The following is a 288358-nucleotide window of genomic DNA, read 5'->3' as shown; positions in this document are numbered from 1 at the left end:
TGATCTGATCCAATGTAAGGTACATAGAATACTATTTCAGTTTCCAAGGAGCACTACTAGGGCTCAGCTGCGCCTGGAAGTAGGCTTATTCAGGCAAGACCTTTCTTGCAAAACTGACTTATACCACTATAGGTCCTCAGTGCAAAACAGGGCAGCATGAAGTCCATAGTTGGCCTATGTCTGGTCGGGGGAGAAATATCTATCCCCTGATCGAACTATCTAATTGAAGCAATTAAATCCTTAGAAATTGGACATATACAGAATAACAAACTAACAAAACTGACTGTTTAACCCACATTGAATATCAAAAAGAATGGGGGAAGTAGAGTTTTTTTTTTAGCTAGGTCCGCCCTCCTTTATTGTGCTATAAATGAAACCCAAGGTGTCGGGTAAACTGACCTAGTCATAGGTTAAGGATATGGCATCTTATCAGTGAGATCTGGAAATGCCTTCAGGACAGAAAAAATTATTTCTTGAGTCACCTCACTCACCAGGGTTTCCCCACGGTGACATGCTTCATCATAGGGGCCATCCCAGCTCTCTACGAACTGGGGCGTGCTGCGACTTGCGGAAATTACGTAGGAGCACTTATGTGGAAGACTATGTGTAGTGCAGAAAATGGGGTGGAGTGGGCTACATTGATCAAAAATACCTTGCTAGTGGGCCAAAATACTTTATTATTGCTCCTGGATTGGCTTGTCTAAAATGGGGTGATACAGGGAAAACCTAACTATAATGTAATATAATATAATTTGTACTTGTAAAGCGCACTAATACCCATGGGTGTACTGGTGCTGTAACGCATACCGCTGTGGAACCCTTCCTGGTTTTTCCCTGTGAAATGTCCACTCCTGGGCACCCCCAAGGTGAAGCCAGGCATCCCAGCGCTGTTGGGGCCGTTGTGGAGATTAAGCAAGCTATTGCCCAGAGTTGCAGAGTGGGACCCATGATTAGAATAGGCACCGAGGCGAGAATTATCAGGTCCGAGGAAATTGAGCCCAAGACCCGCCGAGGCGGGACTTGAACCCTGGTCCCAGGCCAGACCTCTGCATCAGGGTCTGCCGCTCTAACCATCGAGCCACACTTTAGAGATTCAGTGTATAGATCAACATGTTTCGAGCCTACCCCAAGCTCTTCATCAGGACCAAACAGGGACCAGTATATGCCACTCCTAATCAACCTAAATACGGAAATAAAGGTATTCATATAAATAAACACTGAAACTAATAAAGCATGCGTTGGTTGTATACATACGATCACAATTGTGACACATGGTATTTTTTATGAGAGCAAAACTGTGCTTCATGGACCGCGAGGGTCGAGGTTTTCCTGAAAGTACTATTTCAATTAAGAAAGCCTCGCAATAATTCACCTGATCGTCTCCCCGCCGGACCGCCCCTATGATGAAGCATGTCGCCGAGGGGAAATCCTGGTGAGTGAGGGGACTCAAGAAAGAAATTTTTCTTTCCTGAAGGCATTTCCAGATCTCACTGATCAGATGCCCTATCCTTAACCTATGACTAGGTCCTTTTACCCGACACCTCGGGTTTCATTTATAACCCACATTGAAGACACAAGTAGTGCTGAGGAGCCAAGCAGAAGACACTATTGTGTTCTCTAAGAACAAATTTTCAGCATTATATCTGGACTCATACAAAACATTAAACAACCAGTACTATTTACAAGCAAAGATCAATAAGCTAATACTACAGAAAATAGTGTGCATGAGTTTTATGTTATTTCCAATTAAAGATCACTGACCGTCTTGCACTTGTCAATCATCTGCTTCCAGTTCCACTCTAGAATGCAGACTGTGTGTGAATGAACATGAATCACTTATTCATCTTTTATGCTGCTGCCCAGCGGTAAGTAGCGAATGGAATATTTATATAAAACAGATCATGCTTTTGAATAATTTGACAACCTCCAAAGAAACACCTAGACACTGTTTGAATACTGAGGATTCTACTGAACTCTGCTCATAAGCTAAGATTTTACAGGTTTATGTTTTAGAAATTCTGTTTATTAGTCGATGGTCAGCAATTTGCCTGGAACACAGCAATACAAAAGAGCATATCAATGACATGTATAAATATTTGTTATTCACCTGTGATTAAACATTTACAACAGTAAAATAGACAACTTCAAACCTAACTCGGTAGAGTCTATATGCCCATGTAGTGTCATCAATGATACAAGTCGAGGAGATCAGTCCCAAACCGCCCCACCAATTACAGGCCATTTTAAAAAAAAGCTTCTGGTTTCACTGCAAGGTGGCATTCGGATGCAGCTCCTCCCTTTTAAGGGCCAGATGTACGACGGAAAATTGCATGTGCAAACGGGTTTGCAACCCGTTTGCGCATGCAATTTTCCGATGGGCCATTGTACTAACACTATTTTGCGATTCGCAAATAATTTGCAACTCGCGAAATAGTGTTTTGTAACTCGCTATTAGGAAGGGGTGTTCCCTTCCTAATAGCAACTCACAAGCCATGTACGAATGTTTTGCGACCGCAATCGCGGTCGCAAAACACTCGCAATTCACCATCCTCTTCAAGAGGGTGGTAATGCAGTCGCAAATGGGAAGTGGTCCCCAGGGGACCCCTTCCCCTTTGCAAATGCAGAGGAAAATATCTTTTAGGGGCAAGCAGTGGTCCCAGGGACCACTACCTGCCCTTAAAAAATGGAACGAAAACGTTTCATTTTTTTTTTTTTAAATACATCCCGTTTTCCTTTAAAAAAAACTGCTTTATTGAAAAGCAGTCCCAGACAGGGAGGTCTGCTGAGCCCAGCAGGCCACCATCCCTGGGAAGGCCAGCCATTCCCAATGGCGTCGCAAATTGCGAGTACCTCATTAATATTTGTGACCCTCGCATTTTGCGACCCCATCGGGAATCGCAATCAGTGTCTCTGACACTGTTGTACATTGTAAATTACGACTCGCAATTGAGCGCAAATTGCGAGTCGCAATTTACACTGGTCGTACATCTGGCGCTAAATCTCCTATTTCTTCCCATGCACGGATGTTTTATATTGGTTTTAGTTAATTGCAATTAAGCCCGTTCATTCCCTAAAGAGAGCAAGAAAGGCTCCTGCTCTGCCTTCACAGGGCATACAAACAGACCACAGACCAAGAAGCCATGTGACAGCACAGTCCAGAGCCACCCTTTTATGTCTTATTTGGGTCAGAGCTGTGTCGACCCATCCCTTGCCCCGGGACCAGCCGCGCTGCACATCTGTGGCACTGTAGTGGGCCATCCATCCAGTGCTAGATATCATACATGACAGAAAATATAATAAATAGTGCAGAATTGTAGTCTGTGCTGCCTTTGCTCCACTGCTGATCACTTATCAGCAGGGCCACTGGAATTATGCAATTCTGTAGCTGCAGTGTTTACGCACAATTAAAGGGTTGCCGCTTTCGTCAAAATCCATCATAATTTTTAGATTTTAGCCCCAAAATATGTTTCTAGCTCACACGGATGCCATGTTGTGGTGCAGTAGAAGGCTCTTAGCAAAAGTGGACTGATCACCTTTCAGCTGCTTATTACTGTATTTGAGTATTAAACTATTAGAAATGGGGAGGAACCTTTGCCCTGACAGAGTTAACATGTAAAAATAGACAAAATAATGTAATAATGCTGTCACAAAGTGTGCCACATTACGCCACACAATTGCTTTTTCTTGACATAATTTAACCCGTTGGCCTCGGCGTGAATTCCACCGCGGTGCGGGCGATATAATGAGTGGGCGGTGTTCGGATGGCCCCTGGCCGTCCTCTGCACCCCCACTGTGACGTTGGTCGGCCGAAGACTGTCCGACGCATGGAAAGGGTTAATCAGCCCTGCCGCATAATTTGGTCCTCCCTTGTTGCATAATTCCAGTGGCTTACTTATTAAACAGTACAAGCACTGATGCTCCTTCAGTGCGTTTGCATCTATTTGACTGGTTGTGCTGTAAGCTCTCCATATGCTTGTTTTCCTCTGGTGGACATGGGGGGAGTGGGCGGGCACTGAGGCCTATCCTCCCTGGGCCCTCAGCTAGAGCCAGGCCTGGTGTGGTATCTTAATGTAACTGATAACCTTCTCTCCACACAAAAGCTGATCTTAAAGCAATCTTCCCAGCTGGATTCTGGAGGTAATTGGTCCTCTCACTGTTTTGTTTTAAATAATACATTTATATTTATCACAAAGATGAAACTGAACTGAGGAAATGAACAGACAGTAGGATAAAAAACGATGACCTTTTCCAGCGGAATGTGTGCTTGTGTGATAAATATTTATCTATTCAGGAAAATGGCATGACACATTATTTACATAATTTATGTATTTATTTATTTAATGAGTTTTGTATCTCGTGAACTTGACCAGAAGGTATTAGAGCGCGTTACAGAGTTTGCACAATAGCAATAACACTGGTTACAAAAGGAGTAAATAAAAATACATGGTAATGTTAACAAAGAGTAAACAATGTACAGTGGGATATGTAAACTAATAGCAGCAGTTACCCAAGTTACATGAAGCATAAATAAAAATGCATAGTTACAATATATAAAAGAAGTATATGATAGACAGTAGGACATGTGAATGCTATAGTTCAGAGTTAGTTGTGATAGGGAGTCATGAGGGTGGGGATAAGGCTACTGTCTTTCCATCTTGGAGTAACAAACTAAAAAGTCAAGTACTTAATCCCAAGTCCAACAGCAGATCTCCCAGGTCCATGCACGAGGCACTCAGCCAGTCCATGTTTTATTATTTCTATTGTAGACCTTGTAGTTTCATATATCAAATTAATTCACGACTACAAATCCCAAAATGCAGAGAGAAAACCTGGGCTCAATGGAACTCACTGGAGCTACTTAATTATGGACCTGGAATCGAGAGCTCTGCATTAGGACAGGGGTGAAAGCGCTGCGACTGATACACAATGTGGGGGTCTGTATAGGCAAATTTCATTATTAGTCTTCTATTCAAAGCTTGGTTTAAAAGTCCCACTGATAAAAGGTAGATACCAAATTCAAAAAGCGAACAAATCCATAAACTAGAGTGAAAGCAAAAGTAGCTGGACAAAGAAATCCCTAGCATTGGACCACAGCCTTCGTCTCCTGGAGTTTGCATAAAATCTGAACTGTTTTGGATTGATTCCCATTAGCCAATGTGCACCTACATCTACAAACTTGCAACATAAATGTATACTGAATTCTATCCATTCTTGTTGCTCCCCTGAGGGCAATGTTTCATGCAGCTGCTGGACCAGTGCTTAATTTGAGCTAGTGGTTGCAGGTAGGACCCACCGGCAATCATTTTTGGGACTTTGACCCCATACAAGAAAGAGAAAGGCAGAACAAGGAGAAAGAAGAAGGAGCACGATGGAATATCCATCACAAAGGGAGAAAGCAGGTGAAAAACTACTGCAAGGGTGAGATAAAGGGGCAGGGAGTGTGTGTTGGGTGAAGAAAGAAGCATATGGTGGAATGAGGTTAGACAGTCGTGGTATTCAGGAACTCTGACATTCAGTGGCAGTGGGCTTCTGACAGAAACGTTGGCCCCCGGCACTTACTCTTTTGTAAATTAAGCACTGCGCTGGACTAGAGCACATCAACAACCCTTCACCAACATTGTCCTCGTATCTATCAGCAGGCTCTATTTCGGCTTACCTTGCAACCCAGAAAATAAAGATTGCGGGCCTCATTTGCAAGGTCTTTGGGCAGCCGGTGTGTCACGTTTTTCAACACACTGGCAGCGCAATGTGCCTGCCCATATTTACAAGGCCCTGTAAAGTCACTCTGGGTTACTTATCATTTTTCATGACCTTGTAAATATGGGCCCCTTTTACTCATTATTCTGCGTGAAAGTGACGTTCCATGGGCTTTGCTGTGGGTGTTCCCACGCCACATTCATGGAACATGACACATTCCCAGATGTATAAAGTTTTGTAAAGCTGGGAATACATCAGAATTCAACGCCTCCCCAGGGGAAGCGTAGAAGTGGCGCAATGAGGAGAAATACTTTTATTTCTCCTCGTTTTTACTCTTTATATGTGGGCTGCATTCTACAGCACGCTTAGAAAGAGCAAAATCCCATCAATGGTTGTTTTTGTGCAGGTATGTGCCCCTTACTGTTCAAACACAATCATCCCCTCAACTGAGCCACCCTAGCAACATGACACAGGGGTATCTGCGTTGGCACATGGCAGCCAATTATATGCCAGCGCAGGGGAAAGCACACAGATGCGTCATATTGTTTATACGATGCATCCCTGTGCTTTTAAAATTGCGCCCCTCGGCGCAGCAAAATGGCTTGCTGCACAGCACTCCATCCTTGTTTCATAAATGAGGGCCATTGCCTCTAGTGTTCGCATTCCTGAAAATATCTAACAATGTATCTGACCAACCTTGAAACCCTTCTTAGATGTACGCAATGGAAAATGCTTGCCAGCTTTGAACTGTGTTTTTTGCAATTTTTCACCCCGAGTGGGCTGGGTATGCTCAGACGTGAGTCCCAGGCTCTCCACACCACTGGAGTCAAGCTATCCAGGCTGATGAAGGCTGATAGCCAGAAACCGGTCCTTGGATGCTTGATTCCGGTCTGGGAAAGACATGGCTTGGTAGTTCGGACTGGACTGTTTCCATGAGGCACAGGGTCAGAGCTGATTTGCATATAGCCAGTGTCTAACCCAGGGTGGTGTGGAGTGCAAAAAAACGATGGATTTAGGGCCAGATCCTTGTACTGGGGTGAATGTATGACATTGTTCTACATTCTGTCCATCAACTGTGTTTTTTGCAACCTTGAAACCCTTCTTAGATGTACGCAATGCACAATGCTTGTCAGCTTTGAACTATGGGCTTGTAGCATTTCCAGGTCAATTTACTGCTTGGCTAAACCAAACACAATGTAGCTGATATCAGGGCACAAGTCCTAAAAAAAGAAGTGGGGGGACTAACCAGGTTAGGCAGAATGCAAGTGAAATCATGATGCGTGCCATCACCGTTGAAGATGTCACGACGCGTGACATTGCACGTGACATCACAAGGTGTGACCTCACTGGAAGTGACATCACAAGATAAGACATCAGATATTAAAACCTCACTCATATGTGTATCAGGTATATCATGAGTACATTTAAGCGCATTATGAGATTTAACTAATAAGATTTGGCATTGGGGTTGTGCCAAACAAGTGGCGCAATCTCAATGCAAAATCTGGGCCTCATCTAATACATTAATTTATTTAAACCCTGCCACAAATAAATTGGCAAAAAGGAGAAGCATGGTAGTAGATGTTATGCTTAATTGGTTGCAAAGTCTACATTTTAAAATATTTTATTGGGTTACGGCATCTGCTGTGAAGGCCCCCAGTAAATCTCAGGGACTAGTAATAATGGTGAGATAACTCTGGCAGTTTATGCACTTGCTGGAGAGGTCTGTGTTTTGTGAAGGCCTAGAGTTGAAGTAGTAGAGAAGGTAAATGTGTCTCACGCAAAGCACATCATTTAACATACAGATGACAGATTTATATTTTATGTAGATAGTAAAGTGGGTTACGGCTTTTAACACAGAGATCCTTTTGTTACCTGCAGTTCAAAAATTGTAATCCTTCTGAAAGATCACAGTGAAGTAGAAAGGACATGCGACTCCTACACCTTGTAACTCTCACTGTCTGATGTAACTCATCTTGTACATTGATTTACACATGTACATGATTTACTGTCAATGTATAATGTGTATGTTACGTAAAGAGCTCTGACACCTTGCATTGGGTTGCATAGCGCTATAAAAGAAATGAAATAGTGCTATTGAAATTGTTATTTGTTCAAATACTGAGACACACCAACACATCTGATGTTCTTACACTGCATTCATCTATTATATACAGGGACTGAATAAAGGCAAAACTGCCTCCCAAGTTCCTGTGAAGAGATAACAAGCTGTGTGCCTTTGTTTCACCTGTGTGGCATTTACATGTAGGTGTGAGGTTCCAGGCTGCCCCAGTCAGGATATTCAAACAAAAGGAGGCCAGATGGCCCCTTAACTTCTGCCCAGCTGGAGATGAAAAGAAGTCCCCTCGCAGCTTGCACGCTGCTGCTCGGAATCGAAAGCAGACAACGTGCAGGCGCTGCTGAACATGTCCCGGTGTCTGATTATTACTCTGGGACACATTCACCATATTTCTGTGGGGCCCGACTTCTTAGCAGGGGGGACGGCGTCCACCCTGTGAAAAGAGTGGGTGGACGCCGTGTACCTGCGTGTACCCCCGACTTGTACCCTGGCTTGGAAACGGGTTTTGCCTTGACTTCCCCATTCAACCAGCCAGCAACAAAACAACGTGGAATCCAAGCTCCACGGTCAGCCACTAGCACTAAACGCTGCTATCCTCAGGAACTGGTTCAAATTTAAAGTCACAGACGCAGGGACATTTAAAGGTAATTTATGGCGAAAATGTGATTCAGTTGGTCATGCAAACGCAGCTTCATGATATCTGACTGTGGAAGATGCCCTAGTATCGACAAGGGCTTTAAAAAGGTGCAAAACCAACAAATCAGATCTGTCTTAAATGTAAATGATACAGCCTTTATTGAGAGAAGGGGGCTCAACAGCCTGGTTCTATCCAGCTACATAAGGCGGACTCAATCTCAGGGATATCAGCATATTGCCCTATCATGGGATTTGCATTTAGATGGTCTTCGCCTGCGATCTGGCCTTTTCGACCTAGACAAGGTTACACAGTCCTGGAAATAGAAGAGATAAAACACTGGATGCCACCTTGAAGCTACAAACCTTAAAGCCTAGCTCAATGTATATTATGTTGCCTAACCTTTGTTAATGAGCGCAAAATACATTTCCTTCTGTGAACTGAGTCAACTCAAGCATCAGTGACTGCATCCCACAGAGGTGACAGGAAAGAGGAGGAGGAGTGGCTGTACTGAGGTAGGAGAACTAGTAGCAGAGAGCCTGGGCACAGGGACTTTCTCAAAGATGTCCTACTTCAAAACTCATTTCACCAATATCTCCAACTCTTCCTGACAAGCTTTGGTACGCTAACTTCTCCCTTTCCCTTATTTTTGCGCCCCTCCCACAGACATGTACCTTTGCTCTATTGTAAACGCTGCAGACCTTGCCAAGTTTGGTAACTTTAGTTGGATGCTGATTCTTCTACACTCAGAGACTTTTTAAGGCATGGGCAAAGTTGGCTCTGGCCCAGGGCCCCAGCATTTCTGGGGGCCCCTAATAGAGCTCCCTCTGTTCTGCAGAGTCTTGCCCTGATGACCTTGAATCATTTTTTAACATAGTTGTAAACAGCGTTTTCCTATTATTTATTTTTAATGTGTGACAGTCTAATACAGACATTTTGCAGGCAAAATGTGTTTTGGTTTCTTGCAACATTCATATAAAAAGTTTTTTTTAGATTAATACAACACCTCACAAATGAGAAATAGGAGTGTGTCACGTAGATTATTTGCAGTAATATTAATGAGCTGCTGCTGTGTTACAATACAGAAAACACACATCACTGTGCCTGAATATCAAATGTAAATACATTTAGAAGTTCGCAAAAGATGGCATGAAAGAGCTGAAACTGGATCATAAAATAAAAGCTGTTCCCAACAGGGGCCCCCAAAATAAATTTGGTCCAGGGCCCCCTAAAATCCTTAAAACGGCCCTGCCTACACTTGAGTTCATGTAAGACTATGTCCTTTTGGCAATTGAATTCTCTTTGGTGCCGGGGGTCGGTAGATTTTTATACCGCAGCTGACAGCACGTGGTGCGAGCAGAAGGCAGCCCTGCGGGCACCATTGCCGAAAACAGCAACTCTCACCCAACAAACTCCTGACAGCAGCCTACTAGCACAGCTACGAACCCCAACCCATGGGTGGCGTGCTGCCAGCTGCCACGCTCCAATATAACAGTTTTAGACAGCACTAACGGCTTGAGTGAGCTGAGGCGATATGCCTACAATCAATAGCGGCTCGTGGTGGGAGTGCTGCTGGGCTCTGATGTGTGGCGCGGGAGGGGCAGAGTGGGGAGTAGTAAACTGCGGATTACGGCCGCACAGCAGTAAGTACACAAACAAATAAATAAAACGAATGTTGATGCGTGCTGCATCGCCAAATGCGATGAAGTGCGCCCAACGAAATTCGTTTTATTTATTTGTTTGTGTACTTACCTCTGTGTGGCCGTATTCTGCAGTTTACTACCCTCCACCTTGCCCCTCCCCTGCCCCACATCAGTGCCCAACAGCACTCCCACCGCGGGCTGCTACTGCCTATAATGCGTGACAATGCATTTCAGTGCAGTGTTGCGGAGCATCACACTGAAATAAGTTAGTCTAACGCTTGATGCGTGGTACTTAGCAGGACTGAAGGAGTAGCAGAGGGGAGCGCCACACTTTAACACACAGCATGGCCGTTTGCCTTTATTTATGTATTAAAGGCACCACTTTCACTTTAAGCTTGCCTTTATTTGTTCAGAATCGTTTAAAGTCACATTCCCAAACTGCAACAGGACTCGTACCATCCCCCACCCCGCTATCTATTAACCCTCAAGTACCGTATGCTGACTTCTGCCAAAGCATAAACATATATATGGTTCACAATCCAGCAGCCCTGAGACATTACTTCAGGGCACATGAAAGGTGCTAAAAAGAAAAATCTTCATAAGTAACAAACATTTCCATTACAATGCCAATAGCTTAAACTAAAAAATGTGAGACCTATTGCATTGCAAATGCTTGTTTGGTCTGCATTGTGTAGAGACAGACTGTAATATCTGAATGTGGATACTTTACTACAAAAAACGTTTCTCGTTTGAGACTGCAATACACAATTAATATTAATATTTATTCTTGCATTTTACCTGTCATATATCAATATCTTATGCTTTTCATACGTCCCAGTACAAATAACAGAAGCAACATTTAGCAACACTTGCAGGTCTTCTGTTATATCAATGTGAACATCTACATATGCCCTCTTCCTTTTTTAATGCCTTGCAAGGCTTTGAAAAAACATTCAAAGCCAGACCTACTGCCTTTTTCAGTATTTGACGAACTTTGACATTGGAGCTAAATGATGTTGATTAGGGCTGGAGTTGCAAATGTACCAAATCAATCCGGTCAGGTATCCTAGACACCGAGAATCGAGATATGTGAGGAAAAAATAAATATATATTTACAATATATTTCAGTGCATATTATCTGTACATTTGCTGCTCATCTGTTCTTTAGTAGTCAGTGGTCTTGATTCTAAATGCATAAATCCACACACAGAAGTGCTTTTGTTCTCTTGGGTGCAGATTTACACATTTTCGAATATCATAGAGGGCTTGGAAGATGTGCCTTGAAATTTGTGACAGTCACAAGTGTCTAGGCACACTTTTAGAAAATGTTTGTGAAACAGCACTTATGACTGTGTAGAGATGTTTCTGCTTGTGGAATTGCACAAAGTATCAGCTGTGCATGCAGAGATTCCATTGCACCTTTGTAATAACACTTTCCCCTCCTATAGAACTCCCTTCCACTACACCCCAGTAATTCTGGTCATGTTCCAAGGTCAGTCCTGTTGCAGTGCAAGCGTGGTAAAATGTTATTTTACGCTTATTCACCTTACTACTCTAGCTGTACAGGGCCACTACGAATAGACAATCTGCAGCATTTTCATTAACCACAGAGGCAATAATCCTCTGATGAATCTTTCTCCGTCGAGAGGAGGAGGGGAAATTAGAGTGGCAAAACACCACGTTAGCCGTCCAATGAGAACAATTAATTGACAGCTGACTCACAAATTGGAGATCAGATTAAGGTACACCATTTTTAAGACCATGCTATAGGAATAAAGAATTGCAATGGAAAGACCCAACCTCCTGAAGAAGTTAAGTCAGAGTAAAATTATGCAGTCCAAAAGCTTTGCAACAGCAACACAGAACAAAAGAAGTAATATCTTACGTGCTGACAGAGCACGCTAATTCTCCCTACAATGCATTTAAGTCATCGGTGAAATAGCACGGTTTAAATTGAAGTACCTAGAAGACTCAATAATGGACTCAAACAGATATTAATTTGGTTATTGTATTAAAGATTCAAACCCATAGCAATAAGCAATCTTTTGAGAATTTCAGTTAAGAATATCACAGCTTGCATTAAAGCACCAAACATTTAGGCAAGGCTTTATCGGATGGTTATTATAAAAATCGGTTTACAGAGTTCCAGAGTTCCACTACCATCAAAGGCAGGAGTATAATTTGGTTGTCTAACAGCTCAAACCCTACGAAGAAGGGGAAAGGGTTCAGAGCTAAAGATCATTAAGTGTGAGTCTATTGGCATAGAACAAAAGAAATAAAGAAATTAAATTGAAATGATTTGGCAAAGAAGGTTTCAGGCCATCAGCTACCGACTGTAGCATCAGCAAAGCAGTCCAAATTTACGAGGGTACCTCCATGGGCAGGGTGCATTGTATGTGAAAGGTAGGACATGCCCTGGTGTGTGTGGCATGTCCTGACAGTGAATTGCAGCCAATTTCGTTTTTCACTATTGCAAGGCTACCTGTTCCCATAGGCCAGAATTGGCAGTTTGATTATAAAATCTTATAATCCTATCTGACTCAGGGAGCTAGGTCGAATTCGAGTTTAGTATGCCTGAACTCTGAATGATAACATTAATCTTTTAGTGAAGTTGGTTTTAACATTCGGGCCCGATTTCGATCTCGCTGAAAAAGCCCTACGGCCGACTCGCGCCCGTAGAGATTTCCTCACTGACAAAGGAAGAAGTTGTGCACTGGCAGAATGCACCCAGAACTGGTTTGGACTAGGTACAGACACTCTTCACCTTCAGAAACAAAGAATTTGTGTATGTAAAAAGGGGGACCCAGACCCCAGAACTTTAGATCACTTCTGGGAATCAAGACAAACCTTTGTTGAGGAGAAGAACCAGGAAAACTGAAGGAGGAGACTACCCCTGTGCGGTGTGCTGTTTGGGGGTTGGCCTGCAGTGGTTGCTTCATTGCCAAAGAAAGGAGAAAAAGGACTGAGTGTGCTTTCATCATCTTGGATAAGAATCTCCAAGGGCTTGAACTTTGCTTGCCTCCCGGCTGAAGTCTCAGGGATACAAGATTTCACCACCAGCTCCCCCCTGAAATCCCTTGCTGAGAATTGAAGTGCCTGCTATTGTGCAGGGTCTTCTAAGAGACTGCGTGTTGCTGGGAGCTGGAAGCACAACTCAACAAAGAAGCGTGTCGCTGCGCAGCTGCTGTCGTCGCATCGCTGAGTAAACGTGCCACCGCTGCAGCTGTGGCCATCGCATCACCGAGGCACGTTGCATCACCGTAGAAGCGTGCCGCCGCTGCAGAGGTCATCATTGCATCCCCGGAGAAGGGTGTCGCAGGGCCTGTCGTGGCTTAGAAGTTCACCGAGTCGCCGTCGGTCATGCACACATCGCATCTACGTTGTCGCACAGTAACCAAGACGCCATTTTGTCGCATCGCACCGGAGCATCATCGCATCAGATCGCAGTAGGAAACCAGCGCGTGAACTCCCCTGAGTGTAAGGAACAGCACATCAACTTCCCTGCAACCCTTTTGTTTGTTTTCCTTTACGCATCCCAGGTACTTTGAGAGTAAAGTGTTGCATTAACAATCTAAAGTGAACTAAGCTATTTCTACCATTTTAAAGTCTATTTTTGATAACAGTATTTTGGATTTTTGTCATTTGGTCTTGTGTTAAGTCTAGTAAAGATTACTTATTTTTCTAAACTGGTGTGGTGTCCATTTGTAGTGTTTTCAATGTATTAGTGTATGTGTTTGCAAATGCTTTACACTCTGCCTCTGAGATAAGCCTGCCTGCTCGTACCAAGCTACCAAGCGGGTGAGCAGGGGTTATTTAGGATTGTAGCCCCTTACCCTGACTAGAGGCAAGGGTCCCTATTTGGACAAAGTTACCTACCTCTGCCAACTAGAGACCCCCAGTTTTAACAATGTTCATAAGAAATGTGTTTGTGTGATTCATGTATATGTATTAGTATTACTTTGTATGTATTTTTCTTTCATCTTACATTTTAAAGCAAGCTTTTATAGTGATTCTACTACACTTGTCTTGGTTTCATGTGTCACTGTGTCTATTTTTATTTATTTATTTGAAACGTTTTATATAGTGCGAACAAGACCCATACGGGTATCAGAGCGATGTACAGAATTGGCAAAAACAAGAGTAGCAAACACAATGGGACAGTAGGTGAAGTTACAACAACGGGGGAAACAGATCCTGTTGTGAGTTGTGGTATCAGCGGTGCCCTAGAGCACAAGAACAATTTAATATAAAAGCATACAATAAAACAGGCATCTGCCCAGATCCGGTTGTGAGTTGGGGTATCAGCGGTGCCCTGGAGCACGAAAAAATTGACATAGAACCATACAATAAAACGCACCAGTGTAGTACAATAAGAATCTGAATATTAACAAAGCAGGAGCATGAAAACAAGTTGATGCTGTTAAAGTTTGTTCAAGAGTAGCCGTTTGACAAGTTTCTTGAAAGATGCAGTGGAAGGTATGGTTCTGATCTTGGGAGGCAGGGCGTTCCAGATTCTTGGAGCGAGACCGGTGAACACGCGATTGTAAGATCTTTTCTTTTTGAATCTTGGTGGTTTCAAAAGTAGGGTTGACGTACTTCTAAGGTTCAGGCCAGAACTCTAAAGTTCAAGCTTATTTGCCAGGTAGATCGGAGTGTTGTAATGTATGGCTTTATGAGTGAGGCAGGCTATGTTGAATTGGATTCTGGCTTCGATAGATAGCCAATTTAGTTGCAAAAGGTCAGCGGAGATGTGGTCATGCTTTCTAGAGCCCATGATGAGCCTAGTTCAGGATAGCTCTGAGTGGGGCCAAGCTAGCTTTGGGAAGTCCAACAAGGGTCACCAGACCATATTCCAGTCTAGAGATAACCAAGGATTGAACTGCCAGCCTGATGTCCTCGGGGGAAGGATAAGCTTGATTTTCTTAAGGGTGTTAGGTTGAAAGTTGGCTCCCCTAATGGCTACACTGATGTGCGCTTAGATGTTTAAGTGTTTATCCATGGTGATGCCTAAAGATTTGGCGGAATCTACAACGTGAGGGGTGCCGTTCTGAGCAGTACGTTGTTTAAGCCAGTCCAGGGAAGGAACTGAGTGATTGGGGGGGCAAGAAATTTTGTTTTGAGCGTGTTTAACAACAGATGGTTCTGAGCTTTTGCAAGTACAACATTTAGCGTTTTTATGTCCTCTTGAGAGGAGATCTACAGGTACAATTGCGTGTCATCAGCATACATGTGATACTGAATGTTAACAAGGTTCAGAATTACAGAAAGTGTTTCCATAAAAAGGTTGAAGAGCATGGATACTTGAGACACTCCAATCATGACAGGGGTACTGGAATTAGGGAATGGTTAACTTTGATCCTTTGTGTGCGGTTATGAAGGAAAGAGGCAAACCAATTTTGGGCCCAGCCCGAGTGACCCATCCTGTGTTGAAGAAGATCAATCAGGTTTTCATGCTTGATGGTATCAAAGGCTGAGGACAGGTCCAGAAGGATCAGGAGACAAAGGATATTTTGGTCAAGGGATCTCAGGGCGTCATCTACAATGTGAGTTAGTGCAGTGTCAGTACTGTGCTCAGTTCTGAAACCCAACTGATGGGGGTGAAGGAGTTGATATTTCTCTATATGGTTGCGTAGCTGCGAGCGGACACGTTTTTCAAGCAATTTAGCTGGTGTCATAATGCTGGTGATAGGTCGGAAGTTGTCTAACGTGTGCAAAGCGTACTTCCTGCTTTTCGTGCCTTTAATCAGTGGAGAAGCGTGGCTCAGTGGTTAGAGGCGGCAGACCCGGAAGCTGAGATCGGCCGTGGACCAGGGGTCGATTCCCCGCCTCAGCGGGTCTCGGGCTCATAAATTCCACGGTTTCGATAATTCTCGCTCCGGTGCCTACTCGACTCACGGGGTCACACTCTGCGACTCTGGGCAATAGCTTGCTTAATCTCCACTACGGCCCCTCGTGGCGGGATGCCTGGCTTTCACCATGTGGACACCCTGCCGGGGTTTCTCACAGGGGAATACCAGGACAGGTTCCCTAAGCAAGCGCCAGGATGCCCTTTGGGTGACAGGTTTGCGCTATATAAGTACACCTACATTTACATCAGTAAATGTGTCGTGGATTATGATTTTCAAAGTCGTGCTTCATCAGTTTCAGAAAAGTGCTTTACTCCCGCTCACTCCTGCTAGACGAGATCTGTGACTAGTCGTCATGTACTGGACCGTCCACTTTCTCCAGGGCAGCCAGTTGCCAAAATCTGTCTGAGTAAAGAAAGCCCTTTGAGTGTAAAATCACCTTTTGTGAAATACAGATGTTGGGTTATGCTCTTAAAAATTCTCCACTCTTGAAATAGCTTTGTAAATGGGGGTGAGTGGCTCCATGACCCCGGCTCTAGTGAGGGTGTGCACAGCTTGTGCAAACGCTCAGCACTTTCATTTTATCAGGCACAGAGTGGGGCCAGGCATTCCTAAAGAGGGATGAGAAAGGGTTAGCTGGAGGAGGTACCATCACCCTGCATTGAGTATTTTCATGCAGCACAGTCATGTGCTTATTTACTTCTTAATTAATTCATCTCTGTGTCCCAGCAAATCTGTTGTTCCCAATTAAATTCACCCCGGTGATGACAAGCACAGAACATACAGTGATGCTCGTTCCTTCTCTTCCCTTGTTTACCACAGCACTTACCTCATTATTTTCAACAAGACAATACCTACCAGATTTCCTAAGCCGGGGATGAATAGAGGCCTCCTAGAAACACAGCTAACAAAACAGAGCCCTCTATTACCGACCGCCTGTGGCATTCTTGAGATGCTGCAAAATTTTGAAAGGATTGCTGAAGACAAACGACATTCAAACCTTCTCTTTATTTCTCCATATCTTGTGTCCTTAAAGTCTGTGCACGGGTTCATTCCTTGCTGCTAAATACTCAGCATATAACTTGATTGGATGAGCTTTTTACAGTGCCCAAGATAAAGCACTGCTGCTGCATTTTGCAATCAAAATATCTTCAGGATAATGACATTTCCCAAACCTAGATAGTCTAGCAGGGCCCTCAGGTTTCTCAGGCCCATGTGTGAGTAGCTAATTCAGCCAGGTTTTTGCTTTGCATTGTGGGACTTGTAGTCGTCAGTTCATAATGAGATCAACTGGACTATATGTCTGAGATTTCAAATTCAAATACTAAACGGGATGTACTACTCAGCCATGGAGCTTGGAAACTTGAGAGGTTGGGTGTAGCTATTCACATGTCTGAGTATTAGGGGACACACAAAACTGTTGAGACCGACTCCGACTCTTTTAGTCGAATCTGGTTTCTCATATTTTTCACTAAGAATGGCACTCAGCAGGCCGGCGAATCCAGCCTAGTCAAACACCTTCTTGGTGAAAAGGTGTAGTTGGACAGGAATTTTTCCCACTTTTTATTTTGTGCCCACTTTCTTAGAAATACTTAATTCAGCAGGATCCTACTCTCATAACATCCAGCAAGCAGAGTGGGACTCGTCAGTGGCGGGTCCTCTGCTCTTCTCAGCTCTGTCCATTACTGTGGGAAAATGGTAAATCAGGCGGTATCTTTGTCTGCAGGCATGTTAGCTCTCTCACTAGGAGAAAAACAGCGGTGGGGCCAGCTCTTAAAAGTCAAACTCGGTGCATGTTCCAAAATGGCCACCGCATGCTTGCGAAGGAAACAAAGGCACTAATTCTGACAAAAAATAAAAAAACAACACACAACTGATGAACTACACAAAAACAAGAATAGTTCGACAGAGTAGAAAAGTGAGGTAGGTATGTAAACTTGTGGAAGTAAGAGGTTAGGGTACATCGTTAAAGAGATTAGATTCACTATTATTAGACATTACATTGGCATCCTTTGTTTGTTTTTTTAAAACTCTTTTTATTAGAAAACAAAGAAAAAGACATTACAAAAAGGAAACCAACTCTCAGGTGAACACATACAGTTTCAACGCATGGGTCATTGTGGCAAGGTACAGAATCAAATATAACAACATTTAACGCTAGGATCTTGGGGATTCCTGTGCTTCAAGGTCCAATCTCGGCGTAGGTGGTTCACAGATCTCTCCTCGGTGGCTATTCCATGCCCCCCCATATCTTCCCCCACTTCTTCGGGCAACCCCTGGCCAAGTATACTGCTTTCTCTCTAAGCATACACCAGTCAAGGTCTTCCGCCCATTTGTTAACTCGGGGCGGCTGCTGGCACCCCAGAGCTGAGCTATATTTCGCTTAGCCACCATGTACGCCAGCGTCACCCATTGTTTCTGGTACGCATTTAAAACATTGACGTCCTTTGTAAATTGATTGTTACTAGTTATGTTGGGCTCTTCATTTTACTAAACAAAATTTTGTGTGTGATTTGCAGTTTGTATAGTGGTGAATGGTAATATCTAATAGATTTTACCATTGCGTACCTGAGATCAGAGTGTTAATAAATCAGTCTATTGACACGGGCACCAAATGGTAGTCGCTTGTTTCACTGACTAAAGGTTGGTGCAGCCTTTGCATCAGTGGAGACACTATCCTGTGTCATGGTGCCCAACAAGGTGTATCATGGGGTTATGCATTTTTAGACGTCTTTATACATTTATTTGCATGGAGGTCGTTGTTTCTGACTTCAAAACACAACAAAACTCTAAAAAAATATAATGGAACATCCTACAACTTTCAATGGCCCTTAAGGTTTGCTAGCTTGAAATCCATAAGGTTTTCAGCATTACTAGTCCTAAATCTGCATACATGTACATCTTGATCTGAAATTAAATCTGTTGATCACCCACTTATTTGTAATGGCCGGAAACGTTACTGTAGCTAAGGGTGTGTCAAGAGCTGACAAAAACAAATTGAACACCCTGGAGGTAGAAGAGTGCAGGACTTGATTGAAGCATCCGTTCTTTCCTTTCATCCTGGTAATTAGGTATTCAATACCCAGCAACCCCTGCTCTTCCCTCTGGTCTGCTAAATGAGCAGAAAAGAGGGATATCAGCTCCTGTGCTATTGCACACTTAGTATTTAATATCTTCCAACAGTCTCTACTCTACTTGTATTTCTTTTACTTTTGCAGTCCACATCACACTGTGCTTAAAGCTTGTAAGACTAAATGTATGGCAATTGAGATAGGAAAGGGGGGGCCGATCGGCCCCCACGCACACATGGCTGGGCCTGGCCCCCCCCCCCCCTTCGCCAGTCCTGGTTGGTTCGCGCGTCCCGCCCGTTGACCCGGAAGCAGTTTTGCGCTTCCGGGTCGAGGGGGCAGGATCCCGGCGTAGAAGGGGTTAAGAGCCTGGGGAGCACGGGAAGAGGCCTCTTTGTTCCCGCGCTTCCCAGGCTCGCTCCTCGCCCCGCTGTGGGGCCGTTAATTTTCTCTATTCTTTCTTTTAGGAACCAAGGATCGCAGCTGTGTCGCTGTATTCCAGCTTTCGAGGGATATCGTGGACGGCGTGTGTGTTTTCGGCGGGCCCCCTTTCGTGCGGAGGTGTCGGATCGCGATCGGGATCGCAGCTGTGTTCAACGAGGCAGCGCGAGCGACCACGAGCGTAGGAGCTCAGGCGGCAGTTTGCAGTTGGTTGGTTTGCCAGGCTGAAAAGGTATGAGGCGGTCTTGTCGGTGCGGCGCATGGTGGTCTGGCCCGATATAACGGCTGAGGAGCGGCAACCAGTCTCGTGAGTGCTCGTTAAGCACAACGGTGCAAAGCAGGGTCGGCCCGGGCAGCAAGAGTATGGGAGACCGGTGCAGGGTTATTGGGTAACATGGATCGTTGCTGTTGAATTTCGTGGGATAACAGTCACTGAAACACGTTTTGCATTCAGTAGTTAGGGCGGATGCAAAGTAAGGGTTAAGAATAAATGTTTTCTTCCTTATTGAGTGGGCAGTGTACTTAACTGTTTGGAGGGTGATGCTGGCAACAAAAAATCGATTATACTTTACACTGAGTCCTGTGCATGATATTTAAGGTGTTCACTAGCAGCATTTCTGTAGGCTCACTTAAGTAGAATAGGCATTGTACTCTTTGTTTCTGTGGCATGATTCTGGGCAAATCACTGTACCCTTCTGATTCAGGCAAAAAAATGTATGTGTACTGTTTTTTATTAATTGCTACAACAGCTCGATTTGCATGTACATACTGCTGCCTGTATCCCAGTGGCAGTAATTTGTTGTGTAAGGGGGCAGGGGTGAGTTAACATTGAAGTGAGGGCCATTTTACACACTTGGAACTGGACTTTCCCATTTGTGAATTGCCGCAATTCGGTTTTAACGGATTTTCTCATTGTAGGAGCTACAGACAAGGATCGCTGCGGACCGGGTAGCTGTGGAGCTCACGTGGACGTTGGATCCTGAGGACGCGGGCAGGCCTGCATTTCACTGCTTCTGGCGGGCCGCTGGGCTAGAGTTCGCTCGCCCAAACATTCCAGGCTAGCTGGGGTGTGCGGTCACAGTTGCGTGGTGCCTACGGCCAGCTCGTGAGCCTCCAACTGGGACAGGTACAGAGCACGGTGTGCTCATAAATAACCCATTGTGTAGTGTAGGTTTAAGAGCAGCATGTCTGCCAGACGGGGTGCAGGGAGTGCGAATGTGGAATTAATGTTTCAAACAATGATGCGCAGGATGTCAGCAATGGACAAAAGATTGGGGAAGGTGGACAAGTTTGGTAAGACTGTGGCTGAATTGGGAGCGAGGGTGGATGCCCAGGCAGGCCCGTCGGGAAGGCCTAAGCGGACCATAGTGCCCCCCAAACCAAGGGGGGAGTTTGAAACACCACCCAAACGTGCCAGAACTAAGAAAGTAGGTGGTCGCCCCCCCAGTCCGGTGAGGGTGGGGGTCCCCGAGTCCAACACCTAATGTACCGCTTGTTGCACCTAGCTCACCAACTCCTACCCCTCAGCCCCCTGCGAGCGTTCCGGCTCCTGCCCCGCAACCTCCAGTGAGTGTGCCAGTAGCGCCTGTCATGCCACCCACTGACCCGGTCCCCCTTGGTATCCCGCTGCCAGTCTCGCCAGCGACTGGGCCTGGCCCGACCATTGTCCCGCCGGTCATTCCAGCTCCGGTACCAGTGCCGCCAGATCTGGGGGCACAGATAGCGGCGGTACTTCCTTGGTTGGGGATTGTGGGAGTGTTACCTGCCGCAGCAGACCCCTCGGCAGAGGCCTAAAAAATGGTTGCTCAAATATTGTTGGCTAGGGGTGGGAGTAGCACACTGGGTCCACCGATTTCTCCCCAAACAGGTCCAGCGAGCAATGGGGGCGCAGTCAAGACCGTGGACGCAACACAACCCACCAAAAGTGGTAAGGAGGTTGCCCTGCCGGTGCTGGGCGAGGGCGCGATTCCCTCCAGGGGGGAGTGTTTAGCGCAGCATGTATCTCAGAGTGTGAAGGAGTTAATTTGGGCAGACAAATATGTTAATATTTTTTCATTGCTGATTGACAACAGGGAGTGGAACTATGCAAAATCGCAGAAGGATATGATGTTGCCTAGCGAATGGCGATCTCAACTGTACAAATTTAGGGTGGAAGAAACGCTCATCAATTGGATCAGGGCCTTTTCTGTGTATAGTGCAGTGATTGGAGAGCGCTTCCCAGGTATGCAAGCTGTGATGGCCTGCTATCAGAGCAGGATTACAATGTATCATGAGAATCATGGGGGGGACGCATGGAAGGAATACGACATAGCTTTCAGGAAATCGAGGGAGTTCAACAGGTCATTAGCCTGGGACAAGGTTGATTCTATTTCCTGGCATTCCCAATTTGAGAAGGGGCAGGCCGCAAGTACTAGCGCTACCTGGAATAAAGGTTATTCCCCCAAGCCCCAGCAGCCCTTTCAGCAGCCCTTTCGACCAGCGCAAGGCGGGGAGATGGCCAACAAGACCAGAGGTAGTACAGGTGGGAAAGGGGTGTGCTGTGATTTCAATAGGCGGACGTGTAACAGGGCACCGGGCACTTGCAAATTCAGGCACGCGTGTAACTTATGCGGCCACCCTTCCCACCCGGAGACGACATGCCGGTCAAAGGGCAATGAGTCTGGTAACAGAGGGAGGAGGAAACCAGAATAGCAGTATACATCCCCTTATGGCGCATTCCCCTATTTTCTTGACGGCTATGATCCCCTGGCTCAATAGATACCCTAACCACACTTCCGCAAGGATGTTGCAAGAGGGTTTCACGCATGGTTTCCGGATTCCAGCTGGGGGTTATACCGGGACACCGCAGTGTAGGAACCAGTTGTCAGTTCAGAACAACCCCAGGGTAGTGGCGAACAAGATAGAGAAGGAGCTGCGCCTAGGTAGGGTAGCGGGACCTTTTCCTGACATCCCTGTACAGAATTTTGTCTCATTGCCTTTAGGAGTAGTACCAAAGAAGGAAAAGGGCGAGTATAGGCTCATACACAATCTGTCAGCACCAAAGGGCTTATCTTTGAATGATGCGATTGATGAGTCAATTTGTAGTGTGAAATATGCGTCTTTTGACCAGGCTGTTGATATGTTGAGGATTTTGGGCCCTGGGGCACTGATGGCCAAATCAGATATTGAGTCAGCTTTTAGACTTCTCCCAGTGCATCCGGCGGATCAGCACCTGTTGGGTTTTTCCTTCGAAGGCAAATACTACATGGATATGTGCATGCCCATGGGCTGCTCCATTTCATGTGCCTACTTTGAACAATTCAGCTCTTTCCTTGAGTGGGTCCTGAGACAATCCACGGGCCACCAGTCTGTCATGCATTACCTAGACGATTTTTTTTTCCTGGGTCCGGCGGGCTCACAGGAGTGCGCGTGGGCATTGCGGGAGTTTTGCGTGCTCATGCGTACTTTTGGGGTCCCGCTTGCGCAGGGGAAAACGGTTGGGCCATTAACATGTCATGAATTTTAGGGAATTGAGTTGGATTCCGTGGAAGGCTGTTTCAGGTTACCCACAGACAAAATCAAAAAGTTCAGGTCAACTCTGGAACTATGCTTGCAGACAAAGAAAGTCACTTTACAACTGTTGCAGCAGACAGTGGGTCAGCTAAACTTTGCATTGAGAGTTATTCCCATGGCACGCCCGTTTTCCCGCTCAATTGCACAAGCCATGAAGGGTCTGCGGGAAAAGCATCATCGTACACGGCTGTCTGTTGAGGTTCGCCAGGACATGCGGATATGGATTGCATTTCTGGAGGACTTCAATGGCAAAGTGCTGTGGGGTGCCCCCACGCTGTCCTCAGCAGAGTTAGGTTTATGGACTGACGCTGCAGGCAGTCTGGGGTTTGGCGCTATTCTTGGCAAAAAGTGGGTGGCGAAAAAATGTCCCGGCTGGTGGGAAGAGAGCGGGCTGACTGCAAACATTGGGTTCTTAGAGCTCTTCCCAATCTGGGTGGCGTTGAAGGTGTGGCCCGAGCAATTGGCCAATCGCTCGGTGATTTTCTGGTCGGATAACATGACCATGGTGGAATGCATCAATCAGCAGGCAGCGAGGTGTCAGTTCGTACTGCGCCTGTTGAAGGAAATTGTGCTAAGTTGCATGAGATTGAATATACATTTCAGGGCCAAGCATGTCCCAGGGGTATTAAATAACGCAGCTGATGCCCTTTCTCGCTTTAAGATGCAGGTATTCAGGGAACAACTACCGGCTGCAGAGGCATCCTCAGCTCACTTCCCATCGACTCTCTGGCAGATTGGTGCTCCCAACTACACAACCTCGTGGCAGCCAGCCTAGCGCCAAAGACAAGGACAGCTTACGAAGGGGCGTTCAGGTGTTACTGTAACTTTCTGGGACATGATTGGGAGAGCAAGTGGGATCAGGAGGCTAGTTTCAATGGGTACATGAGCACATTACACAAGGAAGGGCGCACGGCGGCGACAGTTAGCAGACACAAGACAGCAGTTTCCTTTTTCGCACGCGCTTGGGGAGTCAGGGATCCGACAAACAGTTTCCTAGTTCAAAAAGCGTTGAAAGGATGGCGGCGCTTGCAGGCACCCACCGCTGATGGTAGGAAACCGATAGGTTTAGAACGTTTGTCAGCGGTGCTCCTCGCCCTGCCGGACACATGCAGTTCTACGGCTGAGGCAGGATTATTCAGTGCTGCTTTTGCCCTGGCATTCTACGGGGCTTTCCGGGTAAGAGAACTGGTGGCAGTCAACAAACTAGATAGGGAAGGTGGCCTTCAGCTGCGTGATGTCAGCATACGGAACGACACGATGCGGGTTACCATTCGGAAATCCAAGACTGATCAGGAGGCTACGGGTCAAAGTTTGGTGTTACACCCGGCACCGAATAACCCGTGCTGCCCGGTGTCACATGTGGAAGCATTAATTAAGCAGCGCGCAGGTGAGCCTAGTGGAGCATTGCTAATGCATAATGATGGTACCCCTTCGACCAGGTTTCAGTTCCAGAGAGTCTTAGCCATGAGTATTGCCAAAGCAGGTTTTAACCACAAAGAATTTGGGACACATTCTTTCCGGATAGGGGCAGCCACGGAAGCCACTGCAAGGGGGTTGAATGCAAATAGTGTTAAGAGGATTGGGAGGTGGTCCTCCAATGCCTATAAGCGTTATGTGCGGTTGCACATGTTGTAAGGGTCAGTCGCCGCCTTTCTGACGCCTGCTGTTTTGTCTTGTTTATTTCTAGTTTCTCGGGCCTGTGACGCAGGACGGAAACTACTTGAAGATCATCACAGCCATCCATCACCATCACGGAACCTACTCGACTCAACCTCCCCAGACGTCACCTTCCTGACGGAGACCTGGCTGATCCCCGCCTCGGCACCCGACATAGCCATAGCCGTCCCGGAAGGCTACAAGATCACCCGCAGGGACCGCACCAACGGAGAAGGAGGAGGAATCACCATCGTCCACAGGAACACTCTCAGAGTCTCGACCAACACCGACCCCTTCCTCAGCACCGCCGAGCACCTGCACTTCCAGATCCACACCGACCCCAACACCACTCTCAAAGGAACCCTCATCTACAGACCCGCTGGACCCCAACCACAGTTCAGCGACTCAATCGCCGACTTCGTCAGCACACACGCCTTCGCATCCATGGACTACATCCTCCTCGGGGACCTGAACTTCCACCTCGAGAACAACAACAACAGCAACTTCACCAACCTATTTGACAATCTAGCCAACCTCGGACTCAGACAACTCGTCACAACACCCACCCACACCACCAGTCACACGCTTGACCCCATCTTCTCCGCAAGCCCCCACGTCTCTTGCAACCACACCAACGAACTTGCCTCCACAACGCCGGTATCCAAGAGAAGGCCATGGACTGGACAACCTCCTTCCTCTCCGGCAGAACACAGAGCGTCCGCCTTCCCCCCTTCTGCTCCGAAGCCACCGAGATCATCTGCGGCGTACCCCAGGGCTCATCCCTCAGCCCAACTCTGTTTAACATCTACATGGCTTCGCTCGCCCACGCCGCCCGTCGGCACGGCCTCAACATCCTCTCCTACGCCGATGACACCCAGCTGATTCTCTCCTTCACCAAGGACCTCCACACCGCCAAAACCAACCTTCACGAAGGAACGAAGGCCGTCGAGGAATGGATGAGGAACAGCCGACTGAAGCTGAACTCAGACAAGACGGAGGTCCTCATCCTCGGATCCACCTATTCGGCCTGGGACGACACCTGGTGGCCGACCACACTGGGAACCGCCCCAACACCCACCAACCACGCCCGCAACCTAGGGGTCATCCGCGACTCCACCCTCTCCATGACTAAAAAGGTCAACGCCGTCTCCACCTCCTCCTGCTTCAACACCCTCCGCATGCTCCGCAGGATCTACAAGTGGATCCCCACTGAAATGAGAAGAACGGTCACCCAAGCCCTTATCAGCAGCAGGTTGGACTACGGAAACACCCTCTACGCAGGAGTCTCGGCCAAACTCCTGAGACGGCTCCAATGCATCCAGAACGCCTCTGCACGCCTGCTCCTCGACATCCCTCACCGCAGCCACATCACACCCCACCTGAGAGACCTGCACTGGCTCCCGGTCAACAAGAGGATAACCTTCAAGCTCCTCACCCATGCACACAAGTTACTCCACAACACCGGACCAACGTACCTCAATGGACGACTCAGCTTCTACACCCCCACCCGCCAGCTCCGCTCCGCCAACCTCGCCCTCGCCACAGTCCCCCGCTTCCGAAGAGCGACCTCCGGCGGCAGATCGTTCTCCCACCTCACCGCCAAGACTTGGAACACCCTCCCCATCCACCTACGGCAGACCCAAGACCTGCTGACCTTCAGAAAACTCCTAAAAACTTGGCTTTTCGAGCAGTAGCAGCACTCCCCACCCCAGCGCCTTCAGACACTCATTTTTATTTATGCGATTTTCTATAGCGCAAACTTTACCCGAAGGTGTCAGAGCGCTTTACATAAGCACCAGTTGAAAAACATAAGGATTTAGGATTAATGGGTGAATAGTGCGCTTTACAAATGATATGATTGATTGATTGAAGGAGCAAGTCCACCCTCAAAATATAATTTTTCAGTTGCTTGGACTAATATGACAATGTGTGCTTATTGAGCCCTAAAAATATTTTTTATTTTAGCCTATTTTTAAAAAAATATCAATTGAGTATTGTCCGGCAGTTCCCCCAGCACGTATCGCAAAAAGCATGAGAAAACAAAAGCAATTACAAAGCTAAAAGGCTGGCAGACCTATTGGTTTTGCCAATGTTTGTGTAGGCGATGTTGTTATTATTTCCCACTAGCTTGTGTAACTGTGCGACCGTGCATCTGTAACCAGCACACCCCGGCGTGTAATCTGTGATCTTTGTAAAATGCTTCATTGCCCTGCGAGACAAGGTCTGCTCTTCATAAAAACCGCAATAAAAATATATGAATACATTCCCGTGCAGTGCTCGTGGTGATTCTCACCTCATTAGCATATGGCACACACTGGCTGTGGGGGTGCATTTTATTCAAGCTAAATTGCTTCCAATTATAAATAACTGGACGATCCTTGCCTAGAATAACAATGTGCACATCAGCTTTATTTACTTGCCAGTAATTTGCTTGATATACAAAATACATTTCTTTGACCCCACCATGTTTAATATGACCCTAATTATTCTTTTTAAAAATCGAAATGTCAAATATGTTGTATCTCTATTAAAGTTTTAACTCACGAATATGAATTCACCACAATGCCAGGGCTATCGGAATGGCCAGTGGAAGTGACAGCAGGCATCTTTTTTCCCTCAGTAACATCATATGGTTGAACCCTTGTCCCAGTCAAAGCCCTTGAACACCCTCCTATTTGATGCAGAGGAGTGAGGGGAAAGGCAAGGATTGGAAAGTTTCAAATGTAAACGAAGTAATTAGAGGCCTTTTAGGTCCAGGCTACTAGACACCCCATGCACTGTCTGTTGCGAGACACATTGTGGGCTTACCAAGAACATACAGGAGCTTAGAGCCTGCTCCCTGCTTACCATTGGTTGTCTTTCCTGCCACTCTAGTTTGCCTGTGTCTTATTTGTGTCCCAGCTTGTCAATCTTGTATTTGCCCCTCCCATGAGCTTTGCTTCTTTACCATCACTTTTGATTTGCTGTCTTCTAAGCTTTATCTACTTGCTTTTCAATCACTACTTCTATTTTGGTTAACCACTGCATGAAAGTGCTTATTTTTTCCAACTGTCTCAGTCATGCACTTTTCTCCCCCTGCACTCCATACCCCTTCAGGCTGCGCTTTCCCTTGACCCCTTTGTCTTCTCAACTGTGTGATTCCCACCCGCCTGCTTCACGCTGCTCTCCCGCCCGTTGCTTTTCCTACTCCCACCAGCACCTCTCTGTTGCTTCGACCTCCTGTTGCTTCCTGGCCTGCTCAAAAAGAAAACACGTTCACTTGTTTTTTTTCTTTTTAGTTTCTGAGCCATCTCGGAGCGGTAACTAAACAAAAGAAATAGCGCATGCGTCATTTTGTAGGCATGCACATGCATCGTTTGCATGCCTACAGAATGACAGGTTGTATGATGTTACAACGCAATCAAAATGATCGTGGTACATCACAACGCATCTTTTACAAGGCAAGTCGTTACCACGACTTGCTCTGTAGGGTGCTGGACTTAGGAATAGTAAGATTTACTATTCCAACTCCAGCCCACGTACAGTAGGGAAGGTGTTGGAATAGTAAATCTACTATTCCTTAGTCTAGAGCGCCCTCCAGCGCAAGTCGTGGTAACGACTTGCGTTGTAAAAGACGCGTCATAATGGCACCGCGGAGTTTTGACCGCGTTGTGAAGGATGTTTACCGAATGACATGGGCAGCTGCATCAAAGGCTTTTTTTTTTAGCTGGCGATACTGTTCAGAATCGCTAATAACCATTGACAAAGCCAGTAGGTCCCTAATGTGACACTTATTGGCTTTAACAGTGCTTGTCATTTTCTGGGCATGCCATGTGCCTGTCATGGTCTCACAGATCAAGGGCAGCAGGCCAATGCCAGGGGTACCAAAGGGCAAGACAGGTTAACAGTTGCCACCCTAAGTTACCCCTAAACAACATACATTTGCGCCTTTAATGTCTTTTCTTTATTTCATGTCCTTGTAATGTGTACTTTTTAGGTCGAGCTGGAGTTGCATCCGATAGGATGCTCCAGTTCGACAACTTTAGTCAGCCGTCTCGGGGGAATTAGGGACATGAGGGTGTTACGCGCCTCTGTTGCCGATTTGGCTGGATTTGGGTGCGTGAACGCGCACGCTTTCGCGTTGGTGAACAGGCACGCACGCAGGCACACACATGCGCGCACATGCACGCAGGCACACACACACACACACGCAGGCAGGCACGCACACACACACACACACGCAGGCACACAGACACACACATACAGGCAAACTCACCCTCCCCCCCTTACCAGGCTCGCACCACTGTGGCCAGCGTGTCCAGGTCTTCCAGCCGGTACTGCGGCGGCTCCTCTGGAAGCGGCGGAGGCGGCTCCTGCAGCGAGGTAGGTGGGCACCAGGCTGCCTCCTCTCCTTGCTGTTTGCCAGTGCTGCTCGCCGGGCCGCCCGGCGCTCTAGCCGCCCCAGCCTCCATCGGCGGGGATCCCCCCTCACAGCCGCTGTCCTGGCCACGGAGTCCCCCGTCGGACGCCGCCCCGCAGGCCAGAACACATAACTAGGAGCCCGGGGCTTCCGCGCCACAATACCTCGGCTCACAGGGAAGGCATGTGGATCTCGCCGGGGGACAGAAGCTCCAAACGGAGACAGCGCACCTACAGCCGGCAGCGGCGCCCAGCTACACACAGAGCGGCGCGGAACACACAGCCCCGCCCACTCAACAACTAGTAGCCAATACCAAACGCCGTAGGTCTCAGTACAGGCTCTATTGGCTGCGGCACGTTCCCACTCCTCCCAGCCCGGATACCACACTTTTTTTTTAATTTTCATTCGCGGCCGCCAAAGCTTGTTTATTTAAAGTCTGCAAAGGCCCTGATTTACTCTGTTAGCTGTGTAATGAGTTTAGGGGAATGGACAAATATGGGTGGACAGTGGGCAGCGCTTCTATTTACCTACTCCTCTACAATAAGCCTTGCAGAGTCGCACATGCACGCTGGCTCTAGGCTGGACCTAAAAACATTTCCAATGCAACAGGTCTCGCATTTGCGAGAGTTTAAGCTATTGGCATTGTTAAATGACAATGCTTGTTATTTATCTGTTTTAAAAACACCTAAATAAAAGGCATTTTCATTTACAATACCATTAGCTCAAACTCTCGTAAATGCGAGACCTATTGCATTGCAAATGCTTGTTACATTAGTGTGTGGACCTGAGGAGAGGGTCTTTAGCAAGAAGCCCCAATGACAGGCACAGATGGACTCATGGAACGGACATGAGGCTGTGTTTATCAATCAAACCCATTCCCGTTTACAGGTAGCAGCACTGTGTTAACCTAGAAGCTGCATGCGGCTAATTACCTTGTCGCCGCTGCAGATAGTTTTGTCTGAGCACACCAGCTTTCACAGCCAAGTCAGATAGTAATCAGAGGTCAAAAGAATCTAAATTATCTTCTATATCTATGTAACCTAAATATGTACAGCCTGTTTCATCAAGAGCCAATTGAACAGCCAAAGATTATTATTATTATTATGCGTTCTTATATAGCACTCGATTACCCGTAGGCATCTCGGCGCTTGCCTTGGGAACCCGTCCTGGCTTCCCCCAAGGTGAAAGCCAGGCATCCCGCCGCGGGGGGGCCGTAGTGGAGATTAAGCAGGCTAATGCCCAGAGCTGCAGAGTGTGAACCCATGATTCGAGTAGGCACGAAACGAGAATTATCGAGTCCGTGGATATTTGGGTTCAAGACCCTGCCGCGTCAGGAATTGAACCCTGGTCCCGGGTCTGACCTCTGCTTCAGGGTCTGCCTCCTCTAACCAGTGAGCCACACTTCTTCACAAAGATGCAACAACATATATCACCTGCCCACGGGTAACAACCTTCAACCTTTTTTTCCTACACTTTCTACATCCTCCAAAAGCCTACCAACACAATATTACTTAAAAGTAAAACCCTTCATGCAAAACAACCTTAGTTTATACTAGTTTTCTCTCTCTTTGCTTTCTTTTCAATGATTGTCTCCTTATACTCCATCCCCTGCATGCCTTCACTCTTCTGAGTGTGGCCTATACCTGTCTGCCTTACTCCACAATAAATCGCTATAAAATAACCTATCTTGCCTCACAAATCAGAAATTATCATTCTGTGTAACCATTCCTTCAGTCAAACAATATCTATCCTCTTGTAACTTACTTACTCACCTCATTTTCACTGAGCACAAATCATACCTCTTTGTGTAACCTCTCCTTGCAATCTAACAAGATGTCATCTTCTCTTGCCTATGTATACCATTTTATCACTTGCATGAACTCACACTAATAATCTTCACACCTAACTTCTATTAACTTAATCTATCAGAAGAAACTGAAGGAAATGCTCCAATTTCCTGAAAGCAAAAGAATAACTCCAACAACCATGAATATACAACAATAACTAATGACTCCCATAAAGAGATTCAGTGGTAGCAAGTTGACTATAAATGTAATTACAATTCAATACAGTACAATATACAGCTAATTTAGGCATGCCAAGCCTTGGGGCAGACAGGTGACAAGTCATGCAGAAGAATGCCCCTTTAACCAGAGTGGCCCGCCATAGTGCTCTGGGTTTAAGGCAAGGGACACTGAACTATTTCACTTGTGCATGCTCTACTCCAGACATCCTCCACGCCTTGCCTTCTTGCTGATGCTAGAGACCATAGGATGGTTCACAGGCTGAGGGATGATGCAACATGACCTGAAATGGTGATGGTATATTTGTGACCTTGACTGTATGCTTCTGGATGCTGATAGGGAGAAGAAACCAATGATGAAAGTCACAGTAACAGTAATAGTAAATAAGGACAATATAGACACAGAGATGTCAGTGTAGGCAATAGAAAAAGCTTAGTCTGACAAGTTGACTACCTGGCCCAGACTGCAGAAAACCTTGTATTCGTGCATTCGTTCTTGTGGGAATACTCTGGTGGGGATCCTCAACTATTGTATTAATAGTAGATCACAGGTTTGATGATTTAACTAATTCAGCTTAGAAAATAGAAAAACACTAATGACTGCATACTGATGTTGCCTGTATGTCTCACCGGGGCTATAATGTCTCTGAATTCAGAAGGGTTCCATGTATAATGAACTTCTGAGGTCTTATTACCTCTAGTATTTCAACAGTATACGAAACTGAGGCAACTGCTCAAGACTGCTACAAAATCAGTATAGGATATACTGCAGCAGTAGTCTGTTTAGGGAAGTAAAATGCTTTAATGGTGGAAACCTTCAATGCATTTGATCCATCTAAGGAAACAACACTGGTGAATTCTAACAGTTCACAAATGTACTATACGACCCAAATGCATATGTAAACAGAATACGCATGTCAACAAAGAGCCTGAAGTCTCTGATCAAGCATGAGGCTATTGCCCTTCTGGCCACACTGCATTTGCACTTCAATCTATCCAACCACCAATTCATGGTGGTAAATTTCAAGAGTCTCCTCAGGGGGTATGTATAACTGCTTATGGTTTGGTGGGCGAAGGGGTGCAATGCTCCAAACCAGGTCACTCAGAGTCCATTTAAGAGAAGTAAAGGCTTCACTGAGGTCCAGTTCTGTCTCGAAGAGGCTTTTTGTGGGAGGGGACACACTATTCGATGGTGCCCTGATGACAAACTAGATTTCCCAGCAGTCCCTGAACTATCATGTTGTTTGGTGATGGCTGTTTTGGATTTTCGGGTATAACTTTCCTCATGTTTCACTGCATCTTTGCTAGGCACTCTGCTTCAGTTTTGCTGCAGTTGCAATCGGGACCTTGCCACTTGGATTCAGAATTTCCTTTTGTGAAGAGCTTTTATTAAGATGTTTGTGAATGGAGAAGTATTCTGAAAATCTGGTATATTAAGAACAGAAACTTTAAACTATTTTGAACACTTTGATTTTGAGCATTGCCAAAGTCTTTAAGTAATGATGCATTTAAAGTTAGGGTTTGAACAAGAAGAGTTCTTATGTCAAGATTATGTTACACATGATATGTATATATTGTGGCACAAAGAATCAAGTCGAAACTAAGCTTATCTTTATCAAAGAGCACATAGGGGCAGATTTACAAGCCCCTTGCGCCACTTTTGCGTCACTTTTCCAATGTTAAAAGTGATGCAAAAGTGGCGCAACAGCTTGTAAATCTGCCCCATAGTTTCTGAAATAGCAAGTGAGTTGGTTATACAGAGATATTGTTAAAATACACACTTTGACTTGCAGATCTCAGAGCCCAGAAGAAGTGACAGGTTTGCGTGGTTGTGTCAGTATCTGTTTCCTCTCTTATTCCATTTCCTTTTCCTCTTAAATACTGATGGCCTCATAATCTCTTTTTTAATAAATATTTATATTGGTTTCTCCCAAAGAAATAAACAAAAGTCACCTCCATCAAGATTGCCGACATATGGCTGTCTCTCCATTTTCTCAAAGTATTAATCTACTTAATTCTTTGATAAATCATCAACGGCGCTCACTAGCATCTTTCTTTATTAATCCCTCCCTGGACAATGCACGGTTGTTCCAAAAGCTATATCCCAACCTATATGTCCCTAAATTGCTGCCACGGTGTCCGAACTTTTTCCAGTTTTCTGGGACATCCCAATACCTCATAGACGTGTTTCTCAGCAAGCCTGCACTAGTCCATATCATTCTTTTAGGTGAGGATTTCCGGTGGTTTGTACGCTCCCCATCTCCTTGTGATCAGCCGCGGCCGCTCCAGGTAAGAGTGGTGGGGCCGGCTGGGGGGGATTTTGAGAGACAACCACAAGGAAAAATTATTTATTTATTTAATTTTCTCTTGTGGTCGTCTCTCGAAATTCCCCCGCCTCCCCAGCCAGCCCCATCAAGTAATCTACTTATTCTGGTTAGGTCCCATTTCACGAACCCTCTGAACTTCCGTGCTTCAGAAAGTACCTCACTGTGCCAAAGTGGAATAGCCATGGTAATTTTCTCTCCCCCTCCCATATGCCTTGTGGCTTGCTTCCAGTCTCTTATTACTGATTGTGTATGAATCGGTAGTGTCACATTTGTTCACTTATACCCCCTGCTTCCCCTGGCATGATTGTCTACTCTAAGCGCCGGTTCCTCCAGTGGGGCATAGGCCCACTCGTTTATTGTCACCAGCTGTGTTGCCCAATAATATGTTTGAATACTGGGCAGTGCTATGCTCCCATCATACACCCCTCTCATCAGCTGTCGGGGCAATGCACAGTGTTTTCCCATTCCATAGCGAGAGCCACTATTCCTTATTTACTTGTTGAAAAAATCCTGCCAATGTCCTGTATGAGGTGCTCTGCAGGGTGTAAAGCAATATTTGGCAATGTCATCATTTTAAAAATGGCTGCCCTGCCCAATAATTATAACGACAATGCCCTCCAGTGCTTCTTATCACCTTTGAATTTGTCTAAAGCTTTGTACAGGTTTTCTCTCAAGAAAATCACCACATCTGTTACGAAATAGATTCCTATGTATCAGAATCCCTCCATTGAAGTTTGATACTGGCATCCTTGTGGAATAATCGGGGCATTGCCCATTAGTGGGTATAAAAGAGATTTCACTCAGTTTAACGTGTACCCTGAATAATTGCTGAATAGCTGGAAAATTTGCAGGAGTCTTGGAATTGTTATCTCAGGTTGGGCTGCATACAGCAGTACATTGTCCACATTGAGTGAAATCCTATAATCAGTCCTCTGATTAGTCTTTCAATCTTACCCAAACTATTGCGGTTCGAGTGCTATCGTAAAGAGCATTGGAGAGAGCGGGCATCCTTGCCTCGTTTCCTTTTTTATTTTTTTTTATTGACAAGCAGGGCAAGGTGATCAACAAATGCATTTTTAACTAAACAAATAATATAAAATAACGGTACAGATCAAAATACAAATAAAGTAACGCCAGACTCTTTACATTACAGATCCTTCAAATGTGACCATAAGACAGAACAAAAAGCACATGGATAAATGATGTATAGTCCTGTATCAATAACAACAAAAATGGAAAAACACAAATATATTCCCTGAGGCCTACTGCTATGAGTGTCTACTGTAGTCATGTACTATTCTATAAAGGTGCCCCAAATTCTAACAAACTTCCCAGTTGCTTTTATTCCCCGGTTCCTTGCAATGGAGCCCTCCATAGTACAGATCTCATTAACTAACGCCCACCATTCCATTGTATGAGGAGGGTTCAGGGAAATCCAAGCTCTCGCAATAACCAATCTGGCACTGGTCAGAAGTATATTTAACAAATCTGTGTTGGTAGTGCTAGATGGATATATAGCAAGTAGAATTGAGGCTGCTGTTAATGCAGAACTAATCACTTTTTGTTTATATAAAATGTTTTCTACTACCGACCAATACCCTGCTAATACCGGACATGTATAGATCATATGTACAATATCTGCAGCCACCAGCCCACACTTAGGGCATTTAGTACGGTCACTGCTCAGATTGTTTTGTGCCCATTTGAAGATTCTCAGTGGTGTATAGTATAAGTGAGATATTGTTCTATATGATTGAAGCATTAAACTAGATGAATGAGTCACTTTATTAATGTTTACTAAAGCGGCTGTAATATTCTGAGTTGTCACATTGATTCCTAATAGAAAAGTCCATTTTATCGCTAAACGAGGAGCTTCATCCCGCTTGTTTTGATTTAAACACTTATATCCCATACTAATTAATGATTTCTGGTTTGTTAAATAAAAACAACTCCATAAATCTGAGCTACTTACAGATATCAAGTTCATCTTACGAATTAAGTAGTCCCTTATTTGAATATACTTAAAACGCATCATTTCAGGTAATTTAAACAAAAGTTTCAAAGTTTCAAATTGTAAGAAGCCACTTGAACCATATAAGTCTCCCAGTTTTAGAATACCATATTTAGCCCAATCTCGTCCAGTATTATCACTAAAAATCCCTGGAAGTCCAGGGTTACCCCAAAGTAACAGGTCAGTATGAAAAAAAGAAGTCTCACAATTAGTCATAATCATATTCCAGATACGTACTGCATCCCGTGCAGTCTTAAATTTTACACGTTTGAAATAATTCGGGTCCTGCACTTTTGCCAGGAATTGTTTTGTCTCTCTACCAAGCATAAATTGATGAAAAAAAAAATTTGATTATAACTAATAAACAAACTACGAAGCCGGTTAAAAAAAGAAGCAAAAAAGTAGGCTCTAAAATCAGGGAAGTTAAGACCCCCTATTTCCTATGGTAATTTCAGAATTGCCATCGATCTTCGAGGCTTCTTATAGCCCCACAAAAAGCTATTAATAATGCCGTCCAACTTTTTAAAAAGCTAATTATTAACGTACAGGGGAATACAACAAAAAAGATATAAGAATTTAGGCAGGATATTCATTTTAATCAAATTCAATCGTCCCAGCAGGTTAAGCGGAATCTTATGCCACTTTTTTTAAAAGAGCTGCCACTTCTTTCAATAAAGGTTCATAATTTAATGAGTTTATATCCGAGATCTTTGAAGAAATTTTAACCCCTAAGTAAACCGCAGCCAGACAATATCCTGGGACTTGAGGATTAGACTGGTAATTCATTATAACTTGCGTTTTATTCATGTTAAGTTTGTAACCTGCAATAGCCCCAAAATTATTGGCTTCTTCTGAGATCCCTACCAGTGCTTCTACCACATTGGTAGTGTAAATGGCTAAATCATCAGCATAAGCAGTGATTTTCAAAGTTTTGTCTTCTTGATACATGGGTTTTATTTTAACTTGCTCTTGAAGGGCATTAATGAACGGCTCCATGGAAAGAGCAAAGAGTAGGGGTGACAGAGGGCACCCCTGCCGTGTCCCCCGTAAGATTGAAAATTTAGATGAAACAGCCCCTGCATAGCTGATCTTGGCATTAGGATCTTTATACAAAGCTTGCATACTTCTTAAAAAACGTCCTTTAAAGCCGTATTGTTTCATCACCCCCCATAAGTAATCCCACCCCACTCGGTCAAACGCCTTCTCTGCGTCTAAAAGTATCATCCGGAGTGGGGTGTGATGCCTCGTTTCCATGCCTAACTGAAACGACTTTGACTGTACTCAGTTTATTTAAACCAGAGCCATGAACTTCTGATATAGCAATTTCACCCATTGCCTGTGTTTGGTCCCACCCCTGTCTTTTCCAGAACTCATAACATGTACTACCAAGTCAAATGCTATAGTGGCATTCAAAGACATCACTACCATCGGTTCTAGCTCTCTTTCAGTATAACACATTCATCCATATAGGTTATGCAGGGTGAGCCTGGTCCCCCCTATTCGTCATGAATTGCGATTGGCATGGGTTCACTTGTATGGTACCAACTTTTCTGAGCGTATTCACTAGTATTTTCACTAATATCGTTGCCTCTGTATTGAGCAATGAAATAGTTTTATATGAGGTGCACTCATCTGGTGCCTTACCTTCATTTAGGATTGTTACTATTGTAGCCAGTTGACCTCTTATACTTTTCAAGGATACAGCTATACTTGTTTAAAAAATAATCTATTAGCAGTCCTTTTGGGCCCACTGCCTTACCCGACTGCAGGTCTCTAATTGACAGTTCTACCTCTCCTTCTAGTTCAGTGTCCAATATTTCAATGTCCCAGTGGCCTTGCACAAAATGATACATTCCCCCCCATATAGAATGAAAAGAGAGAGCCATGAGTTTCCAAATCTCACAAATATTAATTGACATTGGGCTGAGTGGGGCCCCCTGAAGGGTTGAAGGGGCCCATGAAGGAGTGGGGTCCCCCCTGCACCACAGGGGCATGGGTCATCCCCCTGGCCTGTCCTCTGTCATGAGCACAAGGAGTTTGATATCCTCCAGAAATTGCCTTATATTCTTGTTGTATGTGGTCCTTGGTAGAGATGGTGAGAGCCAGAAGAGTAGATCGCTCCCTTTGGATTGATTAGCACCACATTTGGCAGTCCCTTGGCGAAGTCAGCTATGGTCTGGCATGGCAATTATTGTGCAAATCTGTGTAGAAGAACAAAAAAGTCTAGTGTGCACATGAAAGAAATGTTTTGCACTTTTTAAATCCCATAGGAAATTTTGTTCGCACCTACAGCCCAAACCGATTAATAGATTTTTACCACACTTGCAATGCACATTGATCTTTATCTTTTTGAGAGTGCTCTATTGTTATATTTCATATAGGTACCCTAATATAGGCTCGGGTGACACCATAACCCTTCACTTATAGTCTTCCCTACATTACATACATAACCGTTCATAAGGACGGACCTTTTATCTAGATACAACACTGCATTCAGAATAAGGGATTTTCCCTGATACAAACTTCATACATTATGTATGAGGATTATTGGAAGCACAGCAGGCCTAAAATCTTCTGTATAATATCTATGTACAAAGTTCATTCTAAAAGTCATCTTAAGTCCGACAAAGTAATACAGTGAGGTGGAACCCCGGGGAGACCTATGGGAATATATACATCACATCTTGCTAAAATAGCCAGAGGAGACCAGGACTTCCCGGATGACACACTTACACAAGATGCTGAGCTTACTGCATGCAGACACTCCAGCTCGCAGTGGTCTAACATCCCTCACGGGGTGTTCAACCCGAGACCAAGACGGGGTCCCACAGTCTCTCAATTCAGGTAATGGGCTTGACTTTATCCTAGAAGGATCCTTGGCTTAACACCTACACATATGCTAGGTACACTTAGGTACATCTAGTTATGGAGGCATTGTAGGAGTATGCATCTTTTTATTCTCATGTATTTTATATACTTGTATGCATTCATGATTACTGCAAGATGGTAGAGCTTTACGATCCATTTACTTTCATAGTGCTTCTGATCCTGTATATCTGCTACTATCTAACGGTTGTTTCAGCTCATCTATTTTTCACCAGAATAACAACTGTTCAATAAATGGTTATTCAAAACGCCAAGCCTGTTTATTCTATGTATCTCTATAAGACAGACTAAGTAAGCACGAGTGACTGAACAAAAAGTGGTATATTTTTTCCACGGTCCTGAGGGATCAGGGTTGTCATGTTCGATGGTTGCCAAAAACTATTCTCTCCTTGGTAAGAGGAGATTCTAGTGGCACTGTGAGCTAGCTGGTACAAAAGGCCAACATACCCGGTGGTGGTGTTCAGAATCAGTCTAACACCAATCCTACAGTGTATGCTGTCCGAATGTGCAGATCCTGTATAGGTTTTATAGGAACTACACTATACTGGAGCTGCTTTCCACATAAACTTGAAAACTACCCAGAGTTCTCTGCTTCTTTTTTTGTTTAGCATAATTTATGCATCACTCTATGTCTGAAGTGAAGTGGGATGGCATGCTGAACTTCAACCCGGAGGGGCAGAGAACTGTCGAGTGCTTTCAGAAAGCTAAGGGCATCTTACGTTTTCATTTTTTTCACGGCGGCCCGGCCGTGTGGAATGCACCATCGCCTGCTGATATGAGGAGAATCACTGCCAGTGAGGCGAGGCTTCAGCTCCAAACGAATTGGAACTTGACGAGCACAGGACTCTTCAGTAACGAACATGCCTGACCGCAACACACCTACTTAAGGTATTCAAATGACAGTGCACAATTTTAAAATGAACAGTCGACCTTACTAAAAGGATGTAAAGCAACAAGTGCATCACGGACTACAAGTCCCAATGAACATTGGTGTGACGCTGTATGAAACCAACGCCCACCAGGGGGCTTGTTTAATAAAAAGTCAGAAAATCAGTGATGCAGATTTCGAGTGTCATTTTGCAGCCCATGAGGAAGGGGTGGTTCCCTGAAACGCGTCGGGCATTCTAATTTGGAAAGTGAAGTGGGATGGCATGCTGAACTTCAACCCGGAGGGGCTGAGAACTGTCGAGTGCTTTCAGAAAGCTAAGGGCATCTTGCGTTTTCATATATATATATATATATATATATCCCACAAGTTGTTGCTTCCGGTGGACAAACGTGCACCTCCAGTATTCCGCAACAAAGAGCCGACCCAAAAGGTGCTGGTGCAAAGTAAAGTTTATTCCTGTAAAGCCAGCGCTGCCGCCATGACGCGTTTCGCCTCCAGGGAGGCTTGATCACATGACATATATATATATATATATATTACCTACTGGCGGTCGCCAGTAGGTATATATAGTTAGGATTTATTCTCTATGGGATTTTTGAAAATTCTATGTCTAATAACTTTGGCGGTTGTGGACGGAATTGGCTGAAATTTTCAGGAAAATGGAACATTTTGTTTCTGAGCAGCCCCTTGAAATTTGGGGGGGTTTTGTCAAGGGGGGGCCGAGGAAAAAGGGGGGGTCCCAAAACGCGTTTTTCCCATGCAATTTTCCATAGGGCGGTTGGCCTCACTTTTAGCCCGAACGGCTGAATGGATTTCCACAAAACTTGGCAAAATTGTAGGGACTGGTAGCCCGATGTGCCTTTGCTAGGTCTCAATATATGTGCTCCAGTGGATTTTGATAAATTAACGTTCAAAAAAATATATATATCTGTAACAGCGCTCCGGGTAGCGCCCCGGTTCGCGTACTTGACGCGTAACGGAACTTCGCGAAGCGAAGCTGATTGGCTCTCTGGTGTCTGTCAACATTCTAAACAGTCCGGAGCGGCCGCCATCTTGTCTCTCGGTAGGATCGAGAGACAAGAGGAGGCCAAAACAAAGGGGGAAATGAGCATAAGGGGGCATAGTAGATCCTCCCTGGCCCCCTAGGTTTGATGTGGAGGCTTTAAAAGGGCCCCGCGTGGCAAAAAAATAAAAAAATAAATAAAAAACAATCGTTTTTTTTTGCGTGGGGAGTGCCCGGTACGCGCACCGGGAAGCGGTGTGGGAAGCATACTATGAGGGAAAAAGAATGATAGACTTTTCAAATATTGTATGTTTATTGATTGTTCGTTTTGTTGTTTTTTTGTTTTTTTTATTTATTTATTTTTATATTTAAACGGGGACGTTTCGGACATTCTACTTTTGTGCAATGGGCGGTGGTAATCTAAATGATGAGGGTGGTGTTACTAAGGCATTAAAACAAAAAACCACTGACATATAGTTCCCTTTTAAGGGTCAGATTAGGGGACATCAGTCGTTTTACCTGTCCTTTCTTTCTCAGCCAATTAAGTTCCAACATTTTACAGAAAGGAGAGGTAGTAATATGGCAAAATATGATCGTTTTGTTTCTATCAATTTGTTCAAACACTGTCGTGTCTAAAGCCAATTATACCTGTACCAGAGAGAGTCGTTCCTAAGTAAGGAAAGTGCTATATTCTTTTTCGTCCTTCACATGCGGATACCATGTTCGGGCTTATTTTTCTCATTCCATTAACCGTTCGATCAACGCCTCTGTCATACAAAAAGCATTCTTTTATTGACCCAGTCGTGCGCCACACATACGCATTCATACCGTACAAATCAGGGCCCATGCACACATTCATACCATACAATCTTTCACGCTCCCAGAGATAGCTCCTACATATAATGTACCGTCTCACAGAGCTAGCCTATTTTTCCTCGCGTGGAACACGGTGCGGTTTAGGTCTTCTCCATACTTCAGCTGAAATTCCAATGTAACCTGCAGAAAAAGAAAAGAGGGGGGGGCAGCGTTCAAAGCACATCAGCGTGCATAAACACTAAAATGTTTTTACCTACCATGTACTTGACTTATCTCTCTGAGATGCAGTCCCTTGTGTCTCGGCAATGGTAGTCTGTTCATTACATAGATCGCCCGAGGGCGGTAGTACAGACCGCGCGTAGGAAAGGGTCAAAAGCCAGGGGTATAGGAGTATGTAACAAGCGAGCCATTTAATTGAAAAAACTAAACGTGACAAACGGTTGCAGGATCAGTGAAGGTTGATTTTATAATTGAAAGTATAACAGGATCAGTTACAATAAAATCGTCCATACGCACACCATGGGCGAGTATCATGGGTAACATTACTTCGAAGCTTTAATAATACAATAATCAATAATGAAAAACCGACATCAATAGGGTTGTCCGTATGCCCAGTCAGTACCCTTCCCCGCCCGCCATGTGCACAAAGACCGCATACATCCCCCATAACGTCAAGGCTAAGTAACTAGAACGTCATAAGGAGTTGCAAGTCGCTCCCATACTGGCGCCATTTTGGTCGAGGCCAGGCAGGTCCAGAGTATAGTTCAATGTCTCCAATAACTAGCGGCAGGACCAGAATCCCTTTCGGCAGTTCAAAAAGTTCGTTAGCGCCAACAGAAAGAACAGGCAGCATGAACCATGACTCAAAGGCGAGGGAGGCAAAATCTTCCCTACCGGGTCACGCTGAGGTCCCACCGGAGCTGATCAAGTTGGCAGTCTACAGTGTCTCTTAGTAATTCGGACAAAAACTGGCGTCAGCATGAGAGCACTACCATCCTGTGACAATGTTGTGGCCACTTCCGGAGAGCGGGACAGCAGGCGTATCCCTCCGCCGATGCAATGAATCAGCCTCCCTCACGGCACCAGATGTGGATAAGGCGGCGGACACCTGTGGCAGCGGTATATCCATGGGGGATAGTCGAGCAACAGTGGCGGTTGCCCCCATTGGAAGCTCGCGGGAGTCGAGGGCCAACGACTCTCGTAGAACCTTTAAAACTGAGAGGATGTCTTCAAGAGTGGGGCTCATGCCCGAGCAGGCAAGCATTCGAGTTCCAGGGTAGTCCAGAGCCGTTCTAGTGGACCAGGCCCAAATCCGGGGAGTCGGCCGCCATTTTGAGCGTTCCGCAGCAACAGCCGCTCTTCACCCCGGCCACCGGAGCGGGTCCCCGGCCATCCAACTGAGTGGAACGCCAATGGCAGTCCTGGTGCAGCCGTCCGGCAGGTGAAACGCTAAGCGTCGCCCTGCTGCAGCTGACCGCGGGGACGGGCCTTGGCGCGTGGTGTCGCCCCCGGGCTATTTGCACAACGGTCCTCCACCCCTAGGCCGCCACCTATGCTACCTCGACAGGAACAGCATCATGCATTTGGATCGATGTTGCAGCAGGCTGCCATGTAAATAGTTATTTAATAAAACGTTTTACCCTGTTACTTTGCTGGTGTGTTGTATATATTTATAATATTTGCATAGGGTTTGTCGTTATTTTGGGCGGGGTGGGCGGCGGAGCCGAGCTAACTTCTCTTATTTAGTCAGCACATAAATTGACTTACTGGTGCGCATTATTTTGGGTGTACATTTGGGATATCGGTTGGGGTCGGGTTCGTTGTACTGAAATAACCCTTCAAGTTTCTGGTGTAGGCTACTCTCCCATTCACTAGCTTCAGAGAGAGTCGTTCCTAAGTAAGGAAAGTGCTATATTCTTTTTCGTCCTTCACATGCGGATACCATGTTCGGGCTTATTTTTCTCATTCCATTAACCGTTCAATCAATGCCTCAGTCATACAAAAAGCATTCTTTTATTGACCCAGTCGTGCGCCACACATACGCATTCATACCGTACAAATCAGGGCCCATGCGCACATTCATACCATACAATCTTTCACGCTCCCAGAGATAGCTCCTACATATAATGTACCGTCTCACAGAGCTTGCCTATTTTTCCTCGCGTAGAACACGGTGCGGTTTAGGTCTTCTCCATACTTCAGCTGAAATTCCAATGTAACCTGCAGAAAAAGAAAAGAGGGGGGGCAGCGTTCAAAGCACATCAGCGTGCATAAACACGAAAATGTTTTTATCTACCACGTACTTGACTTATCTCTCTGAGATGCAGTCCCTTGTGTCTCGGCAATGGTAGTCTGTTCATTACATAGATCGCCCGAGGGCGGTAGTACAGACCGCGCGTAGGAAAGGGTCAAAAGCCAGGGGTATAGGAGTATGTAACAAGCGAGCCATTTAATTGAAAAAAATAAACGTGACAAACGGTTGCAGGATCAGTGAAGGTTGATTTTATAATTGAAAGTATAACAGGATCAGTTACAATAAAATCGTCCATACGCACACCATGGGCGAGTATCATGGGTAACATTACTTCGAAGCTTTAATAATACAATAATCAATAATGAAAAACCGACATCAATAGGGTTGTCCGTATGCCCAGTCAGTACCCTTCCCCGCCCGCCATGTGCACAAAGACCGCATACATCCCCCATAACGTCAAGGCTAAGTAACTAGAACGTCATAAGGAGTTGCAAGTCGCTCCCATACTGGCGCCATTTTGGTCTAGGCCAGGCAGGTCCTTTCAAGTGGTGTGGGACCTGCCTGGCTTGGGGAATCTTTCTAGTGATGTGACTGAGGAGCAAATTGTGGACCTCTTTAAAGACTTCAACCCACTACATGTCAAGAAATGTCAAAGCGGAATGAAATGCTTTGCATTTGTAGACTTCAGTTCGGCGAAGACCCAGCAGAATGTTATAAGTAAATGTCATGGCACGAAGTTCAGTGGGCGGTCTGTCATTGTGAAAGCCTCAATTAAGTTGAATGGCTGCAAGAGCCCCGATTACACCAGCAGCCCTGTTAATATGCCGATCTTGGAAAAAGTTCCTCTGTTGGATTGTAATGGCTGCAGTGATGGTCTTGGGAAACTGCTTCCGAAAACTCTAAAGGCCACGAAAGCTTGCTATGCTGTTTCTTTGGAAATGCAGTGCTGGGTGATGGAAGTTATTGAAGAGTTGGCAGTGGTGTTTTTTGTAGATTTTGGACTCTCTGCCACAGTCCTGGCTTCGTCATTACGAGCACTTGAAAACAAGACATTCTGGGCAATACCACCCTTGACGCAGCCCTTTATGCTACAAGATGGTGTCTTCCATTCAGAAAATATTGTTGGCAGCATTTTGAAAGGAAAGCTAAATGGCCGTTCTCCTAGTGAGTCTCACATTCTTACATTTATGAAGAATGTTGAAGGGGGCGTGGCCTGGAGCCGAAGATGGTGGACGCGTAGTTCTAGAGCTCCGTCCATAGCCCGAAAACACTAGCAATATATCCTGCAGCCCCATACGGCAACCCACCTGATTTCTACACCGGAAGCCCCCGGGGGGGTGCTGGAAGCAGCGGAGCGGTGTCTTTCCACTCGGCCAGCAGCACATGAGCGCTACGTCACCGGACCCTGCAGCGGCCTTCGGGACGAAGCGAAGCCCCGGGCTCAATTAGGTGGCCTGCCCGGCTTGCACTGCACCATCAGCGCGGTCCAAACGGGGCCCCCGAACAGAAGTATTTGTGGACTCCAGCGGAGGCTCCGGAGCACGTACAAACACCCTCGCATGTCCGTGGCCCTGCTGACTGCCTTCCAACACTGCGCACTATCCGGCTGCCCTGCTGTGAGACCCGCGAGACACGCGGGAACCTTCCAGGATCGGATTGCCTGCTCACCCTTCTGCATTGCGGCGTCTGCCCTCGGCAGCACTGGTTGGGACTGCAGGTACAGTGCTGCCGCTCCCTAAATCATCGGACCGGAGAGCCCGACTCCGACCGAACTTTTCTGAGTACACTGGAGCTGTGGTGTATTGTCTCTCACCGGCGCCATTTTGCCAGCACAGCCGGGCAGTACCCTCAGTTCCGGGACTGCGGCGCCCTGAATGTGAGACGGGGCCTTAAATCGAGGTGTTGCTTCCCTCAGACCGAACATTTTGCAGTGTGGGACACACCCCCGAGAGCCCGAGGAACTACACCGGCCCATTGCGCAGAAGTACGACGTGTGCATTGCCGCCTGGCCGTATACTCCCAGCATAGATGCCCATCGCGCTCCTGTTCAGGATTCCGCGTCGCGACTGACAACACCTGGGGCCACACGGTCTCTATTCATCTACTCCCTGGAAGCAGGGGTCACGACTGCCTGCTGGCCCCAGTGGACGTACAGGCTCCCCAACTGCAGTACAGCGCGCATAGACCCTATATAAGCTCTGCCCTCTTTGACCACTACACCCTGTATCCCCAGTGACCGTGGACTGCGTTTTGGTTGGTCTCCGGAGTAAGCAACGGCGCCCGGAGGTGCCCATTACAGCGCCACCCTGCACACGAGATCCATGGGCAAGCACAGGGGCAGGACCCATGACCAGGGAGCCGCAATGGACATGCAGTCCACGGGCTCTGAGGACCCACTGGCCTCCTCCAATGTGGACATCATCCCACCGACCGGAAGGGGCTCCCAGGATGCAAAGTTGGACCTCATCCTAAATGAGATACGCGCGACGCGCGAAGCCCTGGAATCACGAATAGACAATATGGCGACGGGACTATCACTATTGAGGGCTGACCATAACAAGCTGGCAGAACGGGTAGCGGAACAAAAGATCACACTGAATGACCTTGTGCCGCAACAGACGGAACACTCCACGAAGTTGGAGGGTGTGGAGAAACAACTTAAACAACTGTGGGATAGAGTGGACGATGCCGAAGGGCGGGCCCGTCGCAACAACGTCCGCATCCTAGGCATTCCGGAAAGAAGCGAAGGGAGGAACCCTACCCAGTTTGTGGAGGACTGGCTACGGCAGTTAGTGGGCCAGGAAGACCTCACTGCCCTCTATAGTGTGGAACGGGCACACAGGATGCCGCCGCGGCCCCCCAAACCTGGAGCACCCCCTCGTCCTCTGATCGCACGTCTCCTTCACTACAAGGATCGTGACACTGTCCTGCGGGCAGCCAGGGAGAAGGCGCCGATACGTTTTGAGGACAAGAACATCTCGGTCTACCCTGATTTCACTCCTACTGTGCAGCGTGCCAGGTCCACCTTCATGAATGTAAAACGCAAACTAAGAGACAGAAACATGAAATATGCGCTCCTGTTCCCTGCACGGCTCAAAATTCTTCACGACAACAGATCCCACTTCTTTGATTCGCCAGAAGAGGCAGAAGAATGGATGGAAGTCACCCTAACACCGCCGGCCTCACAGGACCCGTTTGAAGATCGCCAGGGCGAAAACCACGGGAACCCTCCGGCTCAACAGGACAAAGACCCCAGCCCGGGACAACACTCTTCCCATGGTGTACCAGCGCAGCCGCACCATTCTAGTGCCCTCACAGACGGACACCCATCTTCATTACAGCGACAACGGCTAACGGAGGAGGCCTTGGCAGCACATGACGCGGAAGCAACTGAAGACAGACACACCATCACCACTGACACCCATACTGAGGTGTCTGGTTCGGTTGACAGCTTGCCGCTCTTCCCGAAGGTCACAGCCCAGATGGCGGAGGAGTTCTGAACTGCTGCAAGTATGCTCCCCTCCGGGCGGTAACGTATGACTGTCTCCCCCCACTTGTATGGTAAGCGGTGGGTTGCATGGGGGGCCTATTCAAGGGTGGGCTATTGAACTAATGCAGGCCGCAGAGAGAGAGACTACTGACAGAGGCCTGTCACCCCCGGAATGCATACAAACTTAACTGACTTGTGCCCACGTTGGGCACCATGGTTTGGATCTCGGGCACGTTTGCCTGGGGACCCTTTTGTTCAGGGAATTCAGGGTTGTAAGACACTCTCATCCTTCCGCGGAACCGGACTACCATGGGTACCCGGGTTTTTCACCTGGCTGCATCTCATAGATGGAAATGGGGCCGCTTAATAAATACCAAATGTGCACTTGGAACGTGCGTGGCATGGGGGCAGTTCATGAACGCCATAGGATATTAGCCCACCTTAACCGCAGGGGGACACAGATTGCTTGCCTACAAGAGACGCATTTGAATGCTGCTGAGAATATGAAACTCCGCAAGAAATGGAGGGGACAGCTCTTTGCTACCTCCTATTCTGCGTTCTCCAGGGGGGCGGCGATCTGGTTCCGCGGCTCTGTTCCTTTCCAGTTGCTGGAACACAGAATCGATAATGAGGGGCGATATGTATTTGTGCGGGGGCTGCTGGACGGGGAGGCTCTTGTGTTTGGGTGTGTGTACTCGCCGAACTCGAATCAGGCGGAGTTCTTGTTGACGGTGAACGGGGTACTTGCAGACTGGGCGGATCATCACTTGTTGATTGGGGGGGACTTTAATGCTGTACTTGATGTTGCTTTGGATAGGTCACATCCCCCTTTGCAGGCAGCTGAGAGTAAAAAACAGGCGGAGGCTCTAGCGAGATGGTCCGAGGGCTGGGATCTGACAGACGTGTGGCGTAGCGCACATCCACGAGACAGGGAATATACCTTTTTTTCACCGCCCCACCAGCTCCACACCAGAATCGACCACATTTTCTGTTCCCGTTCCCTAGCGGCTTCCATAGTCCAGACCCAACACATGGGGAAAACTCTGTCTGACCACAGTCCTGTAGAACTCACCTGGCAGTGGGGTAGACGTCTGACCCCCATTCCAACTTGGAGACTATCTCCAGATCTACTTGAGGACTCTGTATTTCGGGCCTCCCTGTCTGACACTATAGTTACATACTTTTCCACAAATACTAACACGGCCAGCTCCCGGCTAGTAGAGTGGGACGCCTTTAAAGTTTGCCTAAGGGGGGCGGCAATGGCTGCTGGGACGGGTAGGAAACGTGAGGTAATTGCCCAATTGAAGGAAGTGGAGAACTCACTTGCGCCCTTAGAGAATGAGGCAGCTGGCACCAATGCACCCTTCACGCCACTACAGGAGGCTCACATTAGACATGCGGAACTACTGGAAGACCTGAGGCTCCTAGACTACAAAGAGTACACGAACAGGCAGCATACACAGGCGGATAGGGCCGGCCCCCTGCTAGCTCGCATTCTACGTGACTCCCCAATTCATCATCCCATCCTGAATATTCTGGATCAGGCGGGCAACCCAACTAACACCCAACTCGGGATTAATACGGCGTTCAGGGACTACTACATAACACTTTACAGCCCTCCGCAGCCCCTATCCGAAGATGCATTCGAGACCTTCATGAGGGACCTGACTCTACCTCAACTCACTGAGAGTCAGGCCAAAGACCTGAAGCGCACCATTACGATCGCTGAAATTAGGCAGGCGATAAGAGCTCTCCCCAAGGGCAAAACCCCTGGTACGGATGGCCTACCGGCCGACTTTTATGCGACATTCGTAGACCTCCTGGCACCGCGCTTGCACACTATTTATATTGAGGCCTTACGGACGTCGTCCCTTCCACAGTCATCAATGCAGGCATTGATCACATCCATATTAAAGCCTGCCAAGGAAGGGCTGCAAATGGCAGATTATAGGCCACTTTCCCTCCTCAATACTGACTCCAAGATATTGAGCAAGGTACTGGCAGCGAGGCTTGTGCAATACGTACCGCAACTGATCCACCCGGATCAATGTGGTTTTATTCCGGGTCGTAGCACGGCCATGAACCTTAGGCGTTTAGCACAACTGATGCTCGGAGGCGGTGGAGACGTGCACTCAGAGGGCTGCATATCTCTGGACTTGAAACAAGCGTTTGACTCCCTTAGGTGGGACTTTATGTTCGCCACCCTGTCCAAATTCGGGATACCCTCTGAATTCCTTGCCTGGGTCAGATTGCTGTATACCGTCCCCACGGCTAGAGTACGCACCTCTGGACTTATATCGGCTCCTATAGCCATAGCAAGGGGCACCAGGCAGGGCTGCCCGCTATCCCCCCTCCTTTTTGTCCTTGCCCTTGAGCCTATGCTTTGTCGGCTTCGATCGATGGCTCCCCACTATGGAATACGCAGACACGGGACTGCACATATTGTATCTGCTTACGCAGATGATATTATATTGTATCTCCGAGACCTGAGGGGAGACCTGAGCTCTGTTTCCCAGGTCTTCGAGGACTTTAGGGCGATCTCTGGCCTGACCATAAGCGAATCCAAGTCCTATGGCTACACGTTTGCGGCAACAGGCTTGATTACTCCCTTACCCTTCGCCCCTCATGCATTCCAGATGGCGGAAACCACCTTTAGATACTTGGGGATGCAAATCTATAGGGAGTCTGACCTGATGATTGACGGAAACCTTGGGAGGGCCATCAGAGCACTGAAATCACAGATTCAATTCTGGTTGACACTTCCACTTTCCATACCCGGCAGAGTAGCGATATCAAAGATGGTGATGCTTTCCCGTCTTCTCTATCATTTCACCAACTTACCCTACCTGATCCCAGCAGCGACATTTAAGACCCTTGACACTCTCCTTACAGAGCTCATATGGGGGCACGGCCGCAGACGTATAAGTTTGTCTAAGTTACAACTCCCCTCTGGCGCCGGTGGTATGGGCCTGCCGGACTTTAGAGCTTACAACTATGCGTGTCAGCTTCAATGGCTGGCTTACTGGGTGGCTGGCCGCAATCTCCAAGAGATCGGCATGTCGGAGGAGGACTACGGTAGAGGGAGATTACACATACTACTCCTACCCAATTCGGACATGCCGAGAGATGCCCCACCACTTCTTAGACTAGCGATCCTTTACTGGAGGAAGGCTCTGAAATACACTTCACCTAAGTCATCCTATGCCCCCACTATCCCACTTCTGGGCATTCCATTGGGCACAGGAGCTCTCACGATGACCGCACTAACCACATGGCATAACGCGGGAGTATCGCATGTGGGCGACCTGTTTACAGACGGCCACTTGTTGTCCTTTGAAGACTTCAGAACCACACAAGGCATACCTGGGGGCTCATTCCTTCTGTACGCCGGTCTTCGCAATTATATCACACATACATGGTCACCTGAGGGACAGGAACCTGACACAAACCCCCTCACCAAGATGCACTATCTAATGGGATCGGGTGCACATCTGACGAGATGGCTTGCTGCTGGCATCAGAGAAGGGAGGACATTCCCTCTCTCGTTTCTCAGGGAGACATGGGAGGAGGATATTGGTAGGCCCCTGAGAGACAAGGAATGGGACCGAATACTGCAATTTCCCAGAAAGGTAGCCAGGAACCCCAAGTTCAAATTCATTCAATTAATGCTGTTGCATAGAGCCTACCTGACCCCACACCGCATACATACGATGTTTCCTGATGCTAAAAGCAATTGCCCCCGTTGCGACACTGAAGATGCATCACTGATACACATGATGTGGCAATGCCCCAAGTTAGGATACTACTGGACCACGGTCCATGCATCACTTGAGAGCGCAGGGGCCCTGTCCCGATCTCCTACATTAGAAGGCACGTTGTTGGGGCTGGGGCCCTCCCAGCGCAGCAGGACAGTGGCGTCACGCTTTGCAGATCTGGCCCTATTATTAGCGAAGCGAGCTATCACGATGAGGTGGAAGTCACCTAAACCACCCAACCCTGAATTATGGAAGGCAGAGGTAGTGCGCTGGGGCAGGGCAGAGGGAGAAGCGCTACAGCGCGAAGAATACAGAGGACTACGGAAAAGGCCGATCTCACTGGACTGGTTTGTCACGTTGGGGGAGTTTGAAACGGGGGATGGTGGGGAAGACGGGGATAACAGTGACGCACCGAATGTGGAATGAAAATGTCCAGAGCCGGAATTTCATCTCATACACTGTCACTGGCTGTGATACATGATTATGGGTTGAGGAACATCCAATCACTGGCTTACTGCCTCGCACTGACTAAGTGTACTGAAAAAGAGGCTACATGTTGTACTATTAAGGGTGACCCAGATAAATGTTCGTTCTATTCACTTCATTAGATAGCTGCAAAGAGAGTGTCGGGAGGGTTGTTCGAGGGTGGTGGGAGGGTTTCTGAAAACAGGGGTTTGTTTAACTGCGACAGTTCTGATCGTCACAAAATGTAAAATCGAAATGACAAAGCAACATATTTGTTTTAAGCAGACATATGCATGGTTTACCTTGATATACTGAACCTGAAATGTGTGTAACTGCTTCCCATACTATGCTAATAAACAGATTTTCAAAAAAAATATGAAGAATGTTGAAGAGTAGTATGTTGAAAATCTGAAGCCATCGTTCTACAAACTCTCAACCAGCCTTGGATGGAAAAATCCTGAAGAATGTACAAACTGAAAACCAGTTTTTGTCTGCATAGCATCAGCAGCAACACTTGAGTCAGCTTTGTGTCAAGACGATCTCACGCTTGGGCGTATCCGTTCCTTTTACCTGGGTGAGCCTGAGCCCAGATGTGTTTCATTGACAATAGTTACATGTGAAAAGCACATTTGTATCACAGTGGGAATGTAGAAATTCCCGCCAGATTGAAGTTCTGCTTTCCGAAATGTGATGCATACCACTAATCCTGGAAAGCAATAAATTACATTAATTCCTGAAATTGTTTGATAATCACAAAATCCTCAGAAATGTCTTCAAACTATAGCAATTTCCCTATTTATATTCTTAATTTCTTGTAACTTCTACAGTCCAGAGTATAGTTCAATGTCTCCAATAACTAACGGCAGGACCAGAATCCCTTTCGGCAGTTCAAAAAGTTCGTTAGCGCCTACAGAAAGAACAGGCAGCATGAACCATGACTCAAAGGCGAGGGAGGCAAAATCTTCCCTACCGGGTCACGCTGAGGTCCCACCGGAGCTGATCAAGTTGGCAGTCTACAGTGTCTCTTAGTAATTCGGACAAAAACTGGCGTCAGCATGAGAGCACTACCATCCTGTGACAATGTTGTGGCCACTTCCGGAGAGCGGGACAGCAGGCGTATCCCTCCGCCGATGCACTGAATCAGCCTCCCTCACGGCACCAGATGTGGATAAGGCGGCGGACACCCGTGGCAGCGGTATATCCATGGGGGATAGTCGAGCAACAGTGGCGGTTGCCCCCATCGGAAGCCCGCGGGAGTCGAGGGCCAACAAGTCTCGTAGAACCTTTAAAACTGAGAGGACGTCTTCAAGAGTGGGGCTCATGCCCGAGCAGGCAAGCATTCGAGTTCCAGGGTAGTCCAGAGCCGTTCTAGTGGACCAGGCCCAAATCCGGGGAGTCGGCCGCCATTTTGAGCGTTCCGCAGCAACAGCCGCTCTTCACCCCGGCCACCGGAGCGGGTCCCCGGCCATCCAACTGAGTGGAATGCCAATGGCAGTCCTGGTGCAGCCGTCCGGCAGGTGAAACGCTAAGGGTCGCCCTGCTTCAGCTGACCGGCGAGTGAAACGCTAAGGGTCGCCCTGCTTCAGCTGACCGGCGAGTGAAACGCTAAGGGTCGCCCTGCTTCAGCTGACCGGCGAGTGAAACGCTAAGGGTCGCCCTGCTGCAGCTCTACCTGGGGGTGAGGGGAGAGGGGGCCGTCCGCGCCGTCTCTCCTGCGGGTGCCCCACAAGATGGCCGGGCCTACGACCCTGGGTTTGAGAGTCTCATGCTCGATCGATTGAGCTGGCCGGATCAGGCAACAAGAAGGTGGGGGGGGGGGTGTGGCGGCATCAGCAAGGCATCCCCCCACACAACTTGCCGGACATCACCTCGGGATGTCCTGGGGACGGGCCTTGGCGCGTGGTGTCGCCCCCGGGCTATTTGCAGAACGGTCCTCCACCACTAGGCCGCCACCTATGCTACCTCGCTGGCTGATGGCCTTTGTAGACTTTCTAAAGCCCAAAGCAAGCATTTCGGCCCCATCTCTGGAACAGTCGCCCGGTCTGGACGTGAGCCATGAAGAAGGGCACCAGCCGCCATCTTGATCCAATCAGTACCGTCCCCCCGCACACATTCAGGGACCAGGCCGCATTGCGAGGGCACCGCAGGACGTGTCTTCAGGTCAAACGGATTGTGGGACAAGGTCCAGAATGGAAGAGTCACCAAAAGGCTAAAAGTCCCGCCGGACCCCGGGAGCCGGCCGCCTATGTCGGGGGCGATCTCAGGCTACACCAGGGCAACAAGACTTGGGGAGGGGGCAGGAGCCAAGCGCCTCCTCCGAGTCCGCGCCACCACACCGCCCCTCGGGGGCCTCCGTCAAGCGGCTCGGGGAGGCACTGCAGGCAGCGGCTCTTCAGATCAGTGGCTCTCACCGGCAAGGCTCCCCTCCGCCAGCAGCGATCGTTGGGGCTGTGGTTGCGGCCGGAGGCCCCGCCTAATCAACGCCCCGGCCTCTCCATCTCGTAGGCCGCAGAGCAGTCGGGGAGAAATCCCGGGAACGGCGGCATGCAGGAGCTCCGGGAGCAAACGGTAGGTGCTCGTTATCTTCCTCGATCAAAGTATGCCTCCGTGGGCCAGGATATGTGGCAGGATAACCATGTGGGGAAAAAGGGCTCGCAGAGCCGAGCGACTATGCGACCATTTCGAATGCCTGCTTGGCTCCTCCCCCTATATTTATAATATTTGCATAGGGTTTGTCGTTATTTTGGGCGGGGTGGGCGGCGGAGCCGAGCTGTCTTGCAGCCATCATGGCGTCGAGCTTGGTTCCTCTCACTAGTTTCATATTTCTCATGAGGGGTTGTTCCTAATGTTTCTACTTTAGCGAGGTCAAAAAGAGATCCCATTAGTGGCCTACTGATTTTGCTCGATTCCTTTTGTTTTTTCTAACGATTTTTATGTTATAGTTTGCTACTGTAGGGGGCAATAAACTGCATCTGTTGGGCTAGGTGATGGCCTGGGATCAGGCCGGACAATCGGGCAGGGAGGAAGAGGTTATCAAAAAGGGCCTGTTCTATGAATGAGATGAAAGAGCGAGGGGGTTCAGCACGGGATGTGGCTCGGAGACAGGGTCGCGTTAGAGGTGCGTTTATGGCCCAAGCAGGAGAGACCGGGGGCTGTCGGGGCGCGGGGGAATGCTTGAGAGGCCGGGGAGTGAGGGGAGAGAGTCGAGAAGGCTATTGGCAGTGGGCAGAGAGGCCATGACACACAAAATGGCTGTCACTTACGTGCATGATGGGGCCTAAAAGGGACAAGATGGCGTGGCCACTGTTTCGCGACTTTCACTTTACTTTCAACAGTGGCTGTGGTGAACATAAATGAACGCCGCTTATGTATACCTAATTTTAGTCATTTTCCACAAAAAAGCTTTTGATATTTGCTATTAAAAAACCATTGAAATTCACTGAAAAAACCATAAGTTATAGACCATATATAGTTAGGAATTAGCATTTACAAAACCTTGAAAATTCACTGAAAAAAACATAGGTTATAGACCATATATAGTTAGGAATTAGCATTTACAAAACCTTATTTTACTCACACAAAACCATTGAAATTCCATATATAGTTAGTTGCACTAACTATATATCGCGCACCCGCAATCCACTGCTGATGATGTCACATATTACATCATTCATGACATGGTCAGTGACATCACTGATGACATCTCAAATGACATCACTGATGACATCACTGATGACATCTCATTTGACATCAATGGTCACATCACTGATGATATCATTCATGTGACAATACAATGCATCTCCTCACACTTTAATATAACCTCTGTTACACCCAGTGTTAAATACAGAATATAATTTTTTTAACCATTGACACACCAATACTAGTCACTACATACGCACTCACTGATTCCTATGTCTACACACAAATTCACTCATTCACCCATACAATCATTCATACATACAATCACTCATCTTTACAACACTATCATATGCACTCATACACCTATACAGACACTCACACTCTGCCACTCATCCATGGAGTTACTCACACACCTAGTCAGTCCTGTAAAGAATCAATCACACTTCCATTTTCTAATCTATACACTTAAACATAGAGTACCTTACGTTTTCAAACATATACTAACACATACTTACTCTCTTATACAAACATTGATACAAGTACACATTGATATGCACAGAGTCACACATCTCCCAGCCAGCCACACACACACTCAGTCTCCCATACAAATACTTGGACAATCAATCAATAACCCATATAGTTACTCATATAGCTACTGATCAACACATGCAGCACTTTACAGAACAACAGACATAATGATGCACAAATTAAGACAGTTTAGTCACTAACCCATGCACTCAGTGAGACACATTTAATCACTCACTCATACAGTCAGTCACACACCTACTAAATCCTTCATCCAGACACTTATACATCTACTCATTCTTCATTATGTAAAACATATTTAAACTTTACAGAAACACACAGTCACTGGATGATGTAATCAGTGATGTCATCAGTGATGTCATTTGAGATGTCATCAGTGATGTCATCAGTGATGTCACTGACCATGTCATGAATGATGTAATATGTGACATCATCAGCAGTGGATTGCGGGTGCGCGATATATAGTTAGTGCAACTAACTATATATGGAATTTCAATGGTTTTGTGTGAGTAAAATAAGGTTTTGTAAATGCTAATTCCTAACTATATATGGTCTATAACCTATGTTTTTTTTCAGTGATATATATATATATATATATATATATATATATATATATATATATATATATATATTCTTGTAGATTCTGCATCCAGCGTGCTTACACCACAGAATGACGGACCACCACGCAGCAAGTAAATATTCCAGGAAGTTTTATTCTCTCCTCTCACATTCTTTCTCAAGCATGACGCGTTTCGGTTAACGAGTAACCTTGATCACATATATATATATAATTATGTCCCGCATCTCCTTTCTTACCAAAGGTTCAAACAAGGACATTAATTTGTGCACACGAGCAAGCAACCCACTTAAGGGAGATTGATTCACACCGCATGGACTACAAGGACCATAATCCTGATGGTGAAAATGCTGAGCCACGCCCACTTAGGGCAGTGTTTACCGTTCAAATAAAGCAAAGGTAAACAACAGGTGTGTTTACCGCCTGCTACTGTGCGGCCTCATTATGAAGAGGCGTTTAGCCTCGAAACGCGTCGGGAGTCAGCCAAATTGTCTGGAGAACGGACATGGGTGCTGAATAGAGGTGGACAAGCTGGAGGGCAGGAATGCCGTGTGTGCCCTTCTAGAGCGCAAGAGCTCTTTGCTACTATCATTAATATACAAGGCTGCTCTTGGCCGTGGGAAGGATGTAAGACGGTACCACGCGTTCTTTTACAACGCGTACCGTTACAACGCTACTTTTACCACGCAAGTCGTTACCACGACTTGCGTGGAGGGGCGCTGGATAGTAAATTTTTTAATTTACTATTCCAACTCCAGTCCCCGTGGACTCTAGGGAAGGAGTTGGATAGTAAATTAAACAATTTACTATCCTGGAGCGCCCCCCAGCGCAAGTCGTGGTAACGACTTGCGTGGTAAAAGTAGCGTGGTAACGGTACCGCGTTGTAAAAAATGCGTGGTAACCGTTGCATACCCCGTGGGAAGGAGCACCACTGTGCTCGCTGGGAGAGACTATGTGAGGCAAAGCAGCCGTGGTGAAAAACTTCTCATTTGCCGTGCGGTACTACGTTCCCAATTTAAATAACAGCGCTCATGTCCCGCGTCTCCTTTCCTACCAAAGGTTCAAACCAGGACATTAATTTGTGCACACGAGCAAGCAACCTACTTAAGGGAGATTGATTCACACCGCATGGACTATAAGGACCATCATCCTGATGGTGAAAATGCTGAGCCACGCCCACTTAGGGCGGTGTTTACCGTTCAAATAAAGCGAAGGTAAATAACAGGTGTGTTTACTGCCTGCTATTGTGCGACCCCATGATGAAGAGGCGTTTAGCCTCGAAACCCGTCGGGAGTCAGCCAAATTGTCTGGAGAACGGACGTGGGTGCTGAATAGAGGTGGACAAGCTGGAGGGCAGGAATGCCGTGTGTATATATATATATATATTTAACTTCCCTGTTAAGTTGCGTTATAAGGGTAGTTCAGTTGTAGTGACTTCTGATGTATTAGTTACGTTGTTAAGACTTGTGCGATAATTTTATATGTGGTAGTGACATACATCTAGTTGAATCTGGTTTTTTTTTCCGTTCCATTAGTTGCCTATTTCATGACCCACCTAGTCATTACAATGGCTATTCACTCTGATAAGGGACACCTAGTTCTGTTTAAAGGGTTGAGATAGGGTGTCCTAGTTGCTGTTGCCATCTAACTCCTTTGAATGGAAAACCACAAAGAATGTAGACAAATAAATGTGTCAAATGATAATCCAAGGAATGATGGCAGCTTGTACAGATGCTATTTGCCACAGTAGGGTTTGTCGAGCAGCAGTGGAGGCGATAATGAAGGAATACTATAGGTTCTACAATAGAGGGACTGTGGAGTCCTCCTAGAGGTGGAGGGGAAAGAAAATTGTCATTCTCCGCAGATACCGCAGGGGGTCTATGGGTCCATTGACCCAGGAATCGCTCATTCTGGCACGGCCATTTTCCCTCCAAACTTCAGACATTTGCAATGGTGCCTAAATTGCTATTGAAAGATAAGCACCCTATCAGAGCTCCTTTTTTTATAACACAGAATCTACTTTCTGATATATATAAATAGACTGAACAATCTTTGTCATGACAAAAGGCCTGATTAAGATCTCAGCGGATGGGATACTCCATCTCAAGCGTAACGGATATACTGTCCGCCGTATTACAATTCCATTATCTCCTATAGAACTAGAGTATCCCATCCCCCAAAATCGTCATCAGGCCCAAAGACTGGAGAGCACGGATAAATAAATAATTTCTCTTCCATATGCATTTTTGTCCTGCTAAAGGAGATCTTTTTGCTTCATTAGCCAGAGACCTACACAGGAGAACCTATAGGTGCATAGCAAGTTTTTACTGGCATAGGATATCTTTTCCAATCCATTGGTCAGCGACCTACACAGGGTATACCTATAGACGCATAACAGGCTTCATCTGGCACAGGAGAGCCTTTCTGCTCCATTGGTCAGCGACCTACACAGGACATACCTATGGATGCATAACAGGCTTCATCTGGCACAGGTGAGCCTTTCTGCTCCATTGGTTAGAGACCTACACAGGAGATACCTATAGATGCATAACAGGCTTCATCTGGCACAGGACAGCCTTTCTGCTCCATTGGTCAGCGACCTACACAGGACATACCTATGGATGCATAACAGGCTTCATCTGGCACAGGTGAGCCTTTCTGCTCCATTGGTTAGAGACCTACACAGGAGATACCTATAGATGCAAAACAGGTTTCATCTGGCACAGGAGATCCTTCCTGCTTCATCGGCTAGAGACCTACACAGGAGATACTTGTAGATGCAAAACAGGTTTCACCTGGCACAGGAAAGCATTTCTGCTCCATTGGTTAGAGACCTACACAGGAGATACCTGTAGTTGCAAAACAGGGTTCGCCTGGCACAGGAAAGCACTTCTGCTCCATTGGTTAGAGACCTACACAGGAGATACCTGTAGATGCAAAACAGGGTTCACCTGGCCCAGGAAAGCCTTTCTACCCCTAATTATATTTATTTTCTCATGTCGGCGGGCTGGAGGTTCAATAGAATTTCATTCTAAAGATGAGCAAGCGGCCTTCCACGAAGTCCCCTTCTCTTCGGATTTGGATAAGCTGCCAAGGTCACACCTCTGTTTATCTATCGGAGGGGTGTTCTTCCCTCCCAGTCATTGCTATGTGTTTTTTGGTTAAATTAATGCCAGATCTATAAATCTATTACCTGTTTCAGGAGTGTAGGTTCTGGGAATAGTCCCAACAAGAAGGCCTTTGGTGTGAGCAATCCAGCACTACCCAAAAAGGACTCCACCTGCCCCAGGACACTCCACCAGTATGCCTGTATCTCACAGCATATCCCGGCCGCCTGATCAAAAATAGCATTACAACATTCACGTATGGGACAAGTAACATCCTCTCTGCACACCAACAGGTTTATCCACTTAGGAGACGTACGTTATACACAAGTAATTTATTGTACATATTTAAGTCACATGTCTCCAGAGACCTTTTGTGTGTGATCTAATTGTCTTCCTCATCCTGGAATATGGCAACCACTTAAATACTAATCGATGTTGGGTGAAATGAAAAACTACAGTTTGTCACCAAAAAGTGTTTCATTTCACAAAGTTGACATTTGGCGACTCCGCTGTTGTGGTTGCATAAAGATATAACACATTTGAACGATAATTCAATCTGAGTTGATCCATTTATTGCTGACATTATTCCTTGGTGCCAGAGGGCACTTGCCTCTATTGCTGTTATTTCAAGACTCAGGTGTAGCCAGTTTATATTTCGATTAAGTGTTTTGTGACAATATAATCGCTAATGGTGTTTGAGAACAAAGTTTGTAAGATTGGCATAACCTTATGGATATCTACTCTGTCCACTTGCAAGGTCTTTCTAATCTGAGCGGCAACTCTACTATCTGAACAAGTGAGATCTTTCTAAACTGAGAGATATCTCTTCTGTTTGCTGACTGAGAATGTCAAATCGTTGTTAGTTTTCTTTTATCCATCCTGCTCCTGTCATGTAGAACTGATCTAAATATCTCACAGAAAAATCTACTTGGTTGGGGCAGGATAGGGGGTGAAAGTGCTACAATGTCTGATATTATATTCATCGTGAGATATGGCAGGTGGCCATGACTGCTGGCTAACTGCCTGTGAAACGTATTGATTTTTGCAGCGATTATAGTTATTTTCTATGTAAATTGTACTGAAAATAAACCAATTGTCAGCATGTTATTTGGAGGTGAATCAGTCACATCCTTAATGTATTGCAATAGTTCAAGAGGGCCCCTTTGGAACTGTCTGTAAATCACGTGGCTTTTTAGCCAATTTATTAGGAAATAGCATTGCCTGTTAGACGCAGTAATTGCAAGACCCGCTTCCTGCTTGATTGGGATAACGCTGCTTCGGAAGGATACTTAAAATGATCTTTTAAACGTTAAGTGAATTTGAGAGCAGAAGCAGAAGGCCGAGTTCCCACGCAGGCATTGATTTCCCAGGAGTATCACGGGGCGTGATTGATTCCGGAGAGGAGGCCGGCTGGTCTGTGGGTGGGGGCAGGGGGCACAGGACAGCACGACCTCCGGTATTGATCATCAGTCAGGTGGATGGCACGTGTATTAGCACAATGGATGTTTACTTCCTTGAAGATGAAGAATGCTGTCTGGTGGCTCAGCGAGGAAACGCTCACAGCTGACATCGGATGTGCTTTTTAGGTAATGATTTAAAGGGCAAGTCCTCCCTTGAACCTTCTGAGGCCATACATTGCTCCCGGTTAAATTGGGTGATAATAACCTGCCATAGGAAAGGCCCTAGGTACCTGCTCAACTATCTTAAGAGGTATGAACCCACACGCCAATTAAGATCATGGGGCACAGGACTGGTGCAGGTCCCGAAGATAAAAAGAGTAAGAATGGGTGGAAAGTCCTTTAGAGTCTTGACAGCTAAGCTGCGGAACAAGCTGCCAGAGAAGATGCGACTGGAAAAATCTGAGCTGATATTCCGTAAAGAACTGAAAACAATCCTGTTCCCTAACCCTCAAGACCTCAAATAGGGCTTCGAGCCGCAACCAGAAACCCACTCTTAAGGAAACAAACAGAAGCTTCTAGCGCGGGGGCACACCAGCAGGTGTAACCAATCGCTTTATAAAAATTTATAATAAATATTTACAGTACTCACCAACGACAGAGGTGCAGAATGACGCCCTCTCTAGAATGTTTTATTTATAACCCTCTTACTTAAGAAGTGCGTTAATGAGGGATAAGTGAGAATGCTACCAAAGATAAATCAACTCTTACAGTATGTGAAATAACATTTCACAACATAACATAGCATAGCATAGCATAGCATAGCATTGCATAGCATAGCATAACATAACATAACCCAAATGAGATCTATAAGCCAGTCAGTGCTTGTCTAGAGGACTGGTCTGGATTCTATCACCAATCGCGCAGTCCAATCCCCTAAGGGCAAGTGAGTGCCTTTGACTGGGCTGCCCAATCAGGGTCTGTCTATTCCATTTAGGCGGAGAAGCAGAAGGACTATTTGCACTGAATGTGAATCTGCTTCTTGCACCGACTCCACATTAGGGCACCCGGCAGGGGAGTACCTCTGTGGAGTGCCGCCATTCTGGTTTCCATCTCAGAACTGCCAAAGGGGATAAAGCCCAATCGAACTGATTGATTCACTCTGTGAACACTGCTAAGGCTTCTGAAATGCATCTCCCATTTGCCTTTCCAGGACTCAGTGCCTTGTGTGATGTTTGCCTTAGTGCCCGGTCTGTCAGAGCTTCCGGTCTGCTGGCCATGAAGTTATTTAAATGCAGCATTACTGAGAGATATGGTAATGGGCATTAACTGGGCATGCATACCTGAATTTATAGCTCTGGTAATTAATGGGCATTAACTGGGCATTAGGTTATGAATCCAAGCTCTGGTAATTAATAGGCATTAACTGGGCATGTGTACCTGACACCCTAGCTCTCGTAATGAACATTAACTGGGCATGTATGCCTGACGCCCTAGCTCTCGTAATGAACATTAACTGGGCATGTATGCCTGACGCCCTAGCTCTGGTAATTAGTGAGTATTAACTGGGCATGTATGGCCGACACCTTGCTCTAGTAATTAATGGGCATTAACTGGGCATGTATGCCTGACGCCCTAGATCTCACAATGAACATTAACTGGGCATGTATGCCTGACGCCCTAGCTCTCGTAATGAACATTAACTGGGCATGTATGCCTGGCACCCTTGCTCTTGTAATTAATGGATGGGCATTAACTGGGCATGCATACCTGAATCTATAGCTCTGGTAATTAATGGGCATTAACTGGGCATTAGGTTATGAATCCTAGCTCTGGTAATTAATGTGCATTAACTGGGCATGTGTACCTGACACCCTAGCTCTGGTAATTAATGGGCATTAACTGGGCATGTATGCCTGACGCCCTGGCTCTCGTAATGAACATTAACTTGGCATGTATGCCTGGCACCCTTGCTCTTGTAATTACCAGAGCTAGGGCGTCAGGCATACATGCCCAGTTAATGTTCATTACGAGAGCTAGGGCGTCAGGCATACAATCCCAGTTAATGTTCATTGTGAGATCTAGGGCGTCAGGCATACATGCCCATGGTAATGAGTATTAACTGGGCATGTATACCTGACGCCCTAGCCATGGTAATGAGTATTAACTGGGCATGTATTACTGATGCCCTAGCTGTGGTAATTAACTGGGCATGTATGTCTGAAGACCTAGCCCTGGTAATTTATGGGCATTAACTGGGCAAGTATTCCTGATGCACTAGCCATGGTAATGCCCATTATCAGAGCTAGTGCATCAAGCATACATACATCCGCCAAGCCTCCGCAAGAATATTGTAGGATTGCATCCTGCAAGCAGGCATGGCTGTCAATGAGTTAGCATATGAGGGTCACAAGCCCAGTCATCCAAGGGATCCAGGGCCAGGGAGAAACCCTCAAGTAGCAGACCTAAGCCTGTGATACCAAACCATAAGCGCTCAAAGTCTGGGTAACAAATACCAAACCAGCTACTAGAACTCTTTGGTCAGAAGTATCACTTTAAATGCCCCAACTCAAACTATAGGAGCACTGGTGTTTGACGTGAGGAAGGAATCAGTGAATGGGCACCCTGAAGTGGCATTGGTGTCCCTAGATGAAAGGGCTGAGGAACCCACGGTTCTGACCCAGGAGACCATCATTAATTGTGCGATGCCTACAGAGAGGGCAAGCAGGTGGCGGCATGAAAGACTCAGTGGCTAGCCCCACATGGTTGATCACACATACAGCGAGACCAATACATTGTTTTGCTTCAACATGGCTATTGTCAGAAATAATCCTCTTACCCTTGTCAGATTTACCTGAGCAAGTGGGTTCATAGAGGGTCACCCTCTCGGTTGTCTCCTGCGCAGGGACCTGATTCAGCTGAAGATGGTGGATGCTGTCTTGACGCAATCACACAGCCCACCAACAGCGTTCCGTAGAGGACCACCAGGGAAAAGATGCTCCACATGGCCTGAGTGACCAGCAGACACATCGTGGCACTGATGGGCCTGCTGGGAAGCCCACAGAGAGACCTATTCTGTCAAAGAAGAACTCTTGGGAGTTGCTACAGATAGCAGTGCCAACTCCAAAAGACCCATTAAGTATAAATCACTGAATGCTGGGCATGGGGGCTTTTGCACACCTCGCAGAGCTCTTTGGGTAGGCAAATTGTGATTGTACCAAAGCAGAGGTTGACATACTCCTTTTTGTGTCCATTACAGAGACCTCAATGCGGTCAAAGAAATGGTAGCCCTTACTATTCCCATAGCAATAAGCTCATTAATATATAAGAGGCTGTTCGTTTCTTGAATGTTTTTTTTTTAAACATCTTTTTATTAAACAATGGACATTACACAACTCAAAACTGACCAGAGCGCATTGAGTACTTCACATATGCATATAGAGAACATAGACTTCCAAAGGTAAACAAATAAAACAAATTATATGAATAAGGTCTAGGTGTCCTCCAAATCCACACCGGCAGGGTCAATTTCAGGTGGTGCGCAGATGTCCCCACGATAAGCGTTTCTTGAATGTTTTTGAGGTCACATGCGGTTACTGGTGAATTGTGTTCAAATCTGGTGAAAATGAGAAGATGACTTTCTCTACCTTTGAGGACCTGCTACAATTTTGGGTCATTACTTTAGGATTACAGACCACACCTTCCACATTCCAGAAGTTGCTAAAGCATGCCTGAAAAGCCAGATTCCTTCTGTTTTCAGTCATATAGTCAAAATAGTGGCCTATAGTGTATAGTAAGGCTTTGGAAGGTCAATAGTCCACCTCCAGAAAGTATCACAGACACTACAAACATGAAAGCTGACCAGGGAGGCACTCAATTGGCACATTGGCCAACGTGCATTGATTAGTGCAAAGGTGAACCATCACATGGTTAAGATCTGAGCCACTCTGTAATGAGAGATGTTAAACACCTAGACATGTGTGTTTACACCTGTGGGCCTCAATGGTTAATAGATTCCTGTAGAGGTCTGTAGTTTTATAGTGTATGTATTCTCTCATAGTGTTGACAACCTGGAAGCAACACAAAAGGGGAGTTGAACTGAAAATCATCATTTGGACATTGTACGTCCGGCTGAAGAAGGCTGTCCATGTCACACTCTTCTTAAAGGCACCCGAGTTTTATCAAATGTTTAATATGTTGGCTGACGCAGTCAACCATAGGCACGAGGCCACGCCGACCCAGCTCAAAGAAACAGGGCGTCAGCAACCCCGGGCTTTCATAAACCAGAGGCTACTTTCAAGAGACCAAAATTGAGCAGCCAGTCAGAAAGAATGCTTCACAATCATGTGGTCATGGAAAGGGTTTTGTCCCTACCTGTTGGGACGACCCTTATTGAGCAGAACATCTGAAAACCTTACAGCACTTTACCACTGAGCACAAGGCTGGAACTTAAAATTGGAATTCGAACTATTGAAGATGCATAAGGGATTAGTTGGAATGCCCTGGAAGTTCTCAACTCAAGATTTGTACATTATTTTTCATGAGGATGGACAGTGCCATTCACGGTGATATCCTGGATGGCTTGCGTTCCTTCAGAGGTCCAACTCTGCATTTGGGACTTGGGGCTCCACTACCTATGCTACACCGGCTGGCGAGTATTTACCAGACCCACATCGTCCACTACAACCACTTGTCTGGTTTTGACAAGTGTTCTGCTCTGCTGAGCTGTACTGGGGGCACATTTCAAAACCAGGACTGTCCGGTGAAATCCTGGACTCGTGGTCACCCTACGTGGATGTATGGCATTACAACACATGCTTTTACCACGCATGCCTTTACAACGTGGTTTTTACAACGCATGCCTTTACAACGCATAGTGCTTTGGGGCGCTGGATAGTGAATTGTTTAATTTACTATTCCAACTCCAGTCCCCGTGGATAGTAGGGAAGGTGTTGGATAGTACATTAAACCTATTCCCTATCCTAGAGCGCCCCCCAGTGCAATGCGTTGTAATGGTAGGCGTTGTAAAAGTTGCGTCGTAAAGGCACTGCGTGGTAAAAGTTGCGTTGTAAAGGATGTTTCCCCCCTACGTACATGGTATTTGTTTGGGTGAGATCATAGCGCATCTCTGGGGGGCTTGTTTGTTAGAGTTGGTTGGCACTAGGGTGAAACAATTAGGGTTGGTGAGTCTGTGTGCAGAGGGGACAGCCCCTTCCAAGTTTTAGAGACATACAGCTTTGGTGCAAGAGTGTGTTGCTCATAAAGATTGTGGTATAAGATGCCACTGTTTTTCTGCAAACGTAGCTGCCATGTGTCTGAAGAGCGTCTACCGCTGATCGGGGACCTTGGTGGTGTTAAGGCAAGAGAGGTAAACACTAAAGAGGAGCAATAAAGCACATACCTCCATGAAGGTGATTTTATTTTGCCTGTAACTGAGTATTGGGCGTTATCCCTTGGTTCTAAATTCCTCATGTGTGCCCTTTACATAGATGAGCAGTTCCATAAACTGGAACACCTTCTGTAACAAAAAATCTCACATTGCCCAATGTATGTTATTTTGACAAATGTATGACAGAGAAGCAAAGTAATTGCAACATTAAAAAAAATCTTATTGATATAAATAATTCAAGAAACTCCTCAGCTCCTGTCCCCCCAATAGTACCGCCCCTCACCCCCCTCCAGCCCCCACATAGATAGCTGAGGAACAGTACCAGTCTTCCTCCTCATGGCTCAAACAGAGATGCTCTTTCCATTGTCTCACCTTTCTCTTTTGTTTCTCTCCTCCTGTTTTATGTTGACTCCCACTCAACAAGTGACAATGTTTCCTCCATAGTAGGCCTTGAGTTTTCACCTTATTTTTCTCCTCGAATTATAGGCACCTTGTAAGATTAAACAAGGCTGGAGATGTAGGCAGTTTAAGAAATGGAAGCAAATTCATGGTAGCAACAATTTTATTTGAAAAATATATTTTTCTTAAACATCACAGTGTGCCTCCATCTGAGACTTTTATTAAGACAATCTTCAGTCTGCGCTAAATACTGAGGAACAGCCCTATCGTATGTTCACTACCAATGTCCTTCCTTCCTAAGAGCAAGTGGAAGTTGCTGTATAAATGATACTGTAACTGCACCTACATAGCGCTACACCCTGTGGAGAACTAAACGCTAGCCCAAAACAAAATCTGCAAAGCCACTTAAGAGTTGGATGAGCAGCACTGTCTTGGGCAGCTTATAAGGGGAAAACGTGTATTGCCCTGTGAACATCTTTTATGAAATCAGTCCCTCTCCATGAGCACTTTTCTTGAGATCCCAAGACTGTCAATGAAAGGTCAGCGAATTATAGCATTGCTTTATATACCCCTGAGTTGCTTTTACAGATATGGTGGTGTCTTTCTAAGACCACCGTGTGTTCTGCCATGGAGGAGATGAGGTCAAGTGGCTTCGTGGCTATCTCTGAAACCTAAATTTCAGGCTATAATTACACCTTCGACCATGATCACAAAATGCATCTGAGCAAATCAGTTTATTTAATTTCTTTTCCAGTACCATCTATTAAAACAAACTTCTCTGCATTCCTTGTTCTCCACGAGCAGCACTCTTTTACTCATAAGTTTCCCTCACCTCCAAACTACATTTTGGTTCTAGTGAACTGACGATGCCACCAAACATTCAGAGCACCTCTGCTCCACAAAATACGCTATGCTGTTTCTGTGTGTGCACCCCCCATCCAACAACTGCTAATATCATCACTGCCACATTCCACACCCATCTAGTTGTACATTTCTCTTATCTGGCGTTGTGTAACTAGATCACGGTACTCCACTCCTGATAATTAATCCTTAAGAGGCCTAAACCCCAGATCTCAGATTTCCAGCAACTCTTATTTCAAAGCTAAGGGTGATATAAAATACACTGCAGGGTAGCTGTCAACTGTACACCTTAATAGAGTAACTGCTGCCACACTGTGTGATTTAACACTACTACAACCGAGACCATACCCTAGTCAGCAGTTCTTAATTTGTAAACAATAGAAGTGCCAGGGTCCTCCTCAGGAGGCCACTGTGGCTTGCACCACCCATTGCCTTTGCCAGCACTGCCAGTGACAGTACCAGCACAATTACTAGCCATCACAATCCTACAAGTGTGGCGATTCAGACTATTCAGGCCCCCATTGCCATAATAATTGCTTGGGTTGGCAGATAATAGTGATTTTTAATGTTTATTAAATTGATAAATGACTGTTGTTGTGCTCATCTCTAAATTAGACAAATAGCACCACCATGTGCAGACTGTCACAAGTGCCAGTATTGAGAATTAAGTGCCGGAAACCATCAGCTCAAATTAAGCACTACTAGTCAGGTAAGAACCTGAGATATTCAGACAATCAATGTGGTGTACCATGTAAACATGGCATGGGAGCTGGAGGGTTAAAAGTTATTGGTGGGCAGAGGGCAGAGTGTTAGTGGTTTAGGGGTGGCAATAGGAGGAAAGACGAGGTAGTAAATGACATTCTTTAAGTCATTCAAATCCAAGAAATAAGATATGTCTGTGGGAAACACAAAAAAGATTTTAAAGAAGGTGACAACCTTCCTCCACCAAGGTATCTCAACTTGCCATCAAGCCATAAATTGGAAGGTGGTGGAGGTAGCATTCACCCCAAAGAGGTGGCTAAATCACTCTCATCAGTCTGCCAAACTCCCAGCGTGTAGAAATTGTGTGGCACTATTCTCCGCCTGATTTTTTAATTTATATGGCCTGACGGTGGTGGGGCTCTTAGTTCAGAGATGGTGGTAGTCTCATGCCTGCCCATTCGCAGGGCCAGCTATAGGATGTTGCTACTGGTGCGGCAGCACTGGGCTCTGACCTGGAGGGGGGTGGGGGCGGTGGTTAACAATAACTTAAGACTTGAAAGCACCTGCTGCAGAGTTCCTTGTGTGTCCAGCTTTCAGGCAGCAATAAGAATGTCATGAGAACTCTTGTGTTTAATATTCGTGCTAGAGAGAGAGAGATCAGAGTTTTGTCTAGTGGCAGTTTTGACTCGCCATAAAGTAAGACAGATGGTTAATATGCCTCCTGAAAAAAACAGGACTGTATTTTATGGACATAGCTGGGTGGATTAGTTAAGCCAGCCTTTACCAGTGCTTTAAAAAAAGTACATGTATTTGAGAGAGGGGCTATGGAGAGATGAGGGGCACTTTTGCCAGATGACAGTGAGGGAATCCGAGGCGAGGGTCATGGGGAGGGGGGTGCCCAAACAGATTGTCACACCAGGCACCACCAGTGCTAAAGCCGGGCCTGCCTATCCGTGAGGCTCAGAGAACTCCTGGCCCAAAGGAATCCCCTGAATCCCCCTGCAGTCCCATGGATGCACACTACTGTAATGGGGAATACCAGGGGTTTGCCAGGGCTTGGGGGTGTCTGCTAGGTGCTGTTTAAGGTGCCAGGGCTGCCGGGCAGAACAGGGACACCATCATGGTGGTGCACTACCCCACTGCTCCCCACAGTACCAACATCCTCCTAGTTGCGGTAATTATCCTTAATAAAGGTCTGCTCCCTTAACTGAGGACATTTACCACTGGTGGAGGGGCAGCGTTGCTTAAAATAAGGCCACTGTCACCTTGAGGTTGTAGGCTCTTATCAGATAGCTCAGGAGGCTAAGTGTCTGCTGCAGGGATGTTTGAGTAACATGCAGGTCACAATTTATAATACCAGTAGAATGACATGGTGTGTTCATGCATCAGTTGCAAAAATATGTGTTTGTGTGTGGGTGGGTGTAATCTGAAGGTCAAGTATTTTTTTTGCTTCCCTTGCCCTTTAGCGGGTGTGTATGTGTGTATGTGTGTGCATGCATGCATGCGTGCGTGTGTGTGCATCTCTAAGCAAGAGTAGGCGGGATTGGCCTAAATGAACCCTTCATAGTTTCAGATGGGCTGTGTCAGCACTCCTGCTGTATAGATATATTTATAGATACATTTTGAGGTTTTGTATGTGGAAACGTCTGCACAATTTAAGTTATTTTATGTTTTTGTAATAATACTGTACAAATCTAAACCAAACTTGTTTTAAATGGATCTCTTAGATTTTTTCCAGATATTTCATTGATAGGCCCTCCACTTACAGCAAACACCTGGCCTCTTAAACTTTATACCAGAACTCCAACTGGAAGTTTAGTGCGTACTTTTCAGCTCCACCAGCTAAATATTGATGGTGGCTACTCATAGTCCACTCCTGCAAACATAAACCACAGCCAGAAGTGACTGCTGTCCACATTAACTTCACTGGTCAACCAAACATCTGTTTGCTTTGCCAGTCCTGCCACCTACACACAGAGGCAGCTGCAAGTGGTCGTGGTCTGTGATTGCTGGTTCAATCCGCCACAAGTCGACTGCAGCTCCAGTAAAGCTTCCAGCAGCAATGGATTGCATTTACTAGTCCTACAAATACATTCAGTGGCAACAAGAGTCCCAAGAGTCCATATAAAAAAGAACAGGACCACAGAACAAGAAAGGACTACTTTTGAATCAGTGGTTCACATTGGCTTGACTGGCTCAAAGAATCCAGAATGAGGCAGCAAATGTCTACAGTAGGTGTTTGCCATTTTGTTCCATCACCAAATACCATGATTGCACATGACATTGGCCAAAATCAGCTGCATATGACCACAGTGCTTTGTGGCTGTGGGGCAACCGTTAAAATATGGACTATAGGCACAAAAAATCCATTCCTTTTCTGAAATACAGATATTGCAGCATGTGACCTCAAAGATCCATGGTCTACCGAATAGGTACAACTGGCTGGATGGGTCAACCATGTTGAAATATTGGAAATGAGAAAGCACACGCTCCCAGAACACAACTGCGTCCAGGCCTGAACCAGACATAACATGGATCAGAACCAAAGCAGATGTGTACCTGAGGTCAAATTTGTGTTTTTGCTTAGGATACATAAATAAATATTTAGAGTGTGAAGATCAGAAAAATATTCTCAGCAGGTATTATGCCGTGGAAGCCTACTTTTTCATTTTGAACAGATCCGCAAATCTTATCGGAAGTCAATGGATCCAACTTGTACAACACCAGTGCCCAGAAAGTATACAATGGAGAGATTTTTTTGTAACGATTTTTGGGAAAAATTCTGACACACATTTCATAAAGCCACTCCAATTTGGTGATTTTGGTTTCATTAGATTTCAGGAACTAGTCCTACAAAAATTTCAATATTGCGTGGTATTTTTAAGACACTTTATGCAGCTTTGTCCCTTTTCATTGTTATTCCCTAATTATGCAAAATATAAAAGACTGACCCAAAAGACCTTTTTGGTAAATTAAGTAATTGCTCCTTAAGAGGTGCCAAGGCTAGTGCAGGTCTAGTAAAATGGCACAATTTACAGGGTTTCCTTGCATACTTTTAAGTTTTTTGTTGCTGTAGGTAAGTCATATGTCATAAAGCATCAATCTTGTGTTCATATTTGCAAGTAAAGTATAGCATGTCGTTTACTAATGAGCCTGAGTGGAAAGAGAGGGGCTTGAACCTCGGTCTGATATCTCCTCTTCCCCAGAAGCTCTGCTCTGCTGTGCTCTGCCTCTGGTCCCACCCAGGCAGGGTTTGAGACCGCGCTGTTCCTCGTGCACCTTGCTGGTGGCCCTTGCGGTCAGTATTGTTTCAATCGCTTTTTTTGTTCTCCCCGCATTGTGCCCTTCGTTGTGGTAATATTTCTTTTAAATCTGTCTTCCCCTGATATTTTTATTTCTGTTTTAAGTCTGTTTCTGTTTTCATTCTGTTTCTGTTAATTCCGTTTCTGTTTTAATTCTGTTTTCCTCTGCTGTTAGCTTCCCGGCCAATCCTCTGCCCCCTAAACGCCCCTGCTCCCGCCTCCCAGCTGCACATCCCTACCCCTTCCCTAACTTAATGGCGGCTGCTCGCATCGGGTGCGCCGCTGGCACGCGAAGGTGACCCGACCACGACCAGCGCCAGGAACCCTGGACCTCCGACCATCCATCGCTACAACACTACTACCCTCCTTGCACTCAACCCCGGAAAACTCAGAAGCTGCCAACAGGCCGCACCGAACACAGCCCACGGCCAGTTCTCCAGCCTCCATTGTTGCCAGACCTTCACCACCAACCCGGCCTCCAACACCCCCGATGCCAGCACCGGCGACATCCTTAGATGCATCCGCCTCAATGTGTGCTCCGTACACACAAACATGCCATAGAAATCTGGAACCTACTCGACTCACTCTCGCCCAACATCGCCTTCTTCAGGGAAACCTGGACCAACGCCACCTCTGCCGACGACATCAACAACGCAATCCTGGATGGATAAAAGATCCAGAGGAAGGACCACCGAAACCACAGAGGAGGGGGCCTCGCCATCGCCCACAAAAGTACCCTCATCCTCACCACCTCCAGCGAAACCTTCCTTACCGCCGTACACCTGCACTTCAAGATCCAGACCAGGCCTAACGCCACACTCCGAGGGACCCTCACCTACAGACCACCCGGTCACCGGACACTCTTCGCCACCTCCATCACCGATTTCATCACAACCCACGCCATCGCTCCAGTGAACTATATACTCATTGGATACCTGAACTTCCACCTCGTCAACCCCCAACGACAACCTCACCGACATCGGGCTCAAACAACTTGTCACCACACCAACCCACAGAGCAGGACACACCCTCGATCCCATCTTTGCCACAGGAAACAACGTTTACTTCAGCCACACAATATAACCGCCATGGACTGACCACCACTGCGTACACTTCTCCGTTGACAAACCCAAGGCACCCAAACCTGCCCCACCCCCACCACGAAGGAACTAAAGCAAGGTTACTGATGAGCAACTTAGCTCCACCCCATGGCACCTGATGCTAACAGCACAGCCAAATGACTCCACACCTGGTTCTCCAACTGCGCAGACGAGCTCGCCTGCTACGCAACCCCGGCAAACTGCACCCCAGGAAAGCTGCTTGGTTCACTACCGATCTCCCGGAAGCCAGGCGCACCTGCAGACCCCTGGAGAAAAACTGGACAAACACCAAGACAAACAAAAAACACTCCACATACAAGGACGCCATGACGGACTACCACAACCAAATTAGAACCAAGAGGAATTTCATCCACAAAAAAATCCTCGCCAACTCAACCAACTCCAAGGAACTCTTTAGTGTCATCCAGGAATTCACAAACCCACGCAGCGAAGCCACGGACATCACCCCATCCCAAGGCCTCAGCAATAAACTTGCAACCTATTTCCACCTAAAAATCAAAAACCTCTACAACAACTTCAATGACCACCCACCAGACACCACAGCCGGATCCCCGCCCCCTAGAGACACCAGCCACCCCACCATCTCCAACTGGACACCGATCACAACGAAGACACCCTGACTGACACCTGCCCTCCTCACATCTACCACAGAGCCGCGGCCACCATCGCTCCCGAACTACAATGCACAATCAACACCACCTTTAAAACAGGCACTTTCCCAGACAACTGGAAATGCGCTGAAGTCTGGCCCCTGCTGAAGAAGCCCACAGTGGACCCCACCGATCTCAAGAACTACCGGCCCATCTCGCTCCTCCCCTTCGCAGTCAAAGTCACAGAGAAAATAGTCAACAGGGAATTGACACAATTCATCGAAGAGAACGCCATCCTCGACACATCCCAATCCGGTTTCCGAAGCAACCACAGCACCGAAACCTCCCTACTCACTGCCACAGACGACATCTGCAACCTCCTGGACCAAGGCCACTCCACAGCCCACATCCTACTCGTCCTAACAGCAGGCTTTGACACCGTCTCCCACTGCACACTAATCACAAGACAACAAACGCCAGATTTCAAGGAACAACCCTGGATTGGATCCGATCACTCCTCACTGAAGAAGCTAAAGGATGAGACTGCCACCCTTCCTCTCCAAACCCATGAAAATCACCTGCGGAGTCCACATGGTTCATCTCTGAGCCGGACCCTCTTCAACATCTTCATGGCCCCCCTCGCTGCCATCGTCCGACAACACAACCTCAACATTGTATCCTACGCCGACGACATCCAGCTCATCCTCTCCCTCACCAAAGACCCCACCCACGCCAAACTCAACTTCCAGAAAGGAATGCAAGACGTTGCAGTCTGGATGACCAACAGCTGCCTAAAGCTCAACGCTGAGAAGACAGAAGTCCTCGTTCTCTGAAACACCCCCTCGGCATGGGACAACACCTGGTAGCTGATCACCCTTGGAAGCCCACCTACCCCCACAGACCACACCAAAAACCTCTGCATTATACTCGATGCATCACTCACCATGAGCCGACAGGTCGACGCCGTCACCTCCAGCTGTTTCAACACACTAGGCATCCTTCGCAAGACCTTCAAACGGATCCCCCTTGGTCAAGAAAGACGGTCACCCACACACTCATCACCAGTAGACTGGACCATGGAAACGCCCTCCATGCTGGCATCAACAAATCCCTACTCCGCAGACTCCAGTCAATACAGAATGCCACCGCCGGACTCGTCCTAGACATCCCCCGGCACAAACACATCTGCCAACACCTACGGAGACTCCACTGGCTCCCCGTGGAGAAAAGAGTCACCTTCAAGATAATCACCCACGCCTACAAATGCCTACAGAACAACGGGCCAAAATACCTCAACAACAGAATCAACTTCCACGTACCCAAAAGAAACCTCTGATCCACCAACCTCGCTCTGGCCAAAACCCCGTTCATCCACAGAGCCAGAGCAGGTGGAAGATCCTTCACTCACATTGCAGTCAAGATCTGGAACAAGCTACTGGCAGACATCACGCGTGCCCCCTCCCTGAACACTTTTAGAAAGACCCTCAAGACCTGGCTCTTTGGCTAAGCAGATCTGCACCCCTCCCCACCTCCCTCTCCCAGACACTCACGGGTGAATAGCACGCTTACAATCCCCTGACTGATTGATTGATTTAAGGGGGCAGATAGCGGGGAGAGAAGCAGGAGGTTGTGGGTTAGAATGGGTGAGGAGGAGGTGAAAATTAAACAGGAGAGCAAAATGAGGGCAAATTGATTAATTGAATGGTGGGGTAAAGGTAACGAAATGGAGGTCAAGGAGAAGATCAGAAAGGTGAATGACTGAGAGACAGCTATGAATGATGTTGCGTTGGCTTTGTTTAAGACTGATTTTACTAAACCGCGAAACGTACTACCATTTGTACACAATAACAAATAAATTATATCAATCTAATTATTCAGCTGTGAAATGTTTCAACATCTCGGGTGTCCTAGGCTGTCCACCTGACTCGGGGAACTTTTCTTGACTGGCTAGCCTTCTTCCTGATTCTAATCCCTCATTTCCCCTCAAAACGTCATAATTAAAACTGCTGGAATTCCTTCTTTTTGCTGCTGCATTTACAAACCTGGCCTCTTTGACAATTACTGTGTGGGTGGGCTTATCAAGAGCATCCTGGGCCATTACGAAAAGGAGGCTGGGCTTAAAGGATACATGAGGCTGGGTGTGTCAATTAAACCCCAAACTACTTTTTTAGGGGCGGTACAACAGCAAATGGAATGCCTCTTTGGGGCCTTCTGGGTGTGTAACTTTCCACTCTGGACATTGTGATCCAAGCACAGAGTTTCACTCTATCTGACCCCAAATGTCCTTATTTCTAACGTTCTAATGGGAAGTATGACCGTGGTCGTGCACTGATGCTGTCAATTTATAACTTGTTCCCTGTGATGGAATCCAGGTTAAAGTTCATATCATTTCATTTCATCTGATGCCACAACATCTCAAAATCTTGGCAATGGCATTGTAATTTCAGTGATGTGCTCAGCTCTGCTAATTAGTCGTATTAAAATATTTATTCTCCTGTCTCCTCGGCTCTGCTAATTAGCCATTTTAGAATATTTATAATTCTATCTCTTTTAATCTGTAAATGCTGATACACATGACAGAGTCCACACTGCTTTCTTTCTTCCTCCTTACGAATTTAATATTTTATTTTCTCACCTACCATTCAATGCTGGAAACGCAAAACCACACAAAACTGCCGACAGGGCCATGCCAATAGCACGGCAGTGTTTATGCGAGAATCAAAGGACAGATACAATTTAAAACATTGGACCAATAACCTTCTGTGTCGCTATTTTCCCACTGATATTCCACACTCACTCAGATCCATTTTGGCTGTCCAACAGAGGCACGACTAAAAGTACCATTTTAATTTGATGTATTCTTTGAACTATTTAAGCATGTATTAGCTATATGTAGTAGATCAGACCTTTCAGCATTCACATAGGATCAGTTTCAGGCACATTTGTTCATATTTCTATTTTTTTTAAATACAAAAAATGCTTCATTGGTCATAGATCATTAACTATACGGATAGCATAACTTGTGTTTGGGTGAAGGGTTCCTCTTTCGGGGGTTAAGCTTCTGTCGATACAATTGTGCAGGATGTCACCCAGTATTGCAAAATAAATGTGCATTTCTGCGAGTCCACCTTTTTGAATATATTATTGTCAGCTTCTGCTTTCCAGCTCATTAACAAATGCATGTGCTCTGTAGTTGCCTCTCTTGGTTATTGCAGGCCCCGCCAGGCAATGCGAGCCTACAAGCAACAAACTGATTTCCATGGTGGTGCTTTTGTGCAGCACGCGTACACTACCTTTATTGCCATAGAAACGCAGCCTGAAAGCACTTGACACTTACTGTCTTCTGGGCACAGCTTATCTTTGCATAGGCCCAACCATGTCCCCAACTGGCGTTGCCTGCGCGAATCAAAACAACAAAAGTCAAGCCATTCCTTCGCTGGCTCTGTAAGCATCTGGGATTGTTTTGCAGACTGCCATGTGTTGGCTTTTGTCAGCCATTTTGTGCTCTGCCTAGTGCTCCACCAGCACCGCTGTCTTTGAAGAGACACAAGGTCATTGTTAGTTTGTTGCTGTTGGCCTAGGCACGGGTTCGGGAGTCCGACCTTGCATTTCCACATCCGTGAACTGTGGGATTGTATCTGTGCTCTCCGTGTTGGTGGTGGTGATTGGTGAGATAACATGCTTGAGCCTGAGGAGCATAGTGAAGAGCAGCACAAGCAGGACCGCGAGGAGGCCCAAAAACAGGCCCACGTACAAGTAGAGGTTGGCGTACTTATCCACACTGCTGTCTGTTGTAGTTTCAGTAGGCAAGGGGGAAACATGCCCAGTGCGAGCTTCACGATATGTAAAAGACACCTCAGTCATAGCGCGAGATAGCAATCGGTCTGAACCTGTTCGACCTTAAACCATTTCCTTGGACATGATATGAGTTGTCCAGTTCAGCAAAGAACAGATTTGGAAATGTGTCTGATGTCCCAGTGGAGTGGATGGGAGAAGGCAGTCAGTAATCAATGGGAATCTTATGCGTTCTGACACAACTGTACCTGGGAAATCACATCTTTGTTAGTCTTGAAATTTGTCGACCATTGCGAATACGATACTGCAGAGGGTGTCGCATGAAGCTATTTTACTGCGTAGTAGGACTATGAGAAATAGGAAAACCGATGTCTGTGTTTATTTTGAAAAGGGATCGCGGAATGGATCATCGATAAACAATTCCCCAAAATTTAAATCTGTGCTATTTTGTTGTTGATTTCGCATACTGAAGGAATTTGTTGAGTTGACCGTCACTTCTATTTCAAAACAGACAAGACGACTGGTGCTTTATGCTGATTTGAATTCACTGAGACTGAACTGCTTGCTTCCGCCTCTGTACGAGATGGTATGGCCTTCAAGTTGTTGGCCACTGGCTTTTTCTTGTTTTTGGTGCTACAGATTTGAAAGGTGGTTGTAGTGGATGAAGTACGGATAGCCTTGAGAAAATTCCTCTTCTTCAGTTGCTCTTGTCAGCCATTTCTACCGGCCTGGTGATTTTCAATTCTGAAATGTAAGAGAGAGAACAAAACACTTAAAATTAAATATAAAGTGTGCTCTGTACAGCAGTGCAGAACAGCTACCCCAAAATGGATTAATTGAGTTGTAGTGAGTACTCCCATGAAACAAAAAAGTCCAGAAAAGAAAAGCTTGAAACAAATTTCCCTTATGGATAGAATGACATTCAGTATTTTTTAGGGAAAAACTATAGGCATATCAGTCTTGGCCACGGCAAAAGAAGCAACGTTGATTCTAATATCAACATAAGCAAGAGCGAAATTCATCTGAAGTTGTCTGAATTCACAATCAGAATGAAGCACAACGTAGCAAGACTGGACTTAGCTGTAAATGGATCAACCCAACTGTCAATGGACGCAACCATTGGCAGAGGCAATATAGTCAGTCCAACTCTCACACCTATCCCTGGAGCCCCACAGTACACTTATAAATTGATTTATATGATCCCTGCGGATTGATTATTTAATCAGTAGAAATTCTTATTCTAACGTGAAGGATTTGCAGAACGGCAACTGTCTCAAACACCTCTTCCTTGGTAATTACATCCTGATCACTGGGGTTGCTTCATTGTTACTGTCTATCACACACACACATACACACATACACATGAACAGACACACACACACCCACACTTACTTTGCCACAAACTTTACAAACCTGGATATACTACACTTGGAGACCCCACAGGAAGAGTACAGATGACAGAACCACATCATAAGTATGAAGCCATACACATAGCAATGCCACAAATATCATTGTTGAGACAGTGCATACAAATAGAGTAAGAGCGAGACAAACAAACTATGAGACTTTCAACATAGTACATTAAAGAGATGTAGTCACACTGACATTAAAGTCAAAGATACAAGACACAAGAGAGCATCTCGTGAGCAGCCCGGGGGATGACTAGTCAAGGGAATAGGCATAATAAGTCAAGAAGTTGCAGACACCAAGCTAACCTGACAAATTCACAAGGCAATTTTCAGCTCCCTCAGGATAGTGGTAGCAGTATAGACACTAGTGAACAGTTAGACGCCTGTTTACAATATACGGTGCTATGCAATGTAATGGCATCTATGTATGCATCAAAGTGTCACCATGATGAATTAACACATAATACAAAGTATTACTTAAATAACTGTAATGTATTTTCGTGCCAGATCACAAAAGTAAATGTAATGTATTATCAAACCACACCTCAAGGTAACAAATTTATCACAGCATCACTCAAAACCATGTCAACCCTGCAACTCACCATACTACCGCACACACAGCCCCACTATCAATCACACTGTATCCTCTCTGCTCGAGCCAACTGAAGGAACTGATCCCCTCCAACTCCGAGACAACATTCAAGCCTTAAACTTCATTTCAAAGAGCCTTCCAGTGCATCAACCATCACCATCGTTTGTAACCTGGGGTGTAGTTCATAGAGTGCCGCATATACTACATTTAAACATCTCAGCTTTCGAAAGTGACACAATTTATGGTAGAGAGGAGATAGAGGTGTTCACATCTGAGGCCTCAGTGACCCCATATATAGATTCAAAACAAGACTGCTGGCAAGTTAAACCGGGTGATACCGCAATACTAACCCAGGTATAAGTGAAAAAAAATTAGCTGGCGAGCTCCTTGGACAATTTGGACTTATTTTGTGAAATAAATGGAATTATCTTAAATGTAACAAATAAATCATAATCCACTCTGATAGAAAAAAGAGGTAGATCTTCAGTCTTGGTTAACCAAGAACAACTATGAAAAGAGGATCAAGACACTCCTCCAGTATACCCTGTGCTTTCTGCCATGGACACAATTAGCTCCACCCTTATAAAAATGATGGAGGCCTTGGAATTTCCCAGGTCACTCCTCTCAGATCAATGCTAGAACATTCGGCTACTTGGAACTCTCTAAATAAAACCCTAATCGGGGTGGAGACAAAATTGACACCACTAATTGAGAGTACCTCTAAATCGAACAAGAATGAACAAACTGGTAAGTCTATTGAAACTTTTTCCGACACGAATATGTTCAAACTTAAAATCCATCACTTAACTCCATCCCGATTATGGGAAAAAATGGTCCAATGGGGGCCAAATCTTTTTTTCATTACATAATTCCGTGGACATCGTTTTCAACAGTACTACAATAACATCAGCATTTCCCCAAAAGGTTCACAACCCAATAACACTTGGTAGAATGGGCAGTTGCATAACATTAAACCCCGAAGTGCATGGGGCCTCAGCTCCAGAGGGCCCACTCCGGCACTATGCATGGGCGGCGGGCCCCTGAACTGAGAGCTCCTGACTGGGTCTGGGAAGTGGGGATCCCTCCATGTACTTTGCAGGGAGGCCCCCTCAAGTTTCGTCACTGGGGACGGGGAGAACTGCACAGGAAAAAAGAACCAGGTAGAAATGTTGAGATCAATTGCAGTTCATATATAGCAAGTTGAATTTAATCTGGTTCATTCAGGCACAACGCCTGTGACAGGGAGTGACGCAGGAACTGAGGAGGCTCAATTTGCTAACGATGATTGTTCAAAAGAACGCTTTGAGAATTATATAACCAAATGGTGACTGATTTTTTTAAAAGTTAAATAAAAGTTTAGACAAAGGGAAGAATGACGAAGCATGTAACATTGTTGTAAGCAATACATCTGGGAAGGAAAAAACGTTTCCAATTTTCATGAATGCATCAAAATCCCACTTTGTGGTCTTGCATTTGCCACCCTAAACAACGAAAGCTCTGCCTATGGTCGAAACTATTCTTTCAGAAGCAATAACATATTGTTTGGATGTTAACAAAACCCCAACTTACAGTCAGGTGAAAGGAAAGGTTTTTATTCCTGACTCACAACTCCCTTCAACAATATTACCGACCCGCCTTCCCTTGGAGGAGCCTCAAAAACTTCGGGGTACAATTGCAAGTCCCTCAATCCATCTAAATATGGATATGGTGAAATAATCACAGGGGAATATGAGAGTACAGTAGTGTTCAGAAAGACTTCAAAGTATGGGATAGCAAAATTCAGATTACAGTGAGAACAGAATCCAAGCTCAGAAAACAGAGCACCAACATAGCCAAGCACCTACAATATTGGATGAATTAGAACATCTAATTGAGTATTGCAAAGATTCCTCCTGTGTCTTTACTGGTGACTCCAGTGAAGACCTTCTTGAAGCATTTCCTAATTCAGATGGGCCGAATAAAGCATTCTTAATCCTCCTGCTGTTGTTTCAGAAAAAAATATGGAGTTATTCTAGGAAATGTAAACTCCTGAAAAGCTTCAATGTGGAATCGAGGCTCCTTTGTCCTACCGGACGTTTTCTAAAAGACCAAACTGCAAGAAAACCATTTGTTTAATCTAATGTAAATTCAATAATCAATTTCACCATGATCCATCTCTCACATTTTCACTTGTGTTAAAACTACAAAAAGTTGTCTCAAGGGGAGAAAGTGACCATAATCCACAGGTAATATTATTAAAGTATGCTTATTCTTAGGTCCAGTGACAACCATATATTCCAGCTTCTTCGATAGCCTAAACAACAATCAGATAGTTTGGAATGTAAAACTGTCAGATAAGACAGCCTCTCTATCGACAAATCCAATGCTTGGAGAAGCAATGAATGAACTCATCAGTTTTAATGAAAGGAATGACTTGTGGAAAGAAGCTTGGGATAAAGTCAATAAAATCACTATCGGTCATCTGACTTCACAAAATATTACTAATCTCAAAGAAGACAGTTTTTTTAGTCCATTTAACAGAATATCAATTAAAAAAAAGAGAAATCCAGGAGCTTCTTGTGACATCTGCTTACTGTCCCACAAACTATAGAGCGCTCCAATGCACTTAAGGAGTTAAAGGCGATTTACAAGAAAACTTTAAATGAGGCCAAAATTGAAGGCATCAATAAAAAATGGGCTAAAAGACATAAAACATTTGCAACAAATGATTCCAAAAAATGTTGCGATTTAGTGGGAACGGGATCTTCCTTTCATAGACCAGTAATGGATTATGATTTTTCATCAGTTACCTGGTAAACGTTTCTTAAGTTCCATTATGCGAGTCATGACTCTCCATGTGCACTCTGTAAGTCACTACGTTAATAAGGGGATGGAACTATGAGAAGCTCAGTTTGCTTCTCTAATAACAAAATGCAAGTCATCCCGTGACCCTGGACCCAATGGGATTTCTATTGCTGTAATGAAGCGACACCCAATGATGCGGAGCAGGATATTGAAGCCTGAGTTTGACCGTGTTTTGCAGTCTGGAGAGGTACCAACGTCATGGGAAAGGGCAATAATCCAACCACTTCACACAAAGAGAGGCTGGAAAAACCCTGCAAATCTATCCGCCTGATAACCCTTTTAGATGCCTAAGGCAAACTTTTTGTCAAATATTCACTTTCACGTCTAAGACTGGATTGTATCAAATAATTTGCCTCGGCTCTATCAATCAGGCTTTAGAGCCGGATGTACAACTCTAGACAACATATTGGCATTGACTCTCCTTAATGAGAAGGCAATAAATCAAAGAAAATCACTCTATGTTTGCTTCGTGGATTACTACTCGGCATCCAACAAAGTAAACCGTAATCATCTTTGGTCAAAGCTCCTGTCATTGAGCATGGATTCCAAATTGCCCATCTGAGAATAGCTCTACACACCAATACTTGGATGCAAATCAAGATGTCAAGCAGCATATCTCCCCGAAACTTTCCATTGAAAATTGGCTATAACAGGGATACGTACTTGCCCCATCTCTCTTTTCATTATACATTTATTACTTGGGCAGTGTTTTAAATTGTTTTTAATTTTTGCCTGCAAAATTGGGGAATTGTCCAGTCAGTTATCTGGCATACTCTTTGTAAGCTGCTCACAGACCCCTAATGTATTACAATATCAGCTTTCTGCACTCAATTTGTATAACCAGATTAATTATAATAAAAGAAAAGAAAAATAATCTTGTTTCGGAGGAATCCACATAAATTCAAATGGAAGTTAGGCAATAATGCGGTGGAGCCAGTGAACTCATATGACCTCTTGGGCTTCCAGTTGGATAACCATATGACATCTGTACCCCATTTAAATACACTAAAAATAAAGGCCATTACCCTAACAAAAGCCTTGAAAAGTGTCTCGCAAGTTCATGGAGGTTGCACTGCCAGACCACCCATCGTAGCCTTTAAGACCAAACTAATTCCTCTTTTGAGCTATGCTTCAATAGTACTAAAGGAAAAGAAGATTAATAAGATAGGCACAACGCTCATTCAAAATGCCCGCTCTCTATTCAATTTACGAAGTTGTTCTCCACAGACCATGATCAGACTCTCATTAAGTCTTCCTTCATTCGAAAAGGTTCACTGGATCTAGCAAATCAACTACTTTTGCAATTGTGCCTCTGCAAATTTGGATTCCCTGTGAGGGTTGATATACCAAGAACTGACACTGATTTTTGTGACCAGCTCCTGTCTCTCTCACAAGAAAATCAATATCTTTCTCCAGGATCATACTGTACCAATTAAACAGGATCTGCTGAAAATGCCATTATTATTCCGTAAGAGAATCATTAGTGAAAGATTATAGGACTCCTTTGGTTCAAGGGATTTATTAAAAGCTTCACGATACAAACACTCTCTCATTCTAATTCAGAGGCACCAACAAAACAAAACATTTTAAGATTCAGTCTACTACATATTCATCTGAAAGAGCTTGAAGCTCTTTGGAAATGTACATCCAATAGTCAAATTGTAGATTTTGTAATTCCTACAAGAACTCTTTGAACCATGTTATCTGTCTTTGTCCCGAGTTGAGTGACATTCACAGTAAGTATTTACTCCCTTCCTTCAGGAACCTATCTTTGCACACTGTGAAGGAAGCAACTCTAGCTTGTTTTATGGCTCAAACACTTTTATAGGGAAAGTAATAGAATTTATGGAAATAGGATATGCGAGACTCAACTTAAAAGATATTAAATAATGGGCCTATAAAGGGAGCTGAACATATTCTATATACTTCATTGAATGCACTTTAGTAGCATGAGAAAATCAGACTTATTTTATTTATTTTAACTGTTTCTTCTAGCTTGTTTCATGACACACACTTAAACGCTTTTAGAGGGAAACTACTGAAACCTTTGGATCTCATATAACGTATGTGAGTATCAAACAAAACATATTACATAATGGGCCTGTAAGGGACGCTGAACATACTTTATCTACTTCACTAATGTATTTTAGTAGCTGGAGGAATACAGTACTATTCTATGAATATTAGTGCAATTCTCAAACAAAAAAGATTTTTAAGAATAGGCATGTAAGGAAAGTTGAATATATTTTATGTACTCTACTGAATGCCTCGTAGTAACTGAAGAAAGTCGGAATTATTTTATGAATATTAATTGTTTCTTCTAGCATCTATTTTTGTTAGTACTGTTTATGGTGTTGATTTTAAGAGGGTGGGGGGGCCGCGCGGCGCTCACATGCTGGTGACGGAACCGCTCCGTCACCAGCCTCGGGTGAGCTGTGCTGATGACGGAGCGGTTCCGTCATGGCCCCGCCCGCTCAATAGAACGCGCCGCGCAGGCGTGAAATCAGCGCCGCGCAGGCGCGTCGGGCGGGCCATGACGGAACCGCACCGTCATCAGCACAGCGCCACCGCGGCTGATGACGGAGCGGTTCGGTCATAAGCGTCGAAGAGGTTAATAATATAGATTATGTATTGTATTAGTCTGAATTATGTTCTGGTATTTTGTACAAAATTGTATCTTCTACACAATAAAAGAATTTACTACACTCTATCACATACAATGGATAAAGCTATGTACCATACCACAGCCCCCTTCTTAATACCACCCTTCAGTACAATACAGATAGCATTACTATCATACACAACACGCTGAATCACATCACACTACACCACTCCTTTCAACATTAAACCACAAAAAAAGCTGAACATTACAAGGTCAACACAAGTGCATATTTATCTCAACACGTACATTGTTGTACTTCGCACAAATCATTGTTACCGGGACCTCGACTAAGACCAGTGGCTGCCAAAGTAAACCTAAATATCACAAGACAAAAGTGCAAGCATCAAAAAGTAGACTTTGGTACCTGGATAACCTTATGGGTGATAAGCTGCACTCTACAAATCCACCTTACAATGACATTGCCATGCATAGATTGGAAGCCAAACATTGTTGCAATGCTAGAGCCATAGCTCTACATTCTAAGGTGCAATGGCAGTAAGTTCTGTGACTAACTGTTGCAAATTGAGTTCTATGATATTAACTCAGAAAAACAAGGATCATGTGCGTCAGAACTCATGACCATGAATACGGCATCCGACATTTATTTTATTTTATGAGTTTTATATAGAGCGAACACGACCGGAATGTATGAGAACACTATTACATTAGCACCTGTTACATTACAGATGGACACATTCATTTTTATTAGTCACAGGGAGATTAAGTGATTTGCCCAGAATAACAGGATGTCGAGCATCCCTGCTGAGACTTGAACCCAGTTCCCTAGCTTCGAGGTCAACCGCTCTAGCCGTTAGGCCACACCCTCTCCCACAAAAAAACCAAAAGAGGAGACATGGGTTAGGGCTGCAAGTCATAAGATCCAATCACCACGGATCAACAATCACTAGGCTTGTTAATACTAAAATGGCATTGGAAACGATGGGTGTACACTACATGAAACCATTGTGACAATAAGACAGTACTTCTTTCCTTCCCACATTAGAACATCATGCCACAAAAAGCAAAACAACAATAAAATAAATACTTAATTTGAGCCGGTAATGCTGGTGGAGGCAACCAGCAAACATATTTAGGGATCATCACTTCCTTTTCTGCATCAGACATTTCCGGATAGGAAGAGAATGAAAAGCAAACTAAGGAAGAAAGGAATGATGGAAAAACCTGTAAGAGTGAGAGAAAGGGGAGGGGAGTGTCTGGTAGTGCATTCAACAGGCATGAGGTAAATGTAAGACTATGCATCTTTGGTATTTGGCAAGCAGCATTGTATTTGCAGCAGCAGCTGGCTTCTGAGCTGAGCTTTTGCAATTGCCACTCATTATTTTACAAATTAAGCACTGAACACACTACACCTCAAATACTACGAGTATACCACAAAACCATATGGCATCACACCACAGTATAAATCACTACGCCACCCACAAATCACTCCATAACTCATAACTACATCATATCAAAACACACCATACAGCACCTCACCTCACAATACACATTATCCAAAAACAAGTGCTAACAATCTACATCACAACACAGCATTCAGTACCACACCATAAAGCACCCTACATATCCATACCTCACCACACCTTTAACCCTGGCCTACACCATTATCCAACAGTGAAATAAAACAGAAAACACAAGACCCACTAATACCCCATCACCCTAGAGCACACCATCACACAACAAATTAACAAAAAAAGACTACACAACTGCACCACAAAATACAGCAACATAAGCGAGAAGACTTACGGCCTGCCAAAATGTCAGCACACTACTACACATAAAAAAAAAATATAACAATATTTAACTGAATTTTGGGCAGACATAAACATAGTATAACTTATATTGCAGTTAGGTGTCTTAAAATCAGTTTCAGGATTTGTATCCACCCATGACCACCTTTCCATATGATGAACACCTTACATCACATTGCATCATTCAGAGTTATAAATGATTAACATACAGTGTTCACTAGTCCCACAAAAGTACCGGTATATAAAATGCTTATTAGAGGGTGACTTTTTGGTCTTGTAACAGTTAAGGGCAATGCTTACAATATTAGTCAAAATCATGACAGTTTCCAGATACAGAATACATGCAGAGTGAACTACCTTCACGATCAAACCTGTGCAGGGGAAACAACTCTAGACTATTCCAAAGTAGAAACTTCTACACATTTAACGGGATAATGCCTCATCAAACATCACATGCATCCCAAGTTACCTCTGTGTACAAAATTATCCCAACCATTAACACCATTATTTATTTACCATTCAACCCATTAACAACACCATGCAGACCATTAACTCCATAATGTCTTATAACAAACACACACACACATCTCCACCCTTCACACCATTGAACGTCACATTTCACCACACTGAGGGGCATATTACCAACAAGTAGCGATAATTATCGCTAAATAGGCTTAGCGACGATATTTTTATCGCTGCCTATCGCTGGATATGTTAGCGGAGAAAACATGCTATTAGCAACGTTTTTCTCCATTGTGCTAAAATATCCAGCGATAGCGGCGAAATGCGTGAATATCGCTGAAAATACAGCGATATTCACGCATTAGCAACAAAATGCTCTTAGCCATGTTATCCACCTCCCATTGGATCACATGACTAAGAACTGGTCTGGGCAGGTGTTAGTATTTGGAGATATTCGCGCTTAGCGCAAATATTTCCATTGCTACGCCTGTCTTGCTAATAGGCGATAGCGACGTTAGCGACTGCTTTCAGTCGCTAACTGGTTGGGTACGCCCACTTTGCATGTCATTAGCGATAAACATCGCTGACATGCAAAGCGGGCCCCAAAGCGCTCGCTATCGCCTGAAAGCTGTCGCTAACATCAGTTAGCGACAGCTTGCTAATAGGGCGATAGAATTATCGCCGCTTAGCGGCCGAAAACAGCCGCTAAAGCGGCGACAATTGCCTGATATATGCTTGATAATATGCCCCTGAGTCACACCACATCGTCCGACAGTATAAACGGCATGCTATATCACAAATCATCCCATCAAACTGCACCTTGCACAGCCAAACACTCCACAACGTACAACACCAATCACCAGCACAATATGCAGCAGAAAATACAACACAATATTATGTAATGTAGGTGGTTCATAAAGTGAAAAAAGGTATAGGGCTCACATTCAAAGCACAGATCTAAACTATGCCGATGCCAGAACAGGCAGAGACACACACTTCAAATCAAGAACATCAGTGAGAAGACACGCCACATTCCACCGGAGACATCCCTACAACACATCACAGGTCCATGAAATCACATAGCAACAGATTTGATCAAGTACAGGGCTTCATGACAGTACCCCACAATTGCTGGTAGTAAGGTGGATATGGTGAACCTAAAGAACAAGAGATACAGCCACACACAAGTTCTAACACAGCAAGACAAACGGGAACTACATTGATATAAAGAGACGCTTTTAGGAGCAGGTATCACCATTTCATCAAGGGGTATAAAGACACATACACTGGTTGAGGCCACAGTTTCTGGCATCTCTTTTCTCATGGGAGCACTTCCAATTACTGGCCTACAAACCACTTTGCTAATAACCAATAACCAGCACAGAGGGCCTGTTGTAAAAGGTTGGATATTGCACTCTATATCAAATATAAGATAATATACCATTTCTGCGTGCAGCAAACAGATTGCCTACATTTCAGTTGTGCTAGAATCAGATCTATGAGATTCCTTAAGGTTAGCAGGTGGTTTTAAAGGACAGATGGTTTAAGTTTTGAAGGAGCTTGTGAATTAGGATGCCTATTTATAAAAATTGTAGCTGCACCTTTATATCTTGGGGTGAGTTTTGAAAAGAGTGATGGTCAATCCAGGGGAGCTGATTGCCTATCTGTACCACTACATGCAACAGCCACAATTATTGCCAGGTTGAACCACAAAAAGTCACCAAATTAACCTGTGCATAACTCTATGGCAGCTTGGCACAAAGCAGTCAGGCTTATCTTGGTCAAGGTGTAAACTAGTTATAGAGCACTTAAACAGTAATAAAGTGAAAATACAACACAAGAATACTCCTGCACTAATTTAGACAAATAAAGTACATTTCAATAAATTATTTGGCACCAAAACAGCAAACATGCAATCAATAGAACCAGGGTCATGAATTCTTACATTTTAAAGTGTAAAATACTGCTTGAAAGATCAAAGTGACACCAGCTGACATCTAGTCACGTGAGACTGGGTCAAATTTGAAACTAGCCCTTGGAGTAACTATGGAAGTCCTGGGTTCAAGTAGAAGAGCAGGTCTCAGTCAGGAGGGCAGACCTCTGAGGGCACAGAGCAGGCTTCAGGCAGAAGAGCAGTCCTTCTTGGTGCAGAAAGACAGCACTCTCAAGTACCTAGCAGGCCACAGCTGCAGGCCGTCCTCTAAGAGTCCTTCTGCAGGTCCAGAAATTAACTGAAGAGTGGGAGTGAGGGTTCTATTGATATACATGGTGCCCCCTTTGAAGTGGGGAAAACCTTTGGAGACTTCATCCACAGATGTGTCTCGACTTTCCCTTCTCAACACCCTGGTCCCAGTATGTCTGCAGGCACAATAGTCTGGTGTGATGTTCTTTCTGTGAGAGCAGGGCATAAGCTATGCACAGCTCTGTCCCCCCATCCTGCCTAAGATGGGCCATCTAGGCACACCTATTGTGTGGCTGTAGGGAGGAATACAAAAGGCCAACTGCAAACTACACCTTCTCATGTGACCCAGGAACAGGCTGCAAGTACTAAATGGTTATGACAAAAAATGCTAAATTTCTAAATGTGGTATTTTCAGAAGTTAAAACCTGACTTTATTATTCATAGAGTTTTTAAATTACAATTCTTCAGATTCCAAGCATGACTTTTCCACTGATCCCAATAAACATTAACATTTATTAAATGTATTATGGTAACCCAATGTTATACTATGGGAGAGGTAGGCCTCACAGTATTCAAAAAAGATTTTGTGAGTTTTTACTACATGAACATGTAACACTTAAAAGTACATGCCCAACTTTTTATTTACAATGCTCCCTGCCCTAATGGTTGTGTAAGGCCTACTTTAGGGGTGACTTATATGTAATAAAAAGGACGTTTAGGGCCTGGCAACTGGGCTATTTTGCAAAGCTGAACTGGCAGTTTAAAACTGCCAATAGGCTGCAGTGGCAGGACTGGGGCATGGTTAAGGGGCTACTTAGGTGGGTGGCTCAATAAAGGCTACAGTCCCATTAGTAGCATTTAATTTACCATCCCTGGGCATAAGGTATGCCACTTTACTAACGACTTATCAGTAAATTAAATATTCCAATCAGGTGTAAGCCATTTTTAGAGTGTGAGAACAAGCACTTTAATAGTGGTTAGCAATGGTAAGGTGCACAGAGTCCTAAGGTCAACAAAATCAAATTCAGAAAAACAGGAGGGATTAGGACAACATGTTTGTGGGCGGGTGGCCCTGCAGAGAGGGCCAAGTCCAACACCCTCTCACCTCATGCCATTGGCTATTTACAGCATCATTTTACAGCATGTGGCGTGCTTCCACTGCAATGTATGATGGACCATTTTACATCTGAACAATCGTATAGTCAATTTGTGTTTGTATACATGTGTTGTGTACAAAAAGCAACGCTTTTATGTAATCATTTATTACCAATGGTGACAACACAGCAATGATCCAAATACCTATAAACACCCTTATGTGCTCACCATTATTTGAAATTTGACAAAGAAAAAGATGTACCCATGACAGCGTTTCACTGCTTCCACATAACTTCTTCAAAAAATAAAACATCATGAAGTAGAGTCTTGGAGTTCTCTTCACTCTCAAATATCGAAAGCAGAGTGAGAGCAGGCTTGCGATGGCTGTCATAGCGCTTTTTTCCTGACTTTTAGCTATGCTGCATAGCAGCCGTGCTGCTAAACAACATGGATAAGACAATGGCAAGGTCAATAGCTCTTGCATATGCAAAACCTATTGGCTTTGCTAGTATTTATTTTAAAAAATGTGTGATTTGAAACTAAACAAGCATCAGGAGAGTTATCATGAGGACATGTTGCATGCTGTCTTTATGGTAGGTGGATATGGGGTGAATTCTCAACGCATTATTTATCTAATATGTTTAGTGTATGAGTGAGCTTTATATACATATATATATATATATATATATATATATATATATATATATATGGATATAGATATTTATAGATATAGATATATAAGTACAGAAAATAGTAATTTCTTACCTAGCATACAATATAATATGCATTGTTTTGGCTACTTGATAATAAGCGCTAATGAACGTTCTTGTCAATGCGGCATACCTTATGAACCTCAGAAAAATCAGAGTTGGAGTACTCCTTGCCACCATTCAAACGTGTGACTTGCAGGCTACATGGAGGTGTTTGAGTAATCCATTGCCCTTATTCACCAACAACCTATTAACCCACTGAGCTGCCTTTTTCGGCAACCTTCGAACCTGTGGTCCACGTGTTGCACGATATGCTCTGCAGCAGGCACATTCCTGCTGAGCTATTTCACTGGGATTCACACCTATGACATCCAGGTTACACAAGTGCTTTAACACTATAAGCCACCATTATTTGATCATTCTAATCTGTGGCCAGCTTTAAGAGTGTAAACCCACCAAGCTACTTTATCAATATTATAGTCTGAGACTTGCTGGTGCATCAACCACTCCTCCTTCCTGTGACCCCAGCCCCGCCTGCCTGTCCTTCCCTGGCCCAGTAGCCCTTACTAAAAATAAAATGCGTTATTATCATTTTAATTTTCCTTTTTTACACTGCTCAGTGGGGAGACGCACTTCTGCCTTTGCGGAGGAGCCGCCACTGGCGATTTTCCTTTAAGTATGTAGAACGTGTACTGCAGCATGAGAGGTCCCATTTGAAGGCTGGTATGCGACTGGCTTACAAACTGACTACCAAGATAGTCTCGCTTTAGCCTTAAATAGTAGTTGTAAAGAATATTTTGGTGTAAAAACATGTCATATGCAAAGTTTGTGCAATCCTCTAATTACTTGCTGGGCATAAACATTTTTACATAGCATGCAATCCAGCCCCTGATGGCACCAGCTAAGAGAGCAGTAACACCCATGTCCCTGCTCTGCCTCAAGCCCTGTAGAACAAATAAAGGTGTCAAAGGCCTCTGACTTGTGTCTGTTGAGCTGTGGCAGGACACCCCATGAGTACTATTATTCTCTGACCTCTGGCTGTTTAATGACAGCAGTATTTGAGGAGGATTTGAGCTACTCTCCTGCTTTCTTCATTTGTACCTAGCTTCTGTTGACTTATTGATGCAGGAATGCTATTAACTGAATCCAGGTGCAAGCAGTTCTCTCAATGCTGCGATGAGTCTAATACAGTAGTTCCCAAACTTTTTAGAACCACAACCCACTTTTTAGAACAACAAACATTTGCGACCCACCTACCGTTAATGACCATGAGGCGGGGCTTATTTTTAAATGTAACTAAAGCATCATGTGGTAGCGCATCATCATTTCCATTGAAATGGCCACTATATTTGCACAGACTTACAGTTTTACTGATAAAACTATACACCATTCAAGTGATAATTTGCTGAAATCGGTGTTCTGCAAATATTTATCATTTCTGCATCACCAAGTAAGTGTCTTGATTTGTTTTGACCTTGTTAATACCTCTGTTTCCAGCACAGTTCAGAATTACAAAAAAGGACTTCATTTGTACTTTCCTTACTGCTGGATGCAAACAGTTAATTTACGGATATTTACATTTTGTTGAGTATTGCAGAAAACAACACCTTACATTGACAGATAATTCACTTTAAAAACTCCTCTCACTTTACATTCAGAGAAAGAAAAGTAAACACTAATCCCCATGTTATAAGAATAAAGCAGCCTGCCAACTGACCTCTTCTTTGAATCACTGGAAAATATGAAAAGCTAAACACAGAATTAAAGGCACCATTATTTATTGCTCTGACTTAGAAAATCTACTGTTTTTCATCAACTGGTTCCTGGCAGTGAGGTTAGCAACCAGTAAATAGATGGATACTCATTGTGACCTGTTGGACATACCGACATGTTCCTTCCTTCCACCTATGAGATATCATCTGTATTGTGTGCATGCGGGCACATCTCTTCTCTCACACATTGTCAAGTACGGCCACTGATTCACTATTTGAGCCTGTGAAGATACACTTTGACTCTTGACCAGTGCTGGAATGGACAACGTTTACTTCACAAACCCATAAATTAGGGTTAATGTGTGGCAGAGGAAAGGGGGCAGAGCTTGAAAGCTGTATCTGACATTTAATGGATGCTTTTTCTTTAAAATCTGCAGCATAGAAATTGGCAACGAAGATAAATGTGACAGCAAATCTGTTCTAGCTTACTTAATTGGGCACAAAGAGGCTGCATTTAAAAATAGGTGACAGGGTTAAGCCACCTGCTGCAGAAATCTATGCGTGCCCAGCTATTTAGAGTGGATTATAATAGGGGTAAGATAACTCTGGTGGTTAATGCAGTACTGGGACAGTTTTGCTCAATCAGAGTTTTGAGTCATAAAGTACCATTGAGAGTTAACTTGCCCGCTGCAGAGCACATCTTGTAACATACAGATCACAGATTTGTATTTTATGTAGATAGGTAATTGGGCTACTGCTTTTGACAACAAAATTATTTTGTTACTTCCAGTTCATAAGTTGGAATCCTTGTAGTATAGCACAGTGATCTATTTAGGGGAATCAAGGAGCTGTATGCAAACTGTAGGTCATGTGTTTAGATCCTTATTGGCTCTTTTTCCTCAATCTGTTGCTATTCTAAGATTAAAAAGAAGGGCTCTTCTGCAATTAATAAAGTCTTGGCAGTACAGAAAACCCCAATCACAGTGTTACGGCTTATATACCAACTTTGTGTTTCTCCCGTCTATTCACTCCTGACAAATTCTCTATGAGTATTAATGATATTTACAAACTACACCTTGTAACCCTCATTGTCTTAACCCGTTTGCCGCGTCCGTGATGTCGCGGCAGCGCGGCACTTCCTCAAAAACGGGCGGGGCTGCGTCGGCCGTTGGACGTGCGGAGCACTACGAAGGTAGTGCTCGCGACGTCCAACGGCCGACAGCAGCCCTTAAGGGGTTAAGGAACATTGATTTACACACTTGCATGATTTATTTGTATTTGTTTGTGATGTACAGTGCTCTGACACTCTACAATGGGACGAGCAGCTCTATAAAAGATCTAAATAAAAAATAAATGAGTAGGTGCAGTTTAAATCCTTATTTGTGTAATTACATTTACACACAGATACATTTTGCATTTTTACAGTGCATGCACATGTCTTACATATAGGGATGCACTAAGTCAAATCCTGCCTCCAAGTCATTGTTTTTCTTTGTCCCTTTGTTTCCTTCTATTGCATTGGCATCTAGGTGTTAGGCTCTAGGCACCTCTCAGCCAGGATGATGCTTGAACAAAAGAACGGTGGAGTCCTTTTAAATCAGGCTTTTGTGCCTGGCTAGAAGTGAAAATGAGAACCCCCTCCCCCCCACTGTCTGTAAGTTGCTGCACCAAACAGAATCCAGACAGCGTGCTGGCGGTGCTGAATTGTGTCTCTTTGTCAGAAAACGACACCAGGACAAATTCCGCATATGGTCCTTGGTTGGCGGATCCAACGCAGAAATAGCTGCCAGAAATGGGATCCGGCATGACCCCCCTACTCTCCAGCACTGTATCTGATTTGTCTCCAATGAGGAAGCATCTTGGCTGTCTAGGCAGGAAGCTATAAGTAGGCCGTGAAACACAGGTGGGCATGCGCACACACCTGTTATGTATGGCAGGTGTGGCTGTAGCAGGCAGACAGCAATCTCAGTAGCATTGTGCATATATCAGTATCATTGTGCAAGCAGCCAGTAACCTCTCTGGGGATCTCAATGATTTTGAAGAAATCTCTTGTGATAGCTTGAGTTCCTTGCTTCTAACAGGCAGGACACCCTCGCACTCAAGAGTTGGCCTGTGGACCACCAGTTTGCATTTCCAGCTCACGGGCATAGCGTTAATGATCCTCCTTTTGGGTTCTTATCAGTGTTGATCATGAATGCACCTGTGATAACGTCCTTAAGTGAACTGGGATCTCTGCAGACATTACACAGGTTTTGTAGGTGAGACAAGTTACCTCTGTGTGCCAAACTCACATTATAGTAAATGTAGTCTGTGACGAGGTCTAACTACTCTAGGTCTGCAAGATCACCAGATATATGCTGTGTCTACTGTGTACAACACAGTTATGGCGTTAAGTGTGAGTGAGTGTGTGTGCGTGGGTGTGGTTCTGTGTGTGTATGAGGGAGAGAGAGAAAGTGAGAGAGAGAAAGAAATAAGGTAATGCTCTGTACATAGCATGTACCTTCTATGTGTGCATTAACGTGGTACGACATGTCTTGCTCTTTCGGGCCAGGAGAGCATTTTTGCAGGTCTTTTCCTCAAATTGTGATTTTAATTTCTTGTTTTAATTGTTAATGTGTGTAATCCTGCGTTTGCATATTAGGAATATAAGTCTTTTGGTAATTAGTAAATAGTCTAATATATACACCTTCTATAGGAAGCCTCTGTTGTGAATAACCAGCTTAGAATACGGGTATTCACTGCAGAGACGGACACTGGTTTGCAATCAAAGTGCTTACCCTCTTTGTGACATGGCCAGGGAAAGCTGTTGCTTTCTCTTTGTTCTGTTGTTGCTTCCCCTTTCTTCTGCTGCCTCGCTGGGTCTCCAGAGACCTGAGTGCGGTGGCAGAATGGCGGTCTCACATGCCTTCTTCCCCATCACTGCGGTCTCCACAGACCCAAAGGAAGCTGGAGAAAGTGGGCAGGGCTGTGCCTGCACCAACTGCATTATCTGCTGTGCACTGACAGGACAAATCAAACTACAGGGAGTTTAAAGCAGCACTGCCTGGTATAGTCACCACAACTGATTAAGGCAAAAATATTGCCCACCTCAATGGTCAGCTGCCAATTGACCATACATTGAACTTTTTACATCCAAAAGATATTTGAGAGTGGTCACATATCCTTTACATTAAATGCATTCTACAAAGGATGTATGACATTTAGATCAATAATGTTAGATCGTCATGGTAGAAAATATTCCATTGGTTTATTGTAAATTCTCATAGGAGCGCAGCCAAGGCGTTTCACCTAAAAAGGCTTCATCAGGGCAAGAAAAAATATACCGCAAAGATCCAGTAAGCAGTAGTGTGATTTAACATGAGTTGTAGGCAGTATGGCAATCAATTAAATCTCATTTCCTCTTCTTCAAGTGCGGTTCATCCATAAGACTAAAATGAATCTGTCTTGAGTCGGTTTTCCGGATTTTAATTAAACACTGTTGCCAAGGAATGGCCCCCCACAGTCCTGTGGTGTGGGTCAAATCCCTTCAATGTGTTCTTCTAGTGATAACCTTTTTTGCAAACAATATAATATACAATGGTAGCTTCATGAAACATAAATTCAGAACAACCTATCGTCATGTACAGTGCCATATGTCTCCGTGTGGTATGTCAAAATGTGTTTGTTAAAAAAACAAAACGACATTTCAGCAGGATATTTGGGACAGACAAAGACATGGAACCGGTTGGTGAACCATTTCTGCTGGACCCATATGTCTGAAAAGGTAAAGGAGTTTTGCAGCTCCTGTGTCACCAGTAGGGCCAGTGGCAAGGCAGGGGACAAGACAAAGGCTGCCCTAATACCACTGCCAGTGGTTAGGGGTTCCTTTCAAAAGGGTGGGGATGGACATTGTTGGTCCCCTGGACCCACTTACTGCATCAGGGAATAGGTATATCTTGGTGGTAGTGAGAGAGCGCCATTTAAAGTGAAATTTGTAGGGGTGCAGCATATGTACAAGTAGTCAGCACCCGTATATGTAGAGGCCTGGTAATCATGTTTAGATGCAATGTATGAGAGAGTACTAAAGTAAATTGGTATCAGAAAATGTGCAGAGCCAACGTTACAAAGTGCAATCCATGCTTGCTAAAAATAGCTGCTTTTATAATGAAACCTTTACTTAATGCAACGTGTGTTTAGCAATGCAATTGAACTTGAGATCTGCTTTATATGAAACGTAACGGTCCATATATATATATATATATAATGATTAGCTTAAAGTAGAAAATGTGTTTGCTGTTTAAGGTTGGAGGCCTAGGGAGCTGAGAAGGAGGAATGCAATGTAAAGTATTGGGCCTATAAAACAAGCAGTGGCTTAGTTCCTTTAGAATTGGTGTAGGCCTGTTGGAGAATGCCTTGTTTGATATTAACCGTAGAAATGATTTATAACTGACCTTTATAAAATGTTGCAATATTCGTAGACTGTGAGCTGCTTACGTATATTCCTTTGCAGGCGCCTCATCGAGTAGATAGTAGAGTAGAAGGGCCCATTGTGTGTGTATGTTAGGATTCTAGACCTAGACATGGAGGAGTATACCCGGAATTCAAGGAGGCAACTTGAAAGGATGAAGAGTCTGAGACCCAAGGACGGCCGAATGGACGAAGAGTGATCCACGCCATATGGAATTTTACAGACCCCAACGCCTGCTAGAGGGGCGTTCCTATAGGCGTGTCGTTAACATTGTGGGGTTTTGTATTAGGGACAGCACCCCGAGGGGGGAGTCAGAGCAGATGGCTGAGGAGCTAGAGAGAGCGGTCGCATGGGCAAAGAGCTTAGCTGTGGAGATGGAAACTCTAGTCTAAGGGAGAAGGTGGCGAACTTCCTTGGAAGTCTCCACGGCTGACACCTTTTGGTTAGGTTGGACTATTGTTGAGTAGGGATGTCATCTAGCATAGAGTAGGGACAGACTATCTGAATTTATGTCTTATATCCTGATGAGCACCAGAACTCAAGTTATAGCAATCTTGTTTAGCCTGATGGTATTAGAACTGATCCTTGTGCTATTCATTAGTCGCTTGAGACTTTTCCGTAGGATTATGTTTGTATTAGTACCTGTTTACCTTCTGAACCTCTTGCTGAGGTGCCTGTATCTCCAGTTATTTTTGGTTATGTAATAAACCTTTAAACTCAGTCTTTAGTCAGTGGTTCTTTGGGGAAAGTAATTTGGCCTGTCGAAAATACAACTGTTTAGTGTGATTAGATTACCTATTTTCTCTATGACAGGTAAAAAGGTCTAGTCGACCTGTGACGGGATTCTGGAGAATGGTAAGCAGATTCTAGAGGTGAAATCCCGCCTTTTCAGTTGGTAGCAATTTCGGATGGTTTATCTTCTGGAGTAAGGGTAATCTAGAAGTAGGTTGAGGTTTCCCCGAGGCCCATAGAGAAGAACATGAAGAGTGTCCAGAAAGTCACGGACGGAGGATGGTGTTCCACGGAAACTGACGGAGAGTAACAGTGCGGCAGAAAGCAGCAGGTCGGAGGAGAGTGAGTATGAAAAGGGTCATGTGTTGCTAGATTGCGGTGTTACGTTGTGTCATTGTGTTGTAATGTTTTGCGGAGTTGAATGCCTGTAGTGTGAAAGGAGATCAGGTTGTGAGCGCGCGCAACCGGTGAAAATCTTAAACTCAAGGAGAGCTTAAGTGGTTCGGGTGTATCGAACATCCAAAGTAATTGTCAACTGTTGTGAAAGGGGGTCATGAGGTACCATTGATCGCCAGAAGGAGTGTGTAGGTAACGGACGCTGGTCGGAAGTTACCGGGTGACGGTTGAGGTGATTGTCTGTTCGCTCGCGGACAGGCATTTGCCGGGAAAGGTGACAATTACAGTTAGACTGTGGCCGTACAGTTAAGGAAGTGGTTGCTTGGTCGGAAGTAATCATTTCTAGTGTATGATTGGGACGCATGCGTGACCGGCGAGACATCGGAAAAAGGAGGGGAATTGCTGCGAAACGGAGGCGAGTGACGTCAGAAGGAGCAGCGCTGTGATAGGGCGGTTGGTGTGGAGCCGCGCTGTGATAGGGCGGTTGGTGTGAAGCCGCGCTGAGATTGGTGGATTGTCATCAGGAAGTAAACGAGTGTTGTAAACAAGGAAACGTTGTGGGTTTCATCATGAAATGTTTTAAAGTATTGCGGAAATGTTTCAAAGGAGAAAACAAGATAGAACCTCGGGGCGGGGAGGAGGCTCCACCCGAGGATACTCCAGCTTATTATATGTCAGCGAACGTTGGGTTGCATACCATATTGTGGCTTGATAATTGGTGTAAGATGACAGATGGAAACGAGGAGTTGACTTTTCCTAAATATGGAACGTTTAGACTAGAAGTGTTATACCAGTTGAAAGCGATTATGGCTGCATTGCGACCTTTGCCCAGACCGACACAGTTTGAAGCGCTAAATGCATGGATCAGGGCAGCCCACGAAAGGAACAGACTGATGGGTGGAAAACATTACCTAGACCTGTATCACGGAGCACCCCTTTGGAGGCATCGGCAGACCCTTCGGAAGACAGAGGGGGTTGGAGGGGATCGATGGATCTGAGAGGACCGAGGCCGAAGTCAATGAGACAATTAAGGTCAGATTTGAGAACTTGGGAAACAGTTGTGGACACCCAGAGCGACAAGTCAAAGAATGTGTTTGGGTCAGAGAACGAAGAGAATAGGATGGTTTCTCACTGCGCAGCTAGCGAAAGCAGACAGGAATGGGAACACGGAGGTATGGGAAGCAGGGGGACGTTCCACCACACCTCCGGAAACAGCAGGCAGGAGTGGGACTGCGAGACTTACGAGGGTAGAAGGGGTCCTCCTAACACACCTGAAGACCACAGAAGAGAGAGTCAGAACGGCAGCGGGAGGGACTCTAAGGAAACTTCTAGCCAAGGCACACTGAGAGCGGCAATAAAGGCAAGAAGGTTAGACGTGCTGAGACTAAAGTCAGAAGTAGAGGAAATAGTGGAAGGTACACTGCCGCTAGAAAGAATTGAACTTTACGAACCAGATGAGCTATTGTTCGTGGCAAAGGATGTCACTCGGAAGGCTAGGACGGCTCATGAGAAACTCTCAGAATTAGCGAACAAATATGAGGTAGATTTAACAAAGACAAAAGCTTTGCAGGGGGGCCATAGGTTACAGTACTCAGATCAAGACCTGGAAGAAAAGAGGGTGATCGGGTTAAAAACCCATATCAGGGAGCTGATCATGGGAATCCGAACATGGTCCAACTTGGAGAGATGGGAGGAAAGGTGGTCAAAGAAAAAGACTGTTAGGCGGAGTGTTATTGGGACACCCCCGAGAGGAGGGTTGATGCATGTAGAAGCGTACCCCTTGCGGGAGGTGGCTCATGGGGGATATGTACATGTACCTTGGAGCAGGGGAGATCTGGCTGCCTTTACTAACACTTTCCCAAAGTTGCGAGAGAGCCCAGTGGAATGGTACAAGCAGGTAGAGAGGTTCGTTAAAATCTCAAAGGTGCTGTGGATTGATTTAAACACACTGTTTGACATTGTGGTTCCAAGTGATTTGTGGATAGCGTGCAAAGTCAGTGTCGAATGGCCCACAGCGGAGCCAGAGAGAGATACAGCCACAAATGGGCCGTCACCTAGGGTAATGGCAAAGTACGAGCAGGCGATCACGTGGCTGAAGACTAAGGTACCACCACAGGACATAGACTGGGTAAAGATAGATCGGACTAGGCAGGAACCAAAAGAGACGGTGCATGAGTACTATGAGAGGCTATTGCTGATTTTTAAACAGTACAGCGGACTAGATGTGATGGATCCAAAGGATATGGGACAGTTCGTATCCAAGTTCGTGCTGGGATTGAGGCCTGATATCTGCCTCATGATACAGCAACATTTGATCTGTTGGCAAAACAAGCCCTTAGATGAGATTCTGAGGTATGCGAGGTACTGCAGTGATGAGATAGACTCGAAGACAAAGAAGCTTAAGGATAAGCTGATGTTAGTCCAGATGCAAGCAGGAGGACAGGGCCAGTCAGGCAATGGCACCATGGGTAGGAAGACAGGGGAACAGAAGAAAGACAACGAAGAAGGTCGGAGACCTAGGATAGACATAGCGACTCTGAAAAAGACGACCAAGTGTCATCAGTGTCATGAGGTCGGGCATTGGAGACGCGAGTGCCCCCATAATCCGGACAATCAGGTGCAGGAGGAGGAGGAGGAGGAGGAAGTCGAAGCCCCTCCGATACGGAAGGTGACAGTGACTAAGCCCCAAATGACAAAAGGGGGGACAGCGGCCCCTAGGGCTCCGGTTCCTCAACCCCCTAAGATTTCAGCAGGGAACAAGGTTTACAGGCAGATGCCCTTCATAGTCGAGGGAGATGAGCACTATTTCTTTGATCCAGTGTCAGGGCGGTGCCTGAATGGGGAGGAAGACTGTACCCTTGGAGCAGTGCTGGAGGTAGATCAGAGGGGACCCTTTGTAGAGGCTGACGTAGACGGGCACCCCACTACTTTCTTGGTCGACACTGGTGCTTCCAGATCTACTGTGAGGTCTGCGGTGGTCCCAAATTTGCCCCTTTCAGGACAGACTATACAAGTGGTAGGAGTAGCGAACAGAAGGATGACGAATCCCCTGACTGAGCCAGTCCCGGTAAAGATCGGAAGTTTCAGAGATAGACCCCCGTTTGTAGTGTGTGATTCCAGACCCGTATGCTTGCTGGGAAGAGATCTTTTGTGTAAACTTAATTGCACCATCTATTGTACCCCCAAGGGAGTAGAATTGCAGACTAATGATGACGATGCTGATTTTAAAGTTGCAAACACACACATGTGCATTGAATTGTACCCTGCCATAACTGTGGAAGAACTTCCCTGGGATTTGAGAGATTCAGTCTCACCGGAGGTATGGGACTTTACGGGGGAAGAGATAGGACTGATTAAAGGTGTAGAACCTGTCAGAATCCAAGTGAAACAGAATGCTGACTTCCCTAGAACACCACAGTACAAGCTGACTCCAGAGACATTGGAAGGAATAAAACCAGTGATTGAGTCCATGATTAGACAAGGGATTCTGAAGGAGGTTATGGGCAGTCCCTGTAACTCTCCGATAATGGGCTTGCAGAAGCCAAGTGGGAAGTTCAGGATAGTGCAGGACCTACGAAAAATTAACAACATAGTCGTCCCATGTTGTCCAGTGGTACCGAATCCATCAGTGACACTGTTTCAGATACCGTTCCAAGCTGAGTGGTTTTCTGTGATTGATTTGTGCCAAGCTTTCTTTTCCATCCCACTGCATGAGGAAAGCCAATTTATTTTCGCGTTCAAAATAGAGAGTCGCGTATTAACATGGTGCCGTATCTCTCAGGGGTATACAGAGAGCCCATCGATCTTTAATCAGTTGCTGAAAAGGAATCTCGAGAGTCTGGTACTGCCACAGAACTCAGTTCTCGTACAGTACATAGACGACCTCCTTGTTGCGTCAGACACCGAAGATGCTTGTAGGATTGACACCATCGCCTTGTTGAACCATTTGGGAGAGAATGGACACAAGGTATCACCTAACAAGGTACAGTACTGCCTGCAAGAAGTGCAGTATCTGGGTCACAGAATAGAGCAGGGAAAGAGGAAGGTGTCTCCTGACAGAATTGAAACGATCATGAGAATGACTGTGCCCTCGACCCAGAGAGAGGTTAGAATGTTCCTGGGCATGGTTGGCTACTGCCGACAATGGATTGCAAACTTTTCCCTGAAAGCGAAACCCTTGCAGAAACTGACGCACAAGGACGTGGTTGATCCGGTACCATGGGACACAGATTGTATGATGGCTTTTCTGGAGCTGAGAGAGGACTTGTGTCGTGCTCCGGCTCTAGGGATGCCAGATTACCATAAATCATTTGCATTATTCTGCTGCGAAAGGGAAGGATGCGCTTTAGCTGTTCTAGTGCAAGATCATGGAGGAGTCCGTAGACCAGTTGCCTACTTTTCGGCTACCTTAGACCCAGTAGCCGCAGCGTTGCCCGGATGTCTCAAATCCGTTGCTGCAACAGGTGTCAGCATTGAGAGATGTGAGAGCATAGTGATGGGATATCCACTGATAGTGCATGTACCTCATTCTGTGGAATTGTTGATGACCAGGACCAGGACGCAGCACTTGACCAACAATAGGCTTACACGCTAACAGCAGGTTATACTTGCTGCGGAGAATGTGACCCTCAGGAGGTGCTCTGTCTTGAATCCTGCTACTTTGTTGCCTTTACCAAATGATATAGATGAAGATTGGGAAGACCACGATTGTCTTGATGTAACTGAACTGTGCACCAAACCTATGCCGGATATTGTTGATGTGCCATTGACAGACCCCGATGAAATTTATTTTGTCGATGGCTCATGCATAAGAGACCATACTGGTCAGTTGAGAGCAGCGTTTGCTGTCTGTACTATTTCTGGAATAATTGAAGCAGCCTGCCTGGAAGGAGTACACTCCGCGCAGGTGGCTGAGATCATTGCGTTGACGCGTGCCTGTCTGGCAGCCAACGGAATTCGGATTACCATCTTCACCGACAGCCAATATGGGTTTGGGGTGGTTCATGACTTTGGACAGTTGTGGTCGCAGAGGGGTTACATGACATCGTCAGGCTCCCCAATCAGGAATGGAGAGTTCGTCAGGTTATTGCTGGAGGCGTTGCAAGGTCCTGCCGCAATAGCAGTGGTCAAGTGTACCGCTCACACCAGAGGCACGGACTTTGTGACAATGGGGAATCGTTATGCTGATGAAGTTGCACGCTATTGTGCAGAGCAGGGATACTCCTTTACTGAACAACACATTGAGGGACCTAGGGAAAGAACTGAACTAAGCATGATGCTTGAGGTGGCTGATACCTGGGAAGAATTGAGAGACATGCAAGGTCAGACGTCAGATTATGAGAAAAAGGTGTGGGAATTGGCTGGTTGTGTCAAGGGAGATTTGGACATGTGGGTTTCAGCTGATGGAAGAGCTGTGTTGCCGAATGAGCGGGTGAGTGCGATGGCACGACAGATACATGGTCCTGTGCATCTGGGAAGGGATGCGATGTTGCGTGTGTTCAGACAGACATGGTACAACCCTAAGTTTAGACAGGCTGCAGAAGCAGTATGTCAGAGATGCGTAACGTGTCAACAGATAAATGTTGGGAAAAGGACACCAGTTACACTGAGTCACATTGGAAGGTCCGGCGGACCTTTTTACAGGATGCAAATAGAGTTCATTGAAATGCCAAAGTGTAACAGCCTTAGGTATGTTTTGGTGATTGTGTGTGTGTTCTCCAGATGGGTTGAGGCATATCCCACTCGTAGGTGCGATACACTCACGGTAGCAAAACTATTGTTGAGGGAATTGGTGCCACGATTCGGGGTTCCGACCTCTCTGGAATCGGACAGAGGAAAACATTTTAATAGCGAAATTGTGAAGATGCTCTGCTCTGCTCTGAACATTGATCAAAGACTGCATTGTAGCTACCGTCCAGAGGCTTCTGGCATGGTAGAGCAGATCAATGGTACCCTAAAGGCCCGGATGGCAAAGGTGTGCTCATCCACGTCCCTGAAGTGGCCTGATGCCCTGCCGTTGGTACTAATGAGTATGCGTAGTACCCCGGATAGGAGGACAGGGCTCTCTCCTCATGAGATCCTAATGGGAGGGCTATGAGACTGGCATCTATTCCTACAACTGCTTTGCTGAATATCACAGATGACCTGATTCTTGATTATTGCAGGGGACTATCTGATGTCATCCGTTCTGTGTCCCTTCAGGTGCAGGCTGCTGAGGTTCCGGCCGCTAGTGACCTCTGTCACGATCTGTGTCCGGGAGATTGGGTGTTCGTCAGGAAGCACGTGAGGAAGAGCTGCCTGGATGTACGTTGGCGCGGCCCTTTCCAGGTGATCCTCGTGACCACTACTGCTGTGAAGTGTGGCGAATTGCCGAATTGGGTTCACGCATCACACACCCGACGAGCTCCAGCACCTGAAGAAGGAACAGCTCCTCTCGTCGATGAAAACAAAATCGAAGAAGAGGATCCGAAAGAGGGATCAAGTCAAGCTGTGGGGGTGCCCGTAGAAGTTGGGAACTCCCCTGATCAAGCTGTGTATGATCACGACGACAGTGATACTGAATCCGCCCCAGAAGACGGGAGTGGCGGAGACGGTGATCAGAGTACAGAAGAATCGGATGGAGAAGACGAACAGGGAGTGCAAACAAGAGGCCGGCGAGCAAGAGGTGCAGAAGCCCATTGGCCAGAGAGACGGAGGCAAATGAATGTGAGATTGGCTTCCAAAAGAGAACTTGCCCCTGTGTCCGAAGAGTCCGATTTGGAGGGGGAAAACAAAGGAGCCGCGCAGAGTGGTCCGAGAAGGTCAAGGAGAGTGCGAGTACCTTGCCAAAGATATGCCACTCCAGAGTGGACCTATCCTTTCACAAATGTTAGGATTGCCAATGCCAGGGGTTCTGAGGTCCGGGAGGGTGAGGTCAGTGGAAGTGACCAGCACAATTCCCAATGTTAAGCTGCAAGTAGTGCTGTTGATACCTGGACTTGAAATTGAAGGTATCCTGACACTCACCATTCCTAATCCCCCTCTCCTAAGCAAGATACGTGATTTACTCCTGGAAAGACTGGTATTTCCTACCTTTGTCCCGGACATGCCAGCCTATGATATAGTTGTGCTTCGCATGGAACTTTTGGATTATGTGTTGCAGGCAATCGGATCAAGTATAATCATAGACTATTAAGAGCCGTGAACTGAACTTTGAACTTTTGATTTTGTCTGACCTTTGCGAAAAAGAACTTTGAGCTTTGAAATGTGCTTTAAAGACTTTGAAAAGACTGTTGTGAATAGCTGATATAACTAACCTAGAGCCGAGTGGAAGAAGAAGAAATTTAGGGACTTTCCACAGAGGACGGAGGAGGGTTAGAGCTGTCTGAAAAGAAGAACTAAAACAAGAACTTCTGTTGCCAGGTGTGGTTCAAGAAACTCAAGTAACAAAGAAAAGAGACTTTGGGTGCTTTCCGAGAACGAACTGCTTGAGCTGAGACCATGGCGCCTGGAAACCCGAATCGTAGAGCCAAGTGCATAGTAGGCACCCTCTTAGCAGGAGTGATTCTCCTTATAGTTATAGTAGTTTCAGTTTCCTATTTTGCACCACATGAACCAGTAGAGAAGGCAGAGGGGACACAGGCACCTGACACCCCTAGTCAGAAGGAAGAAAGAGAAAAAAGAGAAAAGGCTTTACTGGCTGCAGAAAGTCGTAGGTTACATACAGATCTGTCTAAAGGAAATTTTGGGCAGAACGCATTTGCAAAGCTGCTGTATGAATACATTGATGCAATGGATGCGAAAGATTGTTACGTGTGCATGCAATTACCAGCTTCAGTAGATGAGGGTATTAGATACCATCACCTTCCATTGACATATGGAATTTCATGTAGTTTGTTGATTAGCATATTGTATGGTAGAAATCATTTTGAATATTATTTTTCAAATTATGATGCTGTGTTACCAGAAGTCCCAAATTACAAGCACTTGAATAAGTGGGACTATTATAAATCAGAAGACAGACTGGGATATTTTTTCATTCCAACACAAGAGCTAGACACCCCGTACGCACACCGACACAATTTGACTTGTTCATTGTCAGAGGTGGAAAAGAAGTTCATTGAGCAGGTAGAAGACAGATACACGAAGCAAAAACAGTTGCGAGATTCAGGACAAGGAAAGGTAGACTGGACCGAAGAAGAGAAGAAACACAAGTCAAAGGGGAGTTATGGTCCAATAGCGGAGAAGTGTGGCTCACTGGTTAGAGGAGGCAGACCTGGAAACAGACGTCAGCCCGGGACCAGGGTTCAATTCCCGTCTCGGCGGGGTCTTGAGTCCTAAAATGTCCATGGACTCGACAATTCTCGCTCCAGTGCCTACTCGATTCACGGGTTCACACTCTGCGACTCTGGGCAATAGCTTGCTTAATCTCCACAACAGCCCCTCGCGGCGGGATGCCTGGCTTTCACCTTGCGGATACCCTGCCGGGGTTATCTCACAGGGGAATACCAGGACGGGTTCCCTAAGCAAGCGCTTAGAAACCGCTTGGTGATTTGCGCTATATAAATTCCTGTACATTTTCACATTTACAATAGCTCTAGATGAGGTACAGAAGGGGAAGCTGTGCCTGCACAGACCACAGACTTATTATGAGAATGTGTATGTAGGTCATACCACGTGCGAACACACCTTCATGTTAGAGTACTATACCAAGGACTTCTTGAAGAGCGTGGTGCAGGTGATCCCTACTGTATATTTCGTCTGTGGAAAGAATGCGTATGTGAGACTGCCAGAGAAGTGGTATGGAACGTGTTACCTAGCAATTATCTTTCCCAAGATTTATCATACTGAGGATTTTGCTCTCTTGGAGGGAGGGTCCCAGAGGAGGGTAAGGCGGGGAGAGAATGCTGGAGCAATCATTGGAGATGTGTTTGGAGCAGCGATACCTATGTTGGGAGTCATTTTGAATGACATCAAGATAAGACGGTTAGCAACTGTGGTGGATGAACTGTCAACGAATACAGCCAAGTCATTAGTGTTGGTTGAGGGTGAGATGTTGTCGATAAGGACAATGGTTTTACAGAACCGTCTTGCTCTAGACGTCATCCTAGCAAAAGAGGGCGGAGTCTGTAAACGTTTGAAGATTCAGGAATGTTGCACTTATATACCAGACAACTCTAAGGATCTGGAGACATATATAAGCAACATTACTGCTATCCATTATGAGATTGAGGACTTGACTCAAGAGAATGCATGGGAGACCGTTGGCAAGGGATTTGGAAAGGTTGGAAACTGGTTTGCCAACCTAGGAAAGGGTTTCCTTGGGTTTGTACTGAGACCTCTCCTCATAGCAGTGGCATGTGTGATTGCTTTGTGGGGTTTAGTGAGGTTGTACAAATGGTACAAGTCGAACCGGTTGGCAAGATCAATGAGAGTGCAAGAGATACAAATGGAAAGGCTGCAAGACAATCAGTACCGCAGTTTGAGAGCATTGGAGATGCTCAAAAGAGGGAAAATGGCCACAAGCACTGTTTAGATCAGTTCTTACCCTGAGGACGATGTGAGGGTGGTGATGACACGGGTCATCAAAGGGGGGAACTGATAGAGCGCCATTTAAAGTGAAATTTGTAGGGGTGCAGCATATGTACAAGTAGTCAGCACCCGTATATGTAGAGGCCTGTTAATCATGTTTAGATGCAATGTATGAGAGAGTACTAAAGTAAATTGGTATCAGAAAATGTGCAGAGCCAACGTTACAAAGTGCAATCCATGCTTGCTGAAAATAGCTGCTTTTATAATGAAACCTTTTCTTAATGCAACGTGTGTTTAGCAATGCAATTGAACTTGAGATCCGCTTTAAATGAAACGTAACGGTCCATATATATATATATATATATATATATATATATATAATGATTAGCTTAAAGTAGAAAATGTGTTTGCTGTTTAAGGTTGGAGGCCTAGCGAGCTGAGAAGGAGGAATGCAATGTAAAGTGTTGGGCCTATAAAACAAGCAGTGGCTTAGTTCCTTTAGAATTGGTGTAGGCCTGTTGGAGAATGCCTTGTTTGATATTAACCGTAGAAATGATTTATAACTGACCTTTATAAAATGTTGCAATATTCGTAGACTGTGAGCTGCTTACGTATATTCCTTTGCAGGCGCCTCATCGAGTAGATAGTAGAGTAGAAGGGCCCATTGTGTGTGTATGTTAGGATTCTAGACCTAGACATGGAGGAGTAGACCCGGAATTCAAGGAGGCAACTTGAAAGGATGAAGAGTCTGAGACCCAAGGACGGCCGAATGGACGAAGAGTGATCCACGCCATATGGAATTTTACAGACCCCAACGCCTGCTAGAGGGGCGTTTCTATAGGCGTGTCGTTAACATTGTGGGGTTTTGTATTAGGGACAGCACCCCGAGGGGGGAGTCAGAGCAGATGGCTGAGGAGCTAGAGAGAGCGGTCGCATGGGCAAAGAGCTTAGCTGCGGAGATGGAAACTCTAGTCTAAGGGAGAAGGTGGCGAACTTCCTTGGAAGTCTCCACGGCTGACACCTTTTGGTTAGGTTGGACTATTGTTGAGTAGGGATGTCATCTAGCATAGAGTAGGGACAGACTATCTGAATTTATGTCTTATATCCTGATGAGCACCAGAACTCAAGTTATAGCAATCTTGTTTAGCCTGATGGTATTAGAACTGATCCTTGTGCTATTCATTAGTCGCTTGAGACTTTTCCGTAGGATTATGTTTGTAAACAGTACCTGTTTACCTTTTGAACCTCTTGCTGAGGTGCCTGTATCTCCAGTTATTTTTGGTTATGTAATAAACCTTTAAACTCAGTCTTTAGTCAGTGGTTCTTTGGGGAAAGTAATTTGGCCTGTCGAAAATACAACTGTTTAGTGTGATTAGATTACCTATTTTCTCTATGACAGGTAAAAAGGTCTAGTCGACCTGTGGCGGGATTCTGGAGAATGGTAAGCAGATTCTAGAGGTGAAATCCCGCCTTTTCAGTAGTGGACCATGCCACTAGATACCCTGAAGTAATTCCTCTTAGAACCATTGATGCTCCTGCAGTGGCTAGAGCACTGCTTGGTGTGTTCACTAGAGTGGGTTTTCCGAAAGAGGTGGTTCCAGATAGGGGCACAAACTTTCTGTCCAGCTATCTGACTGCTGTGTGGGATGAGTGTGGTATCAACCACACTCCCTATCACCCACAAACAGTCTAGTTGAGTAGTTCAACAAAACCCTGAAGGGCATGATAAATGGGTTATCAGAGAAACTCAGGAGGACTTAGGATGTCCTCCTCCCATGCCTACTGTTTGGCTGCAGGGAAGTGCCACAGAAAGGGGTGGGTTTCAGTCCCTCTGAGTTGTTTGGACATCCTGTGAGGGAACCATTGAGCCTGCTGAGAGAGTCTTTAGAGAAGCCTCTTAAAGAAGCAAAGGACAATGTGCTTGACTATGTGCTAAGCCTGAGATCTAGAGCGGCGGAGTACATATACAAGGCAAGCATGAAACTGGGGGCCAGCCAGGAGCGCATGAAGCACTGGTATGATCAGAAGGCTACTATGCCTGAGTATACTCCAGGACAATTGATGTGGGTATTGGTGCCTGTGGCTCCCAGGGCCCTCCATGACAAGTGAAGTGGGCTATCCAATCTTAGAAAAGAAGGGGAGGTACCTATTTGGTTGACCCTGGCACACCCAAGAACCCTCATAGGCTCCTGCTTGTGAATAGATTGAAACCCCACCATGACAGGGCATATATGACCATGTTACTGGTCACTGATGAGGGAGTGGAGGAGGAAACTGAGCCAGTGGCCAACATCCTCTCCACTAATGTGCAAGATGGCTCAGGGGAGGGGGTAGTACTCTCTCCCAAGTTGACAGACCAGCAGCACAGAGACAGTAAGCAAGTGCTGGAGCAGTCTGCTGGCCTGTTTCCTTTGACCCCCGGCATCACTGAGTGGTGTGTACACCACAATGACACAGGGGACAGCCTACCTGTCACAAATACATTGTACAGGTTGTCTGACCATGTCAGAGCCAACATTAAAGCTGAGGTTGCTAAGATGCTGGAGCTGGAGGTAATTGAAACATCTGAAAGTCCATGGGCCAGTCCAGTGGTGCAGGTACCTAAACCTAATCCTCAGGGAGGTTCTGTGTGGACTACAGAGGATTGAATGCAGTCACAAAGACTGACTCTCACCCTATACCTAGAGTTGATGAGCTCATTGACAGGTTAGGGGCTGCTAAGTACCTGAGTACTTTTGACTTGACCTCATGTTACTGGCAGAGTGCCCTCACTGATGGAGCAAAGGAGAGGTACGAATTCTCCACACCAGAGGGACGTTATCAGTTCAAGGTAATGCCAAGTGGCTTAAAGAATGCACCTGCCACCTTCCAAAGGTTGGCGAACAGGGTCTTGTCTGGGTATAGCTTACCTGGATGATATAGCTGTATATAGTTCCTCCTGCTGGGATCACTTAAGACACCTAACGGAAGTGCTTCAGGCCAAGCAGCAAGCAGGCCTGACTATTAAGGCAAGTAAGTGCCAAATAGAGCAGAGTTCTGTGGTGTACCTGGGCTACCTGCTAGGTGGGGCAATGTACAACCTCTCCAAGCTAAAATCCGAACTATTTTTGATTGGACAGCTCTTGTTACCCAGACTCAGGTCATGGCATTCCTTGGACTGACAGGGTATCATAGAAGGTTTGTTCAAAATTATGGGACCATTGTGGGGCCCCTAACAGAACTCACTTTAAAGAAGAGGCCCAAAAAGTTGAATTAGACCCCGAAGTGTCAGAAGGCTTTTGACACTCTGAAAGCTGCTATGTGTTCAGCACCAGTGTTGCTGGCCCCTGACTTCACAAAATAATTGGTGGTTCAAACAGATGCTTCAGAGCAAAGGATTGGGGCAGTGTTGTCACAGCTAAATGAGAGGGCTTTGATCAGCCAGTTGCCTTTATTAGTAGGAGACTTCTTCCCACAGAGCAGAGGTGGAGTGCCATAGAGAGAGAGGAGTTGAGACCATATTTGTTTGGGACACACTTTCTTGTTCAGACTGACCACGGGCCTCTCAGATGGCTCATGCATGAAAAGGGGAGAATACCAAGCTGTTAAGGTGGTCCATTTCCCTGCAGGGGATGAATTTTACAGTGGAACACAGACCTGGGGTGGCCCATGCAAATGCAGATGGACTTTCCAGGTTTTATCACTTAGCTGATGAGGACTAACAGGGTGTAGGTTAGTAACCCATCACCAATCGTTTGGGAGGGGGACTTTGTTGCAAAGTCACCCTGCGCCCTGCGCACTCCCCAACTTTTTGCTGACTGGTACTGGTGGTAACTGACTCTGACGGATGTATGTCAGTACAACACGATCTTTTAGATCGCGGTACTTTACAACGCGGTTTCTACAACGCAAGTCGTTATAACGACTTGCGTTGGAGGGCACGGATTGAGGATTATTATAATTTTATATTCCAACACCAGCCAACGTAACAGTAGGGAAGGTGTTTGAATATAAAATTACAATATTCCTTAACCAACAGCGCCATCCAGCGCAAGTCATAGTAACGACTTGCATTGTAATGGCAGCGTGGTAAAGGTAGTGCGGTGTAAACACCGCGTTGTAAACGATGTTTCTTGACTCTGACTGACCCTAGGCTCTGCCTAACCAGGCCCAGGGCCAGTGCGTGCTATGCGGAAAGAGACACTTAGAATACAGTAAAAACCCCTACATACACTAGGGTACACTATAGGTTAGGGTACCCCTGTGATTGGCATGACCTACCCTATAAGGCCCTAGTGCATAATAGGGCAGGGGGATTGAAACTCACTCGAAATCTCTTGTATATAATAGGGCATGGCGGTGTAGAGGCCAGCAGCCCTTTCTGCCCTTGCATGTGTGCACTGCTGAAGCTTGTGTTCAGTTTAAAAGCAGTCCTGGGCTGCTGGACTGCTTTTAAAACGTAAATTGTGCCAAAACTCAACTTTGGTGTTTGGGGAACTTATAAATGGATAACCTACAATGTTTGGGCATATTAGGAACCACCAGGGTCTCCCTTAGGTGTCCCAAACTGAGCGGTTCATTCTCTGGTGGAAAATCTCATTCACTTGTCCTGTTTTATGACTAAGCAGTGTCTGCAATAATTAATACTTGTAAAGGTAATACAAAGTAATACAATAAATTAAAGGAACGTTGATCCGAATCCTTGCTTAGAGGCTGGTAATCACCTGAAAGCTCGAGCCAGGCTTGAGCCTGATGCAAGGCTCTGGCTCGGGTCAAGGTAATTTTCTCTATGCCACCTATGCTTTATAAGGATTATAGGTAAAGCAGTAACCGTTGATGTAAAATGGGCAAGAGAAAGAGAGACTCATTTAGTGGTTAACTTGTGAAACTAGGAAACCTGGGATTAATCCTGGCTTCGCTGCTTCATAAAACTGTGTGATGCTTGATCATATTTTACTGAGCTGCCTTTTTTTGATCATCATATAGGAGAACACCTTCAAATACTCAAGTTTAGGATGTGCACTGCCGAAAATGTATTGTGTTTGATTACAAACATTAATATATTGGTCAGTCTAAGAATGACTTGCCCCTTTGTCATCAATTGCATGTTGACAGGGCATGGGAGGGGGCAGGACTGTTTAAAAACGGCCACTTTTAATACATGCCTTTCCACGTGGTGATATAATCAGTTGCACTAATTCCGTATGTAAAAGGAATACACTTTTTTAAAATTTTGAAGAAACTTTATTTATTTTTAAATGATATTTGTTATGTGATTTACATGCCAAATATTTTCAGGGCTCGGCAGACCCATGTATCAGTTCTGGCTTGGCTCTCCCTGTTAATTTCTTGGCTTCCCCACCTCTATCCTTGCTTAGCCATAGACAACCACACTTTTATAAAACCTCTTCAAAAGGTAACATAAAACCATACATCCTGCAAAGGCGTCTATAGGTGTTAGGTATTTCTTGACAGTGCAGCTGCCTTCATAAACTATTGTTTCCAATTCTTTAAACTATAGAGAGTGGGCGTTCACACCGCCCAGAAAAGCGCTGGTGTATCATTCCCCTCATATTGAGTGGTTGTAGTGCAATGCATTAGGGACTATGCTACATCTCAAATATTCACTAAATCATCACACATTACATTCTTCATTTAAAATGCCTTGTATACAGAATATAATCTCTTTTGTTTTGTTTTTTCCACTGGAGCAGACTGATGTAGCAAATGACACAACAGAGCATGACCCTAGGGACCCAGAGTATGTCTAAGCCTCTTAGAATGCTTTGAGAAGGTTGTTGTGGGCCTGCCCACTTACAATTCCCCATTCAGGATAGCTCCTCCTCTGCAAATTATCTGTAGAAAGTCAGCAAGGCCTGGTGATATATTCAGGATATTGCAAGGAGGTGCATACTGGTGTTGCTAGTGTAAGGATGGTGATTAAATGCCAAAATAACATTACGCTTGGGGCATTTAAGTTCTTGGTCATTCTCTGCACATCTAGTCCAGGTATAACCAATATATCTAGAATTAAGGTGCTGACACCTGCAAATAGCATTCAGGCGTGACTGTGTGTACATGAGTTAGCACACATTAAAACAACACTTGTTGGCTTAGCCAATGCTTGTATTTTGTTCTCAAACATTAACATTACAAAGTGTGACAAATAATGTTGGAACTATAACATTTTTCTAATTAAATTTTCTGGCAATACAGTTTCAGTTCCTGTAACAGTAGGCAGAAAATGTAACAGGCAACATTGTAAGACATTCTGTCATCTAATTTGGCCAACGCTTGTGTGGTTTTAGCGTCTCCTGGTAACTTAATTTCAATTAAAAGCTTCCTTTTCGACTTCATAATTAGAATTATTTAATGATTAAGTGCCTACTCACAAAACCTGTTGCACACCTAACATGCCCCTAAAGATACTTATGTACCCTAATAGCTTGATGTAAAAGTGTAAATCCATTTTTGAAATTCACAAAATGTGGATTTACTCTCGTAAATATGTAATTGTATTCGTGTGTAAACCTCTCCATATGGACTGCTGGGAAAGTAGTACTAAATCTATATCCATGGTTTGCATGAGAGGTGGCAAGAGGGTACACTCCCTAAATTACCACTCTGACACACAGTTATACTAACAACATCAGATCCGGACATATACTATACACATATATATAGTTGTTGTGAGAAATTGAATTATTTGTTGCAGGGGTGCAACCCTTCCTTCGCAACAGACACAACCCTTGTCAGGGTGAACCACAAAAAGTCACAACATTAACCTGTGCCTAACTCTCTGCTAGCTTGGCATGAAAGTAGTCAGGTTTAATTTAGCCTCCTTCTCGGGCGCCGAGAGATCCCCCTGGGGATGATTCGTGTACCTTATAAATGAGTCAAGTCGAGTCAAGTGTAAATGCTATACAAGGCCAACTATCTGGAACATTGTTTGCACATCTTGGTCACTTCCTGCCCTCTGCCACTATTTATTGTCCTTCATATCCATTTGCAGTGGAACATTATTATTATCATTGGTGTGGCAAATGCAGTTTAAAGATAAAACAAGTTTTTGTATAAGGTGTTGCCTTTTTGAAGAACTGCAAATACCAGGAATTGTTATTACATCAAAATATTGGTTCTCAAGTTCTCTAACGCAGAAAGACGATAGGCTCAGTCTACCCAGTAGTGCTGACAAAGAGAGAGGATCCAGTTGGATCCTGGATCCAAAAGATATAAGGGAGCTGGATCTGGGCGAGCCCCAATGAAATGCGCAATCTACAATTTCTTAATAAAAGTGCTTCAGCACCACACCATGGATAGTAAGCCCTATATAAATATCATACTGCATTCAGCAGCACTTCCTCAGGTGCGCTTTGTCTTCAGAGCAACAATCTGTTGGGGGTTGAGAGAGGTCACTTATTTCCAGTTGGACCTAACACAAATGCTTTACTTAAATGGCCATCAGTACTCTTTTTATTAGTCTCATCCTAGTTGGCAACTAGCTGGAGCTTGATTTAAATGCCCCCAAGGAACTAAAGGCACTTAGCTTGTCAGTTTGCACATCTTAAGAGACAAAATACAATTTGGAGGCAGGTTTTGGATATTTCCATGCTCTCTTTGTAAGACATATGCATTTACTGTGAAAATCTCAGATGTATCTATTTATGTATTTAATTTCAGTAATACTCATTTATATAATATATACTAATAAGTATAAAATGTTGGATCCCCCTAGAGACAAGAAAGACTGTCACCCACGCACTGGTCACGAGTCGACTGGACTACGGCAACACACTATATGCCGGAATCACAGCAAAATTACAGAAAAAACTCCAACGCATCCAAAACGCATCAGCAAGACTCATACTAGACATCCCTCGCCAAGATCACATCACCGGACACCTAAAAGACCTACACTGGCTTCCCGTCAACAAAAGAATTACGTTCCTCCTCCTCACCCACGCACACAAGGCCCTCTACAATCTAGAACCCGAATGCCTCAACAATCGCCTATCCTTCTATAAACCCACCCGCCAACTAAGATCGTCCAATCAAGCCCTCGCCGCGGTCCCGCGCATCCGAAAATCCACCATGGGTGGCAGATCCTTCTCCTTCCTTGCCGCCAAGACCTGGAACTCACTCCCCACTCACCTCCGCCTTACTCAAAACCACATCTCCTTCAGAAAAGATCTTAAAACCTGGATATTCGACAAATAATGAACCCCTTCCCAAGCGCCTTGAGACCCTCTGGGTGAGCAGTGCGCTATATAATACACAAACTTGAACTTGAACTATAAGTGTTTGTTACTACCCAAAGAGACCTTTTCTAATTAACCTGACAATAACGAAAGATTAAGAAAAAAAGGCAAAGTTCTCAACGTATGCCTTGGAGCAAGTTCTTAGCTTTGTAAACTATACTAGAGGATTGTAACTGGTTCACTTGAGATAACACAATGAGCTCTGAAATAAAAGAAGTAAGTCACTGAGCTATCAACATAAAATGCAGAGATGGATTCAGTGGTTGAAGTGGGGAGGATCTGTGGGCAAGTGAAATGTCTGCTTGCGAACCTGTATTGGCTTTCATTGATGGAGTCGCGTGAAGCTTTGTGATTCGTGATGAAAAAATCTGTTCATTTTCAGAGGTGTTGTAAGGGTATTACCAGGTAATCTGTGGAGTGTGTGCTTTTAATAATCAGTTATAAAATATGTTTTAACTTGGTATAGTCTGCGTAGTACCAAACTTTGGGAAGCACTTTTTACCTTAAACATAAATATTTAGAGATGGCTTATCTTTTACTGTATATAATGCAAGTTTAAAATAATGACTTAAATATTCACCGTGCCTTCTTTCAGTCTGCGGCCTCATAGCACTAAAAATCTTCAAGTCAATATTCCCCACTGCACCAACCTGAATTCAGTTCTGGGGCTTACACACACAGATATATGCAGTGTTCACATTAACCAATAGAGGTTTCAAAACATAACAATTCCCACTAATTAGTTTAATTTAATTTATTTTTCATTTAAGTTGTGTGTTATGTTTTGGGCAGTCACCTGAAGGGGAGAGACCAAAACAATAGTCATACAATATTTTGTTATTTTTAGCCACGCCTTTGACCCCAACACCCGCACTCTGACCACACCCTGTTGTGCTCAGGATCATAGTTCCTATACTTTTAAATGCTGGGTGGAGTGGGCCAACAAAACTATATTCCTGCAGTCAGTGATGCACTCAGTACCTCTGTTGATCTAATTGGCTGCGGAGCTAACATAAACTTGACTGGGGCTTTTGAAATGGCAACCGGTTAAAATAAGAGCCTTTCAGTTGGTTTCAGGCACACTCCAAAAGGAGCATCAGTAAAACCAATAGGTTTTGCCAAGCTGATCTATTGACCTTGTCAATGCTTATTTCCATTAGTGTCCATGCACACTTTTGTATATATGTTTACTGTTTTGTCTAGTATATTGGAACAGCAAAATAAAATAGCAGGATGACAGACCTGTGCACAAATGCATGTGCATATGTCACAATGCGTAGGCAGGTATTTGTCCTGATGTGATGGCAGATTTGTCGCTCCCAACAGTTTATGAGTTAGGAACAAGTTTGAGATGGGTTAGTGAGCATCCACAAACGTGTAAGTGTACAAACATATAGCTAACTTCCACCTTGTAGTGCTCACACAGTGCCCCTGTTTAGGATTTACTCGCATGAACATTGTTTGACCAAATGTTATGTTATGTTTCGTAGATTTGTAGAGCACACTATCACCAAAGAGGGTATCTTGCCGCTGAGCATGTGTGCGTCTAAGTACACCTAGGGCCTAATAGGACTACTTGAAATGACAGATCTTCAATTTCTTGCGAAATTTAAGACGTAAGGAGGCGACGCTTATGTGCAAAGGCAAGTCGTTCCATGCTTTAGGAGCGATCTAGAAGGCTTCACTGCCATATCTGTTTTCTGTTTGCCTAGGATTTGTGTTAGCAGGAGTCTGGACGAGTGGAGGTGTCTGGAAGGTTTGTGAAAGCAGATGTGATTGTTGATGTATGCTAGGCCAGTAATGTGTCGTACCTTGAAAGTGTAGTTGTGTGGTATGAATTGGGCTTATTTGTGAGTGGGGAGCCAGTGGAGCTCCTTCAGGTGTAGTGTGATGTAAGTGCGGTGTGAGAGGTTGAGCGTGATTCTGGCTGCCAAGTTCTGAATGGTCTGCAGCTTTCTGGTGAGGTTTTTGTTGATTCCGGCAGGGTGTTCCCATAGTCTAGCTTGCTTTTAGCCACGGCGTGCGTGACGGTTTTCCGGGTGCCGATTGGAAGGCAATTTGAAACGTTGCCCCAGTATCTTCAGTTTATGGAAGCATGAGGCAGTGGCGGCATTGACTTGAGCAGTCATGTTGAGTTTACTGTTGATAATGATCCCGAGGTTCTTGACATGCGTGGTGGGGTGAGTACAAAACTGCAAAACTAGCTTCCGAGAATAGCAAAAGTAGTTTTGCTTGCAGAAAAAACACATATTTTCACATGTAAATCAAACTCAGGCTTATATACATTGAACAATCACTTTTCTTGAACTTACTTAGCTGTTATATTTTTAATTTGTTCTTCACTTCCTGCTCTGTTAGGACCTCTCCCACATTCAGAAACACAAACCAATTTAGCATGGCAGATCGGACTGGTCTATTTGACAAACAGGAAGTATCGGAAGGGGTGGTCAGACAGGTCAATGTGCAGGTCGATTTTTTGGCTGTTTGTGTGCTGGTTTTATTGTCTAGTTGGCCACTTTTTACTTTTGATTTCCCTGATATTATAAGAACCATTGACTGCAGCAAGCTCAAAGCCATGCAATCTTTCATACATTGCAAAACATTTATACAGTGTGTCTTTATAAGTTCAAAACTGCCCCAATTTGCAACCATGGACCACTTTTTTTGCTATCTAAGGGCCATATCTATGGAATATAGAGATTGCGATTTCCTAATTGCGATTCTTAACAAATCTCATTTTGGAAATTGCAATTCCTAATGTACAATAACATACAAGGTCCAAATAGCAATTCACAGTGGGTTGCAAATTGACCTACCTCATGAACATTAAGTAGGTAGGTCGCACTTACGACCCATTATGAATTGCAGCCATCTCAGGGATGGTGGCCTGCTGGGGGTCAGCCGACCACTGTGTCTGTGACTAATTTTAATAAAGCAATCTTTTTTATTTTTTATAAAACGATCCCGTATTCAATAAAGGAAAACACCATGCGTTTCAAAAAATAAAATGAAACGTTTAAGGTTTTGTGGAACCACTGCCTTCTCTTCTCTTGAAAAATATTTGCTTCAACATTCACAAAGGGAAAGGGGTCCCCCGGTGACCCTTCTGATTTGTGAATGGTTACCACCGCCTATGAAGTGTAGGTAAAAAATGAATGCTGTACGACTGTAATTCGGTCGCAAAACTTTCATACATACCACTGCAATTTGGTGTTTCGGAGGGACGTCTTAAACACGCCCCTTCCAAACGGTAAATAGCTAAAAACGACCTGAGAATTGGTAACATGTTACAAAATTGAAATTTGTGCTCTGTTCATATGAAAAAGCACTTTGGCGGTCCGAAACGTCACGATTCTGCGCATTGGGCCATTTCCAACAGCAAAAATGCATTTTTATATGCGGCCCTAAATGCCACTTTTAATGGTGCCCAGGCATATTTTCTGTTCAAGCCCGACCCTGTTTACATATTGCCACACAGGCATCCAAAAACACATATGCAACTACACATGGGCACACATGTGCACGGGAACACGCACCTGCACATAACAAACCCCAGAGAACGCACATGCATACAGCTAACTATGCCTGCTGATAAAGTCCTGTGAATATTAACGCTTTTAAAATGTGGCACTCACACACTGACTGAAAGCCGAGTGTACTCAGGGGGCTGCTTATGCAGTCTTGACGGCCGTGTCTGAATGCATCGGTGAACCTCGGTGACTCTCACACAGAGATAAAGGTGCAAACACATTTAATATTCATGGAAGCTGCGCTGAGGGTCCGTGGCAGCCGGTCCCGAGAGCCTTAGCTCTGGCGACTTCTGAAAACTGCTGTCAATAAACGGCCTTCCGTCTGCAGCAGACTCCACAAAGAATCCCATTTCTATTTTTAAATTTCCACCGCACCATTTGACCCTTTCTCTTCACATTCACAAAATGTAGTTCAATTTCGATTTTTTTTTCCAATTCATCCTGCAGGGCTTGGACGACGCAGTGTTTCGATTTAAGACCTGATTTAGAGAATCGTGAAAACATATAGGGGCACATGCATCATTCATACATTTTGCATTTCTTAATTTGCGAAAAATACCGAATCGCAAATTAAGAATTGCAAAATGCTATGCATAATTTTTTTCGGTATTTACTTGTTATTCGGTAAAAATCGCAATTTTTACCGAATTGCAAATAAATACCGAATTCCTAACTGCTTTTTCGCAAATCCCATTGATTCCTATGGGCCGAAAGGCCCATAGGAGTCAATGGGAAGGCATTTACGAATTCGCAATTTGTTGATGTATTCCAAGGGTGCAGGGGGGGGTCCAAAGGACCCCCCCCCTGCACCCCTGAAATGTATTTGAAAGTGCATGTTTCAAACACACATGTCCTAAGGACATGTGTGTCTGTAACATGACAGTGTAAAAAATGAATTTTTTTTCATTTTGAAAGATTTTCGCAAATTAACACGAGGGTCAACCTCGTGTTAATTTGCACTTCCAATTTCAAAATTCGCATTTTTTTTTAAATTGATGCATTGCATTTAAGGAATCGCACAAATGCGATTCCTTAAATGCATTCGCATTTTTAAGAAATGCAAAAAAATGCGAATATTGGAAAAGTGTTTGATGCATCCCAAAAACGTATTTAGGAAGTGCAACCGGCCGAATTTACCGATTCGCACCGTTTGCACTTCCTAAATAGGTTGATGCATGTGCCCCATAATCCTAAGAAAAACAGCTGCAACTTAATTCCACAAACCACTGGAATAATTTCAACAAAATGATTGGGGTAGATGAAGTAACAACACACCTCCTACCACTAAGGGGCATCACTAGATTGTCTTCCCAATACTTTTGCACCAGAATACAACAGTGAAATAAAAAAATAAAAAAATAAAGCGTACTATTGATGTTTGCTCACAGGAAACAACTAGACAGGCTGGGAGCTAAAGGTGAGTATGGCAGTGAGACGGAATATAATACATGGAGGTAAGAGAGATTTTGGCAGCTCCTTGTATAAGCTCTGGCTGGGGCCAGGTGTTTCCAAATGACTGAAGAAGAGCAAATCTATTTCCATCTGACAAACAAACATTTTCAGTACAATAGGTCTCGCATTTATGAGAGTTTAAGCTATTGGCATTGTAAATAACAGTGCCTTTTATTTATATGTTTTCAAAAGCAACACATATCTAAAAGGCACTGTCATTTCTAATGCCTATAGCTCAAACTCTCGCAAATGCAAGACCACTTCAATGGTGACCGCGCCCCTTTCTTTAGACGCTGCTCCAATATTCAGGTTATAGTGAGCAACATTTAAAGAAAGGGGCGTGGCAAACATTAAAGTGAAAGCGCGTATGGGGCGGCCGCTAAAGGGAAAGTGGACTTTGCTGCAAATTAATTAAATAAAGTTGCGCGGCCATTAAAGTGTAAGCGGACCGCATTGCAAATTAATTAAATAAAAAAGCGCTTCCGTTAAAGCAAAAGCGGACTGCGCTGCAAATTAAAAACAAATTCATTAATAATAACCATGTAAAAGTGGGCGGCAACGTCGTGGGTGGAATAGGGGAAGACCATTAAAGAAAATAGTGCTCACAGACTAGATAAAGCAGACTATGTAATACCACAAATAAAAAGTCCAGTTGTTATGGGAGGTACAAATGCTGACAAGGCGGTACCAAGGAGGGACTAGTACCCCTATTCACAAATGAAAAGCAACGATTTTGACAGGACTGTAACAGGAGCCAATTGAAAAGATGAAATAGGGAGAGCTTTTATTTCATCCCTCAATACAGCATGCCTCCATAGCAGCGCATGCGAGGACCAGGTTCGACCTAGAAAGGAAGCCGAAAAAAAGTCGGTAGCACTAGACCTGCATACTTTACCTTAGTGGTGAAGAAATGACTGAAATACTACATGTATGGATTTATTATGAAACTTTGTGGGCATTAACGTGTTTGTTTCATGTGTGAGTCATGTGTGACATGCCTTTTCGGTTCCCTGGGAGCTGGATGGAAAGTGAGGTTGATACCTGGGTGAGTGGTGGAGACTGAATTCCTTTATCATCCATCCTGACAGCTTATCTCAGGGTAGGCTATTGTGGTGCAGTGTGTGCATAAGTCCTTTCAGGTTGAGGCTGAAAAACCTAAGTGGATGCAAGAGCAGGTATATTCTTATTGTGTCAGTATGGAACCTCATGGGAGCAAAGGCTTGTGGCATTAGCCTATGTTTAGCTATGCGCTGTGTGTATTCACTAGCGGGTGGGTCCTGTGTCTGTGAGATGCCACAATAGGCCTCCTTACTACAATCACTGTGTGTAGACGTAGACCGCCCAGGAATGGATGTATGATCCTACATCGCGCGATGTAACACCGCGGCTAAGACATAGCACAGGGCAACACTTCGCTGTTATATCATATCGCACGATGCCTCCATTCCTATTGGCAAGGCTGTATTATCGTAGGCGCCTACATCGCACGTCACCACAACCCGTGCTTTGCATTCGCGTCCTTATAATACATGTACCTGCCCCCTCCGACGCTAAATCTTTTATTTGTATTTTCACTGCACTTGTAATGTCCACATTATTTAAATGTAAATGCACTTGTAAGTGTGGTGCCTTGATAGGAGGCGCGAACCTTGGTTGGCAGCACGAAAGTCGGCAGAGCTAGCCGTCAGACCACATCCTCTCCCTGTCATGGAAGCGGAAATTATAACATAAAATAAAAAGCATGTAGTGGTTTGGTGTAGAAACCAGTACCATTGCAAGAATGTTTGACCCTGCCTGATGCCCCGTGTGCTCTTGTGCGGAAAGGAAGCCACTTCCAAACGTGTTTGATTATCGAAGACTTCAAAGACAAGGTAAATAACGTTAATGTCTATACACTACCCTACCCTGCTCCGTACCTCAAGGCAACACACTATTCTGCTTTTACAATTAACTGACATGACAATTCTAAGGTGTGATACATTATGCGGATGACAGGAGGAGATTGAGTCATCAAGATGTCACTCAAGGGGCCTTCTTCGGCGGACTCCGAGTTTGGCGGCCTGGGTCAGACTGACCATATTCCCTCAATCACGATGGAACTGACTTCTCTCGGTGAATTACAGCCTTTCATTCAGCCCAGCTGAGTGTCTCGAAGGCGGCAGCGCTTCGATATGCAGCCATCCCCTACAAGCAGAGGGTGGGGTGCATGCCAGCGCCCAGGTGCTGTGAAGGGACACTTTCTAGTCATTTCTAAACGGCATGTGAAGTCCATTTTGTTTCTTATTTCTGAATGTTTGCAGTGCTGTGTTAATCGCCCTGATTTGAAAATATCTATATTGGGCCGGTCTGAAATAGTTTGATCACTGAATTTCCTAGATTTCTAAGCATGCATCCATCCATCATTCGTTCATGCATTCATCATCCATCATTCATTCATGCATCCGCACTCTTCCCTCCCCAATCCGGTGCCCTTTGCTGGCTTGTTTAAAGGAAAGGGTTTAAGATATCAGGTTTTTTTTCCAATACATATTTAAATATTTTGCCTGAGCTATTAATCATCTTTCCAAACGGTATACCTTGAACCCACATGTTGTTTTGCTAACTCTGTTTACACGTTGGCATCGCTAGCGATGTATATGTGAATGCGATTTAGTTGCATGCGTTGGGATAACATGCGTTGTTAAGCCGGCCGCGATGTAATAGTCGCGTTGCGATGGTAGCGCGATGCGATACATTCATTGTAACGGGTGTTTCCCCCAGGAATGAGTGTGAGCGTGGTTCTCAATAAACCACCTGTAACTTCTCTTGCTTCAGTTTCTATGTCTGAACAGCACGGGGGACGTGACAATAACAGTTGCTCAACATGGCCCGTCACAAGAGCGTTGAGGTAACAATAAGTCACAAGAAATTACCTTTTTCCAGCTACTCTGTCTTGGCCCTCACAAGAGGAGAGGGTTAATAATAAGCAATATTCCTTCAGCTGCTGTATGTGGACCCTAACGCGAGGGGAGAGGTAACAATACTTTGCCTTTCTTCAGTTACTCTCTTTGGACCTTTCCATGAGAGGAGGGATAACAGTGCATCACCTTTCTTTAGTCTTTGATTGTGGACCTTCACAATGGGGAATATGAAGCAGAAACCTCTCTTCAGTTCCTTTGGACACTTGCAGGGAGTGTGAGGGTAGGGTAAAGAGTCAAAATATTGACTACAAAATATCGAATGGACATAATATCGAGTTTTAAATATAGATTGGACAAAATATCGACTGGACAGAATATAGACATCAAAAATATCGTTTTTAAGGTAAGTAATGTAATATCGAATGCTAAAAATATAGACAGTTAAAATATCGAAGTACATAATATAGGTTATTAAAATGATCGAATTTTTAATATCTAATTTTTTAAAGTGTTTTTTATGTTATTATATGTGTCAAAAGTGTGTATTTATGTTATAATTTATTTTAATTAATGTAATTTGTTTTTTTTAATTTTGCGTAATTTCATTCTGTAGCGGGTTGTAGGTTTATAGGGGAATAGGGTGGGAAGTAATTTAATTATAATTAATTAAATATGTTAATTTATTTATTGGTATTCATTTTTAATGAATTGTTAATTAATTTATATTTGGTAATTAATTAAATTTTAATTGGCAATTAATTTTAATTAATTGATTAATTGTTAATTATTTGAATTTTACTAATTTATTTTCTGTAGCGGGTTGTGGGTGTATAGGGGAATAGGGTGGGAAGTAATTTAATTATAATTAATTAAATATGTACATTTATTTATTGGAATTCATTTTAATTAATTGTTAATTAATTTATATTTGGTAATTAATTAAATTTTAATTGGCAATTAATTTTAATTAATTGATTAATTGCTAATTATGTTAATTTTACTAATTTATTTTCTGTAGCGGGTTGTGGGTTTATAGGGGAATAGGGTGGGAAGTTATTTATTTATAATTAATTAAATAAATAAATTAATTTAATTATATTTAATTTGAATTAATTGTTAATTAATTTTTAAATGTTGAATTATTAATTTTTAATTTGTAATTAATTTGTATTAATAGGTAAATAATTGTAATAATTAATTTTAATTTGTAATTTTAATTGTTTAATTATTATATTATATTAAATTGGCAATTACTTTTAATTAATTTGTTACAGATATTAATTTATATTTATTGAAATAATATATGAAGTATTTAATTTCCCTCCTATTGCACTCTCTGGAGTGGGAATAGTAATTTATACCACTATGCTATCCAACGCTTTCCCTACTGTTGCACTCATTGGAGTGGGAATAGTAATTTTTACCCCTACGCTATCCAACGCTTTCCCTACTGTTGCACCCACTGCAGTGGGAATAGTAATTTTAACCCCTACGCTATCCAACGCTTTCCCTACTGTTGCATTCTTTGGAGTTGGAATAGTAATTTTTACCCCTACGCTATCCAACGCTTTCCCTACTGTTGCACCCACTGGAGTGGGAATAGTAATTTTTACCCCTACGCTATCCAACGCTTTCCCTACTGTTGCACTCACGGGAGTGGGAATAGTAATTTTAACCCTCACGCTATCCAACGCTTTCCCTATTGTTGCACCTACTGGAGTGGGAATAGTAAATTTTACCCCTACGCTATCCAACGCTTTCCCAACTGTTGCACCCACTGGAGTGGGAATAGTAATTTTTACCCCTACGCTATCCAACGCTTTCTCTACTGTTGCACCCACTGGAGTGGGAATAGTAATTTTTACCCCTACGCTATCCAACGCTTTCCCTACTGTTTAACCCACTGGAGTGGGAATAGTAATTTTTACCCCTACGCTATCCAATGCTTTCCCTAATGTTGCACCCACTGGAGTGGGAATAGTAATCTTAACCCCTACGCTATCCAACGCTTTCCCTACTGTTGCACCCACTGAAGTGGGAATAGTAATTTTTACCCCTACGCTATCCAACGCTTTCCCTACTGTTGCACTCACTGGAGTGTGAATAGTAATTTTTATCCCTACGCTATCCAACGCTTTCTCTACTGTTGCACTCTTTGGAGTGGGAATAGTAATTTTAACCCCTATGCTATCCAACGCTTTCCCTACTGTTGCACTATTTGGAGTGGGAATAGTACTTTTTACCCGTACGCTATCCAACGCTTTCCCTACTGTTGCACTCACTGGAGTGGGAATAGTAATTTTAACCCCTACGCTATCCAACGCTTTCCCTACTGTTGCACTATTTGGAGTGGGAATAGTAATTTTTACCCCTACGCTATCCAACGCTTTCCCTACTGTTGCACTCTTTGGAGTTGGAATAGTAATTTTTACCCCTACACTATCCAACGCTTTCCCCACTGTTGCACCCACTGGAGTTGGAATAGTAATTTTTACCTCTACGCTATCCAACGCTTTCCCTACTGTTGCACTCACTGGAGTGGGAATAGTAATTTTTAACCCTACGCTATCCAACGCTTTCCCTACTGTTGCACTCTCTGGAGTGGGAATAGTATTTTTTACACTTCTGCTATCGTACGGTAATAATATTGGATAATATTTAATTATATTATGTTACTATATATATATATGTTTTAACAAATATGATTGTAATTTTTTTATAACTTTCATTAATTATTTAATTATTATAATTTAATTTAAGTATTTTTAAGTATATTTTAGTAATTAATTTTAACTATTAATTTAATTTAACACTGTTTTTAATAAAGTCGATATTTTAATAAACTATATTTTTGTAAACAATATTTTGGACTCGATATTTTTGTACTTACCTGTTTGTAGATAAAAACTCGATATTCTGTCTGTCGATATTTTGGCATAGATATTTTTGCAAGTCGATATTCTGTCCGTCGATATTATGTCAGTGATCCAGAGGGTAGAGTAAGATATCAGCCAAAAAGTGGTGTATGTCCTGTTCTCCGTATTTAAAATGCATTTCATGTCAGTGAACTCTAAGTACAGTAGGTGAGACACCTGAAGCTTTTTGGAGGATTTCCACATCCACCAAACTCTAAATAAGACCATTAGGGCTCTATTACGGGTGTAGAGGTCCACTATTACTATTAGGGCAGTCAGACCGACTTGACCCACCGCAGCTGATAGCGAACCGCCATTCCCTATCATTCCCTATCAGTATTGCGGCGGTCAGGAGGCAACAATATGTTTGGCAGGACTACTGCGGTCCCGCCAAGTATATTAGGAGTTTCATCTCTGCTATGGTTTTTATGGCTGTTGTTTCTCCAAGAAAACCTGGCAGAAAAGAAACAAAAGGGGTCTTACAGGGCCCACTTGTGCCTCTGTGCCATAAGGTTTGCGTGCAGGGGGGCACATGCACCCCAGCTCCTGCAGGTCATAAACTTTTAAGTCTATGCCTTGCAGGAACTGCTTTTTGACATTCCCATTGCGGTGCCCATTTTTCGAGGTACTTCTGTGGGAACGCCAATAAAAAGCCCTCCAGACAGGAGGAAACTCCTAATCTGGCAGGCCGACCAAACAAGCGTTTAGTATTGCGTCGGCGTGACGGACCCGGTGCCGCATCGCTAAACTCGTAATCAGGCCCTTATTCCGAACACACATCTCTCAAAAAGAAAGCCACAAATGTCATTTTTATGGTTATCCCAATGCAAACGAGCAAGCATTTGTTGATAACTCTCTGTAACATAATAATTAATTGGTGATTCAAATTCTGAAGTTTACCAAATTAATTTGAAAAAACACACACTGAACAATAATGTTTCCCCATGATGGTCTGAGAGGGATATAAGCAGGAAGATTATTTGGGGTTGTTGAAAAAAACACTGGTCAACATGAATTTTGTCTGTCCATCGTTCAGCTGGGACCAGCACACCTGTGTAAGCCTAAAGCCTCCAAACTGTGCAGTATTCCAAATTGTCCAATGTGCCATTTGAAACCCATCAATAATGGGATAAGATACAAACATGGATTTGCTCAAACCAGCCCTGAAGAAAGTAGCACTCAATTAAAACCCCAATTCCTTTCGGAATCCAGTTACTTCAAAGCCCTCCCAGAAAGTAGCCATCATGGAGCTAGTGAGATGCTCAACTAGTTTTCAAGGCTCACCCGGATCATCCATATGATGCGGTGCTTTGGTGTGCATTCAATTGATTTCTGTCACAATTAGTCTAACTTTACATTTTCATGTACATACATTCCAGTGTATTATCAGTACACTATAGCCAATTTAATGTTGCTTGCATATACAACTAAAATTTTTGTAACATTATCTTACTGCATAGTGTCTCTTGAAGATTCCTCTGTCAACCTGAAGTGATACCTTCAACCATAAGACCAAATTCATCTCCCTGTAGCACTGTAATGATAAAATAGCTCTGATGCCTTAAACCCACATTACATAGAAAATCATCTAACTTCAACAGGGTTCCTGGGGAAGGTCATTGCTTCAATCTAGGTGATAAAAGGAATGGTATGTAAATATGCATAAACAAGCTTCTCAATTTTCAATTGTCATATCTTAGTTCATTGATGGTTGCCAAAGCCCCATTTGTAGGAACCAATATAAAAATGTTAGTCAATTACATAATTTGTTATGTGCATGAGCTGAGAGAGGAAAACATAAATTAGTATTAGTTTCTGAACTAAAATATAATCTATAGAACCATTCATTTAACTTCCGGTGGGTACTTCAATTTTCCTTTGTAACCCTACCTTCAATCCCAAATAAAATGTCACTTTTTCAGATTGTATTGGGCATTGCATAATATAAAATGCAATGTGCAGCTCCTTCTGCGTTCAGTACTACAAGGACTTGGCCATCCTAAAAAAATCAGACTGTAAATCTTCAGCATAGGTTTACTCAGATGTGTACTGATTAATTATTTTTTCATATTTACAAGATTTACAGAGTATTCCTTGAAGGTTGTATGCCAGAATACTGAACCCAAGTATATTGTGTTACTAAAATATCATAGCCAGAATATAGACTACCAAAATATTGTAATGGTAAGTATATATAGATATGTAGCTAAGGATAATAAATCTCTGCTTACCTATATACATGTACTCTCAAAATATTTTGGTAGTAGAATATATTTCCATGATTATTATACTCACTATGATCTCTGTCATCTTATCACCATTGTGCGTTTAACCACTACCTTGAGTCTATCCAATCCCCTCCATTCCATACTGTGATTTCTTTTGATTCTTCTTGTTTAGTAAATAGTCTATACCTTTTCTATGCCCCACAATTTTCTCTAACCTTTCTCTCCATTCCGATGATCCTCTGCTTTCAGTGGTCTGTAACTTCTATCCTGGATCAGGAATACCTTGTTCCTTCATGTACCACTCTATGAAACCCCCTATAAGTCTAGGTTGCATTCACTCTTTTCTGTTTGCTCTTCTTTCTCAGCTGCTGAGGAAGTTAGAAAAAACAAACATGGCTTTGTTTCCGGCTCTCTCTTCTTCACTAAGAGACCATATTGAGGCACTGAGGCAGTTCTAACAGGGAAGTTCCGAGGCAGCGGAGAGCATCAGGGCTGCAGTAGTAGAGGAGGAAGGATGAGAAATTGTCTGGGGTGCTCAGATAATGGTTCTACATATGTATAGTTTACAGTGGGTTTCCCTTTTGATCTGTCTCTCCAAACCTGTTTATGATTAATGCACATCCTGCCCTCATCATGTGTTCAACCTGATCTGGAACTTTCTTCGATCCATTCTGTCTTCAACTCTTCTCAGTCTCCTGTAAATACCCTCTTGAATGTCACTTGACACCTAGCATTATAAAGGGCCACAATATACCCTCGTTCATTCTTACCTCACTCAATCTATCCTCGACTTTTGACGTCCATTTAATAGTCTCCTAGATACTCTTTCTTATCAGGGTATTATTGTGTTAATCCTTTAATTGCTAATTTTGTTTCTTTTCAGTTGAACCTATTCTGGATAATCTTTTGGTTCTTTCTTTCTTATTCTTCCACTCCTGTATGTTTACAAATGTATGTGCTTGGCCCACACAAGATCTCAGTTCAATGTTTATGAATCCTTTCCTCCATTTGCCCCATTTTAGCCTGTCTTTCTGAGTTTGTTTTCCTCTCTCCTTTGGATTTTTCGCTCTTTCTCTTAATTCTCAACCCTTTTACAAGTCTACACTTTTACTTCCCTGCCGGCTTTCACCTCATCCTGGCGCCCTCCATCTTCCTTCCTCAACCTTTGCTTTCCCCTTTGTTCAAAATGATTGCATCACCAGGTACACTTGTCATATATTTTAATCGTGCTTCTCTTTTTTCCCCCTCACCTGTTGCTCCTAAATACTTATTGTACTCACTATTTAACACCTTACCATCTCTTTGTGTTGCCTGCTGTTCCCAACCATTCCTAGACTTGTCCCCCTGAACATTTTCCTCTGTACAATCTATACTTTGTTCTACTGGGTATCATATTTGGCAACTTTTATGTGTTATACCCAAATAAATGCACATGTAATCCCCGTGCCACTGTTTATCACTTGACTCTCTACTCGCAAGTTGAAAAATGTGGCTAATCTTCATATTTACTGTGAGGCACTTTTCCTTCAGATGATCATTCCTATTCCGACTCTGCAAGTATTTTTTCTATTTTTCTGAGACCTTTGGACCTATCCTTCTTACTTCTTGTTAAACACAGACCTATTATAGTATCCACTACTTCAGTTTGGTATGCTAAAATATTTGTGAAGCACTTCGGTAGAATTGCTATTAAAATGCAATAACATTATAATTGACTGTACATGCCCAAGGACCTGTCAAGGGCCTGCCAATCTCACTTATGAGCTTTAGGGATAAAGATATTAGCCATAGAGGGTCACATCCTATAGCTGGAAGAGACACATTTTCCATTGGTTTAACATATGATCTTTATTGCTTTCTGAAATTATCCACTACTGCAGATCAGGAAGAAATAGCCATTCAGTAGGATTTACAGAATGTCGCTCCATTAATGACATCTTTTGTGAATTCAAAAAATCTACCGTGCATCCAGGAATGAAGACTTGTGAGGGAGAGGTGACCTCCACCTTTGGATTTCCAGTGGCTGGGACTATCCACAAGCATTCCACCTTTTAGCTTTGTCTTTTCCTGTTTAGGATAAGCATGCGATAGTCCCCTGGACCTTCTATCAACTCCCACTAATGCCGACAACTCCTATTCACGAACGGGACAGCTTCCACTTTGTGACTTTAAACCTATCCCTATTGCATCTAGTCGATATTCTATCTTCGCCGTTCTAATGCCAATCAATAGCTTGTGGTCGTAAGTATGGTGTAGACCATTCACACATAGTTCTGTGATCAGGAAGGAGGAGGGAAATGCCAGCTACTTTTTGAGAATCCCAATAAGTGGTAGGGTGGAAGTTGTGAGCCCTGAAATGTGTTTAAGCTACATTTAATTGTGGTGCTGTGGCTGCAAAGCCTATGATTTCGCCAACTGCAGCCTTATAAATGTCTCATTTTGTACAGAAAAAACAATCTTAATTATAAGCATGTAAATTCTGATCTACAGCAGTATAAACAGAATTCAAAAACATTTAACTACTCAAATGAATGTATGTGGATAGCATTTAGGAAATTATACCTGCATCTGTTTCCCCTCAGGGCATGTATTAATTTCAGAGCTTCATTGTCCATTCCAATTCCTCTCTCAGGTAAAAGCGGAGTAGAAATTGTTTTGTCAGATATATAAACAGGGGCACCCAGCGGCATTCACTTTGGAGTGTGTATCCAAACATTTCAGCACCCACATACTCCAACAGGGTCATGGATTTAGGATACCATGCTCATCGGCTTAAGCCTATCTGACAGACCAAGCACCATCTACGTCCCATTGGATTTTGATTATAAATCGGAGAGATTTCTATGTTCAGCTGAATTTGAGATCTGCATATTTTTTAATTCATCTGGATTAGACATGGTTGTCAATTAGATGCAACCAGGGGTAGCAGCTGTTATGCCTGCCTTGCTCTGAGGAACCCCATTCAATTTCTATAGGTTGCAGCAGTAAGCAATAGGACAGTAAAATAGCTCGGTGGACTAATGCATCCATTGCATCTATCTGGCTGCAACCTGAGGATTGCAAGATTGAATTTTGGCAGGTCCACTCAGCCTTTCAATATTCTGTGGCTGATAAAAAAACTACTAGTAGTAGGAGAAACCTGTTGTCAGCGCTTAGTCACCAACCAAATATTTGAGTGTGCTATGTAACTGTAGTAATTACTCGTTTGCTCCATATAGTTTCCGCATCATTCCTCTAGTCCTTAACCCCTTCGGTGCTCATGACGAGCTCAGCTCGTCATGAGGCAAGGTGCTCGTGTGGTCATCATGACCACACCCGTTTCTATTATGGTCCAGCACAGCAGGGAAATATCTCAAGCAGCCAAGGTGTTAACAGCAAATAGTAGGCTTGTCAGTCATGTGGTGCTACATCGGGACAAAAGCTTTCGATGTTACTTCCGCTAACTTTGATATTTTGGTGAGTCGTGACTTTAATATGGTTTACATACTCGTTGAGTGGTGAAAGCTGTCCGACGCTTTGTTATATGCTTGACAAGTAAAAGTATCTCCTTTGTAGGTTACTACAGCTCCTCCTTTTGTTTACTCGCATTCAGTAGAGCTGCTCAATTTTCTCATCTTACCTCTCATTTCCCAGAGCACGTGTTAATGGAAAGCCGATGTAATTAGCTGGACAGTGCCTGCCAAATATGGGAGTCCCGAGAGAGAGGTATAGATAATTATCCCTCCAAGGGTTTGTGACAGATGTCAACATCTGGTAAATATCAAAGCCTTAAGATGCAACTGAGTCACAAGAAAACAAACACCTTAAGCTTTGCCGAGTTTTCTGCCTGCTTCTACTAATAAAAACAAACTAGAAATATGACTTGTTAGGTCTCGGTAACAGACCACGTCTATTGTTTCCAATAAATGACATATATATAGTGGTTTAAACAAGTGCTGAATTTGTAAAAAAAAAATAAGTGCCAGGGCTCACATCAGGAGGCCACTAAAGTCTACACCACCCATTGCCACTGCCAGTGTTGCCAATGACAGTACCAAACCAGCTACTAACCATCACACCCTCCTACAAGTGGGGCTATTCAGATTATTCCAGGCCCCCAAAGCTATAAGATTAGCATTAGTGGTATGTAATAGTCATTTTTAACATATATTGAATTAGTAAACAAATGTTGTGCTCACTCTAAATCAGACAAACAGCCCACCATGTGGCAGACTGTCTTAAGTGCCGGTGCCAAATAAGTGCTGGTTCAAAGTACCGGAAACCACTGGCCCAAATTAAGCACTGGTTTAAATATAGATGGCTGAGACAGCAGGCACAAAACTGCGCCTACCAATATCACCCACAAAATAGATTTTGATTGTATGAAACATAACTAAATTCAAAGAAAAGATATACAGGTGTACAAGTTTGAGGAAACAGCCCTTTATCAAAGTAAGCCCTGGTCAGAAATCAATTTATATTACTCAGCACTCTATGTACAGTCATAAACACAATGTCCAATGTCATTATATCTTCACATGTAGGATTATTTTACGTTGTTCAAGTCCTCCTCTTCTTTCAAACTCAAGGTATTGAAGGTTGATCCATAGCAAGGTATATCTCTAATTCTTTATTGAATGTTCATTTAAAATAATTTAATTTTAGGCAAGATGTTTCATTTCCTGGGAAATCTTCAGGGCTCACTGTAAAAACTAATTGGCTCCATGCAGTCAATTATTGCTCTATGTGAGCAATAATTGACTCCAATCTACGCCCCTCTATTCTACGTTACTCCATTCTATGCCACTCGACTGCACTCCACTCTAAGCCACTCCAATCTATGCCATTCTACTCCACTCTATGCCACTTAACTCTAAGCCACTGTACTCCACACTACAACTCTACTCCACTCTACAACACTCTATGGCACTCTATGCCCCTCTGCTCAACTTTATGCCACTTCACTGTACTCCACGCTACACCACTCCACTCTATAACCCTTTACTCAACTCTATGACCTTTTACTCTATGCCCCACCACTCTACGACATTCCACTCCTCTCCATGACACTCTATTTCACCCTATGACACTCTATGCCCCTCCCCTGTACAACACTTCACTCCATTCTACACCCCTCCACTCTATGCCCCTTCACTCTACGGCACTCCATGCCACTCTACAACACTCCATGCCACTCCACGACACTCTACGACACTCTACTCTACTCTACTCCACTCTATTCTATGACACTACACTCTACAATACTCTACTCCACTCTACGACATTCTACTCCAGGGCACTGTACTCCATGCATGCCACTCCACTCTGACACTCCACTTTATGCCCCTCCACTCCGCTCTAAAACACTCTACTCCACTCTATGCCGCCCCACTCCAACCCTCAACATTCTGCTCTGGGGGACTCTACTCATGCCACTCCACTCTATGACACTCCACTCTAGGACACTCCACTCTACAACACTCTGCTCCACTCTATGCCATTCCAGATCACCCTGTGCCATTCCATAAGACTCTACTCCACTCTATGGCACTCCACTCTATGCTCGTCCACTTGACTCCACTCTATGCCACTCGACTCTACAACAGTCCATGACATTTTAGCAACTCTCAACTCTCTCTACGCCACTCCAAACCACTTTACTCCACTCTATGCCACTCCACTCTACTTCACACTACTTCACTCTATGCCCCGCCACTCTATGCCTCTCCATTCTATGCCACTCCACACCACTTCACTCTTCTCTACACCTCTCCACTCTTCTCTACTCTACACTACTCCACTCTACTCTACTGGACACCACTCCATTCCACCCTACTACACTACATTCCACTCTACTCCACTCTACCCCACTCAACTTCACAACACTCCACTCTACTTTACAACACTCCATTCTACTCCGGGACAGTCCACTCTACAACACTGCATGACACTAATCTCCTCTCTAAGCAAACCACAACCTTCCACTCCACTCTTTGCCACTCCACGACACTATAAGGCACTCCACTCTACAACACTTTTCTCCAATCTATGCCACTGAACTCTACAACACTCCACTCTCCTCGATTGCTACTAATGTTTAGCTATGCTGAACAGCAGCCGCACTGGTGTACAATATGGCTACATGAAACATACAAAAGGTGATGGGAGGAATGATTGCATTTTTCTAACCACTGGCTATCGCTAGGGGTAGCATCCCAACCCATCACTCTTTTGCTCACCATGCCACCTCAGTTTGGACACAGCCATATGCAAATCGGTCTTGACCTTGCTCCTCATTGTAACAGTCCAGCTGGAAGTGCCAGGCCAGGTCCTCCCTGAACCAGAACACAAGCAACCCAGGACCAGGTCCCAGGAGAGGTATGACTAAAACACACTGAAAAAAATAGCTCTTGCATAGACGCAACCTATTGGCTGTGCCAATGCTTGTTCACCACAACTATCATTTTTAGGTCTCGCCTAGTGATGCAGCGCATGTGCTGCTCGCCTTGGCGAGATCTATTGTTGTCGATTTCTTTGCAGAAAGGGTACAGGACATGTGCACGCATACGGTAGACCGGAGATGTGCACGCGTACGGGTCTTGTGTACGCGTGCACATCTCCTGTTTCTCCCTGTCTCCTGCTCGCTGTGCCTGCACGGACAGAAGAGAAGGCAATGGCTTGAAAGCTGAAACTGAAGGGCTGCGCCTTGCAGAGCTGGCTGCCCCGTGTGCGTGGGAAGCTGAAACCTACCGGGGAACTTGCGGTGCTCTAGAAAATCTCTTTACCTTTCCTATGTCGAGAATCCGTCTCAGTAGCGGTGATAGTGGGCACGCCAGGATTTAACAGGGCAACATAAATATAAAAGAGCGGCTTCACACTCTGGTGCTGGGCACGGATCATTGGGGTCATCTATCTAGAACCAGTGTGCCTCATTTCCTGAAAGGCCCTGTTCTTGGGTTATCCCGCATGAGAGGAGCCCTGCTGCCGAGGCGCATGAAATGCGACCCCTTGCAATGACACTTCAGTGCGACGTTTAATCCCTTTCAGGAAAGTCCCTGCCCTTCCTCTATATTTTAATGCCTCTTTTCTTCCCGTCACTCCTCAATCAGTCTTCTCCCACTTACAGTCATTCATTCTTATCTTCCCCTGCGTCCAGTTTCCTCTCCTCTTCTCCCTCCCCCGTTTTTCCGCCCCTCTCAGAAGGGTATGCCTTTCTCTCCATTTTTCTACCCTGTCTCTCCTTTCATTTCATGGCACCGCGTGCTCTCTTCCACCTTTCTCTTTGAACCGCTGCCTCTGACGCAGCAGCTCTGCGAGCGTTTCTCTTCCCCTTCTCTCTTTCTCTCTCCTTCCCTTCCCCTTCCACTTTTCCACTTACTCTCCCCCGCCAATCTTTACCACCGCTACCCCCTACCAGTCTGACGGCGAGAGGAGAGACCTGCATTGAGAAACTGGCCTGAGTGATGCCTGAAAAATTGAGTCAGCACCGTGAGGGGACCGGTTTACTGGGAAGCACTATATTCAATCCAGTCTTATGTACACACACATAGCACAATTTTAGGACCCGCCATTTAGAGAAAGACAGAAGGGGAACTGTATATGTCCGATGCATTAAATCTCATCACGGGACATTGTAGCAAACGTGAAATAAAATTTAAGGTAACGTAGCAAACACATAGTAAAAAGCTGTAAATAAAATGTTATGGTAACGTAAAAAGTAAACAGACTCTGGCAGCGGGGTGAGGGACGACATCTCTACATACCTTCCTCCTTAACATGCCCCTGCCACCGATACTTAGCTTTTAGTATATACTATAGCGCTTCATTGACACGATAACAAAGCGCTGAATAGGGTAGAATGAAAGGAGTGGTATCAGGACACTCGTTTTAGGGGTTTACATAACAAGGAGGGAGGGGTTCATAGGAAATGTAATGAGAAGCGGTAATAAGGCAAAATCTGGCAGTATGGACATGGAGTCTACCCCAGCATGGGACCCGGCATTCCCTCCATGAGCGCCCCACTGTTAATGGCCGGCAGGACTGAGTTTAATATGCATCCCGCCATTGTATTTGTTTTTGTTTACTCTTCACGTTAGCAAACCGAGCTTAGGCGCCTGCAGGGAGATCAGCGGATTTGGCATTCCGTGTGGGTTTTTTTCCCGTCGCAATAGCAGGGATTGCGTAGGCGTTGGCAGTGAGATCAGCAGCTCTACAGTTGTGTGTGGTTTCTGTTTCAGGGGCCTGCCTGGAAATCAGACTTTTTATTGCCGTGTGTGGAGCTATTGGCATTGTTTTATTTATATGTTTTCAAAACCAACACATAGATAAAAGGTTTGTCATTTACAATGCCAGTAGCTCAAAGTCTCGCAAATGCGAGACCTATTGAATTTGAAATGCTTATTCCATATTGCTGGGTGCTTGCTTCTGTGGGTTGTTGTCTTGAATCATGACTGTTGTTGTACATTTTCCACATCCAAATTAAACAGTTCAGTACAAATGTGATCTTGAGTAATTATACCTATCCTGACTTACTTTCTGGCTCTGCATTTCTAACATTCACATCTATACAGGCTGCAAGTATCCCATAAGGTCCCTAATAAACATGAAGTAGAATTTAACTGTGGTCTTTTCACCTTAATGGGGGTCATAGCTGTCCACAAATTCACTAACTTGAATATCCTTGGATCCACTCATGACATCAAGTATATTAGATCTGTGGGCTATAGGTCGTTGGTGCAATTTAATTCAGTAATAAGGGACAATGTAATTCTTAATTCCTCTTTATTCATATTTCCCAGTGTTCTATTCTGCTCTGCAACATGGCAGGTAAGGCTACATACTAGGCACACTTCAACTCCACAGTTCCATGGACCGAATTCCTATATCTATCTATGGTTCTGCGTACAAAATAATTTTGCAGTCCCAATCCCTACAATTTGCATTATTGTGGGACAGCCTCCCCTTTGGGAATCATTTCAGGTCGTCTTAGTGGGGAGCAATCAATAGTTCATAGAATGTGTTTTCAAACAGGAAATACTTTTTTGTTTAATCAGCACCTTACCCTGTAACACACATGCTCTGCTTTAAAAAAAACACGTTTCCCAAATCCAAGGAAGGCTTGTACAGCTTCTGCCAGCTGATAGGTAGCAAATTTCGATCTGCCTGATTAATATTTATCACAGAGATCATCTTGTGAACTCCTGCTAAGACACAATTTGTGAAAAGACCTGTTAGATGTTAGTTGGCTTTGTAGATTGCATACTGATTTCCAACCTGGATTGCATGCGTTCTAGTATGAGTTTAACAAAGATATAGGCTAATCCACATGATTTTTTTTTACCTGGTTTTAGACAAATGCTAATCAATGTTGATTCAGTTCTGTTCTTTATGCAACTGGGTATAATTTCTTCATAAAGATAAAACACCTTGCAGTACAAAATAGAAACAGCTACACTAATTGCCATATGATGCATGCGAAATAATACACATATCCAATATATGTTTTTTTTTTGTTGTTGTTTTTTTGCCAATATCCAATATATGTTTTAATAAATATTTAACAATGTCAGACCAGTATGGTTGTGGGGAAATTGTCTTCTTTATTTACTCTACTGATTTTAGGTGGAGTCATTGATGCCGATGTAATAACGTTCTTTGTAAAGGTACCTCATGCAACAGATGTTATTGTTGTGATGGATATATGTTTGTTATGCATATTAAAGATAAATAAAAAATACTTTTTTTTTAAACAATGTCAGACTAATGCACTTATATAGATAGTTTTTTTTTATCTCATTTTAATGGTAAATGAAGCCAGCATATTAGGATTTTAAAAGCGTAAATGTGAAACACTACAGTACTATGTCTATTCAAATCTTTTGCACATGGTGTTGTAAAAGTAGGAAAAAGTTGAGCCTCTGTATTGTGAACAAGGCCGCGGGAGATGGACAAAACTCATCCTGGTGAGTATGGTGGATGGAAATTAAATGAACATTGAGGGCAACTTGAGAGCATCAGAACTTTTACTTAAAGGGTAAAGGATTGGTTTGGATAATCGTGGAGTAGTGGACTCCTAAAAGGCTGATGCTCCTCTTCAGTTTGGAGCTCAGTGGTGGTGCCCATGTTATGCAGAAGTAGAAGATCAGACGTATGCACATTGTTTTCTGGAGCCCGCTGGTTTTTAAGGTTTTCACATTCCAAAGACCCTTGTTCTAGCTGAAGAGAAGCTCCCTAAATTTCACCTTTGAAGAAAGGTTTAAGAGAGTCCCAGGATTTGGACAAGAATTTGACGTAACCTTTTTTCTATGCTAGAATGAGGGGCGGCTACTACATTTGAGTGGAGGAGTGTGGCCCCCTAAGAAAAGCCCTCGGCCTGAACTGAAGAATAAAGTTTATTTATTACCATTTTATTTTCCAACAGCCAACCCATCCTGAACTGAGTGTCAGGACAGGGAGGGCCCTGTCCTGACACTCAGTCAGGCTGAGTGGCTACTTAGAGCTGTGCGCTTACGTTTAAAATGTGCATATCCATTTAGCAGGCCGCCTTGTGGTGGCCAGTCAGACATGCACATTTTAAACTTCTCTAACTCAGCGGTCTAAGACAGCTGGATTACAGAAAGCACAGGCCTCCAGGGCTCTTAAGAGCACTGAGTGATGCTGTTCTCTCTAATCCTGGCACTGATCTCATGCTTGTGAAAGCAGCACCAGGATTGGTTCGGAGAGCGGGCTGGGTCCCATGTTTGAGCCTGGAAGAGAGAAGATAATGGAGGAAGATGTCATGTATCAAGGTAAGTGTGTTTTATTTTTTTCCCACCCGCCTCACCACCCTCGGTATATACCAGCAGCCACTGGCTAGAATACGAGTAATCACATCATTTATATTTCATTTTTCACAAATTTATTATACATTACCAATGAGGTATTAAGATTGGAATACCAATGTGTGTCATTGCAAGCAGAAAATAAACCAAAAGAAGGAGTTAGCTTGGCATGGTCAGAGATTTTACTAACTCATATATTTAAAATTGCTATTTGTCAATGGTTTTGTGGAAAGTTAATAAGATGTTAAAAAATCAATGCTTGGCAGACTGTTATGTAGAGGGGAAAATAATGGGTAGTCCTTCTCACTGGGGTAAATCTGCCTGACGTCAGCTAAATCTAGACAGATTTTCAATTTACGTATTCTGTATCTGTAAACTGGTAGAAAACTATCTGTTCTAGCTCCTTGTTATATTCAGGCTTGCCCATAAAATATTATGATGCACTTTCTTGTCAATAATTATATTCAGCACCTCAGTAAAGAAATCATTTTGTCTTAGATGCAGCCAGGCAAAATGTACTTTAACCAGTAAATTTAGATTAGATTTCTGAGAGAAACACTGCAGAAATGGGACACGAAAAAGCACAGATGGAGGACGTGAAGATGGGGCAGTGGAAACTACAAGCATATAGGACAGGCACTTCTAGGACATTACTAAACCTACACTGTCCCAGCCGCTGTAGGGCTGGTAGGGATCAGCGCCACTTCCAGGTCGGACTAAGCAAAACCCTGTAAAGACTCCTTTGACCTGAGAAGTAAGTGATTGTTACATTTCTCTCTTGTATTTATTAGTTCACACCCAACTTTTTTCATACAAGTTTGTTCATTCCTTCTCTGGTTGTCTTTCTTTCTCAGGCCCCTCGGTCCTGCCTGTTACCCAACATCATTGTCTTTGTTTTCGGATTAGCGCCAGTTTCTCTCCTGTACTCCTTGCTCCTGTGGTCCTGCGTGGAATCCTGTATAGTTAAACCTCCCTGGTACTGAGGAGTTTGTCCATCTTCAGTTATCAGGCACATTCCCAGGAGTGAGGTTCCTCAGCCTACAGCATAATGTTTTCTGGCTTTTATCATGGTTGTAATATGATTCCCTTTTGATCTGGTGACACTTATCATTGTTCAGGTAAGTTGTGCCTCAAATGTGAGACGCTCTACCGCCTTTAGGCTTGAGCGTCCAGACCAGGTCTTCTACCATTCAGCCTGCTGGCACAAGTGTTCGCTCTTTCTCTCCTCCCTAAATTCTTTTTCCCTCGCCATAAATTACCTTCACTGTCCTGGAATATTTAAACAGTGGGGTGAGAGATACCAGTGTTGTGTCCCAGTTACATGTTTTCACATTTTCCTTCCCATCACATGAATGAATGAATAAATATGTATTGTAAAGTGCACTGTAACTCAAACAAATGAGCATCCTGGCATTGATACTAAACAGCAGTGAAGCCTTTCCCATAGTCTAAAAGATGTTGTTTAAATGAGGAAGTGACAGAACTCATCAGAGGCTTGGAACAGCCACGTCTTCATGGTCATTTAAAAAGCATCTTGGTACCTTTTACCGTGAGGGATTTTCCACCTCGAGTTTTTAATCTAAAAGAGGGGGACTTCAGCAGATTGGCATTTGAGGATCTCAGTGTTCTTGGGGTCTTGTAATGTCTTTATCTGTCCGTGAGATATTTTGGTCCTGTGGCCTTTAAGGCCCTAAAGACTAGCAGCAGTGTCTTAAACAAGATTATTTTATGTATGGGTAGTCACTGAAGCCTTTTGAACACGGCTGATGCTGAGCTCATTTAGGGAGCTGTAGCACCATTGTAGTTGCTGCGTGTTGGACCATCTGAAGTTTATTTATTCGTTTTTTTGCACATCCCACGTACAAGCTGTTACAATACTTCAATCTTGACATGATAAGTGCAAAAGATGCAGACTTCCTGGCATTCAGGGGAAAACAGTGAAGACATTTCTTAAGGGATTTGATCAGGTTGAAATACATCCGGCTACTGCCACCACTTGGGGTTGAAAGGGCAGTTCTGTGTCAAATTTAACCCCCAAATTCTTGGCGACTTTAATAGCCTCTGGTGGAGTGGGGACTGAGTTTGGCCATCAGATTTTCTAAAGAGGAACATTTCCTTTTTCTCAGAATTGCATTTCAAGTGATTCTTTTGCACTCACAAGATCGCGTTTGAGTGAAATTTTTGGAAATTTAATTTCGGACCAGTTGACCCCTTATCAAGAGAAAGGATCAACTGGGTGTCAGCAGCGTATGATGTAGTTGTGATTCCATGGGAGTCAATTAGCAAGATACAAGGGGCAGTATAGATGTTAAAAAGGGCAGAGCTGAGGAAAGATCCCTATTGTTTGCCCCTGGTAATTAGTTTTTCTTTGGAGCAAAATTCCACTAGGACCATCATTTGTTTCCTATCGGTAAAAGACCTGAGCCAAGATAAGGATTTTTGGGAGAGTACTACATCCTGGATGCGCTGGAGAAGAATGTCATGTGAAATGGTAAAGAATGCTGTCGAGACATGCAACAGAATCAATACCACATCATTCCCAGTGTCCAGGGTTATTTTAATAGTCTCTGTGACTAGTAATGCCAGCTCAGTAGAATGTTTAGGCCTAAAGCCCGATTGACATATGTGAAGGGAATTAGAGCTTTCCAAAAACATAGTGAGTTGCTGGTTCACAATTTTGTCCAAAATCTTGGTCATTCCAGGTAGCAGAGAGAAGGGCCTAAGATTGGTCAAAATGTTGGGATCTGCTATGGTATTTTTTGTAACAATCTGACAACTAATTATAGAGGAACAATGGTGAGCTACAGTATAAATGAGTGGTAGTAACATACTCAGTGCCTTAGTAAAGACAGTGTTGTAGAAATCATAATAGGAATATAATTCATTGTATTTACATCATGAATAAAAAAGGAAACATAGAAAGTGGGACACTAATCAAGAAGATCAATTTGAAGAGCTCAGGCATAGTCATGTGCTGCCCTAATACAATCAACAATAAGCCCACAAGAATGTGGAGAGCGCCATTGCGCACAATGTAAATGTAAATTTAAATGTAAATGTACAGGAATTTATATAGCGCAAATCACCGAGCGGTTTCTAAGCGCTTGCTTAGGGAACCCGTCCTGGTATTCCCCTGTGAGATAACCCCCGCAGGGTATCCACAAGGTGAAAGCCAGGCATCCCACCACGAGGGGCCGTTGTGGAGATTAAGCAAGCTATTGCCCAGAGTCGCAGAGTGTGAACCCGTGAATCGAGTAGGCACCGGAGCGAGAATTGTCGAGTCCATGGACATTTTAGGACTCAAGACCCCGCTGAGCCAGGAATTGAACCCTGGTCCCAGGCTGACCTCTGCTTCCAGGTCTGCCTCCTCTAACCAGTGAGCCACACTTCTCCACCACAATACAGTAGTTATATAAACAGTACAGTGTCAAGGAGCTATGGTCGAAGGCATTTCGATCACTAACATGATAATGAGATCATCATCAGGACTAAAGAAATATGGTCTGAGAAGATGTCTGCTGAAAGGAAAGGGGGGGAGAAGGAGGGAAAGGAACAAAAGGCAGAATAAGTATATAACTAATGAAAACCACTTTAGTTCACGAAAGCTGAAGGTCTTAGTGCGCACATGCTGGTAAGCGCCTATTGTGAGACAAAAATGGGAGGGAGGAAATCTAAGAATGTAAGGCTGTGCTCTATTTAAATGTACAGGAAAGGAAGCATAACCAAACCACATCATAAGATTAAGTGACTGACCTAGTTGGGGCATACAACAAGAGCAATCTGTGTTATGATGAGACGATAAAGGCAAACATATGGGTCCAAAAGGTGTTCTGAAATAAACAGATATTAAGTGAAGAAACGCTAAATTGTAAAATCGAGAGGAAAACAGGTACCCCAATTGGGGTACGCACCAAAGTTCGGTTGGAGCCAAGCAGGCCGCAGTAAATCCAACTGCGAGAACAAGGTTGATAATTGTCCAGGGCCAATTACCAAGGCCAACCTAAAGCATAGAAGTCAGGGTATCAGATAACAGCAAGTAACAGAAGAAGGGCATCTTCGGTTGGTCGTGCCGATTAGTACTGTTAGTACCGCGGATTCCTCCAAGTGAATGCGTGAAGTAATGAGGGAAAAAACAGATCTGCCCAGGATATGACATGATACGACGTTTGGCGCGAAGGTACAAAGACCTGGATAAAGTTATAGGGGTCTAAATACAGGGCATAAGAGTAAATAGGAGAGTAAACCAGAGAAAGGTTTAGATTGCCTGTATAGAACATGGAGGAATGAAAGAAGGAGCAGTGGTTGTACCAGTCACGTGAACAGTTCATAGAGCTAAATAAATGATCCAATACAGTTGAACTGAGCCTAACAGTTAAATGTTATGCATAAAAGTACAGAAAGGTGCACATATTTATAACATGGCTAGAGAATAATTAAATACATGAATAAAAAGTACAGAATGTATGCCTATATAGCATTGAGCATTTGGGCATGCAGACCAGAAGGTAAAAGAGCATGATGATACCCAAAGTTTGGGAAAAAACATCAAACCATAGAGGTACAGTCCTTCAGTTTGTTCAGACCAGTGTTCAGACTGCTAGTACGTACTATCCATTTCGGTTCTTCCTCATTGACAATAGAGCTAATGTCAGTTCCTCTTGGTGGTGTTTCAACCACTGTGATGACTTTCCTGCAAATCTCGTCCTACATGTGTCCTTTGTCAATGAAAGTGTGACCAGTGGTGCATTTGGTACCTTGCAGTGTAGACAGCTTCTGTGCTGACAGATGCAAATTCGTATTTTCCATGTTGTTGGGCCAATATATATTTTATCACAGGGGCAGAAAATTGCATAAACAAAATTTGTGGTATTACAATTAGAAAACTTTGTCCCGCGGGCCAAACTGTGGGAGGTGCTGGCTAAGTTGGGTGTCCCAGGAGATATTCTCCATATCCTAATCAGACTGCACACCGACAACTATGCCCGAGTTAGATATGGAAAGGGGGGCAGGCTGACGGATAGGTTCCCCGTTCGCAGAGGGGTAAGGCAGGGCTGCGTATTGGCGCCGACCCTGTTCTGCCTATTTGTGAACGGGGTGATAGAGTACTTGAACAGGATCCCCAATATTGATGCGCCACAGTTGAACAGCAGCAGGGTGCCAGCGATTATGTTCGCGGACGACACCCTGCTGCTGTCAAAAACGCCAATGGGGCTTCAGAGGGTCCTGAATGGGTTTTTGGGGTTTTGTAACGAAAGGGGCCTGGAAATAAACCCCTCAAAAGCAAAATTTATGATTCTCAACCCCAAACCGAAAAACTGTCCAAATCCCTTCCTGGGAACTACAATCCTGGAAAGGGTTCATGTAATAGAATACCTCGGTATAACCCTGAACCAGAACCTGACATGGCTTCCACACAAAACAAAAGCAACCACTAAATTAGTCCAGAGGGCAGGCGCCATTGCAAGAATCGCTAAAAAATCTCCTCTTCGTCCATTGGTCCCTGCCATCCATATTTACAAAGCTCAAGCCCGGGGGGGTATCACTTACGGGGGTGAGCTTTGGGGACACATCCCGTTACAGGTGGCAAAAAATAATTTTATAAGACAATTAGCTGCACTTCCCCCGAACACTCCGCTTCTCCCCTTAAGATTGGATTTGGCATTACGACCAATCACCGAGGAATTGGGCCTTAAACCCCTGACCTACTGGAGGCGCCTGTGGAGTAGTCAGGACCTGGAAAACTACAGAAATGAACTGCAGGAATTTCTTAGATCAACCTACGCCACCAAAATCCCTTGGATAAAGTACATCAGGGATATGTGTACGACCCTCGGAGTTCCAGAGCTATGGTCTGAGCTGGAGATTGTGTCTGCAAGGCTTTCCAGAAAAGCACTTGCTAACTTATTCTATAGCGTTATGCTCCAGAAATCTTTGAACTCCACCCGGGAAGGATCCCTAACCGACACATTTATCAAGGTTAAAGACTCATATAGCCATGAACATGTACTAGATCGCATGACACCTGTGTTCGTACGGAAGATCTATATGCAATGGAGGTATGGATCTCTCCCCTTGAGGTCCTTCACTAAATCCTGGGCCGGCTACTTGGACTCAGGGGTGTGTCCAGCCTGCAATTACAAATTGGAAAGTGATCTCCATGTGGTCCTGTTCTGTAGAGCCTACAGCAAAATGAGGAGTTACTGGTTGGTCCCCCACTTAAAGAACTTGGGCTTCCGAACATACGCTCCGGCCTATAGAGTACTCAAGACAGACCTATCGGCACCGACAGTGTTCGTAATGGCAAAATTCTTGACGGCAATGTGGCGGCTTCGCACAAAAATAATCAAGGCCTCTATAGTTGTGTGAACTTCTTTCTATAATTGTCTTGCACATTAGTCCTGATATCGTATTGCCCTCTTGTTAAGCAAAGTGTTATTTATAAGCAGACTGCAATCATGAGTGCTGGGAATTGTTTTTTTTTTTTTTAAATGTATTGCGCATTTTAATGTTTTAATTGTCCAATGATGGAAATTAATTTGCACATCTTTTATGATCTATATGATCGAAATAAAGATTATTTGAATTGAATTGAATTGAATTAGAAAACTGGTTGAGAGTAATCTTGATGTTATCAAATGCAAACTCCTTACTTTCAATAGTAAATTGACACACAACACAGTTCCCAGATTTATAATGTCCAACTAAGGGGGGTTTTACCCATAAATCAGTGAGGGTCTGTGCATTCTTCTTGGGGGGGAGGCACTCACGAACCAGATGATCTTTAATGTTTCGATTTTTCCGAAATGCAAATATTGTGTGTTCAAGATTGAGATTTCCTGCATTCAGTAGAGACCAGTGTTTCAAGATACATTTCTTGACTTGGGGCCAGATGTAGGTAGCCCAATACCGGTCGGTAACGGCCGAATTTACTGATTTTCGGCCGTTACCGACCGGTATTGGGCATTTGGGATGTAGGGGACCCAAAAACATCGGAATCGGTAAATTTACCGAATCGGTAAAGTTACCGATTCGGAAACCTTACCGAATCGAAAAAAATACAGATTCGGTAAATATACCGATTCGGTAAAGTTTCCGAATCGGAAAATATACCGAATCGGAAAATATACCGAATCGGTAAATTTACCGATTCGGTAAAGTTACCGGTTTTTTCGGAAAATAAGAAATGGTAAAAATGAATTTTGAGATGTAGGTAACCTCTTAAATACCGAATTTGCATGAAATGCAGTATTTAAGAGTCGGTATTTACCATGGATTGAAATCAGGTGGTAACCAGGTGCAGGCTATAAAAAAGGCCCCAAAATGCAACATTTCCACCAGAATGGCGGCATTCTATGTCATTGCGAGGCGGCTACGGCTACAGGCAGAAGGAGAGAGGGTCTGGAGGAGGGAGGAGCAGGTGTACAGGCAGAGGATCACTCTATTCCAGCTAACTGAGCCAGAGATCCTACAAAGGTACAGGCTGGCTCCCCAAACTATCCTGGACCTAATCAGGGACCTCCACCCACTATTGGACCATCCAACCACAAGGGCACACGCCATCCCACCCCATGTGCAAATGCTGTGCAGCCTACACCTGCTTGAATCTGGGAGTTACCAGAGTGTGGTTGCTGCAGTAGGTGGGGTGTCCCAGAGCTGTCTATCCCGTTTCTTAAAAAAATTCCTTGATGCCATGCTGCAGAGAATGCACCACTACATCAGCTTCCCTGCAACGAATGCAGAACTGCTAAGGACAAAGACAGACTTTTATCAGATGGCGCATTTCCCAAACATAATTGGCTGTATTGATGGTACCCACATACCAATATGCCCACCTGCTGCCACAGAGTAAAGTAAAGTAAAGTCCACATTTGTAAAGCGCACAATCACCCGTAAGGGTCTCTAGGCGCTGGGGGCCGTTGGAAAGATTAAGCGAGCTATTGCCCAGAGTCACATGGTGCTGGGCTAACCTGCCGCCGGAGCCGGGGATCGAACCGTGGTCCCCAGATTCCAGCGTCAGTCGCCCTGGCCGCGGCGCCACACCTCTTCCGAGTACATTTATCGGACCCGGAAGTCCACCCACACTATAAATGTACAGGTGATCTGTGATTCCAAGTACATGATCACTGACCTAGTAGCCAAATTCCCCGGGACTACCCACGACTCCTACATCTTCCAAAACAGTGGGATCTACGCACGCCTGACAGCGGGGGAATTCGACGAAGGATACTTGCTAGGTAACACACTGTGTGAAACTCCCTTGATACGTATTGCAGGTGGATGTGTGTGTGTGCATGTGAGTAATGTTTTTTCTTCTTACTATTAGGGGACAGTGCATATGCCCTTCGGTCCTTCATCCTCACTCCCTACCTCAACCCTACAACACCAAGTCAGAGGAGATACAACAGGGCACACAAAACAACCCGAAACATTGTGGAGCGCACCTTTGGTCTGTGGAAGAGCAGGTTTCGCTGCCTCCATAAGAGTGGAGGGGCCCGCCAGTACACACCAATCACCTGCTGCAAGATGATTGCAGCCTGTGCAATGCTGCACAACCTTGCGGTCAAGAAGGGCACAGAAGTGGATCTCTCGGATTATGAGGACCATAATGATGAGGAAGCAGTGCCAGAACCACACACATCTGGAGTTGCAACACCAACTGATGGCAGACACAGACGGGAAGAGATCACACGCAACTACGTTTAAGTAAGTAAAGAGACACAGACAGGTGCAGTATGCACCAAATGTAGTTTAATTGTGTAATGACGTAGATTTTTAAAGCACAAATGTGCAACAAAAAGTATTTAACTTCAATGATGTCAGTCCTGGTTCACTTCACCATGCACTGTAAAAGTCATTTCCTTCCGCGCTTCCCAGTGCCACTTGTATGTTGCTCACCGTGCTCACTGTCTTGCTGGCCTGTGGCCTCAGCGTGGCGCCAGCTCCTCCTTGTTTCTGGAACAAGGGAGCTTGCAATGCTGCTCCTGCTTGTGCTCTCCTCACTTACAGGCACATCCAGAGCAGCTGTTTGTGCAGTTTGGGCATTTAACAGCGCCTCAAGAGCACTGGTCATCCTGCCCATGCCCCTAGTGACCTCATTAGTGTTTTGGGTCATAGCCTCCTGTATGTTACTGCTTCTCCTGCATAGCAGGGATGTGGCAGTGGCCAGGCGGTTGATTGCTTTATTTTGGCCACGAGCACGCTGCCTTTCCTTGCGCCTTGCATCAAAATCAGTGTCTAGTTTGGTGCATAGCAGCTGCACCGAGTGGCTAATTCCGCGCATCCCTGCTGCCATCTCTTTGTTCACTGGTACAAGCTCACTGATACCCTTTCCTATGTCTCCTATGTTATTGTTCAGGGACCTCATTTGGCGTTGGCATGACTGGATGCCTCTTCCCTGCATCCTCTGTATTCTCACCATGCTCCCCTCAAGACCACGGAACACACTTGGACCCTCCACAGGTGCATCTGCTGGCCGTTATTGGACTCTGAGGCGTCTTGCGCCACTATGGGCCACCCCTGCACTGGAGTGCGTTGTACCAGAGCTAACATCTACAGGCAAGTTGTGTGTTTCGTCCCCCTCCATGTCAGCTGCTGATGACTCCATTTCTAGGAGTGGGGCCACAACATGCCTCCTGCTTGGTTGTGATGCAGGTGTTGTATCATTCTGTGATGCTGGCATTTCTGGGGATGACAGTAACAGAGGGGATTGAGATCTGCGAGGGGACGCCTGCAACTCTGGAGCCATTTCTGAGTCTTGTGCAGGATGATGGCTACTTGATGCACCTGTGTCCTGTGGTATGTTCTGGGTAGTTGGACCTGGCTCCTGACTCTCCTCCCTCTCTGGTGGTGTGCCTTCAGTCTCCTGCGAACGCCTGCCAGACATTTCACCTGTGGACATATGAGCGTACATTAGCTAAGCGCTACTGTCTCACAGTCACTACAATTAAATATTTCTCACATTAGCTTTATTTTCTATGCAATCATTTCCCTAACTAGGTGGTTGGTGTGCTGTATGACATGTTCTTACATTTCCTGACTACATATCACATGATGCATTGCCCCTGTATAGTGCTAGCAGTACTGGACTGGGGTTCACTTGCCCACAAAGGGTGCAGGTAAGGATGATGGTATGGGGGGAATGCTGTGCATTTGTCTTACCTTTTTTGCTTGCAGCTCTGGCTGAGCTGTCTACTTCTCCCAGTCCGCAGACGCTGTCTGGTTCAATGGTTGAGGCCACCATCTCCTCCAGGTCAGTAAGGGGGGGGTGCTGGGTTCTTGCCTCCGCCAGTTTTTGATGCCTGCTTGTGGTGTTCAGCCAATTTCTTTTTGGTTTGGCTCCTGCGGTCGTAAAATCTCTTTTTCAGGTCCTCTGTGTCTCTGGTAGTCTCTCCAACTGCATTTACTTTGTCCAGTATGTCCAACCAGACTTTCCTTTTGGCAGATTCTGCCACAGTGAGGGACTGCCTGCCAATCAGTTTGTGGTGCACCTTCACCACCTCCTCAACAAGGACCTGCAGCTCCATGCTGCTGAATTTGAGTTTCCTCCTCCTCTCAGGCTGGTCTTTTTCTTTGCTGCTTGTCATTTTGCAGTTTTAAAAGTGCACAAAACCCTTTCTGCTGCTCAGGGGCTCAGCTCAGCTCCAACTGCCTTTCCAGAAGCTTCTAATTAGTTACAGCTGCCTGTGTAGCCACTTCCTGGTAGGGAGGGGGAGGGTGGTAGCACCTGATTGGCTGCCTACTTAAATTTAACTTTTGTTTGCTTTCCGATTTGGTATTTACCAAATCGGTATTTACCGATTCGGTATTTACCGATTCGGTATTTCCTATTCATTCCTATGGGCCTTTTGGAACATAGGAATGCATGGGGAATACCGAATCGGTAAATACAGAATCGGTAAATACCGATTCGGTAATTTCCGATTGACGGATACCGAATTTTACCGAATCGGTATTTTTTACAGATTTTTTTATCTACATACCATTTACCAATTCTAAAATACCAAATCGGTATAATTCGGTATTTTAGAATCGGTAAAATCAGATTACCTACATCTGGCCCTTGGTTTGAAATAGGTGAAAACGTGGTGAAACATATTAAGCGGTCATTAGTTGTTTTAGGTTTGGGTGTGGGTAGGATCTTGCGTGGGCAATACCATACCCTTTTGATGGATTTGCAGACAAGTTTACGTGGGTATCCCCAGTTGATCATTCTTGTGACCAGGAGGTTGGCTTCATGAAAGTAGCCTTGTTTGAATGAGCAATTCCTTCTGATACATAGAAATTTCGAAAAAGGGAACGAGTCCCTCAATGCCCGAGGGTTTTGACGGTCATAGGAGAGCAGAGTATTTCTCTCTGTGGGATCTACAGGTTTGATCAAGAGGTCTAAGAAGGCAATATTTGACTTTCTATGTGTAAGTGGGAATTTGAGTCCATTATAGTTAGTGTTGAGCCAGTCAAGAAAGATCAATAATGTCTTTGTAGTGCCATGCCATATCATGAAGATGTGGTCAATGCATCATCTCTAGATAGTGAAGTTGTGGATGTGTGGGTTAATGGGAGCCAGTATCTTAGTAATTTCAAGGTCATCCATGTACAGTATAGCAAAATTTGGGGCAAAAACTGCTTCCTTAGAAGTGCCTGTTGATAAAATTGTTCATCGAAGGAAAATAAATTACGTGTAAGGCAGATTTTGAGTAGTGGCAGAATGAATGCCATGGGGACAGGGTGTGGTTGAGTTCTGGAATCGAGAATTCTCTCCATGACGTTCAGACCCTCTGTTTGTGGGATGCTGGTGTAGAGGGAGTCTCCATCCAAAGTGCAAAGAATGTCTGTGTTATAATCAGTGTTATAATTAAAAGGAAGGTTTTCAACTTGTGTAATCATATCCATAGTATCTTTAATGTAACAGCGCGTTTTGGTTACGAAGTACTTATGAAGGAAACTACATATTGTCCAAGGGGCTCTACAATTGAACCAAAATCAGTGACAATGGGACAGCTGGGGGGCGCGTTCAGAATTTTTGTGTATTTTGGGGAAAGTATCAATAACTGGTGTTCTTGGTGATTTTGTTTTGAGAAAAAGAAATTTGTTTTGAGACAGAAAGCCTTCTGTTTTACCATGATCTTGAGGTCATGATTCAGGTTTTGAATTTCAGTGGTGGGGTCTGAGCTTAATTTCATGTAGTGGTCAGTATTTGACAGCTGTTTGATAATCTCAGTCATGGAATGTCCTGAAAGGTCTGATGACTGCCAGTTTTCAAGCTTGAGGGACTTCAGCAGTAGCTAAAAAATTGTTAAAGATTTGGTTTATAAGCAGATTTACAATTTCAGGAGCCTCATGAAGGTTAGCTGGTGGACATGGATCATGGGGTGAGCCTAATTTACACAATAGAATAGTTTGATGTGATAATGACAGGGAAATATCTCCAAATGTGGTAAGACTAGCCTTAGTCTCATTGTCAGGGTTACTCATCAGTGGACCTCTTCAGGAGTCCATGATGGTGCTGAAGGTGAATATCTGCTGTACAGCCAGGACCGCTTCTTCAAAACCTTTTGAGATCTGGCTATAGAGGGCTTGAGGGGGATCTTTCTTGAAAGCGTCTTGGGCTGCATAAACATTTTTGATATATTGCAGATAGTTTTGGGGTCTTGGTTAGCCTCTTCAACTTTTTGGATAATATAAATGTCTTTGTTGTTTTAATCAGTTAGTGATATATTTTCCGTGCCTCTCTAAAAGAGAGCAAATCTTTTGTTCTATAGACTAGGCACCATTTACGTTCAAGGTGTTCACAACGGTCCTTCTGTTCAAAACTGGAGAAAACCAAGGCTGAGAGGGATTCAGCCGACTGTTTTGAGGGCGACTGAGAGGTTCAAGGTCTAATGCTGTATCCATGATCCATGCATTAAAAGAATCAATATCTTCCACCAAATTCCCTTTAAGAATGGGAGCAGAGGAAGAGAGGCGGGAAGTCAATAATGGATTTGATTTCATGGCTCCCCATTTCCGATGAGTGAGGGCTGTTGATTCTGTTTTGTGAGGGGGGAGGTTTGAGACATAGGGGCAGATTTACGTTTCCTGGATCATCCCTGCAAATCAGTAGGGATGCGCCAAGAAACATGCAACACGCAATGCCACCGCTGTGCCAACACGGATGTGCTGCATTAACAATGCGGCACGCCATGGCGCAAGGATAGGCAGATGCGTGTCGCATCTGCTGGTGTAAGGTTGGCGCAGTGCTGGAGTTGTGTCGTGGGCGCGACGCAACTCCAGCACTGTGCCAACCAGGCCTATCTTCCACATGGTGCGTCACACCTTACGCCTGCTTCAAGCAGGCGCAAGGTTTTGACGCAGCGGGGTCGGAAAAGTGACTGAGTGAAATCTTGTAGATTTTACTCAGGCACTTTTACGAGGCGTTCCTGTGCCGGAAAGCCCACCCTGCGCCAGAACGCCCACATGAATCCTGACTCAGGTTTCATGCGGCGCAGGGCTTTACAACGTGACGCATCTCCCTAGATGTGTCACGTTGTAAATCCCTGCAGCATGGCTCTAGCTTTATGCCGCCGCTGCGTCACAGAAGTGACGCAAAGGAGGCGCTAAAGTGGCGCACGGGGCTTGTAAATCTGCCCCATAATCGTTATGTTGAAAGGGACCAGGTATTGATCTGTCTATGATTGAGTAATGGGTGTACCAGGTGTTAAACTTGAGTGATTAGTGCAAATCTCATCAAGGATATGCTCTCATGAATGGGTAGGATCACATATTAGTAGCAGTAATCCTAATATTTTTAAGATATCTCGGAAAGCGTTGGCCTCAGAGGTATATGAGTTATCTAAATGGAGATTAAAGTCTCCAAACATAGTAAAAATTGCATAGTCTTCTACCATAGGGGGAGTGCCTCCCCCACCATGGTTAAACAGCTTGTGCCGAGAGTGGGGGGCGATAGAGAAGACAACCAGCAAAGGATTCAGAAGCACTAATTTTGAAGCAAAAGCCCAGGCAGCTACATTGAAAGCTATTAAAGTATATAATCGCTATTCCTCCACCTCACTCTTTGTTCTGTCCTTGGACATGATTAACTAAACAGGAGGGACTGATATGGCTAAATCTGGGTTACACCATGATTATAACTAGGTTTCTATGATAAACAAAAAATCCAGTTTCTCATCTATGATTTGATCAGTGATGTCCTGTGCATGCCTACTCAGAAAACACGCATTAATAAGCTCTCCGGCCAGGCACATGTTGGGAGGTATAGGTACATGTAAGGCCACCAGGCATGGCTCTACCAAACTCGTACCTGATACCAGGCCCACCAGATGGGCTAGATCTCATCTATTGCAGTTAATGGAAGGTTGTCTCCTAAGATTATGGAGAAAAGAGAGGTTTATCAGGTATCAACGGGACATAGTGACCCAAAAGGAATAAGCGATTTAAAACGTGTCGACAGACAAACTTGGGGAGTGTTTTAAGTCATACAGTAGATGTACAAAAAAGACTTAAGAACTGATGAAGTCTACTGTAACAGAACTGGCTTAGAACCCCCAAGGACAGTAGTAGCAAGAGAGTTTGCATAAATAATCATAGCAACTACAACCTCTGCATTTTGTATTAATTATCAGACTGGTCATATAAGTAAGTGTCAATATATGTCACTATGGTATAAGTAATGTCAGAGTTTTGTACATTGTTGTATAGTATAAAAATGTGTCTTTTTGATTATCTGAATGTGGTTTATGTTTAAAGTATTTTTATTAGAAAGGTACAGTGGTAGAGGTAGACAATCATACAAAGGGTCAGTGCTCGCGTCAGAGGCATCTCCGGAATGCAGTTCAAATGTCCCGGCCTCTGGGGCCGTCCAGCACCTGACCCAACAATTTGCAATATGCAGGAAACAAAGGCCTAAAAGCCATACCTAAACCAATCGAACCCCCCATTAACCAACAAACCCCCCCCCACAGTCCCTCCCCCCACTCCGTCCGGTGCCATGTAAAACCAAAGCCTTGGTGTAGTCTCGAGCACGCATCCTCTCCTCAGCACCACCCGCTAGTACACTCATTCAATCCACGCCAACAGCTCCTCACAACGGTGGCATAAGCCTCATGAGCCTCAGGTATCTAGGGCATGTTATTTCCTTGAATTCCGTGGACAGCAGTGTGTGAAAAGGCTGCCACAACTCCTCAAAGCCATCCACCTCCCCAGCTAACGTGAGAGAGAGCTTTTCCATCCCCAGAACATGCCACAGCCTATGTAGCCACCCTGTTAAAGAAGGAACAGTGGGTGTGCGCCAGTGTATTAAAATATTCTGAACCGCTGAACCTAACATTATCGCAATCTGCCTCCCCCGTCTGGATTTCAAAGGATACATTAACCTATTAGGGAGGCCTAGCAGGGTATAAGCAGGAAATCTGGGCAGTTCAATCCCAAAGCACACATCAATCTCATCAAGTATCTCTGACCAGTATGCCTGTATAATTGGACAGTCCCACAGGATATGTGTTAGAGTGCCTTTCTGCCCACAGTCGCGCCAGCACCTATCATCAATCAGCCGGTTCATCTCGTGTAACCGCTCCGGAGTGCGGTACCAATAAGTAGAGACCTTGGTAAATGTTTCTGTGAGGCCTACATGGTAAGCTGAATGCCGCGCTCGGTATGATATGTGTTCCCATTCCTTATGACTAAGAGTCCTCCCTAATTCCCTGTGCCACCGCTCCCTGCCGGGGATATGGAAATGTGAGGGCGGACGCTGCAGCATCTTATACAGATCGGAGATTAGTTTCGCGTCTGAGGTGCGCGTCACTAACCATTTTTCATACGGCAACAGTTTCCTGTCCGCCGATCCCCTAACCTGTGGGTGAAGGGCCCAGTGCCTAACTTGCCAATATCTCATGCGGTCCGTTTCGTCCAACTGGAAATCGTCTTTCAAGCTTTGGATGAATGTGGTTTAATGGATATGTTTATGTGTAAAATAAATGGATAGAAGTTCACAAAATAAGTTGTGATTAAACATGTTTACTTCACCGAGAATATAAAGTGTTCCACAGCTAGGGTAATCTGCTTTCTATATGTTTTAAGGAGGCCTAACCCAGCTGTTCAAAATGGTCCAACCCCCAAATACGTAACTTTTAAAAGGTTGGCATTTTCCTTCCCGAACGTTTCTAAGGTCTTCTATGAGTTTCCAGCTGCCTGGGTCTGTAAATGGCTACCCCATTAAGAATGCGTATTGGGCCCCGACAATGAACAGTAGGACCTGGGTATAGCTGGGAGAAGGCCATCCTACGTTCCTTCACTGGTGTCAGAGCTGTTCCCTACCCCACTTACATTTCAAAGCGCTGCCTCCAGCACACACACAAAGGTTCCATACAATAGCATTTGGTCACCCTAGACTTCTTGGATCCTTGGCCGAGAATGGGAACAACTTTCGAAAACCAGATGTTGGGGTAGCCTGCATGACCCCCTCCCACTTCAAAGGATGGAGCCAGGTATAAATACTTCACCTTCTGAGCTACTCCAGCACATTTCTGGACTAACAAGCATTATAAGAAGAAGGACTGCCTTGTTTCCCCAAAGGACAGCCCTCTTGCTTGAGGCCTGCCTTGTTCACCTGACGACTGACCTGCTGCTTCATGCCTGCTCTAATCTCTGAGAAGGAACACTCACCCTGTTTCTTTCATCCCAGGCTACCTGAATAATCCAAGGGTCAGTTGGCTGACCTCCTGCTCTGAGCTACAGGGACAGAACGAATAGTTTTCTTACCTGTCGGTGTAGTTTTGAAGCTTGAAGATCTTTCTGGATTCACTATGCTGTGCATTATTCCGCGGTCTTGTGGTTGGGTCCGGATTCGTAGTCTTTTCTTTGTTTTTTTTTTTTTTTTGTAGCTCAGGTGGGCGTCGGCGTCACACCCCCTTGGGTGTATTTCCGGTGACGTCGGCATGCTTCCTGCGGAAGCTCCAACTCCTGGGCGCCATCTTCGGGTTCTTTTTTTCCGTGTTTCTTTCTTTTCCGAAGTAATGGCAATGTTCTCTTTAGGTGATATTTTACCGCTTGTACTTTAAAAGTCCTTTTTTTTTAACCACCTCTTCTCTCTCCAGCCTCATCTTTCTGGCGGAGGTGGGTGGGTTCGCTAGTGAATCCAGAAAGATCTTCAAGCTGCAAAACTACACCGACAGGTAAGAAAACTATTCGTTTTGCAGCGTGAATCTTTCTGGATTCACTATGCTGTGCATAGATTTTGTAGCGGTTTCTCATCTCTGTGGCGGCTGGGTGGAAGATGAGCGTTGGTTATTGTATATGTGCTGGAGCACCTTCTGTCCGACTTGTGCTTCCTTGTTCATCTGTATATCCACACAGTAGTGCTTCATGAACGTGTGCACCAAAGCCCATGTTGCCGCCAGGCATATGTCTTGTATAGGTGTGTTAGCCAGGAAGGCTATTGTAGCGCCCTTTTTCCTAGTGGAGTGGGCACGTGTCCCCTCTGCCAGCTCTTGTCCAGCACGCTCGTGGCAGAGTTGAATTGTCTGTGCGATCCATCGTGCAATAGTCTTTTTGGTTACTGCTTTTCCCATGAAACTGTTGGCGAATGACACAAAGAACTGTTTAGTTTTCCTGTGTCCCTTCGTCCTCTCAATGTAGTGCATGACTGCCCTTCTGGCGTCCAGGGTGTGCAGAGCTCGCTCTGCACTAGTTGTTGGTTTTTGGAAAAAACTCGGTATCTGTATAGATTGGTTCATGTGGAATTTGGACACCACCTTCGGCATGAAGTGTGGGTCAGTCCTCATCACAACCCTATCATTGTGAATTTGTATGTAGGGTTCTTGTAGCGTTAGCGCCTGAAGCTCGCTTACTCTGCGTAAGGACGTTATTGCAACCAGGAAAGCTGTTTTCATAGTTAGCATCTTTAGGGAGGCCTTGTGAAGTGGTTCAAAGGGCTCTTTCATGAGTTCCGTTAGGACTATGTTCAAGTTCCATGCGGGTGGCGGCACCCGCTTGGGTGGTGCGATCCTTTTCGCCCCCTCTAGGAATCTCTTCACCACCTGTGATGTGAAGAAACTCCTGCATGTTTCTCCCCTTGTGTAGGTGACTATCGCTGCCAAGTGAATTCTTAACGAGGATGAGCTAAGGTTCTTCTCCAGCAAGTGTGTTAGGTACTTTAGCACTGTGGAGTCTTTCTTCATTTTATTGTGAAGTCTTTCTTTTCTGCACCACATTGTGAATCTTTTCCATTTCGCAACGTAGCACTTCCGAGTGCTGGGCCGTCGTGCCTCCCGAAGGACCCTCAGGGTACTTTCTGGCAATCTCAAATGTGCGAACTCTATGTCCTCAGGAGCCACGCTACTAGGCTCAGGCTCTCTGGCTCTGGGTGTAGTACCTCTCCGTCCTGCATGGAGAGTAGGTCTTCCCTCTTGCTGAATCTGTGGGGTGCACACTGTGTCATCTCCATGATCTGCGAGTACCATGTCTGTCTCGCCCACTGTGGCGCGACCAGTATCAGCGTCATGTTGGTCGCTCTGCACTTGCTCAGCACTCTGTGCATCAGTGGTATCGGGGGAAAGGCGTAAGCAAATGTCCCTGACCAATCTATCCATAGGGCATTCCCCAGTGACCTCTCCTCAGGCTGTCTGGATGCGAAGTTTTGGCATTTTGCATTCTGGCGTGTGGCAAACAGGTCCACCGATGGTGTCCCCCATCTGTCGAACAGCCGCCTTGTCTCCTGAGCATTGAGCTCCCACTCGTGGGATGCCGATGTCTGTCTGCTGAGCCAATCTGCTTGTATGTTGTCCTTCCCTGGTAGGTGTATGGCTAGCAGGTCTATTTTGAGAGGGATGGCCCATCTCCATATCTCCTGCGCCAGTGTTGAAAGTGGGGCTGACTGTGTGCCCCCCTGCTTGTTGATGTAGAACATCGCAGTGGTGTTGTCTGTTTGTAGCAACACCTTGTCTTTGTACAGTCTTGTTTGAAAAGCTTTCAGTGCAAGGAAGATTGTCTTCAATTCTAGGTAATTGATGTGCTTTGTCGCATCTGTTGGCGTCCACAGTCCCCTCACCTTGAGCTCCTCCATGTGAGCGCCCCATCCCTTCAGGGATGCGTCTGTGGTGATGGTCACTGTTGGCGTTGGGGCGTTAGAGGCTTTCCCCTTGTTATGTTCTCCATGGTCCACCATGCCATCTCCTTCTGCACTTCGTGCGTTACAACCACTAGATCCTCCCAACTGCCTGTAGCTTGTGACCATTGCTCCTGTAGCCATTCTTGAATGGGTCTCATGTGGAGTCGTACATTTGGTACCAGGTGGATGCATGATGCCATCATGCCCATGATCTTGCTCGCAGTCCTCACTGTCCGAGCTTGTCCCTTCCGGTAGAGGCGAGTCTCCTTCACCAGCGCCCTCGCCCTCTTCTCGCTGGGGAACACCCTGCCCTGTAAGGTGTTGATCTGTGCTCCCAGGAAGATCTTCACTTGTTCCGGCTCCATTGATGATTTCTTCCAATGGATGGAGAACCCCAGGCTTATGAGCGTGCTCGTCACTGTATGTGCGTGCTGCTTGCATTTCTGGTATGAGTTTGCTTTCACCAGCCAGTCGTCCAGGTAAGGGTATACGTGTATTCCTTGCCTTCGTAGGTGTGCTGCGACTGCTGCGAGGCACTTTGTGAATACCCTCGGTGCTGATTTTAGCCCGAAGGCTAGTGTCGTGAACTGGTAGTGGCTTTCTTCGATGGTGAACCTGAGCATATGCTTGTGCTTCCTGTTCATTGGGATGTGCAGGTAGGCGTCCTTGAGGTCTATCGTGACCATGAAGTCCCCGATCTGCAATTGCGGGAGCACCTCTTGCAGGGAGGTCATTTTGAATTTTTGCGTTCTTATGAATTTGTTCAGGAACCTTAAGTCCAGAATGGGTCTCATTGTCTCGTCTACTTTTGGCACCAGGAAGTACGTTGAGTATATTCCTGTGTTTCTTTCCTTGAAGGGTACCCGTTCTATGGCCTGCTTCCGCAGGAGTTCCTTTGCCTCTTCCTGAAGACACTCTAGCTGCTTGCCTGCTAGTGGTTTTCTTTTTGGTTTTCTGCTTGTTGGCCTGTCCTCCAACTCTACGCAGTATCCGAATTGGATGATGTTGAGGATCCATTTGTCTGATGTGATTCCTCTCCATTCCTGGAGGTAAAATCTTAATCTTCCTCCCACTGGGGTCATGTGGTCGTAGGTGTCTAGTTTGTCCTGACCCCTCTGTACGTACTGCCCCCTGGGATCTTTTCTGTGGGCGGGCACACGGAGTTTTTTGAAGTCACTTAGAGGCGGGCTGCTGTCCCCCTCTTCTATTCTGTCCACGTCCATTTCTCCCTCGAAAGGACTGGCCTCTTGGTTGGTACTGCCAGGACTGCTTCTGCTGAGCCTGCTGAGTCTGCGAGTCTGCCTGGTGCGCTTGTTGGAAAGCCTGGTGTGATGTACCTGGCTGGTTTCCACCTCTCCCGCCGGGCCTCCGTGACGGGGTGCCCCTTTTGTTGCCTCTGAACTGCAATGCTCCCATGGACCTTGCTGTTTCGTTATCTTTTTTCAGTTGGCTGAGCTTCTCATCAACTGTTGTTCCGAAAAGCGTGTCGCCGTTGAACGGTGTGTTCAGGATGCTGTGTTGTACCTCCGGTTTGAAACCTGAGATCCTGAGCCAGGCGTGTCTCCTTTCAGTGACACAAGTCAAGTCAAGTCAAGTCAGAGAATTTTATATAGCGCACTACATACCCAGAGGGTCTCAAGGCGCTTAGGAAGGGGAGGAGGATTACTTGTTTACTTGATTACTTACAGGCTCATGATGACACCCATCATCATGAGCCTGCTGGCAGTGTCTGCCCCATCTAGGGCCGTCTTAAGGCAAGAATTTGCTGCGTTCTTCCCTTCTTCAACCAGTTTTTCGGCCTTCTGCCTGGCATCCTGGGGCAGGTCCTTCACCAACTGTCCCAGCTCCTCCATGATCTGGTACATGTGCCTGTTTATCAGGGCGTTGGAATTAGCCATGCGCCAGTGGGTCACGGCATTCCGTTCGATCCTTCTGCCCACCAGATCCATCCTCTTGCTCTCCTTATCCGGTGGTGGACCAGAGGTAGTGGGTACATTAGCCCTCTTCCTTGCTGTGGCCGTGATAATGGAGTCTGCGGAGACCGTGCCCTGAATGTAGGCTGGGTCTTTTGAGGAATGTTTGTATTTCTTCTCAGTTCTGGGAGTTACTGCCTTGCATGTTGCAGGTTCCCTGAATGCTACCTTCCCCTGAGCCAAGACGCTGTCGAGCATTGGTAGGTACTGGCTCCTTGTTTGTGTGGGGAGCAATGTCTCTAGAAGGAAGTCTGCTTTCTGCTTCTCTTCGTCGAGCTTGAGTTTGAATGCTGCTGCGGCAGATTTTATCACCGAGTTGTAGGCCCCGATGTCGTCCGGCGGCGAGGGCCTCGAAGGGTATGTGTCGACCGCCTCCTCCGGGCTGTCGGTGTCGACATCTAGGTAATCCACCTCCTGTAGGTCAGAGGGGGCCGACTCTGCGTCCGTCCTGCTGTCCTCTTCCTCCCCATAGTTGTAACTATCGTAGGGATTCTCGTACTCTTCCTGGTCGTCGACCACCTCGACGTCCTGGTCTTGTTCCTCGACGACCTCGTCTTCCTCCTCGACCACCTCCACCACGGGTGGCTTGGTCTTGTGAGGGATCGTGAAGGCTTTCATCTTAGCGTTGAAATCTTTCTTCCGCTGCATGATGTTTTCCATTTCGGCCTCGAGCCGCCTTCTCTTCTTTTCCATCTCGGCCGCGTGTTCCGCGTCGGATGGTTCGGCCGTTCTTTTCGGCGGTTGGCTCAGCACCGTGCCTTTCGGTGCCGAAGTTTTCGACGTCGACGTCGAACCGGATTTTGGGTCTCTGGTCGTCGTCGGTAGTTTAGGGTCCTTCTCCCTCGGCGTCGATCGATCCTTTTCGGGGACGATTTTCGACGTTTTCTGCTGTTCAGCAGCTCTCGGCGCCGGGGACTCCTTCTCAGAGGATCCGCTGGGCCTGTGAGTACTCGCGGACGCCACTTTTTTTGGCGTCGGCGCTTTCGGGGTCTTGCCCTCGATTCTTCGAGACTCAGAGTCTCTCGAGTTCTTGGGGGCGGGAGAGTCTCCTACCTTATCAGAAGTCTTCCTGTAATCGGTCTCTACGACCGTGTAGCTGTCGTCTTCGGCGGCAGTGTTGTCTTCTTCCTCGGAGGACATCCCCAACTCGTAGAGGGATGGAGTCGGGGCCTTCCCCTGCAGGGCGTTGTCCGCTACCCTCTGCCTCTCTCTCACACGAAGGGTCTTCGGGGCGAAGGCGGAGCAGGCGGAGCAGGCGTTGCAGTCCCCGCTTTCGTGATTCACCGGTAGACAAAGGTTGCATACCGGGTGCTGGTCCTTCTGCGCGTACTTGTGGTGGCAGTTACGGCAGAACTTGAACGGCGTGTTGTCCATCATCGAGCGTCCAGGGCCTCCCTGGTCGCGTGTTCGTCGACGGTCGTCGAGGATCTCGATGAAAAACGCCTTCTGCTTCGCTGATTGTTCGTCGATGAAGTCCCCTGGAGTCTTCAGATGACTTTTCTTTGTGTTTTCTGTATTTTCTTTCTTCTTTCTCCAAAAATGTCTGGAGCCCAAACGGGAACGATCCAGACCCGACCGCGGAAAAAAAGAATCTGAAGATGGCGCCCAGGAGTGGGAGCTTCCGCAGGAAGCATGCCGACGTCACCGGAAATACACCCAAGGGGGTGTGACGCCGACGCCCACCTGGGCTACAAAAAAAAAAAAAAACAAAGAAAAGACTACGAATCCGGACCCAACCACAAGACCGCGGAATAATGCACAGCATAGTAAATCCAGAAAGATTCACGCTGCAAAACAAGCTCAAGACACCTCCCTGCAACTACTTAGCTGACCTGCTGAACTGGACCTGCCTGGACCTACCACTGGACTCCCTGAGCCTTGCTGGCCTCTGCTAGAGTGAGTCCCTGATCCCAAAAATATACCTCCCCAGGTCCTGGACCATTAGCTGGCATTGGAGAAATCCTTGAAGTTTTTAACTCTTTGTGTCAGACTTTGTGAAGGTAACTTTTTCAGCAAGACTAAACTGGTCCCTGTATCTGACCTGCACTCCATCGCGGTTGGCCTGAACTTGTGACTTTCCCCTATCTAGCACAACCAGATGACTACAATTGGCGCTTTGTGCATTAAGGCTTTATACATATCAAAATCTTGAAGAAATCATAATTCTAGTTGTACTGATTGGACGTTTGTTGTTCTGGAGTAATTTTATCATTAACCTAATCTCTATTTTTCTATATTGGTATGGGATTTTTCTTGTGTTATGTTTTCACTCTATCACTATTTGTGTGCTGCATAGATATCTTACACATTGCCTCAAAGTTAAGCCGGACTGCTTTTGTGCAATCAGAGGGTTAAGCACAGGTTAATTTAGTGACGTGTGTTGCACCCTGACAAGGATTGTGCTTGTTACTTGAGTAGGGTTATCCCTCCCCTCAACCACCAGCTTACACCAGACCTAAACGTTCCTTTTTAGAACATATAAGTCACCTAAGGTAGGCACTAAAGGCTAATCGGGGAGGGTGCATTGTAATTACAAAGTATGACATTTGTACTTACATTTTACATGTCCAGTCAGTGAGAAGCTTCTTAAGTCATTATTCATTGTTGTAAGGCCTATCTCTCTTATTGATTAACACTGGATTACTTTATTAAATGCATTAAGTGATAACTTTGTTTTGGGAGCATGTAGTCTTATGCTGTTTAGACTCAAATACATTGTAAAAATTATCTTTAGTGGTAAAAAGTTAAATTTTAAGTCAAAAATCTGAAAATGCCACTTGTAGAAATGTTTAAAATGAATTCAATAAGGCCTGGATGGCATGTTGTTGGCATTTGAAGATAATGTGAATTAATGATACCTCTGAAGTGAATGAAATATAAAGTATGAATTTTTGTATTATCATGGCTGAATAAAATGTGTTTTTCTGCAAGGATTACGGACAAACTTTGGATTATTGTGAAAACCTGATTTCTTGTTCCAGTGCCTCACTACTCGTGTTATATATATCAGTGATCTTTGGGACAGGCCACCTTCAGATCGCATGCCACAACATAATGAGGGAGTTATAAGAAACTTCTATCTCAAAACAGGCGTGCATTCTATCACTTGTTGCATGTTCACCACTTTTAGAAAGCTGACAATTTCTCCCTAACTGTTTGTGTCCTGGGTTACATGACTGTGAATGGCTCTGCTATTGAGGTTTGTTTATTCCTCCCAGACAGTGACAAAATGGGGACTATATGTGGACACGATGACTGGGGGCGTAGCTTTATCCTGCCCCAGTTACACTTCAAAGGGCTTGTCTCCAGCACCCACGAAGGCCCTGATACCAGACTATTATCACCACAGACAGTTTGGAGCCTTGACAGGGGAAGGGAAGAACTTTGTAGAACCAGGTGTTGTGGAAGGACAGATCCCCCCCTCTCCCCCACACACATAGGCTGCCATCAGGTACAAATATTTATCTTCCAGAGCCACTCTTCAGAACATTGCTGGACCAGTGGACACTACAGAAGAAGGACTGCCTTGATGCTGCGGACTACCTGCTTACCTTTATCCCAGGCAAACATGAGTGACTTCAAGGGTCAGTGGATGATCTTTTGTTTGAGCTTCTGGGGCATAACAAGTTCCAGATGCCTCTCTCCAACTGCCCAGCTGATCTGCTGAAACTGGACCTGCAACTGGTCCTGCCTGAGCCCTGCTGACCTCTGCTGGAGTGAGTTCCTGATCTCCAAGATATGCCACCCAAGCTTTTGTGCCAAGCTACCAGGAGGGTTAAGCACAGGTTAATTTAGTCCCTTTTGTGGTGCACCCTGACAAGGAATGTGGTTGTTGCCTGAGTGGAGCTTCAACCCCCTCAACCAATCACCCAATTTCTGACAGAGACATTTATTGCTTTTGGTGAACTTGTTTCCTTTCTTTCTTACTTATGGAAGGTTTCAGAAACCAAATTGGAGGTCTATTATTGTAGTGAATAAGGGTGTCCATTTTGATCCCTGTTGCAGGCCATTGTGCATTTCCTGATCACTCACTCACTGGACTTGTTTGGAATTCCTCAACTTCCTCATGTTCCTGCATTCTGCATTTCCCATCTTGCGTTGTTGATTGGACTGGGCAGTTAGAAGTTTTTTCTGGACCCCCTTTTTTTCTTTCCTGATGTGAATTATTTCAGAAGTAATTTTAGGATAACCAATATAATCCTGGAGGCTGCAGTTGCTCCTGGAGATAAACGCCGTTATCTGTAGAAAAAGAGGATCCAACACCTGTCACCAAAAAGGCCTGCTCTTGACAATTTCTGATGTTTATTTATTTCAAAATAAGTATGTCAGCAAAATCTAATCAGGAGATTGATTTTGCCATGTACCAAAATTGTATACGAGAATATGTGTTATGCAGCTTGAGAGAGCACAGATTGTGGTCCTCTGCAAAGTCTGCACAGAGCAGCCAACCGTGAGAGTACAGATTTCTTTTATCAATGGCATATGTTTTCCAACCATGCTATTCAGCCTTCGATCACCTTCTTCACCAACAGGTTATATGTCAGAAGGCTGTGTACAAAGACATCACCCGTCATAAATATTTTTATTGCTTACTCCAATGGGGTAATATTTTTGTCAATGATATTTAGAACACAATATGTTTGTCAGGCGATATTCAGAATATGAATTTCTGGTACAATACACTCCAGGGATGTGATTACCACTAGGCCTTAAAGCAACTGCTAACATAGTGGTTTGGCAAAGCTCAGTGAGCAGCAAAACAAATGAAAAAGGCAGCACCAGAACAGCTGCTGGGACTCTGGTATTTTCAGAGAGGGTATGTGTTGTACCTTGGCTCATCTCCTTGTTAGCTGCTCAGCCAATATGAATGTGATGTCTGTGTGGAATGTTGAATGCTGGATGACAGAGTGAGTAGAATGTTAGTGTGCCTGGTGTGTATGTGGAATGACAGTTGAAGAGAGAGGGGTGGAATGACAGTTGAAGAGAGAGGGCTGAGCAGTGACCATCCTGTTCCTGGTGGGGTTTTCTCCAGTATATCTTGTTACCATCTTACTTGAATAAAGGAGCATCAAGAAACTACATGACTATCCATCTTTTATTCACAACAGCATGACTAGTCTCATGACTACCCCCAGGCCATACATAGACACACCCGTCTACAAAGGCAACATTCATATAGTTTACTTACTATGGATAAGGTGTTCATGTGATTGCATTCCAGAAGAGTTTCTCAACTCTTATTGTAGTTTACAAGGCCCATTAAGACCAATATTGTGGCACAAAATGTAACTATGATGAGAAATGCTGGACTAAGACCAGATCATGTATATAGGTCCTTTGGGGTCATAAACTTGATTCAATCAATCAAGCATAACGTATTACATAGCACTAACAATAAAATATGGGTACGTGGCATGGGATCAGGCCTAATACACCTAACTACCTTTTATTAAAATTGCAAGGGCGACACATTCCTTTCTATTGGTACTAACTGCATGTAAATATTCCCTGAATATTCCCATTGCATTCTCATTTTAGGTGTTCTGGGACCAATTCACACAATTACCTAAGAGTATGTAAAAGACATAAAACAATTGTTAAAATCCTAAAAGAGTACTTCAGGAGAACTGCTTTACATGCTCCAAGATGCCTCTGTGAATAGACCACTTAGGGGTCCATTAGTATGTCGGTTTGAAAGCCATCCGACAGCTCGTCGGAGGCTTTCTGCCTGACATCATAGGTTTCCGTCCGACTGCTGTATTATGATGCAGGAGGTTGGAGAGAAAACATACACATACACTTTACGACCGCCATGAAGGTGATGGCATCGCCGGGACACCCCCGTTGGGGGTAGCCGTGCGCTCAATAAATGTCAGTATAATAATAATAATAATAATAATGGCAGCGGGTACCTCCGACTCCTAGTCGGGCGGTCCCATTTCCGCTACGGTGTAAGTTGGACACTTGTTTTACCGACATCATTATTAGGCCCTTCGTCTTTAATGTTTTTCTGAATGACAAATGTGTTTTAATGCCCCTCACATTGTGAGAAGGAGCATTTCAGGGCACACATGCTTTGTTGGAAAGGGCTTTGCATCAGCTTTTGTTCGGACGCTTTTGGTGGCAGATGAAGCTTTTATCAATGCATCCAGTGCCCTGCATGTAAGGTAAGGCACACATCTACGTTCCATTGTTCCATGTTTTTGTATGAGTTGCCTTGGAGAGGCTTTGACAAGAGAATCAGGGTGTTAAATTGGGAACAAGAGTCCACTTACAGTCTATGTATATTGGCACAGCCAAGAAGATTCACCACTGTTCTGTCCAGGTTCCACAGGACGTGGGGTGTTTTAGAATTGGACCAACCATCAAGGAGATGAAACTGAAGCTGATGCAAAGGTTGCACATATAATGAAAGAGCAGAGGAGACAATACTGATCCCTGTGGAACCCCATGTTTGATTGTCACCGTCTCTGCGCTCACACAACCAGTCACCACTCAAGCTTTGCTTTTGCTGAGAAAGTATTCGATCCTCTTACTGGCTACCCTTGACATCCCAACACGTCTACTGAGGTCATACAGCAGTTTAGTATAATCCAAGGTATTGAACGCCGCATAAATATCCTGAAGCATTAGCGTGGCTGGATTTCTCTTGCCTAGCCTGGATTGACTATCACTTAACATGTCATTGGCTTCTGAAGCTGATGCTTTCGACAGCCAGGGGAGTTAACAATAGACCAATAGTTTTCAGAATCAGAAGGGATTTTCGTTTTCACTTCTGAAATGCCCCAATCTGGAATGAGCACTTTATTATGTCACAGATAATAGCGGAAATATGTTCCAAGCCAACGGATAATTTGTTTGGGCTCCAACAATATATTTTTTATAGATTTCCCCCTCCACTTCAATGCTCCTAATGAATTAACGTTAGGTTTTTCACAGCAGCAGTTCCTCCATATGAGTGGAGTAGAGCCCCTCCCCGAACTCCCCACCTCCCCACACTGCAGCAGGGAAAGCTGAAAAAATAAAATAGGAATATAAAAGGATTTTATTTCCATTTTTATTTCCAGCTTTCTGCCAAACGAAGAAGGCAGGGCGGGGCAAGTGCATCATTGCTGCTGATCGGCAGTAATGACGAGTGGCCCCTTCAGTATGAATTGTGCATGTCGGTTTGGCCGGCTACCTTGCTACTGCCAGATCAACATGCACAATGTAAACTTTCCAACCCAGCTGTCTTAGACAGCTGGTTTGGAAATCAGGCATAGGCCTCCAGTGCTCTTCTGAGCGCAGAGGCATCCTGATCCAGCCAATCCAGAAGCTTCACACATGCTGCTTAATAGCATGAGAGCAGCGTCTGGATTGGATAAGGACCTGTGGGAGCTGTAGGACCTCCTATTCGCAGGAGTCTGGAGCTTGGGACGGAATGTGCTGCACGCTAACGGAAGTTTATTTTCTTTTTTAATATTTAAATGTTTATTTGAATGTATTTTTACTGTAATCTATTTATGTCGCCTCACCATTTTCGCTGCTCAGCAACCGCCACTGGGTTTTCATTCATTATTTTTAAGCCCTGGAGTCAGGACTGGGGTCTTCAAGTTTCAAAGTCGGGACCTGAGTCATTAGACCACATCTCTAAAGTAATCTAAGCAGTTGTCTTTTTTTATGAGTAGCGTTTTACCTTTGGTATCCCTAATGATTTCTCTGCACAGTCAGCCTTAGCTGCAAGCACTGTAAAGATTAACCTTTAACATTCAAACATATGTTTGACTATTGATATTGTAGAGACTCTAGAGCATTAAAAACCCATAATTCACCGGAATTATTCAATTCCTTGAAAAAAAAAACTGCCATTCTGTGAATCCTGAATTTCAACCAATGGAAACCCTTTTTCTTTTCATGACTAAATACATAAAATGTAAGCGATTGCATATAATGTGGTCAATATCCTCTGTTTAATCCGAACTCTACTGACAAGAGATAAATAAAACAGAAACACTATGTGAAATCAGCTTTCTATATCTAAATCATAGATTAAACGTCCTCTAAACTCCACTTAACTTGAATGAGTATGTTGTTCTATTTTTTTCCAACTGACAAGCAACTATATGAAGATTGTAGATAATTTACATCAAGTTAATAAATCAATCATAAACACTCTATTGAAATCATCTCATTATCAGTGCCTCATGTGTTTCTCCATAAACTCCCAACAGCACGTTCATTGAGTCCATCCTTGCCCCTTGACCACCACTGCGTCAGACATAAAGCCTTTGGTTTCAATTTGCAACCAGGGACATCTTAAGAATTTTGGGGGCCCTGAGTCAAATTTATTTTGGGGGCCTCTGTTCAGAAAAGCTTTAAATTTATAATCTAATTTCACCTCTCTCATGCCTTCTTAGGCCAGGTCACTGACAGTGTCCAGGCACGCGCCTCCATATTGTAAGTGCCTCATTATGATGTTGGGCGGAGTTTCCTTTGCCTGATATTGTCCCGGTCAAGGGACTGACCAGCATCCAGTCAGTGGTCCTGACCAACTAATTAGGATGCGATTGAACACTGTTTGGTCCCACTCCTATACTTTACAATAGGATGATGCATTCTGCCCGGAATGCATATTCCCATTGTAAAATGCGAGGTGCAGTTCATCCCTACATCCCGTGGCAGGCGCTTCAAGGTGCCTGCCACAAGGTGCGGGGGTCAACAGAGGGCACCATAGGTGCTCCCTCGGCCTCCATCCGGAGGCCACGCACCAAAGGGGGTCCTACTGGGGGCACCAAAGTCGAGTTACAACAGCCTTTCTGTGTCATAAAGGCTGACACAGAAAGGCTGGGTCGACCCGACATTGTAATCCTAAAAGCAGAAAGAGCCACCCTTGGGATTACTGGCCACATTCCGACTGGTGAACGGGTTCTCTGAGCCCGTCGGAAGCCAGTAGCAATGACCGTTCACGTTCCTTTCCAACCGACTCCATCATACTTGGTCGGTCGGGAAGGAATCCGACCGGCAAATTATGAAGCGGTCGGAGTTGCTTCTGACCGCGTTGTAATTAGGCCCTAAATGTTTTTATGTCTAATATTCGGATAGTGATGTGTGTTTTCAATATTGCACTCATCCTGGGACCCCCCTCAGCCTGGATTGTCTCCTGGTGGGCTGCTGCGCTAGGAACCCCTCCCACCCCTACGGACCTTGCACGCAACCTTAGTATCATACTGGACTCCTCGCTCACAATGACCTGCCAAATCAACTCAGTATCCTCATCCTGCTTCCACACACTCTGCCTGCTTCGAAAGACATTTAGATGGATCCCCACAGAATCCAAAAAGACGGTCACTCATGCACTCATCACCAGCAGACTTAACTATGGCCACACACTCATTGAAAATTCCACAGCCAGACTGGTCCTCGACATCCCCAGCCACAACACCTCTAACAAGTCCACTGGCTCCCAATCAACAAGAGAATCACCTTCAAGCTCCTCACATATGACTGCAAAGCTCTCCACGATGCAGGAACAGAATACATGAACCACCGCCTTGCATTCCACACACCCGACAGACAACTCTGCTCCACCAAAGTCACCCTGGCCTCAGTCCCACGGATCCACAAGACCAGAACATGGTGGAAGATCCTTCTCCTACCTCGCCTCCAAGACCTGGAACACTCTGCCCCTGCACCTCAGGCAATCTGCATTGTTGACCCAATTCAGGAAGGACCGCAAGACCTGGCCCTTCGACTGAACCTCCATACCTAGAGGGATCGGCAGACCCCCCCCACCCACAGCGTCTTAAGACCCTTACGGTTGAGTAGCCACACTATGCAAACCCCTGATTAATGGATTGACTGGTCTCCCTGTACAACTGCCAGCATTGGGTGCACGTACATGCAACTGCACCAAACCTAGAGAATACTCTCGGATCACACACGTGATACCAAAATTCAGCTCTCATAGGTCTAACTGCGACCAAAACCCTTCTCTCATCCATGCACTAAACATGCAGCAGTTGCTCACCGATTGCCTGGAACGTGCCTTGGGACCTCGACTAGAGGTAGGAAAAGCTCTACATAGAAATAATACTGTACAATATAACAGAAGTCATATTTTTTCTCACCAACGTGGGCGTTGAGGGCTCACTCTATAATGAAGGGCGCTGCGGCAGGCACACGGACTGGCTGCTTCGGTGCTCAGTAAATGCTGTTTAATGAGGGTTTAATTGTTGGTATTAGACCTCCGCCTGTCACGGGCTTTGTCGCGGAACAAAAACATTTCAGTTCTGAGGATAAGTGTGTGTACATGTGCCGTAAATCTCCTGAGACATTTGATGTGGAACATTTCCCAGGTATTAATTTTGAACTCCAGCGCCTGCGTGTGTGCTTTGTTTTGGACCGAGCGTCCTTTGTTTTCTCCCGCCAAGTTCTTCCACATGGTCAGAGTTTCAAATGCGACATAGTTTGAGCTGAAATCATGGCGGGGTTTCAGCTTAATGGAAGGCACACTTATATTTAAGGACACGTACATACTTTGCTCTTCTGTACGAAATTAATAAAATGTTCGGAACTTCACGTCAGATGTTAAACTTCAGGGATTGTCAGGGTGAGGGTCACCCCCTTGTTTTACAAATACAGTTGTTTTTCTGAAAATACACTGCCCATGTACTGTATAGGGCTTAAAAGCTTGGATTTTGGACAAAAACATCCGAATACTCTATTCATGACATTCTCATGTCTATGAGCAAACTTCAAAGATATCACAGATAGACATATTTTTTTATAAATCTCCTGAATAATTTCCTATTGGCTTTAGAGACACTGTATGGAAAAAAAAATCAGTTGTGTTAAATAAGTTAACTAAAATTACATTAGGCCTTTGAACACCTAAACATATGGTACATTAAATACATTACATAAAAGGAACTTGTGTGAAAATAAAGTAGATGAAATAAAATAATGTTGTTACTTTACTGTGGATAAAGACACAATACCTCAAATTAATAGTTTTAAATCAAAGGACAGATGCAAAGAATACGTAAGTATGAGGCCAGTATATAATACACAAACTGTACTTTTCGGCGGCCCAAATTACCAAGGTGAATGAATCAAAAAGCTTATGTTAGGCACATGGAATTCTATAAATAACAAAACACAATAAATATCTAAAATAAATACCACCAATGGCATTCCACAGTCTGGGTCTCGCAGTGAAGAACCAGTGGCCCTCTTTGGCGACAGCCTGCCTGTCACAAAGATGTGCGGGGGCCCCCATCCCTAAGCATCGAGGTGCCCCCCAGGCAGGAGCTCTGCTTTTAGCAGAGCAGAGTTTTGCTCTGCGTTCAGTTCTGCTCTGAACTCAGCCTGGCTCCCAAGAGAACAGCGGCCCTGCTGCAGCGCCCCTTGGGCAAAAAATAAGAACAGCAGCGCGTGAACCGCGACTGGTAATGAGGTGAACGTTGGTGCCCAGAAGCTGCTCAAAATGCTCCAAGCGCTTGTAGTGCCCGAGGCAAACACACAGATCACAGCCTCCTCTACAATTGTGTTATTTCTCCATGTCTGATTTTGGAAAAGGGGGGTGGTGATGGACAGAGTTTCTGAATGATGCAGAATACTCTTACCAAGTCAAGAGATCATGGTTTTAATCCATCACCGTTTTTTAGCTCAATGCACCATCCCAGCTCAGAGCCTGGCTATATGCAAATTAGTCTGTTCCTGCCCCAGTGCATGATGGGAACAGGGCAAACCAAACTACCAAGCCAATTCTTATACTGGTAAGGAAACAAGCTTCCGGGGACCGGTTTCTGGCATCACAGCCTTCTTCGGCCCGGCTTGCTTGAATCCTGATGGTGCAATGAGCAAGGGACTCACGTCTGAGCATACCCTCCCACACATAGTGTGGATAAACCGATTTTGGAAAAGGGGGGTGGTGATGGACAGAGTTTCTGAATGATGCAGAATACTCTTACCAAGTCAAGAGATCATGGTTTTAATCCATCACCGTTTTCTCCATGTCTGTACATTAAACAGCTAATGGCAGTAGTAAATAACTTTTTTCGTTATAGCTCCATGAAATGGAAGTTTCAAACCTATGATTAGGAAGCTGTCCTATATTGGCGCATGCGTGAATTACACCTTCCTAGTGACTCCACTCCTCCTAACAACGACTTCTCTTATGCTTCAGGCGTAACCAGAGGCGCAACTAGAGCCACATTTCGGGGGGCTAAGAAAAACATGTGGGGGGGGGGGCTGAAACTTTAAGCAACAGGCAGAGTGAAGCTGCAGGGGCTCTTGGAAGGGGTGACACAACATCAAAGCCCCATTAACATGCACATGGTCTTTTAAAGACCTGTGAAGTGCTCTGGTGCGGGTCTGAGCCCGGACTGCCACACACGAAGGGGCGGGCTGAAGCCCTTAGATTCCAATGGGTGTTGCGCGCCTGGGCGTAACCAATAGAGTACCGAGTCATCACAAGACTGGCAGATATTTGGAATGTTCCCTGCCGCTGAGATAAAGGCCCTGCAGTCTCTCCATCGAGCCTTTGTACTGCATCCCAAGCAGAAGTGATATCTTTGGAAACCTGACCTATAAAAGAGAACGTGCTCATGGGATGATAGATCAATTTGCATTCTCAAAGCATATTGGGTATTGATTGATTTTCCCCCTCGCTGAAGTCAAATAATATAAGCCTTGGGGTGCACCGTGCCAGCTGTGCATAGAATATCCAGTCCTGGTTTAACTTGTAATTCTGGTACTTGCCCAGCTCTCCTATGCCGTGGTTCCCCACAACAGAAAGACCAGATCGGTAGGCCGCTCCTTCTCCTTCCTCGTGGCCCGAACCTGGAACGCCCTGCCGAACCACCTCAGACAGACAACATCGCTCCCCATCTTTGCAAGAAAGCTCAAAACCTGGCTCTTCGACAGCCCCCCTTGATGGACAGGAGCCTGCTAACCCCCCCAGCGCCTTGAGACCCTTACAGGTGAGTAGTCGCGCTTAACAAACGCCTGATTGATTGATTGATACTTGTATTTTTCCCCAATACATGTTGATCTTTGAAAGCACCAGAATGCAACATAAAAGCCAGGAATGGACACATTTGTCACTGCTGACAAGGGCATTTTGAGAGTTCAGAGCCATTGAACATGATTGACAAAGTCACATTTGGTCAAGATGTTTTAAAAATATTCAATGGGAAGATTCAAGTCGTATCAAGCTTAGTCCAGTGCGATTTAGAAAGCACCGCTCGCTATGCTGGGACTAGTATGGGTCTAAAACTGGGATGGGGCTCCCCATGTCATTTTAATCTCAGCCCCTCAAATGCTTTTAACAGCCCTGTTTGGTGATGAGACGGAACAGCTGTTGTGTCAATAGACAAGCAGGTGACAGAAGCAGCCTGGCTGCTGGACAAAACCTTAAGCGAAGGAAGGGCTCGATTGGCCAAGGGTTACAGATAATTGTGTGTCACAATATATTGAGAACAAAAATATGGTATCATGACATAAAAACTGTGTATATCTTTTACGGAAATATCGCTCCATTGGATGCAGATTTTCTATTATGACACCAATGGGGTGATATTTTTGTACACTATATATAGGACACAATATTTCTGTCGAAAATAGTTTGGCCAAGATATCCAGGTACTTCCTTTTAAAGCCTCCTACTTCCACCTGGCTTCTTGCTGTGGTGGTGTCTAGTTGCAACTGTGAAAAAAAGGGCATATGAAGCCATGGAGAGGAGATGGGGACACCTTTGTGTGGCTAGAACACCAATGGGGTCCCTTGAATAGTAGGAATTGTGGTTTATTTATTACTTGTAATATGCAACAGTACCAGAAAAGCAGATTCGGGTGTACTATCGACCGTACACTGCTGGCAGAGTTTGTCCGCGTCATGTAGGTAAGTGCACATAGGTAACAAGACTGTATGTGGACATCCGATTAGCACAAACTGTTTGTCGTCATGTGAAGCCTGAACCCGAGATGTGTGCAGAAGACAAGGATGGTCGATGTGAGTTGCCACAGTTTTGAGCATGGGATAGAACAGTAGCCAGCAAGTGTGAAAAATGCATGGTTGTGTCGAAAGCAAATGTATAGGAAGAGTGTGCATGTGTCTATAATGCACACAGGTCAAGCGCCAGGACATATGTTGCGCTTTATAAATTGGGTAACATAACATAACAGGGGGTGCATGTGTGCAGCCCACATAAGTACCAACGGCAAGAATGGTGGCTGCATGTGTTCTTTAGGCGTGCACTGTACAGGCACAAATATACAGCTCCTTTCATCTTGCTTTTTACACACACATGATACTGAATAGCCTGTGACTCTCATTTATTATCACTTTGTGGCTCTAATGTATTATCTATTTGTGTGTGCAGATGTATGTGTCTCCCAGTGCTCAATACATGATTAAAGCATACTGTGTGACAGGCTGAGTCCTTGTGTTTCCACAATCTATCACATTATAGTCCTGCTTCTCCTCCACTGAACATGTCTTGTTAAAGTACACAATTACAATAGTTTGTAACAATCTATTGCTATGTAGTACTGCTTCTCCTCCACTGAACATGGCATGGTAATGTACACAATTACAATACTTTGTAACACAATCTATTGCATTTTAGTACTGCTTCTTCTCAACTGAACATGTCTTGGTAAAGTACACAATAGTTTATAACACAATCTATTGCATTTTAGTACTGCTTCTTCTCAACTGAACATGTCTTGGTAAAGTACACAATAGTTTGTAAAACAGCCTATTGCATTTTAGTACTGCTTCTCCTCAACTGAACATGTCTTGGTAAAGTACACAAGGCCTTTGGAAGTGCTTAGCAGGCTCTGGGTGGACTTTAAGGAGCATGGTCTTTAGACATTCCCTCTGAGCTCTGTATCCTGGCCCTCACTCTCTCCAAGGGTCCACCCTGAGTACCGCTTCCCACATAACTAGTGGACTTGCTCTTCTATTCCTAGCAAACTCTCTGCAAATGGACTGGCCTTCAGCAGGTGACACCTCCATATTTGCATCAATGTGAGTCACTGGGTAAAGGGCCTTGTGACCCTGCTAAGCCTGGTTAATCCCCGTTATATAGTTCAGGAATTGAGTTTTTGTGTTTACTCCAAAATTAGCACCTACTTTAGGTAGGACCTTTACCTTATTAGTTAATACATTTTAGGACTGAGATGCAAGTACCAATTGTTTCTAGCCAATAAGCAACTAACAAATGAATCTTTAAAAATGTATCAATCTATATGTAGGCTGAACAACAAACCAATGAAGTGCAATCATTTGTAAATTCTATGCAACAATGATGTTTTCTCGTAACAGTTTTCATTTTCTAGCAATGATTAAATGGCTTTCAAATTAATATACTTCTATATGTATATATGCAACTATTGCCTAGAAATGATTGGTACTTGCATCTCAGTTCTAACATATATGTGCACCGATGATGTTATTGATGATCTCGCTAGTAATCTGAAAAATGACATCACTAGTGCTGTCACCGATGATGTAATTTGTGATATCTGTGACATTATGTGTGAGACTGCGAGCATTGGATAGGGAGATTTGGATGTGTAACTCATGAATACCTGTGAATTGCAATGGTTTTTAGGTTTTCGGTTGTAACCATACCATCTCCTAAAATAGATTTTATAGGCGTTTCTCTCATGCTTGTAATGGACATTAACCTTAATTTCATGTTCTGCTCTAATCCTAATTCGACCACAAATTCTAATTTCCACCCAAATTGGGAACACCAGAGCTGTGGCACTGTCTCATGCAGTAAGACTCCATTCTACAATAGACCCTCACATTTCACCAGGGCAAACCTGCCAAACTGTGCATAAGGAAAACAGCTTGGAGTACGACGCACATGTGCAGAAATCAGTGCACGAGGCTCAAAGTTTGCAGCTATTCTCTATTCAATGCACCACAGCCCAAAATAATTAGATATTGCAATATTTTGGAATTTCCCCAGAAAATTCCCCGACGTAAAATTTCCTGATCTATAGCGCTGACAAACTGAAAATGTTGTAATCTCTTATGTGCCATTAGTTAGACAAAAAGCCCCCTTTGAGGTAATTCAGATTTACTATACCATTTACACACAAACAGCCTTACACCAATAGGATGACAGTGGACTTAGAGGATGTGATCAAATCAGGCAAATCTAAAAAATATATATAAACATTTTCCCGATTTCAGGAGGTTTATGCCCCGTGTCGTTTCTTCAAATCTTTGCAGACCAATGTAAGGACTGTCTTTTAATATTTATCCGCGGATTTCTGGTGGACCGCGTGTATGCCAAAATAATATTTTAAAAAAGACTGGTACCCCTCCCCTTTGATTAGTGGGTCCCTCTCTCTTGTTCTGAGAAATCTCTTATGTGTACAGAACAATTAGACTTTTCTGTTTTCAGTTTCTATTTGTTGTAAATTTCCGTAATTTTTCACTGTTGCAAGATTTGTAAAAGCCAGTGAACTGAGTTTACTCCTCTTAGCTCCGTAAATTACAGGGCTGATGTTTTCAGGGAATGTATGACGTTACAACGCATGCTTTTACCACGAGTGCTGTTACAATGCAAGTATTACAACGCAAACCTTTACAACGCATTACACTTGGGGGTGCTGGATAGTGAATAGTTTAATTTACTATTCCAACTCCAGTCCCCATGGACACTAGGGAAGGTGTTGGATAGTAAATTAAAACTATTCCCTATCCTAGAGCGCCCCCCAGTGTAATGCGTTGTAAAGGTTTTCGTTGTAATACTTGCGTTGTAACAGCACTGCATGGTAAAAGTTTCGTTGTAAAGGATGTTTCCCGTTTTCAGGTACCTTAAAAAAAATGCTTTTATTTCCTTGCTTCTCACGTTCATTTCTCTCGTCAGCTTTAGCTTCCTTCTGTCCTACTCCCGACTCTCTTATTTACACCTTTTCCTTCTATGTTTGCTCTTTCAGGTAATGTTTTATTCATTCTATCACCTCCATGCCTGTTTCATTTACCAGCACTGAAACTACTCTTTCCGGCAGCCCAGTCCCACCCCATATAAAGGATGTGGATGAAAAGAAATATGTTTTCATTGCGCTAAGACTTTATTGCAGCAGATAAAGAGTTAATCGTGGGCACACACCTACCTGCTACTCCATTCTTCAGAAAAAATCTCAGCAAAACAAAGATTTTCTACAAAGGACAGGAAATATATGTTGTATTGTGGGGTGTTCGGCGCACTATTATTGTGAGCCAGTGGCATACCGTGGTACTAATCTCAAGATACTACAAAGGAACTGGGCCATTACAGTATTATTACTGTTAAACTGGGATTATATCTGCTTTGTCTGACCACAGGGGAGAAACCTGCTCAGGAATTATTATGCACGCTGTTAACTGTAGGCCCTTTAGTGGCACAAAATGTGATGCTGTGTGAGGGAGCAGCTGAGGTAATAAAGAAACTGCAGCTGGCCTTGGATCATTTGCCTGTACAGTTCACACTGTGAATACATTTTATTTTACATTGTTGGACTGTGACAATGGGATTTTATGTTTATATGAAAGTTGGCATAGGAACAGCTTTGCACTGATCTTACCAAGCATGTGCACCTTTATTTATTTAAAAGCAGTGGCAGGGATGTGCAGTAGCTGGGCATGTGTGAGAAAATCACTATGCACTTTTTATGTTATGTGCAGCGTGCACTGTTTTAGTGCCTCTTTTGGATTGTGTCATTGAGGGAACATCTGTCACAAGAAAATACTTAGAGGTTGGCTGTGCTTAGTCTGTAAAAAAATAAGTGCTGCTGCCCAAAACTCTGCCCGCCGCCGGCGCTTTTACATGTCGGCATGCCGAATGCCATGGCTGCATAGCCTGGAATGCACCTCATGCCTCTTTAGTCCACTCCCAGACACTCCCTGCCCCTTTATCTCACCCTGGCAGGTTCCTGCTTTCTCCTATTGTGGAGTTTGTTCAGTTGTTCTCTTTCTTGTTCTTTCCCCTGTGTGTTTTTCTCTCTCTTGCTCTCTGTAAACGTCCGATGAGGAAACATAAGTGCCAGTCCCCAAAAATGAGTGCCGGCAGGCTCCACCCGCAACCAAGGCTCAAATTAAACAGTGGAGGAATGGCTACAGGTGTACTGCTTTGACTCTAGAGTGCACTAAAGCATAAAACATGCAGCAAAATCTAGTGTTTTTTCATTTTTACTTCAAAGCAAATATTTTCTTTGGTGGTGTTTTATCTGTTATAATCAGTTTTATCTGAAAACTCAAAACCCTACAAACAGTAACTTTCAATTAACAAAAACTTTGACCACTGGCAGTCTGCCACAGGTTGTGGGTACAGGTTATTTCTGTGAGCTGCTCCTTACATCTTGCTATGCTACCCTCAGTGTCACTATACACAGCATATGACCATGCACAACAAGCTCTCAGTACAGGTTGTGGCACTTGGCCTTGATCTCGGCCGAGCTTCCATGCACCCAGAAACTAGTGCACACAGCCAATAACTCTTGGCACAGTAAATCACCTCTGGCAGTGCTCTGCATCCAGTCTTCATGCATCCTGAAACTGCTACTCTTGCTATATAGTACAAATTGTGAAGCAGGCTGGGAAGCGTGGAGTAGGCTTTGGCCACGGCCTGTGCTCAATACTCATGTCTTTAGTGCACATTATAGCATGATGGATCTTTTTTTATAATATTTTTTCACATGCCACAGACCTTTATGGAGGTCCATGGGACACATACCACTTTTACTACGCCAGCAGGTGTTTGCAGTCCTCTAAGGGGTCCATGAAAAGTGAACCCATCTTGACTGGAGTGCTACCCTTTCAAGATGACTGGTGTGTATGTTTGATTCAATTAGTGTAAATTTGGTGTAATTCTGTTTAGAAATGATCGCCAATGCGGAGAGAAGAAACTGGATTGAAAATGGAAAATGGCATCTTTGGCTAGCTCACAAGTTATTTTGCTTGCAGTGCACTAGTCACTAACATTAAAACACTTCAATTCCTAAGAAATAAGCAACTAAGTAGAGCCCCTATACAGTATGTATAGCATGATGTGTATTTATACTTTATGAGAAAACAATGGGGTTCATTTTGAATGAGGAGGTAATCCAGATCCTGTCATGAGTATTTGAGCAAATTAAGATTACATGCTATGTGGGCTCACCGCCCTCTCAATTCCTATATGATATGTTACTCCCGTGAACATTTCACCAGCAAAGTCTTGGCAACATGTGTGAAGGGAAAAGAGTGCAGGATGAGAGGGAAACATTCAGGAACTGGTGCACAAACACCAATGCCCTGATCCCATTCCCATAGGTCATAAATACTATGGTAGTAGAGGGGGTACTTTTGCATGAAGACCTTACTTTGGGTAAGGTGTTGCATAACTCAAGAGCTTTGCCCACCAAGGCCCCCATAATGAGATCTGTTGTGAAAGTAGGTTCTCTAGGCCCTCATTACCAGTGTCTTCTATACCGACTATTGGCCAGTAACAGGTGTTACCAGCTGACTCGATCTGACAAGCAGGAGCGGCCCATGCAGGTAAGAACGGTAGGGTAGGGTTGGCGGGGGGAGTAGATAGACAACGACGAGGGAAAATTAAATTTAAAAAAAGAAAACCACTTACCTTGCGCTTGTCGCATGGCCGGGTCGGTTGAGCTAGTGGTTACTGGTGGGGTCCACTGGCACTCAATTTTGGGGACCGACACTTTTTTTACCGAGAGCATGAGTGGTAAAAAACACACAAAGCAGAAAGACAAAGGAAGAGAAAGACAGCAAAGCCTTCACCTAGGAAGTAGGCAGGAACCTGCAAGAGTGAGAGTAAGGGGCATGGAGTGTCGGGTGTGGATTGAAGAAACATGAGGTGGAGTCAAGCAGTGGCATAGTGTGGGTGGGGCCACAGAGGCGGTTGCACAGGGCGCAAAAGTCTTAGAAGCACCACATTTTAAAAGAAAAAAAATTTGGGCTAGACTAGTACAAATTTGTTTTCTTTTAAAATTTTCTGCCCCTAAGAATTTACTTGCCTTGTATGGGGGCTGGCAACCCAAGCTATGCCGCTGGATTTAAGACTGCGCAGTCCTGGTATTTCACTCTCTGACATTTAATTGCACTGTGTTTTGTGGTCGCAAATGGGAAATCGGCCTCCGTTTGCAACCGTAAAATTGGTCTGCCCCATGTACAAACCCTATTTTGTGTATCGGTAACCTATTTGTGACTCACAATATAGGGTTTGCGACTCGCTATCAGGAAGGGGCATTCCAAGGTTGTCCCTTCCTAATAGCAAGTCGCACATCAATGTACGATTGTTTTGAGACTGCAATTGTGGTCGCAAAACACTCGCAGTTTACCACTTAACCCCTTGTGGGTCTATTTAGCACAGTTAAAGGGGAAAGAGCTACAGCTCGCATTGTCAAGTGGCAATATAGTCTATCAGAATATCTGTACAGATTGCAATATGTTCCTGCAGAACATAATGTTATTGCTGACTGTTTATCATACTTGCCTAATGGGGTTCAAGTTTAGGAGGCTGAGTAGCTAGAGAAGAGGATTTTGAGTTTGTGTGTCTGGTAAATGTAATCACTAATGGAGCTTTGTTAGAAAATGAGTTCTGAGGTCAAGGATGATGAGGTCTTGCAGAAGGTTACTAGATAAGTTTCCAATCGGTGGTCCAAATCTAGAAGTTTGGATTAAACCATAATTCCGTATTGGAGGTCTGCGGATGAATTGTCTATTGCTGATGGTATTTTGCAGAGCTGTGAACAGTCAGTAGTTCCCCAAAGGCTTAGGTCCAAAGTTTTTAATCTTGCTCACGAATGTCATGTAGGGATGTGCGCCATGACGGAGTATCAGAGAAGATGTTTGGTGACATGGTGACAGAGCTGTGGAGAAGTGTGTGAGGGAAAGTTGTGCATGTGCGCGGAGTGACAAGACACAGGTTACGGTACCTTCTCCCATTATTTAAGTGAATAGTGAAGGAATTCCTTGGTGCAAATAAGCATTTGATGTGCCTAGTCCTTTTGGGGTGTTGGGAAGTCCACCTAAAATGCCTTTGTGTTGATTGATTATATGTCCAAATGGAATGAAGTGAAATTTGTTAGTAGTGTCAGCACTGGTGTAGTTATTGAGTTTCATAAAGAGTTGTTTATCAGGGAAGATTTCCCAGAAGAACTAGTGACTGACAATGGGATGCAACTGACATCTAGGGAAGTGGATGAGTTCTTGAGGAAGAAAGGAATTAGGCATCATCCCCGCAGCATTGGTTTTGCTGAAAGAGTCAACTGCTTCATTAAAGATCAGTTGCAGCTATCATTGGTGAATGGGTTGTGCTAGAAAAAAGTTGTGAAAAATGTGTTGTAGACATTGAGAACAACGCCACAAATTAGTACCGGAATTTCCCCTTTTACTTTGTTAAGGGGCAGAGTCACAGAGTCTTATTTGAACAAAAATTGGATGGGGAGGAAATGTGTAGGTGCGGAACGAGTACGAAATGTGATGGATGTGTGGAATAAAGTGCAAGTGAAGTATTGTGCCAAGGACAGTGGTGAGTTCATGAGACATCAGCAACTGAAGGTTGGTAATTTATGTGAGAGTAAAGATTTCCCGTCATGTGCTGAAGGTTCATTCTAAATTTTCTGGACCTATTTTAGTTAAGGATCATGTGATGATTCTCAAAAATGGCAAGGTGTAGGACAAAAGCATGGTGGTAGTTGTACCAAAGTCCAAAGCTGAATATGTGTGTGATAAATTGGGGGTGCAGAGGTCTTCCACATCCACTGGATTGCCAAAGATTCATGACCGCCGGAGGTCTGAGAGGGAGACCTTTATGTCTCGGAAGTTCAAGGATTATGAAATGGAGGAACACATTTGGTCTGTTTTGGATATGGCACTTTTCAATTAATTGCAGCTTACTTTAGGATTTCCTTATTTGTTTATGTTGATAATCTAGCATGTAGCGGACGATGTGTTGTAGTGTTTATATGTAGGAAGTTTGTGGTTACTGTCATGTTATGAGGAAAGCGGATATGTGTGGTTTGATGGTGAAATGCGTCACGCAGAATCTGAATGTTGGAATGCTAGGGGGGATTTATGTTGAGTGTTCGGTGGGGTGGCAGTTGCTGCCAGACCACTGATGTTAATGGAATAAACGTACCTTCTCAGCTGGAGGTCACGTCTTCCTTCCATTCTGTTAATGTATTAATTAATTAATGAAAGAACAGTCTCTGTAAATAAATCCGTATTTGTAAAGCACGAAGGGGCAGATTTACAAGCCCCTTGCGCCACTTTTGAGTCCTTTTCCCATGTTAAAAATTACGCAAAATTGGCGCAAGAGGCTTGTAAATTGGATTTACAAGCCCCTTGCGCCACTTTTGCGTCATTTTTCCCATGTTAAAAATGACGCAAAATTGGGGCAAGAGGATTGTAAATCTGCCCCAAAGTACTCACCCTTATGGGTCTCAATGCGGTGGGGGCCGTCGTGGAAATTAAGTGAGCTATTGCCCAGAGTCACATGGTGCTGAGCTGAGCTGCCACCGGAGCCGGGGATCAAACCGTGAACCCTGTGCGTTGAAGCCAGCTGCTCTGGCCGCTGCACCACACCTCTGTACAAGCAGCACAAGAGTCTCAAGGAGCTGTCCTGGCTCCTGATGGGATTGGACCTGTATGTGCAGTGGATACATAGCAACCATCATTACAACAGTCCAGATGAAGAGACCGACCCTCACTGACCTCTCCCCGGCTCAGGCAATTGAAGTACGGCTGCAGAATACAGAAGTAGCGCTGGTGTATTTGACTGGGGCCTTCCCACAGGATGACAGACAGTCGACTGCCGCGTGGGCTACCTTCTTCCCACCACGTCCTGAGCTGTGGGCGGAAGGTAGCCCATTCCGCAGACGACTATCGTCCTGCGTCAGTGGCATAGGAGAGATACCTTAGGCCCTAGTACAGATCCCCCTGACTGCTGTTTGTGTATGAAATTAAGCACTAACCTGGGTTCAGTGGGTCTATCAGGACTCTGGACCACGGTGCCAGTGCACCTGCTGCACCTCTAATAGCTACGGCCTTGCCAATGGGCAGACTGCAGGCTGACGGTGAGAGCTAGGACTGGTCACCACGCAGCTCACAGATACACAAGTGATGTATTTGAGCCCAAGAATGGCGCGACCAAATATTGAAGGACAAAAAAGCAGAAAAATTGGGATATTTAATAAATACAGACGATGGACTGAAATTTAGCGTCAACCAAGGGGCACAGAGGGGCATATTACCAAGCAATAGTGATAATAGAGATATAGAGATATTCGTGCTTAGCGCGAATATCTCCATAAGTTGGTAATAGGAGATAGCGATGTTAGCGACTGCTTCCAGTCGCTAACATCTTGGCACGCCCACTTTGCATGACATTAGTGATAAATATCACTGACATGCAAAGTGGGGCCCAAGATGGTCGCTATCTCTTACTAGCTGTCGCTAACTGGTGTTAGCGACAGCTAGGTAATAGGGAGATCATTTTATCTCCGCTTTCTTGGCTTTTAAAGCCAAAAAAGCGGAGATAAACCCCCTTGATAATATGCCCCAGAATTACTTAAATGTAAATGTGTTGGACTTGTAAAGCGCACAGCTGCCCGTAAGCGTCCCGGCGTTGGAGACCGCTGGGGAACCCGTCCTGGCTTTCCCTGTGAGATGGTCCCTTCTGGGTATCTCCAAGGTGAAACTAGGCATCCCCGGCATCTGTGGGGGGCCATTGTAGAGATGAGGCAAGCTTAATGCCCAGAGTTGCCGAGTGTGATCCCTGGTTAGAGTAGGCACCGAGGCGAGAATTGTCGAGTCCGCTGACCCTGGTCCACGACCCTGCCGCGTCGGGAATTGAACCCTGGTCCCGGGCCGTTCTCTGCTTCCGGGTCTGCCGGGTCTGCCGCCTCTAACCAGTGAGCCACACCACTCCACGACTCCACCACTCCACTTAACTGACAACACTCACTGACGTGGAACGCACAAGACAAAGAGGCACTATTTACACACGGAATTAAATGTGACCATTAATTTATTTACTGATAAGGGGGCTGCTAACGCATATAAACTAGTTTTCCTCTTTTGATCCACCTTAAAAAACGCAGGCATAGATTACAATTTACGACATTTGCAGGGACAGAGGGTAAAAAAAACAGACTGACGTCGCAAATCAGGGGCGACTGGTCACCATACCCTAGCAGCGTTACCTCGATCCTTCACCTTTCAGAGAGTAAATGACAGCCTCGGAACTGGAAAAGTTGTGTCTTGGTGATGGCGGCACGTGGAAAGGGTAAACATTTCGGCTGGCAGGCCAGGGTTGAATTGGGATAAAAAATCGGAAGGGGCGTGCTAAAAAAAAACCATAAAACATTTGCATATTGCCTTTCCGCAATACACTGCTTAGGAGAAATTTTATTTTTAAAAAAGGGGGGGAGGGATGCACGGATTAGTTTACACTGGTGAAACACACCTGAAAACAAGTGAGAACACTTTTGCTCATGCCCCCGCTCAATATGCATATATATATAATAATGGGCCGGCCCAGCGAGAGAAAGTTAGTGCCACCTCTGCTGTTGATAAAAGGGAGGTAATGGACGCCCATATACCTCCAGAAATGCTACTCAGGCACCCACTGGGCCGCTGGCGGCATCAAACAACGCAGAAACCGCCCAAATCGCTCTCCCAGACTGCTCAAAAAAGCAGCCCACAGCTGGAGTTCGGATACCGGCCCCTTGGGCATTGCCCAAGTGCCTGCATTACCAATCCGAAGCTGTCGCAGGCATATCATGAATATGTTGGTCCAGCAGTGGCTTCCTATCTGACGTAGGCGACCACGTTGACCAATAGAGAACTGGTGGTATTCTCGTAGTCCCCAGGGCAGTCAGCGATCTTTGAGACATCAGCTCAAAAATGCGACGGGCCCTTTCTCCTATCAACCAACCGCTGTCCCCAAACTCAGAACCTCTACTACATCTCCAATTACCAAAACCCTCCAACTCAGCTCTGAGCAACAAGCCATCAAGTTTTAAGTACTATACAAAGTTGAGTGATCTAGACAACTTTCTGGGCACTATATTGATTATTACAGCCAATGAGTACTGCTGCAGCTCCCGTGAAATTCTTTCCTAATGGGCACTGATATGTTGACCCCCAACATGAAGTCCGTCTCAAGGATTGACTGCTTCTGAGCTATCCGAAGGACATGGGCTGTGTCCTAGCCAAGCAGTCTTTCCCTCTTGCTAATCTAATGCGAGAACCAGGTCCCAGCATATCGAACACACCATGCGGTGCCATTCATGACCCTGGCATGTAAAGCACACATGCCCTACCTCTTCCCAACACCGCAACCTGCCCCCAGAGAGAACTGCGATATAACAAGAGACATGCGGAAACTTGACAAATAGCTTTTTAACTGCCAATCTGAGTAACAGTAACCCCTGCACACAGGCCCCACAAGGGCAAACCTGTGGCACGCTCGATGAGCTACCTCCGTGGATGGCACAACCAGTGTTGCAGGCACTCAGAGGTGCATTTGAGTTACATGCCCTGGGTATATGTATTACCCCTAGACCAGGGACTTACAGCTAACTCGAATCAGCCAATCATGTATACACCAATCACCAGTATGGGCATGACAAGAACAACACTTGGGCACTGACTGGCAGTGTCAACCGCACCCAAAGTGTTATGCCAGCAAAACAAGATCCAAACTGGAAGTCAATGGCCAAAACGTTTAGGGGAGACGATGCCAAAAGATGCCCGGTCTAACATAGGACTATAATTTTGCATCGACCGTGGGACATAGAATAACTTAATCGGCAGAACTTATCAACCTAGAAAGCACTGGCAATGATGCACTAAGTGTAGTTAAATGCAACTTTTACACAGAGTATTGTCAGTGCTAATTAAATTGACTTCTGACAAGGGCTACTAACTAATCCTGCACTGGAAATCATGAAAACGTGCCTCCCCTGTGAACCAGGATATGCGCGAAATTTGCTGAATATTGTCAGGAGGGATGGTGAGAACTCAGACCAGTCCCAGTAAATCAGGGATGCCTAGTCACCCTATGACTACCCAGCACCTTAGGTGTTCATAGCCAAACACGGCTTAACTGCAATGTTCTTATTAATCGAATTTCTGGCAGTGTCCAGTACTTCTGTTCGAGGGACTTTCAGAACCATCAAAGGCGAAAAGAAATTATAAAATGCAAACATTATTGCTACAAAGTGTGTTGTCAAATCACCAAGAAACATTTCAGTTTGTGTAAATGTTAGGAACATTGTTTTCAGTTTTCAGCTCTTATTAAAGTTTTTCATAGTGGCATAATATACATTCAGTCGTAAAGCTCATTCTAAAACAAGAGTGAATAGCAGATTATATACACCTCTCTATAACAATTGATAATAATATGATAAATCCTTTACTAATACACAGCGGCAAAAAGCCAACTGACAAATGACAAGAACTCATCTAGCCACACTATTTAGCCACCAGCAAGTTGCACATGCAAATGCCGGTATACTTTTGTTAGTCATATTCTGTGGTTCACACAACTGTCTTTTTAAACCCATATCTGCTATGTCCAAATTTATTAATATTGTTCTGTAACTAAAAGTGTTCACTGTGAATGCAGGATATTCACTCCACCAATTCTTCTGAAAGCCTTTGCATCACCCCTAATTTTTTGCATTGTGAGGTCACTCCTCATAAATCAACTGAGTGATCTGTGGAATTCAATATTCGGCTGACATAATTAGGATGATGTATGAACAGCACTTTATAGTAGACAATGGATCTGACTCAGGTACCCAATGCTCCTTGGTTATCGCAGATAAATGTAGTGCCACAGTTGAGCCAGGACATGAAGTAATGTGATGAATGGTGTTATGTGGCAATCCTCTCCTCTGGGGGCAATAAATCTGAAGATAGACAAAGCGGGCTGGTGCTCTTCAGCTTATTGACCAGTTATGGACTTAGGGTCATATTTACTAGGAAATTGTCAGAGCGCTGCATTAAACAAAGACGGCTATCGTTGCGCTCCGATAGTTTCCAAACGCAGGGATGCGCCATATTCACAAGAATATGGTGCAACCCTGTCTTTCCCTTAGAGCTGGTGGTATATGTAGGGGCCTAGCGCCAATGCAGTCACTCTTGCAACATTGTGTAAGGGTGTCTGAGTTGCACGGCAAAATTGTTTATGTGCAGTAAGGTGTCCCTTCCTGCACATAAACAATCAGTAATGGCATTTTGTAACTTCTATGTGTGCTGCTTTGTGCAGCACACACATAAATTGCAACTCGTCATTTTTTTAAATGATTATGGGCAGGATGGGACACCTTTCTGCACATAAACAATCAATGGCATTTTGTTGTTTCTATGTGTGCTGCAGAATGCAGCACACATATAAACAGCAAAAACGAGGAGAAATAAAGCATTTCTCCTCGTTTCGCCATGTTAAGACCAGGCTTTCTCTGGTCTTAATTTTGGCACTGCCACATATTTACGCCACCCTTGTAAATATGGGGCAGCATCAAAATCAATGGGTATTGCGGCGGAACGTCCACCGCAACACCCATTGCACGCCCCTTTCACACCAAGTGTAGTGTGAAAGGAGGTCTTATTCACAAGGCGGTGTTAAAGCATGTTAAGTGGCTTAACAACGCCTTGTGAATAAGGTGAAGCTCCTATCGCCACAGGAAAGTTGGAAAAAGTGAATTTCCTGTGGCGATAGGGGCTTGTAAGTATGCCCCATAGAGTATTAGAAGAAAGAACTAGGTGATATTGATCTATCTTATACATGTTCTCAGCACATGATTTCCCAGCCACATTGATCATTTCCTATCAAAGTTGAAGCTATTTGCTAGGACTCTGACTTACTTGTGACCCCAAGTTTGATAGTGAGACTTCAGTTCTACCCTTAGGGTGGAATCTGTTTCAGCAGGGTGGCCAGATGCAGGGTTAAATAAAGCTTCTATTGTGTCACTAAACAATCTTAGATCGGAAAATGCTGACAATGAGACACATGAGAAAAGGACTGAGGCTCTGAACCAAATATAAATGCATGCTAGCCTCTCAGAACTTGCTCCACATCGAAAGATTATGTCTTCATTCGAAGCTTTACTGCAGATCACCGATTAGACATTAGTGTGACTAGGGAGGAGGGAGAACCATGTCAAAAGACACGCTGATTTAATGATGCAGGGTTTCTAAAAACATGTTATTTTAAGCCCTCAAAGACCCATGCTGTCTTAAGAAGACAGTGGTTTAGAAATGCATGCAGGCAAAAACATGGTTTAGGAGAGGAAAAAGGGATCCGGGTGGCAGCTTCTGTTGCATTAATGAGAGCGATAGAAATAGGTAATACCACCATGTTCTGTAAATTTGCGTCATAAAGGCGACAAAGTAAACAACATTTGTGATCTTAATGTCCCTCTAGGTGTATGGTGCAGGCGGGGTACTAGCATTGATAATACAAGTCCTCTCTCTTGATGTCAAGACTATTCAATGCCTACCTGCGTTCATGAACAATCTCACAACTTACCTCAACTGCGAATCTTACATACTTGGACTTACCTTACTTCATATTCTCTTCTTTCCCACTATATCTGACCCTTACCCCTTACTCGGAACCTGAAGCTAAGGCCTCAATAAGAATGTGTTAAAGTCTACTTCCATATTCAGGCCCCTTGGGCTCTTACTGTCCAACTCAAGAATATATCTTGATTCAAGCTGACTCTATTTCCCCTCCTTAGACCGCTGTGAACACAATCAAAACAAAATATTTCAATTGTGTCACATCTCCTTTGTGTACTGAATTGAAATGTCGGGCCACTAGGCAAGTTTTATCACAATTTTTTATCACCTTAATGTGCTGTAAGATCGGTTTATGGACCTGATGTACATTACTCCATAGATACTTTAGGGGATATGAGCAAGTAAGCACATACACTGCATATTCGCTCAAGCAGTTATAGGCTCCCCTGATCTTTTTAGATTTCTTGTGAAATAGGGGGCCATCTTTGGAACTGGAATCGGGGGCCTGTACCACTAAATTCCAGGCCAACAATACATCTTGAGCCTACTCGTCTTGTCTGGTCCTCCGCATGTGTGCCTCATCTGCCATATTGCCTCCTGGGAGGCGGGGCATGCCCCCATCCAATATATGGCTATTCATCTCTTCGCTACTAATAGGCAAAGCATTGCAAAGCATCTACTAATCCTCTTTTTTGGGTTCTTTGGTTGGAGTCCCAAGGTACATTTCTCAACCATTCATGGAATGTCCCATCCTGTCACTCTCCGTAAGTGATCTAAAACCTGGACCCAAAACACTGTCAAAGTAATGCAGTAGCACACCATGTATAAAAAATCAGCTCTTTCCACCCCACACTTAGGGCACCCGCCGTCTGGAGCCGGATATATTACATGCAGCCTCTTTTGGGACAATTAGGGCATATGAATCATGTTGTATTGTATCAATTTGAATCTGGCGCTCACCGCCACCTTACGCACCTCGCTGTGAATTCTAGACCATTCTTATGGACCTAGGGGTTTGGCCACAAGCTGCTGACATGTATCGTCCACCTAGAGATGCTTAGGTCATTTTTCAGTGTGAAGAGCCCGGTATAAATGGGAGATGAGCCTGCATCCCCTGCCATAGCCAATAATGTCACCAGGGGAGGTGAGGGTTCTGGGGCCTTCCGGGGACGTGGTGGCCAACTTAGCGTGTTACAAGAATTGTCCCTGTCCCAAATTTAATGTTGCCACTTTGTCTCCAAGATCGAAAAAGCAGCTCTCGGGATACCAATCCAACAACCTGATACAGCAACCTTCCTGCCACTTCTCCACAGACATCACCGAAGCCACCTGTGCAAATGGATAGATTAACAAGAGGTCAAGGTCTGGGGCAAACGGTATCCTCCTAAGTACACATTTCACTACCCTTTCCCAGTTCGCTGCATCAATCGAACCAAATGTGGTAGGTTCCTAGCCATCCCCCAGCGCATTAGAGGTCTCCTAGTTAGTGGACCCCATGATTGCTTGCCAAAGGTAGCCGTTTCCAATTGGTTTCTCTATCCAGCCAATATAAGGCGTGTTGCAGTTGAGCTGCACAATGATAGAGCTCTAAATCAGGGACCTCCACCCCTCCGTTGTCCCACTCATGCCTCAGAGTAGACAACCCCAATCTACATTGCTTGCCCTGCCACAGAAGCTCCAGTAGTAATTTATCGACTTCCGCAAATACCCTTCTCAGAATTTCATAGAAGGTGTTTTGTATTATAAAGAGACACCGTGACAGCACCACTATTTTCATAAGGGCAATCCTGCCCATCATGACATCATTGATGACATCACTGATGACTTCATCTAAGCTTCTTTTGTACACATTGCTCTATAAACAGGTGTAGCATTAGAGCTCTGAAAGTCCAAAATAGTTAAAAAGAATATGAGATATCATTATTGCCATCACAGAAACAACTCCCTTAGGTGTAGAAAGCATGGGTTACTTGCCACATTGACCCTATATCATAGATTTCATGGGTAACATAGTTCACAGAAACCATCAACCACAGATGTATGGTAAACCCTCACTGCATATGGTGTTCAATCTGTATAAAACTGTTCAGAGAAAGCCAAGTTCCTAAAAATACTGAACGTCTGTTCCAAAAGAAATGCCCTACTATGAACATAAAGGGGAGAGGGGTCCACGTGTCCCCTCCCCAAATCTTATTAGGCCCTAGGGACCCATCCCCAGGGCCACCACTTAAATTAAAGCGATGGGGCTACATAACCCCCTTTCCCAGCTTTATTAGGCCTTGGGGACCACATTCACCTGGGCCCATTTTTTCTCATTAAAGTGGAGGGGGCCACATGCCCCCCTCCCCAAGCTTTCTTAGGCCCTGGGGATCCCACCCCCCTTGCCCTTTTTTTTATAAGAGGAGAGGAGCCTTCCCCCCCCACCCCCTTATTAGGTCCTGGAGACCCCATCCCCATGGGCGTTTTTGTAAAATTAAATGGGATGGGGTATGCATGCTCCCACTCCTTGATCTTTGTCAGGTCCATGGTACCCCATCCCCAGTGCCATTTTTTAAAGCAGGAGGGGGTCCTTGTGACTCCCCTCCCAAAGCCTTCTTAGGCCCTGGGAACCTCATCCCGTAGGGTCTTTTTTTAAAGAAAGGGGAGGGGGGCCGCATGGCCCTCCAAACTGAACCTTTTCTGGACCTGGGAACCAAATCACCCAGGGTGTAAATTATTCAAAATGTGCAAAGGTTTGTGGCTGGGGGTACTCCCTGGGGGCCTCTGATAGCTCGCAAGTCTACCTTTCCCATATAGAAGACTTTTGGCCCCAGTAGTGGTTCTACCGTGGTCTCTGATGGCTCAGGGAGGGGAAGCCCATATATATTAATTCTGGCCCCAGGGGTGGGTTTCCCGGGGTCCTGTAAAGGCTAGGGAAAGAGGGCCACGTACCCCCTCACATTCTTAAAACAAATTACCCCAGGATGCCTTTTTTGTTTTTACGATCATGTGGGAGTCCCGCAGGATTGCAGAAATGTTTGTCAAATTTGTTTTGTTTTTGACCCCATGGGACCTGGGGGGTCAGGGTATCCCTACCTGTCCCCCTTATATGTATTTTTTAGACATGTTCAGGACAGGGGACTAAGAGTGTTGTAATGACTGCCAGCAACATTTTTCTCATGTTGCTGGCAGCCAGTCAGAGCACTCACTTCCTTGGAAGTCTGACTCGCTTGGGAGCGAGATGGCCCATGGGAAATAAAACTCCCTGGGCCAATCAAAATGCTCTATTTTTAAATTGGTGCTTTTGTGAGTGGCATTTTACCAATTCACAGCTGTAATACTGTGCCTGGAGTGATGGAAGACTTTTGTCATTTTTCACCTTAGCATGGATGGCACTTGCTAATTCTATGCTTAAAAACGTTGCTATAAAAATTATAAAAGGCTTTGTCACTCTCTCGCTCAGCGTGGATGGCACTGCGCTAATCTTTTGATTAATAACTCGGCTAGAGAAACAGACATTTGAGGTTAGCAGATTCAGAGTGTCGGTGGTGTTGTATGGTGCTCCATATAAAAGGAGCTGCTCTCCAACTAACCTAAACTTTAACTTGAAAACTACCAAGAGTTCCTGCCTCCTTGTCACTATATATATATATATATATATATATATATATATATATATATGTATTTTTTTTGTTTTTGTTTTTTTGATGACACTGACGAAGACTAACGGGTGAAACGCGTATGTCAAAGGGGGCAGGGGGGTCAGCCAAATAAATCATTTTTGGTTAATATACTGACTTGGAGTGCCGTCTATCCTTTACACCCGACGAATCTGGAGTGAGTGGCGACATATATATATGTATGTATATATATATCTATATATTCACTGAAAAAAACACAGGTTTCAGGGGTGTTATAGTTAGGAGGAAATGTCATGCTTACAAAACCATTGAAATTCCTCCGTTATAGTTAGTTCTACTAACTATAACTCGCGCGCCCTCAATCCACTGCTGATGATGTCACATATTACATCATTCATGACATGGTCAGTGATATCACTGATGACATCTCAAATGACATCACTGATGACATCACTGATGAAATCATCCAGTGAATGTGGTTTGGTTCGATATTTAAATATATATTATATATATAGCAATCTGTATTGAAGACTGACTGGATGTATAAGTGTCTGGATGGAGGATTTAGTAGCACTGTCATTGACTGTCTAAGTGACTAATTTTAAAGTGTCTCACTAAATATATGGGATAGTGACTAAACTGTGTGAATATCTGTTTCACTGTATCTCTTGTTGTGTAAACTACTACATAAGTTGGTTAGTAGCTTTGTAAAGTCTATATTAGTATTAATTAATTAAGTGAGTATTTGTATAGGATAGTGAATGTGTGTGTGGTTGGGTAGGAGGTGTGTGACTGTCCTAAGTTGTATAAATAGTTGATTTAGTAGGTATATGAGTTAAGACTGCACGGGGAAACACTTGTTTGGGTGAGTGAATCTCTTTATGGGTGTGGTGATGAGTAAATATATTTCTCAATGATACATGTCTAACAAAGTAGAAATATAAAAGGCAGTGTATGTGACAGTTGTTGTTATAAATAAGTATACTTAACACTCAGTGATTGTACGAGTGACTGTATCGAAAACTGTTTACTTCTAATAGTGATTTTATAACACACTAAGTATGAGTTACTATCTATATGAATAAATGAAGTGTTGTTTGTATAAGTGTGTAGCTTAGTAAATGTAAGTATGATCAATTGTTTGCATAAGTGAGTAGGATGACTGCCTAAGTGAATAGGATGTGTGCTGGTGTGTAATGTTGATGTAGGTGTATAAGTATATTTAATAATATTCTATTGATCGTTGTTAGCATGTATGAGTGAATCTTTAGGTAAGAATCTTTAGGTAAGTGTTTAGATGTGTGTGTAGATGTAGGAATCACTGAGTGGGTTTTTAGAAACTTTGGTGTGTCAATGGTTTCAAATATAGTACTCCATATTTTAGAATGAGTGTTGAAAGGTTATACTAGAGTATGATGAGTTGTATCAGATTGTCATGTGGATGATGTCACTAGTGATGTCATCAGTGATGTCATCTGAGATGTCATCAGTGATGTCATCAGTGATTACACTGACCATGTCATGAATGATGTAATATGTGACATCATCAGCAGTGGATTAAGGGCGCGCGAGTTTTAGTTAGTAGAACTAACTATAACGGAGGAATTTCAATGGTTTTGTACGCATGAAATGTCCTGTTAACTATAACACCCCTTAAAACTATGTTTTTTTCAGTGAATTGCTAAGGTTTTTTAAATGGTAATTCCTAACTATAACATGTCTAAGAACCTATGTTTTTTTTTCAGTGAATTTCAAAGGTTTTTTAAGTGCTAATTCCTAACTATAACATGTCTGAAACCTATGTTTTTTTTCAGTGAATTTCAAAGGTTTTGTAAATGACAATTTTTAAAAGTATTAATTGTTACTTTTATTTTTTTATACTGATTTACTACATTTTTTAAAACAATTTATGTTTAGATATTTTATTAATTAAATTACATTAATTACATTATACATTACATTACAAAATATACTTTCTGAGAATGAATTACTTTAGTTTAAATACTTTGCAAATAGGCAATAGACTTTTATGTACAGTAGTTACAGTTGTTGTAATGCGCAACACAATTTCAGACACAATGCAACATTGAGCTCAATGTGAAGTTCTAGTTAAATGCAATTAGTTACTTTTTTGATTACTTTTCTAATCACAGGACTGGATCTTAGATTCAGTCCTGGGACATCTCCTGTAAACAGTTGAGTAAAAACGTTTTGGTTACACTAGTGATTTTTAAGGAATATTATTGTATTTTAAAAGTTGACACTTAGAAACTTTTTCACATAGAATCACCAATGTTATCCTACGGGAGGAAATTCACTTTTCAGGTAAGTAGTGTTAACGTTACTATTTCTTACTCAGTGGTGGATCCTGGATCCAGCACAGGTGCATCTATTCTAAACAGTCAAAAGAATGCGTTTAAGTCATACAGGCAATTTTTAAGGAATACTTTTAGTTTGTGAAATTAGACAGAAACTTTTCTGGTGAAAACCACACAATGGATTCACATGGAAGGAAATACAAGTTGATGGTAATTACGGTTAGAATTACTTTTCAGGATCAGTACTGGGCTCAAAGAAGCAGCACTGAGGTCACTCCTGATAACAGGTGAGTAAATCGGAATTCGTAGTTCTGCTGATTCTATAGGGATATTTATACATTTCAAAAATCGACACTTAGAAACTTTTCTGGTGAAAACCACACAATGGATTCCTATGGAAGGAAATACAAGTTACTGGAAAGTACGGTTAGAATTACTTAGAATTACTTTTCTGTGTTGCAGAGAGATATTCAGAGGCCTCGCCCCTTATTACAACACTCTGCAACACAGCGCCGTGGCGCTTACTGGAAGTACCTGGTGGGCTAGTTGGCCCCTAGGGGACCTCTGAATTGAAGAGGAATTAATTCCCCAACTTAAAACGCGCCACAGGGCGTGTTTGCACACATATCACCTTAAACCCCTCCCCCTGCCTTCATCACTGTACAAATGCGCCCCGTGGCGTGTTTGAAGTTGGGGGATTAAGTCCCCTTGAATTCTGAGGTCCCTTAGCGGCCAACTAGCCCAACAGGTACCTCCAGTATGCGCCAGGGAGCTGCGTTGCAGAGAGGTGTTCGGAGGCTATGCCCCTTTTTACAACACTCTGCAACGCAGCTCTGTGGTGCTTAGTGAAGGTACCTGGTGGGCTAGTTGGCCCCCAGGGGAACTCTGGATTGAAGAGGAATTAATTCCCCAACCAAAAGGCGCCACAGAGCTTGTTTGCACACATATCACCTCAGGGACGGCCCCCTACCCTCACCACTGTGCAAACGCGCCCCGTGGCACGTTTTAAGTTGTGGGATTAAGTCCCCTTGAATCCTGAGGTCCCCTGGTGGCCAACAAGCCCACCAAGTACCTCCAGAGAGCTGCGTTGCAGAGAGGTGTAAAAAGGGGTGTGGCCTCAGAACACCTCTCTGCAAGGCAGCCCTCTGGCGCATACTGGAGGTTCCAGGTGGGCTAGTTGGCCTCCAGGGACCCCCAGTATTCAAGGGGCATTCGTTCCCCATCTGGAAATGCGCCGGCCAGATCCAGTTTAAAAAAAAAATTATTTTTAAAGAAGGGGGGGCTGTGTAGTCCCCCTTCTTTTTCTAATTTATTGGCCCTGGGGACCTCATCCCCCAGGGCCTGCCCCCAATTTTTAATTAAAAAAAAAATCATGAAGGGGGCCGCATGGCCCCCCTCCCAAGGCCATAATTTGCCCCGGGGACCCCATCCCCCGGGGTATGGCCCTTTTTAAAAAAAAATATTATTTTGGAGGGGGGCTGTCTTGCCCCCCTCCGGTGGCCAGTTGTGGCCCCTGGGACCCCATCCCCCGTGGCTGTTTCTTTTTTTTTGTTTTAAATTGGGGGGTAGGGGGACCGCGTGGCCCCCCTCCCGGGCCACTGCTAGCTCCAGGGACCCCATCCCTAGGGGCTGGCCCTCTTTGTTGGGGGCCGTGGGGTGTCTCCAATCCCCCCGCGGCCCCAGCCGGCTACCCGCGTCCTTAAAGGAAATTTACCAGATCTTCCCCAGTATTAAGACCGTTCGGCATTTTAGTATTCAGCCGTACAATGTATTGACTTTCAAGTTGACGTAATTTTTTCTCCCGATTCCCACCCCTTATGGATTTGGGAGCGGAGTCAATAACATAGTATTTCAAATCCTGACGATTGTTATGATGCACTAGTTTAAAATGTTGGGCAACCGGATAGGAAGGGTCCGAATTTACGATTTCCCGCAAGTGCGGCAAAATACGATTGAACACAGGAAGTTTAGTACTGCCGACATAGGAGAGCTGGCAATTATATTCAAGAATATAAACTGCAAACTCAGTTTTACATGTAAAATAGCCTGCAATTTGATTAGACATATAAGAGAACGGATCGACAAAGGTCTGTTTATTTATCTCAAATTTACATGCACGGCATGAACTGCACTTAAAAAAGTATTTCTTATTCGTTAACCAGTTCACAGGGTTAACTGTCTGAGGACTTGTTCTAACCAATGCATCCCTCATAGAGGGTGCTCTCCTGAAAGTAATTGTTGGTTGTGCTGTAAGTTCGGGAGCTAATGTCAAATCCGTTCTTAAAATTGGCCAGTGTTTACTGACAATTTTTCTTATTTCTCTATCTTGGCTACTGAACGTAGTAATGAGTCTCACCACAGGTTTAGTTGAGACAACTGGGTGTTTCGTCGTCTCATCTATGTTTAACGCATCCTCCGATGCTTTCCCTTTCTTCATCTTAGCCAATGCAGTTTGTAAATCCTTAGGGTCATACGCTCTGGCAAGAAACCTATCCATAGACTCAGTGAGACAAATGTCCAAGTCATCTTTTCTGCTGCAGATTCTATGAATTCGTAAAAACTCCCCATAGGGGATACTTTTAATAAGGTGCTTAGGATGGGCGCTACTGGCATGGAGTATAGAGTTTCCAGATGTGGTTTTTCTGTGTAATTTAGTACAGATAATATTCTCTTCTAGATAGATTTCAACATCTAAAAATTCGACTTTTATGTTACTAACTTGAGAGGTGAACTCAAGATTTAATGAGTTCACATTGATCTTATTATCGAACTCCAAAGCAGATTCTTTCGAGCCCTTCCATACAACACAAACATCATTGATGAATCTCCACCATTGGATGACGTGATAAGAGACCTCATCTACGAAAGTCTGGGCCAGGACGTGCTTCTCCCACCAGCCTACGTGTAAGCACGCATAGCTAGGGGAGAAGCACGCCCCCATCGCCACACCTCGTAGCTGCTGATATAATTCCTTATTAAAAATAAAGAAGTTATTAGTTAGACAAAGTTCTGTCATACGCAGCAGCATTTTAGTGTGCTCATTGAAACAAACATTCCTGTCCGATAAGAAGTGGCCAATTGCATTCAAACCAACCTGGTGGTCAATACTGGTATATAATGAACAGATGTCCATCACTAAAAAGTGATAATCATCTTCCCATTTGACCTCTTTCAATTTTTCCAGGAAATGGCCTGTGTCCCTGATAAACGAAGGAAGGTTAGTAACATAATCATGGAGAAAAAAATCAACATATTTGGACATAGCCTCCAATAAGCTACCTTGGGCAGAAATTATTGGGCGCCCTGGAACTGGGGTGACTTGTTTGTGCACCTTTGGCAAAAGGTATAGCGTGGGAGTGATAGGGAACTCAGTTTTCAAGAAATTGAATTCATCCTTATTAATTAAGCACTCCCTCTTCCACTGTGAGAGTTCTTTTAGAACCTGTTCTTTGATTTTGAGCAAAATGGGAAAAGCTACCAACTTGTAACACATAGCGTCACTCAGCTGTTTTTTAGCCTCCTCCATTATGCATCACGCGGCCAGAGCACAATATTTCCGCCCTTATCAGCTTTGTTAACAATAATGTTTTTATTACTGTTAATTTTATCCATAAGGTGTGAATATTGTTGTTCTCTGTATTGTCTATGTTTGTTTTTAGACAGACATGTTCTATGAAGGTTCTTTAGATCATCAACAACACAATCACCAAATACATCAATTGCATCTCTAGCCATAATGGGCATAAAAGTAGAGGACGGACGGAAATGGATTGTGGCAGCCTTGGTAGTGGTAATGCCCATACCTATTAGATCCTCCTGAGTGCTAAGGGGTCTAATATCATTCACTTCAGCCAATTCATTCACAGTTCTTAATATAGGAACATCAGAAATCTGAAACACAGCACTAGGTTGATTTGCTGCATCAACAACTGAAGCTCTAGAATTAACATTTTTCAATTTATGAAATTTTACCAACTTTAGCTTTCTAATGAATTTAAAGACATCAATTCGAGATTGAACATATTTAAAATTATTTTTTGGACAGAAAGAAAGTCCCAATATACATATACACGGCTAGGGCGCTCGACCTGGGACCTGGGGAACTGGGTTCGAGTCTCGGTAACAACGCTAAACATCCTGTGATTCTGGGCAAATCACTTAATCTCCCCATGCCTAACAGAAATTAATGTGTGTCCTCATGTAACATAACTGGTGCTATGTAAAGCGCTCTGATACCCGATTCGGTTGTGGGTCAAGTTTGCGCTATATAAAACTGCAAAAAAAATGTATATATATATATATATATATATATATATATATATATATATATATATATATATATATATATATATATATATATATTTATATATATATATATATATATATATACATATATATATATATATATATATATATATATACATATATATATATATATATATATATATATATATATATATATATATATATATATATATATATATATATATATATATATAATTGCCGCAACATCCGGAGAGCAGGGGTTGCATGTGTGGCAGTCCAGGTTGGGCTCCTGCAGCCCTACACTATAATCTACTCCTTCCCCAACGTCAAGGACTAGGCGGTTGCTCCTTGATGCTTCAAAATCTTTAATTGCAAAAAACACAGGTGATGGACAGAATGTAGAACAATGTCATACATTCACCCCAGTACAAGGATCTGGGCCTAAATCCATCTTTTTTTGCACTCCACCCTGGGTTAGACACTGGCTATATGCAAATCAGCTCTGACCCTGTGCCTCATGGGAACAGTCCAGTCCGAACTACCAAGCCATGTCTTTCCCAGACCGGAATCATGCATCCAAGGACCGGTTTCTGGCTATCAGCCTTCATTCAGCCTGGATAGCTTGACTCCAGTGGTGTGGAGAGCCTGGGACTCACGTCTGAGCATACCCATCCCACTCGGGGTGAAAATTGCAAAAAACACAGGTGATGGACAGAATGTAGAACAATGTCATACATTCACCCCAGTACAAGGATTTGGGCCTAAATCCATCGTTTTTTGCACTCCACACCACCCTGGGTTAGACACTGGCTATATGCAAATCAGCTCTGACCCTGTGCCTCATGGAAACAGTCCAGTCCGAACTACCAAGCCATGTCTTTCCCAGACCGGAATCAAGCATCCAAGGACCGGTTTCTGGCTATCAGCCTTCATTCAGCCTGGATAGCTTGACTCCAAAATCTTTAATGGCAACAACATAGCCTTAAAATGTGAACAAAGCTTATTCGCCGAACGCGTGGGTGAGGCCACATTGTGACGGAAGAGAATATATATATATATATATATATATATATATATATATATATATATATATATATATATATATATATATATATATATATATATATGTATATCCAACAAACATTTGCCTGCTATGATGGAGCCACACACAGGTACGTTTCCATAGCCAACTTTTAATGGAGGGGTACAACGTTCAGTCACAGCAGAAGCGCCTCGTGAAGAGTAATGTCCTGCCCAACGCGTTTCATGCTCAATAGCACTTTCTCAAGGGCTGCAGGCATCTTCATGAATGCAAGACACAGCAGTTTTTCCGGCACCATTTTCAAGAGTTCATTCACCCCACCCGATGGGCGTGGCCACCAGCGTGGCCTGATGGTTTCTGTAGTGCCCAAGTATTACTCGTGTGAGTCGTCGTGCATTGCTTCAAATTGTGAATATTTAAAATCCTCAGTGGGTTACGAGCATTCTCCTGCTGTCTGTCATGTTCGTGAATCCTCCACTGGCATACCTGTCCCTGTGCTACAGCGCCGTTTGACACCGCAGCAGAACTGCTCCGAAGCGCAGCGGGGCTCCCATCGCGGCCCAGGCTGTGCCGCTTGAAATCCAACAAACAGTTGCCTGCTATGATGGAGCCACACACAGGTACGTTTATATATATATATATATATATATATATATATATATATATATATATATATATGGCCGGGGTAGGGTAGCACTAGTTTGAAAATCTTAAATTGAATTGTGTAGAATAGCTTTTGCATTGGATAATTTGTTTGATTCGCCCATTTGAGGGCTTCAACAGCGTTTTTCTTTAAATAGGAAATATTGTGACCATAAGCATTTAATTTTTGCATTTCTGCATTTTATTTTACTTGCATTAAATGGTTTTCTAGAATATCAATTACATTTATCCATGCTGTGCAGATATCTCTTTAAGAGTTCGATCATGCTTGTACATTGTGTCTACCTAACTCCGATAATGTCAACATGGCTGTTTTTCACTTTCGAATGTTATGGATAGTGCCTGATGTCAAAATGGCGGCTCATAGAGACAATTCCCGTGAGATCTGGTGAGGCGATATTGTGTATAACTTTCAGCGTCATGGCGGCCGCCTGTAACTGACGAAGGCGTACCGCCGAAACGCGTCTGAACTTTCTTATTTGTGTGCAAGAAATCCGTCTTGGATTTGACCCCCCGTGAGTGCAGTCTCCTTTTTCGTTTCAATTCTATATATATATATATATATATGGTTTTTTTCAGTGAATTTGCAAGGTTTTTTAAATGCTGAGTCCTAACTATAACGTGTGTGAAACCTATGGTTTTTTCAGTGAATATATATACATGCACACACACACACACACACCTGGATTCCGCCACTCATCCACTCGGAAAAAACAGAACGTACCACATAAATGTGCCTTCTTCAATCGTTTATTTTTTAGGGTGCAGTTCTCGCCACAACGCGTTTCAGCCCACCACAGGCCTTGATCACATGACATTGGACACGCGTCACTGCCGTGGTTTTAAAGTGGTAAGAGCTCATATAATAGAAAACACATGTGCAAACGTACCTATAGACATAGAAGACATTTTTGAATTCACGGAACATTGCAGGCCCTCATACACTATTATTATATACAATCCGAAAATAAAGGATATACATATACAGACGTCCAGTAAATAACAATTAAAATGCAAATATCTTTCTAAAAGTTAGTTGTTTTGCAAAACACATCTAAAAGAGATTTTCATTGTGTAATAACCAAACACCACGTTATTTACAATGCATGAAATATCGGAAATAGACGTAGCTGCCTAAATATACAGACTAATGTATCTTTGTCGATATCTGTGAGGCATAAAGAATGCAGTTTCCAATTCTAAAGTGTTGGGTCTTCGTCTATAGAGGATAAAGTGCTGATATAATAGTGTATGTGCAAAAATAGCAAAATAAGGTGCTAATAAAATCTCATACTTGAATATATGTTATGCTGAATAGCAATCCGACATACCATGTAGGAAATAGGCAAACCTTTAAAGAGGATGTACGTTGTTACAACGCATGTTGTAACAACGCATGCCTTTACCACGCAAGTCTTACAACGCAAGTCGTTACAACGACTTGCGTTGGAGGGCGTGGATTTAGGAATCTTATAATTTTATATTCCAACACCAGTCCCCGTAACAGTAGGGAAGGTGTTGGAATATAAAATTGCAAGATTCCTTATCCCACAGCGCCATCCAGCGCAAGTCGTAGTAACGACCTGCGTTGTAATAGCTGCGGGGTAAAGGCACTGCGGTGTAAAAACCGTGTATTAAACGATGTACCCCCTTTAAAGATGGTATGTGTGTAGTACAGCAGGATCTAGAGCCCTAAATCCCTGCAATATACCAAACTGGTTGATTATTACAATCACGGTTTAAATACCCGTATGCGCCTGGAGCAATTTGTGCATGAGCAGGTAGCCCATCAAGGAATTATTTAATGCCTGGATCTAAGAAATACATAAAAACCTCAATAAATAGGCAAAATGAATAACTAGATGATTAAATAAATGGTTAAATACCCAAACATCCAAATATAAAATACTTAAACGTTTAAATACTTAGAAATGTAGGCATGTATGCAAGTCCACATATCATAATATCATAAATAAATAGATATACAATAAAATGAGTATAAAAAAGATACATATTAAGTTATTAATCCTAATAAAAATATATATAGGTATTAAAACATGCGTAACATTTACATATTCATGTTTGCTAAAAAAGATACCTGTAAAAAATACGTCATATTGGATCGTCCATGATATGTAACAAACATCTCTAAATACAGACAAGAATAGACCCGGAGAAGCTAAGCATGATTTGTAAACACTACTGATAACTCAATAACATCTGTGCTGGACCACATCAATGTATGCCAGTGTGGAGGTCCTCCGTAATATTCAGGCCTCCAGGGTGCTTAGAATCTAGTTCTAATATGTAGTAAGTTTCTAGTTTCCTTAGTTTGGATTCACGGTCCCCTCCTCTCCTGCTTGCTTGTACAGAATCAATTACATAATACCTTAAATGTTGTTTATCTGCATCATGTTTATCCCGGAAATGGCGGGCCACAGGATAAGTGTTATCCTAGTTCGTTGTAGCCCTCATATGTTGCAGTATCCGTTTATGAACAGATAGTTTTGTACTGCCAACATACCGGAGATTGCATGGACAAAACAGAATGTACACTGCATATTCAGTTTTACAGGTAAGGACTTTGGAAAGTAGTGTGTTGACGAGAACTAAATGGTGTTGGATATGTTATGGTATTAACCCCTAGCTCACAGGCCTTGCAGCTCTTACATTTGTAGAACCCTTTGTGCGTTTGTAACCAGGAGGTTCCTTCTAGTACTTCAGAACTGATCTTCACCAATTCATCCCGCATAGAGGGTCCCCTACTGTACGTGATCGATGGTTTCAAGGGAAGAATTGGTCCAATAATCATATCACTTGTTACAAGAGTCCACTTCTTGTTAATAATGGACTGAATCTGTTTATGTTGCCTGTTGTATTCTATGATAATTCTGAAACCTCTACTGGGTACCAGATCCTTCGTAGTACAATGTTGTGCACTCTTATCTAGTAATTGTGCACGGGGTAATTTCATGTATTTTGTGATGGCGCTATTAACAATCTTGTGTGAGTAACCCCTGTCCAGGAATCTCTCTTTAAAATCAATCTGAGCAGCCAATAAATCACTGTCCTCACTGAGCATACGTCGCAGACGCAACATTTCTCCGTAAGGGATACTATCGATAAGGTGATGCGGGTGGGAACTGCTAGCATGTAATGTTGAGTTCCCCGCTGTCACCTTCCTATACAGTTTAGTTTTAATTTTTATTGTTTTCTATATAGATCAAAGTATCCAAAAAGCTAACTTCAGTGGGACTAATGGTAGCTGTAAACTGTAGATTGAGATTGTTCTGATTGATAGTTTTAATACATTCATTGGCCTCATCATGGCTACCCTTCCAAACTACTAGCAGGTCATCTATATACCTGAACCATAATTTGACATTACTGGTAATGCATAGTGTGTGTTGTTTCCTGAGGACCAGCGCCTCCCTCCACCCCATTAACAAACAAGCGTAGCTAGTGGAGAAACTGCCCCCATAGCAACACCTTGTATCTGCTGATACAGTTTGTTATTGAACATACAGATATTATTTGATAAGCAAAACATAACCATTTTAATCAACATTTCATTATGGGTCACAGTATTTGTGGTCTTGTTCGTCAATAATAGGTTAGTGCATGTACCACATCATCATGTCAGGTATACAGTGAGCAGACATCAATAGCAATTAATATATACTCTTGTTCCCATTCGAATTTGGATAGTTTCATAAGGAAATCACTGGTGTCTCTCACATAAGAGGGCAGAGTCTTTACTAAATGTTTGAGAAAATCCTAAATATGTTCCCTTTATGGTACAACTTTCCCACCCCTCAATGCCCCGATTACGCCTACCTGAACGGTAAACCGGGATCGTGTGAGCCCTCCGACTCAGTCCTCCTCGGATTCCGTACGGGCTTTACGGCGAATGTGTGCTGGGCTGGGGGGGGTCACGCTCCTCAATCCCTTCCGGGTCGTTGTGTGAGATTCCGGGTTGTCCCGGTGCTAGAGTGTCCGCTTTACATGGAAGGGGTCCGTTATATATACATACAGACATATACATATATATATATATATATGCATGTTTATTATCATGTACCTTGAGTTTTGTTTTTTATTTAAACTTGCAATATTGACTGCCTTCCATGAATCTTTTATGCAACTACCCAAGGTAAATTGCTTGATTCCTGTCATCAATGCAGTACTCGATCATGGTTATTTCTCTGATGCATAGAAGGAGGCTATAATGTGGCTTGTTTTCAGGAAAAAAGGACCTGGTACCCCTGTGCTTCCTTGACAGATTCCACAGCCAAGTTTTCTTTTTTTTTGTCCTCATCTCACCTTATCAAGCCGCTGCAGAACTTGTAGAGCCATGTTCGCTAACTGGGGACCACTCGGCTTGCCGCACTCGCTTGGATCACCTGACCCATCCTCTTTTTGTACGGGGACGTGGTGTAATCATTGGTCCAACTAGATCAGTCTTAGACTTCATCCCCAACTCATTAGAGGATGCCAGATGATAGTCGGCTTATCCTCTACACCCTCATACTCCAGCCGGGCCATAACAAACGATGCTTTAAGCCAGTCCTCTCTTTTTGGGGGGAGGGGATCTCTCTCATCGCCAATAGGATCATATGTAGTAACAGACCTTTGTCACGCCGTGAAGCAGTCTGACAGAAAAGACCATCATCTCCAAATAAAACTAAGGAGAGATTAACCTCCACCCTAGTTTTAAAAACTTCCAAAAGAGTATCCCCCACTTCTTCCCAAAAGTGTTCCAACTCTGTACATTCATAGAAAATATGGATGTCATTGGCTAGCGGAGTATGACATCTCGGACATTTAGGTGAAGGTGCTGGGGCGAATTTTGCTATCTTATAGGGAGTATAATAAATTCTGTTGATGGCGAAAAAGTGATTCTTTTTCAAAGAGGCCGGTTTTATAAATTTATATAGTGTCTTTAAAGATGTCTCAAAAAGGGCTTCTGCCTGAGATCGCATGGAGGATTGACTCCATACCGCCTCTGAGGGAGGGATCACAAGATCTTCAGCTTTTATTAAGTGATTGTACCACATAGATATTTCCTTTTTAAATGGTAGGGTGGATTGGCACATCCTCTCAATTTCCCCATTTCCCTTTATCTCCTCCCGTTCCGCACCGTACCAAGATACTAGCTGAAGATATTTGAATCTGGATAATCCAATCCCTAACTTTGCACTCAGATATTCCCATGGATGTACTCCTTCAACATCTATCAATTCCATCCAGGTGGTGATTCCCGCCCTCTTTATTGGTAGTGCCAAGGTATCTCTCAAACATTCCGGGGTTCTGGGCGAGTGGCAGACAGGAGCCAAATCTGAATAATAACCAATTCCCAGCTGAGCCTCGCCCTGTGCCACAACTCCAGAGCTGACCTTAGAACCTTCAGACGAACCCGCTTGAAAAATCTGGGGGATCCAAACTTATACATGAAAGCCTCTCCTCCACTTCCCCCTTCCACTCTCACCATTTCTCCCAACAATCTGCCCCAGGCCGACCCATCTGGTTTCATAAGTAGCATCTGAATGCTCTTAAACTGGAATGCTACTGCATACAGGCTAATGTCGGGAAGAGCAAACCCTCCTTTAATTTGTCTTCATCTGAGCTTTTTCCAAGTTAGTCAAACCCTTTTATCCCCCATATAAAGCTTCCTATCTTACTCTGCACCTTGCTGATATTCTTTTTTGGGAAGGTTAGAGGTATAGTGGAAAATAGATAGGAAAGCTTGGGGAGAATGACCATTTTCACGAGGTTAATTTTCCCATAGATGGCTAAGGGAAGATTTCTCCATCTACTAAACAAACTATCTATTTCTCTGGCCACCCTATTTAGATTTAGCTGGGGAATTTTTTCCAGATCTTTCACGATGTATATCCCCAGATATCTGAACTCTGAACTCACTGGGCCCCTCCATTGGTCCAGATTCCAACACATGACCTCTGTTTTTGATCTGTTTGCCGCATAACCTGATATAGACCCGGATTCTACCAACAACTCCTCGACCTGAGGAATCGCCGCAACCGGATCACTTGTATATAATATCAGGTCATCTGCGTAGAGGGCCAATTTGGAGCTATAAGGCCCAGACTGGAACAGGGCAATAAATTAATTTAGCCTTATGGCTTGTGCCAGGGTTTCAATATACATATTGAATAATAACGGGGAAATAGGGCATCCCTGCCTAGTACCTCGCTGTATACCAAAACTAGATGTTAATAAGCCATTTAGGAGGATCCGCGCAGAGGCACCCTGATAACAGTTCTGTAAGGTCTGGATGAAGACGGGGCCAAACCCCATTGCCTCCAGGACCCCCCAAAGGTACACCCAGCAGACTCTGTCAAATGCCTTGGCCGCGTCTAATGCGACTACGGCCAAGGGTTACGATCTTTGATGGCTAGATCTATATTCCCAATTAGGAGGTGAGTCTGATCTTCAATGTGCCTTCCGGCCACAAACCCCTTCTGGTCTGTGTGGATCAACTTGGGTGCCAATTTAGCCAATCTCCCCGCTAGAATGCCCATAAAGATCTTATAATCAGCGTTCAGCAGGGAGATTGGCCGATACGAGTCTGCCCTCAGGGGGTCCTTACCTGGCTTCAAAATTAGGACAATTATAGCCTCTTTCCATGAATTAGGCACTCTGCCTGCAGGGGTATAAACCGAATTAAAAATTGTACCCAGAACAGGAGACAATTCTTCTGCTAGATGTTTATATACTTCACTTGGAAGTGCATCCGAGCCAGCAGCTTTTTTATTTTTCGATTTCTTAATCTGTTCTGCTATTTCCTCCACTGTAATGGGGGCATCTAAGCTGTTCCTGCCCTCCTGAGACAAAGTTGGCAGTGTTTTATTGCTCAACCATAGACGTATGGTGTCTGTGGATGGAGCGAGATTTTCTTTGTAAAGATCTGAGAACAGCGAGTGGAGACAAGTTTGCATATCCTCGACTTTGCTCGATATTTCCCCGTTGCCATTAACAATAAGTTCTTTAATATCGTTCTTAGCTCGATTGACTCCAGGCCAATAGTGCTCCTGCTTTTTCCCCATACTCGAAATTTTCCATGTTTCTGGAATCCCATTGAGCTTTACACCTCGCATCCAGTTTCCCTCTATATTCCTGTCTTGCCTCGTCCAGGTCCTGCAAAACTTGCAGAAGTCGCTCCGAGTCTTCGCTATTCAAGCCAGTCCTTTCCAGCTCTAACTGACTTATTCTTCCCTCGATGTCCTTCAGAGTCTTAGCCTCTGCCCTGTTCTTAGCACATATGATGCCACAGCCAAGTTTTTTACAATATTGCCAAGATTCGACCCGTGGCCATTTGAAAAATATTGGTAGAGAAACCTTTAATTTGCCTTCAGGAAAGGTTTAGGAATCCAAATGGAGTGTTAAACTAGTACACTGTGGTCAGATTGTTTATTGATTTTGAATCTATCAACAGCCTTTGATTTTTGAGAAAGGACCCAAATTAGCACCCATTCTGAGATCCTTTTATTATTATTTATGAATAAAAATTCAAATGTGGTGAGTTACCAATTCACAGGTCAGGAAGTAGATGTTTTAGCTCAACCAGGCTCATTGGGCACAGAGGGCCCTGACACCATTTATATGAATGTCCAGGAAAAGTACTTAGCTAGTGCCACTCTGCATTTGCCTAGAGCATTGAATAGGCAATTCCATTGCGAATGTGCATGAATGCCATTTTGGTATCCTGCACAGCTAATGTCCTGCAGCAGCTAGTTGAGCCTTACAACAAGCACTGGCAAAGCCAACCGTTTCATATTTGCGACCACTTAGATCTGTCAATGGTTTTTAGGTATGTTTCACATGGAGGCAAAATAATTGTTTTAAAGTTGTTGACATGGCTGGCCAAATCTTTTTATAGGCCCATGCACCAAGAATACTCTTGATTACAAAATGACACAACCACTTTTTTCCTTTGTAGTTACTGATCCAAATTGGAGTTTTTTCATTTTAATATTTTTAAAAGTGTGTAGGGAGAAGCAACAGAGGTGGGGCGGGGCAAAAGCAACCGGGTCAGAGGTGGAGGCAGAAGCAACATGGAGGCTAGGGGGGAGCAACACAGAGGGTGCGTGGGTGGGGGGAGAGCAGATGACACAGAAAAGGAGCAAAGTGGAGCACCCTGGGGAGCAAAAAGATGAACGAGAGTAATAGAGAGTAGGCAGGGAGATGCAAAAGCGTTAGAAAGCAACAGGGGAAGTACAAAGGGCGAGGGCAACATGACGAGTGCAAAGAAAAGCACACAGGGAAGAGAGAGCAGAAAGGAGTGCATGGCGAGAGAAGTACACAAGGGAGACAGCTGCAAAACACATGCACTCACATGGAGTGCTTAACCTAAAAGAAAAAATAAGTGCTTGAAAAGCAAGCAGTGGATGCATGGAAGCCAGCCAATGAAAAGAGATGGTAATGAAGCTAAGCTCCATGGAGGGATGAACACAAGATTGACAAGCTTGGACATGATTAGGAAGAAGGCGAATGAAAGTGACAAGAAAGTCAACCACTAGTGGTGCGTTGTTGGCAAGCCCACACACAGCATGTATTGCTACAGACAGCAAATGTGCTGTCTAGTGGACTCTACCTACAAATTATGTGAAACATAGTTACAGCATAAATATGGCAGAGTCTAAAGTGTATTTTGTGTAAGTCTACGAAAATATAAAACCGGCTCATCTAAAGCTGAATGCCAACTTGCACTATGAAAATATAAAACGTGCTCCTCTAATGTTATGGTAAAAGTCTACCATCCCCTAAATACAGTGACAGTCTTAAAATGTGTTGTTTTGGACGATTTATCAGAGAAAAGCTTTAATTCAATTTACTGTCGATTTCCTCCCTCTACTGGCTACTATGGCAAGGTTTAATACACCAAATTGACAAAAGAAGAGAAAGCATGACATTGTGGAATGAGCCACATGGGAATAGAATGTACTTTCAGCTAATTTTAGAATTGTAAGAGTGCATCATGTGAAGAATGTCGTTTGTAAAATATCCCTTAAAATAGACTGCCATTTTTACATCTTTGTTCTATGAATTGCCCTTATTGTTACTACTCTTTGAATCCCTTTAACCCTCCATCACATTGAGGGGCCGATTAGGATGGAGGATTGTCCGCCTCCTCCGGGCCGGCGGAAGCCACCTCCAGCCCGGAGGAGGCGGAAAATCCTCTGCGGAGTCACCAAAGACCCACCGCCGCATTACGATGGCTGGTGGGTCTTGGTTTCTGTCCGCTGCTTTTCCGCCGCGGTCGGATTACAACCGCGGCGGAAAAGCTCTCATTTGGCTGGCAGTGTCTATCAGACACCGCCAGCCAAATTAGGATGCTTTTGTAAACATGCTTTTCCGCGGCGTTTTTTCCGCCGTGGAAAAGCATGTGTACTTTTGATTTTGGGGGCCTGTTGCGGGCCCCCAGGGTGTAGGCGGGTGGGGGGTGCACATGGGGGGTACCTATGGTACCCCCCAGTATTTACATGCACAAAGCGGCAGGCACCGCGCGGTGCCTGCCGCTTTGTGCATGTAAATGTGAAACATGCACTTTTAACATTGCGGCGGGTGCTGCTTGAAGCAGCACCCGCCGCAATGTTAAATATCCAGGATGTGACCGCCAGGGTGGCGGTCACATCCTAATTTGCACGGAGGGACCGCCGCAGCCCATGCGGACGGTCCCTCCACCTCTGGGATGGCGGACGGACGCAAGTCCGTCCGCCATCCTAATCGGCCCCATAGTTCGGAATAAATTGTAATGCTAATGTTCGGCGGGGACAGTGCTAATAGTGTGGAATGTCTTGTGCTAGCTGTCCGGTATTTCAAGAAACCTTTATTTCTGCCAAGGGTGGCGTGAAATTGGAAGTTTATACCTTTCTTTATGTGCCCTTATCTGACAATTTGTATTGAACTGCAAAGGGTGATTGATTATACACTGATAGAATAGATTCTCATTACATTTGAGGGTCGATATTATCACGCCTTGCACTGATATGTTTAGTTTGTAACTTCTCACTGCTGTTGGGAGCAGTGCAGACTTTTTCATGTGTGTGCAAAACAATTTGCACCAACTCACTGCTTTACCCCGAACATCTATTCGAATCTAAAGTGTTGTATAAGCATGCCGTTTTTAGTTTAACAAAAGGTGTCAAAAGCTGCAGATTGGACAAGCACAGCGGTCAACCTTTCTTTGCACAACAGCACTGTAATCATTTTTTTCACAGGTAAATCTGTATAGCACGATGCATTTTTATTTCTATAGCTATTTGATATTTCAGAAAATAATAATGTGCCATTTCTAATAGCGGTAATGTCTTTATTTAAAGTGTGTACATACTGCAATCGAGTAAAGCACCATACACAGTACTGAAACAAGTGTGGAACATAGCAGGGGATGTTCTCTATTTGCATACTATACATTAATACCTACCCGCTTTACCAAAATGTGTAACCCTGGGCAAATCGTTTTTTCTCGTGTGCCTCACCTCCCACAATGGTATAAACTGGGAGTGGCTGACAGCAATTGAGTTTGCAGTAATTGTCATTTTAATTGCGTTTATGTGGTGCTTATTACCCCCGACGAGGCGCTTAAGCGCTTTTTGGCGAGTAGCACGCTTCTACGGAACCCAAAAAAGATTAGTGGTGAATTAATATGAGGAAATATGAAATTAATTTGAGCGGTGGACATGTGAGTCGGTTATTTGGGTTGGAAAGGATAGTGGAGGGATAGAAGAGTGAGAGGTCTGCATTTACATAGCTCTTGGTACCCCTTTTGAGGCATCAAAGCACTTTTCGAGGCGTAACACGCTACTCCAGAACTCAAACAGGATTAGTGATGAATTGATACAGGGAGATATGAAATTAATTTGAGCGGTGGACATGTGAGTTTGTTATGCTATGCATTATACAAAAATATTCCACCACTTAACGTCCACATGTGCTGCTTCAGGAGGGAATAACTCGTCTTTAAGTTCATGCCATTATAATGGTGCAATGAGGAGTGCATGTTACATATTTTAACAATCTTACAAATACATTCCGATGAGAATGGAATGACCTGGTCTGTCTTTCTGACCAAACATGTAAACGCGTTCACCTTACTAATACTGGGAGATGTGTAATAACCCGACTACTTGAAGGGTATAGATTTCATGGCCAGGTGGGTCTCTCCATATACACTACTCTGACAACCCCTTCGTTTATAAGATGGCTTTGAAAAATCAGCATTAATAGTTGAGCGCGTCACCTTAGTGGCGTCCCGGGGATCCCCACCCTCGCCCCCTCTCTTGTGGAGGACATACCAGGGAAGGTGTGCTCTGAGGTTATAGTTATGAAGCCTGGAGCAGCCAGTCCTAAATCCAATTTCTCCACTTGATCAAAATGTTTGATTTCAACCAAATCGATTTATCATAGAAAAGCTTTAATTCAATTTACTGTCAATTTCCTCCCTCTCTCCCGCTCCCTCTGGCGAATTATCTGCGCCTAGAATTCAGACTCCAAACATGTTGACATCCACCGTCATCAGAAGTAGGTTACACTACTTTGCTCAAGTCTGGGAAATTGATATCTGGAAACCCCAGCAGAAGAGATCTATTCAGTAATTTAAATAGATAATCATTATCTTTATCTCTGCCCCAACTTCATATTTTTACCACCATTATCATCACCCCAAACAACACCCCACCAGAATCACCACTGGTTCATCATCACAAGCTTGGCCAACACCACCATCACTACCATCATCATCATAAAAACTGTCACATCAGCACCGCCAACGTCACCACTACCTGCATAAACATTGTTACATCATCACCCACATCTCTGCCATCACCAAAACCAGTCATCAGTTCGATCAAAACCATAATCCCCATCACCACCAACATAATATAATTAAAGCCCTCACCGTCACCAACATCATTATCACCACCTACACCAATGCTGACATCATCATCATCATTACCATGGCCATAAAAACTTCACCACCGCCACCTTCATAGATACCAAACTCAACATCATCCCTCCAGGAAGCCTCAGCGCATTAAGAGCCGAAGCGGTCGCAGGTCATGTTGTGTTCTTCTGAGGGAATAGCAGGATGGGGGTCCTACTCGGTGGTAGAGACTCTCTCAACGGCGAGGAGAGTTTAGTGAATAAATAGAAGGGGAGACCCTATTCAGTGGTACATACATGGCCCAATGCAGGGGAAGCTCAATGAATCACATCCTTATCAGTGGTGGAGACCCAAGCGCGGGGATAGTTTTGAAAGTAGCAGGAAAAGGCAGTTCCTGGGCAGTGGCAGAGACTCTCTCAAGTGCAGGGAGGGTTTAGTGAATCACAGGAAAGCAGACATACTGTCAGCTGTAGATTCTCTCACATTCGTGCAAGACGAGTTTAGTGTATAAAGGGAAGGATGGGGTCCTAGTGAGCTGTAGACTCTCTCAAGAGCAGGGAGAGTTTAATGAATAACACAAAAGGGGGATCCTAATCTGTGGTGGAGACTCTCTCAGGAGCAGGGAGAGTTTATTGAATAATGGTGAAAGGGGGGGTCCTACTCATCAGTAGACTCTTTCAAGTGCAGGGAGAGTTTAGTGTAATAATGGTGAAAGGAGGGTCCTAGTCATCATTAGACTCTCTCAAGTGCGGGGAGAGTTTATTGAATAATGGTGAAAGGGGGGTCCTACTCATCAGTAGACTCTTTCACGTGCAGGGAGAGTTTAGTGTAATAATGGTGAAAGGGGGTTCTAGTCATCATTAGACTCTCTCAAGTCCAAGGAGAGTTTAATCAATAGCAGGGAAGGGAGGATGCTAATGAGTGTAGAGACTGTCTCGTGACAGGGAGAGTTTAGTGCATAATTTTGAAGGGGGTCCTAGTCAGCTGTAGACTCTCTCAAGCGCAGGGAGAGTTATGTTATGTTATGTTATTTATTCTTTTATATAGCGCAACGGTTACTCAAAAAGAGTGTCCCGGCGCTTTAGGTAAAGGGGGCTGCTTCGCAATAACATAACACAGTAAAAAGAGAGTACAGAACAGACGCATAAAAACAAGGGCTACTAAAAATACCTACTGGGTGAACAACCAAGTTTTAAGACCTCTCCTGAAGTCAAGAAGACTCGAAGCCCCCCTAAGCGGAAGCGGAAGCGAGTTCCACATCTGTGGGGCCAGAAGGCCGAAAGAACGGCCACCCAGGCGCGCTGTCTTCACTCGTGGCACAACCGCCAAGAGTAAGGATTCAGACCTCAAAGAGCGGGCCGGATGGTAAAAGGCCAGTCTCTTTTGGAGGTACTTTGCTCCCACCGCATGGAGAGCCTTATAGGCCAAAGTCATAGCCTTAAAGGCGATCCGTTTGCGGATGGGCAACCAATGCAGCGTCCGCAATAGACCCGCAGCCCCGACACGTCTATTTAGACCATAAATGGCCCTGGCCGCCGCATTCTGCGCGACTTGAAGCCGCTGCAGCAAGTACTCTGGAAGGCCCAGGTACAGAATGTTGGCATAATCCAACCTGGAGCCTATCAGAGCCTGCACCGTCACCTTCCTGTGTTCCTCCGACAAAAGAGGCAAGAACCTCCGCAGCATCTTTAATAGACCGAAACAGGTACTGGTCACCCCAAGGATCTGGGCTTTCATCGTCAGCCCCTTGTCCATCTTGACCCCCAAGTTCTTAGCCATAGGGGAGGAACAAGACGGAGGAAACATATCGACGGGCCACCAGGCCTGCCAGGCCGGCTCCGAGTCACACCCGAAGAAGAGTACCTCAGACTTATCGGAATTGCACTTGAGGCTGTTCTGTTGGAACCATGCGAACACAGCCCCAAGGCAATCCCGGATACTCTCCCCGTCAAAGTCTGCCCCTCTCTTACAAGAGAAGAGGAGCTGGGTGTCGTCGGCATACGATACGATCCGGGCACCGAACGACTCCGCCACCGCCGCCAGAGGGGTCATAAAGATGTTAAAGAGGGTCGGGCTCAAAATAGAGCCCTGAGGAACCCCGACTCCCAAAGGCGGCATCACGGCGGTGTCAGACGGTGTCCAGACCGTTTGCCGGCGGCCGGCTAGAAAGGAAGCAAACCAGCTGAGCACCGTCCCCCGAAGACCAATCTCATTGGTGAATAATGGTGAAAGGGGGGGTCCTAGTCAGCTGTAGACTCTCTCAAGTGCAGAGAGAGTTTGGTGAATAATGGTGAAAGGGGGGGGGGGGTCCTAGCCAGCTGTAGACTCTCTCAAGCGCAGGGAGAGTTTGGTGAATAATGGTGAAAGGGGGGTCCTAGCCGGCTGTAGATTCTCTCAAGTGCAGAGAGAGTTTGGTGAATAATGGTGAAAGGGGGGGTCCTAGCCAGCTGTAGACTCTCTCAAGCGCAGGGAGAGTTTGGTGAATAATGGTGAAAGGGGGGGTCCTAGCCAGCTGTAGACTCTCTCAAGAGCAGAGAGAGTTTGGTGAATAATGGCGAAAGGGGGGTCCTAGCCAGCTGTAGACTCTCTCAAGAGCAGAGAGAGTTTGGTGAATAATGGTGAAAGGGGGGGGCCCTAGCTAGCTGTAGACTCTCTCAAGAGCAGAGAGAGTTTGGTGAATAATGGTGAAAGAAGGGGGGGGGTTCCTAGCCAGCTGTAGACTCTCTCAAGCGCAGGGAGACTTTGGTGAATAATGGTGAAAGGGGGGTCCTAGCCGGCTGTAGATTCTCTCAAGTGCACTGAGAGTTTAGTGAATACTGGTGAAGGGGGGTCCTAGTCATCAGTAGACTCAAGTGCAGGGAGAGTTTAGTGAATAGCAGGGACGGGAGGATGCTAATGAGTGTAGAGACTGTCTCATGACAGGGAGACAACCCCCTGTGATTCTGGGCAAATCACTTAATCTCCCTGTGCCTAAAATGAAAGTGTGTCCTCATGTAACGTAACTGGTGCTATGTAAAGCGTTCTGATAACTGATTCGGTTCGGTTCTAGTTCGCGCTGTATAAAACTCTGCAAAAAAAAAAAAAAGAGTTTAGGGATTAACTGTACAGGGGGTTCCTAATGTGACGTAGACTCTCTTATGAGGAGGAAGATTTTAGTGAATAACAGGAAAGCAGATATTCCAGTCAGAGGTGCAGACACTGCCAGCTGCAGGGAGATTTGCATGAAGAGATTTCCATGAGTGAAGGACAGTGAATCGCTAGTTACTCGTAGAGACTCCCAAGTGTGAAAATAGGGGGGGGGGGAGGTTAGCGAACTGCTTTGGGAGGAAGCCCAAATCAGTGGTGGACACTCTGTGGAGTACAGGAAGACTCCATGATGAACCGCAAGCTCACACTGGCCCCGGGTGCCCTATGAAGGGATCGTCACTTTTGCCAGCATAGGTAATTAGTGAAGGGGGAGCCGTTCTTAAGTGCAAAGGCAGGTGGGGGGTGGGGGGTCAAAAGCCGGGCGGGAATTAGTGCTGTTGGCGCCTGGTGCAAAACTCTTTTTGTGCACCCCTGTGACCTCCTCCTCAGATTCCCTTATGACTACCTGGCAAAAGTGCCCCTCATCTCTCCATAGACATAATGAAATATTGGGGGGGGGGGGCACTACTTCCAATCCTATTTTATGCAGTTTGCATGCAGCTCTTCATTACAGTTTGTAACAGTCAAGGTTGTATGTTATGAACTGTGGTGACAAAAGGATGTCTGTGACAAAAGCAGCAATACACTCAGCTATCCACATAAAATACAGATCTGGGATCTGCATTGTCCGCGTTTTTTGCAGTAGGCACATTAACCCTCTGAGCTACTTTATGGCGAGTTAAAACTGTCCCTAGACAAAACGCTGAACTCTATCGCAGGAACATTATCACAAGAGTTATCTTTACATTGTTATTGCTGCCTGAAAACTGCAGGCACAAGAAACTCTGCAGCAGGTGCTTTTAAATCATAAGTTATTGCTAAACACAACGCCCCCCCTCCCACCCCTGAGGTCAGCACCCCCCCAGGTCAGAGCCCAATGCAGCTGCACCAGTCGCACTTCCATAAAACCAGCCCTGGCTAAGAGAATGTGAACAAACACCTCTATCTCACGACAGAGATCTTCACAAATGGAGTCCAAGGCAATATCGGGATGGAGCAGAGTCCAAAGGACAGACTCAAGTCCAGGCACCAATGGGTCACAGCCCAACAGAAGAAATGATTTGTACTACTCTTATTATTATGACTATCACAATCATAAAAAATGAATACATCCTTATGTTAATTATTATTACTATTATTATTACTAGTTACTATCTTTATTCCTAGAATCAATAATAATAATGTTATCCTTAAAAATAAAAAATGCATGCTGATAATAATGCTAATAATAATGAAAACAATAATAATAATAACATATAATAATAATAATAATAATAGCTATAATACTACTACTACTACTACTACTGCTGCTACTACTACTACTACTAATAATAATAATAACAGTAATAATATACTCCTGGGGACAGTCGGTACAGTATGGGGCTGGTATGAGCCCAGGACCGCCTTTAGCCGGGAGTCACAGCTCCCTCTGCCCGGACTCTAGGCGCTTGATGCAGCATACACTGCCTCCCCCGCCAGGCTAGCTCGGGCTGGCATCTTCTATCAGTTACTAAACGGGCTCCGCTGACAAGGTAGCGCCTAGTACATGACCTATTCTGCTCGACATCCAGGCGCGTCCTGCGTGCGTCGTACATCCGTCCTTAGCAGTCTGGCTGTGCCGCACGCCTGTAAATACCAGGTGTGACTGCTGCCCTCTCGATGCGCGGCACTAATGTCATCAGCGTCAGAAGGATGAACGTCTGAGCGGCTAATCTGTGCACATCAAAGAACCGACAACCTACAATTAAATTACCTGTCACGATAGTCGGGATCAATGATGATGAAAGAAAGTCTCCAAGTACCTTTCAGCGCCACATCCACGCCCGCGCGGTCCAGTCGCGCCCGGATGCTGCAGAACCACCTCGCCTCCCGGGTGCAGCCTGCAGGTCCCAGGTGTTTCTCTTGCCCTCACTTTCTGCCTCCCTTGGTCCGTCGGGCAGGTTCGAGAGTCTCGTGCCGCTTGCCCGTGCGCTTGGAAGCCGTCACGCCTCTTCCTAAGCGCTATAAGTGTGCTCGTCCTCTCTCCATCCTGAGCTGTCAGCGGGCGCCAAGTGCTGCTCTCAGAGCAGAGGAGCCGCGCGCCTGTAGCCTCCGCCGCTGGCATAGTCAACAGTTATAGGGAAGGTGGCGAGGCAGCGACGCCCCACCCCTCCAGGCGGGAGGAACGAGAGAGAGGGCGAGAGAGAGAGACGAGGGAGAGAGGGACTGACAGCGAGAGACAGGACGTGTTATCTGTGCGAAGCAGCAACACAGAGAGCAGGCAGACCTGGCACCCGGCGCAGGCAGGGCTGGCGCACGGGTCTATCGGAAGAGCGGGCAGGGAAGGAGGCAAACTTGCAAGCTCTGTACAGCGCCTTGTCATCCCTTGGGTCGGATCCAAGCTCTAGAAAAATCTCAAATTACATAAGTAAATAAACTATGAACTAATTTCAGAGGGTATGAATTTGGTGTATTTTATATTTTTTCAAATTGTTCTGTGTCTCCTTCTGTAGGGTATTTATGTATCAGTCAGTCTAAATTTATGTTTATGCTAGTCAAAAAACGTTAAAAAACGTTTTGCATTGTACACATTATGTAGTGTCTGCAGCCATCAGTTAATATAACCATAGATACATTTTACATTTACAAAAAGTGCTGTCTTCACGTTACATAGGGAGGCCAGGCATCCGTTAATGTGCAGATAAATTCTTCTTTTTATAAAAAGTGCGGTGTTAACGTTATATAAGGTGATCATATATTAATCAATAAACAGGGCGTTATATATTTTTGTTTTACAAAAAGTATTGTGTTTATGTAGGGTAGCCAGGTACTAATTAGTGTGTGTGTGTGTGTGTATATATATATATATATATATATATATATATATATATATATATATATATATATATATATATATATATATATATATATATATATGTATATATACATATTATATATGTATATATATAATGTATATATATATATTCTCTAAAAAAACAAAGGTTACAGGGACTTTATAGTTAGGGTCAGATTTTAATCATACAAAACTAGAGAAATTCAGCCGTTATAGTTAGCCGAGTTAACTATGAATCGCGCCCGCGCAATGCACTGCTTATGACCTCACATATTACGTCACTCATGACATGGTCAGTGACATCATTGATGAAATCTCAAATAACATCACTGATAGTAGTGCGCCGGGACGCACATTTGCAGAGTGGTGGAGGAAGGGGGCGTGGTCTCTTACAAGTTCTTATAAGTAGGTTAGGTACTGGAGGTAACAGTAGGGGTACTTGGCCCCCAAGAACGTTCTTGGGGGCCAACTGCCCCTCCTATTACCTCCAGTAAGTCCCATACAGCTGGATTGCTGAGTTCTGATAGCAGCCATGCCCACTTTCACCACCACTTTGCAAACGCACCTCCTGGTGTGCTCTTGGTTGGGGGATGAAGTCCCCTTCGCTGTTGAGTGCCTTTAGGGGCCAACTAGCCCATCTGTTAATTCCAGTAATCCCCACACAGTGAGATTGCTGAGAGGTGGTCGCAGGCCACGCCCCAATTCTCTACCACTCTGCAAATGCGCCTCCTGGTGCTATCTTAGTTAGAGGATGAAATCCCCTTGCCTCTTGAGGGTCCCTGGGGGCCAACTAGCCCTCCTGTTAGCCAGTAAACCCCACACAGCTGCGTGACCCGTATTTCAGCCCCGGGGAGATGGCGGTCCCTGTGGCTGCGTGGGGAGCTTGAGTCCCCCATGCTGTATTTTAAATATAGCCCTGGGGAGGTGGCGATCCCGCCATGCTTTATTTTTAATATATTCCTGGGGAGGTGGCGATCCCCAGGGCTGCAGTGGCCCGCATGGGTCTGCACATTTATTTTTAATTGCACCCCGGGATCTAACCCACCCAGGAGGCTAAAGTAAACAATGCACGGAAGCCCGCGCTTCATTTTTCCATCACAAATCCCGACGAAAATGAGAAAAAAAAAGCTTTTTTTTTTGGCCCTGGGGGTCCATGTGGAACCCCCTGAACAGGCCTAGGGGTCAGGGTGTTTCTATCCTGCTCCCTTTTTTTTATTTTTCATGTTTTTTCCTGTGACTCAGTTTAACCGAATCACAAGATGGCTGCCAACACTTCCTGGTTTGAAGTTTGGCAGCCAATCATATCTCAGGCAGGAGATCAGGAGAGTTCGCGATCCACTGCGCCCACAGTTGTATTTCTGAGAAATCTTTACATTTCTCAGCAACTACTTAATGGATTTACACCATTTAACAAAAAATTTGTTTTCTGTACCAAGAGCCACATTTCTGTCAAATTTGGAGTAATTCCGTTCTGCAGTTTGGGCTGTAGCCACGTCAAAAGTTTCCAGGGGAAATTAACATGGCGAAAAAGCTTGATGGATCACTCCAAAAATTTCAAGACAGCAGCTGACGTGAACGCCCCATTAGTTTTGAATATTTTGTGAAGCTTCGTCAAACGGCGCCAAAGTTATTGGCAAATCAAAAACACTTTTCATATGGAATCTAGGTTCTAACGATAACCACCTACTGGCAACCACCTGTGATCAAGGCAAGAACAACGCCGAAACGCTTAAAGACATGGAGAAATGTATGCGCTGCAGAGCCTGAGATTAAATGACCTAACTCCGGTATTGGGCCTCACTGTGCTTACTGGTTGTTAATGGATGGGCTGCTCCGTGCCCATTGTTCCTCAGGCCGCCCTGTAGGGTCGGGGGCTCCAGTGCTGCAAGAATGGTTTTTGTGAGTCAAATCTGGAGCATGACCCACTCGCCGAAACAAACCTAATGAAGGAAATGCTAACATAGCGAATATGCAGCGGCTGAGGAAGGGATTCAGAGGGGGAACTCCTCATTCTGATCGTGCCGGAGAAAGGCATTATCGAAAGGCCAACATGAAATATGAGCATCATGCTGTTAAAAATAATCACCTGACTGTGTGAGTGAATAAACCCACTACATCATTGCTTGTACGGACAAAGAACTGTATTTCATGCAACAGAGTATGATAACCAGTACAAAGCATTTTGGGAACTGTATTCTTTATGTGATTGTCACGTGATTTTTTTTTTAAACTCTTTTTAATAAACACACAGAAAGAATAGACTTACAATAATTGCACTGAGGCGCCAGTCTGCACAATAAATCAGTTCACTTCCTCCTGAAACATGAAAAAATCAACAATAATAGCGACATTCAGGTTTAAGGATCTTCCAACACTTCTGAATCATCCGTTGGACTCGAAGTGCATATGTCGCCTCTGTAGGCATTCCAGGGCCCCCAGATGCTCCCCCATTTTTTGGGTCTACCCCTTGCCACATACACAGCCCGCTCTCGAAACATGCACCAATCCAAATCATCCATCCATTTCCCAACCGTCGGCGGCTGAGCCGCACCCCACAACTGAGCTATGTTACGCTTCGCTATACTACAAGCCAACGTTGCCCACACCTTCCCATGAGAAGTAAGATCAGTCGGGTCCCAAACATTCAAAAGACAACGACTTGCTTCCAACTCAAATCCCACTCCCCACACCTCTCTCACCTTGATATGAACAGCCGACCTGTATCTTTGAACATGGGCGCACTCCCACAAAACATCACATGATTTTTAAGTTTTAAATGCGCGCATGACTGCGCAATGCACATTACGATCTCCACCTGTGATCAAGGCAAGAATAACGCCAAAACGCGTAAGGATATGGAGAAATCTATGCGCTGCGGAGCCTGCGATTAAATGAACTAACTCCGGTATTGGTCCTCACGGTGCTTATTTAACTGGTTGTTAATGGATGGGCTGCTCCGTGCCCATTGTTCCTGAGGCCGCGCTGTAAGGTCAAGGGCTCCTGTGCTCGGAGAATGGTTTTTGTGGGATATATCACTCAAAAACCTCCCCAAACACGTAAGAGAGGCAGCAGGCACTCAAAGTCGAGGGATTGCATCATGTTTATTCAGTCATCCACGACAGGCACAGGACCCCCAGAAAGAAGAGTTTCGGCAGACGTTCTGCCTTTTTCAATCTAAGGTGCGCCATTTTGGTGCTGAATTTAAACATCATAGTCTGTAAACACAAACAATGTGCTGGATTCTAGCAGCACAGCATCAAGCATGTTCATTCTTTTCAGAAGGCAGTATCTCTTTAAAACATCTGAACTCCACCGTAACTCAAGGTATAAGAACACAATTAATACTTAAAATGAGTATATTTACAAAGATATCTATAACATTCAAACCTCAAGGGAGTGACACACATTGATGACAATAATCCGTACGCAGGCTTTCAAAGTCCCATCATACATGTTACAGTACTAATCAACAACCGGACTGGAATGTAAATAAAAGTCCTCAACGGCAAAGAAAGCATTTCTGTGTCATTGAATACACAAAACTGCACGCACTAAAATGACAGTTGAAACAGTATAAATCACAATAGAGACACCAAGCAGCCACTCCAAACACTTTCTGACATGTCAAATATGCCTTTCTGGTTGAGGTACGTCCAGCCCTTATAATCTAAATCAAACTCTGCTCTCACAGGTTAAAATATGCACATAACAGCTGCAATAAATATTTAACATAAAGTCCCATGTCTTCTGTGGATAGATCTGACAATCAGTATTGGAGTCTCTCGACCCCACCACTCGGCCATTGCCTTCCGCTGTGCCCAACTCTACATCCAAAGAGATATTTCTAGGGCGAGGTAAAGCTTTTCATACCAGAACAGCAGTCCCCAACAAGGGAATCTTAGCTCTCAGCATTGAACTTATCCATCCACTTGGGCCACTTCCTCATTTCCATTGCCACTCTTCTGGTGTGGGGGGACGCCTGCCTGATATATTTGAAAATAAATATGCGGTACGCTGGCGTGCTAACAGAATGCTGGTGGTGCACGGCAAAACAGCGCCAAAGCTAGCGTTAGAAATATCACTCTGCGCTGGTAAAGGTGGGTGCCCTGGTATACACCCAAGACATACACAATATAGTTGTTGGGAGCCATGGTGGGAGCCCCAAGACCCCTGCGGCCCCAGCTGGCTCCTCTCATGGTCTGGGAGCCAGGATTGCTCCCACCCGGCAGGAGCAATATTTTGACCTGCTTCCCTGTACACTTCAGTGCGAACAGGGAAGCAGATCAAAAGTCCACTCCCAGCTGTGGGGAGCATTTTTGAAGCTCCCGCCCTCTAGGAGCAGACTTGGTGTTTGCTCCTGTTTGGCAGGAAATACAAAAATGCTCACGGCAAGCAAGAGCAAACCCAGGTCTCAGTGGTTACGCCGATACTGGGAGGGAAACCACTTTTTTCCGGGGGTGGGCTCCCCGGGACATACCAAGTTTAGGTGGAAAGCAGCTCCTGTATAAAGCATTCTCAACACCAGCGACACTCTAGATCTGCTCACCTCAAATGTCTGCTTTTCTATCAAAGTTTTTAGGGATAGGATTAGCACAGTGTTATCCATGCCGAGATAGAAATGCACAAAGTCTTTTACCATTTCTACAGCAAAGTTTTTAAGCATAGGACTAGCACAGTGCTGTCTTTGTCAAGCTGTAAAATAACAAAAGCCATTTATCACTCCAGGCACAGTATCACAGCTTTGATTTGGTAAAATGAAAACCAAGCCAACCTGAAATGTATAAAAGCAACCCCTGACACAGTGTTTTGCTCTAATTAGAGCTCTTCAGAGAGGTATAGCTTTGTCCAGATACAAGGGGGCACCCAGTATAAGTAAAACAAATACCCTTTCAGGCATAGAGTGACGAATAAATTATGCAAAAAAGAAGCAGAGAACTCTGGGTAGGTCCCAAGTTTAGGTGGAAAGCAGCATTAAAAGTATCGCTGTTTTAGCGGCAGAAAACTGCCGCTAAAGCAGCGATAATGGGCTTGATAATATGCCCTGGAGAATTCCAATAGAAGCCCATGTTCACACCAGAAAATGGGTTTCTATTGGAATTCACAAGGCCATATTATCAAACCCATTATCGCCACTTTAGCGGCAGGAAACTGCTGCTAAAACGGCGATAATTTTAACGCCCTGCTAGATAATATGACCTTATCCCTTTTAAAAAATGCCTCTAAATGCATTGGTATAATCTGATGTTCATATTAAATAAATACACTTTTTTAGGTAGGACCTACCAGACAGCACAGCCGTCTGGTTGAAAAAACCGAATTGTGGGCTTACCAAGAACATACAGTGGACTAAAAGTACGCCTGTTGCTTACCATTGATTGGTTTTATTGTCACACTCATTTAATTACTTAATATTCGATGACTTGATTAAATTCATCTTGTTCCTTCTTGTGCTTATCCTTCACCTGAAGCATAGCCTTATTATCATCTTGATTTGGCTCACGTATCCTTCCACTGCTCACTTTTAGGTAAGTATTTATTTCTCTTTAATTTAGCATTCCATGAGAGTGCATGTGTTTTAAAACCCTCTCACTCTCCCTTATGTGCTTCCCCAAAGTGTTCCCTGTGAACCATGTTTCTCATTAGTGTGTGTTTCCCTGCTCCCCCATGCCCTGTGTAGCGCTCTTCCTTGTGTATGTCATTCTGCTCCCCATGTTTTTGTCACCCTTGTGTGCTGCTCGCTTTCCTGAGTGCTTCTCCCCTTCTCCCCTTGCCCAGGCTCTGTGTTCTTCTTCCACCACTTTCACTTCATCATGTACTTCTCCCTGAATTGTTGTCTCTAACACCCTGGTTTAATCAGGATGGAGGGAAGGAGAAGCTGTGGTCCATTCGGCTTCCATACGTCAGTACAAAAAATCAAGAAGGGGGGTGAGAATGGACCACTTGTCCTGTGTACCAGGGTCAATTTCGTTATTGTTCCGTCTAAAAAAAACCTTATTGACATACCAAGGATCCGGGCAGTATATCTTGATGTAGGTAATTTTAACTTACTTCACAAAGGCACTTCACTTTTTATCTCTGGACACTACTGCGATACCAGTTGGTCTTCCTCCAGGTGGAGGTCAGCATGTTCTCAGATAAAACCCTATGATGATGCTGTAACGCTACACAAAGGCGGAGAATCAAGATATACAGCCCGGATCCTTTGCACGTGAATGAGTTTTTTTTTAGACGGAACAATAACGAAATTGACCCTGGTACACAGGACAAGTGGTCCATTCTCCCCCTTCTTGATTTTTTGTCTCTCACACCCCTTCATTGCTCTCTCCCTTGTGCATTACTTTTCTCTCTCCCTTCCTTACTTTTACCACCATCACTCCTTTGCCCCCACCTTTGTGGTCCTTTTATAAAAAAAATTGCACTTTCATGCAAGGCAGTCTTAATTTTTTTCTTTACCAATACAAGTGGAGTCCACCATCTTGGATCTGTATATTAAAAACAAAGAAAATATCACCCCAGTCTTGTGATCAGTCACATCATTGCACCTTTTTAGGTCTCGCGGCTGCAATTGCAGGCCAAAGGCCTGCAGTCGCAAAGCGAGACTATTGGAATCATTCTGGCTTTCAAGGACTAACGAGGTTCGGGACAACAGACTGGCACGCGCATGCAGCAGCCTGCCGGAATCGGATCAGGTCACGCGCGTAAAGAGGCGCTCTGATTCCGGCATGCTCTTCACAACACACATACAGACCCCCCATACCCCCCGCCACGCATACACACACACACACACATACAGAACCCCCCCACCCGCCGAGCATACACACACACACGCACACACTCTAGCGCACAGTCCTCGCAGAGGCGTAGCTCCCTCTCCGCCCCCTCCTATCCCCGCCCCTTCTATCCTCGCCCCTGCCCGTGCCCCGGTATACCGCCCCAGCAGTAGTGACCAGAGAGCGCGGGTACCTTGCAGACACCATGGGAGGTCCTCGCGCCCCCAGCCCGCTCTGTTCCCCAGCTGCCGTCGACCGTGCAGCAGCTCCCTCTCTCCACCAGGCTGCTGCTCCTCCTCTCCGTGTTGTTCTCCTGGTCTCTGTCCAGGCGCTCAGGAGGGCGTCACTCACAGCTGAGGCGAGCGGTGACGTAGTCCACCTCTTAGCCCTGTAGGAACGAGGGAGAGGAGCTGATGGGGATTGTAGTTTTTTACCGACGCCATACCACGTGCAGCTATTGGAAGCGGGGCCCGAAAACACTACAATTCCCAGCAGACCTTTTCTGCGCGAGGAGTTCGGATGGGTGATTTTTTATTTATTTGTTTATGTTTTCAATGTCTCTTGCCAGAAAAACAAATAACACTAGAATGTACCTATTTAATACAACTTTTTAAAACACAGCTCATATTTTCACGCTCTTTTCTTTTCTTTGTCTTTTTTTTCTGCTGGACTATGGTCACCTTTTAAAACAATGAAAGTAACTACTCGACTGATTTGGACAATAGAAAGTAAGGAGATGATTGTAGTACAATTTATTTTCCCACTTTATTTAAACAAATCTCACATAGAGAATACCTTTTAATGTGGTTTAATAGTTCTAGTCTCCCTCCGGCGCTGGAATTCAGTACACTACGTTGCTAAATCTTCAGGAATTGACCCACGTACTGTTCTGCCAATAAAAGAACCAACCCCCCCACCCCCGTCCCCCCTTTCCCTTTACTGCAAAGATAAGAGCACAATCCAACCTACACAAAGGAACCCGGGATGTACACTGCAGATCCAAGTTTTTTTTTTTATACGGAGGAACAGCAACCTTAAACTGGACAACGCGGGGTTCCACAGACCGCAGGACCAATCCACTGCTTCCTGCGTAATGCGGGGAAACTATACCGCATTGAAAAAGCTAGCTATATTGGAAAAACACGGGACCTAATCACCCCATAAACTAAAGAAAATATTTGACATTAATAAAAAACGGGCCAAACTCCATACAGAAGAAATACCATGGGCCCTAGCACTGAGCACGGAAGCGGACTCGAAAGATACACAAAGTAAAACAAGCATTGGCATAGCCAATAGGCCTCGCATTTGGGACCTTATAAGTATTTAGTTATGCAGCACAATATCCTTGGTTCAACAACATTAACTGTTGCATGGTTAAACACTTATAAGGTCCCAAAGGCGAGACCTATTGGCTATGCCAATGCTTGTTATTATAGTCACCCACAATCATATAAAATAAAACTATCTATGCTGCCAAGATCAGAACCAGTAAGTGAATAGGCATTACAGCAAGCTGCTTTAAAAAAATAATAATAATATCTGGTAATCAGTAGCCATTGTGAAACTAAGGAAGCTGGACACTCAAGTTATTAAACAAATGAGCCTATATCTTAGTACAGCGATCCTATCAGCTAATTTCTAATTCCCTAGATCTGCAGTGCCACATCGCCATATATATTTGATGCAGACCCACTAATGTATGGACCTTTTACAACTTGCATATAATGTCTCCTCTTTCCTCATGCCAATGCAAGCATGCGGAACTGGGAAATTCTAGTCTATGCACAATGTAAAGTTTTTAGACTGAGCAAAACATGAAAATAAGAATTTTAGCGGTAAAAATACAGCAATACAGCCGATCTAAGCAGTTTATTAGTGTACACAGGTGGCATAATTGAAAGGATTTGCAAGCATGTGTTTAAAATGCAATATATATACAGACATCATGCACTACTAGACGTATACGTTTGATCATACTGGGTCATTGTAAGTATCAATCTTCTGACAATTTGAAAAAAAAACGTTATTTATTAAATCATTGTATGTAAGGCTGATGTGTGTATTGTGTCAATGCAGTGCAATTCCTGGCAAGATCTCGTTGAACTGTTACTGCCATGCAACTGATGGTTAAACAGTCTTGTGTAACATGTAAATATGCAATGTGAGAATGTTCTTGAGTGAATTTGGACCGTAAACCATCTATAGTTAAACTGTTGTTATGCAATACGCAACGATCCTTATGTGAAAACATTCTTAGACAAACTGCTCTTTTGCAGAACGAACCTGTTATTATGTGAGACCCGCTGGGGCTTATTATACGCGTTGCACAAAATTGATAAATAGAGAGTACATGATTGTATTTGTATGGAATAAATTATTTAAAGTAAGCAAGACAAACAGTGTCTCATAATCACATGCAACGTATCAGTTAGCACGTATTGAAAATGCCTCCGATGTGTCACTGCATGTTCACTCTTCAACCAGTTTGTCACTGTGTCGTGCGCACTGACAGCATAAGAGGGAAGTACCCACGACAATGAGCATCGAACAAAATAAATGTGCATTAATTTAGAACACGTAGCTTAGGTAAAGATATGGGAAACGTGAACATGGCCACAAATATTCCCAAAACAAACGCATGAAAGAAAACACGAAATGCAAACAACTTAAAAAAAAAAAAACACTGGGAGGGGAGAGGAGAAACACGAGAGACGGCCTGCGGCGAAGGGGGTGAGAAATGCGCTGGGAGGGCTGCCTTTGATGTGGTAATGCGAGGCAGGCAGACAGGCGGCTGGTGGCATTGTGCACGCGCTTTTTAGGGCTTGCGCTTGCGCAATGACCTAAAAAGCACATGCACTGCAAGAAATCGCTAGTGGAATCGCCAGTTCGGTAAACTCTCGATAAGCCCCTATATATCTCGCTCCCGCTCAATGCGCATTCGCATTGAGATAGGTCGCTCGACCTAAAAAACAAAGGATGTGTCTATAGTACCAGGTCCCAATGGCGTAACACAGGCCCCCGCAGCACGTGCAGGGAGGGTGGGGTTATGGGGGAGCTCTAGGGCCCCCGCTCAGCACAGTACTCGTGCCGAGAGCTCCTGATTGAGTCTGTAGAGAGGCCCTCCAAGTACCTTGCAGTGGGGCCCCCTCAAGTTTAGTTACGCCAGTGTCAGGTTCCTTTTAATAGTGAATGGTAGTGGTGCTTATATTAGGCAAAAACATTTCTTGTAAGGGGTGCCTGAAGTGAGATAGGACATAACTACTGAAAATAGTATAGAATGAGGTGAGGAGGTATTTAAAATCCAGCACATTAGCTGAACTTCAAGTTTTGGTTTACTCTACTAGTTTACAAGTGCACTGCATTCGAAATGTGGGTTTGTGCTCCTAAATAAAGCTATTTTAATGATCATGTTGATGCACCCGTAAATGGAGTGTTTTTGAGCGTGGAGGTCGGCAAAATGTTCAAGAATGAGGTTCAGTGTCTGTTTATGCAGATCCAAATATGATACATTGTACTTGTTTTAAAGTAGATGTTTTTTCATCTACTTGGTTTTACACCTGTTGTTTCTTCGTTTAAACAGAAAGCCAAAGGGCATATCGATTTGTGCAAGGCAATGACTGGGGTTTTAAAAAATTCATTCGACATGATGTTTTGATTGATGAAGCTAATGAACTTTTGCCTAGTGACAAACTTACACTCTTCTGTGAGGTAGGCAGTGGTATCAATAAATACACTTTATTTAGTTTCACATTTAGCAGGACTATGAATGTTATGCTATGGGTGTTTTATTACAAACAGAATACAATGATGTCCAGTGCAGTCATGGCTCACGGTAGTTAAAGTGTAACTTAACTGTAGGTAGAATTTCCGATGAAAAAATAAATATTTCAGTCCAAGCAGCATTTGCTTTTCTCTATTGTCACATCTTCTCTTCATTATTTCTCTTGGAATCGTTTTTCCTTTTAATGAAGATATCGACGCAGTTGCCTTAATACTGCTTAAAGAGTCCGATCTCAGAGTTGGCTACAATTGATTGAATGTACTGCATCATTTACTTTTTTTTCAAAGATGTACGTACATATCGTTCTTTCTGAAACCAATCAACAAGTCCCTTCTCTTTAAGATCTGTACACAGGTGTTCAAAAAGATTTACCAGGAATGAGTCTCCACAGGCCACCAAGACTCCCAAACCACATCCAAACAAATGACGTTCTCCTGGGCAAGCACCTTTGAAGTCTCAAGCACGGAACAGTTCCAGCCATGCCCCTATTTCTGTAGCGCTTTTCATAGGAAACACATTTTTTAGGTTTCGGCTACCGTCGCACTGCGTAAGCAGTGGGCGGAGCCGAAATCTTTTGTTTGTAATATGGGGGCCTGAACACGCCCCTCTTCTTCATTGGCTGGCCTCGTAAATGCTGGCCAGCCATTGGAGGAGAGGAGCGTCACTGAGTTCAGGGCCCGCCTTGACGCGATTCGGGGGCGTTTCCGTGTCTTTTTTTAAGTCACGCCCTCTCCTCTTCCCATTGGCTGGAATTTTACCTTCCAGCCAATGGGAAGGGGAGAGCACGCCCCCGAATCCCTACACGCACTCCCATCCCACCCTCGTCCATTCATTCCCCTGTCCTTGCCCTCCCTCTCTCCCTTGAAACACCTACGCTGTGTATTTTACGTTGCGCAAGTCCTGCTGGCAGAAAGGTGAAGACAGAGACGCAGTGCCGGCTTGGACAGAGTTTCCTTCCGTTATGGTCGTTGTTTTCAAGGCTGCGTGCAAGGCATTATGACTATCAAAATGATTGCGCGACAAAGTCTGCCCTCGTGCCAGATAAGAGCACCAAAAAAAAAGCCTGCCGCATCTATGGCACCCCCTCTACCACTCTGGCCCCCGGCCCTCTGCCTGCCTTCCCTCCCAGCTGAACACGCTAAAAGCGAGCTGCAGGCGCTACCCAGCGTGGCAGGCCAGACTGCTGCGTGCCAGGGTGCAGACATACAACTTGTTAAGGATTATAATACTTAACGCTAAACTACAAGTATCATAGTCAACCATGCTATGGGATTGGGTTCCCGTTTCATCTACATATGTCCTGCGCACGGTATAGTGCCAAGAAAGGAAGGAACAAGCAACAAGACTACAACTCCCAGCGGCCCCTGTCCAGGAAGAGGTTGCAAAATAAAGGCAGCCGGTGCTGGCAGGCGCTGTGAGGTCCAGGAAACCGTGGGAGAAAGTGCTGGCTTTGCTGAACCTGGGGAAAAGTTCTTCCCTGCCTGCCCGGCGTCAGCCCGCACTCCACGAGCCCCACAGGGCGAAGGAAAGACTGGTCCAGTCTGACCGGCTACCATTTTAGTTTCCATGGGCTTTTTCGTGCAACATGCTATCAGAAAGTTAGATGTTGCATCACTACTTTCATCTTTGCCGGCTGAGCAAAAACAGACCAGAAAGACTTGAAGTCGATTTTTTAAATTACATTTTTTCACCGCATACTTTTCCAGTGTGAAGATTAAGAAGCACAATATTTTTAAAGACATAATTGACAGTACTGCGACCCTGTTGAAGAGGACTCCCGGGGGGTTGAGGTTGGAACTGCTTGGCTGAGTCGGTCCCCAGCCGCAATGGAGACCGAGCCGCTGCTCCCGCCGACTGTGGAGCGCAGCTGGTGCGCCAACCCGGACTTCGAGGCGCCTGAGCGGGACGCCAAAGCCAGGACTTGCTCCTACTCCTCGTAGGGCTGCTCGGTGACGTGCGTGCTGGAGCCAGGTAATGTTCTTTACGGGTATATGGTGCACATGGGTATGGAGTTGATAGCGCCTAGTTGTGCCCAGGGTTGTTTCGTGGCGCTTAATGTGAGCACTTGGGGGATCCCACACTTCCGAACTTGCAGTGGTGCCTTCCCCGAGGTCTCAAGCTGCCTGCACCACGTGTGAGTAGTTTCTCGAGTACAGATCTTTCTTTCGAACGTGCTATTTGCATTTTTACTTTCCAAATGTCATATTTTTGTTTTTAAGTGTGAAGGCACACTCTAATACTATGCTGTAACTTTAATTCCTCGTCTGCGTCTCCTCTGCCGGCCCGTGGGCAGAGGCTCCTGCTCCGAGGAAGTATTAACCCCATCGCATCTTCTGTGGTACTTTACTCCCGCCCTGTGAGCTCTACACACCGCTTTACTTTCACACGAGGTGGGCGAGCCCCAAAAAAATCAAGAAAGCCGATGGCTCTAAAATCATGCGCACGAGCCGAGCCTTGAAAAATATTTGGTGCCGTAAATCATTTAACACATACCATGTAAAATATGATGGCCTCTTCATTTTTTAATTGTATTGCTTTGACATGTGGTCAGTGCTTAATTTGAGCCGGTGGTTGTTGATGGGGGCCCACCCTCATTTTGTGGACCGGCACTTCTTTTTCCTCATCTCACATTTATGGCGAGCAAGCAGGGAGGAAAACGTACAAAAGGAGAACGATGGGGATGGGGTGGGAGATATATGCGGAAATACATCAAAAGGGAGACTGTAGGTACTGGGAAGAGTGAGTTAAAAGGGGAGGGAGTGATGATAGTGGAGTAAAGAGGCACTGAAAAAGCATCCTTACTTTTCGGCGGGTGGACATTTAAGCAGCTGGCCACGGGCTTCTGCGCGGTGTTTTGGGCTGCGCTCAATATTTTTACAAAATAAGCACTCATAGCGTTTTCGCATCAAGATATATCCTTCGCTGCAATGAAGGTAATAGTTTAAAAAAAACATACCTGCCTTCCCCAGAAATGCCAATAGTGAACTAAAATGTGGGTCTGGTGTCTCAGTGGACTAGCACCCCCTGTGTTCGATCCCATGGTCCGGGTTTCGAATCCTGGCGGGTCCGCTCAGCCCTTCATCCTTCTGAGGTCGATAAAATGTGTTCCGTTAATTTGGTAACAATAAACACCTGTTATTCAGCGCGAGGTTATCCGTTGTCCTGCATCCTTTTTGTGACCTGGATTCTTGCTGTACATGCTGCAGCCTCATAGTTTATATTCAGTGCCAGAGGCTCTGGCCCTGCACAGAACACCTATTCTTGAAAGCATGCATCTGAAGCTTCTCCCATATGTCTCAGTGAAGAGGAAGCTGCGATAAACAACCCATCGCCTAGAATCCCACGATTTGGTTATGCAGAGAAGCGAGCTTGATCCGAAATGTTGTGGTTTTACTTTGAGGGATCCCACCACTACATAGGCGTTTGATTTCCTCTGCCTGCTTACACGAAAGGCCTTGTCTTTAATTCTTGGCGCCTGCGAATAGTGTGGGTGGCAGACAGACGTCCCATGTAAGCTCGGCTCGTTTGGGCTCGAGTCTCCAAGAGTACCCTGGGCAGAGCATGGCATCTGGCTCGAGCTTTTATGGGCTCGCCCACCTCTACCCTCCCCTTGTCCAGTTTACTGCCCCAGAGCCTCCTCTGTGCTACCACCATGTGTGCTCTTAGGCACATCTTGGCTGCTGCCACCTGTCCTATTCGCCACATCTTTATAATATTATCCTCTTGAATGGCCCTATCATGCATACGATTAGAGAGACTTCCCGTTTTTTTGGTTGGGTGAGCAAGCCTCAGACTTTGCTGTTTCTGTAAATCCTCGATCGTGGCAGTCGCCATTCCCTCCCCCCCCCCCCCCCACCTCACCACCACCACCGCTCACCACCACCCATGTTGTGTCAGCTAGGGCTGCTGCAGCTTCAGGACACACAGAGTTCTTTGGCTGGTGTGTGCTGGGCTGCGCTGCTGATGGGCTCCAGTTCCAGCCTCGTACAGGGTATTTCCTAGGTCATCCAGAGGTTGAGGTGCATAGAAACAACTACGTGAACTTTGATGCTGAAAACAAAGTTGGTGACGTGGCTTAAAAAACTAAAACCAAATGTTCTGCAACAATTTTGTTCCCCTTCACCTTGAGGTAATTACAGATAAGATACCTTAATTGAAAAATAAAGTGTGTGTGTCACTAGGCAGTCAACCAACTGAATCCTGATTGGGGCACTCGTAGAATAGTGGTGACCGCTTAAAGTGCCTCGAGGTCCCAGCTAGTGACTGAAAGCATTGTGCATGTGACAGTCATTATTTTTTAAATTCTATTGCACACAGTATTAAAAAAAGCATTTACAATGCAACGGTTTCGCCTTTGGAAAAGTTTGAGCTATTGGCATTGTAAATGACAAAATTTGTATTTATGTGTTGGTTTTGAAAACAGATAAATAAATGGCATTGTCATTTACATTGCCAATAGCTCTAAATTCTCCAAAGGCGAAACCGTTGCATTGTAAATGCTTGTTTCTTGTTTGTTAGAAACTCTAATTTACTCATTGAAACATATTTTACCAGCCTATTTAACTGAACGATTGGCAAAATTCTATTTTTTATTTAAAAAACAAGCCAATTAAATAACCGGATAGAGCAAGTCAAAAAAAGCCTTCTTTCACAACCTTTTTGTAAAGGAAAATGAAGTGAAAATGGTGCTGTAGCCTTATAGTCTTCTCCAATACAAGACAGAAAAATTGACACTGCAGTCTTTACTACTCCCCAAATGCCGGATGCCTTAATGTTGCCGGGCCAGGGTGCCTCGTCAACCACAAGCCTGAGCGACCTGGCTTCTATTTCCCTCATGCTCTAGAGGGATGTAGTGGGAGAGAGGTACTGGAGGCAGTGGTGTAACAAAAGTTTAAGGGGCGGAGTACTGTGCTGAGAGGGCCCCCTGCAGCTGGGTGCCCCCCCCCCCCCGTTACGTGCCTGACTGGAAGCTTTGATCCATTGACTAGGCAGCTAAGCCCTTAATGTCTTCAGGCTCCAGATTAAGTATATTCTGTACTTTTCAAGCCTTAGTGCTCATTCTTTCATCAGCCATTTACACAGGCCCAAACTCCACAGCCAAGGTGTCTGGGACCATTTGTCACCGCGGCCTTGACTCCTAAGGCCTGTCATTGGCCCTGCATGGCAACAACTGTATGTAGTGCTTTCATTCAGTTGCTCAGTGTCTCACCACCAAAGCACCACCCTGGGTTCATCTAGTCCATGCCCGTCTTGATCTTTATCTTCCCTACAGTACAGCCGCGGCCGGTAGTGGGAGTAACAGCCAGGCAGTGACGTGGGGAGGGGGAGGGGCAGGAATTTAGTTGCTTGCACTGCATCACAAAATGCGATGCAGTGCGCGCAGCAGAATTAGTTTTATTTATTTTTATATTTACTTACCTGTTAAAGTCCGTAATCCATACATTACTACCCCCCTCCCTGCCTCTCCCCACGTCACCGCCCGGCCAGTACTCCCACTACCGGCCACGGCTGAGGATGGCACTAGCCTCAATAAGCCCACTACTGGCTCTAGCTCTCTGGGCCTATTCCTAATCTTATCAATAACTCCTGTGACTCCATTTCGATATTCCATCGTAATCTAGCATTTCCCAATCATATCTACGAAGTCTGCATTTGATTCAAGACCTCTTGGGCAGTGGAGTGATACAGTAGAAAACATTTTACTCAACTATTTTGGCGTGAGACAAGTTCTAAGAAAAAATGGGATGAGGAGGAAGATGGCGACCGGATGAGGAGGAAGATGGCGACCGGATGGGGAGGAAGATGGTGACCGGATGGGGAGGAAGATATCGACCGATTGACATCGCTGTGAGGATGCTCCGCTGAGCCTCCCCTGAATCAAACTGTTGTGGAGACTGGAGAAATTTAGTTATCAAAGACACAGGGGCATATTACCAACCAATAGAGATAATTTTTGTCTCGAACTTGTTTAGAGACAAAAATTATCGCCGCAAATCGGCGATTTTTATCGCAGATAAACCTTGCTATTAGCAAGGTTTAACGCAAATGCGATAAAAAACGGCCGCAATGCATGAATATCGCTGAAAAGTCAGCAAAATTCATGCATTAATGAGCAAATGCTCTTAGCCATGTTATCCACCTCCCATTGGATAACATGGCTAAGAACTGCTCCTGGGCAAGTGTTAGCTTTTGGAGATATTCGCGCTAAGCGCGAATATCTCCAAAAGTTGGTAATAGGAGATAGCGATGTTAGCGACTGTTTTCAGTCGCTAACATCTTGGCACGCCCACTTTGCATGTCATTAGTGATAAATATCACTGACATGCAAAGCGGGGCCCAAGATGGTCACTATCTCCTATTAGCTGTCGCTAACTGGTGTTAGCGACAGCTTGGTAATAGGGAGATAATTTTATCTCCGCTTTCTTGGCTTTTAAAGCCAAAAAAGCGGAGATAAAGCCCCTTGATAATATGCCCCTCAATCTCCCAGTAGCTAAAGCAGATCGCGGAGCAAATTAATGTAAAACCAACCTTGTGGCAAGAAATGCAGCCGAGAATCCCAAGCAAGCAGAACCCGCTGATGCTCCTTATCGCGGTAATCTCTCCTTGCCGCGAGGACGCCGCACTCACCCCAGCCGCTGCATCGGCCACTCGGAGCTCTTGGATGAGACCTGACCCACGCGGCTCTTCCCCAGCGCGTCTTAGGCTTTGTGCTAGAGAGCTTCTGTGAGAGCCGGGTGCTCTTCATGGGGCGTGCAGGAGATTAGCCCGGATTCAGCAGGGCACTCGATCCTGGAATAGAGACGGCACCAGATCCTGGGGCAGAGACGAGGGTAACGTGGAAAGCCGGATTGGGACCATAATACTGTACTGCACCCAGCAAGCTACCCACGGCAAGATGACTGGCAAGGGGGTGAGAGGAGGCAAAGGCAAAGCTGCTGCCCTATCCCTCAGCCAGGCACGGCTCAGACAAGCACTTTAACTGAACCCACACGCCCAAGGCAAAACTGGCAGCACACCTTAACCCCCCCCCCCCCAGGGCTGAACGATGCCAACCCAGTACTAGATTGGAGTTAGATGACGCCAGACAACCAAGACAAGCTTTTTTCACTAACCGAGGATTCGGAAATAACGGATAGCAGCATTTCTTTGTCTAGTGGAGAGGAAGGCAAGAAATGGTTCAGCAGTCCTAACACCAATAATCGTAGATCCAGATCTGGTACCAAAAAGCTGCATAAAAGTGAAACAGCGACCAAACGCAAAGGGACAATGATAAAGATATTGACGGGTCTGGGAATGAAAGTATGAATGATCTTAAATGGGACTATAATAATACCCCACTCACACTGGTCCCATCCCCCTCCTTGGCCTCAGGAACTGCTCCATTAGTCAGCCCAGGGAGCGGTGGTAATGGCAGTACAAAGGCAGAAGAACAATCTGCTTTATCAGTTGTCCTCAAGTCCATAAAAAACTTTCAAGATGAAGTCAAGGCAGATAGCCGACAATCTCGCATGGCTGCCAAAAAACTGCAAGGTGCCGTTAGAAAGGTGGGGAAAACCTGTGCTGACATAGCTGAGCGAATTTCCATGGTGGAGGTCAGGATGGAACAACTGGAAAAGGATGTATCAACACGGCAGACACAGCATGACGAACATTGGGGGGTGGTAAAAGACTTGATGTGGAAGATGGAGGAGCAAGAAAACCGCCAGAGACTCAATTACCTCCGCTCCGCTTTCTAGGGATCCCGGAAGGCCCAGAAAAAGATGATCCCAAGAAATGTATGATCAACCTGCTAAAGGGAGCATTCCCAGAGTTACAAGCATGGGACCTGGACAGGGAGGTACAAAGAGCTCATAGATTTCCCTTGTTCAATGGCAAGCATGCATCTGCCCTCACTCACCGTCACACCCTCACACACCTCACACAACCTCACTCACCCTCACAACCTCACACCCCTCACCCTCACAACCCTCTCACCCTCACTCACCCTCACAACCCTCTCACCCTCACCCCCTCACACCCCCACACATCCTCACCCTCACACACCACATCACTCAGGAACACCACCACATCACTCAGGGACACCACCACATCACTCAGGGGCACCACTCAGGGGGACCACCACATCACTCAGGGACACCACCACATCACTCAGGGACACCACCACATATCTCAGGAACACCACCACATATCTCAGGAACACCACCACATCACTCAGAGATAACACCACATCACTCAAGGGCACCACCACATCACTCAGGGGCACCACCACATCACTCAGGGGCACCACCACATCACTCGGGGCACCACCATATCACTCAGGGGCACCACCCCATCACTCAGGGGCACCACCACATCACTCGGGGGCACCACCACATCACTCGGGGGCACCACCACATCACTCTGGGGCACCACCACATCACTCGGGGACACCACCACATCACTCGTGGACACCATCACATCACTCGGGAACACCATCACATCACTCGGGAACACCACCACATCACTCGGGGACACCACCACATCCCTCTGGGACACCACCACATCACTCGGGGACACCACCACTTCACTCTGGGAGACCACCACATCACTCTGGGAGACCACCACATCACTCTAATACACCACCACATCACTCATCCCAACCACATCATCACTCAGCACCGCAACAGCACTGTCCTTGCTTGCTACCAACAAGCATTGCCATAGCCAATAGGACTCGCATTAGGAAAGTGTAAGTTATTGGCTTTGTGAATAACAATGCTATTAATTTATATATTTTCAAAGCCAACACATAATAAAAAAAATTGTTATTTACAATACCAATAGCTCACACTTTCCTAATGCGAGACCTATTGCATTGCAAATGCTTGTTTGTATTGTTAGTGTTTTCTGATGTTTGAAAGCATTGGGAAAAAAGCAACACATGTTTAAGGAAGAGTTGATCTTGAGGGACATGAAGGGATTCAGTTGCTGGTGCGGGGTTGGGAGCAAATGCTGAAAAGCAAGTGGCCCTTTAGCACTGTGCTGCTGTCCGGCTCTTGCAAAAAGAAAGAAATGAAAAATAAAGAAACAAAGGGGAGGGACAGGGAAGACAGCAAAGAAAACCATGTGCTCCCTTGGAGTGCTAAGTGCAAATGATAAAATAGTGCTTTCATATCAGCAGGGGAAGGCTGCAAGTCAGATAATCAATATAGCAGTAAAGACGCTAGGCTCCAAGGGTGGGGCAAAAACAAGAATAGAGAGGAAAGCCATTGAATAACAAACGAGGAACTGAGCTAGACAAGAAAGCCATCCAATAATGAGCAATGGACTGACCCAAAGCCACCCTATATATAGTGTGGTATAGTCAATAGGTCTTCCACAGCTAGAGTTCACTGTAGGTTGAGATCTAATAATAGTGTTCTTACAGTGTCATATGTCCCGTGCAGGCCCATTGTCATTTTCCTTATGTTAGCATAAGCATGTTGCAGACTGTCCTCTGCTTTGTGCAATTTACTATACACACGTATTTTGCTTTGTGTCACACTATACTTTCACACAGAATCTGCTGGTGTTTTCGCTTCTGTTCTCTCCTGGGATTTAGTCTGCACACCGTAGACATGGTCAAACAATGCCCCTTTTTATTTTGTCCTGGCCAGCCCTTAGCACCTAGACAAAAAACACACAAATGCAGCTGTTGTTTGGAAACAGGTACTTTGTCATATAGCTATTTATAGAATAGGTAACAACACGCTTGGAAAGGGATCTTTCCAGGGAAGAGCTTGTGACAGCACCTAAGATGTAGAACTTTCCTCTGTGCATGCTAACGTACGGGTCTGCTTAAAACACCCAGATATTTTCTGATATATAATCATTTTGCTTCTGTAAAAGGTGAGGGAGGTTAGGCTACCCAGTCATATATAATGACAGTTCCTTTTTTGATTTATGAACTACTTACTTTGCTAACCGCATTTGTGTTAGGCATTTTCTTACTTATTGTGGCACGTAAACTGCATGCTAGAGCACAATAGTTAAAATCAACATTTTACACTTTTCTCATGTCTCTGTCAGATCCTATTGTGGAATAGTATGAGTGTGAGCACAAAAGGGTGTGTCTAGTAACTGCAATTTTTGAGAGGGTCAGGAGTGTTGTGTTCTGGAGTGTCTAATCACTTGTACCTCCGTGAGTGCGTAGGAGGGCTAGTGAGACACTATAACTAGTCAGTCCCGAGCTCATGGGTACTCAGGTGGTAGGATGACTCAGTTCCTGGCTACTAAGGTCCTAAGATCCCAAGCATAGTTCTGTGACTCTACAGAATCCCTGCAACAACAGCAGCGGGTCCTCTGCTAAGGCCGAGTAGCGTTGCCCCTCTGCTCTGTGAGCAGTTTAAAAAGGAAAAATAAAATGATAGTAACATAATGTTATCATTTTATTTTTCTGTCCTGGCTCAGCTGGTTTACATTTTAGCAGTGGGGTGTGGCGGGCTGGGCTGTCACAGGAGTAGGGGGAGGAATGGTGGGCACTCTCTTGAGTGCGCATGATGGTTTGGCCGGCCAACTTGGGCCAACAGTCATGCGCACTTAGCATGTTCTCCACCCGGCTGTATTGCACAGCCTGGGTGGAGCACATGCACAGGCTCCCAGTCGCTGTCTGAGTGCCAAACCACGGCGCTCAGAGCAATCATCAATCATAACGCAGCTGTCATGCTGGTGACAGAAGAGTGGTGACTGACATGGGGAGTCTTGGCGCTTGTGTGCTTCCTGCTTCTGGACTCGACCGAAGAGGACTGAGAGGTAGCGGCCGGCCTTCAGGTAAGTGTTTTTTTTCACCCCCACCATCCCTGTTAAGTAGCAGCCGCCACTGCTTACAGAGTGGGAGAACATGGAGAACACAGCATCAGCACCTGAGCCCTCAGGCTAACAAGCACCCTTCATGCAACTAGAATACAACTCCTTTCCAAGAGATGCTGTGCTCGAAGCGCATGCTCTCGCAAAGAGGACCAACTCCTCCATTCGAAGACATCAAACTCTCACTCACATTAGACATAACAAAACAAGCAGGAAGATGGCTGACAAGTGAACTACCCAGTTAGAAATCGAGCCAGTAGAGGACCACATTAAACAGCAATTAAAAGGGTAAGGAGTGTTATGTACACCTCCAAACAATCCGCATCCTTGACCAGTGAAATCACAGTTGTCTTAAACTTCGATTAACTTCTCATAGGGACAGTCAGTCTGCCTTGGCACACGGCAGCCACACTGTGGCGCTCAGTTACCTGGATAGGCCTAGATAGAGGGACAGCTTTACTTAGAAATTCTTCTTTGCAGCAGATCAACCAAAGATGCTGTGCTGTGTTGCATGAAATGGAAACAGCAGGACAACGCCATATCTACAAATATATAACATTGCTGCTAGCAAAGATTATGTACAGAGGAGATCTGAATACTAAACACTTTATAAAAAGATCAACCCATTGTGTGTAGATTTTAAAGATCATGCCAAATGTTTAATCACGAAAAACTTTAAAATATCGATGGTGTAGTCAGTCAGTCAAACAAGCTTTATTCGACATAGTCATAAAAGCATTACAGATATAACATTTGTTATATAAAAATAGAGTTAAAATTTACACAGAAACTTAGAACAAGAAATTCATTACAGTAGTGTAGTGTAGTTTTAACCGTGTTTGCCTTTATATACTGCAGGTCCCCATTAAACCTGCGGTCCCTATTAAACTGACAGAACTAAAGGAGCCAAATTGCTTTAAGTATAAAACTAAAAATATCTGGGTATTACAAATAACTGTAAAATAGATTGGGTGACAGATTACATTGTTGAAAGAAATAACTTTAGGACTGCAGCTTGTGCCCTTTGTAGGTCAGAGAGTGAGTATGAAGCCACTTCTGAAATCAAAGGAGAGAGGTGTATTACTCTTTCTCTCCATGTTTCCTTAGTTTTGAGACACTCCTTCAATGGGGAAAGGCAAAACATGCAAATTGTCTTGAAAGTGAGGTATATAGGTGGCAGTTCATGCTAATAGTAGACTGAGGTGAAACTGTGGTTATTCTGGTGTAATCTTGCATAATTTGCAACCTTTTGCATTATATTTATTGAGAAAAAAATTTGCAGAAATTACATGATTATACCATGTTGCGGAACATTCTGTCCTTTTTGGAAAAAATGCTATGACAGCAGCACAGAAACAACATGAACAAATAGAATGCAAGCGGCAGCTGTTTGCAGCACTAATGGCCACATGCACAAAAGCATTCTTGTGGGTGAAAACGGCCTGATTCACAGAATAGGGCCGTTTCCGACCACAATAATGCTTTTTCATATGTACAAGGCACAAATTGAGAATCAGTAACGTTACAGAATCGCAAATTGTGTTTAGCAATTCCGTAACATGTTGTGTTTAGCAATTTGGTCTTTGCAAGGGCGTGTTTAGGGCGTCCCATCCAAATACCGAAATACAGTGCTATGTATTATAGAATTATAGTTGCAAAACATTCATTTTTACCGACACCTTGCAAATGGGAAGGGGCTCCAGGGGACCCCTTCCCCTTTGTGACTGTTGAAACAAATATTTTTGAGGAGCAGGCAGTGGTGCCAGAGACCACTGCCTACTTTTCAAAGTGAAACTTTAATGTTTCATTTTATTTTTTTAAACACATCCCGTCTTCCTATAAGGAAAATGGACTGCATTTAAAAAAACAAAAAAAAGATTGCTTTATGAAAAAGCAACTACAAGCGTAGTGGTCTGCCGACCCAAGCAGCTCACCATTCCTGTGATAGCTGCAATTCCTAATGGGTCACAAACTGCGACCTACCTCATTAATATTTATGAGGTAGGTCGATTTGAGACCCGCTAGGAATTGCTGTTTGAACCTTGTACGTTTTTGTATATTAGGAATTGCGATTTCCTAATTGCGATTCAATAAGCATCACAATTAGGAAATCACAATCCCTAGATTCTGTATTTATGGCTGCAAATGCCAGGTTTGCATAATTTGGAACACCCCTAGCTAACACCTGCATGTGCAGCAGCTGCAAACACATTTCAGATATGACATCTCTGCTTTGCACTCAGTGGCGGCTGCTACCGAACGGGGGTAGCAGGGCAGGGTGGGGGGAGAGAAATGAGAAAGAAAATTGCACTTACTGGGTACTGCCACAACCGCTCCAAAGTCCTTCTTATGACAAAGCAGGAAACACACAGGCTCCCTGACTTCCCTAGCCAATCACTGCGCTGCTGTCATCGGCACGGCAGCAGTGTCGTGATTGGTCTGAGCACTGTGGTTCAACGCTCAGACAGGGAGTGGGGGCCTGTGCATGTTTTCCACCCAGGCTGTGCAATACAGCCGGGTGGAGAACATGCTAAGTATGCATGACTGTTTGGCCAGCCCAATATAGCCGGCCAAACTGTCATGCACACTTAGAAAGTGCCCACCACTGCTCCTCCTGCCCTGGACAGCTCAGCCTTGCCCCACCCACACACCTAAGCCAGAACCGAAATATAAAATGATAATAAGATTGCGTTATTATCATTTTATTTTTCTCTTTTGAACTGCTCTGAGAACAATGGGGCGACGCTCCTCCGCCTTAGCAGTTGAGCTGCCGCTGCTTGCACTACCTACCACTACTACAACCAAAAGTAGCTACAAAAATACACCTGCTGAAGGTCGACTGACCATTTTCCTACTAAAGAATCAACACAAATTGCAAAGGTCAAAGTAGCATCCAGAGTAGCTAAATTCGATGTGTCAAGAATGACAGTCACACTCAACGCATTGATGATAAATGTGGGCTCATCAACATACGAACCAGTGGCGACACCTCCGCTAAGGCGGAGGAGCGTTGCCCCACTGCTCTCAAGGAAGTTTAAAATGGAAAAATGAAAAAATGATAACAACGCAATGCTATTATCATTCAATTTTTCCATACTGGCTTAGGGGTGAGGCAGGGCTGGGCTGTCCGGACCAGGGGGAGGATTGGTAGGCACTTTCTAAGTGTGCATGACAGTTTTGCACAGCCTGGGTGGAGAACATGCACAATCTCCCACTCCCTGTCTTAGCACTGAACCACGGTGCTCAGACCAATTATGACACTGCTGTCATGCTGATGACAGCAGCTTTGTTATTGGCTATGGCAGTCTGGGAGCCTTTGAGTTTCCTGCTGCGTCGTAAGAAGATGGATGGGGGAGCGGTGGTGGCAGCATCCAGGTAAGTGCAATTTTCTTTTTTCATTCCTCTCCCCCTGGCCCCACCCGCCAACCCCATTCGATAGCAGCCGTCACTATTGTAAATAACACAGCCATGAATGACTGAAAGGGTCTGAGGTGCTGACTGTTATCTTTAGGTTATACTAACTCTGACTCTAGCCAGATCTGAAAACAGTGGCCCTGATTCGCAAAGTAATGGTAAATCTGCATTTGTAAAAGTGTTTCTACGTGTTGTAGATTATTTGATAAAATTCCTGGTAACAATCGTGCAAAGCTGTATAATTTCTGTGCCGTTCCAGAGGTACTACTGGGAAGTCATGTGGCATATGCTGTTTCCCCTATGCAGAGTTTTACACTCAGTGTTGCTCCACTTTAGGGAAAGGCAGCCCACTCCGCAAATGCTCTTTTTTTTCCTTATTTTCTCCAAGGACCAACATTTTCACATGGAGAAACCCAGTGACGTAGCTAGACCTACTGCCACCCAGGGCGGCCGCCTAAATTATGAACAGGGGGGGTGGATGGGTGGCGGATGACTAGTTTCGGGAGGCTGGGGGGGTGTGGCACTGACAGATGACTTGTTTTCGGGGCCGGGGTGGTGGTAGTCGACAGACCTCCGCTGCCCCCAAGAAGAGTGCCGCACGGGGCGGACTGCCCGCTCTGCCCCCACCCCAGCTATGCCACTGGAGAAACCTCTTCCTCTATGCCCCAACCTAGTTTTGGGTGTCCGATAGCCCTTCCCAATTTGGTAGGGGCATTACTCCAGGACTTTTGTCAGATAGCGGTTATCACGCCGCTACACGAGATGACGCTGGTCTAAAGTACATACAGTATGACTTCACATCAATAAAGTCCCTTGATGGAATAGTGGTGACCGGGACCTTTCCTTTTTTCCATTATATCACTCAGGATATTTTAAACTCCGCAGTTCTTGGGCGCGAGATTTCACAATACATACCGCTATTGAGGCCAGATTTGCCCCCTGATGTCCAAATTCACCATACATACTTCTCACAACCACCGACCAGACGGATATTTAGGAGCCCTGACGAAGTTCCCTCTGGCAAAACTGGGAATGAAATGCGTTGGCTGTGTGCCAGTTTTAAAGATTGATTGAATAAAAGAAGCAATTTTGGAACAGATTCTTGCTTGCATGTTTGACTCTGCAAAGAGTGGACCTTCCATTTTTTCTTGAACATTTGGGTACTATTGACACCTACGGATGGCTGGTGCGGGAAGTGATTGCACCACTTTCTAATATATTGTACATGTGGACTGGATGTGCTTGACCTTGGTCTGCCGTTTGTTCTTTCTCTGTTAGCAGTTTGTTGGGGTTTACCCTCTGATGGAACTGAGCAAAGACGTAATTTGAAGTTCAAGGATTTTTATCCCCTCAGCTAAAGGGGAAAGTTCATAATAAAGGACTTCTTAGTTTTCCCACATCATACTTCCATGAACTGATCGGTCCAGGTGTGATCCATTTTACAGGCACCTGAACATCCATTCCAAGACAAAGGGAGAAGGGGTAAGAGCGAACTGTCAATGGAGGCTGGGCCTACAATTTGGGTTTGGCTGGCCTGGGTCATCAAGTTAGTCACCTTCTTGCATGGTACTTTTGTACTCCTTTTGGTTGAGGGAGGGGAAGTAATGCTTTCGCTGAGCACTAAGGAGGGTACTCCAGGGTATCAACTGAGCCAGCAACAGGGGTTGTGGTTATTGTCAAGTCAAAATTCACAAAAACCACACAGGGAAGTGGGGAAAAAGTATAATTACCATAGGCAACCACAATCGAAAAAAAGTGAAAACATTTCCCCCGATAAAATGGTAACCCCAGATATACCTCCATATTCCAGTTCAAACTCCAGGCCACCCACCAACAAAAATATAACATAAAATAAAGAGGAACAAAAATACTGATGCATGCCCTCCCTCAAATAACAAACCTTTTCCAAAGTTCTGCATTGAACTTACTTGATTCTTCCCAAAAAGTTAAGATTCCAAGAGTATGGATGCAGCAGAGATTATAGACAAAGAGAGTGATGATTTCCCTCCAAAATCCAAATCCAAAGTGACAAAGGGCTAAACAAAGCAGAGGGAGGAGACTTCATGATAAGAATAGGATGTTGCTACTCTGAATATGTACAGTAGCTTTCCAGTCTCAGTTGTGCTTCCATCCTGTTTAAAAAACAAAAATGAAAAGGTGCATTTTGCACTAAACATCGAAACGGTCTGTTTGTGTAAAATATCTGTTTGAAAATCAATTATGAGTTGATTTTCCAGCTGGTATAATATCTACCCGAAATATTGATCAACGACCATCCCTGTTAAAGGACTGCTGCTCACATTCAAAATGAAGACAGTACTCTCTGATCATGTTCGCCAAAAGAAGACAAATTTGAGTGTTCCTGCTATCATGTTGTTTCAGTGCTTCTTGCAGTTTGTTTTTCCCTGAATGGGAGAATTGGTCACATGATGTGGCATCATGGCATTAAAATCGGTAATTACGCAACACAAGAGTAATGTGAAATTACTAAATAATTCCAATAATTCTGGTGTAATTAAAATTACACCAGGCCTAGTTTTAAGTAGGAATGGGCACAAAGAAGTATCTGATAGTCAATGGTCATGGTAGACTGGAACCTAGGCGTAATTTGACGCAGTCCGCGATGGAGTTGGGGTCAAATATATCATCCAGATTTGTCCTGGTCAAAGATTGTATCTATCTTCTGACTTTAGTGCTGTAAGTCTGTAACACGGAGGGGACAGTTGGGACATGTTCACACGGGCCCGGGGACTCTAGGCCCCCCTCCGGAGACTCACTTTATGACACCCCCTCTTATCTCCACAGCCGGACCGGTGGTTCCATTCTGAACAGGACGAGTGTGATGAGGAGAGCGGCCCCTTTAACTGGCCGGTCCCGAACGATTGGGAGGAGCCGACACCCAGGTCAAGTACAGCGCCTGACAGCACACAGGTGTGCTTGTTCACCGGAGGTCAGGAAGGAGTGTTTGGAGCGGAGGCGAGTAAAGTGGTGTCGGAGGAAGAGCTGGAGAGAGCGTGGTGTCGGAGGAAGGAGCCGAAGACAGTATAGAGTGGGGAAGGTCCGGAACAACATCTACGGTACCGAGGAGGACGAAAACAGACCCGTCGGCGGCGCGGGAGCCAGGAGGCCAACGACATCGTGAGCAGCCCAGTCGCATGCCAGGAGGTGTGTGGCTAACCGAGGTACGTAAGCGTATCACGGGCTGGGTTGGAAGAAAGGGCAGGCCGGTCTCCTGATCGGACCCCCTAGTATTTCTTTCACCGGTGTTCCATTTCCTCACACCCCCCCCTCCTCACGACCCCTTCACGCGCTATAGCCATATCACGTGTGATACTTCCTCACCCCCTTCCCTGACAAGTGTGCTTTGACCGTCCCGCAATCTCATACCGGTCCTCTCTTGTCTTTTCCTCCAGGGCGGCTGTAACCAGAGCCTGCACCACGGAGCCAGAAGGAACCCACACGCGGAGAAGTCCCGTACGCATCAAGAGGGAGGAGGACGGAACACGGTGAAAAAGACGAGAAGAGCGGAGCCGACCACCCAGGAGGGGCCAGCCTCGTAAAACGTGCACTGACTATCTGTATGCCAAAATAAAACCAGTTGTCATGAAAACCTGTCTCCTGACGATTCCTGTGCATCCCGCTACAAAGTCCCAATCCATCGGAGGAGTACATTTCTAAAGCTGGCAAGACCACAAGGAAGGCACCTAAGGACTCACAGGATGCCAGGTAGTGCCAAACAGCAGGGTCTAGTCCAGGTCCTGTTGCAACTAGTCATCTAGGCAGTTGCAGGAAAGGCATTTTGTAGCTTGTGTCCCTGTAGCTTTCACAAGGGGTCAGCCATATGATCCTTGGAGTCAAGTTCTCTGTACTCAGTACAAGCCATAGCAGGTCCAGTCCTTTATGGCTCCTTTCAGGCCACAGACAGCAGGTTCAGTCCTCTTCTGTTCTTCTTCAGGTCCAGGAGTGTTCTAAAATATGTGCCTGGAGGTGCCACATTTACGGCTAGCATGAGCTAGAAGGCGGAAATGACCCTTGGGCTCGCCCTAACCAATGGGTATAAAAGTTCCCAGGGTCAACCCTACCCACTCTGGGCATTTTAAAGATACTGTAGGGCTTCAGCCACACTAAGCTTAGGCTCTGAGGGCTGGATGTGTGTGTTGGGAGTGTCACCCCCCCAAACAAGAAAAATAGCCCATCTCTCCCAGATCGCTCGCATCCCTTGTCACTCCCCATAACCAAACCCGTCACATGCACTAACAATTTAAGACATCCAATCTCCGCCAGCGCCGAAGAGATCACCCCCAGCTGCAACCCACCCCCGTCAAGAAGAGACGGATTACCGCCTCGCCAATATTGAATGCCTACTCTCCACCTTACTACAGGGCATGAGTCTCATCCTAACCAACATCTTGTCACACCCCTCCACACCACCTCCAGCCCCTCCTCCCCCCCACACCCCTCTTTGGCCTCCGAATCCCCTGCCCCCTAAGCAGTCAGTCCACCCTCCCTATCCCCAGGCCCCGAGACCGAGGAGAGCTATGGAAGCCATGTCCCCGGAGGAAGCGATCGAGCTGGCCTCCTCCTTTTCTTCCCCTCCAACCCATGACCTGCACTCCACAATCCAGGTAATCACCAGGACCAGAACTGATCTACCTGTCCAGAAACCCCTCAAACCCCCCTCCTCCCTCATCACCATCCCCATGGAACCTATGAAAGAGACCCACCGCACTAACTGCATGCTCATAAATTGCAGGTCTGCCACGAAACATGGTACAGAACTAGCCGAATCCATTCTCAGCCATCACATTGACATTGCCTTCATCACCGATACCTGGCTCAATGACGCCTCCCCTCCGATCCTGGATATGCTCATTCCCCGGGTTTCTCTATCATCAAAAAGTCGGAGGCGTGGCAATCATCCACAACAATAACCTCTTGGTGTCCGAAACTGATAACTTCATATACAACTCATTTGAATGCCTAACTGCCAACATCAAAACCACCAACAATAACCTAGTGCACTGCCACCTCCTATACCATCCCCCAGGCAACTCTGTCACGTTCACAGAACACCTATCAGACCTAATCGCACAGTGTTCTCTCCGAGATACCAACAACTTCCTTCTAGGCGACCTTAACCTCCACTGGAATGATAAAAATAGTGCTCCTGTACAAAGCCTAAATGGCCTTCTCCTTTCCAACAACCTCACTCAGCACTGTTCTCAAGAAACCCACAACAAAGGAGCTATCCTGGATGCCATCATCGCCAATCATGATGCAATCACCATAGATCACATCCTGCCGGTTGACTGGTCAGACCATCAACTTATCCTATTCCACCTCCCTCATCAGACCTTGCCTCTGCCCTCCTTCTCATTCCCCCCTCATGGTCGAGAAACTTATCACAGATCAACACAGATGAGTTAGAAGAGAACATTTCCTCCCGCCTGCCAATCTCCCCGGAAGGCCTCTCCACCGAAGAACTCACAACCCACTACAACATTACCATGTCCTCCATTCTTGACGAACTAGCTCCCCTGAAACTGAATAAACCCAGGAACATTCCCTCCAGATCCTGGTTCAACAAGGACATTAATGAGGAAAGAAGGCAACTCAGTGCCTCTGAACGCCTCTGGAGAAAGGACCCCTCCTCCAGCTGTTACGAGGAACTCAGAGCAGCAAGAAGAAAGTACAAACAACATATCAACTTTTTCTGCTCCGTGCTAGACAAGGCCAAAAACAGACCAAGAGAACTCTTCGACATCATTAAAAAACAAACGTCCAAGCCAACGACATCCCTCGTCCAGCCCTCAAAAACTTTATGCGCCAATTTCGCCAACTTCTTTAACGAAAAAATCAACTTGATCGAACTTTCTCTGGACTTTAACCTCCTTCCCCCTGACAAAGACTGCTCTCCAACAAGCGAAATGACCACGAAAAGGCAACCAGCAACAACCTGGTCCTCCTTTGACCCCCATCTCAGAAGCGGAGATCCTCAAATTTATCTCCTCCTCCAAGCCATCGTCTCACAACCTCGACCCATTCCCTCTCAAATGGTCAAAGAGCTGAAACTCACCCTGGCTCCACTTTGGTGCGAAATCATAAACAGCTCCATAAAAACTGGCACCATTCCAGACTGCCTTAAAGTCAGCCTAGTCACTCCTCTTCTGAAAAAACCAGGCTTAGACGCAACCGACCTGAAAAATTTCAGACCTATCTCCAATCTCCCTTTCCTTGCCAAAGTCCTTGAAAAATGTGTCCTCCGTCAACTGAACAAACATATTGACAACATAAATTTGCTTGACCACCACCAATCAGGCTTCAGAAAAGGCTACAGTACCGAAACTGCAATCCTCAACATCATGGACGACATCTTCAACTCCCTCGACGCAGGCCACTGCTGTCTCCTCATCCTCCTAGGCTTGTCAGCTGCTTTTGACACTGTAGACCACAGTCTTCTCATCAAAGCTCTCAAAGAGCGGGTAGGTGCAGACGAAGTGGTCCTCCAGTGGTTCTCCTCCTTCTTCCAAAACCACTCCCAAAGAGTAAAAATCAAATCCTTTGCCTCCGAACTCGTCCCCGTAAACAGCGGCATCCCTCAAGGCTCCATTCTCTCCAATCAACTGTTCAACATTTACATGGAACCTCTCACCTCAATTCTGAAATAAGCGAATGTCCCTTTTCATCTATATGCAGATGATACACAGATCTACTTGGAAACCTCCTCCTTTAACGACATTCAAACACTCAACAATACCCTCAAAGAAGTCCAAGAATGGCTATCAACGAACCACCTCAAACTCAATCAGGGAAAAACCGAGATCCTCCTCATATCCAACAAGGAAGAAAACCCGCAAATCGTGGAATGGTTAAAAGCCATTGATGCCCTCAACGGAAATCTCATCCTGGCAACCTCGGTCAAATCACCGGGAATCACCCTTGACCACAAACTATCCATGTCCAATCACATCAAGAACTCTGCCAAGAGCGCCTTCCTCAATCTGAAGCTCCTCAACAAAATCAAACCCCACATCCCTCCCTCCGACCTCAAGCAAGCCACCCAATCCCTGGTGTTGTCCAGACTGGACTATGGGAACGCAGTTCTCTCCGGTACAGCTCGCTCTCACCTAGCCCCGCTCAAAACTACCCTCAATGCTGCAGCCAGAATGGTCACCGGAATCAAGAAATTTGACCAATTTCTCCTGCACTCAGAGATCTAAAGTGGCTCCCAGTCGAAATGCGAGCCAGTTTCAGAACTGCCTGCCTCACACAAAGCCCTGCACACAGCGAAACAGGAATACTTAGCCTCCAAACTCAAGAAAGCCAGACAAGCAAGAAGCCTCAAGAGTTCCAACTCCCTCCTACTCATTTCCCTAAAAACACGTAAACAAAAGACAGCTGCCCGTTCTTTTGCAGGAAACGCTCCGAAAATCTGGAACGCCATCCAAGTCAACATCAGAACCACCCTCTCTTTTCCAAAATTCAAAAGCCTCCTAAAAACCCTCTACCTCAACCGCGCCTTCCCAAACGCAATTACATGACGCTCTCAACTCCACCAGGCTGTCACCTGACAGCGCGCCCCCAACTGGCAGCCTTCAGTCATCACATAAGCACAACCTACCTCCTACTCTCTCTCCAGAACACTAATTCCCTGGGTCGGCACCGCGAAGAGACCATTTCCAGCATTAGTCTTGCCTTTCCCTAGGATTTGAGACTACCTCTTGACCCCTCTTCCTCAATGTCTCACCTCAGCCTCCTTGACCTCTCTACCTCAATCGGCACATCTCTGTCACTCAGCAGAACTGTAAAGCTTATTTTTGAACTTTTTCTACTTCAAAGGCACACCTCCGACACTCAGCAGAACTGTAAAGCTTCCCTTTGAACGTTTTCTGTATTTTCTCCTTCCATGCCTTTGTCCTGCATTTTGTCTCCTCTTCATCATGTTGTAAAGCGCTCCCATACCCTCGGGTCTGGCTAGTGCTATAGAAGACCTCTAAAATGAAAATAAATAAAAAAAATACTTTGGTAATTCATCTGTCCACCTACATCTAACACTAAAATTCAGTTTGGGGCAGTTACTGTACCCTCAATAAACCCAGAGACAGATGTCTGGTAGAACAAAAGTACAGGTTTCCAGGAACCAATGTCATGCACGCACCTGTTGTCTCGGGAGTGTCCTGGAGATTCGATGCCAAGCTCCCTGCCTCACCCCTATCACCCACGGGAGTCAGGAAAGAACACTAACACCCAGGTAGTGAAAAGGGGGAAACAGGGAAACAGGGGAACAAAACAAGGATAGAGGGGGATAAACACAGCTCTCCTCAATCTTCAGAAAGGATAGAGTCAGTTCTTTGTCTTCTCTAGTCTGGGACTGTAGCAAAAGAAACAAAGAGTTATAAACAACAAAACCTCCCCACACTACTTTCAATATGTGGATCTTAGGGGACTTAAATACCTGTAGAACACTGAGGAGCTGCAGGAAATGCCAGGAAGAAATAAAGCAAACAAGAACGGAGGATCACACCAGGTTGCCAAATACTGTAGACAAAAACACCCGTTAACTATTAGAACCACATCAGGGGATATTCGTTTCTACGTTGTATAGCACTCACCCAATTCAACCCTGTAACCGGCTTAAAAGGAATCCGGAACAATACTAACTTGCAACTGAAGTGAATCCTTGTTAACAGCACAAGGAAACTCACAAAGTAAACACGAGTGGAAATCGACACTTCTATAAGCCTACCAAGAAGGTGCAGTGAGGCATTTAAGAGTCGATAAGTACTAAACTAAGAAGCCTCAAAGAAGGAACAAAAAAGCTGAATCAAATAGACGCCAAGACGCTTCCAAACTCACACGCCACTTCGGATATTCAGGAAAACGCTAACTCCTCGGACGCCCGTCACCGTGACCCGGAACGAGAACCACAACAAGCTGGCTAAACGCGAAGCGTTTCCTATGCGTCTTGGGCGAGGTTAAATAATACCATCAGACCAATGCGCACGCGCTAACCTTGCACATGCGTATATCATGTCTCAGTCTCCTTTTGCCAACCATTGCCAACCCCGAGTGGATGAGCAATGGCCAATATCGTAAACAACAGTCGGCGCTAGTACCTCGGGTTATGTATGAACGGAGGCACAAGCATGACAACCAATCAGTGAATACACAAAGATTGTTTTGGCATCCTGTCTCCCTTCCTTTCAAGTCTGCCCCCTGTGTTATACGTCAAACCCAGATACAGAAGTCTCGGAGAGTAAAAGTATGGTTTACAGTAACCAGAAAGTAGATTCACAAGAATTATTTTGACACCCTGTTTTCATTCTTTTCAAGTGCGACTCTGGTGTTATATGTAAATCCAGCAAACCTTACCAGCAGAATTTGACTTTCATGTAGGGTTTGACACCTAACTTCTGTGAATACCGAAATGAGTAAGTGCCTTCTGTGAATACCAAAATGAGTAAATAGCTTCTGTGAATACCAAAATGGTAGTAAGTTTAGGATTTTGTCTTAAGTTAGTTCTGTGAATCGGGCCCTTACTGTCACCCTGTAAAACAATGGAAATGAGGATTTAATACTCAAGGAAAACAGTGAAGGGTACACAGAAAGAGGAACTGGACTCAAGAAAATCTACACTGGAATAAGGGCCAAGGTCATAACTGGAATGCACAGAACTAAGAATATTCACAATCCGCACGCTAACTAGGCCAAAACAGGAATATGCAGGCAGAAAAGAAACATGGAATACAATACTAAGACTTAGGATATGTGCATTCAGAACTAGGAGCAAGACAAGCACTGGAACCAAAAGGCAGGATGACAAGAAACAGGCAACTGACAGAAATAATTAGAAAGAACAGTAACATAGAATCAAACAGCTATGAAAACAGAAATCAAAAGACAAGCCTAGAATATTGTTGCAGGATCAAGCAGGGCACTTAGAGTCTCAGCAACAAGGCCAGTTGTGAGCACTCTGGGCTCACCAGGCAGACATAGCAGGAGGGGAGGTGCACAGGTGCAGGGAGAGAGCCAGGTGCAAGGAATTAACCAGGTGCAAGAAATCAGGGAACCACCAATGAAGGGAAGGCAGAACTGAGAGTTTGAAAGGGGAAGACCAGGGAAACCAGCAGACACAGGATATCCAGGAACGGGTTGGAGCCAAGAGAGTGAAATGTCCGGAAACAGGTAAAAAAAAAGGCCAGAAAGGCTGTCGGATCCAGGGATCAAAAGAGCGAACAGAACGCCACCACCATGGTGGAACCAGGGCAGGGTTTGGAGACAGAAAGGAATATAAGGACAATAATGTATCAGAAATGTGGTGCTCAAGCCTAAACTGGGATATACTGTTGAGCTAGAAATGCAAGGTGCTGGAAAAGGTTCTGTCTATTTTGGTGTAACTTCTGAACCACACAGGGCCCTCATGAACACCACCTGATGGCAGGATGCTGGAATTCTGACCTTTGCAACTGGTTTGTAGGGGTTTGCACAGAGTTCTAAAAGCAACAAAAAATACAGTACAGCAAAAGGCAAATATATGGGGTGACCACGCAGAAAAGGTGGATTTCCTACATCTACCATGCCTCAAAAGTAATGTCACTCCTGTGTCACTTGAAAAGTGCACAATATTTTGAAGGGAGTCAAACTGCCCATGCACCACCATGTGAGCCTTTTGTTCTTCTTCAGAATGAGTTCATATAAATGCCTTTTGGTTGCTCGTATATTTATGTTTCAGTTTTGGTTGGCATGTTCTCTGGATTGATTGAATCCTATCAGTGTTCCTGAGCAGATGCTATGAGTGTAGTCAAGAAACTACTAAATGATATCATTCCTAGGAATGGGATCCCCCAGCAGAGTGAAAATGACTAGGGTTCTTTCTGTCATTTGTGGCCCAAGAACTTTGTAAGGCATTAGAAATTAAACAGTAGTTTCACTATACATACCACATTGAGTCCTGAGAGAAAGCTGAAAAGTCAAATGGTAACATAGCTAAGATTCCGGGTAAACCGGGCTTAAGTAGCAGGACGTTACACCTCTGTCACTCTGGTCAAGTCGAACCACCCCTTACCAAAGAGATAGGTCCACACAAAATCATTACGTGTCATCCCCTGATGGTCCTGTGTGCCTCTCCAGTGTCTCCAAAATTTCTTGATGTGCATCAAAGTACGACTCTGCAGTATTGTTAACAAATGATTCACTGTCTCAACAGCTTCTGTTCTTGGGAACAAGCTGTACTACCTACCTACCCGATTGAAGCCTGGCAACGGGGACCATATGAAAACTCAGCAGTGAAGGTGGGGGGTGCAATGTATGTGAGGGGAAGTGGGGGAGGATTGGTAGTCTGAGAGCAGAGGAGTGTGACGTGGGAGGAGTCATGATGGAGGGCCATGCAGTCGAGTCCACAAGCTGAAAATAAACAAATGGTGGTTCTATGAGGGGAGCCCTGTGTGCGTCACACCACCTGTAGGCAGGTGTGGTGGAGACCTGTGCTCTCTACTCGGAGACTGCATCCGATGCCTTCCCCAATTCTGTGATTTGTCTTCAGAAATACTTTATTATGTCTGATAATGCCATAAGCCCACTAGTTATATCACTGTCGCTCTGTGTCATTGGTTATGGACATGATGTTCAATGTGCAAATATTCAAAATGATAAATAAAGTTTCAACAAAAAAAGCAGTTAAGGTCTGCTTTCCAATCCCATTGGTGATGTCCCTACCAGATCCTTCTCACCATGGACACCGAGAGGTTGGATTCATGCAGTACACTGCAAGCAGACCACTGGCGCATTTCCAGATTTATGATTACTCCTAAATCTGGAAATGCATCATCGACATTGGTGTGGTGTAGGAACACCCACAGCAACACTCATGACATGCCTCTAACACACATAGTGTTGCATCAAAAGGGGCGATATTTACAAGCACAGGTAAAGCTCTGCAGGGTGGCTTGACGTGTGCCCCATAAATATCAAGCAGCAGGTTACGCTGCCTGTGCATCACGCAACATGACGCACCGGCGGCGCAAGGGGCTTGTAAATCTGCCCCAAGTCTTTTACATTTTGACCTCATTTGGACAACAATGTCTCAAGTTCACGTGGCACAATCCTCTGCGCTTCCTAGTCTCTCATTCCCGTTCAAACCAGGACATTTCAATCTGCATGAAGTCGAAGTGTCAGGATGTGGAGTGGCACTCATCTTCAGCTGAAGCAGCATCTCCGATTGTGTTGTAGTCAGCTTTCTTTGGCCAGGAACATGGTGGAATTCTCCTAAGAACAGTCTCTCATATTACAGAGCCAAACGAACACCTTTACTCTCTCAGCAAGTAGGTAGGCTACTGGCACATGAGGCATCCCATCACTTTCTCCAGCTGAAAGTGCAGACTTCAGGTGATGTCTCTTCACCTCTGGGAGACTGACAGCCATGTGGACAAAGCCCTGGTTACACAATAGCTCTTAAAGTGTTCTGTGGAGTGGAGCACTCACACCCTTGCTCATGAACTACTTGGAAGAGTAATAAAGAGAAGAGGTTTGGATCCAACTTTTATACACATTTGTCTGACAGGTGATATGGACCCACTGTGATTTTAGAACTAGTTTTGGTTGATTCTCTTTCAAATATTTCTGGCTGCTTCTCAGACACAGCCTGGGTGCTAGGTGATGTCTTGTAGCCGGTAGCAGGAGGTCTGGGTCCAGGCAGAAGTATCCAAGGGCACAATGATGAGTGTTATCTCTGTACATGGGCCTCATCAGCCTTCCTGAAGCAGTAATCATGGACAGACAACAGGCAGGCTCTGCCTAGAAACTCCTCCACCTTGAACTACAGAAACTGCAGTCCCACTCCTCATCCATACCATATACCAAACAACAGTGCTCAGGAAGAACTAATCAGCAGCTCTCTGCTAACAAGGAACTCGCTGAATATCTAAAGTTAGTCCTTTCTCCATCTTCTCTCGCTTCAGTGCCTGGGTCACCACCTCAAGACACAGGAATGTACTCAATACACTTTGAATCTTTGTAGCTAAAGTTGTATCCTTCCTGCGTCTTGTGTATGGGTGAGCGTAGTGGGCGTAGAGGGGCTTTGCGAAGCTTCGTGAAGTGGGCAGGAAACTACGCCCACCCACGCGCTTCGTGTAGCCCCACTACACGCAGGCCGCCTCCCTCCCGCCCTCTTCTACATCCCTAATTTAGTTTTAAAATAGTATAAAAATAAAATACAAGCACTTACCTGATGAGCGGCGTCCTGGGGCTCCATCTTCTATTTCACGCCGACTTCTTCCAACCTAATGCGCATGCGCGGGCGCCCGCGCATGCGCATTTCCTGCGAGGCGTGAAATAGAAGATGGAGCCCCGGGACGCCGCTTATCAGGTAAGTGCTTGTATTTTATTTTTATACTATTTTAAAACTAAATTAGGGATGTAGAAGAGGGCGGGAGGGAGGCAGGTGGCGGGCAACTTCGCTCCGTCCACGGGTGTGCGTAGTGTTGCCTACTACACCTACTTTGCGAATCGCGAAGTAGGCAACACTACCTACACTCCGTGGGCGGAGCGAAGCACTCCGCCCAGGGTTAGTCTTGTGCCATGCTAAACCAGGGGCCATCCAAAATGTAGCTCGTTAATCTGAGTAGTCAGATTCCCCCTGTACACAGCGTCCTACTACTATACATGTGCTAGGCTGCCTTCTAGAGCTGCAGCAGTTCAGCAACATAGATTCCCTTCTATTATACTGAAAACTTGACAAAAACGTGCATGGATAACTATGACAGCATCTACGCCAGCCTCCAGTACATTTACTGAATTGTCATCTGTACACCTCTCGAGTGCAGCTATGGCGGGGCGGTGTCATTACTCCTGCTATGACACCTCGGGAGATTGCACTGCCCTTGGGTACAGTTTCAGATCTTAAAGTGATGGGCTTTGCCAAACAGATCAGAACTCCACGGGCTGTAATTACCGTGAACCCGCCCTTTTCTCATGCACTTAGTCACGCCAGACATATTTATTGAGACACTGAATGGCAGGGCTGAGCAGCAATGCGGTCTTAGCGCCAGCGAGGGCACCTCGGGAGCCTTTTAATTCATGTGAGAGGAGGCATGGGGGTGGGGGAACACCCAGCGTGCGGCGCGTGCAGGCCCCAGCTGCGCCCCAGCAGTCGAGGTGCTTCTAACGCCATTAATGCCCTGGACACGTAGCTCAGTCTTGCTGGGGCGGGCTTCGCATGCGGACTCACTAATGCCATTTTGCTCGAAGACGTGTTTGTTTGGAAGGTTAATAGCCTGTCTGAACTCATCGTCGCTACTGCGGCCCTCTCTGGTTCGGTTATTTTTCTCTCGTTGGCGCCGTAGTATTTGACATGTTTCGGTGGAAGATGCCGGGCCGAAAGCGGACGCTGGAGGCGACGCCAACCGCAGGCTGTTAATGAAGAGACACGCATGTCCGTCTGCACCAGGGCCGGACTGGGAACCAAAACCGGCCCTGGCAAAGTGCTCGGCCGCCCCCCCCCCCCCCTCCTCCACCTGGGGGAGGGGGGTGATGCCACCAAGCTCTTTACCAGGGCCGCTTTTCCGCCGAATTTGTTACAGGGCCGATTTTGCAGCTTTGCTGCAAAAACGGCCCTGTCACAAAAACGGCCCCCAGGGGCCCAAAAACGGCCCCCACCCTTGCGGCCGAGCGGGGAATTGCCAGGTGCCCTCAACGGCCAGTCCGGGCCTGGTCTGCACTGCAGTCTTCAAAACCGATGCCACAAATTTCTGGCCTTCTGTGTGACCCTGTCTGCCTCTCTCCGTGACCCTGTCTGCCTCTCTCCGTGATATGAAAGGCTTCCTTTCACTTTGTTTCTATTGGTAACAAGAACAGAAAATGATTCCAGTGAGAAATGTACCAGCTGACGCCATCCCCCGATAGGAATGTTGATCATGTGGCTATGCAAAAGGTTATTTCACACACAGAGCCTCAAAAATCATATTTATTTTCAGTTATTTTCCTTTGTTGAGTGCCTTGATCGCGGGTATAATTATAGAGACCCAAATATATGGCGAAAGCTGGAACTTGAAGACCGAGGGCAGATTGACTGTCACTTTGCGCCAAGTTTGCATCACAAAAGTAGAAAAAAAGAATCCACAGAGTCCGACTTTTTATGTTTTTTTGTATAATGTGTATACCTGTGTAATTTTAAATGTATATTGCTATACCTTGCTTTTATTAATAAATTGTCACATTTTTTAATTTTTTGTTTTATTGTCCATTGTGTAACCAGAGCTCTTATGACGTTTCTATTATTGTATACTCTTGTCTTTACTTTTTGACCCAAAGGGGACTTTTTAAGTGATTGGTTTTGATAAGAACACTGTGCCTTGAACCCAAGTAGCTCCTTACCTCCCATAGTGTTACTGTGGCAGGCAGGAGTAGTGCATCAGTGATTCTCCGATACGTAGCTTACTTGAGGGACTTTTGTGGATTTTGTTTTTTCTAATTATGCACCCTGTCCCTGACTGGATTTGAGGGTATCTCCTTACATTTTTATTGCATCACAAAAGTGTCACAAAGTGTTGTATTGAAATTTACTTTCCAACACGACGATGGAGAGTAACTCTAAACCTACACAAAGCAGCGCTATGGGCGACTTTGCGTGAAGCACCATACCAGGGGTGGACATGGCCGTTTCCATGCAACAACCCATTGATTTTTACACAGAAACCCATCTACTGAAAAAAGAGGTTGTCAGGACTTTGCACCAAAACTGTATGCCTCCTCGAGGCAGGTGTATCATCGGAGTAAAGTTTCCTTTTCTCAAATGTTTCTGACTTTGCATGTGTGCTGTGCAGCATACGTACAGACTTGAAAAAATGTTAAAGTATGTATTTGAAAAGTATTTTGCACTGGAACAATACCCTTCCAGTACAAAACCTATGCTGCACATCACACAGACACCCTTTTTTTTTTTGCATATTTATATAGCGCAAACTCGACCCGAAGGTATTGGAGCGCTTTACATGAGCACCATATTTACATTACACATTCAGGCATGGGGAGATTAAGTGATTTGCCCAGAATCACAGAATGTGGAGGCGAGCAGGCCCGGACTGACTGTTGCGGGCACCGGGCAATCCCCCGGTGCTCCGCATGGGTGGGGGCCAGTTTTGGGCCCCTGGGGACCGAAAACGGGCCCTGGCAAAGAGCTCGGTGGCACCCCCAACCTCCCCCAGAGGGCCGGCCGAGCACTTTGCCGGGGCCGGTTTTGGTTCCCAGTCTAGCTCTGGAGGCGACCTCGAGACTCGAACCCTGGTTTTCTGCACCAAAGTCGCCAGTTTAGCAGATGAACCACATCCTCCCCACAATGTGCAAGGGTGTGTGCCTGACACGAGGCTTACCAAGAAAAGAGCGCAATATCTTAGCAGACATGGCACTGTTCTGCTCTCTCCCTGTAACACAATGCAACACAGTGCAAAACACCACCTTTGGTTGCTGTGCTAAATTGCATAAAATAATAGTAAATCTGCACCAAGACTCTGAGAAAGAACCACTTTTATGTGCATTAGATATGATTTGGATGAATGTGTTAATGAGCATATCAATGAAATTGACTAGATACGCTTAAAACAAGTGTGAATCCAAGGATCCACCTTCATGAATTGATCAGAGATTTAAGATTATGCAAGACATGCTGAAAGCCGATACATTGATATATAAACTTCTTTTCGAATGTAACCATTTATAAAAGCTAAGGATGACATTAGAACCCACTGCAACCCATCCCTTTCTCATGTGGTCTTTCCTGACCTTGCGTATGATACCACTGGTAACATTTTAGTGTGATCCTTTGCTCATAAGCAGTGGTGGTTACCACTAATTTAATCAATAATGCAGAGTCCACGGCATAATCTGCAGCCTCAGCCTTTGCTTAATATACACAATCAATGCACATGATGTGAATTAACCTATTAAAGGCACCGTACGATCTCTGACATATTTTGAAGAGACTGTAAATTATTGTAAATAGATTTGAAGTTAGGGAATTGAAGATGGTGTCTATAAAATTTTGACTAGGCGGTGCTAGACCAATACTAGTGTAAAGATGATGGTTACACTACTCAAGAAATTACTTAGCAGTTTTGTTTCAGCATTTCACTGTATTAACAAACCTCTCATTGTGGATAAAAAATGGTAGAAGAGGCTGTATTTGAGGGTGTGGTGAGATTACCTTTACATTTTCATAACATTGATAGACGTGCCTGGATTACGTCACTAGCTCCCCCAGCGAGTTGTAGGTGATTTAACGTCCTTTTTAATACACAACTCCTTGTTGTTTTTGGCTACAAGTTTCCCATGCCAACAATGTGAAGGCAATCATTCGTATCTCTCAATTGGTCAATTTAAGACTTCGTCACTGCCCTGCAACTAGAACTGTCCATTGAAATGTAGTGGGAATGTAGTGTATTGGATGAATGCTTTGACGAGCTCACTGCAGGGAATTTGCCATTTTCAGGAATGCATACAATTATTTGCAGGCCCCTTTTGAGCTACATAGCTCTTTGCAAATGTTTAATGAATGTCTACCCAGCCACTCACGAGCTTGTCATTTATTTTCATGGCACTAACTCTGACATCAACTTCTGTGGCTCATACCCTTGAAGGGCATGTGTTTGTTGCAGTGCAGGCTGGGAATTTTGAGTCCTGAATATCGACAGGACAGAACTTCTTTACAACAATATTGTGGGACAGGATTTCGAAAGGGAAGTTTCTATACATTTTCTATACCAAATTCAACATATGTGCACCTTGGTCATATATATATATATGTATCTTCATGGTACGTAGATGTGTAGTTAAGAATTGTAAATCCCTACCGCCCTCTCTGCACTTACCTTCAGATATTTTGATCCTCGATATTGCTGTAACAATATATTGTGTCTCATCGATATTCGGGGTTCAATATTCCCTACTACACTCGTTTCTTGATGGTACTGTCCTCAGATCTATGTTCAACTTTTGTAGACTGCAAACCTTATTCTCAACAACCCAACACCAAGCTTCTTAAAAGGTAAAGAGGGAATTGCCAATATCCTCACCTAAACCACAGTGTCTTGCTACACCACCAGGTGTTTTTATTTTACTTGTTTTCATTTTATTTTTACAGTTCGATGTGACGTCAACATGGCCCAAAAATATAAAGTAAAGGCAAATGAGAGAAAATAAAATAGACAATATATTAGTGGGAGGACGGATAATGGAGAATATCCTTGAATGAGTCACATTGAGACCAATTATGTACCAAGAGCAGGGCTAAAATAAAGAGTAAATCATCATTTGAGAGGGCCAGTCCAAAAGGGAATAATTGAAGAAGTATTCAAGAAAGCCGTAGGCGGGGGGAGGAGCCAAGCTCGCTACCGAGATGGCCGCTTAGGGGGTCGGCTCTGCCGGTCTCTCTCTCCCGCCGCAACATCCTGGCATTGATCCTGTTCCCCTGTCCTACCCCGTGTTTGTGAAGGGAAGCGGAACCCGTCGCCGTAAAACGAGCTTCCTCCGAGGCTCGGTGGCAGAGCAGCGTCGCCTGGCATTCTGAGGCCCGGTCCGGCGTTTAGACCGGGGCCTTGCGTAGTCCGCAATCCGCCCTGCAGTTCGTCAACAGCGGGCTGGGAGACGCAGAAGACCCGGCCCGTCCTGATCGGTGGGAAAACGACCGCTAAGTGACTTGGGGCGCTGGATGGCACTGGTGAGATAGCGAGGCCGGGGGGAAATGGCCCCGGCCCTGAAATAAAACGCAAAAGGCGGCGGAGTGGTTCCTGAGAGGACTTAGCGCCGGTGAGTCAGAATCGGCTGGGAGGACGCAGGGTATACATTCCCAAATGCAGTAAGGCTTGACATTGGTGATGCGATGCCTGGTTGAGGATTGAAAGTGTACTGGGTCATTCACCCTGATGTGAGGAGAGCTCACTGGTGAAGGGGAGGCTGGCTTGTTATCCCAGGGAGATTCCCAGAGGCCAGGAGCGGCACAGACAAGCTGTCACATACGAGTGGGCTCCTTAAGGTTGGAAATCCCGTTGGCACGGCAGAGTTGCGGTGCGCTGTACCCGATTGAGTGGGAACCCCTGGAGGGCGCCCCCCATGCGAAACAGTCCGTAAATACAAGGCTGATGATTGCAGGGGTGCCTCGGACGCAGTGGGAGTGACACCAGGCACCCTCGGTGTACTCGGACATCACATCAGGGTACTTGAGATCGGGTGAGCTGTGGATCGTGTGGATGACCAGTGGACAGAGTAAGTCAAGTGGTCGAGTTGGGCCTGAATAAGGGCAGCGATCCTAGAGCAAATATTGGTTGTAATTGTGATCGCCGGATTTGCGTGATCTGTCGCCCCGGAGAAGCCGGCATCCGGGGTGCGCATCAAGCTCTGTCTCTTCGTGAGAGAAGATGGGGCGACCTGAAGATACGCCATCGCTGCCAGCCGTCATGGCCGCCATTGAGGCGCTCCATTCACAGTTCACCGCTGTGCTCCAGACACTGATCGTGCATGTGGACGGTATCCTGGGACCGGTCACTGACTTTCCGTTAAGTTCTCATCTATCGGTGGTGCCAGCGGTGCAGCGTATACCCGAGATCGAGGTCCCCGGGCGTAACCCGGATTTATTGTGCTTTGTTGACCCCCAATTCACGGCCAGCGAGCCCGTGATTATCGCTAGCGTTCCCTGCTTGATCCTGTTGCCACCTCATACAGATATGGACAGTCTTCTGTGCTGTTACAAGTTCCTCAGTGACTGTTGGAAAGACTCGACATTCCTGGACACTTCCCTTCGCTTGTTCTGTGGACAGCGTGAACCTGTTTCCGTTTGCCGATCCTGCACCACTGACCTGAACTTTACCGATCGCCTTGCCTTTTCAATTGAGATGGTGGTTCGAGTGGAAAAGACTTTCATGACATTTCGTACTGGCCAGGGTTGAACTTGCGGGCTTGGGTTCGATAAAACAGCTTGACTCAATGCCGGGATTGTACCTACAACGTGACGGGAGTTGGGTGGTGCTTTGTTACGCTTCCCCGATTAGTTTGTAAATTTGCTATATGTGGGTTTGACTATATTTCGGGGTGATTGCTTCTGGCGGGGGGTATGGGAGACCGGGGGTGTATTTGCTCTTTACGATCTCTCCTCCTCCATCTTTTCCCTTCCTTGGGGTTAGTTTAGTGGGCGACAGGCACGCTGCTAGTGGGGTTAGGTCGTAGCCATCCGCAGGGGCGCAGGGTTGAGTTTTTTTTTTCCTTTATTTTGTTCTATGACCTTTCTCTTTCCCTTTTCCCTTATTCACAAGAGATGTGGCATATTCTCCTGATCTTTTATTCCTCATAGCCGGGTGTCGGGTGTTCGAATTTCATGTTCTGTATGCTGGATGGGTGGGACCGATGATGTTTGCTCAAGGCTATCTGTACCGTATTGCTTTATCTCAGCTCTAACCTGTAAGTGATGTCTCTCAGATGCCTATAACTGTTGTATATTCTCTCAATTGATCCACCTGTTCAGTATTATGATGTGTTCCATCAAATGATGCCCGATATGTCTATTCCTACTCTTGTGTTATAATAATAAAAATATAAAAAAAAAAAAAGAAAGCCGAAGGCAATAGGAAGGATCAGGTCTGAAAACGGCTTTAAAAAACAAGCAGTTTAAGATCCTCATTACATTTTATAGAAGACCTGGTGGTGAGTACCACAAACAGGAGTGAATTCAATTTTAGTAGAACAGTCAGAGTACAAGTGAGCCACAGTCAGACCCCCAGGATATTGCGGCATAGATTTGCAAATTTAGCGGAAGAAAAATGTAAATTTAGCGCACAAAAATGTAAATTTAGCGGCATTATTGCGGCACTTTATTTTACTCCTATCCATTCCTTTTCAGCCATAAATCAATGGCTCTGTTTTAACAGAGTATTCCACTTTGAAATAGGCATGTTTAAAGTGTCTGAGAGTGTTTGTTTGCCATATTCTCCTTTTTGGTATATTTTTGAGCATAGGTTTAGCCAAGCACAACAGCACAGGGTTGCTGGTCATCTTGCTGCATCTGTGGGGCTGAGTCCTGCCCCCAAAGAGCTGTTGTCAAGGTCCTGGACCCTTGACTGGAGTCAGAGTATACTTCTCCCGGGTGATCTGAGGGTTTCACCAGAACCGAGGCAGATTTACGCAGAGCCATGCATCACAGCACAGCGCTGCTCCTCATTGGCAGCTTCACCAGATCTCAGTGCTCCGCAGCTCCTGATCGGCAACTACAGCGGGTCCAACGCAGAGTAAAATAGTGAAAGACTCTATATCAGGATGATAGGGAGTGAACACTAGTGGCCATCCTAGTGATAGTAACAATAAGAGTGGCCTGCATAAGCGAGCTGTTGGCTAATAAGTTACCTAGTGGATATAAGTAACTTCATAGAGATGTGTGGTAATGTTCCAAATGCCCACTGTAATTGATTGCGGGACACCGGTAGAATGCCTGTGAACATGAACAGGACAAAATATGAAAGGGCAGACTAAATAAAGTTATTCAAAGCTGAAAAAAAGTCTCACCGACTCAACAACAAGATCGCCACTCTTGAAGGGAACTATAATGACATACGGCACTTCGGTGGGGTTAAATTGGCTATAATGTCTGGCATTTGTAGAAATATCCCAGATGCCTAATATTCGTAATACCTGAGCCGGCAAAAAGCCTGTGAAAATGAACATGTAGAAAGCACTAGAGCAGACTGATTGAAGGTCATGGAGATAGATACTGTATGAAAGGAAACACAAAGGAAAACTGATTAAAATTATATGAAGTAGTAAAGGGGGTCAACAAAATCATACATTATTCTGAGAGAGATAATTCCTATGAAAACGCACCAGTCCTTCAATAATTCCATACCGAAAGAGCCAAATGTCCAAAACGCAACCACAATTGCAAGTACGCCTTCAGAAAAGTGAAAAATGAAAAATCCCTAATATTGCTTAACTAAACATAATTAAGGTCCGTACTTTCCTTACTAGAAATGTTGGGTCCATAAACTTTCCAGTTCGTAACAGAGGCAGAAGCACTCCACCGGGCAACAACACGTCCTCTGCCAAAAAGAAGGGAGTATCTTCATCTCAGTGCACACAAGAAGCTTTCGGTGCTATAAATCACTGCCCTGCTAAACACAAATATTTTCTGTGAACACTGCCACAATGAAAACAGACACAATGCAAGAATCCCCCAAAACAGTCCTTTGTAGAAAAACGCCACTTTCTCATCTCGGAATCTAATGAAAGCAGGATCCAACTAGACTTTAAAAGGACAGGAGGGGCCCCATACTGTGTCACAATGCCACATGCCATTTAACAACAGTTTACAACTAACAGCATGTAAATCCTTCCTGTTCCCGGTGACACCCATGTGCCCTCCTTTCACAGCGCTCTGTCTCTGATGTGAACTGGAGGCTCTCGGTCTGAGAGATGTTAACAATTGACGCCGATTAAGACTAATCAGACCCCCGAGGAACTTGCAACACCTGATTTCGCGGCCACTTTTGTAAAAAGCGCGGCCTTTTTACAAAAGTGCCGATTTCGCGATTATTTTGCAAATCGCGAAATCCTGGAGGGTCTGCACAGTGCACTGTTTACTGAATGCCGGAGGATCCTGTGATGGAAATTGAGGACAACTTAGGGCTCTTAGGCCTCTGGGAATGTTCACAATTTTATTAAGATAAAAAAGGAGTAATTGTGTGTATGACTGGATTATAATGCAGAGTTGCACTCTTTTTTCTCCTGTTGGTGGTCCTATTAAGAAGGAATTGGCATAGTCACGCGTCAGGTCAGTTTTTGGACCCTGCCCAACACAATGGCAGTTAGGCAATCATTGCAACAAATTATCTCCTAAAAATGATTAAACCAAATACACTGCAAGCTTAAGTAAATGACAAAGGCCTCTTTTTTATTAGACTTTGACTTTCCTGGTGTAATGAGATCTAATTCAGGCAGCTCATGTTTCATTCACAATAATCAGATTGTCCGAGTAGTGGTATTCAATCTGGACATTTGTTGCACTAGCCAAACATTCAGTAACTTTAAGAATCCCTACTACATAGAGTTACTTGGAGATTCACCCTAAATTCTATGGGACGAGCATCTATGCTAAGCCGTCAGAAGAGAAGATAAAATCAATGTTAAAATGATACAAATCTAAATGAGGAATAACCAAGCCCTCAACCTGATTTCTAACATTGCGTTGTGCGTATTTTACAGTTTGTTGTGTCTTGAGAGACTTGGAGGTCTCTTAATTGGTAGAGACCAAAGTACTTTAGTTGTAGAGGTAGCATGCAGCCTCAGCCTACAATGCCCACTGTAGTGTCAGCCTGGTGTTGCAGTGCCCGTTGACCGAAAGCAGTGTGAGTTTTCGTGTTTGTGCTAAACATAGGTTCACGGAGGATCATGGTGAAAGAGGGAGGGTGAAGGTGGAACCCCACTGGCTTCATGGATGGTCTTGAGAATGCAGAAGGAGAGAGTGTCTGTTTTGCAGCTCGCAGTTGTCAGTCTGGGCATGTCAGCTCTCTGCTAAAGCTTTAAGTCAGAGGGTCTGCGCTTAACCCACAAAATGTGAATGCACCCTTATAAAGGAGGGGCTTTATTTTATTTTACTCTGTTTGGCATGGTGTCCATGAAGGAGCAGGGTCCCCACCTGCAGTACTAATCACGCGATCACCTATAATGTGACATTAGCGGGAGACATTGGTGATGGGCCACCTCATCGATTTCAGCTTACAGGGCCACATGCTGGACTTACCTATTAGATGTCGGTTCACAATGGTGAGGAGTCAGCTCCTGGGGAGCTTCTCATCAGGTTCACATGTAAGTTGTGAAACTTGTGGCCCTCTCAACTTCATTTTGGGGTTGGGAGTTGCTGTGTTTTCAAAGGCATACATTCACTGGCTACTCCAGCAAAAACCTTGGACCTGGCAGTCTGTCTGCCAAAGAGTCACCAGGTCACTTTGACAATCATCTCACTATTGAGGGTGTGGTGACCGTGTCTCTTTTTCCTTGCTCGTGTTCATCATGTGAGGCACGGCGTACATAAGTAGTGAAAATGTAAAATGACCACTGATGCACAGAGTCATGTCAGGGCAATTTGTTTTTATGTTTAGAAAAAAATATATATCTTTGGGAGTTTCTTTTATTAAAAAAAAATCTTTGCTTATTGGGTGCTGTAAATAAAGTACTGACTCAGCAATCCGTCAGTGTTGTGAAGGAAGTTGGTGCAGTGGTGGCTCCCTTCACAGGGCAGGATCCCTGCCAGGCAGGTGGAGAGGAGTTCCAGAGAGGCCAGATAGTCCTCTGCCATGGGAGTGGAGGCCTTGGCCACTACTTCAGGAAAGCTGGCAGACTGTCCCCCAGGGTCTACATTACCCTATTATTAATTTGCTAACAATGATATGACCTGATTTAGAGATATCAATGATCCCATGATTGAAGTCTAATCTGTTGCAAGAGTCTATCCAGAATTGCTCTGGGATGTTGGATGATCTTGCAGTAATTAAAATAAACTTGTTTTTGATGAGTTACAGCTGGAGAATTTTCACCTAAACCTGAATTATCTGGAAGGTGTTGTGGAAATGTGAAATTTTATGAGGTGAAGAGATATTGAGATAAAGCTGAGAGTCCTCGGTGCATTTGTGGTAAAACCTCCCTCGATTCTTAAGGGTGCCTCCCATAAGTCCTAGGTAGAGATTAAAGAAATTCAACATTGAATGTTATGGTACTCCTTTGCAGAAGGATTAACTGGGCTGGAAAAGAAGTTGCCAAATTGTTTCTCCTGAGATCTATTACTCAAAATAAATTTAGACCAGTGCCATCAATACCCATACCCTTTTTGGGAGCACAGATTAAAGTGTCGAAGTACAACCCAGTCCAATAACTGATTGTAATTCATCCAAGATGCGTGGTTTGAGGTTACATAGATTTCCGAGGAAGGGAAGCTCTGAGTACCACACCAATCTTGGGTAACCCTCCTTTCCAGTTTCTACAGAATAGTAAATACTAATGCAAACAATGAAGCACCCTTATTTGTAGGATGGATGAAACCAGGAAGGGCAAGGTTAGTGCAGATGTGACCATACGGCTCACCCCAAAGTAGTCAATGTGGTCCTCTTATATTACATTTCATGAGTGCACATTAAACTGATAATGCCACCCTAATGAATATCTTTAACTGACAAATCAGTCCTTCTAAATCTTACCTGAAGAAAACCTTAATTTACATTGTAAGTTCAGAAATATCAAATAATTCCTGACAAATGCACTTTGTGGCAAAAATGTTCTACAGGCATCTCAGTTATTTTACTTTTCTTATTGTGGGGGAACCATCTCTACCCTCTCTTTTTAGCTTGAAGCCTACCAGGAAGTGCAGCTGTCTGGTTGCAAAAAGACTTCTGGTGGACATTCTGAAAGTTTCCTTGGGAATGCATTCCATTACTTACCATTGGCTTGTGATTTGTAACTTGCATTTGCTTGATTTATATTAGCAGGATTTATTGGTTTTAGGATGTTCTGCATGAGTTAGTTCATCCTGTGTAGCATAGCTTGTTTACTGTATTCTTCCACAAGTGTTTGCTTTATGTAGGAGAGCTATAAATGTTGTTTTTATCTTGTCACATTTCCTGTCCTTTTAAAAACAGAGGACACATGTCAGGCTCTGTCTTCTGAGGGAGCTTGGTGTTTACTTTTCTTTCTCTAATTCCAAAGTGAGAGGATTTATGTGACATTGTGACCATTTTGCTGGGTATAGCAAAGAAAAGGCCTTTTTTCTAGCACACAACATTTAAATGTCTGTAAGTGAACTGTGCAAATATTTCAGAATATATCAGAATTAGGAAAGCACTGATCAAGAAAATGTTTTTGTAATTCTTTTTTTTTTTTATAATTTTTTTTTATTTATTTTCACCTGGTATAAGATTACAAAAACATTCAGATAATTTTTTCAATTTAAGCAAGTTCATCATATACATACATAATCTGTTCTCGTCTTATAAAATAACAGTACTAAACATAAATCAAAGCTAAATGTCAATTCAATTCAATTCTAATTTCCCCCAAATTTTCTCATATTTCTGCATCGATTTGACACCTCTAAGTTCTGCTAACATGCGTTCCATAGTTTTAGTTTCATTAACCAGATACCACCATTCCAAGGCGTTGGGTGGGTTAGGGCTGATCCAGGCTCTAGCTAAAGTTAGTTTAGCACAGGAAAGTAAGATAGATAACAATACGGAGTGTGGTTGATTTGTGGTATGTAGACCTAGTATTGCCATAGGGGCTGTTATTGGTATGCTGGAAACATTTTTTATAACTAAAATTTTCCCCACTTCTTCCCAGAACTTCCCTAATTTTTGGCATGTAAACAACATATGTATAAGATCTGCTGCATATTCATCACATTTTGGACACTTGGTTTTCTCTCCCACATTGTTATTTGGAGTCCATTTAGAGATCTTTTCTGGGGTATAGTATAGCATATATATGGTTCTGTATTGCTGTAGTCGTAGGCTAGAGGATCTTACATAATAATGAATATTAGTGTACGAATTACTTATTTGTTTTCCTGTTATGTTGGTTCCCAGTTTTACGTTCCATTTATTAGCTAATACTTCGTTATCATCCGTGCTTAAATCTATGAAGATCTTATATGCCGAACTAATTATTGATTTCTCCTTTTTAGAGTTTAAAATATCCCAGATACCCCCGCTCGATAAAATTTGAATTCTGTTCTTCCGCACTAAAAAGTCGTATATTTGCCTATATTTAAACTCATGTGTGTCGGACAATCCATATATTTGTTTTAGGGTGCGGAATTCCATTATGCCTTGAGAAGTATATATGTCCCCTAGTACCTCGATTCCTTTAGATTGCCACCTTCGGGATTCCCCATCGCTAAATATGTTAGGTAGTCCAGGATTGTCCCATAGGGTTAATTGGGTTTGAAATATTGTGCTTTTACAATGGATAAGTATATCTTTCCATATCTTTACCAAATCCCGTGCAGTCTTAAATTTAACCCTTTTGTAGAAGTTGGGGTCTGTAATACGAAGTAAAAATTGTTTGGAATCACCTTTTAAAAGTAGATGGTGGTAGAAAAGCAGATTCTCTGTATCTAATAAGGATCTGATACGCCTTATAAATGAGGCCCAGAAGTAGAGTTTCAGATTGGGAAAATTAAGGCCACCTGATCCGATTTGATTTTTTTAACATCTTTAGCGATCTCCTGGCTTTCTTATATCCCCAAATAAAGTTACAGAAGATACTATTTAGTTGTTTAAAAAAAGCCTATTTTGTGCCAAAGGGATTGATCTAAATAAATATAAGTATTTTGGTATGATTTTCATTTTTATTAAATTTATTCTGCCCATTAAATTTAGTGGGAGTCGGTGCCATTTTTTTAAGTTTGAAGTAGTAGTTTTCATTAGTTTATTATAATTAATCTTATTTACTCCTTTGATATTTGAGGTGATTTGTACACCTAGATAGGTCGCCGTCTTACAAATTTCAGGCATTCGTTGGGGGGGATCAAAGTTAGCTATTATTTGAGTTTTATGAGTGTTTAATTTGTAGCCAGATACAATGCCAAATTTGGAAGCTTCCAGATTAATTGCTTTCAGAGAGTCAATGACTTCAGTCGAATAAATAGCGATGTCATCCGCGTATGCAGTTATTTTTAAGCTTTGCCTGCTGGTTTTAAAGGGTATTATTTCTGGTTGGTTATCCAATGCCTTTAAAAACGGCTCTAATGATAAGGCAAATAATAAAGGTGATAAGGGGCACCCTTGACGTGTGCCTCTCCTGATTGCGAAATATTTTGACGTGAGGCCGCAGTAGCTAATGCATGCGGATGGATTGTCATAAAGTGCCCGGATCCCATTTAAAAAGTTTCCGCCAAACCCCATATGTCCCATTATATGCCATAGATAGTCCCACCCCACCCGGTCGAATGCTTTTTCAGCATCAAGCATTATCATAGCTAAGGGAGTAGACTCTACCTCTGCTATGTCGAAGGCTGTTATTGCCGTATTTACATGGGCTGATGTGTCCCTCCCCATTACAAACCCGTGTTGTTGTGTACTTACTATTTTAGGTAGTAGTGGTGCGAGTCTTCTGGCTAAACATTTTGCGAATATCTTAGCGTCAGCATTAATTAAGGAGATAGGTCTATATGAGCCCATCTCCTCTTTAGGTTTGCCCTTTTTGTGAAAAAAAAACAATTTTCGCCTTATTCCAAGAGTGCGGAGCGGACCCTGTTCTACTTATATGATTGACTACTTCTAGAAGAAGGGGTATTAGCTCTTCCAGGCATGATTTATACAATTCCAAAGGGATAGTGCCCTCCCCAGCAGCTTTACCTAATGGTAATGATTTTACAGCTTCTTTTAGTTCTTCTCTAGTTCTTCTCTAGTAATTTCTAAAGCCAGATTTTCTGCTTCATAAGTTGTTATTTTATTCGTTGGATTTTCTTTTAGATAGTTATCAATTGTATTGCCATTAGGCGAGTTCTCCGGTGTATACAGAATTTCATAGTATTTGGCAAATTGTTGTATTATATTGTCTTTCCGGTTATATCTCTTATTGTCGACCCCTATGATTTTGTTTTTGTAATTCTGATATGTGGTGTAATCAAATATTATAATAGAATCAAAACAAATCAATAAACTAGGTGATGCCATTTCCACAAATTATTGTTTGTGTGCTGTACAGCTTTATCAGTAAAACTGTATGTACAAATGTAATGGTCATTTCAACTGAAAATGTGTTGCCTGTAATGGCAATGCACTACCACACCATGCATACTACTGTACACCACTCCACTGTACTCCACTCCAATCTACTCCACTTTACAACACTCTACTCCACTGTACACCACTCTATGACTCTCCACTCTACCACACTCTATGCTACTTCACTCTAGGGCACGATACTCCACTCTGTGACACTCCAGTCAACGATACTCCACGTGATGACACTCCATTTCCACTTTACTTCACTCTATGACACTTCACACTATGCCATTCCATTCTACTCCATGCCACTCCACTCTACTCCACTCGATCACACTTTACTCCACTCTACACTATGCTACTCTAAAACATTTCACTCTACGCCCTTCACTCTATTCTACTCCACTCTACTCTACTCTACTTCACTTTACGACACTCCACTCTTCTCCACTCTATGCCAATCCACTCTAGGCCACTCTACTCTACTCAACTGTACTCCACTCCACGCCACGGTACACCATGACACTTTAATCTGCGACACTCTATGACCCTCCACTCTATTGCACTCGATGCCACTCTATGCCACGCCACTGTATGACACTCTTTTCCACTCTACTTCACTACTCCACTCTACACCCCTCCACTCTATGCCCATCCACTATACGCCCCTCCACTCTGCACTACTTTACTCCACTCTATGCCATGCCACTCCACTCTACTCAACACCTCTTCACTTTACACCATTCCTTTCTATGCCACTCCACGACACTCTACTCCACTCAATGCCACTTCACTCTATGACACTCTACTCCACTCTGCCCCACTCCACTCTACGAGACACTTCTCCAGTCTACACAACTCCTTCTTTGTCACTTCACTCTATTCTACGACACACTATTCCACTTTGCTCCACTACTCCACTCTGCACAACTCCACTGTATGCCACTCTACTGTATGCCACTCTACTCCACTCTACAACACTCTACTCAACTCCACTCTATGTCACTCCACTCCAGACCACTCTCCTCTGTGCCACTAACTTCTAGCCATGCACAACCGCATGGCTAAAACACATTGGCAAAGCCTATAGCTCTTGCCTAGGTGAGACCTATTGGCTTTGCCAATGCTTGTTTCCACTCCATCTATAAAATCTCACCTCTTTGGGACATTCCTTTGCCTTACCATGTGATGGGGAATTGCACGGTACTCACACCATATATTGTCCTGAAACCCTCTAGTGAGTCCTCCTATTTTACTCCATTTAATTCCAACCCCACACACTATCCTTTGTTTTGAGAGGTGAAGCTTTTCTCACAGACCCAGATACTGCCATCAACGTAGCATTTCTCCCAGCCCTGTCTCCCAAATCTTCCAAATTTGTTTTTCTCTGATACATCCTCTTTACTCGTTACTCCAGCCTTCTTTATTTTTTTTTTTATTCTAGTGCTGGTCATAGTAGAAATAGGCAAGCCACTATCATTACTAGTCCATCTTGTAAAACCTAAAACTTCACACTGGCTTTCTAAAAATTAAATATTAGTGTGATTCCCAATGGTGTTTTTACCAACTGTAATGAGGATTGCATTCAAAGTTAGGGGATTTTGTTTGAGAAAAGTGATCACGAGCTTCAGTTGGTCAGACTGCCATTCTTCAATTTAAAAATAACCTAGACTGACATAGTGTCGATGGGGGCGTGGCTTGGACGCTGGCCAAGATGGCGACGTAATCCCGGAGCTCCGGCGCCGCTCCTCACACTCGACACATTTGGGGCAATTTAATTGTATCTGCTACCGTCATGACCCGAGTCCCGCGAACCGGAACATGAGGAGAGCCTAGCGCCCTCATTGTTTCCCGGTTTCGCGACTATCTCGGCGGTTGCAAGAGAGTCCCGTTTTCGTGGCCGCTGCCGCCATTTTGTGCGCCGGCCGCGATTCTCGGAGGCGGACGGCTTATATCTCCCTGAAGCTGTTTTGCCTCATCCTCGGCCAACGGAGGACACTCTCTGCACTTTCTACAATGGTGAGCCCAATTTAGCTAGGAGTTGATTTCTAAGGCGCTTTATATCTCGCGCATTTCCCTTTATGGTCTCTGGCGCCATTTTGTGACTGTGGCAATTCATTTAATCGCCCTACTGCTTCATTGCTTATTTGCTTCACCGTTTTGCCTTTCTCCATCATGGCCTTGGATTCACATGTCTCCAGCTCATGCAAATCTTCTTACACCTGACCTCTCGCTTGTCATGTATTGGAATACTGCGTCAGGAGGTTTCTCTTCACGACTTGCTTCAGGAAATTAAGCGTTGCTTCCTCCACCTTTTCATATGGCTTTTCTCATCATTATTTCCTGCTTGGAGGACTGTCGATGTTCTTTTTAGGAACTCCTGCGTTGCTGAATGTGGCTATATTTATTCCAGTGGCTTTCTCCTCCTTGTGTATAGTCATTATCAATTTATTGTACTTTACCTCATGATCTGTTTGAGTTGCTCTATCATCCTGGCGTGTTCATCTGCATGGCACAATACCTGATACTGAACTGTGGTTTACTCCTTCCTCTAGCCGTGGCTTTGTGCTGACTTTTCATATTATTGCTCTTCATGTACCTTTTTCCTGTCAGGAAGACCTTATACTTAATATTGACTTTTTGCCTCCACTTTCACTATTCTGGCCGCCTTACATGGGGAAGCTTCGCACTTTGAAACTCACCAATTTACCGAAGCCACCCATTGGTTCTGACTCGGACTCACCTACCCAGGAAATGGAGGAGGGTAAATCTTCGAAGTCAGACTCTACACATGGGGCTCAAAATGGAGGGAAGATGCAATCCTCTTTGACCTCATCCAAACGTCTGAAGAAGGATCCGCCATCCCCTGGGAGCGGCGCTTCATCCTCTGTAGACCTTATCTTGGAAGAATTGCGGGCCTTCAAACCTTTTATGGAAGCAACCACAAAAAACATGCAGGCCATGCAGGAGAAATGGTCATCTTTGGATTCACGTGTCACGATTTTGGAACAATCCTCGGACTCTTTTCACTCTGTCTCCTCTCGCATTCCTTCAATAGAGGCTGAGATTCTTCTCCTACGGCGTCAAACAGAGGATTTGGAAAATAGAAATCGAAGGAACAACCTACGCTTATATGGCCTTCCGGAACTTTCAGAAGGGTCCAATCCTACCATCTTCTTCCAATCGTTCCTTGCAAAGATTCTTGACAATCCGGCCTTATCTTCCATTAACATCCAGCGAGCCCATCGTCTCGGTCCTAAGGTTGCCTCCAGACCTAGGGGTGTAATTATGCTGTTTTTGCAGTATACTGACCTCTTGCAGGTCCTTTCAGCCGCCAAGCTCAAAAAACAGATTATCTGGGAAGGTCATCGCCTCTATCTCTCCCAAGATGTCTCCAAGGCCACCGCAGATCGGAGGAAAATATTTTTGGACTTACGGCCGCAGTTAAGAGCCCTTGGTGCCAGGTATGGTCTCTTACATCCATGTCTTTTCAAGGTCACCTATAAAGACAGAACAACCACGTACGAAGATCCTGCGGCCTTGCAAGCTTTCCTTCGTCAACAGACTACTGATGTCATGGATACCTCCAAACCTGGATGAGTAACTTTGTTGTTCATTGCCTTTTTGATTCCGCTGCATTGCGATTCTGCTTTCTTCATTGCCGTTGCATGATGTGTTTTCCTTACTGTTTCTGTTACAATGACTGTCTTATGTTATAAACCCTAGTATTTTTCCTAATGTTTTTTCTCATTTCTTCAGATATGTCCCCTCTCATCTTTATCCTGATGTCTCCTATTGTCTTCTTACCTTACCCATTGGATTTATGGTATTAGAGGTTCGATGCCGGTTCTGGTTGTTGTCGTCGTCGTCTCCCGCCACCACCATCCCCATCCCTGTTCTGGACTTTTCGTTTCGTAAGTATGTCTTTCAGTCGTTCGTTTTGGACTTGTACTGTCTTTTTGTGTATTTTTGTATCTGTCCTCTCTCTCTCTCTCTCATCCTTGCACTCTCTCTTGCATTTCTCATGGTTTCTCCCTTCCTCTTCTTTTTCCCCTTTTTGGATACAATCTTCCCTTTGAACTAGTTTATTCCTCTTTTTCTTCCATTTCTCATCTTATCTTTATCTCCTTCTTTCTTCTTTTTTCCTAATCATTCTTCTTACTTTCTCTCCATTGTATTTCTTATGCATTACTGAGCATGTTACACTCAAATGTTTTTCTAAATTGTTTAGTTCCGTGTAACGACATGGAACGTTAAGGGATTAAACAATCCCATTAAACGACAGAGGGTTCTCTCACATTTAGCGAGACTAAAAACTGATGTTGCCCTCCTTCAAGAGACTCATCTTGCTGAACGGGAGGCTTTGAAACTTAAACGTTCCTGGGTGGGTCATGTTCTGTGTTCTCCTACGACGTCTAGGAAAAATGATGTTGTACTTTTGTACATTTAACATGTAACAAAAGTTAAATGTTTCCTCGATTACCCATGAATGTGATGCTGATGGTCGTTGGCTTGGAAAGGCGGGATTTTTTCTCTAGAGTCTGCTTACCATTCTCCAAAATCCCATCACAGGTCGACTGAACCTTTTTACCTGTCATAGAGTGAATTAGGCAACCTATTTACCAATAATCAATGCTTACCACAATTCCCAATTACTTACCACTAAGGACCACTGACCAAGAATCGGGTTTAAGGATTTATTACAGGAAGGAAAATAACTGAAGATACAGACACCTCAACACGAGGTTCAAAAGATGAACGGGTACTAATACAAACATAATCCTGCGGAAAAGTCTTAGGCAGCTTATGAATAAAACGAGAATCAGTTCCAGAACCATCAGGCTAACAAAGATTGCGGTAGCTTGAATTCTAGTATGCATTAGGAAGAAAAGTCAAGTTAATCTGTCCTTACACTGTACTAAGTGACATCCCTACTCAACAACAGCCCATCCTACTCAAAAGGTGTCAGCCGTGGTGACTTCCCAAAGAAGTTCGCCCACTCCACTCTTAGACTAGAGTTCCTCATCCAAGCTAAGCTCCTTGCCCAACACGACCACTCTCTCTAACTCCTCAGCCCATCTGCTCTGCCTCCACCCTCGGGGTACTGTCCCTAATACGAAACCCCACAATGTGAGCGACACGCCTTCAGGTACGCCCCTCTCCAAAATGTTACTTCTGGAAATTTTCACTCTGGCTCATGTCCATCCTTGTCCGTGCAGACGTCCTTGGGTCTCAGACTCTTCATCCTTTCAAGTTGTTTCTTCAAATTCCTAATCTACTCCTCCATGTCTGGGTCTAGTATTTCTAACATTCATACACAATGGGTCCTTCTACTCTACAGTCTACTTGGTGATGCACCTGCAAGGAAATACATTTCATTCGGCTCACATTCTACCAATGTTGCAATATTTTCTAAAAGCATCTTTTAGCAAACATTTCTACAATCAAAAGCTAAGCAAGACATTTTCGATCAGGCCTGCACAATTTCCATGAACTAGGCCTCTGCTTGGTTCTAACTGCAAACACAACACTTCTGGGAAGGACATGGCTTTTGTAGTTTGGACTGGACTGTTCCCATGGGGCACAGGGTCAGCGCTGATTTGCATATCGGCATTTTTTAACCCAGGGTGGTGTGGAGTGGAAAAACGATGGATTTGGGCCCAGATCTTTGGACTGGGGTGAATGTGTGACATTGATCCACATTCTGTCCATCATTGTTGTGTTTGCAGTTACCGCTCTAAGTGTACTGGGGATGCTCAGACGTGAGTCCCAGGCACTCCACACCACTGGAATCAAGCTAGCCGGGCTGAAGAGAGGTGTTACCTCGAAACCGGGCCGGTCCTCGGATGCTTGTTTCCGTTCTGGGAAGGACATGGCTTTTGTAGTTCGGACTGGACTGTTCCCATGGGGCACAGGGTCAGCGCTGATTTGCATATCGCCATTGTCTAACCCAGGGTGGTGTGGAGTGGAAAAACGATGGATTTGGGCCCAGATCTTTGGACTGGGGTGAATGTGTGACATTGATCCACATTCTGTCCATCATTGTTGTGTTTGCAGTTATCTGCTTGGTTCTAGGCCTAACGTTTACATGAACACTTCACTTAAATTCTCTAGGCCTCTTGCTTTAAGCAAATGCATTTTCTTAACTCAAGCTAATTATCGAGTACATAAAGCATGATTATACGTTTCAATTAATCAATCTGAAGGCACATTAGTGAATCAGTTTAAACACACTTCTTATTAGCAAAAGATTTCATTTCAACAACATCTCTATATCTTGCAGCAAATATGGATTTGCACTTGGTAACATTGGTTCTGCACATCTGCTAATACCAATTTCTCTAGTACTCTTATCCCATATTGCATCTAAGCATGATTAAATCCTCTATGTATATGCGGGTGCTGACTACTTGTACATATGATGCACCCCTACAAATTTCACTGTATATGGCGCTCTCTCAGTTCCCCCCTTTGATGACCTGTGTCATCACCACCCTCACATCATCCTCAGGGTAAGAACCAAGCTAAACGGTACTTGTGGCCATTTTCCCTCGCTTGAGCATTTTCAACGCTCTCAAGCTGTGGTATTGACTGTCCTGCAGTCTCTCCATTCGCATCTCTTGCGCTCTCATTGATCTCGCCAATCTATTTGATTTGTACCACTTGTACAATCTCACCAAACCCCACAATCCAATCACACAAGCCACTGCTATGAGAAGGGGTTTCAGTACAAACCCAAGGAAACTCCTCCCTAGGTTGGCAAACCAGCTTCCAACTTTCCCAAATCCTTTGCCAACCGTCTCCCACGCATTCTCTTGTGTCAAATCCTCAATTTCATAATGGATTGCAGTAATATTGCTTATATATTTCTCCAGATCTTTAGATTCGTGTGGAATGTAAGTACAACATTCCTGGACCTTCAAACGTTTACAGACTCCGCCCTCTTTCGCGAGGATGACGTCAAGAGCAAGACGGTTCTGTAAAACCATTGTCCTGGTCGACAACATCTCACCCTCAACCAACACCAATGACTTGGCCGTATTCATTGACAATTCATCCACCGCCGTATCTTTATGTCATTCAAAATGACACCCAACATAGGTATCGCTGCTCCAAACACATCTCCCACAATTGCTCCAGCACTTTCCCCTCGCTTTCCCCTCCTTTGAGGCCCTCCCTCTAAGAGTTCAAAATCCTCTGTATGATAAATCTTGGGAAAAATAATTGCTAGATAGCAAGTTCCATACCACTTCTCTGGTAATCTCACATACGCATTCCTTCCGCAGACAAAATACACAGTAAGGATCACCTGGACCACGCTCTTCAAAAAGTCTTTCGTGTAGTACTCTAATGTGAAGGTGTGTTCACATGTAGTTTGACCCACATACACATTTTCATAATACGTCTGTGGTCGGTGAAGGCACAACTTCCCTTTCTGTACTTCATCTAGAGCTATTGGACCATAACTCCCTCTTGACTTATGCTGCTTCTCTTCTTCGGTCCAATCTACCTTGCCTTGCCCTGAATCTCGCAACTGTTTTTGCTTCGTGTACCTATCTTCCACCTGCTCAATGAACTTCTTCTCTATCTCTGACAATAAGCACGTCAAGTTGTGTCGGTGCGCATACGGGGTATCTAGCTCTTGGGTGGGAATGAAAAAATATCCAAGTCTGTCCTCTGACTTATAATAATCCCACTTGTTCAAATGCTTGTAATTCGGGACTTCTGGCAACACAGCATCATAATCCGAAAAGAAATATTCAAAATGATTTCGCCCGTATAGTATACTAATCAGCAAACTACAGGATATTCCATATGTCAATGGAAGGTAATGGTATCTAATACCCTCATCTACTGAAGCTGGCAGTTGCATACACACATAACAGTCCTCCGCATCCATCGCCTCAATGTATTCATACAACAACTTTGCATACGCATTCTGTCCAAAATTTCCTTTAGACAGATCAGTATGTAACCTACGACTTTCTTCAGCCAGCAAGGCTTTCTCTCTTCGCTCTCTGTCTTCTTTCTGGCTAGGGGTGGTAGGTGTCGGTGTCCCCACAGCCTTCTCTACCTGTTCGTGTGGTGCAAAATAGGAAACTAAAACTACTATCGCTATAAGGAGTATTACTCCCCCTAAAAGAGTGCCTACAATACACTTGGCTCTACGATTCGGGTTTCCAGGCGCCATGGTCTCAGCACAAAGTAGTTCGTTTTCGGAAAGCACCCAAAAGTCTCTCTCTTTGTTGTTTGAGTCTCTCGAACCACCTTGGAAAGCGGAAATCCCCGTTTCAGTTCTTCTTTTCTTTCATCAACAGACAACCTTAACCCTTCTCCGTCCTCTATGGAAAGTCCCTAAATTTCTTCTTCTTCCACTCGGCTCTAGGTTAAGTTCAACAGCTATTTACAAAACCAGTTCAAAGTCTTTTCAAAGTTCTTTCAAAACAATTTCAAAGTTCAAAGTCCAAAATTCAAAGTTCTTAATAGTCTATGATTATACTTGCTCCGATTGCCTGCAACACATAATCCAAAAGTTCCATGCGGAGCACAACTGCATCATAAGATGGTATTTCCGGACCAAATGTAGGAAAAATCAGTCTAGCCAGGAGTAAATCACGTATCTTGCTCAGGAGAGGGGGATTGGGAATAGTGAGTGTTAGTACACCTTCGATTTCAAGTCCAGGTACCAACAGTATCACTTCCAACTTAACATTTGGGATTGTACTGGTCACCGCCACTGACCTCACCCTCCCGGACCTCAGTACACCTGGCATTTGTGAAAGGGTAGGTCCACTCTGGAGTGGCGTATCTTCGGCAAGGTACTCTCACCCTCCTTGACCTTCTCGGACCCCTCTGCTCTGCTTCTTGTTCTCCCTCCTCCGGATCTGATTCTTCGGACACAGGGGCAAGATCTCTTTCGGAAGCCAATCTCACATTCATTCGCCTCCGTCTCTCGGGCCAATGAGCCTCTGCACCTCTTGCTCTCCGACTTCTCGTTTGCACACCCTGTTCGTCTTCACTGTCAACCTCTTCTGCACTCAGATCACCCTCTTCACCACTTCCTCCTTCTGAGGCAGATTCAGTGTCACTGTTGTCGTGGTCGTTTTCTGCCTGATCTGGGGAGTCCCCGACTTCCACCGGCACCTCCACAGCTTGACTCGTCCCCTCTGCTGAATCCTCTTCTTTGTTATTATTTTCATCTACGAGAGGAGCTGTTCCTTCTGGGGGTGCTGGGACTCGACGGGTGTGAGAGGCATGGACCCAGTTTGGCAATCCACCACACTTCACAGCAGTAGTTGTGACCAGAATCACTTGGAAAGGTCCTCTCCAACTCACATCCAGGCAGCTCTTCCTCACGTGCTTCCGCACCAGGACCCAGTCACCAGGGCACAGGTCGTGACAAAGGTCGCTAGAAGCTGGGATTTCAGCAGCCTGCACCTGAAGGGACACAGAACGAATGACATCAGAAAGTCCTCTGCAGTAATCAAGAATCACATCATCTGTGATATTCAGCAAGGCAGTTGTAGGAATAGATGGCAGTCTCATAGCTCTCCCCATCAATACTTCATGAGGTGAGAGCCCTGTCCTCCTGTCTGGGGTACTACGCATACTCATTAGTACCAACGGCAGTGCATCGGGCCACTTCAGGGATGTGGATGAGCACACCTTTGCCATTCGAGCTTTCAGAGTTCCATTTATTTGCTCCACTATGCCAGAAGCCTCTGGACGGTAGCTACAGTGCAGTCTCTGATCAATGTTCAGGGCAGAGCAGATCATCTCCACAACTTCGCTATTAAAGTGCTTTCCTCTGTCCGATTCCAAAGAGGTCGGAACCCCGAATCGTGGCACCAATTCCCTCAACAACAGTTTTGCTACTGTGAGTGTATCGCACCTACGAGTGGGATATGCCTCAACCCATCTAGAAAACACACACACAATCACCAAGACATACCTGAGGCGATTGCACCTCGGCATCTCAATGAAATCCAGTTGCATCCTATAGAAAGGTCCACCGGACCTCCCAATGTGACTCAATGTAACTGGTGTTCTTTTCCCAACATTCAGCTGCTGACAGGTTACACATCTCTGGCATACTGCTTCCGCAGCCTGCCTAAATTTCGGATTGTACCACGTTTGCCTGAACAAACGCATCATCGCATCCCTTCCCAGATGCACAGGACCATGTATCTGTCGTGCCATTGCACTCACCAGTTCATTCGGCAACACCGCTCTTCCATCAGCCGAAACCCACATGTCCAAATCTCCTTTGACACAACCAGCCGATTCCCACACCCTTTTTTCATAATCAGACGCTTGTCCCTGCATGTCTCTCAACTCTTCCCATGTGTCTGCCACCTCAAGCATCATGCTTAGTTCGGTTCTTTCCCTTGGTCCCTCAATTGTTTGTTCCGTAAAGGAGTATCCTTGCTCCGCACAGTATCGTGCAACTTCATCAGCATAACGATTCCCCATAGTCACAAAATCTGTTCCTTTGGTGTGGGCTGTGCATTTTACCACGGCTATCTCTGCAGGACCTTGCAAGGCCTCCAGCAATAACCTGATAAATTCGCCATTCCTGATTGGGGAGCCCGATAATGTCATGTAGCCCCTCTGAGACCACAACTGACCGAAGTCATGAACCACCGCAAATCCATATTGGCTGTCAGTGAATATGGTGATCCGAATCCCGTTGGCTGCCAAACAGGCACGCGTCAACGCAATTATCTCAGCCACCTGCGCGGAGTGTACTCCTTCCAGGCAGGCCGCTTCAATTATTCCAGAAATAGTACAGACAGCAAATGCTGCTCTCAACTGACCAGTATTGTCTCTTACGCATGAGCCATCCACAAAGTAAATTTCATCAGGGTCTGTCAATGGCACATCAACAATATCCGGTCTGGGCTTGGTGCATAGTTCAGTTACATCAAGGCAGTCATGGTCTTCCCAATCATCTTCTATGTCATTTGGTAATGGCAACAAGGTGGCAGGATTCAAGACAGAGCACCTCCTGAGGGTCACGTTCTCCGCAGCAAGTATAACCTGCTCGTAGCGTGTGAGCCTGTTGTTGGTCAAGTGCTGTGTCTGGTCCTGGTCATCAACAATTCCACAGAATGAGGTACATGCACGGTCAGTGGATATCCCATCACTATACTTTCACATCTCTCAATGCTGACACCTGTTGCAGCAACGGATTTGAGACATCCGGGCAACACTGCGGCTACTGGATCTAAGGTAGCCGAGAAGTATGCAACTGGTCTACGGACTCCTCCATGATCTTGCACTAAGACTGCCAATGCACACCCCTCTCTCTCACAACAGAACAATGCAAATGATTTGGTGTAATCGGGCATTCCCAGAGCCGGAGCGCGACACAGGTCCTCTCGCAGCTCAAGAAAAGCCAACATACAATCTGTGTCCCATGGTACCGGATCACTCACGTCCTTGTGCGTCAGTTTTTGCAATGGTTTCGCCTTCAGGGAAAAGTTAGCAATCCACTGTCGGCAATAGCCAACCATGCCCAGGAACATCCTAACCTCTCTTTGAGTCGAGGGCACCGTCATTCTCATGATCGTCTCAATCCTGTCAGGCGACACTTTTCTCTTTCCCTTCTCTATTCTGTGACCCAGATACTGCACTTCAGACAGGCAGTACTGAAACTTGCTGGGGGACACCTTGTGTCCATTCTCTGCCAGATGGTTCAGCAAGGCAATGGTGTCAATCCTACAAGCAATTGATAGCAAAAGAGTATATCCAGGCATTAACAAAGTAGACAACTGGCACAAATAAAACATATATTCTAAAACACAAGTAAAGAAAAAAATGTACTAACTAGAAATCATGATATCATAGAATCTGGGCAGATATTTCATCAACTTTGACAATCAGCTGGGGAAACCATCATTCACTTCTCCTTTTTAATCTGTAGAGAATATGATAATTGAATATTGCATTCTCTTTTTTTATTATTCTTTTATCAATTCGTGTATTTAATTGAATATGCTTATCAATTCTTATCATTGTCATTAAATTCTATGATATCATGATTTCTAGTTAGTACATTTTTTTCTTTACTTGTGTTTTAGAATATATGTTTTATTTGTGCCAGTTGTCTACTTTGTTAATGTCTGGATATACTCTTTTGCTATCAATTGCTTTGCCCTGATCCAGGATTTTGATCTCAACCAGGGGGTGCCTGTTCTAATGCAATAGTCAATCCTACAAGCATCCTTGGTGTCTGACGCAACAAGGAGGTTGTCTATGTACTGTACAAGAACAGAGTTCTGCGGCAGTACCAGACTCTCAAGATTCCTTTTCAGCAACTGATTAAAGATCGATTAACTTTCTGTATACCCTTGAGGAATTCGACACCATGTTAAGACGCGACTCTCTATTTTGAACGCAAAAAGAAATTGGCTTTCCTCATGCAATGGGATGGAAAAGAAGGCCTGACACAAATCAATCACAGAAAACCATTCAGCTTGGAACGGTATCTGAAACAGTATCACTGATGGATTCAGTACCACTGGACAGCATGGAACAACTATGTTGTTAATCTTTCGTAAATCCTGCACAATTCTGTACTTCCCACTTGGCTTCTGCAAGCCCATGATTGGAGAGTTACAGGGGCTTCCCATAACCTCCTTCAAGATTCCCTGTCTAATCATGGACTCAATCACTGGCTTTATACCTTCTAGTGTTTCTGGGGTCAACTTGTACTGGGGAGTCCTCTGGAATTCGGCATTGGGTCTTACTTGAATTCTAACAGGTTCTACTCCTTTGATCAATCCAATCTCCTCCCCGGTAAAATCCCATACCTCCGGTGAGACCGACTCTCTCAAATCCCACGGGAGTTCTTCTACAGTTATAGCCGGGTACAATTCAATGCACACATGCGTATTTGCAACCTTAAAATCAGCATCATCATCGTTAGTCTGCAATTCCACTCCCTTTGGGGTACAATAGATGGTGCAATTCAGTTTACACAAAAGATCTCGTCCAAGCAGACATACGGGACTGGAATCACACACTACAAACTGATGTCTATCACTGAAACTTCCAATCTTCACCGGGACTGGCTCAGTCAAGGGGTTTGTCATTCTTCTGTTTGCTACTCCTACGACTTGTATGGTCTGTCCTGAAAGGGGTAAGTTGGGAACTACCGCAGACCGCACAGTGGAGCGAGAAGCGCCCGTGTCAACCAAAAAGGTGGTGGGATGTCCATCTACATCTGCCTCCACAAACGGTCCTCTCTGATCTACCTCCAGTACTGCTCCAAGAGTACAACCCTCCTCCCCCTCCAGGCACCGTCCTGTTACTGGGTCAAAGTAATGGCACTCGTCCCCTTCGACTATAAAAGGCATCTGCTTGTATACCTTGTTCCCTGCTGAAATCTTTGGTGGCTGGGGAACCGGAGCCCTAGGGGCTGAAGTCCCCCCTTTCGTCGTCTGGGACTTGGTCACTGTCACCTTCCGTCCCGGAGGGGCTTGAACTTCCTCCTCCTCCTCCTGTACCTGATTGTCTGGGTTATGGGGACACTCGCGTCTCCAATGCCCGACTTCGTGACATTGATGGCACCTGGTCGTCTTTTTCAGGGCCTCTATATCTATCCTAGGTCTCGGACCTTCCTCGCCGTCCCTCTTCTGCCCCCCTGATTTCCTTCCCAAGGTGCCATTGCCTGACTGACCCTGTCCTCCCGCTTGCATCTGTACTAACATCAGTTTGTCCTTAAGCTTCCTTGTCTTCGAGTCTATCTCGTCACTGCAATACCTCGCACACCTCAAAATTTCATACAGAGGCTTGTTTTGCCAACAGATTAAATGTTGCTGTATCATAAGGCAAATATGAGGCCTCAGTCCCAGAACGAATTTGGATACGAACTGTCCCATGTCCTTTGGATCCATCACATCTAACCCACTATACTGCTTAAAAATCAGCAATAGCCTCTCGTAATACTCATGCACTGTCTCCTTTGGTTCCTGCCTAGTCCGATCTATTTTCACCCAATCAATGTCCTGTGGGGGTACTTTGGTCTTTAGCCACGTGATTGCTTGCTCATACTTTGCCATCACCCTTGGTGACGGTCCATTTGTGGCCGCATCTCGCTCTGGTTCCGCTGTGGGCCATTCAACACTGACCTTGCATGCTAACCACAAAGCACCTGGAACCACAATGTCAAACAGAGTGTTCAAATCAATCCACAGCACCTTTGAGATTTTAACGAACCTCTCTGCCTGTTTGTACCATTCCACTGGACTCTCACGCAACTTTGGAAATGTGTTCGTAAAGGCAGCCAGGTCTCCCCTACTCCAAGGTACATGTACATATCCCCCATGAGCCACCTCCCGCAAGGGGTACGCTTCAGTATGCATCAACCCTCCTCCCGGGGATGTCTCAATTACACTCCGTCTAACGCTCTTTCTCTTTGACCACCTTTCCTCCCATTTTTTCAGCGGGGACCACGTTCGGATTCCCACAATCAGCTCCCTAATGTGAGTTTTTAATCCGATCAACCTCTTTTCTTCTAGATCTTGATCTGAATACTGTAACCGGTGGCCACTCTGTAGTGCTTTTGTTTTCGTCAAGTCTACACTATACTTGTTCGCTAATTCAGAAAGTTTCTCATGAGCTTTCCTAGCCCTCAGTGTAACATCCTTCGCTACAAACAATAGTTCATCTGGTTCGTATAGTTCGATCCTTTCTAGTGGCAATGTACCTTCCACTATCTCCTCCACTTCTGTTTTTAGTCTCAGCACATCTATCCTTCTTGCTTTGATCGCAGCCCTTGATGTACCTTGGCTAGTAGTTCCATTAGAGCCCCTCCCGCCACTGTCCTGACTCTCTCGTCGGTTTTCTTCAGGCGTGTTGGGGGGAACTCTTCTGTTTTCCCAGCCTTCTCGAACCCACTCTTGTCTACTGTCTCCAGAGGTGTGGTGGGACGCCCCCCTATTCCCCACCCCTTCTCGTTCCCATTCCTGCCTGCTTTCACTAGGCGCGCAGTGGGACTCCATCCTACTTTCCTGGTTCTCAGACCCAAAGACATTCCTGGATCTATCACTCTGAGTGTCCACAATTGTTTCCCAAGTTCTCAAATCTGGCCTTAATTCTCTCATCGACCTCGGCCTCGGTCCCCTCAGATCCATTGGTCCCCTCCAACCCATCTGCTCTTCTGAGGAGTCTGCCGATGCCACCAATGGAGTGCTTCTTTCTACAGGTTTAGGCAACTGCCGCCACCCTTCTGTCCCATTACTCCTGTCCCCACTGGCACATCTCTCACTCCCCATTTGCGGCGGACTCTCGTCTTGTTTCTGTTCTGGGTTGTACACTGATACTATGGGACCTATGGTAACAGGTACCGTAAGAGCATCTGGCAATTTCTGTGAGTGGACACCCTCTTCCACCCGAACCTTTTGTACTGTAAATCGTCCCACTACTCTCATTACTGGTGAAGGTGGGGGTGCCTCTTCTCTCTTCACTGGGCAAAACCTGTCCTCTGAGACGCTTAAATCACTCACCATGTTGACCCCACCATCCCCGTCTGAGGGTTCCCCGTTCTTGGCTGACATTGGTGTGCCCCCCAACTCAGGATTGTATGGGGGTGGTCTCTCTGACAACATCCTTTCTATCAGGCCATCGTCTGTCTCACTGTCCTCATCGTCTGTACTTCTCCTCTGTGCATCCAGCAACGGGTACAACCTATCCCCTTCAATGGTCTGTACCCTCCACCTCTTCTCCATGGCATCCCATCTCGCATCTTGGACCGCCCTAACTGATCGTTTCACTCTTACTAGTCGCCTATCTCTGCTCCTTTCATGGGCTGCCCTGATCCATGCATTTAGCGCATCAATGATACAACACTTCTAGTCTAAACGTTCCGTATTTAGGGAATGTCAATTCTTCATTTCCGTCCGTCATCTTAAACCAGTTATCAAGCCACAATATGGTATGTAACCCCACTTTCGTTGCCATGTAATAAGCTGGAGTATCCCCGGGTGGAGCCTCCTCCCCACCCCGAGGTTCAATCTTGTTTTCGCTTTTATAACATTTTCGCAACACTTTAAAACATTCCATGATGAAACCCACAACGTTTCCTTGTTCCACAGCGTTTGTTTACTACCTGATGACAATCCACCAATCTCAGCGCGGCTTCACACTAACCCCCCTATCCCAGCGCGTTAATCTGTCCCTACACTGTACTAAGTGACATCCCTACTCAACAACAGCCCATCCTACTCAAAAGGTGTCAGCCGTGGTGACTTCCCAAAGAAGTTCGCCCACTCCACTCTTAGACTAGAGTTCCCCATCCAAGCTAAGCTCCTTGCCCAACACGACCACTCTCTCTAACTCCTCAGCCCATCTGCTCTGCCTCAACCCTCGGGGTACTGTCCCTAATACGAAACCCCACAATGTGAGCGACACGCCTTCAGGTACGCCCCTCTCGAAGGTGTTACTTCT

At 44.8% G+C, this 288358-nt stretch overlaps 1 protein-coding gene across 1 annotated transcript; it reads right to left on the bottom strand.

The window, feature by feature from the left end:
- Positions 1-75157: 75157 nt before the first annotated feature.
- On the bottom strand, positions 75158-217503 carry SERTM2 (serine rich and transmembrane domain containing 2). Its single transcript, XM_078685980.1, has 2 exons — positions 217293-217503; positions 75158-77104 (listed from the first exon to the last, which is right to left on the bottom strand). The coding sequence occupies exon 2, from the start codon at positions 76427-76429 to the stop codon at positions 76124-76126; it is 306 nt and encodes a 101-aa protein (XP_078542106.1). The 5' UTR covers positions 76430-77104; positions 217293-217503; the 3' UTR covers positions 75158-76123.
- Positions 217504-288358: the final 70855 nt, after the last annotated feature.

Source organism: Lissotriton helveticus, chromosome 4_1 (genome assembly GCF_964261635.1).
Source record: "Lissotriton helveticus chromosome 4_1, aLisHel1.1, whole genome shotgun sequence".
Taxonomy (NCBI): Eukaryota; Metazoa; Chordata; class Amphibia; order Caudata; family Salamandridae; genus Lissotriton; species Lissotriton helveticus.
This window is presented reverse-complemented; position numbering and strand designations above follow the sequence as displayed.

Coding starts and splice junctions, on each gene's coding strand:
- SERTM2 (XM_078685980.1), bottom strand. CDS start 76,429: ATGACTGAGGTGTCTTTTACATATCGTGAAGCTCGCACTGGGCATGTT.